General features: G+C 40.5%; 3 protein-coding genes across 8 annotated transcripts; all 3 read left to right on the plus strand.

The window, feature by feature from the left end:
* Window positions 1–3,389: 3,389 nt before the first annotated feature.
* unc5db (unc-5 netrin receptor Db) lies at window positions 3,390–198,996 on the plus strand. Of its 2 annotated transcripts, XM_055020556.1 has the most exons (17): window positions 3,390–3,720; window positions 89,451–89,663; window positions 116,567–116,710; window positions 118,866–118,969; window positions 131,060–131,240; window positions 131,999–132,166; window positions 143,294–143,458; window positions 145,183–145,215; window positions 149,549–149,734; window positions 157,271–157,633; window positions 163,558–163,642; window positions 175,058–175,229; window positions 181,026–181,253; window positions 185,425–185,574; window positions 187,940–188,104; window positions 192,277–192,455; window positions 194,803–198,996. In XM_055020556.1, exons 1-17 carry the CDS (start codon window positions 3,636–3,638, stop codon window positions 195,065–195,067), a joined length of 2,886 nt encoding a protein of 961 aa, XP_054876531.1. In that variant the 5' UTR covers window positions 3,390–3,635; the 3' UTR covers window positions 195,068–198,996. The 2 variants fall into 2 exon arrangements, with proteins under 2 accessions (XP_054876531.1, XP_054876532.1); XM_055020557.1 differs by lacking the exon at window positions 145,183–145,215.
* Window positions 198,997–205,468: 6,472 nt separating this feature from the next.
* hdr (hematopoietic death receptor) lies at window positions 205,469–214,424 on the plus strand. 2 transcript variants are annotated; one of them, XM_055020565.1, is made up of 10 exons: window positions 205,469–205,684; window positions 207,689–207,827; window positions 207,908–208,036; window positions 208,151–208,262; window positions 208,372–208,463; window positions 208,631–208,726; window positions 210,776–210,795; window positions 210,902–211,084; window positions 212,734–212,770; window positions 213,246–214,424. In XM_055020565.1, exons 1-10 carry the CDS (start codon window positions 205,673–205,675, stop codon window positions 213,551–213,553), a joined length of 1,128 nt encoding a protein of 375 aa, XP_054876540.1. In that variant the 5' UTR covers window positions 205,469–205,672; the 3' UTR covers window positions 213,554–214,424. The 2 variants fall into 2 exon arrangements, with proteins under 2 accessions (XP_054876540.1, XP_054876541.1); XM_055020566.1 differs by lacking the exon at window positions 210,902–211,084 and having other exon boundaries at window positions 205,471–205,684.
* Window positions 214,425–219,625: 5,201 nt separating this feature from the next.
* Window positions 219,626–233,010, plus strand: LOC129351628 (lysosomal membrane ascorbate-dependent ferrireductase CYB561A3). Of its 4 annotated transcripts, none has more exons than XM_055020581.1 (7): window positions 219,626–219,641; window positions 220,029–220,198; window positions 220,548–220,734; window positions 231,434–231,642; window positions 231,731–231,885; window positions 231,973–232,129; window positions 232,828–233,010. In XM_055020581.1, exons 2-7 carry the CDS (start codon window positions 220,058–220,060, stop codon window positions 232,849–232,851), a joined length of 873 nt encoding a protein of 290 aa, XP_054876556.1. In that variant the 5' UTR covers window positions 219,626–219,641; window positions 220,029–220,057; the 3' UTR covers window positions 232,852–233,010. The 4 variants fall into 4 exon arrangements, with proteins under 4 accessions (XP_054876556.1, XP_054876554.1, XP_054876555.1 ...); XM_055020579.1 differs by lacking the exon at window positions 219,626–219,641 and adding an exon at window positions 219,648–219,865; XM_055020580.1 differs by lacking the exon at window positions 219,626–219,641 and adding an exon at window positions 219,648–219,760.
* The last annotated feature ends 2,361 nt before the right edge of the window (window positions 233,011–235,371 follow it).

Consider the following 235,371-nt stretch of genomic DNA (forward strand, 5'->3'; position numbering starts at 1 on the left):
AAGTGGGAGGAATTAAATAATTTGTGACAAGTTTGAGTTTTATTTGCAAAAGAAAAAAAAAATATTTGAAAACTGTCACACATTTTTATTTCAATTAACAGCTAAAATTTATGGAAAATTTAAGTGAGGTTATGTATACATTTATTAATATCCGCATATCAGCCCATGCTAGCCTCGACTTCAACCTGTTATCTCCCAATATGCTGTTGACTTGTTGGACATTTTGGATAAATGAATGTCATTTAAATCAAATTCATTTAACACCTGTGCAGGTGGATCACGGCCTTGTTGGGATTTTGAAAACAAAGCAGATATATGGGAAGCCAACCCGAACATGACGGTTTGATCAGAATTATTCATCTGTGATTAAACGTATCAAATGCAGATCCAGAGTGTGTCCTCACCCAGCACCTGCTTCACATGTAAATGAGCCCAATGATTCATACTTTCCTGTTATAGTGTTGGCACAGCAGCACAGGAGCCAGTGGAATGGGATGTGATTTCTTTTTTTTTCACAGGACAGACATTGTGCTTGAATGTAACCTGCTCCTGTGTTTTGCAAACATCAGAGCCTCATATGAGTTTGATCAAATGGCTGAGAGATAAGCCAGGGAACCTTAGAAGGCTGCAGGTTGGATATTTGAGCATGTTTCTGGGTATTTTTCTGCGGCACAACGCCACATGTTCTCCTGCTCCTCAAACAGACACCCAGGGAATCATCCTGGTCATTACCAGCAGTGTATCAGTTATCAAGTGAATTAAATTAGGCGGTGTCGCATGTTTCATATAGCAGACCCCATCAAAGTAACTCTCTGGGGAAGCATCATGATATTAGAGTCACAGATGTGTATTCATATTATATATATATGTATATACCAGGAAAAAATGAAGAGCCCAGTACACTGAAGCTCCTGGTTTTTTCACCAAATATTAATTTCTGCACTCTTCCTGAGTTAAAAGATTCATAATGTTGTTTCTAAATGAATATGAACTTGTTTTCTTTGCATTATTTGAGGTCTGAAACCTGTTTCTTCTTGCATGTTTTTTAGTATTTGGACCGTTTCTCTTTTAACATTTTTTTCTCCAAAGAGTTTTTGCAGCGCTAGTGGCTTGTATTTTTGACAGTAGGCAGACAGGAAAGAGGGCGAGGAGAGGGGGGAAGACATGCGGCAAAGGTCGCTGGGACCGGGAGTCAAACCCACGACGTCTGCGTCGAGAACTGAAGCCTCCAAACGTGGGGCGTGCAAAACCCCTGCGCCACCACAGTACGCCCCCATTTCTCATTTTCTGCAAATAAATACTAAATTCTTGCTTGGAGTTTCCGAGTTGTTGTCAGTAGTTGATAGAGTAAAAGAACAATGTTTATTTTACTCAAAAATATACCTATGAAAAGTAAAAGCAGAGAAACCTGATCATTTTAAGGGTTTTTTTGTGGAAGTGCTGTTTTTTATGCAATGTCTAAAGTATGACAGTGAAGCCAACTAACAGAAATTAACGCTGCATTCAGTGTCAGAGCTTCACCCAGTTAGTAGTGCAGTTAGTTGCACTGTTGCCTTTTTCAGCAAGAAGGTCATGGGTTTGAATCCCAGCCTGGGGTTTGCTGGTATGGATGACGTGTGTGTAGCTTTAAATGCAGGTTTCTGGATTGGGATGCATAGCCCCCTCTAGTGGTGCATGTGAAAACAGAACGTTCCAGCACAGTGGGTATGACAGACCTCCGCTTTCCCTACTGATGTTCAGTTCACAAAATCTGTAAGTAACAAAATATGTTGTTCAGTTTATTTATTGATAAAAAACATTTGGCTCTGGTTCCCACAAAACAGTGTTTAGCAAAGTATAAATGGTTTTAACCAGACTCATGCATTGCTAGCTTCAATTGCTTTTTGATGGGAATTAACATAGCAGGAGACCAGACTAGTGGTTTATATGTTAGTTAGCATTAGCAGTTAGCACTAGCTTTAGAAGTCCTAATTAGCAGTTAGCTAGCGCTAACTGCTAATGCTAAGGTTCACATGCACAGTGCAATGTGTTTTATGGATGTTTATGTCTGTCAACGCAGAGTGGGTTGAGCTTAAAAACAGCACTGCAGTTTTTAAGAGCACACTTGTAAAACAACACTAAATATTTTTATTTGTCTTTTTTTTCAGTTTTTTGACATTTCTGTGGAATAAAACGATGGAAGTAAGAAATACTAGTACTAGCAAAGGGCCTACAAGGAGAAAACTGATATGCTGAAATGGTTGGATGCCCACTTAGTTTGTTTCAGTCTTCTCTCTCCCAGTATTTATACACCTCTTCCTCTTTTCTCACTGGTTCCTCTTGTTATTTTCCTGTCTCTTCCCTGCTGTATTTTCCCTTGGATTTTCAGTTGTTGTTCTCCTCTGGCTCCCTGTGTTCCCATCCTTTTTGTATGCTTTTTTTTTTCTTTAATTCTGGCATCCATTCAACACCTCTGCGTTACTGCTTTTTGATCCACCGTCACTGCATGAAACGTGACTAAAATCAAGTAGCCAGTAAAATAACTTTTACTTTTTCAAGTAATTGTACCATCACTGCATCTCAATGTGTTTGTTTATTTATTTATTTTCCCAATGGCAAAAAAAATACACCTTAGGCCATTACTTTAGAAATGTGTTTTACAAAAAAATATATATAATATAATAATAATACTAATAAGTCACAAAGCCTTAAGGATTACGTGGCCTTATGACTTAGTGTCTCTTTCCAGATTAACTTTGTTTCTCACCCGTTCTGATTTTTTTCTTCCTGTTTTAGAGTCCAAGAGGCTCCATTGATCTGTTTCTCCAGCCCATGTTTCAGGCATTAATCAAGCCAGGGTGTGATCTGTCATTATTAATTTAATAAAAAGGAAATAAACTTCTGGCTTAGGAATAGTTAATTGACACAAAGCAGCAGAACACACATCATTTTCTATTCTTCAACACATTCAGAAAACATGTAGGAGTTAATTGTAGCACTTTTCTCAGTGAATTAGATTTTTAAAGCAGAATCTCTGCTCTGCTTTAAAAATCAAGTGCCACTGCTGACCTCTGAACCCTAAGCTGCAGCTGCCTCGGATAGAATCAACCCGGTCAAGTTCAGGTCATCAGTGTCTCCTCCTCTGAGTTATGATTTATTTATTTTTGTTAATCAAACAACCTCCAGTGAAAGTCAGCTGTTGTGTTTTGTTCTTTGCCTGACCGGAGCGGCGGACCGCTGCCTGCTGCATTACAGTAAGAAGAACAATAAGTAGAAGAAGAAGAAGAGGTGTTGGAGCGATCGGAGCCCACCTCTCCTCCTCTCTCCTCCTCCCGCTGCCATTGGTCGGAGCGCAGCAGGCTCCGGTGCTGATGATGCTTTGAAAGGGGGGAGTAAAACAGAGAGCGCACGTCTCTCCCGCTGCGCGCACACTGCACGCACGGCGAAAGTGGAGTGAAGATGCTTGTCCCCCCTCGACCGGCAGCCCAGTCCGCCAGCCGTCCTCTTGTCCCCCAGTCTGTTTTTCTGCTGCCAGCCCGTCACGCTGCCTCTGCGCCCGCTTTACGCAAGGAATCCGGAGCGGCAGCCGGAGGAGGCGAAGGGAGACGCGAGGGTTCCGGAGAGCCGTCACCTCTATAGCGCATCAGTGGGGAGCTATGGATGCGCGGACCAAAGGACGCTTTCTCTTCGCCGTGGGCCTCCTGTGTGGGTTTTGCTGGCCGGCATCAGTCACCTCCAAAGGTAGGAGATTCCTCTCCATGAAGCACGCATGGTTACTTTGCGCTCACTGACTGTTTTCTGCGTGCCAACCCTCGTGGTTGCGCACCACTTGTCGCCTGAATGAAAACGTTACGTTATTGATCCGTGGGCGTTGTAAATACTCCAAAGCGCACACGCAATCACCAGAATGCGTTCTCGTTTTTTATTTTATTTTATTTATTTTTTTTATTTTAGCTTTGCTTTGCGCTGCAGTAGCTCGTTCTGATCCCCCCATATAGGATGGGGAGCTTATTGAATCATAAAGCTAAAAACTTCCGCTGCCAGTCGCTGGAGCTGCGTGTCTGTCACTGGGGTCGCTGCTGATTCTCCTATTTCACTTATTCTGAAATAAATCCATCAGATGGAGAGCAGGCTGCGTGGAGGAGAGCGGCGGGATGCAGGCACGCCTGTGCAACAGGCATGGTGCGTTTTTTTAGTTTTTTTGTTTTTTTTTAAATAATCTGTCCAGAAAAAAAGAAGTGGTTGTTAGAAAAAAAAAAAAAAGATTTACGCAACAAAAAAACATACAATGTCAAGAGGATCAAGATGCGCCTTCAGTGCTTCCTTTAAAGGACGTTTGCTGCAGATGAAACATGAAGCCTTTTTTTGCAAACGATCTGCATGCAGGTTCACACTAACGGTGGTGAAGCTCAGCTCCTCTACACACCGTGTTGCTGCATTTTTCACTCAAAAAAAAAAGAAAAAGAAAAAAGAAAGAAAAGACTCCAACAGTTCTGATTTAAAGCTGGATTTTGAGCTGCAGCACTGAAATAAAACCAAGATGATTTTTTCTGTAATTCTGTGAGCTGAATGACAACAAAACCTTCTTGGTTCTTTGCTCCTGATGTAGTGAATGTAAAATTGGCTAATCTGCCTAAATACATCAGTATTATGTGCTGCTAACTCTCCAGCTGTGTTCTCCTGCTGCTGTAGAGGATGATGGGGTGCAGTCATGGTGTTTGTCAGAGATGCTTCTTCTGTGGATGAACACTCTGAAAAGTTGCTTCATGAAGTTGGACTGGTTGTTGTGATGTATTTAGGTTGCAGCGTACAGAGGGAGAGCGCCTGCCTTTTCATTGTACATGTGGAGTCTGTTGGATCGCGTGGCTTTTATCGTTCTGCCATGCTGTCACCTCCTGCTGCGCAAAGACAATCAGAGACTCAGCCCATAATAACTGCCTGATCCAGATAAACCTGACGTTTCTGCAGATTTGGAAATTTTAAAATAAGGTTCGTGGGCTTATGCTGGCAGATGCAGGTTTTCGCTTTTCTTCCTGGGAATATGGCAAACACTGATTCCAAAAATAATTTTTAAAAAAGTGCCACACATTTCATAGAAGTAAAATTTTTACTATGCTCATAACAAACAGCATCACAGACTGTTTAAGCTCTGATAGTACGGAAAAGTTCTCAGGTTTTATCCAGATTACTAACGGCAGAAAAAAAAGAACAGGGTTTTCATCGATGACCAGTTTATTTATGCATCCTTACAAAAGTTTCATGTTGTTTTTTCCAAGTTTGCATCTTTTTACCTGCATTAAAAATGCATCGTAAGGTTGCGACTGACAATTGTTTTAGTAATTAATTATTCTGATGATTAATCGGATAACAAAAATTGACTGAAATGCAGGAACAGCTTTACTTTGATTATTGGAGCAGACGACGCATCTAAAAAGTACTTCTGACATCAACATGTGGGGAGGTCATCTCTGCTTGACTTCTCAACAAATCAGTGTGTGGGTAATCTGTCTATCTTTTTATTTTTCTGATCACCTTTTGCTATTTAAATAGCAAACTGGCAAAAGGTGCTTAATTATAGTTATTGATTTTGTAGAATTTGATCCAGGTGACTAAAAGACTGACTAGAACATATTTACAAAGACTTTTTTTTAGTGCTAAATGCAAACTGTATATGTTTTCTGCACAGTTTTGGCTTCACTGGTCTTTCATTTTGTGGCTTCATAACTGAGCTAACAGTTGATCAACTACTGAATCAGTTAGTGATTATTTCAATAACTGATTCATCATTGTTAATCCGATGAATCGCTTTGTCTCCAGGGGACATGCTCTCTTCAAAACCAGTCACAAACAAAAAGAACTTTTGGAACTGCATCCCTTAAATTTATATATAGCTTCATATTTATTTCCTGGAATCCCAGGGCCCAGCAGCACAGCTGCTGCTGCTGCTGCTGCTGCTGTTTCAGCTGCTGCTGCTGTTTCAGCTGCTGCTGCTGCTGCTTCAGCTGCTGCTGCTGCTGCTTCAGCTGCTGCTGCTGCTTCTGCTGCTGCTTCAGCTGCTGCTGCTGCTGCTTCAGCTGCTGCTGCTGCTGCTTCAGCTGCTGCTGCTGCTGCTTCAGCTGCTGCTGCTGCAGCTTCAGCTGCTGCTGCAGCTTCAGCTGTACATCTGTAGAACTTCAAAAGAGAAACTCACAAAGAAGAAAATAGTTTCCTGCTCCCACTAATCAGACCTAATGAATATCAAATTAAAACTGTTTTTGCAGGTAAAACATATTTATTATTTAGTACTTTGCACAGCAGGGGCATAATGGAATGAAGTGAAAACAGCTTCTTTGTGTTTTTGTTGCTCTAAGTGGGATTCTTGATGAATGGAGGAATCCTACAGAGTGTGTTTCATTTTTCTCATTCTGAATTCTATGGTGGAAAAGAAATTACAGAGCTACGCCTGATGATATTGAAACTATTAAAATGCTCAGTTTCTGTGAGGTGAAGGATTCTTCAAGCCAGAAAAGTCTGAATAAAAGGAGTAATCAAAGGAGCAGAAATGGTCAAGATCAAGATACCCTGAAGGTCATCAGCAGTCATTACCCGGAGTCCGATGACCCTTGTAAATGATGACCCATAGTTTAAGAAGCGCCTCTTTCAACTCCTTATGAAAAGGCTCAGAATGAAACCCTGGTTTACCATCACACTAAACCAATTTTCATTCTTCTACAGATTTTCTTAGTTTTTTTTTTATTCTCATAACCAGAATGGTAAAATCTATTTCTTTTCCACTAATGGTGACTGTTGAAATTGAAACACCAGAAAACAACAAAAGCACTTCAAGGTGAGCTGCATCGATAAGCTGTACTCAGAATTCCTGTCATTCTCTGACTCTGGATACCAAAGGAGTCATCATCAAAAAGGCTCATAGAAAAGAAAAGAGATCAATAAGTTGTGGCTCCGGAGACCTCGGGCCAGATGGGGTGTCCACTGCCATTTTCACATTCAATTTGACAGTGTTTCACATGTCAGATTTGTCAGTGAATGCACCTCTGAAAGGAAACCATAAAATAAAAACATTCTAAAATTTCCCAAAGCACACCCTGACTTACCCTTATCAGGCAAGTCTTTAAAAACAATAACTGAGAGTTAAGTGCTATTATTTTTTTCGAACAAGTGGTTCCCTGACTTGATCATTTCCATCTAAATGACTAGTTTTATTAATAATTACCTCATAAAGTATTTGTAGCTAGCCACAGTTTGAGATTCATAAAATCTTTATCATATTTGTGAAACACACAAACATAGTTTCTGGGTATGTGGGTGTTAGAACCACCTTAGATTGAGATATGCAGGAAAACCACGATGCATAGACTAGTCAAGTCTAGACTGAATCGTTGCTTCCACCAGGCAGTTTTTGACTTGTGAAACATTTGCTTGATTTGTTTGCCTTGATTAATCTGTTTATGAAGCCAGTAACACTGGTATTTAGAGAGAGGAACCTCAGGGTCGTGTTCTAAGTCATCTGTCAAAGATAGTCTGATAACCAAGCACTTTAGGGTCACATTTACATTACAGGGGGAGAAGGTTCTTCAAATAATTTTGTGAAACTGTGAACAAAGAGAAGTACCACAACTTGCAACAGTGGGAAATAACAACAGCTTTATTTTCCACCTGACAGCAGCTAAATGTAATGCAAATGTAGGAAAAGCATACTGAAAGTTTTTGCCTGTCAAGGTTTTTTCGATTCCACAAACAATATTTTTGTTTGAAATGTTTTTTTTAAATATCTGTATCCATGCTTATAAAATTATCAAAATGAAACAAAGGAACTGGTGGATGTTAGGTCTGTTGTGGTAATGCTGGATGATAAATTGTCCCAAGTTTTCCCTCTCAAAGACTAATGGACTTTAATTTAGGACAGAACATTCCACACTGGAAATGGGAGACATTTTAAAAGTCCAAAAATAAAACACAACCTAAAGCAATAAAGAAAACTGAGATAAAAACTATTTACTACTGACAGCACAAATAAATGATGTGTCTGTAAACAAAATTACCCATCAAAAAATATCATGGGAATGAAAATTGTTGAGCTCATTTTATTGTCATACAATTAACTGCTTACTGAAACAGGCTTAGAGATGAACTATAGGTTCAGGTGAGCCGTCTGCTGGGGCAGCAGGAGTAAATAAAGGCCATAATGAAACTTGAAGTGACAGTTCATATTATGTCATACAGAGGTTATGATCAGGCTGAGAAGGCTTCAAACAATTTCAGGCAACAAAACAATTTCATGTTTAGAATTCTAAATTCTCAAACAGAAAAAAAATGAATGACTTTGAAACACTAACCTGGAGTCCCCCATCTCCAGGAACACGTGACACTGTTTGATTTACCATTCCTTTCTGCGTGACATCAGTCACACATGCCACAAAAAAAAGTCAGTACTCACGTCATTCCCGCTCTCTACCAACCGGAGTCCAGCCAGCCAGCAGCGGTCTGCTGCTGCAGCAGGACCTGACAGCTCCGACTCGCACACAGCAGGACTTCAGCTCCCGACGATCAATGGCCAAAGTTAGTTGGGCCCCTGGTGGCTTGAAATGAGACTTACGCGAAGGGTCACGAATGAGGGCTCCTTCATGCGCAACACATGAATAGTGCGGCCCGGGGGGGCGCTTTAAAAAGCTCTCCTCATGTCTCTGAGCTGTGATAAAACACGCGGGGGGTTATCTGAACACGCACATCTTTCTTAGCCTTGCCGTGACTCCCTTTTGATAAAGAGGTCGGATTTTGTTTCTAACAGAACATGCTAAGAGGTTGTGAGAGTATTTTGGTAACATCTCTTGAAACCTGAATCCCGGTGAAGCTCTTGTTGATTTCACTTGTCATGCAGGTGCATTTATTTAGGGGCTGATGATTTATTTATGTGCTGCGTGTTTTAGCAGCAGTGTGGGTTCTGTGTAGAGTAAGAAGAGCGGTAATCGAAGGGATTAATTCAAGTTTGAGTGTTGAAGTCATCCAGTTCATTTATTAGTTTTTCAGGAAGTTGTGCTAATGATTACGAAGACAATATATTTTGTGTGATTTGAATATGGTAGCATTTGGAATGTGTGTCACTTCATTTGATAAACTTTAGCGGTTGTTGGTGCACTGGCTGCACTTCTCTATCCAATTGCCCATTTATAAAAATCCTGACCTGCCGATTCTGATTTTGTTCAATGCCAATGTTTCAACCGATGCATCAACCTATGCATCAACCGATGCCGATCCATAATAGGAAAACAGCTGAATTGACGTAAGATGTTTTTTTTTTGTGTGTGTTTTTCTTTAAATACGGATATAAATGCACTTAGTTAAGAATGTGTTTGATAATTTTGCACAAGTACCACATACCGACAGCTTCACAAGCTTGGTCAAAATATGTAAAAACAGAACTTTAATGTGTTCAGTCGGTGGAAGTAGGAGTAGATTAGCCAATGTAAATAATTGACTTTTATTGATCATCTTGGTTAAACATAAACTGCAACAAACTTTCAATCAGATGGTTCATATGGAAATTGGAATGAGCTATTCTAAATATAATGCAAGATTAATTATGACTTCGATAAATACCCAGTCTTGATTTACTTATTTTCCAATGTCAGAATCAATACAGATATCAATATCAGATCAGTTCATCTTCGGTTTGAAATGCAAGTTTATGCTTTTTGCTGATTCCTTAAAATTACAAAAATCGGGACCAATTTATCGGTGCATCCCTAGCATACAGCATCTTCCCCACCCATGACGTGTTCTTTTGTCAAACGTTGCTCAAGTAATCATCACTGCCTGGCCTGCCACGCCGTTCTCCTCCGTTCTGCTGCTGCTGCAGCCTCAGACCCGCTCCCACAAACCCAATGTCTCTTTCCTCCTTTCTAAAGTAAAAAAAAAGAACACATACAAAAAAACCAATATTTAAAAAAAAACAAAAAATGTCAAAAATGACAAAATGTGGCTACTTTTGTTTTCCTTGCAAAAAAAAAAAAAGAAAAAGAAAATATATCTCAAGGTTTTTTTTTTTTTTACTTTGCTGCTCACAGGGCTTTCAGTGAAACGGACAAAGGTCATATCTGTTATTTTCCTTGAGAGAAAGCAAAGGGGCTCTTTTATTCTGCCTGCAGATTCAAGAATGAATCATGATAGTCGGGCTGCCATAGAGGGGGGGACAACATGCGCAGTTGAGTGCCCAGATTTACATTTAAATGAAACCAAATGGCTGTACATTCAGAAATGATATACAGTAATGATGATGGTAATAAAAGCAAAGTCCTCTTTCATATTGGACCTGCTGCTGCTTGGAATTGCTGTCGTTCGGCCGGAATTTTCAGGTACAGTCAGTGAGTTATGTCTTTGCTATGTCAAGACTATTACCTTAACGTTTCAACGAGTAGATTCATCAGCATCCTGCCTAAGAGGCTTAATGTAGTCAGCAATCAGCCCCGCAGCTCATTGGGTTTTTCAGTCTGCCGCGTGGCAGAATGGTGCTTATAAATTCTGCTCTTTTTTTTTTTTCCTGCCTTCATCGTGACATATGAATCTGCAAGTTTCTGCCATTCCACAAGGCTCTCATCCATTCAGGTTTCTAAAAGTTATTTGGGGATGTCATTTCTCTGGACCCAAGCCCAGCAATCATTACAGAAAGCCTGACGCATCCAAGTTCCTACAATGGTGAAAAAACCCCCCGCCACTGGGTAGCCCAAGTTAAAGGTTTCATTCAGACACAAGATATTTAGGATCTTGTGTCTTAAAATATATGAAAATGATATAAGTTTACATATAAACTTAACAAGATAATTTTTTTTTAACTACGGCTGGATGATATTTGTTAGTATACTATTGCAATACCCTGGTGAGATGTTGCAGTGATATTTGTTCCAGCTGACCTACATTTTCACAACTGTTGTGTTTTTGTTTTTCTTTTACCATTGATAGGTAAAAAAAAAGTTCACCTTTAACGGCGCCAGCAACATTTTTCTAAATACGGATATTTAGAAAAATGATTGCTGATTGTTTAGAATGTTGAAAGAACTGATGAAAGATGTTAGCTATCAATTTAGGTCTGAAACTCTTTTCGTAATAGTCTCAAAAGGTCTAAATTTTGAGTAGGTGAAACATGCAGAAAACCTGGTAAAGGTGCATCCAACAAGCCAATTGTATGACTGGTATCATGGACACACTGTACAGAGCAGCCAACCTGGTCTATGAATCAATTTTTACGGATTGACCTATTCACTCATTTTATTTTTGATTTTTTTCAGAGCACATATCTAATTTTTTTAAAAACAAAATACCATGCTAACACTACTGGCTGGCATTTGCAAAGCAGCCAGTCCAGGAGCACCTTTTTTTGTCCTTGGTGCTGATTGGCTATAGACACAAGAACAGAGAAAAGGAAGGCTGTAGCTGTTAACCCATACAGTAGCATGGAGACGGTTCACACTGAACGTAATATTATATATTAAGGTATATTTGGTGTTTAGAAGCATCTTTAGCAACCGTCTCAAGTGTTTCTGTATTTTAGTTATTTGTGTGTGCTGTGGTCCCTAACCCCATGACTGCAAGGTGTTCTCTGTCATTTTCTCTTTGAATTTTTTTCTTTTTTTACATGTCTCAGTCGCTGCTTAACTTCCTTATTTATTCCCAGTCTTTCCTGCCTTCCAGGCTGCATGCTATACTAGTTCAGCTGCCACCCTCGTCCCCAGTATTTAGGTGTTATTCACAAATAGCATCACTCATGACATTCCAGGGCCCTTTTGCCTCTGACTTTTGATTTCTCCAAGACCCCACAAATATCTGTTAAGGATTGTTGGAAGAAATGTGAGAGAAGCGCCACCAGGGCGGGGTGAGACGGCCCATTCGGTCACAGCACTAAATCATGGAACAAAGCTGCAGATACCATTCATCCATCTCAAGTCTGCAGATTCAATCAGCTGTGCTTCTGGAGCCACATGTCTTCATTCCACAGCCTCCTTCACGCCGCGGCTCAGCGGCTCTCCTTTCAGATAACTGTTGTAAAAATTGGGGAAAAATACATGTTGATTTATTCATTTATTTATTTGGATCTTTGCACGTTCTTTCCTTTTATTAAGTGTTTATTTTCCAACATTGAAAGCTAAAAATATAATTTTTCTAATAGTTTGTGAAAATGTTTACATTCCTTTTACTTTTTCAGATATTGTGGTATTATAGCCATGAACAGCCATTGTCTTTTTACGCATGAGACCAACACAGGAGATAATTGTTGTGTGGAAGGACAAGGATATGATCTATTCACTTTTTGAGATAAAAATAAAAGACTTAAATGTGTTGAGTGTAAGTAGTGTAAAGTTTATAAAGGCAAGTTGCTTCCCTCCACCCCCCAAAAAAACTCATGAAAGCTTTTGTGAAAGGCACACAAACACACACATATGCACACACACTGACCCTTTGCAGGCTTTAATGCTCTCCACATGTAGAGTTGTCCGTCTGCACACTCACTGTGACATCTCACTACCTGTGTTTACAGACGGTGTGCAGCAGATGAGCTTTTTACAAGGCTGTTTTACGACGCTGTCGTGTTTAGCAAACCTCCGACTTCTATAAAAGTCTCTGTGTGGATGGGAACACGTCTAGATTGGCATACACACAAAGACGCAGTGAAGAAGCCCACACACAAGTTCCCTTGAAACTTGATTAAAACAACACGGCTAACCGTGTTTGATAGGATCGGCGCGAGGGCCTCCGTATGTTCACAGTCAACCGAGAGCCAAAGCCTAATTTCTTATCAAGTTAGAGAGAGTTCAATAATGTTATGGAAAAACGTGTCCTGTTGATGTATGGCTCCTGGTTGAAATCTATCTGAGCTGATCTCAAAGTAAATGGTTTTTTGAAAAACTGGAAGAGGAGAAGCCCTCAAAGTCCAACCAAAAAGGAGCCAAGGTTAAGACGGTCCTTACTGTGTGCATTACATGTTCCTAATCAGCCTTTTTTTTTTTTTTACTTGGAGTCCAACGGAAAAGAATGCAGCTTAATAGAAGTATAGAGATATGCTGCAAAGATTGTCAATTGTTCCACAGTGACTTGCTGTAAAATTGGATATAGAATCAGTTCGAATCCAGAACCTTTCGGATTCCTTTTGTTTCCAGAAAAAAACAACAAAAAAACTATTTTTCATGTGTCTTTTATTGGTTATCATTTCAACTTTAAATTTCTGTAATGTGAATTAGTGGTGAAAACTGGGCTCTTTGGTTTTAGAGGCTAACATGCAGAGCTGAGCTGTTAGTAAAATTTCAACCGACTATTAAGAAAAATATAATTTTAAAAAGCCTTGCTTCACATTAGTTTAGACTTTGGGTATAAATTCACCCGTTTCTTTGGTTTCTCCAACCCTCTGCAGCTGTCATGAAGTCCAACCATCTCCCATGTTCTTAGTAACAAGTTTAATTGCAGCCCAACCACATAAATAAAACACAGTCAGTGCAAAAACTAGAAGAATAAGAAAGTTTATGTTTTCAGCATCATTTTATGTTGAAGAAATCCTGATGAATGACTCTGAATAGGTCTTTAATGTTGTTAGGGGGGACAGAGCTGCTATTATCCGCTTTCAAATAAAATTTGATTGATTGATTGATTGATTTCATAAATATAATAGAAGTTATAGTAGAAGTTTTATAAATCCCAAACTGTATTAAAGAAGTTCTGTCCATTGTAGAGTTTCCCGGTTCAGGTTTGATGACTTATTGAAACTCTGTTATTGAGGCTCTTTCGTCGCTTTGAGAGAAAGTTACATTTACTTCAGCATGGTTGCAGCTGTGTGTTCAGCCATGGTGCTGCTCTCACATAGTGTACAGAAATCACAGCTGTCCTGTCTGTCTCTGTGATTCAGTTGTGGATAATGCAGAGGTTGTCAAATAAAAGATTCAGTGGAGTGCGAAGGATCATCAGTCGACTCCGTAAACACAACAGAGTTACTTGAGAACTACTTCCATTCTTATTTCAAAATTAGTCTCAGATGCAACAGGGTGTCGACACCTGTTTTCATTCAGAGCTCCTATTGAGCTCCTGCTGCACCAAACGAAGTCAGCAGTGGATCAATATTCTGCTTTTTGACGCAGCATTTTAATGTCGCCAGATCCGTTCCACAGTGTCTTGTCGCACTTCTTACATGCACAGCAGCCACACACAAAACCTACCAAACCTCAGCAGCTTATACTTCACCATCACTAATGTGAGCATGGACCGATATCTGCCTGTGACGTTTTATTACACCTGAATGTAATGCAGGAGGGACAATCAGACAAAATAAAGGGCAGCAGTTCATTAAACCTTTAATGAGGAAGCGGAGAGGACAGTAAGCCACAGACAAACATAAAAGCTGCAAACCCACTGGACAGACCACAGGTCTTTTTCTTGGCGGTCTGATGTATTTCCTTTGATACGCCGATCCTGATGCTGTTATGTTGTTGCTGCTGCACTAACTTTCATGGCCTTGGGTGAACTGTTCAAACATGTCCTGTGTTGATCCATGGTGGAGCAGCAGGCCTGCCGGGACAGAACAGTGCTGAAGGACACCTAGTGATGAATGGACTGCCCAGCTGCAGTCCCAGCTCACTGTGTCCTGTACCTGCCTGCAGGACCTCATGCTCTTGTTGCCAACCTCATCATTGGAAGAAACGACTCCCAATGAGCAGCAAACATTGGTAGGAGGAGTTTAACTTTCCTCACCTTCATGCATGTAGTTGGTAGATAGGATCAAACTCTTTTTAAACTAGTCGATTCATCGTTTTACATCCTAGCTAATGCAACAATGAAAACTGGTAACAAGCGATTCTGAACTATTTTTTGACAGACTGTTGTTCAAAATGGATTAACTGATGCATCAGCTTGGAGTTCAGTGTATTTCAGTGTCGCTATGTTCTGACTCTGTGGAAAAGCTAAAATATTCTGTTGCTGTGAAACAGTAAATCCCTTCTCGTACACTACCGTTCAAAAGTTTGGGGTCACCCCATTCATTACTATAGCTTTTGTGAGGAGCTAAACTGTTTTCAGATGTGTGCACATGGTTGCACAAGGGATTTTGAAACATCAATTAGCCTTCTGAGCCAATGAGCAATCACATTGTACCATTAGAACACTGGAGTGATAGTTGCTGGAAAAGAGCCTCTATACACCTATGTAGATATTGCACCAAAAACCAGACATTTTTAGCTAGAATAGTCATTTACCACATTAGCAATGTATAGAGTGTATTTCTTTAACGTTAGGACTGGTTTAGAGTTATTTTCATTGAAAAGTACAGTGCTTTTAGTGACATTTCAATGTGACCCCAAACTTTTGAACGGTAGTGTATATAACTTTGGTTACGGTCTTTTCTTGTCACACATTATGATTTAAAATGATGAATTCATTTACTAAGGGAACAAAGCAGCCTGATACTTTGGGGACATGAAAATGATCCTTGCTAAATAACGACACAACTTTTATAAACAACGCTTTTTAGAAAACTGAAATCAAAAAATGAAATATGTTGAACCTGAGAGCCAGATGTCGACAGGAGTGGCCAGCTTACTAATATTACTCCAAAGACAAGCTGAACATGGAAAGAGTCAACAGACCTAAGTATACTGGTTGAAATCAATGTTTGTGGTTCAATATTAATGACAAAGCAATCAGACAAAAATAGCATTCATAGAGAATTAGCAAACCAGAACCACAGCTGTTCAAAGACACAAAAACTCTGTCAATACCAAAAACACCAACGCCTGATTTATATCTGCCAAACAATGTTTTCATAATCCTCAAATGTCCGATTGATTGTCCCACAAGATCTTTGAGCAGTCTTTCAGCTAGCAAGCCAGCAGGCTAAAAAGCCTATGTTTGTTTTTCTCCATATATTTGTTCAATAGTTCAGGAACAGTCTGGCTTCAGTTCAGTTTACAAGGCTGTTTTACGATGCCATCCTGTTTAGCAAACCTCCAACTACTATAAAGCCTCTTTGTGGACAGGGGCAAGTTTAGATTAGATTTGTGCTGGCATACCTTTGGCTTTTTTTGTTTGTTTATCAAAGTTATGGCAATAACTCTTTGCAAAACCTTTTTGTTGCAAGAGCACAATGGGTTGTGCGATGGGACAATGATCCAAAGCACATCCCTGAGTCCAACTCTGAAAAAATCAAAAAGACCCTGGAAAACGTTCAGGTTTTTATGATTTAGTTAAAGTCTGTATTTCAACGTGATTAAGGTGTGGCATACCCTTAAACAGGCCATTTATGCTCTAAAACAATTTTGTAAAGAAGAGTGAGAAAGTGATATGAAATGATATAAAATACTGCCAATGATTATAAGCTGTTCGACTTAGGAGGCGATTAGATTTTTTTTTCCTTAGATAAAAGAAACTAATATTTATATTTATGTTTGTCTGACATAGAAAATTGTTTGAAAGTCTGAAACATTTTGGTATGAAAAGAAAGTACCAGTATCCCTTCATTACTGTTTCCACAGGGACATTTTCCCTGCAGCAGAGTGGAAAAGAAACATAAGAACAAAATCACACATCATCAGTGGCAAAATATTGAAAAATAAATTCTGTGACAAAAACAATGAGAGAAATTATAATCATGCCCACTTTAATTTTCCATTGCAAGTTTACCTGAAAAATTACAGACTTTTTCCATCTGTATAGAATCTCCTGGATTCTTGTATTTTACTTTTTCAGAGCACTTTGAGTTTTATAACAGTAATTATCAAATGTTCACTGTCAGAAAAAAAGTAAGACATTGACTTGACTTGGCCTTGTTTCCTTGGAGACAAATGTGAGGTTACTACACACACATTGTCACTACACAATACTGTAATCTTTGAATATGTTTATATTAGGACAAAGCGTGTGATAATCAGGGCATATTTGCTTTGGAAGATAAGAAAGGAACCGGTAAGCTTTTATTGTCACAGTGTCCAACAAAAACATCGCCTTCTATCTTCAGGTTCAGACAGAAAGTCTTCTGTGTGCAACGTCTTTGCATCAATCAGCTTTGAAAACTCCAGAAAGCTCTGTAAACAAACTGCTTTACTAAATCGCTCTAATTATTGCAAGAATATTGCTAAGAGGGCAGAATCTGTCACACATGGATTGACTCGCAATGAGAGAAGAAAGTGAAGGGCAGAGATTCATAGCAGACTTTCTGTTACTGCCTGATCTGAATGTTGCTGATTACACAGGACTTGATTAAGTGAAGTATTTCTGTGAATATTTTTGCATGTTAAACACTCCAATTGACCAATTAGGCTGGTGCAGAGCCTAACAGCCTAGTTTAGACAAACATTTCCTGGGAGTAAATGAGAAACACGGACAGATAAACACTTTGAAGCCAGTGGAGCCGTAGCATCTCTAAAAACGCTGCCCAAATGAAACTATGACATTTGACTTCCCTTTAGGTTGAATGAAGTGTTTATTTAATAAACTTAATAGTTGAATTGAATAGTGTTACTGTTCCTGAGTGTCCAGCAAACGGGCCTGACCAGAACCTCAAGGAAGTTCTAATATTTGGTTTATAGTCACAAACATACTTTTGAGAAGCTTTTTGAATGGATATTATGCAATATTCTCCTTTTTTTCTGAGAAAGTACATTTTATCTGTAGGTTATCATGATCAATATTACAAGAATGACTTGAAAAATCTAAATCCACCTGGGGAAGAATTCAGGCCTGCGTCGTTATTCGTGGTTCGACATGTCAATCTGTTTAACAGAACCATAGATTGTGATTTTTTTTGCATATGATTGTGATTTGCAGTGAGAGAAGAGTGTAAGTAGAAGAAGGGACTGAGGAATAAAGATGTGTCATATTCAACCCTGTTGGTATTGGCACAATTTTCCTCTTTTCAAATAAGATTTCTGCTCGTATTTGTACATCTTTTTCAGTGGCAATTCTAATACCACTTATTTTAAATAGGCTATGGCTTTTTGAGCTCAAATGCATATGTAGATTTTGGACATTTTGTAAATGCTGGATTCATTTCTACTTTATTTTATTTGATTCTTTGAGGAATAACCATAAATCAGGCCAGCTTGTCACAAAAATAATGACCTTTAGGTAGGTTTTAAACATTATTTAGGCAGAGATGTTTTGACTGTGTGATTAGGTTTGGCTCTCGCTGTCTCGTGACGACGGGCCGAGTGAAGCCCTGTGCAGCTGGTGCATTCAGTGCAGCAGCAGAACCCATAAACACAGCTGCAGCCCGAGCCAGTGCAGCTGCAGCAGAGGGTCTAAGCTCAGCCTTTCACGGGCAACACGAGCAATGAATGGGTCAAGTACAGTAAAGTGCACAAAATGAAGGGTTTCATCTGGATTGGCACTGGCTCAGCCATTTTCTAAATGTCTATTTAAGCAGCACTGGCACACTTCTTGAATATGAATGATGTGGTAAACTGAACCTGCAGTGAGGACAAACAATAACAGTTCAGAAAAACTCTTCGACCATCTTCAGCTTCTTAAAAATAAAACCCTGGGATTCGCTGCAGTTGAGGACAACGTCCACGACTGCACCTAATAATAAACATTTACCCTCTCTTATAACTACCTGCCTTAATAGTTAAAACACCAAATATATCTTGATATTCTTTCCTAACCACAGTGGAAACCATGTTTATCCTTCAGATACAAAAATCTTTTGTAAAATCTACATACTGTTCCTTTAATCCTGTAGATTACCTTGTTTAGACACAAACATTTTTTTCTGAGAAAACCAAGGAAAGCTGAGGACGTGCAGAACTAGTCCGGTCTTCCAGGGCCAGCTCCATGTGAAACATGAAACACATCCCAGAAACTTTGATAACACAACCACCTATCAGCTCTACGATTCAAACATTTTCTGAGTTTGTAAGGAAAAAAAAACTGCTCTCATTGCTATTTTGATATGGATTATTTTACGTCGCTGTATTTGTTTTATTTTGGGGTTTAATTATGCAGTTTGAACTTCACTCAGACATTCTTATTCTGAAATGAAGCATTATGTTTGCGAAGCCAAACTTTTGTCCTTTGTGTGTCAAAAATCTACTCTGATCTTTTCAGCTTCGTTAGCGTTGCTAGCATCATCTATTCCTAGAAGTGGCTGTGTGGCAGGCGGAGTGCAGGGTGAACATGTTGCCTCTCTGTCACAGGGCGAACACAGATGGACAGACACCGAGTGTGCTCTCACCCTCACACACGTCTGAGGCGGCCATTAAGCACTGCATCGCCCTGCTGCTCTACACATTAACAATTCATTTACAGTGATGCCCAGCGGTAGCGCTTTACCACGTTGAGATACAAATTAAACTCTACTGTGATCAATACTGCTGAAAATACACATGGAAGTGTGTAAAAGTAAAGAAGAAACTTGTCATGAAAGGCCTGAAGAATCTCCTGAACTTTCCTTTGGTTGTCTGATGAAGTTTCTCACAGGGGAACCAGCTGCTTCAAACACTGGATTCATTTGTATCATCATAAAGATTTTAGTTTTGCTCATTCTCCAGTATTTCTACTCATGTTTATGTCAGAATCATCAGAATCTCAACACTGCAAAAACGCAAAATCTTACCAAGTCTACTTTCTGGATGTATCTTAATGCACTTGAAATACGAATAACCTAAGAAACTTTTCAGCAAGATAGAGGAGTTTGATTTAAGTCAATAATTTCTTTAAAGTGAAAAAAGTACTCAGATATAACAAGACATTTTTCTCATAAAATAAATAATCTGCCAGTCCAACAATAACTTTTTTAATCGATATTAAGGGATTATTTACTTAAAACAAGCTTCTATTTTTTTTTTCACTGAAAATTCACCTGTAAGTTATTTCTGTCGTATTTCTAGTGTACCAAGATGTTACCAATAGAAACTAACCAAAAACACTTGGTAAGATTTTGTGTTTTTGGAGTGAAACTTGCCAATGACTGTTCATACATCTAATAAATGTGACCTATATTTGGTGGAACCTTCTTGTTGTGGCCCATGCCGTCACCCATCCAGGTCCAAACTATTCATTTGCGACAGCAGGGAGCTTGTGACACCAATTATATTCTGTTCTTTCAAACCCAGATCAGCCATGTTTAAAGGTTGTAATTATCCTGAAAGGAAAGTCTGAAAGTACAGAAGAATCAATCTGACTGAAAATGGTTGACTTGTGAACTACAGTAACAGTTAAGCCTGCCACATCGAGAAGCAATTAATCAATTGTTTTCCTGATAAATTAAGATGAGTTTGATGATTTCCTTTTTGATTATTGATATTGTTTTAAGGGCAATTTTCTTCACAAAAATTTCATAATTCATTTTATTTCTTTATATTTATTGTGACAGGCCACTGCTGCTGTATTCCCTTATGATGTTGTAAATTAAATATAAAAAAAAAAAATGACTTCCACCAAATGTCTCCAAAATTTCTAGAGTAATTGATCATTGATATTCTCTGTTGCTGAGAAGCACATTTACACAAAATGAATCATTTTCAACCAATAAAAGCATTTGGTTGTGATATTAAAATAAGGATATTGTCTGACATTTTAAAGTCAGAAATCTGAATGAAAAAATAAATGTCAGAACGTTTGTAGCAATATAAAGTCAGTCTGAAATTATTCAAACCAGGGTTATTACAGTTAACTAAAATGAATAAAATGACAAAAGCTGAAACTGGAGAGCATTTTTGCTTATTGAAATAAATAAAACAGTAAGGAATGGGGGAGAAAGCCACAACTAACTGGATGTTTGCGCATTTGTAAAACTAATTAAAACATCCTGAAATTAAATTTAATTGTTTTTTTTTATCTTTATGAATCTTTATTAATCTTTCAAACTAATCTAAGTATATTTTTAATTCAAACACACACAAATACACACACGCACACATGCAGTTTCCATCAGCTGTCACCAAATTATGGTACTCCATAGTTTGCGAAACTGCCTCAGCAAAAACTGGGAGAAAACACCAGTCAGTTGGTTCAACAATAAATGAAGAAATTTTATGAAAATATTATGTTCTCTTGAGTATTCATTACACAATGTATACAATCAATTTATACATAATTACAACAGAATGAAATTCTGCACCAAAGAAAAAACTAAAACTACTACTACGAGAAATACAAATTTAACTAAAACTAAACCATATTTAGCCATTTATGAGAACAATATCCACTCAGTAAAACAAATTAAAACTACCTGGATGAGACAAAAAAGAAGTCACAACAAATAAAACTAAACTATCATAAAACATTACAAACTGTTATAAGAACCTGCAACTAAGATATTTGGTAAATTCAGACTTTTAATTCTACTTTAATCTGGTGTTAAGGTGAAAACTCTGTTCTACTTTGAGTTTCAGTTCTCCAACAAATCTGCTGCATTTTTTAAAACACTTCACAGTTTCACGACATGCAAAGAACGTTTCGAGATTCCCGTTCTGCCTTTTAGGCACCTTTTCTTCATCGCCGCCCTGCTTTACGGTCTATCTGCTTTTTGACAAGTCCGTTCACTTACGAGTCACACGAGCCATGCCTCGCACGCAACATCACTCACTGCGAGTATCAATTGGGGCGGTTGGATGATCAGAACCGGCCCCTCGACAGGCGGTAGCATGAAAACACATTGACAGAGGCAGTGACATCAAGCACTGGTGAACAACGCTCAGCGATGGCTTCTGGCGCAGTTCGAGGTAGACTTGTAGACAGGAAAGTGAGGTAGCCATGTTGTGGGGAGAGCAGACAGATGCTGTATCCTGCTGGGTGTCTCAGCAAGGAGGTGATGAAGCACCTGAATTATCTTCTGCATTTTAGCCTTTTTCGTTCTTTCAGTTTTTGTTGGGGTGTTCTCCCATCAGTAATTAATTGTGCAGCTCAAAATATTTAGTTTTTGAGCTTTACACCATGTTATAATATTATCCCCCCACCAAAAACATACCTGGAGTGTTGCCTTGATTCTTTAATGAATGTTTGAGAGATCCTTTAATCTCCATGGCAAACATTCAGCTGTGCACAACCCCCATATGGACGTAGCTCCACCTTCAAGGACACAGCTCCTCCTCTGAGCTGCAGTTTCTAAACTTCCGCCTTGGAGAGCATCCCTCCCTCTGCGACTCCTCCATCCAGCTCCTCGAGACTAACCAGTACCAATTAGCAAACACCTGGTGAAACTGTTCATCTGCTCATTATAGGAACTACTTCTCATTGCAATGCTGGTAAAATTATTGGTAACACGTTAACAGAAAGGCCATGTTGTGATGACATTCTGAAGGCAGAGTTTCATAAAGAGGAAACTTTTAAGGCAACAGAAGCCTAATTTAGAGACGTTAAATTACAAAGTAAAATTTCCTTTTAGTCATAACTGATATTTATAGCGTTTTTTAACAACTGAAGTGAACACAGTGTTGTAAAATGGCACTATGCTCCTGATAATACTGGCCCTTTAACACATTTTTACATTGCTTATGAAGTCCTTGAAGTTTTCTACCGTTGAAGGTCCTGGTTGCTGACTTTTGAACCAATGAAGCACTTACTGGATGGATATTACATCGCCTTCCAAGTTGCTCAGTCTTGGCAGGAACTTGCTGCATTGCCTCTAAAGCTCCTGATGAGCCGGAGGCGTCCTCCCACTCCCTTCTCTCCATACTTTCATTTTTCCTTTTGAAACTCATTTTAGCTTTTGATACAATCTCTGAGGTCTGCCCGGTCAGGACCGGCGGGATTACCCAACCCTCCCATGTAAACCAACATATTGGTCTTAACCTACCGCTCATGGAGGCCCTTTTCACCGATTTGCTGCAGACTGCGCCCACACACCATCCTTTTGTTCTTAGTGTCTTTGTCCTTTTAAGCTGCATTAACGTTCGTCAGAATTAATAGCAGTTATGAAACAAAGTGGCGTGCCACTGTATCACTTCCCCGAAGCCACTGCATGTTTGGGAACATCTTATGTCTGCCGCTGGTGCCTCTATGATTCACTGTGCAATTTATGTCATGAAATGCCATCAAGACGAATGCTGTCTGAAGACATTTTTTTAATAACTGCATGATGAGCAGTGAGTGGTGTTTGGTACCGACTGCATTTTTCTTCCTGTTGCTAATATGCAGCAGAAAAAAAAAGTCTGGGTCATTTCTTTGATGAATGCATTGTATTGTGTTTAATTATTGATGAAATTATGTATTTATGTTAAATAAGTCTTTTGTTTTGTCTTGATGATGTCAAAGAGGAATGACTGTTCTATTTCTTATACAGACTTGGATTTAAATCCAAATCTGCATGAGAAAGTGATTATTATTAGTAGTATTATTGCATTGCATGATCTAGAAGGGAAAGTCTTGATAAGTATGAAAAAATGAAAAGATACAGTCATAAACATGCAATGGTGTGAAAACATTCAGAGTTTTTATCTCACTTAAGTGTTTCAGAGAATCAAACTAATTAAACTATTAAATTAAACTAATTAAAATATAGAAAAATAATGAAAGACGATGTAAGTAAACACAAAATGCTGCTTTTGAATGAAGGCGACTGCTTCAAGCGTATGTGGCCTTGAGTAAAATATTAGCTGCATTTTCATTACAAACGTCCACAGAACTGTCTATTTTCTATTCATGTCACATGAATGAGTGTTCACGCAATGTCATTAAAAAAGAAACATGCAGCGCCATGGTGCTCCAACTACTTCCTGTCGCCTTCTTCTTCGTGGTTTGTGCCAGTGGCGTTTGTGCATTTCACGTTGTCAGCTCGGAGACACAGACTGCAATAGGCAGCGTTTCTTTCCATCAACCCTTCCGTGTGAAATCCACGTCCACTCCACTGCTTAAGATCTCCAGAACACCACAAATCACCTTCCAACAGTGAAAAGCTTTTAGCGTCAGGCTGCAGACACCGCTCTCTGGGAGGGTGACAGTTCAACTGATATATCGCCTGTTGCACCAGTTTAGTGACTGCATCTGTGGGTGGGGGTTCTGTAATGCTAATGGTTTCAAATAAAATCTGATCAATGCAAAAGGCTGTCAAATACATTAAGGTATTTTGTTAAAGCAAACAATGTGTCACCAACTCTAGAAGCAACTTTATAAGTTCTTTTTGTACATTAGGAAATAAAACCTACAGAACCTATTAAATGCTCCCAATGGGTTTTTTTCTTTCTTCTTTTTCAACACTCCCTTCTTCTTTGAAAGAGAACAAGAACTCACTGAATCCTTCAGAATATGCTGACCCAGCAGGATAATCTCAAGTAGTATATTATAACTTGAACTCTTTGAGTAACAAGCGCCCTCCACCCCTCAAGTTCAATGACAAACTGACTAAAAACAAATCCAAAGCCTTTCTTGGATGTCTTGTTGAACTTCAACAGCATCTGGAATATTTCACATTTAGCTTTAATCCGCCACAGGGGAGGATTGGAAACTAGAAATAAAAAAAACATGTCTAAGCACATTTTGGAAACACAAGTTTAAAATATGAATAGTAATAATACAAATGTCCAGACGGGAATTAAGAGACATAATGGATTACATAAAGTATAAAACCTTAATCCGTGTCATTTACTGTAATCCCCATGAGCGAGTTGTACTTACAAAACAAAATCTGCTGCAATGTCGAATGCAACAGAACCATCCTGAGTTTTTTTTTTTTTTTTTTTTTTTCTTCAGTTTGCACTTTGGATTAAGGCTGCAGCTAAACTGAGGCTTGATACTCATGAATGTCCAACTTTATTAATGATGGCTTCATGATGATGTTGTATTGGAATGTATTGTATTAGAAGTTTTTTTTTTTTTTTCTTCCATTTTTTTCTCGTCTCTTTCTGAGGCCTCCATAGCGCCCCCTGGCTGTAAAGAACCTCTGACCTGAAACTGAAAAGCAACCTTAACACCAAACCCTCCATTAAAAGTTGCAAATTGACTTTCCAATGACTTTCTGTTGCTCTATCACATAAAATGTATTTGAAACATTGAATGTTGTAGAAGTGAATTATTTTTCCTGCAGTTCAGCTCATGCTCTTAGCCGGTCATTCATGTGTTCACCACAAATCTTCAAAGCTGACACCTGTGTTGAAACAGACCAATGAGAGTCGGCTCATGCTCTTGACGCTCGCCCGCTCATGCTCAAATGTAATTCCTGTTTATTGGCAAATGGTGTGATACAGGACTCTGCACAGAGGCTCTCACGCCTGCAGACTCTGACAATTGACCAACTGCTGGAAAACTAATTGCTTTAGCCGCCATTGGAACGCCGCTCTAACCCTGGGTAATTTAACAAAGAGTGAACAGCAAAGACGGCCCAGATATCTGGCTTATCCTTTGCGGCATCTGTCCCCTGAGCAGCCTACCGTTGATGGTTCTGTGCCGTTTGCCTTTTTTTTGCTCACATGGAAGAGCAGCGTAATTGAATTTCCACTCGCAAAGCAACACAATCAATGGGGAAAAAGAGGGGGTTGCTTAAGAGTTCACATTTAATGGTGTGGACAACCCCACAGATCACAAAGGGAAGTGAAATTAAAGTCCATTCGATTACACGCCGGAGCCCTGCGAGGCGAAAGCGCTCACACCTTTACGGAGTGTTATGTCTCCATGTTGGACGGCTCCGGTGCTAATTGAAGTGCAACTTCTGGTAATGATGAAATTATTCAACTGCTAACACTAATTCAGAAATTATGTATGTTATTAGTTCCGTTAATTATGCTTATTTTGCTGTTCTATTTAACAGATGCTGGTTTTCTGACACAACAGTATTTAATTTGAGGAGTTATTTTTTTATTATTTTATGCTTTACATGTTATCCCCTCATCAAAAACATACCTGGAGAGTTGCTTTGATTCTTCTACCATGGCAACCGTTTGGGGGTGCCTAAAAGCTTGCTCTCACAAAGTGCCGCCTTTGTAATCAACACCTGGTGGAGCCCCAGTAAGAACGCTGTTAACGGCTTAATGGGGCAACACTGTGATGATGTGCTGAAGGCAGAAAGATCAGGAGATTCTTAAAGACAGAGGCCTAATATCAAGCCGTTCAATTGCAAAGTCAGACATCTTTTGAACTCAAGGTAACAGTGATTGTGCTAGAAAATGACTCTGTGCCTGGAAGACACTCCCCCTTCAAAAGCTCATAAAATATGATTATTCTTGTTACTTTGCTGCAAATGTTTCCACCCAGGGGTCACAAAGAACTAGTTTTATTCCACCTGATGAAGACAACGAGCCTGGTGAGAAGTTGTGTCTCTAAAAGCCTTTTGTTGTTGTTCTTCATGAATATTTGAAGTCCTAAAAATAAACCAGTTATTTTCAGACTTTTTAGACATCCAAAACTCTCCACCAGACTGAAGGGAAAACTAGTCAAATTTCACCCCCAAAAAACAATATTGATCAATACAGAATTTGTTTAAATCTCATAGTTGTGTTCTTATGCTCTGTCATTTTGTGACAAGCAGAAAATAAAGAACCGGCAAAAAAAGAAGTGCATTTTTATGAAGCAATGACTATTGTCCTCTTTGACAGATTTTATGGAAGATAAAATCGCAAATCTGCTGATCTGTCTGTCTGTAACCTGAGAATCCAGCACAGTTTTGTTTTTCTGCAGTATTTTGAAGGGTGATTAAAAACTGCTCATATGTTTTGAGGGCTTTTAAAGAGAATTACAATATGCCAGATGTTGGTTACAATACAAATACAGTACAGTGTGTTACAGTCATAAACTAAGCTTGTTAGTTTTTGATGAGTCTCCTTTAGTTAGTTAAGTCCAGCACACCACATTGCTCTCTGCTCTCCCTCAACGCGCCTCAAGCTGCTTCACTGTAAATGACTTCATCGTTTGTGAACAATTCAAACTTTGTGACAAACTCACCACATTTAACCGGAATACGTAAAAGTGGAATGGTTCAAATCTTACTTATTAGAACGGTCCAGTCAAAGCAAATACTTTAATTCAATAGAGAACCTGTAGCAAGATTTGACAACTAATGTTCACAGACTCTCTCTACATCCAATCTGAGCGTTATCTTCGTCGCTTAGAAAAATGAGCATCTAGTTTAGTTGTAATCTGAGTTCAGTATTGACTCAGAGATGAATAAAATCAAGTATTTATTTTTAGATTATTTGTTTGCATTTAAACAGGAAAAAAAAGTTAACCGTTCATTGTCGTAACAAAGAGCATGAACAGGATGTGTTGAAAATCAAAGCGGTGCACAAAACGAAACTCCAGTAGCAAAAAAGACAAGAACAAAAAACTAAAAACAAAAAAAGCTCTGAGGTCATCAGTAATTAAAGAAATTGAAAATACATTCATCTACTGGAAAACAAAATGGAGTAAAATGTCACCTTTTGTCCACCTCTGTTGCCCCTGTCATCTGGTTACGCGTCTGTTCTTGCTCCAGTCTTTGTATCGCTGCTCCCAGGTTTGATTTTCAGCTCCATTTTATGAGTCTAATAAAAGTTCCTGACCAGACAGTCTGTGAAATTACAGGTGATTTTTTTTTCTCTCTCTTTTTTTTTTTTTATTTGATAAATGACATGGCTCTTCTTTGGCTCTGAGCCACTCGAGTATTCAATGATACATTTCGCTTTGGGTGGTTGTTTTTGTATTTTTTTATTTTATTTTATTTTCTCCTGGTCAAAGGGACACTTCCAAAGGCCATGTTTGTCATAATCAGCTCTAAATGTAGTGAACCACGTTTACAGAAGAAGACATGAGCTTAAATGTCAACCCGCAGACGGGCTCAGAAAAAAAAAGAAGAAAAAAAAGAAAACACAGCAGTTTGGCAGGGACAGCCCGCGCGGCCGCTTGGCAGGCTGCAGCTTCAAGTGGTAATTGCTTCGCAGCATTAGCCGCCGTTTGAAGCAATCGCCAATGTAAATAGGATCAAATGAGATTGCAATGGTGGCCTGGAATGCAGAGGACGGGTGAAAAGTAATACAAAGAAATTATATCACTGGGGAGAACAAAGTGCAGTGATTACATTTATTTCCACTGGCCTGTTACTGGAGCACTGGGGGGAAAACGGGCGCTGAGCTTTCTGTTTTTGCAGTCAGCCACGGGCTGTTAAGAGCCCACAGGCCTTTTTTATTCATGACATGTCAGAAAAACAGCTTGCTTTCCCCCCTTGTCCTCTGAGGGTTCTCCAATGATAGGCTGAATTCATTTGTGGGGAAAAGCATTTTCAAGCTTACAAATTTCAACTCGAGCTTTAAATATCTAAATGTATGCCTTTGGAGGATTTCATTTTTCCCCTCTGATACTGTAAATTACTTCTTTTTCCAGTTCTCCAGTAACTTGCCAGTGGGGTAGATAGCTTACTTGCCCACTGTTGGCCTCTTGAAACTGACATAATGGGTAAGTGTGATTTTATTTCACCTTGAAACTTGAGCTTTTTCAAATATGACGACTGTAAATGAGCTCGCTTTTTTGTTTTGCCAGAGTCGGGGATGATTAATGTTTTATTTGGTCACCATAATGGGTAAAGTGGTCAACGCATCCCCCACATACATCATCGGATCATTTCCAGGTGTTCATAATGTCATCCCTATTAGCTGTCGCTGTGTTTCCCAGAGTGCATCATGAATCTGGGTGGCAGCAGCCGTTGGAGTGTCCTGACAGCTGACATGATGGATGCCTCTCCAGTATCTGAGTGTGTTTTCCTGCTCCTCATCCAGGGAAACTGGGGGGCAGTTATTAATCGACTGCAGATAATTCCCAATAAAACTGCACAAGTATCAAGGCTGAACCACAATGAGCTGTACTTCATGCATCACCATGCAAGAGCTTTCCAGCGACAAAAAAACTATTATTTCCTAGAGACTGCAAGGCTGGTGGCTTTTTGCCTCAGGAAGTGCATCAGATTAGACAGCTGGATGGAACGCCATTGTGGCATGATGGCGGCTTTTATACACACACATCATGTAGAGGACAATTTAAAAGACCTAAACACAAGAAACAAAGATCTTTTTGTTTAAGTGATGTGCACATCACAATTGTGAAATTGTCTTCTGTTTTTTAGACGTTAGCAGTATATTGACAAAGTTTTGCTAACATTTGTAATGGAACCACAGCTAGTTCTACCTCTACCACCGTATCTTTTTTGTCATAATGTTCCAGGGCCTGCTGCCCAGGCTTGTAAGTCTGTTGTTCTTTGTCAGGCAAATACAGGAAACACACAACAATGTGGGGACGGGGTGAGGACTGTTTTGCCAAGGGAAAAGAACAAGAACCAGTGAAATGAAAGATGCTGGAAAGTACACAGGATGGGCGAGCAGCCAAGAGGGGGAAAGAGCTTTTCATTAGTCTAATATTCCTCCTGTGCATTGGCTGCTTCATTATGCCTCATTTTGCCTAACCAGGGAAACAGCTGGAGGCAATGATTGGGAGAAGCAGCAGAACCTCTTGACCTTCGATTTAAATTAATTGAAATATTCCCTCCTTCATCTGATAAATGACAGGGGTTTGTTTGAGTTTCTCTGGTTTTGTCCATCCAACAAATGAATCATAGAACATTTATTTTGGAAGTTGGGTCCTTTCCTCTCTGTTTGGGTTCAGTTTTAATGTAATGTGTTGGAGATTACATAAGCACATGGTCATCCTGAAATAAAAAATAAAAAAAAGCGATGGATGTAAACAATTACATTGAAATTACATCAGCTAGTGGTGAGGTGTGCGGCAGTAAGAACAGAGAGATTAAAGGGCAGATTGACATTACTGTTGGGATTAGTTTTAGGTCTCTGAACTCTAAATCATGGTGAGAGTTGGATAATTTTAGGTGTAACTGCATAAATCCTTTACATCATCTAAATTTATCTGCAACATTTTTCTCAAGTTCTCAGATCAGAGAACAGTCTTTACTGTTCAGTTCTGATCCCGTGGTTTTCTGACTGCTTCCATGAACGTCAAAGTAAGAGCTTATTAGTGCTTATGAAATTGTTTTACAGTTGAGAAGTATCTAGATGCATAAAAGCATAAACTGTGACAAACTGTCAACATGGTGTAATTAGTTGTCCTGTTTTAAAATTCTGCTCCATCAGGTTGGATGGGATTTGTCTACGCAGACATTTTCAGATCTCTCCAGAGATGCTAATCTGATTCCAGTCTGGAGTCTCGGTCTCTCCAGGACTCACACAGTGGTTCTGGAGCCATCTGGGTCATGTACTTTGGGTGGTTGTCCTACTGAAAAATGAACCATCGCCCTGACTGAGGTCAAGATGCTCTGCAGCAATTTTTCATCCAGGATCTTTGTACATTTCAACATTTATCTTTTCCTCTGTCCTGACTGATTTGCCAGTTCCTGCTGTCATCCTAACATGATGCCTAGTATTCACACCATAGAGTTCAATCTTTCTGTCATTAGATGAGAGAATCACGTTTCGCCTGGTCTCAGGTACGGTGGCTATGTGCCTTTAATTAAGAAGCAGCTTTTGTCTATCTGGCTACTTTACCATCCAGAAATGATTTGTGGATTTTGTGTGTAGAACTTTGAGGAAAGAGATTATTTTAATAAAAAGTAGAATAAGGCTGAAACATAATAAAATGTGGAAAAAGCAAAGAGCTCTGAATCCTTTCCAGATGGACTGTACAATTAACTGGGGATATACTTTTGGTAGACAAGTTTTTCCGTCGTACTGGTCTGGGATGTTTTAATTCTTAAAACAATAGAAGGAGTTTAATTAGTAAGATAAAGACCAGCAGAAGTAATACTCCAGAGATGCCTTTCTATTGTTAATGGATTGTTCTCCTGTTGTGCCTAAAAAGCTCCGGAGCTTTTATTACTAATCCACAAAACAGTTATACCTAATTAACTCTGTCATTTGCTTTTGTATGGTGTGCTGTTTCTGGCTTTGCATCTTAGGAACAGGGGAAATCAATTAGTAGGATAGAGATCTGTGTCCCGAAAAAAAAGAACAAAGGCTAATGTCCAGTCCCCAAGGCGCGGTTGGCACTGTTCATTTCAGTTGGGTCGTATTCCTGAACCTGGTCGTATTCCTGAACCTGCTGACTGGAAAGGATCCTTTCTTCTCCACTGATGATGTCTAAATATCTGAGGAGGCTTTTTTTATCCAAGGACAAGTGGACAAATGTGAAGCACTAAGGAACAGGAGCTTTGAAACCAGCTGCGTTTAGAGCAGATATTCCCCTCTGCGCTAAATTGATGTGAACATATTCTTCTCGACTCCTTGCACCCACCACCCTCCCCGCCTTCACTCACCCCATTTAGCAAAGAGGTGAGAGAGGGTCGAGCACAGTGGAGGGGGAACTGCATAATGCCACCTTCCCTGCCTAAGTGCTGGTCCATCCCTCTTTGGACATTGACAGGAGGAGGCAAGTGCACATTATGCCCACTTACCCATAACAATGTTAGGGGGCTGTTGGGGTGCTATTTGGTTTCTCTCTGTCATGGTTTAAGAAAAAAACCAAACAAAAACTGCAGTCCATGTCAAGTAGAAAAAGTGGGATGACATGAACCGGTCTGTTGATAATACTGGTTTATTGTATGAGCTGCTGTATTAATATGATCCCCCAAAAGATAAAAAGAAAACAAACAAAAAAGACAATATTAATCTTGAGCTAGCAGCACCAAAGGAGGTGTCGTCGCTCCCTCTACTCATTCTCAATGGAATTTGTGCAATGTGACGATTACTTGCCCTTCTCCAGCCTAGTGAACACTTACATGGAAATGCTTGGTCGGGCTATAGAAATGAGACACAAGAAAGGTGAAACTTTTGTCAGAACATGGCGTCGCAATCGCGTCCTGTATGTTAGGTTCACCCGTAGTGGTGGAAAACCTTCAACTTTAGTCGTTCATCCCTCATTGGGCTTATCCTAAATATTCTATCACTGAGAATCCTGTGTTTGTAACAGAAAACAGAAGTGAATGTTTACAGGCAACTTTCACAGAGGCAAAAGATTCACAGGTAGGGTCTCCACAGCAGCTGCCTTTGCAAGGATGTTCTTGGTCTGCAGCAGCCTGGAGGTACTCAGGATCAAGGAATCAAAATCATAAATGTACAAAATGAGGACATTTATGAATGATTAAACCTTATTCCTACATGAGCCTATGGAAGACATGTCCATGCTACTCAGTGAACTATCCACTGAATAGCTTACTATTATAACACTGCATCTGTCAGGTGGTCAAGAGACAGAGTACAGGAGATGATGGACTGATTTGTGGAAATAATCATTTAATCTTGAATGCAAACAAACAATGGAGCTGATAGACGATTACAAGGAAGAGGTCAAAAAGTAAGAGGCTTTAACTGTCCAACTAATCAAGTGATCAGACTGGAGTTGTTATGATGTGTGACTGCGACAATGAGTGTTGGTTTTTCAACTGCAAGCAGCTGATCTGCACTTCAACAATTCAAATAACACTTCATGCACTTCATGACTGCAGAGCAGAACAAAAAAATAGAGCAAAAAGAAGGAATCCATTCCTAAGCAGAAGTGAACAGTTTATGGAAACTCATGAAAGGATTTTAGCTGAGAAGTGACAAAATTAAGTACGCCTCGTTCCAATTACAGAACTATTGTACTGCGTCCATGTGTTCCCTGAAAGGGACTTTAAACTGGACGTTCTTGTGTACTCACCAAGCACACAAGAATTGTGTGCTTGACTATTAAGAAGACTGGAGCTGCAGACATCTGCTCATGAAGTGATTGAATGAATTATACAATCACAGGTCATAGTTTGTGGAGAGAGAAGGAAAATCTTTGATTTATTTATTTTTTTTCCTGTTTTTGGTTGGATTCCAAACTCTCCATATCTCAGTCCAGACATGTTTGATCCATGAAGGCCCCCCTGCATCTTCCGGCACTTTAACAGTTCAGTGCCAGATATTACCAGATGGACTCGGGTCCAGTGGAGGACAAAAGAAGGACACATTGAGATATTAAGCATTCGTTCATAATATTATGACTTCGCCATTGACCTCTTTTGTTTCCCCCATGTGCTCCTTCATTAAATTGAAAGGCACCACCACTCACAAATAAAACTATGAGCTTTGTTGTCATTGGCTCTGTAAAGTCATTTGGTATTATAAAGCAATTAACCTTCAGTTTTATTGCTGCACAAATCTTTTAATTGCATTTCTGTTTTCGTTCGGCACATCCCTTTCAGTTGCTCCAACATTAAAAGTTGCATGTTCACATTAGAGCCAAAGCAATCGTTTTCTCTGCAGCACTTACAAGTTTTGCAATCTGAGTCGACAAACAAGCTCCATACGGCTCAAAATCTACACCGAGCATCGTTAAGACTACACTACCTCGCGCTCTTTCATTCTGGCTCAGTAAGCGTTGCTGTTTAACGCAACATAAAGTCTACCTGAAGGAAAAATTGTGTGAAAACAACCTTGAAACAGTGAAGTTCCACACCCCTTTAACTTTACTTCTAGACCAACCTTGAGAGGAATTTCTGCTCTACAATTCAACCTCTGCACGTAAGCTGCTGCTGCACCGCTGAATCCATCACTCCACGCAGTCACGCCTATCATTTCAATGTGTCACAAATAGGCAGAGGGGCGATAAATTACTGTTACCTGCCATGTCAGGACACTGTTCATCACTCAGTGTGAGTAGTGAGAGCCGTCCATTCAAAAAGGACGGGGAAAGGCACCAATGCTTTTTGCACCCCTCCTTTTTCCTGTTTCCTAGTGACTGTGGGACTTACAGTCATGGCAAAATAAAGGTTTCTGTGGCTATTGCTACTTTCAGGGGAAAATTACAGTACATTCAAGTTGAATCCTGCTGCTTAAAATTAAACTAGCTGCCAGTTTGGCTAGTCTGTTCACCAGCAATGGTCTTCGTGGAAATATCTGTTGTGTCCTATCAATTTGCAAATTTCAAAATTTTTATGAATTCCCTTAGTCTACTAAGAGACCGATTATACACAGTGTTTAACAGGGTTTTTATGAGATCTTAAAAATGGTTTCAGTAAGGTATTACATCTGATTTTTTTTATTTTATTTTGGGACTTAAAAGTCATTGATATGCCCAGGTATTTTTTTTTATTGTACAGTTGAGCCTAAAAATATTTACACACCATTGCAGAATGAGGTTTAAAGCAAACATTTTTACTTTACCAACATTTTCTTTCTTGCAGGAAATAGTATTAATGTTCGCTTGTGACTCAGTCAGGGTGTAGACATAAATCTGGGAGGGAAGTAAAAATTAGGAGGCCAAATAAGCCCAAAGACCCAGAGCTATTCAGCAACGGTAAATAATGAAAATAACTGGAAACATGAAAAAACTGCTCAGGTTTGATTGCTGTGATGAGAAAATATGTCCATTGATTAATAAGAAGAGTTTACAGGTAATAACTGTAGTCTTGCTACGTTTGACCTGTTTTCATGCAGCTTTTCCAAGTTAATATAGTCTGTTGTGAATGCTCAGGCTGGCTAGCATGCTCACCAATGACAGCAGATACTCCTTATCTGTAACAGGAAGTTGTTTCTCCACTATTAGCATTCATAAGGTTGATTGACAGCGCTAAAACCCTCCCCCTGGCTCTGGTTGGTTGGTTTTCTTCAAATGGCAATAGCATCACAAACAGGTGGAGGAGCTTGATTTTTTTTTTTTTTTTTGACACAAATTATCTGTTTCATATTACACTTTGACAACATGGTGGCAGTTTTAACAAATATGTAACCAAAAATTTATAAAAAGTTACATCCTGCACCTTTAAAGTAACAAGCGGCAACAAATCTCCATTTATTGAAGCAATGGCATGAAGAACAGCACTGCTGGGTTACACTGCACTGCAAAGACAGAAGGAGAGGCACACATTTTGTGCAAAATGTGATTTTAAACAAACAAGCGTCCAGGGAGCAGTAACTTTTCTTTTTTTTTTTTCTGAGAGCACTCATTGGTTAGTTTGAAACGAGCCGAGAGCCAAACTCTCCCCCATGTGGGTGCGACTCGGTATCAAATCAAGTGTTTCACGTGCAACATGGCCCCTGTTGACTCTGCAGGTACTCTGCAGCTTTCCCATCCACAGCGTGTTTCTTCAGTCATAATCTTCATGCGAGGAGCGAAATTCGGTGTGATAAGATTAGCTGTTAGGTATTAAAGCAGTTATCGTTCGTTTGGGTATTGTTTGCTGGATCCCAGAAGGGAATTCAATGAATAAAATGTAATTAACTTGTGGCTGTTTGAATGTTATTTTAGGCTTCCATATTAACTAATCAGATCACATGTTGGTGTTTTTTTTAATTTTTTTTCTGTTTTGTTTTCGGTGATAATACTTGACTGGCTCTTTCTTAATCTGTTCCACAAAGGATCCACAGTGCAGTAAACAGGAAGGGGCGGCGCAGCGTGTTGTTGCTGTGATAAATGAAAGAAGATTATGTGATGTTGGGGGTTTGAAGTGAGAGAACTCCTTAGCTGCGAGAGATGGTCCCAATTACATTTCAAAGGAGGATTAGGGAAACTTTTCACTAAAAAGGATTGAAAAGTAATGTTTTAAAAAATTTGTAACACTACTTATTTCTAAGCATTTGTGATTATAAACAGACAGATTAAAGTGCTAAGATGAAAAAGCAGAAGAAATTAACCCTTTGGGCTCAATTAACATTTTCTGGATTAGCATAATATTCTCCTATGGGATGTCACTTTCTTTTTTGTACTTTGGGAAGGAAAAAAAAAGAAAGAAAACATCAAAGCCGAGTAAGCCCTGAGACATCCAGAGCCACTCAATTTAGCGTGAAGACAGCATTATGCCCTCACCCATTAGAAACAATGAGTGAGGGCATAATGGGGTTAAGAGGCGACAAAGGTTCCAGGAGGGTCGGTGCTGGAAGATTATTACCCTAATGTCACGTCGGCTTCCGACTGAAAAGTCATCCATCAGTCACTCAAACTTCATTTTTACCAGCGAGAGGCGGTGAGAACCTCACTCTGTCAAAGAATAGCCAGTAACTTTACTAAGAAGTGAAGTCGTACTGATGCTTAATCAGTACGAATGGACGAGGTTCAAGTCATAATCTCACATCATAATCATCTTGGTTCCAGATGGTCAGTTTTATGTTACAGAAATTATGCTTTTAGATGTAATTATCAAGTTGTTTTCGTCCTGGCTGGTGATAAAGGAAACAAAGATGAGCCAAAATGCAAGTGGCAGCATGGCGTAAACGAGGATTTATTTCAGCTCCGAGACTCGACTTGACAGATCGTGGTTATTCACCAAGTGACAGACGTAAGACGGACAAGAATCCTGCACCAGACAAAGACATGACTCGAACTGAAATGCTACAGGAGACGGGTGAGGAGAACCAGGAGGAAAAACATGAGCTACATTAACAGGAAGGAGATTGAGCTGAAGAACTAATTACCGTGATTCATGCAATCAAGAAATAAAACATGACATCTGAACAATAACTGAACCAACAGAACACAAAACCTCACAACATCCCAAAACACTGGCATCGTGACAATTTTGTGGAAATTGGATTGAAACAAGGGGGGTGGGGGAGGTCTGTTTTCACCATCTTTCTTTCAAAGTATCCCAGCACGCACATATAAGGAGTTCAAGGCAACTTCTAAAATCCAATAAGAAGAGAACATTGGTTTATATGCTGCACGCCACCAAAAGCTGGTTTAGAGCGGTTAGATTTGAGCTTTTTCGTTAATGAAGTGCTGACTGAAATGGTTTTCTAATAAAGTCTGTGTCTGGGCCAGACATTGATAATGCCATCAGCTGCTGCTGGCCATGTCCTGCAGTGTCCATACAGTTCTGAATCACAGCAGACTGGCCATCCTAATTGTAAACCAGCTGCACTGTATGTCCATAAGCAGGTTTATATCACTGACCCCTGGCAATAATAACACCACCAAACCTTCACTTATTTATTTACCCTGTTATTGTATTCCCCAGGCCAGGACCTTATTGCGTTCCCTCCCCCTCCCTCGCCCAGCAGCCCCCCCTGTCTTATGGCGGCTGCACTACACTACCAGCTCCAAACTTTTAGACATTCGAGAAGACTTTCACAAATTTCTAGTGATTCTGATTGTCCTTACTCCAGTTATCCTTACTCCATTATAAATGTGTGAAAGTATTTGTCAATAACCTGCTAAGATCACAAAAAAACAATTTAGCAATCATGGTGTTTCTATTAAATAAGAAATGAAATTAAAATCACACGAGTGAGCTTGTTCACATAATACGTCAATGAAAATCATGGTGGTGACAGATGTATATTGTCATATATAATATGTCCAGCTATGGTGCAGGTGCTCATCGTCTGTCTATTAAGGTTATGGTTAAAAGAAATCCAGCTGCACGCACCCTGTCACTCAGAGAATAGACTAAAATACTTTCATTAGTTTATAATTCACTGACCGACTTAAATACCAAAAATACATTTGAACACTGAACTTCTGCTGTTGTACTGTGAACCTTCCAGACCTCTGATCCTGCTCTGCCTTGCCAAACCAGAACCAGAACCAAATATGGAGAAGCAGCACTCAGCTTCTATGTACCACAACTCTGGAGCAAACGTCCAGAAAACTGCAGAACAGCCGAAACACTGAGTTCCTAAGTCACCCATTTGTTTACAGTTTCCTTTGTGCCATAATAAATGATTTGATTTTGATTCGATAACACGAAGAGGGAGATAGATTGCTTCACTGACGAGTTGATTGTTGAACAATAATTGTCTGCACCAGTAGACAAAGCTTCACAATGGGGCATTATGGTGTTTTAAAGGGAGGTGGTGCTACTTGCCCTGTCCAGCTGGTCTGTGCCAAGCAGTCTGCTGGGACACCAGGCGCCATAATCACCTGCAATGGGAATTTAAATCACTGTCTCCTTCAGGTACATGATTGACGCTTAAGGATGTACGTGATTGAAGTAATTAGTCACTGAGGGAAAAGATCTTACGTGATTACATCTCAGGGGGTTCTGCTTTAGCAATGACCTGCAGAACAAACTCCACAGATGAGGAATAAAGTTGAACTGAATGTTCTGGTGTTTTGATAAAATGACAACGATTCTGATAAGAGGGGAGGAAAAAAACCACAGTGGAAGGACTTATTTTCCCTTGGCATGAATGCACAAAGGGCTCCAACAATGTGATCTGAAGCATAATTTTATGTTAGAGTTCTTTTCAAAAAGAACCAGAGGATGGCAGACCGCATGATTGATGTGTCGCTTGGCCTGTTTGACGAGTTAATTGAAAGCTGCGGTCCTGTCCTCGGCGAGATTAAGTGCCGCAAATGACAGGTTACTGTCAACAAATGGGACGAATGCACCAGCCGCTCACTTAACTGGAAAATCACTCATCGGAGTTGCAGAAGAAATTGTTCCGTTTGAGGAACGGCGCTCGCATAATTCCGTCATGTGCTCCATTTGCTTAATTTGATTTCCATGTAACTAATTCATTATAATGCAAAACAGCCTGCAGTCATCTGCTGTTGACTCAGTGAACATTCTGTACCAAATAGGGAGTAAATTATTAATCATGGTCATTTTCAGTGGAGTGTGAGGCGAACACCGAGGACTTCTTGCAAATATTGAATCCATGGAGCAGAGACAGAAAGATTCAGATGTAATCCTGTGTTCCTGCCTCCAGAAGCTTCTGATGATTCTTTTTTCATGTCTCTCCCTGAAGTCAGTTTAGTATATTGGGCCCCAAAAGATTGCATGGGGCCCAATGGCGAACTTGCAGAGCTCGCCATGAGAACCGGAGCAGGCGGCGGACCTGCGATGGGCAGCCAGCGTGGAAACCTATTACCACCTTCAGTCTGGCTGTGGCAAGAAGCTTTATATGATCACTAAGATCAATCTGTGAGGTAACTTTTCTTTTTTTGCTATGTCTGCATTCCAAACAGCCCAGAGTGACAAATGATTTTAGCCTCCAGTTTTCAGGAAATTCTTTGAAATTTGGCCTATTCTGAGCCGTGCCGGTCAATATGTTCTCAGAAGTTGCAGCTCCAGAGCAGCCGGGCCGTAGGTGGAGGCGCTGAAGGTCCCAGCTGTCAGGGTCAGGATTCCTGTCCACCGTAGGAAATCTACTCATGGTGAAAATTATTGGACGATTTTACTCTACGTAACAGATTCTGTCCAGGTTTTACTAGAAATTAAATCTAACATTTGTGTTAAAAACTAAAGATGCACAGATTCTCTTTTTTCCTCTTCCTATAACGATATCTGAGGTTTAGTATCATCTGATACCAATCCAATACAGAGAAACAGTTGAAGTTTTTTTTTTTTTAAACACAGTTGTAAATATGCTGAATGACAAATTTGAAAATTGTGCACCAGCACAGCACACATAAAGCTTCACAAGTTTAGTCAAACATGTAAACATAACACGACTTCATTTGTTCAGTCAGTGCAAATAAAATAAGTAATCAATAGGTTGACTACCTTGGACATGCATGTAAAAAATATGTAAAAAATAAACTGCTAGAAACAATTCAAACGGCTGAGAAAGTACAATTAGAAATTCAAAATATAATGTAAAACAAACAATAAAGCACAGTGCTCAGAGCACAAAACATGGGATTAGACTAGAATCGGTCCATCAGTTCCTGATTTAGTACTGATAGACCCGACTCATTCTCCTTCTGACCAATGTGCCTAATAAGGAGCAGTATTACGTAAAATAAACTTTTTTCAGCTTGACCTCATGTTACAATGTTATTCCTCATCAAAGACATACCTGGTGTGTTGCTTCAATTCTTTTATGCAGGTTTAATAAATCTTGTATTTTCCTGTGGTATTTTGAAGAGGCCATTCCTGAACAGCTAAAAGCATCAGAGTGCTCACTCAGAGGAGCGCGGGTCTCAGATAAGCACAAGAAACCTTCATTTTTAAATTCCTGAGTTTCTTTAATCATCGTCTCCAATTCGCCTCCATTTTTGCCTTTGATATAAATTTCTAAAATATTTTGTAGACCTCCCCTCACATTTGATTTCTTTTTTTTTTTTTTTTTTTTTTGCAGGAGTTTCTTGTTTAAGAATGTAAATTTATCTATAATTCAAAATTACATTTTATTTTCATATCTTCATTGTTTCGCATTAAAAAAAAACTTTTGAATAACAGAGTTTATGGCATCTGGGTTAACCATTCATAATTAATGGACCTTTGACTACTTGAAAAATTGCTTTGTAGAGGTTTTTTATATTTCAGTAGCCCTGTGCTATATTATGCTGAAAAGTTACTTGTAAAATAGCCTTGTTTTATTTCAAGTGTACTAAGATATTAATACTAGAAACCAGACTAAAAATACTTGGTAAGATGGTGTGTTTTTGCTGTGTTGTGCCAGTCTGACAAAGTGTGGTCAGTAACCGCTCATCTTGTTAAATGATAAATGACCTTTCCATAAAAGACAAGGTAGATCTGTGTAGCTTTTTCTATTTTAGTTGTCTTTGTCTGCTATTAGAAAAAGCAGCTCTGTGTGTTGTGTCATTACACCTCTCACATCTTTTCATAAAAGAGCCGTTGTCTTGGCAACCCCTTCAAACAGCCTTGCACTTTTTCAGGCTGCTTAGAAATGTCCGCCGTTAATTTTAGTATTTAGCATGCTAACTCAGGCTTGCAGACTCTCTGTGAGCCTGAGTTATCCTTAGTGCGCTATCCTTGCTGGTCCATGCAAGAGTGTTAGCTGTCTTAATCTGGCAAAAGTTACTTCTGTTGAGTCGTTGTTTCCTCTTTGCTACAACTCTCCTGTACCGTAACACCTGTGATTCCGACTTTCCAACTTAAATGACATTTAAGCAACTCAGTTTTCCTGAAAAACAGACAACCACGTTGACTGTTTTGTTAAAGGGCCAGTAGTATGTAAAGTTAATCTTATACCCCTTATACCTTACATGGAGTGTTGCTTTGATTCTTTCATGTGTCTTTGAGAAACCCTTTAATCTCCAATGGCAACCATTCAGCTGTCTGAATCTTTCTGGGGAACCAGATGTCGCTTTTGAAGACAAACTCTCTCCTCGGAGCAGCAGTGTCCAAGCTTCCGCCTCACAGAGCAGACCTCCCTCATGACACACCTCCTGAGCTCCTTCAGACTAGCCAGCAGAAATTAGCAAACACCTGTAAGAAGTGTGCATCTGCTTTGCTTATTAGAGGAGCTACTTCTCAGTGAAAATTGGTAAAAATATTGATGATTGGCGATGTTGCGATGACTTCTGAAGGCGGAGTTTCATAAAGAGCAAGTTTCTTAAAGCGACAAAGACCCAAACACAAGGCGATAAACTAAAACATGAAATTTATTTTGCTGTACATAGATGTTTGATATGTTCAGCACTTTTATATCATCTGGTGGCAAAATAATTATTTGATTGTACTGGTACACACAGTTTGTGAAATATGTGGTTAGAAAAAAACAATACTGGTCCTTTAGTGAAAAAGGAGTTACGATTAAAACGTAATCATTTAAAATTCCGGTAACAGAACTTACAGGTTCTGAAGAACCGAAAGAGGGGAAACGTTTTGTTTTTTGTTTTTTTTTTTCTTTCTCCTCGTCCGTACCAACCTGACTGATCAACTCCACTACGCATTCCACCTTAAACATCTACGTAATTTCTTCCCCGGAATGTATTGACACGACATGATGGATCGCCGATGGAAAAAGCTCCATCCATCAAACTCAGGGAACGCTCGTGTTGCTGTAGGGAACCGCCGCGCCGGTAATTCTTCACAGAGATTAAATGAGCGTGCTCATCGAAGGTGGCATGGGTCATTAGTTTTCCCAAATATTCAACACATTTTCACAATTCTCCCGCTCTGTTTTGTTTCACGCGTTTAAGAAAATAAAAAAAGCGCCACAGTGTAATTCACGGGTTTAATTGAGCAGTGATGTGCCTCGTGTTGACTCCTCTGATTTAATGAGCTGTCAGCCCCGCATAAAGACGCATCAGGAAGCCTCCTTTGCTTCTCCTCATAAAAGCTTCACATCAGACATGGTAATTAGTTCGCTCTCTGACATTATCCCATGACTTCACATTGTTCAACAACCTTGGAAAAAACCTTTAAAAAAAGATCATGGTGGTAACTGTGGGGAATTTCTCGCCGGTGCTAAAAATTCAGCAGGCATTTCTTGAGTCCTCTAATGGCTTTCTGCAAGAAATGCTGTTTCATTAACATTGCAATATCCCCGATCACAGTGTGTGTGAGTGTGTAGTGTAACCACAGTGCTGTCCGCTTTCACCAGTGCAGTAAACAACTGGTGTGGCTGTTGTCGCACTCTGTCTAATGAACCCACACAAATGAGTTAATGGGGATCCAGCATGATACCGCCGTCCTGCCTTCCAGCTTCATGGCGCATGGCTAATTGTCACAAGTTTAATGACCATTTAAATGAGCAAAATAGAATGTGGACATGTGTATGTGCGCAGACAGAGTGGAGGTCTGAGAGATGACGTGGGCTTTTAATGCAAAAAAAAAAAAAAAAAAGCGCGACAGATTGTGACTGGAGACGCGTGGAGGTCCAGTCGGGTTATGTTCCCCTCAGGGTCACAGGAGAAGGTCAAACTTGATATTGTTTGTCTCAGCAGAGGACAGCGGCTGATCCCAGCAGGGGGCCTCGCCTTTTTGTGTCGGCCTCTGAACCAGAACCCTTTGCCTCACTCGGTGTGCGGAGCCGGACGGCTCCGAGCTCTTAAAGCAATAGCAGTTATTTGTGTTTGTTAGTGGTCCCTGTCCCATTTTCTGGCACACTGAACCAGAACTGAACCAATACGCTCCATTGCCAGGTGCCGCCCAGTGTTTTTTCTTTTACTTTGAGTGTAATTCGATACGGTGCCATTCATCAGGGAGCATTCTTCCCCCAGATCAGTGGGATCCATCTGAGATTCCTTCTCCACCCTATTTCATACTTGGGAGCGTCGGGGGTGGCAAATGAGGATGATGTGTGATATTGCAAGGAGAATTTGTCACAGCTGGCTTATCAGAACCACCACAGACAGATTGAAAGGCTGTGATCGAAATAATAATCAGTCCACAGTTTGACAGAGAAGAAGTTGAAGTAATTGTTTTCTCATGAGCTTTAGGAGTTATACAGATCAGGGATAATGTTATGGCTGGTGCAGATGACGTGAATAACAATAATACTGGTCCATATTGGCACCTGCCAATGCATGGCATAAATTGGGCAGAAGCAAGACATTCAGTTTTCTAAATCGATGTGTTAGAAACAGCAGAAACTGGACGAGCATAAGAGTTTGAGGGAGTTTGAATATCCCTCCATGTGGATTTTACTTTGGCATTCACTCTCTAAGCATTAATACCATAACTGAGCATCTATGGCATGGCTGCTGACTCTTTTAGCGGAGGAATGTACCCGACAGCAAGAAAAGGAATTATGCCAGGAGCACAATAATGACATCTATTGGTTTTGACTCAGCCTTCAATTTCCCAAGATCTAGGGAAGTATCAAGCAGTACTGTAATGTTAAATATGTTTTTTGAAATCGTCTCCCACATGCAGTGCTTTGCTCGCTGTTTATAGTCAGTTAAGGGGTAATTGAATTTTTTTTTAAAGTGCACCATCTTTTAACCATAATCACCGCCACTGAGCGCGTTTGATCCAACTCACGTACACAGAGAAGAAGACATGAGAGGGGCAGACAAATAAAACTAGTCCTCTTTCTGCACTTTGGTGTGCCAATTAGCATATGATAATTAGTTATGGACAATTGGCCTCCTGGATGGTCTCATTAAAAAGTATCACACTGGGACCTCATTAGCACGCTAATATAAGAACTGTTAGACCTGTTCTCCACTTTATGGATCTCATTCTTACCAGAGTCAAGATCTGAGATGCTTGAAGTCTCCTGCAGCGAGGAGGCAAGTCGTGCATTTGACTTGCTCACGTCTTAACTTGTTTTCAAAGTTTTCTGGCTACCTGAGCATTACGTCGTGTTTACAGGATGTTCATTGTGCGCTCAGAATTCCCTGGCGTGTAATTATTCACGGCGACTGGAATGATTGCAGCCCCCTTGATGAGCAGAGGCTCTAGAAGACATTAGCAATGACTAAAAAGGTGCTAATTTAAAATAAGTCAGACATAAAGCCTCCGAATCCCCCTGCTGCTTCTAACAACTGTCATTGACAAGAAAGGTTACCCTTGCTGAGGAGACAGGGAGAGGGAAGGAGGGAGGGAGGGAGAAGTTTCCCCCCTGGATGTTATCGGAGCAAGCCTGCAAAGCACTACGATGTTCCACTTCCCCGCTCCTTTCTCTATAGGCCTCCTCCAAGAGTCTGACAGCCCCGGGTTGTTTCACAATAAACCAAAGGAAAGCCGTACAGAGTCACACCGCGAGGATAAAGAGCAGAAGTCACACTCAATCTGCCTTTCATGAGCTCATCTACTTCGACTTTGGAAGTAGGAGGGAAGACTCCGTTCAAAAGATCAAGCACTTGATTGGAGCTTGCTTCCCCGTACGCCCGCTGCCAAACAAGCGTTCCACATAGATGAACTGCGCTAATCTTTCCCTAAATCCCCTTAAAAACATCTTATTCCTGCGTTAGCTGGGGAGGGCTACAGATAAAGTCTTGCCAGCAAGACGGAGACGACGTTGGCAGGACTTTCTAACAGGATTTGTTTCATGAGAGGGAGCAGTGTAGCACCGCGAGATGAATTATTGATACAAACTCAACAGTGACCCGCCATAGATCAGGGCACAAAAGTTCAGTGCTGCAAATCCCTGACAGCTCTCATTATAAGACCGAGCCGTGCTTCAGCAAAACGTCCCACAGCACCTTTGTTGCTGTCCTCAAGGAATAGCTCTCAGACGGCGCCACGCTCCAGATGGGGGAGAAACCGTGGCGTGTGGTAACAGGTGTCAGAAAGCTAAAGCTGCTGGAGAACGGCAAACTCTATAGTGCAAATTGCTCTACAGAATCTCAACCTGAATGTACAATCTCGCTTGGTGAATGTGATTTCCTCTGAGATTCAATGGGGTTTGTGGGGTGGAGGTGGGTGGGGGGCAAACAATGCTTTGAAAATATTTGAGAGTTTGCAGGGGAAGAAATGCTTGTCTGAAAGTGCTTTGGAGGAAAAATCGAGCGGTGCTTTTACTCTGCGCCTCACAGGCTCCCTACATGTTTGAAAGTTATGAAAATGTATGGGAATTTGTTTTAGGTTTTCCAATTCTGAACAGGCAGAAACGAGATTAGACCTGGAGCACAGATACAGGAAGAGAATAGGAAAGAGACGCGCAGACATGGCCAAAGTGCTGAAGCAAACAGAATATTTTCAGCTGTTTACTGAAGACACATAGAAAAGATTCAATAGACGGCGGAGAAGCACCTTGAGTTTGTGCAAACCATCAATAGAGTGTCATTGGATTAATGATGGAATTCAGTTGTTTCTTTTTTGGACTGTTCAAACGGCACATCAGGTTCACATCTCAGCCTTTTGCACCTTGATTGAAACTCATAACATAATCAATAAAAATATCATAAAAACCCCACAGATCAGGGGTGTCAAACTCAGTTTCATTTTGGGGCCTTATCAAAAATCTGAATTCTCTTAAATGGCCTGACTATATTGATAAAAGTCATCTAGCTGTTAAAAAATTAATAAGTAGCAGTCCAGGAGTCCCTCCAGGATTTTGATTTTTTTGTTTTGTTTTGTTTTGTTTTTTGTGGCTTTTTGTAATCAAAATCACAGTTTTTGTGGTGCTAATTCTGAAATATTTAAAAGAAATTATTCTGATATTTGTGCTAGCATATGAGGTTAAATATGGCTTTTTATTACTTGCCATATATATAAATCACGGATTCTAACTTTACACCAAGTAAGGCTGAGACGGCCGTCAATTAAACCCAACGTTTTTGACCAACTTTGAGAAAAGAATTGCAGTGACATGTGGGAATCTGTTGACTTTGTGTGAATTTTTCAGGACGTGTGAAAAACTGGAAGGACTGATTGATGTAATTTGAAGTCTAGAGGGCTACATGGAAAAGATACAGCGGACCAGAATTGGCCCCCGGGCCTTGAGTTTGACACATGTGCCATAGACGCATGCTGAGCACCATAAATATGATTGTTTTATTTGGAAAATGCAAGATTTATTATTCAGCGCCACACATTGATTTATCTGACAAGGAACCAATCTTGAAGTTGCTTTACTTTTCACAATATTTACTGCTACTAAGAGAAAACAACTGCATAAAAAGCACACTGGAATGTTTTTGAATTTGGTTGAAGGTAAAAGGTTCAGAGGACTTGTGCTTACAGACGTTAGTGATAAATCGACAAAAACAACATGTTTTATCCCCTCTTCTGTACTAAGAGGGAATAAAATTAATAATGAAATTATTTAAACTAGCATTTAAACCTATTGACAGCTGATTGATCAGGGTTGCTGCTGCACCTTAACAGGATGGTGTATCTGTGCTCTGATGGTGGACGGACTGCAGATTCTGATTTCCCTATAAGATTAACTCGAATCATCCAGAAGAAATATGTTTTTGTCATTTTAAAGAAACACAAGTCTACACTGAATACATTGTCTACACCGAGGGTAGAACATGGTTTCCTTTCTTTAAGCTTGTTGTAGCTTTTGTGCTTTCTGACTTTATTTTCTAAAGCTTCACTGGAAATAATTAACCAGTCAGAATCAACTCCTACTGTGAAGAACATTGTCATGTTACGTATGTAAGGTATGTTAGGTACGGTGCATTTACTGATCAGAAAAAATTCTGAATTTATGGTTTCTGACCGGTCACTAGGAATGCGGGATAAATATGGTATATGGTAGAAACGATACAAATTTAGTCAATGATAGAGATCTGCAGTTTACTGGCTAACTGCCGTAACGCTTGTTGATGACGTAGCCATTTTTAAACATACAGATATACACATTCCTCTCAATTAGTATGTGATTTCTTTTTTTTTTTTTTTTTTTTCATTTTTATTGTAAGTTTCATAAAGATCATATTGCAATGTGTGTATCGTGACCACCACTCATCATAACATATATCATGATATAAATTTTATGCCATATTGCACATTCCAACTGGTCACCAGTCAGACCTGCGTAAGTTGAAACTGAGGTCATTCCAGTCACCAACCCAAAGATGATACATCTCAGTACAGCCAATACCTTCACAATAGAACATCAACTAATCATCTCCAGTGCAGCACAGTTTTAAAAAACATTAAAAACCTCCACAGATTTTAGTCTGTTTAAATAGCATCAGGAGTAATCCTTCTGGTGAGTGAGTAACGTTTGCCTGGAGCTCACAGGAACACCTCTAACTAATAACCACATTTGCTGTGATGAAAACTGCTCAGTCGGCATGCAGAGCGCCATTACTCAACTAATACAGTGGATGTATAATAATAACCTGAAGCCACGCCAAGATCTGACTGAGCCACACGGCAGAAACAATGGCATCCATCATATTAATTTCAGTTAATTGTCTGTACTTATTAAGTCACCCGGACTGTGGAAGGCAAAAACTAATTGTCTGACCTTAATTACCATCAGACAGGCTTTGTGCAGGCGGCCCAAAGATGATAAACCATGAGGAGGACAGCGAGGGAGAGGGAGGGCGTGAGGCAGCCTAAGCTAAAGCCAACAGTGACAACAAAGGCACCACAGTCATCCATAACAGAAACTGCTGCATATGAAGTAAAAGTGGTTCCCAGTGCAAGTCATGAATAAAATCCATAACTTCACAGTGTGTGAAGTTATCTTGAAAATACAAAGGACTGTATATCTGCTATTGTTTCTTATACCCAAGCGAGTGTGTGCTGTTGTGCCTGGAGCAGTGCATATTAAAAGGACATTTGATCTTTACATTTATATTACTTTATGTTTGTATGATGTGGTTGAGTTTATAAAAAAGGACAGTGTGTCTGTTCTATTGTTGCTGCATTAAAGTTTGTTTTCATGTTAAGTTTGGATGGGTGGAACAAATAAAACCCTCGCGGCCCCTGAGGACGTTCGTCTTGCTACCAGAGGGTTGCCACTTCCAACACCTGCGGTTAATGATTTGTTATGTCATCACATTCTCACTCCTGACTCGTCATATATTGATGCTTGGGCAGGTTCCCTCAGTGTCACATGTTGACGCTTCTGGTACCCTGCGTCAATAATTGACGCAAAGGGTTCTCTCATTGAATGCTGTACCAATCTCTAAGCGTCCAAAACCAACGATCTAGGAAAAAATAAGATGGGTGAGTCTATTCTATTCAACATGTGGCTAATCATTGTGCTCGTATTTTATTGCAGTTCTGGTGTTCTGCATAAGAACCCATACAGGGCAAGTTACTTTTAAAAAGTTATTTGTTATGGTTGCTAGTTACTTTCTCCAAAAAGTAACTGAGTTTGTAACTTTCTGTGTGAGCACCCGCCCAAATCTCACTCTGATTGGTTTACAATGACTACTTCAGTCATCCTCAGCCAATCAGCAGCACATTTGTTAATCATTTTCTCCTGGTCAGACTGTTGCAACCTTCCGTGCGCTGAATTAAAGAAATGTGCCGCCAAAGCCGTTGTAACGATAGATAAAGCAATTACCCTTGACTGAAAAAATCCACATCGTTTATTTTGATACCATCATTCCCATCACTGAAAATGTTTTTGAAAACCAAAATACTTTGCTGTGTGTCTTGTAAAATTTAGTGATCAGTGTTTCAGCCACTTTCTGTGCTGCTGTTTCCTGCGTTGGTCATTCATCCAGTGGTCCGTGTAGCAAACTAAAATGCTAACTTTTATTTGTATTCATACAAATAAAAATGTGTTGTAACTTTTCACCCAAACATCCAGTCACAGCTGCTGGCTTTTAATTCAATTGATTAGACTGTGGTTTTTGGACTCTTTTTCTTTAGAGTCCAGATTCTCAAATGATTCTCCCTGAATTTGTTTTTTTATCACGCTGAAACATGGCCGCTTTACTCCGCAGTCAAACATGCACCCCCATTAACCTGTCTTCCTGTGTCTCCCTGCAGAGGAAGGGGGGCAGCGCTGATCACTGCTCTGGTTCTGAGGGAGGCATCAAGATAATTAAAGTTTCATTGGCAGCCAAACTGCAACCTTTTCATGATTAGGCTTTGAAAGCCCCTCTGAGGAAGCAGTTGCCCTGTGACGGTCCAAATGGACTTTTCTTGTTTGCAGAAATGCTGTTGTTCTGCACTGCACTGGCTTTGCAGAGATTTGGTCAGAAGTGAGCTGCATCCTCTAAACTTTTTTTTTTTTTGTGCTCTATTGCTTCAGGGCTTTTTAAAGTGTTGATCCTTTGGCTACTTTTTCCTCCCAGTTAGCCAAACACAAGGATGCCTTTTAGTCTTTGCTTTGGATCATTTGCGATAGCGTCAGTGGCAGGAGTTCTCATATCAGTCCGCATGTTATCTGCTTCCTGTGAGAAAGTGGAGCAAAAGCTGCCTGGTAGTTGCTTTTGCTGGACTGTATCGTGTACATAAGGCTACAAACCAATCTGTTGCTTTCTAAATGCTGAAATGGACCAATATACCAAATCCGGAGGAGAGTCTCAAATTATCATACAGATTGGAAGGATTTCTGGTGTGTGATTTCTCTGATTTTCAACATTTAGGCTGCAGGCGGGAGGCCTGGCTACCTTGAATAGCTGCTGATCAGTAAAGGGAGGCAGAGCTGCTGGAGGACAGGCCCAGCAGGGTCCTGGTTTGGAGCCAAAATGGGTTTTCAGTGGTCAGGCTGGTGTGAGAGGTGATAGTTCTGTGGTTGCCTCCTACTCAGGCACATATGACCACAAATAATCACCTTTTTGAGAATATTATGGGAGTTTGCTGGTTAGCTGAAAGCAGTGAACATTTTGCAGGTCTTATTAATCAGCAGTTAGGTGTTTTATAGGAAAGGGCCTGCTTTTTTACAAACCATCTTTGAGAAAAAAATAGGTGAAAAACTGATAATTATGTAAAATAGTCTTAGTGCTATAACTCATTTCATTCTTCGATGAGAAAATCCAATTTCCCAAATCTGTTCTAATTTTTTGTTTGTTTTTTTTCATTGAATTGAAACTCTTACGTATTCATTTATTTTTTATGTCTGAGATTCAAAACTGGTTCTGTGGTTTAGGTGAGAAGTCACTAAGACACAAACGACGTGTTGCTATCAGCCGGCTGCAGTTTGCCCTCAGTCCGGATCCTGATCCGGAAAATACGATGGTCTGAAAATCCAACACTCTGTGACTTTGGTTTAGCTGGAACATGTTAAAGATGTGACAATAATCCCATCAGGTCACCAGTTCCTGATTTAGTACTGGTAGTTTATTGACTCTCCCTCAGACCAGCAGGAGTTTCTTGTTTAAGTATGTAAGTAAGTAGAAACTTTTAATTTGAGACTTTCTGGCTTGTGTGCTGACTGTTTATAATAGCTTGACTATTTGAGAATGAGAAGTGTCTTTGTGGATCTATTTTATTCACTTTGCCTTGTTTATGATCTGCTCTTTCCAACTTAAACTAAATTTCAGCCAATCGTTTTTAGACCAACTTGTGGTCCAAAATTAGTCAAACAGCTGTCAGACTTAAATTAAAGTAGTGTTTTAATGTTACCAACATGACTCTTCTGCCTATGCTGCTATCCCTATTTTCACTTTGACCAGTTCAGAGCTCTTTATTATTGTTTACAAGCTATTGCCATATTCTGTCCATTTCTCTCTCATATTTGAAAGGCGTTGCCATATTGATTCATTCCTTTGTGTTTGGTTTCTTTCCTAGATTTCTGGTTAGTTTTAATTTATTCTTAGGTCCGTGTTAATCTTTTCCAGATTAGTTTGTAAATTCATTTTTTTCTTACTTCCTACTGTGTTGATTTGTTTTTCCCCCCTTGGCTTTGCAGGTCTGCTCTCCTCCACAGCTGTTCCAAATCCCCCTGATTAGCTCACCAGCATCCACTGTCAATCTTCATCCTTTCCTCTGAGTCAAACTCTATAGTTATATTATTTATTGCTCTTTGTAACCTTAATATGTTGAAAGATTTATAGAGCTAACCCTTCCCCAGATCTACTCTTAACCATAAGAAGTGGCAGAATACATGTATTTGATATAAAAAGAACTTTGGCTATATTTCTCCAATTCTACATCTCAAACACGTTTTTTTTTTTTTTTTTTTTTTTTTTTTTTTTTTATGTTTGAACTATATTATGTGGCAGCTCAGTTTTTGGAGTGTGTGCCAGTTAATTGAATCTGATACCAACTTCATCATCATGTACTGTAAAGTCACTTGGGCTAACCTTGACATAAAAAAGTCGTTGCTGGAATTTCTCCCAGTGGAATTAATCTGCTGCTGGCCGTCCTTTTGTCCCTGCACTGACGATATAATGAGGAATGAGATGCTGACAATATTTTGACATTCATCTGTGGGGCCGTAATCACCACTGAATCAATATCTCATCTGTTATCATTTCATCCAAGCCCGTCTCCACAGAGGGTCATCTCAGAGGCGTCGTCGCTCCCTGGCTCTTTAACCACTCAGTGCTTTGCCATCAGAATACCGCAGGGACATGTAAATGCAAAACCAGAGAGATAAATCGCTTAATTATATTATGGAAATGGGAAAGGGGGATCAGTCAGGTTCTTTCTGAAGACATAACCACGTCCTCTGTCTTTTCCCTACCGAGCTAAATGTTAGGTTGAAAACAAACAACCACACCTGCTTTTTATTTATTTAATACACAGATTGCAGCTCTACCGCCGGTGTCTCTGTCCTTAGGGCTGACACTCCCATCAACTCCTTTCCTCAACTGTCGCTTCATATTGGAAGTGTCCATGTGACGAAGAAAGCCGTTTTCCAAGACACTCAAACTACAGGAGCAGATTCCTGCCAAGAAGCCAATGACGAAAACCCTGACTTCATTCACAGGACTTGGAAGATGAATGCTGGACACTGCTGACATCCTCACTCCCTCTCCTCTCACTCTAATATCCACTTTCAGTTCTGTGCTGTTTTTACTTATGGATATTAAAATATGTCATATCCACATAACATTTTTCATGTTCACAAAAGGACATATCCCTAACACAACATATTTATGTATTGATGATACATAAGTCGGGTGATAAAATATCAGCTGTCAAAACATGCAACAACTGGCTGTTGACCATGTGACTCGTGTGATGGGAAAAAAGTGTTGCCACCGCAATTTTGCAAAGTAAGCTAATTTTAATACCACCAAAGCCAACTCATCTTAGCTCCTATTTGCTATAGTTATTTTTTTTTAATTGCTGTGTTTCCATGAAGCGAATTTATATTTGAAATGTCAAATTGTGCAATTATATGGTCAATGGAAATGCAGCTTTTGACTTCAACAAATGCTTGTTTTACTAACTGGCCTATTTATGAGTCAAGCAGACTTTTGTTTTTGCTTTACACATCTTAGATATGAAGTGAGTCCCCCAGGAACTGGGCGACTAAATAAAAATATAAACATAAATAAATAAATCCCTTTTGGCAAAAAATGGCTTAAACCATTATTTTTCCAAAGGTGACTATTTGAAGTCTTGTTTCGTAATTACTCTGCTCATCATTATCTGGTATTAAAAAGTGTTTGATCATTCAAAATAGCCCCACTATATGTAAATAAAAAGTAAAAAAAAAAAAAAACTCCACTAAATCTTAAGTAGCTCCATGTAGGTAAACAAGCCTAACCACCTGCTGAGCCTGCGCCTCCAGGCTTTGTTTTGATACTTGGTGTTCACCCAGGAAGCTCTATTAAAATGGCCTCTTGCCTCACTTTGATGTTAATAGTAATCATGGTAATAGCTTCAATATTTACAACCACACTTGCCAGTGACACCGTCACAAGTGGTTGGCTAATTAAACAGGCTGCTTCACACTTTATCTTGTACTATTGATGAAGCAAAGACTGATGCGTGTCAAGTGGAAATGAAACAGAGAGCTGCTCATTAAAACAGACTTCAGTCAGAGCTGAACAGCTGAGTGTTTGGTGGACCAAATGAGTGGCTTCGTCACAGACACCCACCAGCACGAGCATGCCCGTGTGTTTTCCCACTGTCGCTCTGAGGCCAAGACGAGTCAATAAGAAGAAGAAAAAAAAAGTGCTTCATCTGCCGAAAAGAGAAAAGAAGAAGGTTTGAGCAAACGCCGTTGACATTAATACTCTTTCAAACCTATCTGTTCAGATTTGAGAGACGGCGGAGACGAAGGGGGAGAACATGAAAGGGAACAGAGCAGATTTAATTACACTGAGTGTCCATGTGCTGCATTAGCTGCCTGCTCTTCAAACAACTCGCCTCCTCTGCCCCGCCACAATGAAAGCTGCTGACACTGCAGCTTCATTCCCATGTCATAGTCTTTGCCCTCAATCTCACTTGATCAGGATCCTTGGTTAAAAAAAAAAGAGAGAAAGAAAGAAAATTGCATAGTTATGCATTTTTCCCAGCCTGCAGGAGGAGACGATAGCTCAAGATATGTCAAATTAATCCTAGTGTAAATGACCAGGAGGGACAGAGTTTTGCATTATTCTACACACAGAGCTGTAGATCAGCCATATTGGACTTGATTTACTTGGGGTTTATTGATGTTCACGTTTTTTGTAAGCTAGAATTCATCAGAGAACCTCTCACTGTTCCAGAGTGCACAATGCTTCCAAAACGTGTTAAAACCACAATAACCCATCTGCTGTATTTAATTTTTTTTTACCCAAATTAGTTTGTGAAAGAGAAGTGATGGAAATTGGACCACGATGTTCATTTTGTTTTTGCAAATAAATTAAAAAAAACTCCAGCTCATTCAGGTTGAATGGAGAGTGTGTTTTTTTTTTTTTTTGTCCTCAGATTCTCAGTTGGATTTAGATCCAGACTTTGACTGGGCCATTCTTACTCAATTGTTCTGGTAGAAGGCGAACCTCTTGCATCGTCTCAAGAAATGTGGTTTTCTTCCGGTACGTTTACATCCCAGGGACTCTCTCGAGCTTCTGTCTGCCCCCTACTGGGGAATAAATATTGCCAAACACTGCTAGGGTGAAAATCACTCAGTCAGTCTTATTAATATCGTGTACCGAATATAAGCAGTTACAGAAATATCAGATAAACAAAGACATAAGATACTAGAGTAAAATAAAAACACCTTGCTGGTGGAAAAGCCCACTCTGTCAATTGCTGCCACCATGCTTCACAGTGGAGACGGTGCATTCAGGAACATGTGAGTGTTTTCTGTCAAATGTGTTTGATTCTACTGAACTATGCTGGAGGCCAAAAGTTTAATCTTGGTCTCGTCTGACTAAAGCACCTTCTCCTTACAGGACTTGTGGAAAACAAAAATCCTATTTTCAACACTGGCCTTTCTTCCATAAAGCTCATATTTGTGCAGTGCAACAGATGGTTGCCCCGACAACAGATTCTCCTGCTTGAGCTTATTCTGTGGGCAGTTTCTTTGATTAATGCCTAACCAGCCTGTCACGTAAGGTTGACTATGGCCATGTCTTTGTAATTCTGCAGATTTCCCATAATCCCTTCATTTGGGAACAACAGATTAACTGGTTCTCTGTAAGATGTTTAAATCTTTTTTTACGTTGCATTAGAACCTAACCCTCCCATAAAGCTCTCCATAAATTTCCCCCTGATTTGTCTGTTTTCCTTGGTTATGTAGTTTTTGTCTTTAAAATGACAAAGTGTAAAAAAGGGAAGTAAAACTTAACTTTATAAGTTAAGTATTACAAGAATTCACATCGTCTTTCTTATCTAGTTAGAAGAGAAGGCTCATTCTTTCAACTCAACTATAACTACGAAGTTTGACGATGGACAACCTTGAGAAGGCCTTGCCTCATTTACTTTGGTCAAGAACATTCTGGGAGCTTTCAAAGTCAATTGAGTTTCCACCATAGAGTATGGCCAGTGCTGCTCCCAGCTCAATCTCCAAGGCTATTTTTATCCATCCGACTGACAGATCAAGTGGCACTGATCAGCACACCTGCCTCTCTGTGCTGCAGGGTGGAAGGAGCAAAAACTGGAGCTCATACATCAATGTGTCACCAGCCAGGACTGTCCGGCAGGCCCCCGGGAGCAAGGCTCCCACTGGCTAAGGCCGTGACCAGAGACACCTCTCAAAGTCCCACTCCAATGTGTGTGAATTAGAAAGAGCCTAACCTCTGAGCTGTGGCTCTACTAGACTTTTACTTACCAGGAGGAATTGGAAAGTTCTGTTAACAAAAGAGGTTTTACTGACATGGTTTCAATATTTTAAAAGTTCCAGAGAAATGTTTCAATGGCCTTGCCCTGCGAATCTGGGCTGACTATTTTCCATCAAACTGAAGCTGTCAAGAAACTGTTCAAACACAGCAGCAAGCGACTGCCAACTGAGCGCTGATTTACCTTGGATATGAGCCATTTGTTGGCAACCTCTGGAGAGAGAGACAGTAGGATTTCAAACTGTGTATTGTGAATCTTACATATGAGCTCAATTTCTATGTTTTGTCATTAATTTGGAAAAGAATGAAATCCTGTGCAACCACAATGTTTCATTTAATGGGCAGAACTGTATATAGTGTTAATGTTTAAAACTCGCCCAAAGGTATTTCAATGACTTGCCCCCTAAATCTCAGCAAAAAACACTTTCTATCTTTTTTGATTGTTGTGGCAGTGAGAGTAAGTTGTCTAACACAACACAGTTCCTTTTTATACAGTTCTTTGTTTGTCTTCCTTGTCAATCAAGAAATCTCTTCAATAGAATCTGTCTGACAACATAAAGCAAGACCAAGATAGCTGAAGAAAAGTAGAGACAAATCTGAAATGGTCAGTGGTATCTGTTAGCCTGGAGCAAGGTACAAAGTATTTAATGAACCACAGAGACATGATCTGCAAATGGAGAAATCATGGAACAGTGGCAATCTTTCTAGGGATGAAATTATTGCAAGAGAGCATTATCAAAGCCTAATTCACAAAGACATTAAGCCCATGTTGGCCACACTTCCTATTGAATCAACACTGACAGTCACCTCCTGGTGCTCTGCACATCTCTCTCATCAGGGAAGAATGGTTGTTTACAGCGGAAGCAATTTCTGGTTAGCTTCATAGCTTCAAACTGATGCATTGCGTATAAAACAGGCAAACGTTAGCGTTTAATAACATTTCAAACGTCAAGTTGATTACTGGTGTCCATGCCTCCAGTAATGAAACCTTTCTCAATAGCCAAGAGAAAATCTGCTATTTTCTCCGGCAGAAACTCAGTTTGGGACAATAAGTTTATTGAGTTTTTTCACAGTGGCCAGTGATCCAAAACACACCAGCAGTCCATGTTTTCAATGGTTCAAATATCTTGGAGAGGATTAGTCAAGACTTTGTCTTTGACTTAAATCTTTGCATGATACTTTGGCATCACAAACAGGCAGTGTGGGAAATCAAATAATTATGTTAGAAAAAGTGTATTAGTATTAATTTTATTGATTTGAAACATGAGTGAAAAGCAAAAACAGAAGACAAATAATTTTTGATAGGTACTGGAAGTTGTGTAACTTGTGTTTAGATGAGTGAGAGCAGCACACTGTTGAAGTGTGGTGTGTATTCCAGGTGAACTTTGAAAGCCATTGAAACTCTGGGCTATTAGGAAGAGGCTGCAGATGTCAGTGGCCATTTGTAAAGAATTGTTTGACAGGTGGAGTACACAACGTCTGGATGATGGAAGACTTGCTGGATGGCTGCTGAAGCCTTCTAATTGGTACTGCAGGGTTTGGACATCTCCAAAGTCATTGTCACACTCTCTGACACACAAGGCTTATGGGCCTGTTATGCTGCAGGACACAGAAGAGAAACAATTAGTTTTGGATGTTAACTTGCTAAAACGTTTGACATATGTTGTTGAATCCTCTGAGGGGTTGACTCCTGCCAGGAGGTAATAGGGGCTGATGCCTATTTCCTGTATTCAAATGACCCAGCAATAATCCATTGCTGGGCACAGACAAGGGAAAACAAGTCACACACACTTGCACTGTGACGCCAAAGGGCAATTTGTAAGATCCCCGACTTAAGAATTAGGGATCACAAGTTTATCAGACTTCTGATTTGATTGTTGGACTTTGATTCTGTAGAACCCAGAATAAAAGTGCACACTTTGAGTCATTTTTGTTGACTGAGGCTGTTCATACATTGCTAATATTACTGTTTCTTCTCTTCCTCTCTTCCTGCTTTGCACTGGGAACCCACTGTCCTGTACCAATGCATTAACTAGGTGAGTGATCTCTAAATGTCCTTGCTGTTGTACGCCACAGTGGCTACAGGCTGTTCTTCAGTTCAGAGTTCAGCATGTTTGTTTTGTGACTGGAAGCTTTATAGTCCTTGTGGGTACAAGTTGTTCCACCAAACTGGTTCCAGTACCAAAGCTTGTACTCTCTTTTTTAACAACCAAACCAATGGCCAATTTTTTACATCAAAAAAACTGATACTGTCTTGGCACAAACGCAATATGCAGAAAACAGTACTCATGCTTGATAACCAACCCAAGCATAACACAATTGAATATCAAACATAAACTGTGCAGTGTAAATACTTTGAATCATCTTTATTTTGTCTGGATGTTTGAGTTTGAAGCAGAAAGAATTAGATTTGTAATACCAGGTAGGTATCATAGTATTTCTACCACACAACACCGACTCTGTTATTGCAGTTTGCATCCTTCCTTGCAACAGCTTAGTAAAAAAATCCACAGTTAACCATCTCAGGTACTTCACCTCTCCTCCCACTCGCTCACTGACAGGTGCTTATTCAATTCCAGGTGCCTACATCAGAAGTAATTCATAGATCACTCCATTATAGCCCCGAGTGCCTCTTTTCTGAGCACCTTCTCTTGTGGCTGGATGAGGTCGGATTATTCCGGCCACCCCTCACATGGCCTATTGTATATCTTTTATTAAAGCTCAGTGCAGACAGTTATAGAAAAAAAAAAGCTCATGGTCACCCTCTTCTTCTTGGTTGTTTTCTGCCGTTCACCATGATATATCAGCTTAATAATCGCATCCACAAGTTGACCAAGAATATATTCTCGGCAGCACCTCGAGAGAGTCTGCTTTGTCGTGTTGAGTACATTACGTATTATTAGAAGAGAAGAAAACACTCACCTTGAGGCTTGTTGGTTTTCAGACGAGACCTCTGAGAATTTATAAATCTGCAGCCGCAATATTCTTCAGGTTGAGTATATTGAGTTGTGGTTTTAAATTAGTGAGCACCAGCCGCCGCATGGCCCAGTCTATCCATTAAAAGCTGCTGCTCGAAAGCACAGCGTTGAGAGAGCAGCAAAATGTTGTTTTGAGTCAAAGAGAAAAAAACTTCTGCTGCTGTGCATGTGAGTGGATGTGAATATTTTGTAGCGAGAAGCTAAAAGAGCGCCACAACTAACACTGGCACAGATTTCCGATTTCTCTGACAGAGCGGGCTGCGTATTGGCTTTTACCGCGTGGAGGATTTGGCTCATAGAGGCGCTTTGATGAATGTCTTGACACATCTGTGACCATTATTTCAGAACGCCTCAGAAAGAATCAATAGTGTTTGCTCCGAGTGCCTGAGGCGATGATGCCTGTGAATGCTTTATTTACCTCTTTATGCGTAAAGATTTGAAGAACCATTCACTGTTGACTAATGAATGAACTGCTCCGCCAAACGCCACGGCTGTGGCACACAAGTGCATCTAATCGCCTCCAAATGTCACTCCGGCTGTCCTCCATTTGTATTCCGTCCAGCCTCCGGCTCATCAATAATAGGTAAGATGTGAACTCCAGGGAGTTGCAGCGAGGCGGATGTCAGCTCCAGCAAGGGCCCGTTGGAGGCCTGGCGGGTGAGAATCGGCGCTTTGCTTCTCCTCCCGTTTCTCCAAGTTAATGAGGCAAATGTCAGTTAGGCCAAAGGAGTTCCTCCTTGGTGTATTGAGTTTAGAAGCAAATCAAGGTCCGCCTCTGTAATTGGCACCTGATACGGTGGACGATCTTGGTACACTGACATTCATTACACTTAATAATGCTCTCCAGGCTCTGTGCTCCCCCTTCCTAGCCAGCTGTCTGCTCAACCCCAATTCCATTAGGCTTCAAAGTCAGAGAGTCAAGCAATGCTTTTGACACACGTCCTCTGTGACGGGGTGGGGGGCGAGGAAGTTCAAGCTATTTGTCCACCAGCCTGTTTGATTTCAATGAGCTGGAGATTGCCCCACTATCCTTGAGAGTGACTTCCTCCTGCCTCTTGTAGATTTACCCAAGATACTGGCAGCACTTTGAGACAAGTTCATGATTATGGCTGCCTGTCGTGTGGCTGGATCTGCCTATCATCAGGTGTGGTGCTAGTGGGCCGTGTTGGCTCCCAGTGCCAATCAGAGCTCAGTAGACCCGTGTCCCTGCCAGGACTCTATCACATATGCCGAGTCCTGAACACTCTGCTGGCAACGGCGGAGATGCATGTCCCTTCCAATCAGGCTCCAGTTTCCCAGAATCGCTGCGTGTGCAAGAAGCGTGTCTTGGGAGAGAAAAGCTCCTTCGAGTTGAAAAATCTTTTAAAAACTAACAAGACCTGCACCCATGTTTGGGGGAAGCATAAGCATGTCAAATTGTGTCTAATAACACACTTGCTTTACTTTCATGCAGAGGTGATGATGTTCTGACTTTATTCTGTCACATTTTGCTTTAAAGGATTTAGTTTTTGTTTTTTAAAGAATCATCACAGTGGCAGGAAGGATAAGACAAGACAAGATGAGATAATCTGTTACTAGTCCAACACATTGGAAATGTTCATTGTCATGGCAGGAAGTGGATACAAGATAAAAGTAACAAAAATTAAAAACACAACAAAATGAAAATACCCTATAAAAAACAATTGCAGGTCTCAACCCGTAAACTGCTACTACTAGTACTAGTAATAAACCTTTACTGTTTGTAAAACCATCAAAATTCAGCCTCAGATTTGATTGGTCAATTCCTTACACTGACTAATAAAATCTGGGCTTTATGTTTTTATGCTGGCTATAACTTTTTTTTTAACACTCTGTTTGAGATTTGTAAAAAAATCTGTTTCTCTATTTATGTGGCTAGAAAACCTTTGTACAAAACAGCAGTTGATTGTTTTTATTATGTAACATTGTTTACAGTGGTTCTCTTGATTAAGTATGTTCAAAATTACTTTATAAACACTTTTTAGTGAGTATTTGTGTCACACTGGAACCAAATCAACAGAATTCAATTGGATTATAAATAAATAGTTTTTACTCCTTACATCCGAAGACTTGCTGTGGGTGGTGATGCTGTTTACTGGAAGGGTAGGGGTCAGTATTGCAACTAATTTAAAAAAGCCTCTTACTGAAGACTGTTGCTGCGAGACTGACACATGCATGTCATGACATGCTAACTGCTCAATATCCAGGCAGGAGAGGCAATAATCAACATTAACATTTCCTTGGTGACTCCATCAGTTGTTAGCAGCTCTGTTGACCTGCCTCCTTTGCTTTTGCGTCTCCTCTTTAATTCTCTGTTTTAACATTTGGTTAGAAAGCTGGGCAGAAAATAAAGAAATAAGACAGGAGGGCAGAGAGACAGCCGAAGATATGATCCTTGCCCATTTTGATAGATAGAAGAGATGGTTTGAATTGTAGCTTTTGTGATCCTAATCCACAGCTTTTGGTTGTCACAATGGTCATGAGTCATAGCAATTGTACTGTTTTATTTTTGTCTTGATTCATTATAACTGTTCAGTGCTTTATGTGGAAGTGCCTTACAAATAAAGTTATCATTATTAACTGTCCAACGGTGAAAAAGTACGAGCAAAAATTCTTCCAGCAGCACAAGATTTGGAATAATTGTCCCAAAAAACGACGCCCAAAGTCTCCATCCAAAAACATCATGAAAAATCTTCAAACCAAACAAAACTCAGAGCTATTCCAACATGCTGCGACCGCAAGTGGCACAATTTGAGTTTAATGTTTGCTCACTTTTAGATAATTTGTCCTTTTTTTCCCCAGCTGGGCCAAAAAACATAGAATATCAGAAAACAGGTCATTGTTCTGTTTAAGCAATGGCCTGGCAAACATTTTTGAATCATCTTGTCACAGGGTCTGACAGTAAGGACAACAGGAAAAAAAAGCTAATTCTTTGGACAAGAACTAAACCAACTCCAGTAACGGCATGACTGTGCTTTAAAATGCGTGGATTACTCAGCAAGCTGCTGAGAATAAGCAAAAGCGAGACGTGAGACAGCCTCCCTCTTTGTGCCCGGGTGTGTGATCGCGGCGCGAGGCTTCAGCACAGCTGCGTGGCTGAGACGGGTCGGACACTGATTCACTGTCAGTCTGATGCGCACTGTAAGAGCCGACCCACTGATGGCAGAAAGCAGAGGCCCACTCGGCGCTGAGCTGGAGAACTTCCATCCGGTGTGTTTCTGATTGAACAGACCGAACCAGTGAGGTCCATAAGGTGACTGCTAGAACGCATTGCTGCGTAGTGAGCCGAGACTGAAGAGTAGTCAAATATTTACAGTTACAAAAACCGCTACCAGCTGGCAGCCTGTGTGAACACACATTGAGTGGTTAGCTCACTGTTTATAGACCCACTAATGTTCTAAAATATTTATCTTTTTACAGTGGTTGTAACAATTTACTCTGACAAAGTAAATGTGTGCTTGTGTAAAAAAAACAACAGCTGCACTTTGAGCCGTCTTGAAAGTTCGGTTAAACAACAAGGATTTCAAGCTGCCTGCAGTCTCACTGCTGTGTGCAGACTGCCTTCATGCTGAATTGTACAAGACATGTTCAGTAACAGATCCCAACCGTGAGTTTAACCCCAGGAAGATTTTGGGAGCTGTCAGTGAGAAATGGCAGCAGCACTTATTGTCTTAATAGCATCTCTAATATGGAAGAGCTACTCTGACAGGATACCTAGTCAGTTGTTTTACTTTGTGGCAAAACAAAATCAGAAACTCGGTTCGGCTGTTAAAAGACACTTATTGTAAGAACTTGCGGGAAAGTGAAATTGACAGCAGTTGTACAACATTCATTTAATCTCAAAGCACAAATGCATTCAGTTTGTCGAGGTTTGAATTATTGCTCTGCCATTATTTCCATTTTCTGATGAATGAAGGGATGGACTCATGGAGCTCTTTTGTTTAACCATCAAACAGGAATTAAGTTTATCGCTCTGTCTAAACGCTATTAAAGACATCTGCTGAATCACATTTATTTGATCACAGACTGGATTTTTATCAAACAATGTAATTATGTATTTATCCATTAGAGGAAGAGAGGCAGTAGAGCATCGTGAGGAAGCAGGGGGATGGAGAGACCGACGTAGGAAACGTTTCTGTCTGAGAAATGAAACCCCACAATAAGGGCTGTCAGCAAATTGTGGGTAAAGTGGAGCTGCACTCGCCGATAATGACTGCTACTGTTTTATTCATCTGAGCGAATGAATGCTGACCACTGTTTGTTTGTATTCGACTCATTGTGTTTGCAATCACAACTGTGAATCTGCGAGTGTGTAATTAATTCCCTTATGTCTGCCGGCCAGCTTCGGCTCGGTTGGAAGAAAGTCAAGCATTTGTCCGGCCAGCGGCTCGGCCAGCGCTGCAGTTGCTCAGGTGATTCCCTGTCACGAACGGATGAAGGAGGACAGAGAAGACGGAGAGCTCTTACTGGTACTGATCTGTTTTTAGGGAGAATCACTCAGCGAGCGTTTGGCAGAGAGCTGATGTATTTCGTAAGGATGCACCGATCCACTTTCTTCCCTCCTGATGCCGATCTGCTGTAGAAAAACAGCTGAACGGATTTAAAACAATTTTATGTTTAAACACAGACATAAATGTGCTGAATTGAAAATTGAATTGATACCCCTGCACGTTTAATTCCACCTGAAGATTTAAGAACTCGGTCAAACACAGGAAAACAGCTTCAATCTGTTCAATCAGTGAAATTAGGAGAAGAACAATCAATGTGCAATAGATAATACAGAACTGAAACTGACAAAAACAAGACGGAGTCTGTCTTGGTCAAGCACTTAAACAGTAAACAACAAACCTTTTTTTAAATGGTTCAGAAAGTACAATTAGAAATTCTAAATATAATGTAAAATTACAAATAATAAAGCACAAAGGACAGAATTGTACTGACTAGATCTGCCCTTATGGATTGAGCACATTGTCACCGATTCCAGATGTAGAATTTTCATTAAACATCGGGATTGATCCAGATATGAATATCAGATTAATGTTGATATCTGACTTTATTTTCCAAATTTTCATTTCCTTTCAATGTTAGTGAAGTGAATGTTATTTTAGAAATACCCATCAATGCAGAGAAAGCCATAATATACATTCTGCCACATCCAGCATTTTTGAGGACACTCCTGATCTTGATGTTATCCCAAATAAAAATGAGGTTGATAGTTTAGGTCAAAACATTCATCTTGAAATGGCCCAGTCAAAGGCCTGCTCAATATGAAGTTGAGAATTTGCTGTGAAACTTGAAAATAGTTTTTCAGCCAATGCGTACCGCTGGGCTGACAGGAAGGACTGGGCTGGATTATTCAACCTGTGGATCTGGAGCTGAATGTGGCTCTTAAATCTGTTTTTAAATATACACATGATCACAAAGGTAGGTTTTATCAGTTTTTCATTTTAGTTTATTAAAAAATTGTGTTGAACTTCCATAATATAATGATTAATAGTACCAAAAAAAAAAATCTTAGATCTATTTATTTTTCTCAACTTAAAATTAAAGACTAAAAAAGTTCAAAAAAAGAGAAACAATTTCCTGTAAGAAGAAATGTATCCATCTTCTGTTCACAAAGGTTTAATTATAAAATCTAAAAGTAAAAATACAAAGACAATAAAGAATGTTAGATATTAAACTTCTCATCTTTTTTTTTTACAGGTCATGTAAAACGTATGACTCTAAATCAGTTTTATTTATTGTGACTGTCGGAAAAATCACTGTATTCAAACGTTAAAGTCTGTTGACCTTTGACCCGGGTAGAATCCTGCAGCACTGGAAGCCTTGCTGCTGCTGTTTTCTCCTTTCTGTGGGGAATCAGTCAGACGTAGCATAACCACAAATCTCTCTTGTGGTTTATATATTATGAATAAACCACCTCACTCACATTGTCAGATTTTTTGCAACTCTTTGCAAATCTTTCCTTTTGGATGACGTGTCCTGCTCTCTGCTTTTTCCACAGTTTAATGATTAATCATAGTAGGAAACCTGATTTTTATTTTTTTTTATTTGTCAGTGTCAGCTTGTCCCTCTTTGCATTGCAGCCCCTGCAGCTCCGTGTCAGAGAACTTATATACAACAGTTCCCTTTTTGCCCCAGTCGTTTGCATTCCTAATCCACTATAACTAACCTTTGAAAGCATAAAATATCTTCAAATAATTCAAAACAACAATGATGAAACACAGATTTGTCCTCTGAAAGCGAGCGAGGCGGACATAGTGAAAGCTGGACGTTGCTTTCCTGACCTTCATGAAACATTTAGGCGCGTTGTGTTTTCAGCGCTCGCGCGCTCAGGGCGCGGCGCCTGATGAAAGAGCCGTGCCCTCTGTTGTACTTTTGCCCTCTGCTAAACTTGGCAACGAGCAGCACTTTCAAGTCTGCTGAATGTGGGTCACACAGCGCTGTGTTGTGGTCTCAGCGGTCTTGCTCTGCATAAATAGCAGCACATCTAAAGCGCCCTCCACATTTGGAGGCTCCAGTGTGATCAGCGGAGCTGAAAGGAGAATGTACAGTTCGCCTTTTTCCCTGTTTTCATTGTGGCTAACATGTTTTTGGACATCCGTGACGCTACTGTGGCTTTGAACCGTCTCAGTTGGACCAAAATACCCTGAAGGACATTATACACTACTTTATGAAGTTAGTTAAACCACATTTTCTCACAGACTTCAGAGTGTTTTATTTGGATTTTACAAATTATGACATTAGGGCTCTACCAGCTTTCCATATTTCAACATTTCTTTATTTATTATTTATGTTGAACGGCTGAGGTTCACTTCAGCTGTTTAATATTTCAATGTGTATTTCTTTTTCTCTTTTTACTTTTTTAAACACAAGTGAAAAAAAATGGAATGCTGAAAAAAATTAAGACAAAATAAGTACAAAAATAGATAATATTAAACTTCCTGTCAATGGCAAGAACAAAAAGTGTAGACTAAAAAACCGCTGGTTATACATTCACTCTGTGTAAATAAAGCATGATCACAGTCAAAGCAGCAGAGCCTTCCCTGCATACTTTTCTAAGACACATCCTGGAAGATAAACACAGAAAATAAAACATAATCAAATGTTTAACTATTTGTTTAACAAATGATTTCTATACATTTGTTCTTCATTAAAGGAGTACAAAACACAGATTTAACTCACACACCTGAGTTCATCCAATTGCAGCACAATTGTTTTTAATATTCATTCTGATCTTTGATCTTTTTTTAAAAATAAATCTCTCCTAACTTATCCTGTACAATGAAACATTCATTTTCAAACCCGTCCTATAGATTCCGCAGTGGATTTAGGTCTGGACTTTGACTGGACCGTCGCAGCACATTATCTTTGTACAAAACACCAATCATATTTTTTTTTTTTATCTCACTGCTGTTTTGCTATTATTCTTATTGTCTTATTTCCTTTTTAAATACTTCTTATAGGTGATTGTACCATTGTGGTGCATTTTATTTATCCTAAGTTGCATTTACCTTGTGAAGCCCTCTGTGCAGTTTGAGCTGTGGTAAATGTGTTATATAAATAAACCTGATATTGACCGCTGTGTGTTTCTCACCATCCATCTTCCCGTTAACTCTGACCAGCTTCCTGTCCTGCCAGTTTCCTCCATATCAGCTTCATTAGCTTTAGGACTTACGGCATGCAGGCATTTTTTTAGCAAGGTCTTTATTGAGCCACATTTAAGTCACGTAATCAATGTGTGTTGTGTTGATGAATTCTTCCTCATGAAGCTCTCCCAGAGTTAGAGTGTCTCTCAGCTGATTCTATGATTGAAACTCCTTGATGGATCTCGGTGTTCCAAGCTTCGTCCATATTTAGAGGACAGATTGAAAACAGTTCCATCAGATATTCTAAGCCTGGATTAACTCAATCCTGCATTAAAATGCTCCAGAACTTCAGGCCTTATAGTTTGTTCAGACAGAATGCAATCTAAGCATCAAGGGCGTCCATTTGTCAAGGAAAGTCTACTGTGGACATGCATCTGGCGTCAAGAAGTCTCACGCGTTTGGAAGAATTTCCAGATGTCCAGAATGTGACTTGGCACGTCAACCAATCAGAGAGACTCCGCCATGTGACATAGTGGCTGATTATCCAACTGGATGGAAGGACCAAGAGCCAGGAAGCTGCACCACACAAAGACACCAATGGAGGACAAACAAATGCGGGTACCGACACAGGTCAGCACATCGTCTTCAAATTTTATTGTACCTGTTTTGGATTTGGACTTTTTTTTTTTTTCCTCTATGATTGTGCTTAGTGATGTTTATACAAGAAGTGATATATATTTAATTTAGTTGAACAAATATTTATTGATATATGAAGATGTCGGCGCCTTTTTGACGCACAAAATGCATTCGGTCTGAGTGCAACATTACAGGTCTGCTGTCTTCCTTTGTCTTCACAACGCTTTTTGTTCAATAATGTAACCATGCAACATTTTTGTTGAGACATTTTGAAAATTATTTATTCTCTTCCCACTAGTTTGCAGTGCTTTTTTGTTTTATTTTGTGCTGGTCTGTCTGACGTAGAATACACTTTAAAGTGGATTGTGCAACAACAAAAAGGGAAAACACTTCAAGGAGCATGATACTTTACAAGGAGCGATCTAGTGTTGTGTTTGGGAAAACTGATGCCCTTTAGCTGCGGTTCTATCTATATGCGTACAAGTTAATATAGATGGGTAAAAAACAGTGTTGATGTGTGCCTCATGGTAGGTTGGATGGCACTAATTGTGCTGTGGCTGATGCAGTCTTCCTCCTCACACGGTGAAGCATTTCTGCAGCTTCTTTGTGGAGGATAATGAGGCTGCCAGTGAAGGAGTAATGTTGAATAAGTGGGAAACTCTCCTGGCTCCTTGTTAAGTGTCAGGCAAATGAAGCAAAAACCTTTGGCAAAGGTATTCACGCCAACGTGAGGTGAGCCTATTTTTATTCACGCCTCTAAAAGCCTCATCTCGAGAACATCTTTGTCTGCCGTGGTAGATGGAGCCTCTTAAACTGCCTGTAAAAGACATTTCTAGATGGAGATTGTTCGTCACGGCTTCGCTGTCACTGGAGGGGACATTAAGCAGTAACTCAGGCTGACCTGGCATGAAGGTCAGACATGACATATTCTGCAGTGGAATTCTCAGAAACGTTCATCTTTTTTTTTTTGGAACGTTGGAGGAGCTTCGTGCAAAGCGAAGAAGCTCTACAATCAAGGAATTATTTAGTGAGATGATGGGAAATGAACTGACGTTTTGTCATATAATGAAACAATATATTCAGAATGTAATGTTCTAAATCAATTTATGGATTAAAAGTTGTAGCTTTTAATCCATTTTCTCATTAATTTTACAATATCATTTTTTAATTATTCAGTCTTGTAGAGACTGGTACATTTAGAGTTTCAAAAACACAAAACCTTGCCAAGTATTTCGGTTCAGTTTCTAGTACAAATATCTCAGTTTTGTCTCATTTCAAATGTACTAACTTAGAAGTAACTATTTAACAAAAATATAGGAGCTAGTTTTCAGTCGATAATTCCTTAATATTGATGGGAAGAGCAGTAGTTCTGCTGTCAGATGACTTCACTTCATAACTGGTACTTTTTCATCAGCATTAAAGTCGATGAAGTCATCAGACATTTGGATAAACAAGAAACATGTTTTAAGCTAAAATCTTACAGGAAAACAATGAAAACAGCCACATTCTTTTGTTGATGTCAAAGAAATCAAATAGGCATTGAAATATAAAACGTCTCCTCTTTAGCTCATTTTGAAAATATTGCTTTTAAATATAAAAAGATTGAAATAAAACACAACAAAAGCAGCCACTTTACCCTTAAAGCTTTTCATTTCACCATACTGTTATCACAACATTAACAGCATCACAGTTAAAAAAAATAAAAAATAACTCCGGGCAACATTTTATAGCATCTCCACAAAATATTTAGCTTGTTTTCTAAACTGTCCACTCATATTGGTCTTGTTGCCTTCATTCATAATGAACAGAAACACACTGCCTGACTCCACTCACTACGCATGTTCAGAAACAGCACAGATATCTTTTGATGTGTTTTCCTGCTGCGCTGGCACATTTCAGAGCCTCTTTTTATCCTCCTGCAGTTTGAATAGTGTGGTCAGTGAGTGACGGTTTGTCCTCCCCTGCCGCTGCTGGCAGCGCTCCGTCCTGCTCTCCCCTGCTTTAGATGCACAACCAGACCAACTCCAGCACATTCCTCCCTCTTCCTCTGTCTGTCATTCAACTCTGTGCTGACTTGGCACTCCTCCCCGGAGAGCGGAGAGACATCAACAGATCTGCAGAGGAGATCTGGCCGTTCAGGCTCCCCTTCCTCTCTCTTTGTCAGCTTTTCTTTCTCCCCGTGTGTGTGTGTGTGTGTGTGTGTGTGTGTGTGTGTGTGTGTGTGGGGGTGTGTGTGTGTGTGTGTGGGTGTGTGCGTGCGTGTGTGTGTGCGTGTGTGTGTGTGGGTGTGTGTGTGTGGGTGGGTGGGTGTGTGCGTGTGTGTGTGTGTGTGTGTGTGTGTGTGTGTGTGTGGGTGTGTGTGGGTGTGTGTGAGTGGGTGGGTGGGTGGGTGCGTGTGTGTGTGTGTGTGGGGGGGGGGGGTGTGTGTGTGTGTGTGTGGGTGTGTGCGTGCGTGTGTGTGTGCGTGTGTGTGGGTGTGTGTGTGGGTGGGTGGGTGTGTGCGTGTGTGTGTGTGTGTGTGTGTGTGTGTGTGTGTGTGTGTGTGTGTGTGTGTGTGTGTGTGTGTGTGTGGGTGTGTGCGTGTGTGTGTGTGTGTGTGTGTGTGTGTGAGACGCTGGGTGGTGTGAAAGCAGCCGGGCAGTGGCTCTTGGCCCCTTATTTTACTATTACAGGCTTGTTTCTGGGACCAGAACCCTGCTGCTGCTGCTGGGACCAGGCAGCATCAGCACCAGTGTTTGTTAACTGCTTCTGGTTTGTCTGAAGGAACTGAGTAGGGGAGTAGCAGTCAAATTTGTTTGCTTGTCAGCCGTTGCACATAAGATATTCAGTAATATCGTTACATGAAAATAAATAGAGATATGAATTTCATGAATGATCAGCAGATCTTAGCAGAATTATCCTCAGTTGTTCAGTCATTTGGCTGTTGGGTTTAGAAAACAAGTCTTCCTTCTGAAGAGTCGCATGTTGTCCTGCATGGTGTCTGCCACTGTTGTGCTGTTTGTCAAGCCCATCAGTCATGTCATGATGGAAAGGTTTCATGAAACCCTTAAACAAGCAGAGACAATCAAGACAGACAGAAGTGAGGGTAAGCTGTGATGACATAACGACCAATTTAAGCTAACAAACGACACAGATCCCATCATCGCATCAGCAGTAAAGCAGAGCTAAACGCTGCAAAACATTAGTTACCCCAACAGCTGCAGTTAGAGCAACAAAGTGTGGTGCACCTGTTCTTTTAGATTTACTATTATACTCTTCCTTACAGATATCACAGCATGGCAGCGGCGAGCCGTCTGCAAATTTAAATGAGATCTGATCCAGAGAGCAGGAGCAGCGGGGGCTCTGATCGGCCAACTGTTTTTTTGTTGTTTTTTTTTTTCTTTCATGCTGTTATTGCCTTCTGCTGCACATGAAAACAGGCAGCAAGATCAGCAGTGAGGCTCAGAGTGGATCTGCCACTGAGACATCTTTAAATAGGCCGCACTAAGACACAGAGAGTTGGACCCAGAGAGGCAGTTTACGGAGTATTTATTATTGGTCAGTGCTTTACCAGCTGACGACAAAAATCTTGATTAGAAACGGTGAAGCCTTTCTAAACCGAGCTGCAGAGAGATGCTCCAAAGACTGCTTTGAATAAGAGTTTAAGAAGTTTTAAAATAGTAAACGTTGCATCTGAATTGTCCACAGGGAAACTGAGGGGTTTCAGTTTGGTGGGGTTAAACTCACAGCTGATCAACATGCCGGGCTTTTTTGGTTATTCACACATTTTTGTTATTGGTATTGTCCAATAACAAAATTTTTAGCAAAAACTTTTAGTCTTGTAAAAGTAACACATGGCTGCTCAAATACTACTTAAGATTAATTACCATAGTTACACAAAATTATATTCAGCTCTACATCATGATGTCACCTGGTGACTGAAGCCATCCAAGCTCTAAACAGATGCTCAGAACAAGATGTTCCATAAGTTCCTTCAGTGGAACAGAAACAAAACTGAATTCATTATGTTCAGACCTAAACAGAAATGATCGAGACTCGGCACACAGCTTGAATTACTACAAGCTGTGTGTTCAGAGTCACTGACTTTATGTGACTCTGAACCTTCAGAGTCACATAAAGTCAGTGACAAAATCGGCCTCAGTGACAAAATCGGCCTCCTATCACCTGAAAAACTATTTCAGAATTAGAGGACTGATGTCTCAGTGAGATCCAGACAGACTTATCTATGCGTTTATGTTGAACCAAACATGGAGAAGCAACATTCAGCTTCTATGTGCCGCAAATTTAGAACAAACTTCCAAAAAACTGCAAAATAGCCAAAACACGAGTTACTTTAAACCGAGGGGGGAAAAAATTCATTTAAAGTTCCCTTTCATTAGCAGTAGATGAAACATTAATCAACATGTTTGATGTGTATTGCTTGACAATTTTGATGACATCAATAGATAAAATGTCATGTTTATTGCATCATGTTTTATAATTGATGACTATTTGTTACTTTTAACTTTAAAATAAAATATTCTTTTGACAAAATGCTGTGATACAGCAATAAAAAACATCTAAGCAAACAACTATTGATGGGAAAGATATTCAGAAATGCCTTTATGAGACACTAAGAGCCCTGGAGGAAAGAGCAGCACTTGATTTTCTGACTTGTCATGTCGGCTGCATGTGTAAAATGCTAAATGGACGGGATTAAAATTAACGCCACATGTTGCCTTTGGAGTCTCCTGAAGCTCACAGTTTGACAGGAAAACGTAGAAAACCCGCCGCTCAGAGAGACGCCATCGTTTAACAACTTGTAGCTGCTGATGCCTGAAAAATAAAAAAAAAAAGAAGAGGAAAAAGTGTGCCATCTTATCTGGTTGTGGGTGGTAAAATGACATGTTCCAAAAACAATATGTCAATTCAGCCGTGTGGATCGGCGGATTTCATGTCAACACGTTGGTAATTGAAAAACTCCCTGCCTCTCGCTGATATTTTAGATAAGAGGATTCTGTTCTGCACTAGATGGAAGTGGATCAACATCTGCTGTACCACTTGCGAAAATGTGAAAACGCATCTTGGTGGTTTTCCTTTTCTCTGATATCCTTTTTGAAATTGGCTGAAGCCGCTCGTTCGGCAGGCTCCTTTTGAATGACATGATCATGGGATGGAACTCTAATCATTTAGGCCCATATTTCAGTAATGAGCTTAAGCATTCGCCTATCTTCTTCTCTGCTGAATAAAGATTTCCCCAGCTTGCTCAACAGAGAGCTGTGGAGGTTTAAAGACAGAAATAAATAAATAATAGAAGCAGAAATCAAAGGGGGATTTGAAACTCATTTGCATTGCACAATTGATTCCTCGCATCTTACCCTGTCCGCAATGTCAGTCAGTCCCCCTTTTGAGTTTTAATTAAATCCCCGACTTAGCTCTGTTCGAAATTGTGATTTGAAGCTGCAGTCAATAGCAGCAAAGTGTCCAAAGATTGGGCTCCACTTCACTAAATCAATTCCAACAATGCGCTTGCAGGCCCCGCGCCTCAGCAGAAGGAGTTGGCTCCACAATGGGCGTCAGAGGAGATAATATCTGCCTGCTTGTAGCAATCCCATCCCTCCTGGAGGGGAACGCCTCACCAGAGGCCTATCAGTTATCCCGTCCTCCTGCCTTTCCTGATATCATCTCATTAGACCGGATCATAATGTGGTGCTGCTCATTATGGATGGTAATTAAGACGGAATTATCCACTTTTTTTTTAACATACGGACATTTTCGCAACCTATTGACGGCATGTTTTATTCTATACATTACAACCATGGAGACTTGATTCATGTTACTGCTGATGAATGCTCACCATCGATAGGCCTGTCACTGGACGTCACTTATTGCATGTGTGCTTTGCATTGAGTCAGGAATATCATAACGCAACAAAAAGTGAAAAAAAAGGCACTATTAATTGTCAACACTATGACAATTCATGGAGTCACACTGCAGTCTCAAGTGACCCAATTCTGATTTTTTTTCTCAAATCTGATTTTTTTTTTTTTTTTTGCTCTGGCCGTTCACGCTTCCAATTACAAAAAAAAAAAAATTGGGTCATTTCGGGCTGCCAGCAAGCCTGACGTACTAAACACGCTCAGAATCAGCACCTAAACATGGCGGAAATGCATCTTTATGGATGAAAGACACAAGTTGCTTCAAACTCTGTTACATTTTTTATCTATGTATTCTCATCGATAATAAATGACACGAACAAAAAAACTGCAGACAAATAGGTGCAGAATTTGATTAATTAAAAAAAACGACATAATCTGATTCTGGAGCTGCTGCCAACGAGCTGATAATTACCTGCAACTGGTAAAATCTGATGATGAAGCACAGGGGAGGAAAAGCAAAGATTTCCCTGAAAGAGCGGCAGGGTGAGCCGAGGCGGACGGGACCCACCGAGGTCCCGGCGCTTCCGCTCATTACGCCTCACCTCCGGCAGGATCCTCCGCTGCATTTTTAATGAAATGGAGAGGAGAGCAACAGCTTTCATTTCACATCTCACACGCGAGTCATCTGTCAGAGCTGATAAGCTCCAATTTGGTGAGAGGTCAAGTGAAATATTAACAAGAGCCTCCAGCATCCCATCCCAATCAATTACAGTGTGATATATTCATAAATCAATGGCATGGAGCTGACAGCTGAAAACAGAGATGCTTCATTTCAGCCTGACTGACATATTGGCCTTTGGCCTAAAGTACCTCTATCCTTTTCTGTTTACTGTAAATAGTTAATGTGCATTGAGAGACTGAAGTTTCAATTTAGGGAAAACGCTGAGCAATTGGGAATCATTGTTTAGTTTTCAAGCTGTAATTTGTTTCCTCGAGAAGCGAACTCCACAAGCGATTACACCCTGTGAAATTTGGTGATCTCACAATAGATCAGAAAACCTGTTTCTGCTGACTTCTTACAGTCGTTCTGTCGAACAGGGAATGTTTTTGCTTTCTTTTTGATTGATGCATCTCGGGGGTTTCCCCGGGCGCGTCAGCCAGAGGTGAAGCTCAAAGACGGTGAAAACGATGTGTAGTGAAGTTGCCCTACAGTTCTTGTGCCAGGATCTGGTTTAACAGGACGATTGATCTGAAGTTAAGTCGGCGCCTCTTTTACCAACTTAGCAGAGCGTTGTGCCAGGCTCCAGGATCTGAGCTAAAACGGTGCAGGGGCTGAGCACAGACTTATAGCTGTTACTTTACTATTCAGCCTGACAGATCATCAAACTCCCAGTCTTCCCAGTGCTAACTAGAAACAACCAATCAGAACCAAGAGGCGGGTCATTAGCACATTGAGCAGCGTACCTGCACAGCATAGATGAATGATGTTGTCATTCATTACTTCTCCTTCTGTTAGCTGATTGGTCAGAGCACTGAAGGGAGACATGAATGGACCTGAATTCAGCAGGAAGGCCAGGGCTGGGCTGGGACTGCCCGGGTTGTAATGGTGAAAGTGAAGGTTTTGGGAAATCTCTGCTGAGAATGTCAACTCAGAGTGGTAGAGGGCTAGATTCTACAGCAGATTATCACACAAACTAGCCTTGACACATTGAGTTCACCAGAATGTATTGAAATGAACTTTCTGGCATTTGTTGCTAGTTTTACCCTAGCAACCCTTTTGATGATAGATCAGTGTTTATTCTGTCTTAGGAAACTGAAAAAGTCAGCACTACTCAAACTAAAACACTAAAATGTATAACCAACTGGGTTTGTTGGAAGGAGTAAAACGTTAACCTGCTGAGACAATGTTGATTACTTGGGTCTTCAACATTTTTTGTCCTTAAAGCCAGACATGGGCCCACCATGGGCCCTCTGTTCCCCCAAACTGAACACCTTTCTCAGCTTCCCTGTTTTGAGTTTTAATTTCCAACATGGTTCCTCACACTGGGAGCCTGGAGTGAGCTGGACATCCAGAATGTACTAAGAGAAGGAGGTAGAGGACTTATGCAAAGGGAGCCTTGAGTTTGACAAGTTCTAGTGTTTGCCCACCCCGTCATGTTTGACAAGGGAAATGAACTGGAATTGCAGCTTTGTCACACAGTCACAGTTGGTAATTAGTTTCTGAACTTTCAATTAAAATGTGGCAGGAGAGAGCCCAGGTAATGCTTAAGGCATTTGTCATAGCTGAAGCAGTGATTAAAACCGTTCGGTCAGGCTGATATGTTTTAATTCTGAAGGTGTTGAAGATATTTTTCAAACAAGGTGCAACTATGTCAGTTTGCGAGATAATTTCTCTGTGGACTTTTGTTCTGATCTCCATTTTATTCAAATGTCAGGAGCAATAAACAGAGCTCCCACCAGCTTCAACAGGCACCAATCTTTGATGCAGAGTTTTCTCTCTGCTTTATTTAAGACGTTTCAGATTGTTGTTGGATTGCTGCTCTGCTCTCCAGGCGTATTTCCAGCCATCACTGGAGCGTTCCAGGACCATTTACATTTACATGCAGATTAAAAGTACACATAATTTAGCCGGCCACATTTTGTAATATTTTTGTGTTTAAAAGTGTTTTCAAAGCAATGCAGCAGAACCAGAAATAATTAGCCCACTTTTTTTTAAATTACTCTCCTTTTTTGTTGTTCTTGATAAGTAAGGCCGCCTTCACGCTGCAGCCCGCAGTGACCCATTTTTTATTTTACTTTTTTGTTTTAATTTGACCTTTGTCTGATCTTTTCATGACTGTCTGAACAACACAAGTCTGTTTTTTGTTTTTTTTATGCGACCCAGGTCACTTTTGACACCCGATACAGATCCAATCTTTTCAAATGTGACCTAAATCTGAACATCCGGGTCGCATTCATCTGACCTGAACATCACTGATACTCGATAAATGTCACTATTGCTCGTCATGAAACGCGCAAGCAGGAAAAAAAAAAACAACCATGGCGGATTATACCAAGGATTAAGTTGATGATATGCTGGTTCTGGTTGGAAAACAAGTTCATAAGCTCCACCGTTAGCATCCACGTTTACTTTGCAAACACTGAGCACTCGCTATATGTGTGACTTTATTGCGCCCTCCACTGCACATGCAGGACACTTTCAGGTTGTTTGCCGTTCACACTGGAGATCACATACAGGTCGCAGCGTGATCTGGATGTGATCACAGCAAAAAGAAAATCTGATTTGATAAAAAATCGGAATTGGGTCACTTCAGGCTGCAGCGTGAATGTGGTCTTAGTCTGTCCAGGGTTTTCCTAAAATGTAATACATCTGAATCTAGAACATTTTTTTTCCTCATGACATTGAGAATCAAGAAAAAGAGAAAATTGGAGGATCTTCTCTTTTCTGGGCTTCCGTACTTGTGAGGCAATAATATGTCAAATGTATTATTGAAATATACACTGCTCAAAAAAATAAAGGAAACACTCAAATAACACATCCTAGATCTGAATGAATGAAATAAATATGAAAATAATTTCCACCTGTTGTCTATTCCATTTGCACAACAGCAGGTGATATTAATTGTCAATCAGTGTTGCTTTCTAAGTGGACAGTTTGAGTTCAAAGTTTGATTTACTTGGAGTTATATTGTGTTGTTTGAGTGTTCCCTTTATTTTTTTAGCAGTATATTTTACACATTTTAAACATAAAAAGGCAAGAACAAACAAGATTCAGCACAACATGGTCAAATGTCATACAAACATCTGTCACAGCTTTCATATTTGGCTTTAAAGATAAATCCTTTGAACATGTTTTAATTTGTCATACTGGTATGAAACAAAATGAAAAATCAATTAATTCAGCTTCAAAATGTTCTTTAAACCTCTCGGCGCAGACAGAAGATGTTCCGGGATTTTTTATTTTTTTTTCCTGGAAGCTTTAAGCTTCCTTTAAATCCAACAGCCTGACGGTGCATCTATCGATGCCTGTCTGCGATGCCTGGGGATTCATTTTTAATCTGATGATCCTGTGATTTACAACTGGAAGGTTAGTGTAGGTGTGAGGCAATCAGTTGGGATGTTGTGGTGAAACGTAAGTCCGTGTCACCTTCATTTCAGACGTCGACAGTGGTACACTGGTTGGTCGGCAAATAACAGCCTGCTGGCTTCAGACGCATTCTGGGGTTTAGGACTGAAGGTACCATTACACGTTCATTCACAAGAGCTAAATATAAAAGCTGATAAGCCTGCAGCTTTTGTTTACAACCATCTGTGTCCATATTGACTGCTTACAAAGTGATCAAGCTTCCTGAAAGCCCCATCATCATAACAATAAATCTGCTTGTTTTTATTTTTTGTTGATGTTGTTGTTTTTATTTTTTTAAGTGGGAGAAATGAAGGCACCAAATTAGATACAGTTACTTTCATAATCTAATTAAGCACAGTTTTGAGATTCCTTTAATTTTGAATAGTCCATAGTTTACAGTATGTTTTGGTAAGAACTCATTTCTAGAGAGCGTTAGAATGTATCAGTCTTTTCAATCATTCTCTGCAAGCTTTCCTTTAGCTACTAGTTCTTGTTAGCAGATCCTTTTTTAGGATCTACTCTGCTGGGGTTCCAAACAGGCTGAAAATGGAACGCTGAAAGACGTCCTGCCAATCACAGTTTGGCTGGAGGGTTGAGTTGTAAGCTGACCTCGTTGTGATTATCACAACCCATATTTTTAAAAACTCAGATGAGTGACTCATCGTCCTCCCAGCTTTGAGATAAATGGCTGTGCTCAAGTTATCGCCAACGATGAGGTGCAAACATTTTATGTATTTGTTGGCTGATAAGAAAATGTAAACAGTGCAAGAGAGATTGACCCAAAAATATGAATCTGTGTCGCACGCAAATCACATCATATCACTTTTCAGCCTTCCTTTGTATGACAATGACGATGGCATGTTGAAGTAGAACTGAATCACAATGGAAAATGGAAAAAAGGCTTCTGTAACCGAATCCAGTAGAGCCGAAGTAATGCTAAAAGAAAACAACTGTAAAAGTATGTCAATAACACAAAAAGGTGGAAAACAGAGCAAATTTAAAGAGACGTGTCACTGGAAAACATCACGAGTAGCAGATATTAGATCAACAATATCCACCGCCCATAAAAACAAACAAAACAAATAAAGAAAAACACTCGCACGCCAGATCTTTGAGCACACCAAAGATAGAGTATACGCCTTCTCGTTTCTCTCTCGCTTCCGCTCGTCGTTGCCCTTTCTGGGAAGCGCAGGAACCTGTCAATAACTGTCAGAGCCTGTCACTGTCAATCAGGGCTGTAAGGCTGTTTGGGCCTCTGGTGTAACAGGAGGATCTAACAGAAACAACCTGGAACTGACAGAGCTCCAGATCTGTGCACTATAATCACTGGGGAAGCCACCTCTCCTCTCCAACAGTGGACACATGTGCCGTGTAATTGCTTTTCATACTGTTCAACCTTTTAAAATTGATTACAGGCCGTGTAAGAGGCTTTGCTGAGAAGCATACAGGCGGGATGACGGGTGCTGGGGCAGGAAAATTGCTCGACAACGTCATGCCACAATATGTGTATCTATCTGTAAACAATGTGGCCGACTCGTCTCTCATTCTGGGAGGCTGAGCCTTCACCCGCTGATGCCTAATCCCACATAGTCGACTGACCACCTCGCAATATCCTGCTACAGCCGAGTTCTATTTATTCCAACCACTAATGTGAAATTTCTGTTTTGCAATATTGTACATGAACACCTCACTTTGCTCATCCCCTTCAGGGTTCCTATCCAGCACACATGTGAGCAGGCCTCTTATTGTAGTCCCATATAATCACCAGTCCATCCTGCCTCACTGAAGGTTATATTTTGGAACCTGCTTCAGCCAATCGGTATTAAATGGGCGGATGTCTAGATGTGAAGATAACAATGGTGGGTTGGAAAGACATTAGCAGAGAAGCTTTCATCATCTATACCAGTGATGAGCTACACTGAAAGGCTTTTAGTGGCGGTTTCATTCCCAGCTCGCTCTGTGTAAGTAACACGAGTCGAATAAAACATCCAATAATATAAAATGCTGGGTTGAGGAGAAAGAGGATATGGAAAAAAAAATATTTGGGGGGAAAGTAAAAATCTCCTTTTCTATTTTCACAAATGAAGGTCCACCAATCTGATCTGGTTTTTGAAGAATCTGTAATCTATATAGAGTACATGTGTAAATCTATTGCAGTTATTATATATTTCCCAGGTACACAATCATGTAGCGTGTTACCTTCAGCTCCATATAATGTATGTGTTTGCTTAAAAACGAAAAAAAAAAGAAATTTGACTTTGTAACTCATCACCTAGAAATTGGGTCTCTATCTCTTTAAAAATCTTCTCTGTTTCTTTTACTCAGTAAATACTCAAAGTGCTGCGACATGGTTCCACCAGCACTTCTTATTAGCTGACTTAATCGACACATCAGGATAACTCAAAGACTGCTTCCTTTCTTACTTCAGAGTAAGAGTTTACACACTGTAGCCGAGGCTCATATTGATAACTTAAACTTATTTTATAAGACATCCTTGATTGATAGAAGTTCTGCAGTCATATTTTATGAAAACTGAAAATGAGAAAATTGTTTCAAACTTTCTATGGCCCTGACTTCTACGGCCTGTACGGCCAATCTTCAACCAAGCATTACAGGACCAAATGAATCAGAATCAGCGTTTGGTTCTGTTGCTGCATCAGAACCATTTTTCTGATGTGTGCTCATGTTGTGTTCTTACTGTTGATGTGACAAAATTAAATATGTTTCTTGGATTAAATGGAAATTTTAATGGGAACAGCATAATTGCAAAATTGTGTTTTTTTTGTTTGTTTTCTTTAACATTAGCAGAATAGCAACAAAGGCACTTTTGTAATGGAATTGCTGGTGCTCTACAGGAAAAATGAAGAAAATATTAAGCATAAACATTTTTCTGTGAGAAAATGGATGATTTGTGTTGCTGTGCGAAACAAAAAATGTCTTCACAACTGAATTCTACTTGAATTAGAAAGTCCCAAATTGTATCCGTTTCTTCTCACAGTGTGCAGCAGTGGCAGCAGCAGTGAACACGTGTTCATGGATGCTCAATAGAATGAAAGCCATTTTTAGAATCTGAATTACTGGACTTTTGGGATTCAAGTCAGGTTTGTCTCAGAGTTCACGTTGGGGTCAGAGTGAACGTCACTGAATTTATTCCTGTACGGTGTGTGTGCGTCTGCCTGGCCTTAAAGTTGGTGTCCTTTCAGTGGCGACTCTCTTCTAGAGTTCACCCTGCGGTCTCTCAGCGACGCGTGCAGAACCTTTTGCTGCTTTCTTATTCAGCCGCTCGTTTTCCTTGCGTGTCAAGGAGCGCTCTGACATCTCCTCACTCCTTGCCTTTCAAATATTCGAGAACGGTTCCTGAAAAGCTGAGAGGGTCTTCACCACGCAGAGTCAAAACTCACACTGCTGGCGCTGCTCAGATTTGGCTCCCACCTTTCTTAACTCCTACGAAAATCCACAAGAAGTCCCCAGTGGTCTCGCGGATGTAAGAGATTTTGAAAGGACTTTGAGTCTGCAGCTGCTGTGTGAAATAGTAATGTTCTGCTCAGCCAGGAGGACCAGGAAGGAGGAGCAGAAAGTCCTGTCAGCTTTCACAATTTCTTTTTCTTTGAATTTCCACAGCTTTTACAAACAATGCTGAAGCAAACTGTGAGCGAGCTGCCATCATTTACCGTTCATGAAGGTGAAGTTTGGGAATTATTTGCCTGTGAGCCTGCTATTAGTTATTTATTTGCCTCAATCACTAATTAAAAAACATGAGTAGATATTTACAAATCGCTTGATGTGATTTAGATGCAGCAGATTATACACGACCACAAAATTTCATAATTTATCATAGCATACAAGTCACAGTACAAGTCATAAAAAATAATGACAGCGACAGAAGTAAGCCGTTACAATAGATATATTCATAACTTAACCATATTGCTATCGCTCATCATCTATCTAGGCAAGTAGGGGGGGCTACTTAGGAGCAGCTAAGTGTGCAACGTTTCGGGGAAATTGTAGTCGGTGATTTTACAGAAGAGTTATGGACTCAACAAGTTGTAATGACACATAACTTGTTATGAACTTTGTGAGGCTGCGAGAGCTCTGGTGGAGCCAACTGAATATTGTCTGAGAAAAGAATAAAACATCATCTTCTTTCCACTTCCTGTTATCTTCTTTGTTGTTTTTGCCAGTGGAAACATCCCGTTGTTGATCATATGTTTTGACAAGCGATTCCATTGCAATTTTTTGAAATACGTTTCGCAAATACATTTGTATGATCAATCGTTTCAGCTGTAATAAATGTAACGTAACTTGTAAACAATGTTTTTCTTAAGTCAAAATCTAATTTTATTTGTATAGCACATTTCTGCGACAAGACATTTCAGGGTGCTTTATATGATAAAAACACAAAATCATGCAACATAGAATCAACAACTGAAACATTACATTTAGTCAAGTCCTATCTTTAAATTCTTAATCTGTTATGTTTCAAAAGCAGCTCCAAGAAAGTGGATTTTTAAAGTTTTGCAATATTCTGGGAGTTCTGAAGACTTTGTTGTGTCTTCGGTTGCAATAACTTAATACCAGGTGCTGGTTTATTCAACATCCATTGTGTTGGAGACATTTTTGCCTCTGAGAAAAGAGCAGCAGAGCTGACTGTAAGTTTTATGTTGGAGTTTTGCTGCTTGTCTTTGTACTTTCCATGTTAATATGTTCACACTACAGTGTTCATTTTATACAGACAGCCATAGACAGTTCGATTTATTTTATTTTAATAATTCAAGAAATATTTGGTCAAGAAAATCAATCGGAAGGAAAATTATAGAGCTGCTGTGATCGTAACGGTAAGGAATACCAAAAGTAAAGTTTAAAGGTAATTTTGATTTAGTAAAATCTGGGGGGCCTAGTTAAACTTTCATTAATAGCTTCAAACCCAAAGCAGCACAAACAAAAATATTTTGCTGCACAAACCAGCACAAATGTAGTCGAGTTGATTGACACTAATTTTGTTTGGTTTGAAGAAGGTAGGAGGGGCTTGTTGACCTTTCATGACCTCTGGAAACATTCCTTAATATCTTTAAAATGATAGCGGCACAAACAAAAGATTTTGCTGCACAAACTTGATCAAACTAGCACAAACGTCTGATTTGAAGAAGGTAGGGGACCGCCTTCACTCGGGTTATTTTTGCTATGTTTGATACTTTTTGTCCCTGTTCTGGTTGGTCCAGTTTTTCAGCAGTGTCAATCCATCCTGTCTGCCGCAACGCAGTGCTGGGAGACGGAGTAAACTTTTGGATTTCACATCGGCGACATCAAAGGCTCCTGAGCTCTCCAGGTCTCACAGCTGTTTGAACATTAGATGGAGGGACTCCGATTCAGCTGAGAAGATCGCTGTGATGTGGTATCTCTCTGCTACAGCTAAAAGGAACTATTACTGATATTACCCTCACAGAAGCTCCATCCAAAAAAATCCAAACTAATCCTTCAGATAAGGATTAGTATAAAGAATAGAAATGAAAGGAAAAATGAACTTTAGAAAGGTTTGCCTCTTTCTCTCTTTCGCTCTCTTTCGCTTGCTCTCTCTCTTTGTAGGTTGAATCCAGTGTGAGTCTGCAGCTGGTGTTACTCTGAGCAATATTTGAGGTAACCAAAGCATAAAGATGACAATGTGCAGCTGGAGGTAAAGATATGCCGTCTCTGGAAGTCTAAGCTGAACTTTGGACACTTCACTCTGACTTGACTGTGCAGCAAACAAACCCGGTTTGTTGTTTTATGAACATAAAAGCAGCTTTCAAAATGGCTTCTTCTTCTTTTTGGTTTTTATTGACAGTTGACCAGAAACGTCTGTCATTTATGCAAGTGCACATTTTACAAGGCAATTTATTTTCTTAATTATTTTTGACTTTCTTTTAATTCTCAACCAATCAAACTCCTATCAGCTCACTTCCTGTGACAGAATTCGGGTTTGAGGCTGGAACACAAGATGGCCGCCACAGAGGACACACCCACACGATAACCAACAAACATTTCAGCAGTACTTTGATACACAACATCATGTTGACAATTACACACTCTGGGACTAAAATAGAACTTCTGCTTCTTAACAGGCTCCCAGAAAGAAATGCGGAAAAAAAAAAGAAAGAAAAAAAAGAAAGAAAGAAAGAAAAGTCTTTAATTTTCAAGATTCTTTACTAAGTTAACTTGGAGGCAATATAGTAAAGAAGTACAAGCATAATCCATATGAACAAGCAGCATTTATTGTTTGCGCTAAACATTTTTCATTTGTCAATTAGAGCTGAGGCCTTTGGATGCGCCTTTATGAAACTTTTATCCAACTCTAATTATATTCTCCGGGCTCACACGGTGTTCTCTATTATTCTGTCTAAAATCTAATTTGTGGAGGACGCCTTTTCCTATTACGATACAGTGGATTAAGGGCATGAGTAAATGATTTTATGCAAAGTGGACAGAAGTTCAGGCTTTAAACTATAGTGCCTCCTAGCTGTTTATTGAACCAGTTATAGATTCTGAAGCGAAACATAAAAGTGGGACGAATCATAAATTGATAGTGAGGTTCCCAGCTCTGCCGCCGCTCATTACCACAGATGTTAAGGGTTTGTGAGGGTCGGCACTGTGGATAAAGGTCATCCAAACTCATGTTACTGAAGCTTATGGCGAAATAAGGTCATTATTGATAATGTCAGATGTTTTAATCGATGGAAGAGTTATGGAGGCAACACGTTGGAATGACACACGTTTTATAAACTGTGTGATGCTGTGAGAGTTCTGGAGGATCCAGTTCTACATTGTTTGAGAAAAAGCCAGACCATCATCTTCCTACCACTTCCTGTTACTTTGTTAATTGTTTTCGCCAGCAGTAACATCTGGCTATTGATCATGTGATTTGTGTGATGTGAAAAAACTGTTTCTGTTGCAGTTTTTCAAAATGCACGTATTTCAATACAGTAAAAAAAAACAAACAAACAACCAATCTGCAAAAAACATGAGTTATTTCTCATATCGGTGTTTACTTCATTTCCTAATTTCAATTAGGTGATTGATGAAATAAGGTATTGGCAAAATATCCCATAATCCGATAGGAATCAACTTATTGCTTGTTTTGATTCGCCTGCTTCAGAATGATTAGTTTTTAGTGCTTACAGTCTGGACTTGGTTGCGGAGGGACGGCGTGTGATGAAGGTCTCCGGTGGACAGAGCAGCTTTTCCGCTCCGCCGCGCCTCTCCGTCATCGAACGCTGTCTGTGTCTCAAGCCTCTCTTGCATATCCAAACAGGACGCACAATGCTTGTTGACCTGGCATGTCTCTGAGAGACGGCGGATCTAAATCTGCTTTTGTTGAACACGCTCCCCTGGCTCGGAGGCGTTGTCAGCCGTCCTGGTACCCAGGTGCGTTTATCTGCTGCAGGTCTGACTCTGCTGCCAAGTCAGGTGGAAACCTGTGACAGGCAGCCAGCAGGGCGGAGGGAAGCGCTTCAAAGGCAGCGTTAAAATTAACCAGCGTAATGAGGACATAAGTGACTTATAGGAGCCACAGTCATCTCCTTCATTAAGGCCGATATTTATGAGCATCCATCACAGGTAGAGCAGCAGGCTCCACGGCTGCAGGGCTCATGGAGCGTGAATTGTCACCTTGTTCCAATTATCTGCTGCTTCTGAATGTGCCGAATGCCTAAGCAGTAAGAGAAAAGGACACAGCACATCATTAATGGATGAAAGAAAGAAGCAAAGGCGGTGTCAGAGTATTTTTTTCTTTTTTTTGTCTACCACAGCAGCAATTAGCTGATTAGAGCGTGGACGTTCAGTGGTTACAAGGGGGCTGGATGGAGGTGCAGCTGTTGTCTTAGTTATTACTTCAAATGATGGCAAGGTGTTCTTTCTGCAAAACTTTTTTTTTTTGCATTAATCTTTAACAGTTTGAATGGTTTTGTGCAGAGATTGTAATAAATCATTTCAAAAGCTTTTCTTTTTTTTTCCCTCACATTTTATGTGACTTTTATCCTGTCTGTACCAAAACAAGGTCATCTGTTAGGAGGAAATAAAATACATCAACCCAAAGAGCAGCAATAGTCCATTTCTCTAAGTGTGCGCTCCTTTAAAGCTCCTGGGCCTTGTTTGGTTTTATCTTTTTTTTCATGCATAATTTTGCCCATGTTTGTGGAAATTCTGCATAAACTCTTGTCATTTTCCATATTTTCTTCTGTCTTGTTTAATATGCTTTTCGAGTCAAGTAATTGCATTACTTGTGAAAATGAAAGTTGAATGTTTCTTTGGATGAAAATTGCTCTTAAAGCTGAAGTCAGCGGTGGAAAATGTGCAGATTTTGTAATTTATTTTTTATTTTAACTTAACTGAAATGCTTAAATAGCAAGATTGACAGCTGAAAAGAGCTGAACAACCTGGTTTCAGTATGAAAACACCTGTTCACAAGTAAAATACAACCAACACTCATACAATCAATTCATCTGTGTCCCTCCTGCATGTTTTTCGACAACCAACTTTCATTGCTAAGGATTTATTTTTAAATTGTAAACGTAATTTGCTTTCCATGGGTGTAACGGGTAATTGGTTCACGGAGGTCAGGAATCGCACACATCTACACCCGCTGACCCCAGCGCTTAATCTGTTGTAAGAGAGGCACGGTTATTTAACTAGTATACATATATACCAGTAATATAATTACTGGTATATTATATATTTTATACCAGTTGATTGTGGTATAAAATATATAATACTGTCCCTTTAATATGCTGTAACGCATTTCCGAACCGTGTTTAAATTTTTATTCTTTTTTTTTGTTACAAACTCCTGATGAAAAACAGTGAGTTTATGCGTGCTTTGTTTTCTGTTTCCTCCAAGTGATTCCATCTCTGTTGTTATTAAATATGTATATATTTGATAATATCTTCATGTTAAGGTGAACATTATAATAAATCATTACAAATCAAAAGAATGGGGATGTAAAACAATTATTTTCTTGGAAGCATAAGATTGAAATAGCTACACAGACATAATTAGATCAAACCTGTAAACAGAATGCAGCTTATGGCATCACAGGTTTGTTGATTTAGCCCCAGAGGAAGAGTCTGTCACACTGCAGCACCTGGAAAGCCCAGTTTATTAAATGATTGTGGTGAAAGGGAAGCAGCTCTGTAATAGAGAGCTGCAGATGACAGGTTGAGCTCTGCTGGAGCGAGAGTTGCTGACAAAAGGGAGCTGCCCTGAGACAGAGCGGGGCAGCAGCTGCACGCAGAGCAGAGTGGGGCCAGAGAGCTGGGAACAGGGGCCCGACTGAAGACTGGAGTCCAGAACCATGAGAGAGAGACAGGCTGAGGCGATATGAACCAAGAACCGAAATGAAAACTGAGCAGTTGTGCTCCTTTATGTAGTTGGGAGTAAAGGAAGAGTTCATGTGGTTCAGTAATGCGTAACAACTGTGGGAGAACAATGAGCATCTCAGCAGAGAGTCTGCTGGTTCAGAGGCTGGGCTCTTGCTCTCTGTGAGACAGAAGACAGAACTAAGATGTGGGGTTTGATCAGAGCGACGTGTTGACAGAAGAATGTGGAAACATGTATCTCCGTTCAGAATGTTCAGTGTTCGATGATAAGAAACGGAAGAGATTCAAACTGAAACAATTTCCTAGTTTTGTTATTAGTGGTTTTGTTTCAGAAACTTTGGCCTTCATTAGATTTTTTTTTTTTTTTTTGACGTTGGTCTGCAACTGTTCCAATCCTAGGAACTATTTTTGTCTTCAGTCCCACTAAATAAAGTTTTTAAAGAAACAGACACCTTTTTTTATTTTCAGTTATTTTTATAAATGTCTGCTTCAAGAATTAAGTGGCTGTTTGTACCTTCCACAAGGCTCTTGAGACCTATGCTTTAAAATTATTATCAATGAACGTTTTGAATTATAAATTAATAACAAATGACAATTTAAAGCACAATCATTTGTGATGGTTCTTTATGCATTAATATTAATCTAGATAATATTAATAAATAATATTTATCACTAAGTCTTGACTTGGTAATAAATTAATATTTATTAATTTCATAATAAATGCATATTCTATGACAGAATCACACTACTCTTACACAACTGTCATTCATCTGGACTGAATGCAAATATGGCTCCTAGGATTGTAAAGGTTGCAGATCTCTGGTCTAGATCAAAAGCATATTCAAATTTCAGATTTCATCAAAGTCTCAATTCAATGTGATTGAGTTTGATCTGCTTTGTAAAGAAAAATAGAACAGCAAATGTAAATAATAGAGAAACTTTTACACATTTGACTGTCTTGGTCAAACGTGTAAAAACTAAACTGCATCAAATCTTTTTTTCAGAAAGTACAGTTAGGAATTCTAAATATGATTTCAAATGAACAGCAAAACATGACGTCACTCAGAGCACAAAGCATAGAACTAGACTGAATAGATCTGCCCTGATGAACTGGGCATGTCGTCACCAACACCCGATCTAGGAATTTTTTCACTGTCGTAACCGATACAGATAGTAGTATCGGATCGGAGCGTCTCTACTGGAGGCACGACCCAACTGCTGGTGGAGTAGATGTTCACTCAGTATTGACACTTTTTTTAAATGAAATGGTTGGTTTTGGGTTGTAACACTGCAGAATGTGAAAAAGGTCACGCTCTGCAGATCTTTTTCACCCCTTAAATGTAAGGAGAGAGGCGTCGGCATAAGAGAAAATATTCAGACGAATGAGTGACCAAGCACAAGTGCGAGAGTAGTAGGTCTGGAAATAAAACACACACATTAATATGTCATTGTACACAATAGGTTTATCATTTATCATGTTTTTCTGTGTAGTTATTTAGTTTTTTTTTTTTTTTTTCTTTCTATGTCGTGTGCTCTGGCTTAAATTGAATATAAAACACCATCCAAAATGAGCTCTAATGAGAATCATATCCGCTGAAAACTGTGTAATATCTCTTCTCTAATCATTTGATGTTTTCTTTACTCTTATTGTAATCGGCCTCCTGAGCCTTCTGCCTTCCTGTTTAGTAGCTTATTTAAAAGTCAATTTAATGCCCATTCTTTTCCTAAATTGCATTAGATGTAATTGCAGCAATTATTTATCCTCACCACTTTAAAGGAACGCTCTTTTTTTCTTCTTCAGGTTTGCCGCTCTAAAACATCGCTCATGACGGGAATGTTGGCGAAACAATTGGGTGGTAATACGTGCAGCTGAAACATGATATATGATGAGCATTACTGTACACGCAGCAGGTTTAAAAAAAAAAAAAACTGCAAATCTGTGGAGACACAGCAAAGTATGCAGACGGAGCTGCTTGGCAGTTTGGCTCCAGAACAGCTTTTCAACAGACACCGGTGACGGAAAAGGCTTGGATTGCACCTTGTCTTAAAATTAATATTAGGGCTGTAACTAACAATTATTTTAGTAATCGATTATCCTTTTAGTTTGATAATTAATTGAGCAGATGAATGAAATGTTCACATTCTGCAAATTTTTCATTTCACTACTTCATGCTTTTATTTTTAACATAAAATTTGATATACATCATAATTTACAAATGACTCAGTTACTTTCCTGAATAAGCAAACTAAAATGTTATTCCTTCAAAAGTAATAGCTTCAATTTAATGGGCAGTTGATTATGTGCAGCAAAAGATGCTTAAAAATAAATTTCTTCTTTCTTTATTTTATATTAATTTTTTTGAGAATTTAAAACAGGTGAAGCTAAGAAAAAAGCCACAGGGTGGCTTTGTATTTGATGTTGCGTAAGGTCCATTTTCCCAAGAAATACTACATTGTGAGGACTCGCTGCTTCTTATGGGCTTCAACCACATAAGAAGACATGCTATGTCTGTGTTTGTGTGTGTGCGTATATTACTACAGATAGGTGACTACTTTCACAATATTTACCCACCCTTTCTTTATTTTTGTCCTTTCACCATTCCTTCAGTATGCATAGAATTACTGTTTATTTTGTCTCTAATTTTGAAAATGACACCCCATGTTTCCATGTGTTTTACCAAAATAAAAGTAGAAAATACTTTAGTATAATGTGTTAGAAGTAGACATTATGTAAATATACATATTAGCATTAACCCAACAAGCAATAAATAATAACAAAAAACAGATAATAACAGCAGTATGAATAACAAAATGGAGTATATTCAGTCTGAATATGGTGGCCATCCATCTGCCAGCAGGTAATGTCAGCATATTATTCCTGTTTGTTTATTTCATTTTCTATTGGAGTGCACATCCTCTCTACACCTGCATCCATTCATTTACCCATTTAACAAGGATGACTTTGATAGAGAGCCGTGGAGAGAGGTCAGATTCGATTTCAGGGGACAGAGTTGGATGTGATGGGGAGTGGGTGGTGGTGGTGGTGGGTGGGGGTTGGCGGGTGGTAATGGCTTTCTTGGGCTTTTTGCAGCACTGAATAGCTCAACTGGAGCCGCCTTGATGGGGTTAGGGCGCTGTTCTTAAAAGGGCCTCAAACGTCCTGTTCCTCATTGTTCCTGAACACAGCGCGCCTCTGCTCTGGAGGAAGCGAGAACAGCACACAGTGGAAGGCAATGACTTGGCTTATAGATGAAGAAGAAAAAGAAAAAAACACTCCAAGTCGCTCTGCCACACTCTTCCTGTTTCAAACCTGCGGTTAGACTGATGAGCTGCCACGATGAAGAACAGTGGAGAACCGGGCTGTGCTTTTTGCCAACGTCAAACAAAAACAGTAATGTGACATGAAGCTTCTTTAAAGCTTGCTGCTTGCTTCTGGCAAAAAGCCTGTTTTGCTTTGAATCAGGATCCAGGCTGAGATGCGATGCATTCAGGCTCCACTGCCACAATTTGGGTAATCAGCCTCCTCCTAATTCCTCTCCACTTGTTCCTTTTTGATTTCATTTATCCGCAAATTGCTGTGAGGGGAGCAGGTCTGCTAGAACAAGAAGAATACGGGGGAATTATTCTGCTGTGCTTTGGCTTCTGATGAATAGAAAGCTGTCATTCGAGCTTTCTTTTGAAAATCTTGAGCACTTCTACTATACTTTTGTTAGCAAAAGTAAAGCAAAACGATCAACTTTTTTTGTTGTTGTTTTCTTTTGTTGCTAAGTCGTGAAACCGACGGGAAGCAGCTCTTGTGTTTGGCAGACTACTGTTTCCTATTTTTAGCCTGAATGACTGACAGAGGTGCTGTGTGTTTGCAGGCACCCCGGCCGGCCAGGCCGACACGCTGCCCTCAGCCCAGGGCACGCTGCCACACTTCATCCAGGAGCCAGAGGACGCCTACATCGTGAAAAGCAATCCCATCAAGCTGCGCTGCCGAGCCACACCCGCCTTACAGATCTTCTTCAAATGCAACGGGGAATGGGTGCACCAGAACGAACATACTTCCCAGGAGTATAAAGACCTCAACAGCGGTAAGATCTGTTTTTTATCGAATGAGAGCATAAACCAAAAACATAAAACATGAAAGGAATTCACAGGAAATAAGGTGATGCATTATTTAAAGCAGTCACAAACTACTTCCTGTGACCAACGTGGATACAGATTTGTTGTATATCATCAATTTTGTAAAAGTATCGCCAGGTAACGTACTGAACCACATTTTTCCACTTCTGATATCGATACAAATATCTATCGGCCGACGCCTGGAAACAGAGCGGAGCTGATTTGAAACATTTCTTTTTCTAAAAAGTACTAAATTACAAATATATTTTATGACTCTACACATTTACATACACCAACAGCATCTCAAGCTTGGTCAAACATTTAATTAATTTTTTTCCAATATCGGGACCAATACAGATATTATCGGTTCTGATAGGTTCATCTCCAGTGGTGCGCGTGGGCGGAGCTCCAGGTTTGACTCTGAGCCTGAACCGGAAACATTCTGTTCCTCTTCTGATCACTTTTAGGTGATATACAGTATGTATATCTCCTGGTAAATATGTATTTAAATAAGTATCATAATTTTTAATAGTAAACATATCTCTGATTTTCCTCCTTTCTCGGAACAGTTTCACATTAGCTATTCGGATAAAATAATGAACTAAAGTTTTCATTGTTCTTGCTGGCTGTAGTGGTGAATGGCAGCGTTTATTTGCAATTCTGTGAATTTCACAGTTAAGTTTCTCACTCGCCTCCAAGGAATCGCTCTTTCTTTCCTCTCTACTAGCATGCAGTCACTGATTCTAATTGCTGTAATGCAGCTTCTTTCCTCTAACAAAGTACAGAATGAGAATTTCACTTAGCTGCAAAGTTTGTCAGCTACTAGCACGTGTCATTCACCAGCACAGAGGTCAGCTTTGATTACGCTCCTGCTTTACTCACTGCTCTCAGATGACGTATCGATGCAGCGTCTCACTTTGAGGATAGACGAGTTCCAAATGTGGGATGGTGTAGGCCTGGATGAGGATGGACGGCAGCGGCGGCAGTAATCAAAGCTCGGCCCGCTCACATATGCAGCTGGAGCTTATGTTAAGCTCCTGGCAGGCCGAGCTGAAGCTGGGAAATTCTGCAGGACGTCAGCACAATGAGAGCTGCTTTCCTAGCAACCGTCACTCAGAGAGATGCAGAGGATTGTAGACTTGTTACCCCAGCAGTTTGTTCCGACTGAGAAAATCCTGAAATTAGACCTGTTAGCGTGACTGAACTGTTCACATCACTGATTTAGAAGAACTAACATGGGTTGTTTAAATCAAACACACGTGGCTTGTATTTTTGAAGCACAGAGTTGCTTCAGAGTATTATGAGTTTAATCTATTTCATCAACAAATACTACCCTGTTATGTTTGGCGTCAGAATGATGAAGAATAAAGGCAAATCAGAAATTTACTAAGGGTTGCTTTGACTCTTTAATGCATTTTTGATAAATCTTTTAATCTCCTACAGCAACCATTCAGGTGTGCAAACCGCCAGGAACTTCAAGGACAAATCTCCTCCTCATATCTTCCGCCTGACAGAGCAGCTCTCCCATGTGAATCCCCCACTCAGCTCCTTCAGACTAGCCAGCAGTAATTAGCAAACACCTGGTGGAACTGAAGTCATTATAGGAGCTACGTCTCTGTGCAAAGCTGGTAAAAACCAGAGATAATAGAGGAGCCACGTTCCTGAATGCAAAAGAGCGTTGGAAAGACCAAGAGTTTCTTTACGTAAAAAAATGTACTTAAAAATAGTAAATGTTTTGAAGTCATATTTGAAATATACAGCATTTTTATAATGACTGAAGTTAACATAGTTGATGCTAATAAACAAAATGTGACTGGAAGACATAATACTTCCCCTTTAAGTGTTCTGCATTTGTTTTGAAACACCTACCACCAATAAAATCGTATTACGTGTCTTTTAATGTGTATCTCCATCAGCGTTTTCCAAAGTAATGTTCATGATCAGCTAATGCTTCTGACTGTCAGTGTTTATTAGCTCTGCGCTGCAGCTCATTGTTTCATGTTTAGCTGCAAATAATTGATTCCAATTCATCATTTAATGCACAACAAGCATGCTTCTAATCTCTACGATTTTTTTATTTTCTTTATTGTTATTAAGAATACTAAACTAAAATCACAGCAGCCAGAGGAATCCAGGTTCACTTTTGGGCAGAATCTCATTGGATATGAAAAATTGTTTATTTTTATTTTTTTTGTATAGTTATAAGCCATATAGTTATGGCTGTCTGATACTACCAACTGTTGGCACAGTAAAAAAAAAATTAAAGAAATTTGTCAAACCTACAGCAGGATATTGCATGGAAAAAAAATTCCTAGACATAAACAACTCTACATACAACTCAAGCCAGCAAAATATGCTAAAAATACATGATTAAAATCTTCAATTTTCTTTTCTCTACCTCCCCACAATAAGGAAGTCAAAAAGCTTTCCTTTATTAAAGCTGTATGTCTTCAGACAGGGAGGCAACGCTGAAATAAAAAGACGAAGCCCTGACTTGTTTAAACCCACCAGTGTCCTCATAAATCCAGACTTTTCCGCTGAGTAAATATTCGTCCTGCTGCTGCAAACATTCAGTTCCAGCTTCACTTTTTCATGTGAGGAGGAGTTTGCAGCTCATTGTCGATGTGACTGATGCTGAGCACATCCAGCCCCGCCCACCCCGACCTTCAACCTGTTCTCCTGAGCCACATGTTACTGCATGTTTCACTGTTGGTCACATGTTGCTCTTCTGGAATACTTTGCTACTTTTCAGTCAGACATGATAGCAGGATGTTATCTGGAAAACAGAAGAGAGACTTCTTTTCTGGGACCAGAACCCCGTTTTTTTTTTTTTTTTTGTTTTTTTGTTTTTTTGTTTTTTTTTTTTCATTCTGTTTCTCATTCTTGAATCTTGAACTCTGACGGAAAGTTCTTTAAATCTTTCTGCCTCCCAAAAGAGTCGTTATCTGTATTTATATTGACCATATAGAAATGTGCAAACTGGAATTAAATTAAATTTGGAACAGATAAAAAAAATTTTTTTAAAAGCCGTAATGATGAAAATCCCTAGAGATGGAGAGATGGCGAAGTCTCTCTTCTAGCTTCAGTGAAGGAGGATGTTTATTTGTATATTTTTGTTATTTAGTTATAAATTGCTGAGTCAGAAACGTTCTTCTTCCTCTTGGATAGATTGGATCATAATCAGACGTAATTCCAGGTCAGAGATATAGTATTACATAAGATCATAAGATTTTTATGTAGATTAAAATTATACATTAATATTTAATGTCCATAAGTCAGTAATTATGCTAATTTTTATTTAAATGCATTGTTATTCTGCTTAGAACTTTGTCCCGCTGGATTCATGGGGCCTCAGGCAAACAAACGGCGAACTAATGTCAGAGTTCCTGTTATACATGATATAACATCTCATATGCGTTTCTGCTTGGGATTATGATGCAGATTATAAAGCAGATTCTTGCCATGGAAATCTGCATCATTAGTTTTCACCACATAGAGTCGTGCCGATTGGAGGATGGAGCTTTCAGCATCCTGAAGGGATTTCTGGCCAACAACAAAGTCGATGTGACGCCTCGGCTGGAGGGCGCTGTGATTACAGGCTGCCGGAAAGCTGTCTGTCTCCTATTCATGAAGGTCCCTCCACAGGAAACGGCCTTTAATTACTTCTGGAAGTTCATTATGGTGTGACTGCTGTGCTGTGAAATTGTTGTGAGCTTGGCAATGGCGAAATGAGAAATTTGGAGCCGGAATTTTACTCTGCTTGTTCCGTGGGGCAGAGCACAAGGGGAGAAAAGTTTTGGCTCTTTGGTTCGTCGGCACGCGGCGGTTGGCTTATCCTTCCCACTTTGCTCGGCGCCCAGCAGGAGGGAGGCTAATCAGTGTGGATCTGACGGATGAGAAGTGAGACGCCGAACCAAACGGCCTCTGCCCGCAGGCTGAAGCTCTCCACTGATGTGTTAACAAAAGGACAAAGTCGACGCTGGAAATGTCCGCAAGCAAAATTTAAATGCCTGCAGACATTCCGGTTTAGTTTAAAAACTAAACCGGAATAAAAGCAGTCAGGATGGAGTTTTACTGACGTGAGTTCCTAGATTTTATGACTGACTGAATGGGCTGGTGTTGGCATATTGTACCACTGACCTGCATGGAGACTCAGGGGGCAGTTCTGATGAGGGCTGTGACCCAGGGCGACATTGAATACGGGGCGCCATCGTGGAAAGAATTTTTTGTGTTTTTATTTTCTGCATGCGGACAGATGGAACTAGCCATGCACCACTGATGAATAACAACAGCAGAAGAAAATGTTTCTTGACATTGTGCGAAAAGAAAAGCAGCAGCAAAGATCTACGGTGAGCGTGGAGACTCTGAAACAATCCCCTCGCTCTGGTGCTGAGCAAAGACTTCCTCAGCCACTGTAGAAACAATAACTCTTCATCTCAAGACCGAGCACATCCACGTCCTTCACCTTCATGAGGACACACTGAGGGAAAATCATTTTCAGGAACCGATGGATCAGGATTCTGAACCAACACCAGTGGACAAAGCTGCAGAGGCTCAGCAGCTGGTTGTTGCTTTAACGTCAGGACTTGTGTTAAGTCTGGCAGGTCCCTGTGATGAATGACAACGGGGCGAAGCTAACACTCTGAAGCTGCTCTTCAAGCTATAAATATATATATATATATATATATATATATATATATATATATATATATATATATATGTGTAAAAATAAAAAAAATTCCCTTCTCACCCACCGCGGGTGGTTCTTATCCTCTGAGCTCGGGTCCTCTACCAGAGGCCTGGGAGCTTGAGGGTTCTGCAGTATCTTGGCTGTGCCAAGGACTGCACATTTCTGGACTGAGATGTCCGATGTTGTTCCTGGGATCTGTTGTAGCCACTGCTCCAGTTTGGGGGTTACTGTCCCGAGGGCCCCGATGACCACAGGCACCACTGTGGTCTTCACCTTCCAGGCCCTCTCCAGTTCTTCCCTGAGGCCCTGGTATTTCTCCAGTTTCTCGTGCTCCTTTTCCTGATGTTGCAATCACTTGGTATTGCTACATCTACCACAACGGCTTTCCTCTGTTGTTTATCCACTACGACAACTACGGTAATGGTTGGTTCGCCATTACCATTCTGTCTGTCTGGATCTGGAAGTCCCACAGGATCTTAGCTTTGGCGTTCTCCACCACCTTTGGGGGTGTTTCCCACTTTGATCTCGGGGTTTCCAGTCCATATTCTGCACAGATGTTTCTGTACACTATGCCTGCCACTTGGTTATGTCGCTGCATGTACGCTTTCCCTGCGAGTATCTTGCACCCTGCTGTGATGTGCTGGACTGTCTCAGGGGCCTCCTTGCACAACCTACACCTTGGGTCTTGTCTGGTGTGGTAGATCTGGGCCTCTATTGCTCTGGTGTTTAGGGCCTGTTCCTGGGCGGCCAGGATGAGGGCCTCTGTGTTGTCCTTGAGTCCAGCTTTTCCAGCCATTGGTAGGATTTACTGATATCAGCCACTTGGGTTATTTGCTGGTGGTACATCCCATGTAGGGGCTTGTCCTCCCATGATGGTATCTCTGGCACCTCAACATTCGTTCCCTGTTGTCTGAGACATTCGCTGAGCACATTGTCTGTTGAGGCTTTGTCCTGATGTATTTATGGATCTTAGTTGTTTCGTCCTGGACAGTGGTTCTCACACTCACTAGTCCTCTGCCTCCTTCCTTGCGGCTCGTGTACAGTTTCAGGGTGCTGGTTTTGGGATGGAACCCTCCATGCATGGTTAGTAGCTTTCTAGTCTTAATATCTGTGGCTTTTATCTCATCCTTTGGCCAGCTAATTATTCCAGCAGGGTATCTGATTACTGGCAGGGCATAGCTGTTTATCGCACAGATTGTGTTCTTGCCATTGAGCTGGCTTCTCAGGACTTGCCTTATTCTTTGGAGGTATTTAGCTGTGGCTAATTTCCTTGTGGCCTCATCGAGGTTGCCATTTGCTTGTGGTATACCTAGGTACTTGTAACTGTCCTCTATGTCTGCTATTGTTCCTTGTGGGAGTGAGACTCCTTCTGTGCTGATCACCTTCCCCCTCTTTGTGACCAGCCGACCACACTTCTCTAGTCCGAATGACATCCCAATGTCAGTGCTGTAGATCCTGGTGGTGTGGATCAGTGAGTCGATGTCTCGCTCACTCTTGGCGTACAGCTTGATGTCATCCATGTAGAGGAGGTGACTGATGTTGGCCCCATTTTTGAGTCGGTATCCGTAGCCAGTCTTGTTGATAATTTGGCTGAGGGGTTCAGGCCTATGCAGAACAGTAGCGGGGACAGAGCATCTCCTTGGTATATGCCACATTTGATGGACACTTGTGCAAGTGGTTTGCAGTTGGCTTCAAGGGTGGTTTTCCACAGCTTCATCGAGTTTGCAATGAAGGCTCTCAGAATCCTGTTGATGTTATACATCTCTAGGCATTCAATGATCCAAGTATGCGGCATTGAGTCATAGGCTTTCTTGTAATCGATCCAAGCCATGCACAGGTTGGTGTGTCGGGTTTTGCAGTCTCGGGCAACTGTGCGGTCTACGAGGAGTTGGTGTTTGGCTCCTCTGGTATTTACACCGATACCCTTCTGTGCCGTGCTCATGTGTTTATCCATGTGTTTGCTTATCTTGGCCGCTATGATGCCTGACATGAGCTTCCAGGTTGTGGAGAGGCAGGTTATTGGTCGGTAGTTGGGTGGGACTGGACCCTTTGATGGATCCTTCTGGATTAGGATTGTCCGCCCTTCAGTTAACCATTCAGGGTGAGTCCCACTTTGTAGCAGCTGGTTCATTTGGGCTGCCAGTCGCTCATGGAGAGCAGTGAGTTTCTTTAGCCAGTAGGCATGGATCATGTCAGGCCCTGGTGCTGTCCAGTTTTTCATGCCTGAGACTCTTTCTTGAACATCTGTCACAGTGATGGTTACCGGGGCTTGCTCAGGGAGGTTGCTGTGGTCCTCTCGTAGAGAGATCAGCCACTGTGCATTGCTGTTGTGGGACGCCTCCTTTTCCCATATGCCTTTCCAGTATTGTTCAGTCTCCAGCCTTGGTGGGTCTGCTCTGTTGTTATTACCCTGCCATTGAGAGTACACCTTAGCTGGTTGAGTGGAGAAGAGCTGGTTAATCCTTCTGGATTCATTCTCCCTTGTGTATCTCTTTAGGCGGCTGGCCAAGGCTTGGAGGTCATATATATATATATATATATATATATATATATATATATATATATATATATATATATATATTTTTTTTTTTTTTTTTTTTGTTTTTTTTTACTGTAGACATGAATAACAGGAAGGTGCATGACTAACGCTGACACTGCTCTGAAGCAACTCCTCTGAGCAAAGAGCAACAATGTGTTCAACTTTTTTGATTTTGTCACAACGCAAAAAAAGAAGAAGAAAAACTGTGGAAGAGTCGCTACAAAACATGACCATTGTAACAATTACCGTCTTCTCAAGTCACAATGGGTTTGTTTTTACAGAACATTTCAGCGACGAGGCAGTTCAAATGCTTTACACCACAAAATCAGAATAAAGTCGTCAATTAGCAAACAAGTGACAAAGCTTTCGACGTTGAGCTGCTCTGTGAGGTAGAAGCTTGGAAACTGCAGCTCTAAGGCTGTAAGGAGGAGCTTCGCCCTCGAAGGCGGGGCTCGGTCTCACCAAATGTTTTGCTCAGCTGAATGGTTGCCATGGAAGATTGTAGGATTTCTCAAACATGAATGAAAGAATCAAAGCAACACTCCAGATTTGTTTTTGACAAAGAAATACATTTATAACATGATGTAAAACAAAAAAAACCCTAAATGTTACCTAATAGTTCCCCTTTAGAAACAGCAAGTTGAGTCATAGTTAATCAGTGGCAGAACCAGGTTTCTTATTTTCAAGTTGTCTATCCATATAGCGTGTAAAGAAAAGACTTCTCATCTCCCCTTCCATCAGTTATGTTCATTACAGATCACTTCGAGAAGGAAAATTAATGCACATTTTATAGTAATTAACTCAAATTAGCCTGAGCTTACTCATCAGCATCCGATCGTCAGTAAGTGGCTGCTGCCACGGCCGCCTCTCTCTGACTGACAGCCCGTCCGTCCCTCCTCGCCCTCGGCTCCCTCATTACTTTGCTTTCTGCCGTTTCCACCGAGGCGAGATGAAAAATTACAAGCCATTGTACCTCAGCGTGCCCTGCCTCCCGTGTGCCGGTTGGTTTACCTTCTCAGCGCTTTAAAGAACTGCGGCGCTGCTAGGAGGAGTGACATCTCTTTGCTATCTGCCAGCCCAAACTTGACTAGCAATTAGAAGAGGCTGGGGAATGTCCTCGTTGTGTTCCCAATCCCCGCACACCTCATATCGCTAAAACACAGATAAGAGGGGTGGGGGGGTCTTAATGGGAAGGCTTTGTCCTGCCTCCGTAATGGACAGCAACACTATGTATTGGATTAGTCCGGCTAATCAGAGGCAGAGATCAGTGAAAAATTGAAAAGTTATTGATTAGGACAAGAGCCCTCAATGCCACCAGGAGCGCTTGATAGCATCTCTTATTTACCAACTAGCCTGATGAATCACCCGGTGCTGATAAAGCTGACAATGCCCTTGAGTTCCTCGTAACAACCGTCGAAGAAGGACTGCACATTTCCAGCAGGAGCAGCAGAACACCTGAGGACAAGCAGGCCTGCCGAGTGTGTGCATGGATATTGATTACATTTTTATGGATTATTGTTGTCCTATCTATAAAAAAGAAGGAAAAAAATGGGGCTGTCAGCAGCTGTTTGCAGATTACACTTTAACAAGAACATTTGAAAGTCACTTTAAACCCTAAACGTTATGGAAGAAGTAGAGGACATCTCTCCTTGATATTTACTTGCTTGACAGTAAAGAAGTTATTATGTGGATCGTTTCGCCGCATCTTCTGCAGCTGCAATATTTTTTGGCGAAGCTTGACCATTGCTGGTGAAGGGCTGTCAGGCAGCTTCACCTTCACCCTAAGCGTCATCACCGGCCCAGGATGCAACACTGCCCCAGGGCAATTAGCATTTTAGCACTTGGAGCAGAGGTCAAGCAGCACGCTCTACCGTCCATAAACGACTTGATGATCTGCAGCAGTGCTGTATTTATTTTATTTATTCACACGACCCTGCAGAAAAGAGCAAATTTACTTTATTTTAGTTCACTGCTTAAATAAGTAAACTTGCACAAAACAATTACTGTATTTTCCGGACTATAAGTATAATAAGTATATCTATTGCATAATAAAGCAGGAAAAGATATATATAAGTCGCATTTTCGGCGGAAATTTATTTGATAAAATCCAACACCAAGAACAGAAAATTTAAAATAAAAATAAAATAGAGGCAACAAAAGGCTGAATAATTGTATAGTATGCTAATGTATGATGCATAACAAGCTGAGAACTTGCCTAGTGTGTTAACAGAAAATATTAAGAGTTATTCCAATAACTATAGCATAAATAACATGCTAACAAGTTTACCAAACTATCCGTATCTCTCCAAATCACTAAATCTTCATCTTCGGTGTCGCTTGTAAACAACTCCGCTAACTCCGGATGTAGCTTCTACCACACACATCAACAAATATAAAAAAAAACTGCAACTTATAGTCCGGAAAATACGGAAACAGCAATATCATATTTTGTCAGTCATATATTCAATATGTTATTCATAAATAAATGTCATAGTTCCAAATTAATGTTTGGCTCTAAATTAAATATTTAGTTGAACTAAATATAAAACTGAAATGAAGAACAACGATTCACGGGGCATGTTAGAGTTTCTACAGATCTATTAAAGGATCTGTTCTCCAAACTAAGCATTTCATTTCCAGACTATTTATTTTAGAAACTAAGTATTTAATTTGATAATCTTAGTTTTACTAAGATTTAGTGTGCAAAACTAAATCTTATTTTACAAACTGAACATTTAATTTCCAAACTAAATCTTATTTTGAAAACTAAATATTTAATTATCTTTTTTTTATTTCTGACAATCACATTTATATGAACTGGAAAATAGATCTAAATGGTAAAAGTCATAATAATTACTTTCAGCCAATGGCCTGGTGAGACTCCAGGCTGGCATTACAATTACAGGAACACTTGATAACATCTGAAGAAAATGCTGTCATGGTGAGAATCCAGCTATTTTGATATTAACAAAGATTTTCTTTTGAATTACAAAAGCCGGACCAGCGTTTTAACATCAGATTATCTTCTATGAAAGGTTTTATTCATGCTTGAAATGAACTGTTTTACATATGTGATAACCTTTCACCAATTGTCATGTAAATCACTGTTCAGGAATGGAAGAAGATCTTGGAGTTACTGATTCTTCATTTATTTATTTATTTTTTTATTTTTTGTGACTGGGCAGAATTCTAATATTAGATACAAGTAAAAGTTTACAGTAAAGAATAAAAAAAATATATAGCCACACAAAGCATCCACAGTACCACTCATTATAAATGAATCTGTCAAGTTCAAGAGACATTCCCTGAAAACTCACAATAGTCCACAATAACCATACATGCATACGCACTGGCTACTTAGAGCAGTTTGAAGACATTATTAGCCAAGTGAAACCTTCTGTTGAAACCTGGGTCATTTCCATGCAGCCTTCTGAAGTTCACAGCAATTTCTTTGTCCAATAATAACTGTGTCACGCATGAGGTCAGAGAAATTATATGAAGTTATATAAAAAGAATATTAGAAGAGCTAATACCAATATGGGATTAGGACTGAGCTGAATAGTGTATAGGAGCTGAATAGGAGAACCCGTTCTGCTTTCCGCTGACATAAGGAGCTGCTGCTAAAGCATTTCACTGCTCTTACAACCTGCAGGAGGTTCAGGCAGCTGTCCATCAGGACAAGAATGCAAACCTGACAGCAGATATAGATATATATGTGAGCTATGTACTGTTGAACTCCCAGTGCGAATGACTTCATCTGCTGACAGAACGTGAACAGCAGATGAAGGTTCATTTTAATCAAGACGCTGAGGATTGTATAGCTTAAATTTAGTTTTGGTTCAAACTCTGATCATTTCTAAAGGAAAGCTGTGCAGCGACACAGAATGAAGAGCTGCTGTTTTCTACACTACATCCAAAAACGACGAGGAACACGTGAGTAATGCACATCATCTGGACCTGAAGGCTTCTTCTACTGCAGAAAGAGTTACAGACCCTGGGATTCCTCAATGGTGTATTCAAGAATGAATGAATGAAGGACACATAAAAGGAAGAGAAATAACACGACACATTACTCACTATTTATTATTTATTAGAAAACCTTGCAGCTCTTATTTGGTTTGAAGATCTATGATGATAATCTTCAGTTTCACAACATCCTAAATATGCTGGATCTGTTGGATCCCAAGGCCACTAAGATCTGCCATTTTGTAGCATAATCAAGTCACTATGTTACCTCCATTTGTTGTGAACATGCTGTATATACAGAAAGACAAAAGAAATTTGTCTTCACAATTGAATGCCTCAAAACTGGATGTCTGTCTCTTTAAGAGACTCCAAACTCCGCTTTCAGCAGTTATCGCAACAACTCTTCTCCGTTTACACCTTAGCAACGTTCATACAAGTGGTTCGTATTTAAAGCTCAGCAGATGTGCAGTTCCACCAGGTGTTTGCTGATTCTATACAATTCTTCAGCAATTGTCATGTAAGGAACGTATCTGAATAGAATATATTGAGTCACTGACTTGCAGCATTCACAGCTCCTGGACGACTATATAGCAACAGATAAAAATCTGCTTTCTTATGTTGTTGACCTTCTAGTAACCCCTCATACCAAGCATGCATGTAGCAGAGAGCAGAGAGGAAAATCTCCCCGTTCACAAGACAAAATCTAAAGCAGAACCAGAACTCGGCTCAATACGAGCAGCAACTGCAACGACGGACCAGAGTTTTGAGAAGACAGAGCAGAAAGAAACAGAAGAACTGATTGTACAGGACTTTGTATGTTAGTGAAAAGTACAGAGCTGAAGGTGGTAGTAGCTCCTTTGGTGAAAGAGAACAAGTCATAATAACAACTCTGCTGAGCATTTAGTCTGAGGAAGAGCTCAACACTGAAAGTAGGGCCAAATGCTTCAACTGTAAGTAGGATGTTAAGCTGATGGTCCCTTCAGGATAGAGGTTGAACCTGATCTGGCACAGCTAACAGAATACCAGACCAGGTATAACTTCTGTGGAGGATTCTGAAAAAGCTGGACTGCACCAACACTTCTGACGCTTTTCTATTTTATACAATTGAAGAATTTCCGATGGGAGCATCTGTAGGCTGAATGAAGGTGCTGCCTCTCCTGTCGTCTCATCTCCCTGTGGGACTGAACTCTCAGGCTTTCCTCTCTCGGTTGCCATGAAAACCTCCCTGCCTCACCAACTCCACCAGACGGTCAGCGCTGCATCCCATCCCCCCGAGAACGATCCCCTGACCCCAGGGATCCGACTGTAAACTTGTCGCCTCCTGTCCAAGACATCTGGGTGAGCCGTCACTCATCTGTGTGGCCTCAGTGTCCAGCCTGGTAGTGGGGTAAGGAGAACCAGCCTCCACCGAGCTCTTTATCCCTGTTTGTTCTAAAAGCGGCGCCGTGTTTATACTGTCAGGACTGGTGCGTTTCCCCTTTATGCGATTTTAATTGAGGCAGTTAAACCTCCCTTGGAGAAATCCAGCTATTAAACACTTGAAGTTTCAAGCAAAACATGTTTTTGTGCAGCATCCCAGAGTTCAATAGTTAACTGCAGAGCAGAATGCAGGAGGTGGGGGGCGAAAAACCCATTGACTTCTCTTTCCTGCCTCTGCGGCATGAGAATGTTATCACCTGAGAGCAGCGTGCCTTCAGATACAGCAGGAAGATGTTTTAGAGGGGGTATGGCTGGGAAGAATTTATCAGTGTGGAGATATTGCCATGTGGGCTACATGTCTGCGACTGATTTAATGTGTTATTTGCATCGGCTCCATGTTGTAAGGACATAACGAGGTGGCGCCTCGGTGTGCGGGTTTGTTCGTACGCTTATCTGGATCGACACGAGGCTCCGCTACAGTACCGTGTAAAATAATGTGTGACTTTGCAAAGTTTACAGGGCACACACACCACTCCCTGTATGTGTTGATCTGTCGGCATAAAGGAGTTAAGGCTTGTGTTTGCCGTGTGTGTGAAGGCCTGAGAGAAGCAGATAAACAGCCTCGGACTCGGTCCTGCCAAACAGCCTGGGGGGAGCTACTTGTCGGCGTGTTTGTGAGGTCTGGCTGGGGTTGCCGAGCGGACAGAGGGTTGGAGTTGACAAAAGGGCCATGACACCTTATCCAGCTGCAGGGCCACGGGGGCCTCACCTCTCTCCGACGAAGAGCCACGTATATCTCTGGCCAGACGTAATGGCCCTCTAAAGCTGGGATTGATGTTATCGTTGCCCCGGGGTTTGCTTTGTGAGCCAGTTAATGGTGTTGTTAACCGAGTGTGGCCTGGACAATACACCTCACACACATCCACTCGTACCCTCTTAACTCTGCTATAGACTCCTGGAGGAAGGACTGGGAGGGGCTGTGTGTGTCGGTGCTTTCTGCCTAGAGATGGTTTTATGCTGCCTCACCTCATGTTTTCTGCCAGAGCTAAGCTGTAGAGTATTTCTTTTTATTTCTTTATTTATTTTTATTCGAGAAAAAGGAGCCCTTTGTCACAGCTGGTGAGTCAGCAGATTCTGCTTTAATACCTAAGCCGTCACAGGGGTATCCATGCATGCTTGACTGTTTTTATATCCAATTTTAAACCTTGGAAAAGAGCCTGAAACTCTCACCTGCAGATGCCAGGATGCAGATGAATTCAGGAGCCCTTCAGTGCTGCATGAGTTCAAGGCAAAATCATACACAAAGTGACAAGCTACTTTAGTCTGTTTTTTTTTTTTTTTTTTCTCTCACTATTGAAATAAAACAAAGGGTTGGGCATTCGACATTCTGATGGTTCTCAGTTTCAGTCAGGGTCAGAATATTGACCGCCGTGTCCTGGGAACCATCTTCATACATGTTCATATTTTCCTTTTTACAGTTTTCTCCATGTTTGTACACTTTAGTTCACTTCCATGTTTTAAGTCATGATACACATTTTAATATCCAAGCTGGCATCTATTTTTAAAATCCAAAATTAGTTTTCTCATAATAATTTTCTTTCTTGAAACTGCAGTATAGAACTGTCATAAAAAATGTATACTTTTTTTACATATTTGTCAAAATGTTGTGACAGCACGGCATGAAATAATCTGAAAAAAAATCCAGCTCCTCTGCCTTCTGCCAGTGCACTCTAGAAACCACCAATCTGAGCAGGGAGGCGGGTTTTAGTGCTGTCCATCACAGTCTCAGGTGGCGCTGCTCCACCCCCCCTGACTGCTCCCTTCCTTTCTGTCAGCTTCTGTAAAGAGAAATTACAGATATGACACAATTAAGAAGCAAACATAGAAAAACTCTGTAAAAGGAAAATATTATTTTTCCAGTGTTCTACTTTTTTTTCACTGTTTTCTGCACATTTCCTTGACCTTTTCACCTGAGGGAGGGAGAATACTTTTCAGAAAAAAATCTAAGAATCTACTATATCTTTGACATGAGTCTGTATTAGTAAAATTACAGAAGGTGAGAGAACATACCTGAATTACTGAATCCTCTCTCATTGATGAGACTTTAATGAAGTCTACAAGGTAGTAGCATCAAAAGAAATAAATGGCTTTATCAAGGTTAAATAAGTGGAAATGTTTTATTTATTTATTTATTTATTTATTTATTATATTTTTTGATATGATGGTACTGTAAATGTATTGTCGGCTGAAGCAAAAATCTCCCAAGCTCATTTTCTGCGCTGACCGTCATTTAACTCCCACTTGGAAATGTGCTGCCTTTGGACAATAATAGCTACTAGGAGCCTAATGGTACAGATATAAATCATCCTCTGTCTATATCTGCTTATCCTTGAGGAGTTGTTGGGGGGAATGAGGGTAAGGGCCGTTTGAAAGTAAAACCAAGGTTTTAGAAATGTTTTCTGGAAACATGAAAATACTTTTTTCTCCTTTTGTCTAATGTAAAGACTTTACAAATTACAAACTTTGCTATGAAGATTCCTATGCACTGCATAATATTTGACATGTTCATATATTGATAATGCAACACACAAAATCTATTATTTGTATTTTTTCAAATTTTCACAACTACAATTCCATGAATCTCCAATTGTTTTAAAATGACAGAGGGTTGATTCTCTGAATTCAGTACATTTTGGGGTCTACGGTTACTAAAAATGTGTGCTTTTGCACAGTGCATCTATTGAAGGACTTTTTGAACCTCCAAGAAAATGTGTCTCCCCTTTTATGCATGAAATCCCAAACATCCACATTGGGATTTCATGCAGGCACCAGCACCTGGACCCTGGAGGGTGACCCCGCTTCTCCGGGTGAGAGGCTGGGTCACCCTGGACTGGTCACCAGTCTGATGCAGGGAAACACAGAGACAGAGTTTGAAGTAAACATGATCAAATGCGAGACTCATTAAAAACTGAAACAACCAAAGCAGAAGCTAACTTCATCAGCTAACTGTTAGCCAGTTGCAGTATTTTCACTGACAGAAGCTAACTTAGTTTTGATCTTTCACATATCCAATGGATGATGTAGATTTTTTTTTTAAACGATTTGTTTTAAATATAAAAGGTACGGAAATCTGCAGATTGTGCTTAAATTTAGGCCTACATGCAACTCTGCATCACTCATTCTCCACCTGAGATCATAATATTATTCTTTAAGATAGTTTGCTGATTTAGCCATTATTCAGGGTCAGACCAATTGTAACCTTTGGTTACAATGCACATAATGTTCTCTCACACTATCACATTAACACTTACAATGCCTGAAAAGACCATGACAGTTCAGTGGGTCCAGTATGGTGCAGCTACATCAGTAAAGTATCAATTATTTTATTTATTTTTTTCAATATTAGACTGATTTTGTTTAAAACCTAAACAAATATCAGTAAGATTAATTCTCCATTTTGATGTGCTCAATATGGCAAAGTAATTCAGAGATGTTTCGTTTGAGAGGGCACCCCATTACATACCTCACTGCTGAATCCAGTTACAGAAAAACACTTTGCTTTCAATGAGTTTTCTCTTGAGTGCGCCGACTTGATGGATCAATTTGCATTTCACTTCTCATCCAGAGACGGTAGGTAGAAAAACATTGTTTTCCTTTTTGGACTTTTTTTAACGCCATTGTTGCTTTAATTACTGATGCTTACCACAGCTGCCTTCTACGATGGTATTTTATTCTCCTGGTCTCATTACACCACATGATGTGTCATTTGTGAGCTTTATGTTTTGGGTTTGTCAGGCTTGATTTCACACATTTCAGGTTTGAAATTGAGTATCCTTTCAAGGAGAGATGGCTGCGTGTTGGGTCTGTCTCTGGTTACAGAGCTAAGAGTTTGACACGAGGTCTAATGGAGATGTAAAATAGAAGCTCTTCTTCCCACGAGGAGTGAAAAGCAGTCAGATATCAAATGTTCCTCTCTGGAAGGTGAGGGAAGTAGATTGTAATGACTCTATGAATTTGTTTGTGTGCTGGAGTCAGTTTTAATGGAGGAAGTGCCAATGCTGTTTTGAAAAATGCAGTCGTTTACTTGAGGAATTCTTTTGTGGATTTTATGTCGTCTGAGTGGCTCACAAATTCAGCCAAGTTTAAGAGCAAAACGTATAAAACAAACATCTTTTGTCACTTCTGAATAAGTCAGAAACAAAACCAATGCCAGGCAAACTAGCACCTCAGGTTAAATAAATCTAAAAGTAAGAAGATTTGACTTGCAGACAAAACACTTCTCTAAGCACTGCACACCAGTGTGAACAAACTGGCCTGCATAGATGCGTTTCCAGTACAAATGTCCGCAAAACATGGCAAAAAAATTAAAAAAAAGTTGCAATACTGGTTTTTCCAATAAATGGGAAACTGAATTAAAATCACACCTGAATAAGTTTGTTCACTCAATAAGCCATTAAAAATTATGCCAGGCTATAATCCCCCAACTACTTCCTGTCGTCATCTTCTTATGGATTTCTGCCATTGGCAACAGCTGGGAGATGTTGACCATGTGACTCATGTGAGGCAAAAAAAAAAAACATTTCTATTGGAGTTTTGCAAAATAATGATTCAATGTCTTCCAAATGTCTTCCAAACTAGGTCACTAATGTTCACATATGAGTAGTTTTCATTTATTCAAAGTCTACTGATTCAACAGCTTCCAAAAGAGTATCACCGAAGTCGGGTCTTCATTTCTATCCTGGTCGTCAAAGTCTACTGATTCAGGATCTTCCAAAACAGTAGCACACAAGTGCTGAGTCCCTCTAAACTTAGATGGACTCAGAGACCGGTCCTTACTCAGAGGCAGGTCCTGCCTCTAACAAAAGCAGTCAGTATTCATACTCGCATTTTCACAGGAAATGCATACTTTCTAGTTAGGGTTTGGTCTCTTTTTTTCTAATTGGATATTAGAATATTTTTGAAACTAATTTTAGCTTTTGACCTTATAGACAGTGGTAATTATATCAGTTCTTCAGCGTGTCACGTTGAAGCCCACATCTAATTAGTTTGAACATTTGCTTTAGAAGCATCGTGACTTACCTTAGAAATACTCATAAAATAGTTTTGACATGCTTGCAATTAACACCATGATAAACAACTTTTATAATATTCAAGAGTCAGACACTAATGATGCTTTTCTCTTGCAAATTATGACACTTGACCCTCTCACATGTCACACCCACTGAAACACACTGAAACACACTGAAACACACACACACACACACACACACACACACACACACACACACACATATTCTGGGATTTATGTTGTTGTGAGAACTTTTAAGCCCTTGTCCTTAGATACGTTCCACAATTTAATTTTAAGCAACTGCACAAACAAGACACTGAAGATATATTTACAGTTTAAAAACCTTAATGCTTTTTAGAATAGGGAGTGAGCCACATGCTGGTGAAGTCAATAAAAACAAATTTTTCTTTCTGTATTTTACAATTGCTGTCTGTATTTCTCATAACAAATGCTAACCCCAAACCAAAGCAAGAATTTTCTCTGGCAGGAATGCTGAGATTGGCAGCTGTTGGCAAACAGGTAATCTTAGTAAAAGTTTTCAGCACAGTTAAATAAGGTAGAGTAAAAACAAGAAAATTCCACATGCTGCACCATCAGCCTTTTGTTACTCCAAAATGAAGTAAAAGTAAGAAGAATATGTAGTCATCCTTTATAAACCCTAAATTACATTTTTGCAAAGAATCGATTGAATATAAACTCAGTGCTCTGCGGTTTGTTGTTCCCTTTATGGGTTTCCAGAACTAAACACTGTAAAAGAAAAAGGTCCAGTGCAGTCAGTAATTAGTGAGCTTCCAATGCAATTTTATTAGTTTGGTGGCTCAAGGCATCATTCTTCACTGAGGATTTTTTTTTTTTTTTTTTTTTTTTTAATCTGTTTTGCTCTAGGTTGTCATCAGACTTTCTTATTTTTGAAAACTGGATGGTTTATGTTGGTGTTGGGAGAGTGGTTTCTTTCAGCAGGTTTAATTTTAGTAAATTAAACTAAACTATTCATTTATATTATTGCTTTCATCAGTTTTTTTTACTTTATTTTATTTGGCTGTAACTCAGAAAGCAGAACATGTCTACCCCTCCAGTTTTCTTCTTTGGTGCAAAGCACTTTGGCCAGCCATGTTGTTTTAAACTGAATTCTATTGTATTCATTCCTGTCAATGTCTCTAACAGCAATTTTAAATTCAAGAGTTCCTCTTGATCTCTGACACGTCTGCCGTCATGGAAAACAAAACATTTGAGGACATTTTTAAGAACTTTTAAGGACATGGATGTCATGGTTTGTGTCTGTGTGAGCGCCGCCAGCTGTTGAGAAGAGAGTCATCGAAAGACCTGTCAATGCACATGTGTACTGTGACATTCTGAGTCAGAGCATGATCCCGTCCTTTCAGAAACTGGGTCAGTTTTCCAACATCTCCATGACGAGCGCTGCCTTGCTAAAGAAACTGAGGGTAAAGGTGCCGGATCCCAGACCTACACTCTAATGAGGTTCTCTGGGCCATCCTCAAACAGAAAAGTGAAGGAGCGATCGGCACGTCACCAGCGTTGTGACGTTGTCATGGAGAAGAGGGAGAGGATCCCATGGCAACCCAAGAAGTTCTGGTGAACTCCATATCCAAGAGAATGAAGGAAGTCCTGGAAAATAATGGTGGCCACACAAAATAATGACATTTTGGTGGTAAAATTAAGCATTAATGGTTGAGTTGAATTATTTTGAGTTGACAGTAAATTCACTGTTCTTCTGACTTCAGAGAATCAGAGATTTATTTTCTTGTAGCAATTCACCCCAGTTTTTAATTCATTCACTAAATATCTCCGAACTGTGGGAAAGCCTCGGGTAGAGATCTTATGTTGTAACGTTTCTGACTGTTTTCGGATCATTCTTCCTAAACAAAGCATCCGACTAACCCCAGAGACCTGACAAAGAAACCCCAGTTTGTGTCAGAGTCAGCCTGCTTGCTCTCACCTCTCCTCCCTCTGCTGGGTGGATGAAAGGTGGGAGCAGAGCGTGGGGTCGACTCCGCACATGGAGGAATCTATTTCTGGTAGTAGAGGTCTCTGAAGATATTTAAATCAGATGTCAGGAATCCCGAAATGAGGGACCACAGGATGTGTCGTCACGAATGAAAACTCTGTAAAATAAAGTATTAAAAATGTTGAGATTTTCTCTTTTGTGTGTGAATGCTGTATCCAAATTCTGGATACTTTTCTTCTCTTTTTTTATAAGCCTTTTTAAAACATAATACTTAATTACAATAATGGAAACACTGAAACAGTTTACTATAGACATGTACAGGTTCTAGAAATTAGAGTTAGAAAAAAATGCAATGTTAAATTAAACCCAAGAATTTAGATAAAAAATCTTTGATTTTGTGGATACAGTGCACTGTTGGTATTCACTGAGGTTTGGGATCACAGCTGCCTGCAAATAGTTAAACTCAGTGAATACTTGAAGCAGCCTCTTAAAAATTACACATGTGCCGATTTCCATTGTTCAACACCAAGTTTGGCTTAGTGCTCATTAATACACAGAGCGGAACTATAACGGAGGTTTTTACAGACTTTATCCAGAGTTTGGTTAGAAAACCAACCACAACCTCCACCTGCGAGGGAGAGAGGACATGCAGGGTGAGCAGGAGCAGGGAAAACATGGAAGCATTCACAACTTTCACAAAAGTCATAGGTTTGAGTCAGCCAGAGAGGTTGACTACCAGGCGAACTCAGGTCCTCATGTAGGATCATGTACTTGATCTTTAGATGCCCAGTTGTCAAATATAACAAATGCAGTCAAGTGTGAAACAAGACAACCCTGCCCTCCAGCACAGATCCTCCACTCAGGAAAGAGTCTCACACGCAGTTAAAATCAAGCCCACGCAAGAAAAAAGTTTACTGAATAAAATAAATCAAGATTTTTTTTTTTTTTGCCTCAGACCTCAAAACAGCAGCAAACTATTATGATTCCTGTAGATAGAAAGAAAGCTCTGTATGACTGGCTTGTTACTTTTCACGCAATGCAAACTGCTTCAGTTCAAGAGTTTGATGCATGACTCTGTAGACGTCTGCAGTGATTGTCGTCTAGTCGAAGGGAGTTAGGGTTTATTTTGACAGTCAGTTTCTTGTGAGTTTTTGGTTTTATTTGTCAGAGAAATATTTCATGTACTTCTGTTTTCTTCAAGCCCTCTTTGTGTGTGTGATGTATATAGTCTATAAACACAGTTTTACTGATTTTGAGCATGTGTCTTCTATTCTTTGGTTGTCTGGTTAACGGTGCAGGGATAATGGAAATACATTTTTCCCTCTCAGTGACTCCAGCAAACAGACGGATTGATGCCACCATGGGGTTCCTGAGAAATAATCTAAAAAATGTTGTGAATGTCAGGAAATCACGCTGCTTTCTTTTTCTTTTCTTTTTTTTTTTCTTCGTCTATGAAGGCTTCATTCTGTCACAGGCGACACACAGGATGGGGACAAAAACGATTCCATGGTTTTAATTTCAAGATGGTTTAAGTCATGATTTAACTTAAACCATGACTTAAAGTGACTATAAAAGATAATCACTTTAAAAGATTCATGAACATGAAAATATAGTTTTAGAGTCTGTGTGATCGAATTACATCATGAGTGAAACGATTTGTTAAATCAAGAGGGTTTGACTATGTACTCGAGTGTTTTGTTCCGTCTGGATGGTTTTGAAGTTTTAGCATGAATGTTTTATAGCTGATATACTGTATCAGTTATATATGGCCTTGCGTGGACCCCTGGTATTCATGGAGGTTTGAGATCACAGCCATTTGTGATTATGTAAAATCTGCAAATACCTGAGACCCAGTCTAGGAAAGCCTTACAAGAGAATATCTTAAGAAGAAACGTGTTTTTATTGTCTTTATGCTGCTGCTACCGAAAATTCAGGTGTAACAGCAGCATTGATATAAAAGATATAAAAAAAAGTATGTAAAAACACATAACAATCAACATGCTTTTTCGTAAGAACAATATTATTAAGAAAAAAAAATTAATATTATGGAAAAGTTGTTTAATTCCCATAATTTCTTCTGAATATTCAAATTTTGTGAATTCCTGTTTTTGTAGGTTTTATGAGCTGGAAGACCAAATTATGTAACAATAAACAAATACTTGAAATTGTTTAAACTGTGGGCTATCAATCTATGACCTATGAAAGTTTAACATTTTGAATGGAATAATAATTAAACTTTTCCATGATATAAAAAGTTTTTGGAAATGGCCTGTATGAACCAAACAGAATTTCATTTTCTGCAGAGACTAATATTGATCTATAGCACAGCTTCCTGTTCCCATGAATCTTCACTAGACTGTAAAACCAAGGGAACGAGAGGAAGTGTGTGGTCCTGAAGAACGATGATTTGTCTCTACTCAAACTTTTCAGCAGAAATAATCCCCATGCAGCTTTTCAATGGAGCTCTCATCATCTGCAATAACAAGCTGCGATACCCTTCTCTTCACCGGAAATCAGTCCAGCCCAACTTAATTCTAAGTCTCGCTTGTGGCCGTCTTTTTCTGCATCAGTCAGCCTTTTTGGATGGCTGTGTTAGAGACTCGGGAGCCTGTGAAGAGCTGGAATAGACTCGGTGGAGGAGAACAGATCGACTAGTTTTCTCTCTAATGAGCTCTGTCAACAGTTCTACCTGTAAACAAGCGGGGCAGTCAGGGGGAAGGGTCTCCTTCTCCGTCTCTTCAGCAAAACCACATGTCAACGTCTCTTTGCATTCCAGCAAACTCGGCGTCTCGGAAAACAGACTCCGGCTTATCACTTCCCGCCTTCTGTCTGTTTGGTCTTCCTGCTTCATTCTCTCTTGTCTTTAACATAGAGCAGGCTTAAAATCCATTTTGGGGGCATCATGGAAAGTCATTAGTCAATATTTTCTCCGCTGTCTCTCTTCCCACACGTAGGCTGTCACTTGCTGGCTCTGTGCCTCTGCTCGAGAAATTATGAATTATGCCAGCGTCTCGCTCTCCACATGGGGCCCGTGACTGGGAAGCACCAACCGTAGAGCTGCTACTTTGTGCATTACTCCTCTTAAAAGTTCCCTCCAGCCCTGTCAGTCCTGACTTATATGAATCCCGTTTGCCAAATATGTGACTTTTACCGTATTCTGATATATCACCTAATTTGTGTCAGTATTGCACATCTAGTCAGCCATGGTCAGTATGACAACCTAGCAGGAGGCATCTCTTTTCCTGTTGTCTATTATAAGCGATGCAGTGCAGACTGTCCTTCAAGTTTAATTTCAATCCCCCGCTATGCATGGATTGACATTGATACAGTACAATTGTCTTGCCTTTCACTGATCACAACAGATGGGATCTGTTGGACTTCAGGGGAAACTTTTGATTCTTTGAAGCAAGGTTCAGTGAAGCTTTCAGTAGCTGTGGCAGAACACTGATACATTGCAGAGGGAATTTAGAAATGTATAGAAAACCTAGACATGTTAAAAAGTCACTTGTTTAGGCTGTTATTGCAACTGAAAGAGGAACTGTTCACAACTGGGGGATATGGTGCTATCTGAGGCAGCAGATCAGCTGTCATTCAACCAGCAGACAGGTCATTGGTTCAACTCCAGTGTTACACAAAGTCTGTCGAAGTGTCCTTGAGCAAGGCGCTAAACCCCTGGTTGTCCACCTGTTCAGTGAATGGACATGTGACTAGTGGAACTATGGAAGGTTTGGCTAATTTAGAAGAAATTTGACTTTGCGCTTTGACTCTTTGAAATTGGCCTGTGTCTCTTTTAGAAGCACCTAATATTTGCGATACTCTGCCTACAACAGGAAGTAGTTGAAAGATCATGATGCAACATTTTTGATATAAATTATTGCATGAATTAACTTTTTCACATGTGATGTTAATTGTGTTAATTTAACAGAAACACTGCATTTGCAAAATTGTGTGTTTTTGATATTAGCGTATTATTGACAAAGATTTGCGCACATTTGTAATGGAAACGCTGCTGATGATGGATTTATAAGAACTACACAGTCAGGTCACACTTATATAGGTGAGGGTACACTCAAACTTAGCTTCAAGATAGATACGATATCGTGGTTCTTTCTCTGAAGATCTGAAAATCACAGAGCCGTTGAATGCTATATTTTGGAAGATGATTTATTAATTTTCCTTTACAAAAACATTATTGGTGCAACGGAAATAACTTTAAATCTAAACCTGCCACAGGTACGAATAACAATCTGACATAACCGTCTAATGTATGTATGTAAAACTATTACAATAACTTCACAAAAATGCATATGACTTTAAAGTCGGTAGGAAGACAGATTAAAGTATCATTTTTGATAAAGAGAGCATGCATGTGAACAGGAGGACCCAGGGTGGCTGTTAGTCTTTCAGTCCCCAGCACATTGCATAAGACTTGTGTTTAATCCAGCTGTGGGCAGAGGGCCTGGAGGCTGCAGTCGGCTCAGAGAAATCACATGCGACAGGCTCTAAGCCAATGACTCAGATTAAATATGGTGAATGTTTGCCCATCTGGAGCTATATGACAGGGTGACGAACATTTCAAACAGGGGCCCTTGCAGCTTGTGCCATAGAGGATTATCAAATAGAGTCTGCCTCTGTTTTTGTTGATGCATTCAAGTACAATAATGGTGTTGTGAGGATTTTTTAATTTTTTTTAATTTTGTTACACAATGTGGTGGATTGTTCTGATGCCGCGCTCTGTGCGCCTACATGTGCCTTTTAGTATAGGCCAGCTTATTAATGCTAATTCTGGTACAGCTGATTTAGCGTTCCTCTTGTTAGTGCTTAGAACATACAGAACAGTCCTCTGGGGGTCTGCGCTTCTGCCAATTTCTTTAGTCTTCTCTTGGAGCTAAGCAGCGAGGAGGTGGGGGATGCACTGATTTAGGAAGTGTGTCAGCCTTTCCTTACAACTTATGCATAAATAATTCTCTACAATCCATTGATCATTGACTCAAGGCTCGAAATGCATCAAACTATTGATTAAAGGTTTGTTAGGAGACCCTAATTTAAATTCAGGCTATTCTAAAGTGGCTTTTACCATGTGAACATATGTAAGCCAAAGCAAAAGATTCAGACGATATCGACACTTTAACGTCACTAAAGCTATTATCATAGTTAAAGCATTGCTGTTTCTAATCCTCCATGTGAATTCAAAATGTTGGTGTATCATGACAAACTTTGATTGTTATTGCATCACAGAAAAATTTTTATTCAGTGATAAATTATTGTTACTTCAAAAGGTCCTGCCAGGATTCTGGCCTCTCAGGTCGTGAAAGGTGACACAATGAAAGTTGGGTTTAAGCGTCTACTTGTAGTGTCCAGAGAGGGACATTCCCTGGTCTAATGTGTGAAATGACCCCTCTGCTGACCCTCAACCTCCACCCTTCCTGGTTAGAGGTCATCTCCTCTTACTTGGCCTGAACACTTCTCTTTATACTTTCTTTATATGCTTTCTTTATGCCTGACAATATCTTGCTGTTACTCTTCCAGATTGGGAGCCATGTTGATGTTTAAAGGCTGATAAGCTCTTCAGATTCTAGAACACCATTTCTTTCCTTCACCTGTAACAGATTCTAAAAGGGTTCCTCACCATCTTTTTAGGAGAAGTTGTAAAGAGCTGCTGTGTTGTGGGTAACGGTGGATGATGTTGGCAGGAGTATAATTCAGAAACCATTTAACATAAAAAATGTATTCTTCGCCATTCATGCCTTAATTGAGAAAAAGTGATATAATTACGATGCAAACGCGTTCTCATTTTGCTCCCATCAGGATGAATTGCTCCTGTGTTGCTGTTTCGCTTTAAGACGGTCCCACTGAGCCCCAGCCACAGCGGACTGCTGTGCCAAGTTCCTTTGTCTGGAACGAGCCCACAATGGCTCTGGAGGGACATCATTGCTTGCATAGGGTCGAGCAGCAGCTCACAGTTGACCCCTACATGTGATTACAACCAAGTGATGAAGTTGCCTTTAGATTTTCCTTCCAGTGCCTCTTGTATCCAAACTTGTCATCCAGTCGGTGATGTAATTTATGATTTCAGACTCTCAGACATTATCAGCCCAGTTCTACTTATAGACCTACTTTATTGGTTGGGCCAATTAGGTTCCTGAAGAAAACACAGTTGTGGTTGACCTCTGGTTCCTGCAAGTGGAAATTTACTAGTAACCATTTCATCATGCATCATAGTAACCACAGCCAAGTGTTAGGGCTTGACAGTGAACACTTCATCCATTAATTCTTTCTGCATCTGCTCCCACTTATCCTTGTAGGGAAGGCTGGTCAATAAATATAGACACATGCTTAATATTAATAGATAATATATTAGACAGAATTTTCAATAATTTCACTGAACTCTGATTCAGAGCTGCACAGCATTCTGGGATATGTAGACAGATGAAAAGACTTTAGCTACTCATTCTCTCAGGTGGGTGCTATGAAAGGTGGGTGGCATCAACTAACACACTCGTGGGTTACCTAGCAACAGTGTGGTGACCAGCTTGCGCAGCAGCAGTTTCAGGTTTGGCCGTCGTGCTTCATAAATGCTAAAAAGTGAATGAAAGAAATGATTAGAACACACATCACAGTATTTTAGATATTTACAACAAAAACTGATCAACAATTATTAATATTTATCAATACGAAAGGCTTATATAGTGATACATTTTTTCAGCCATATTGCCCTGCCCTACTTGTAGGGCCACTAGGGGCTGGTGCCTACCTCCAATGGTCATTGGGAGAAAAAAAAAGATCACACCCTGAGGAGGCCCTGTATGACAGACACACTCCGAGCAGCAGACAAGCAGCCACACACTCATAACTGTGTTTTCTGTTATCTCCATGCAGAAAGAGTCCAGGACATGGTTCATACCCAGACTGGCCACATGGCCAACCACTGCTCTGTAGTGCACTAACAAACATTGTCAGCAGATGGATAAATCAGACGACCGTCCAGCCTTGGAACAATCTGGGGTCTACAGTCAAATATTTCTCCATCTTACTGTGTCTAAAATCCTGGTTGATCTTACTCTATAAGTGTCCAGAACATCACATCAACTTGACTTTTGCAGGATTTTATAACAAAAACATGAAAAATTTATTTGTTTTTCGAAGCTATTGAATCTAAAGTAAGGTATCCTGTGCATACATAACTGTAATAACTGATTGCCTTTATCTTCTATTTTCGCCCAGGGCTGAAGGTGCGTGAGGTCATGATCAATGTGTCCCGCCAGCAGGTGGAGGACTTCCACGGCCCCGAGGACTACTGGTGTCTCTGTGTGGCCTGGAGCCACCTTGGCACCTCCAAGAGCCGGAAGGCCACGGTCCGCATTGCCTGTGAGTGTGGAGCTCATTCATTACCATCGCCTTTCACAACAACAAACAAAATGATAGGAGAACCTGTTTATCTCTGTAATATGAGACACTTTCAGAAAACATGGAGAATATGCATTATCTGTGACGTTGATAAAGTCTCTTGTAATTATGCTGAGATGAATGTGTGAACAGAGGAATGGTTGACTCCATCCCTTCTGACGTTTAGTAAAATATAGCCTTGAAATGTTCCTCTTGATGTGATCAAGCTCCTTTTAAACTCTCATTTACTCTTCTGTTAATGTAGGAGTCAAATGTAATTCATAAATAACAGGCAGAGTCACAGCCTTTCTTGAAATGTTGCAATATTGGGAAAAAAAAAACTATATCTTTCCACCAATATAAAAATTCTGTATCGTACACTCTGTGTTTTGAAACTCAATATTGCTTGAGCCTTGCTTGATTTCATGACAGAAGAATCAGATTCCCATAGGAACACAGGTTTCCTGCATAATGCAGATCACAACTGTGGAACAGAGAAGGCTGTTTAGTTGATGTCATGTTCTTCATTTGTTGGAAAGAAAAAAAAAAGTAAGATTTTTCAAAACAAATCAAATTGAAATGCTTTGGTTTTTCCTGACATGTTGCTATAATCTCATCTCATACTTGTGAACCCAGAACATGTTCCATCTCGTCCGGTCCCTGAAATAACAGCTGAGACTTCAGCCTGAGAGTAGTTGTGATTCCATTACTGAAAACTTTGTCCGTATTATGGTACTGTAAAGCAAACACAATTTTACAATTGCTGTGTTTTCATAAAATTAGAAAGGTAAGTTTCAGAAGTCATTAAAAAGCATGCTGCGACGCGATCCTCCCTCTACTTCCTGTCGTTTTCTTCTTCGTGGTTTGCGCTGGTGGCAACATCCGGTTGTTGAACATGTGACTCGAATGGAGCGGAAAACATTGTTTCTACTGCAGTTCTGCGAAATAAACCAATTTTGATACGACCAAAATAACCAACTCATCTCAGCACCAAAATATTTAATCAAAAAGTGGCTTTTGGTTTTTAAACTGACGTGTTTCCGTTTAGCAAATTTATCTTTGAAATGTCAAACTGGGCAATTATATGGTCAGTGGAAACACAGCTGTGCAATGTTTTCCTCTGCTTTCCTCATTGATTAGTTACAGAAATGTTAAAATTACTGAGTTCTTCACCACAAAAGGAAAAGTTTGCACAAAGGTGAGGACATGCTGTAAAAACAGGCCAGATTTTTGTCAGGCCATAAAAAACATTTATGGTTGACATGATCCATGGTGTGAAAAGCATCACTGAATGATAATGTGCCTGAAAGGCGTTCTGTGTTGATGGCGGCCAGGTTGTGAGAACACCAACAGTTCAATTAGGTGAAAGATTTTGAAATGATATTTTTAGCTACTTTGTTCCACTGTTGTTATGTTTTGCTCAAGGATTGTGTGCCTGGCATGTTTTCAGACTGGCAATAACGCCATAAAAAAATCTAATCCCTTTCTAACTGGTTTTCATCAAAACTCTCTGACAGTGTTTGTCTTCTAATTGGAAAAGGAGCCTTCTGAACAAGCAGTCACTGCTTTAGTTAGTAAAACCCAATTGAGCTGATTTTTTTTTCTCAACATAAACTGAATTAGGCTGATCAGCATTAAACCCCCAACGTCGCCTGATCAAGTTCGACACAATCAGTCAATCTCTGCCTGTGGCGTCTAAAACCAATACTCCCACTCGAAGATGTCAGAGGTTATCTGAAAGCCCTCCTCCGTATTGAATTTATTGTTTTTACTTACTGGATGCAGAAAAAAAAGAAAATCAAATGCTGTGAACAAAGAAGATGTGTGAAAATCCTTATCTGGCAGGTTTTGCGTGTCATTGTATTTGCACTTATTTGACACATGGTTTCTATGAGTTGAGTTCTGGTTTTGTGACCTCTTAAAACGCAGGACTCTGTTCATAATCTGTCAGGACCGAGAAAAGCAGCCAATTTAAATGTCATGAGAGATTGACTAAAATCCCTCACCAAGTCACCTTGAACAAGGGGGTTTGTCCTGCAAAGCACCATGGGACTGAACCTGTGCTGCATGGTCTTGTAGAACTGAAGTCCAAGCGAACGGTGACACCTGACATCTGCCTCTTATCTCTCCCACACAGATTTGAGGAAAAACTTTGAGCAGGACCCCCAGGGGAAGGAGGTGCCCATCAATGGGATGATCGTTCTGCATTGTCGCCCTCCAGAGGGCGTGCCAGCAGCCGAGGTGAGGCGTCCAGGAAAGATCTGGAGGATGATTCTGTAGCACTTTGACAGGAAATTCAACGTCCTGCGCCGGTTTCCCTTCATGTTGTTTTTCACCAATAAGTTGAGAATCATTTTGAAAAAAGACAAGAAAAAGCGATCTTTCAGAATATTGGATCATATTAATTCAAAGGAAAAACCACAAAACACCTAAAATCAGAAGTTTGATGATATATCAAAACTCAACAAACGTATCGGTATTGGTAATACAGGCCCTGTATTTTCTTGCAGTATCACACATCTCCACCAGTCAGAATGTTCCTTTTAAAAATTGCTCATTTTCCAAAAGATTCTTCATTTTCTAGAATCAGATCTTCATAGTTCATAAAAATAAATACTTCCTACTTCAGCTGTCACGTATTTGAAAAGGAAAACAGTGCTGTGAATTACAGTATGCCGTCTGTAAGTAAAGACACCCAGAGCAATGGGCGCGTTCCAGCAAACCCTCCCTAAATAGAACCAGTGGAAACCACACAGCACAAACTGATTCCACTGTGAGTGACTGGAGACTCATTAGCTCCTCTTTACACCGCTGCTGACAAGGATTATTTCCAAACAGTGGATGCGCTTCCCCCCAACACACACCCAAACCGCAAGCTCACATTCTATTGCGTGTGCACTTTCATGTTGCAGCAGCAGCCGCGCCGCAGCTGAAACCTCACACCGGCTGCGCTCATGGATGCCATCTCAATATTTCATGGAGGAGGTGCGCTGAAATCGACTGGGCCGGTGGAGCGCTGGCTCGCGCTCTTTCCATTATTCACTGCCGTCTCCTGTGACCGCTCTCATTTGTGTTGACAAAGGACTAGATGGGAGATTGTGATTCCTTCAGTTCGGCTCAAGCTCTACTATTTTTACCGCCTCTGCGGGCCACGCTGCAGCTGGAATGACATCAATCCTCCATTTTTCAATGCCGGATCATTCATGTACTGTGAGGGAACCGGCCGAGGCTGACCTCTTCCTAAATCTTCGCCGTGCGCACGACATCTGCACGTGCGTTTCTCACGCTGATTCAGACCGGAACAAAGTGCCTTTGAGTTTCATCGAAACATCAAACAAATTGTAAATGTTTGATTTACTGTCTCTCCTTTCTGGAGAAAGGAGACAGTCAGAGGAAATCGAAAGGAGCTCTGCCAGCAGCAGGCTCTGCTCCTCTATCCTGTTGAACGTTTTACCTCTTTTCCTCTCTGCTTTAAAGTCTCCAAATTTATACGAGCAGGAAATCACAGTGATCTGCTGACAGCTGAGCATCCATGTAAATGATGATTAATATTGAAATCACATAGATGATGTAGTTAAATGACTGGCATGATTCATTTTCTATAGTTTTATCATAATGACACATTTTTCTTAATCCAGTTTAGATTCAATGATTAGTAAATATCTAGCAACTGGTTACTGGGAGTGTATTTGATTTTTTGTGGGAGGTTTGTTGTGCCTTGTTTTGTTGTATCAACCAATCATTAGCTGCATTTCCACTCCAAATGTGTGCACAACTTTTTCAATTATCTGCTAGTGTCAAGAAAACATAATCTTGCAAATAACAAGTGCAATTAAAATCACATGAGCTAAGCCTCAAACCTTATTTTAGATTTTTTAAAGTATCTTTAGCAGGTTGCTGTCACATCTTAGCCTTCATCAGTGTTATGATGTGACTGTGGTTGGAAATGTGACTCTGTTTATGACAGTAAGACAAACCTACCAGTAAGACAAACTTTTTCAATCTGTCTTTAGTTTTAGAGCTACAGTCATTTGACCCTGAAACAACGGATGATTCTCAGCTCTAAACAAACGCGGCCTTTATGCTGATGAGTTTATGTAACCTTTTGTTTGGCATTTTACGGTAAAGACTGATTCTGCTGCTCTTGCACAAAGTTTAGCTCTTAAATATGGCCGCCTTTGCATAAAAAAAGCAACAACACATATACCAGAAGAAACTGTGTTTCTGTTCAAGCTCTCAGGTTTTGTACACCAGCGTTTCAGTATGTGAACCATAAGGACTCCCAGATGGTACAGAATGCAAAGACAGCGAGCGAGAGAGAGAAAAATAGAGAGAGGAAAAGAGAGAGAGAGAAAGAGAGAGGGCCACAACAACATTCAGCAAAACTGTAGAAAAGTCAGCGCTGTGCTTGAAGAAACTTTTCTTGTCGTAGAAAACACCTTTTATGGAGAACCTGCAAAATAATCACATTCACCCAGGCGCCAGTTTTCCACAAATCTGAGGATATTTTTCACATTTGGCATTCGACCAGTGGATGTGGACATAAAACACATCCGTGACTTCAGGAGCGATGAACCGACCTTTACAGGTCAAGTGACTCTGAAACTTGCTTGACAGAAATGATTCCAGTTTCATAGCAGCTTTTTGTTCAAGCATTACTTCAGGTTTTTATTGTTCATAGTCACTTTCACCCGTCTTTCAAACTGAAAACTTGTCTTCAACACTTTTATTTATTCATGGATTTACCTGAGGCACTGCTTCATTCAGCTGAATTTAAGGATCAGGGAAAGAAACACTTTTCCACTTTTTTGCTTCCTAAGTGTCATTTTCTAACTCTACTCTCAGGTTTGCATAAAATGTTTTATTGAGGATCCAGAAGTTTCAGCATGATGAATAATGATGACTACAGGGATTGGTGACTTAAGCACAAGCATAAAAGGATATTGTGTGTGTGCACTCAGTTTCCTTTAAGCTTCTGAAAAGTAACAAAAATTAATATTCGGACATACAAAGTTCACATCTGAATCACGGTGATGATCGCTTCTTACTCAGCCATTCATGATGAAAATGTTAATATACCATTGAGACCCAAACGTTGTTTAGCTGGATGATTCCTTTAGTTTTTCATTTGGAATTTAAACCTATTTGTCCTCAGGCCTAATTTAATATTTAATTATTATTTTTTAACTTTCATCTCTTGAAATAAGTTCTAAACTGTTATACAAACCATTTATTTGTTTTCAGAATAGAAAAAGGATAATTCATGCCAAAAAATATGAATGTACATCAACATTACAAGAAAAAAATACAGACAGGAAGTTTTAGAGTTGCTTAAACTCTCAGACTAATATGAAAATAAATTAAACTTTTCAATTCTAAATGGCAACGTGGTGAGAAATAATGGCTATCGTCATCAATTAAAGTCATTTCATTTGCATTTTTTGCTTATTATGGTTCTTGATTTCACTGCTGTGGTTTCAGATGATGTGCTGACATGGTTACTACATTCATGAGCTTAATGTAGAGGTGGTGTTCGCTTGACATCACTTCTTTCTTCCACAGTAAGCGGCTAAAGCGTCATAGCAGCTCCTCCAGCCGCACTTTTTCACCAGAAGCCATTTTCCATCAAGTGCACGTTTGCACAGATGCCTAACCACATGCAGCTTGTAAAATTTCCCAGGCCACATGTTAATAAAGTTAGGCCCCAACTACTATTTTCTAGCCCATCAATAATAATCCTTATTGGGTATTATCATCAATTTCCACATTAGCCACATGGCTGCGGCGGTTCTGTTGGGTCTGGAAGCCGTCAACGCACCATATGCTTTGTTTAAGACTAAATTAGTTTCTGTAACTCGGTTTCTAATGGAATTATTCATGATGCTGTTATGAATTCGTTTGGCAGTAATAACACTTGATCACACTTTAATGACATATCCAATATGTTCAGCTTGGAGTCCTCGAGCTTGATTGAAATATTCATGGCACAGTTGGAAGTGTTTCATGACAGCTAATGTCAAAATCAGCAACATGACAGTGTGATGTATAGTTAGTGCAAACGGCCTGACTGTGAGCTCCTTTATGATCTCACTCGTTATTTCTGGTGGAAGATTTCTTCTGGCAGGTTAAATGCTCTTTGTTTTTGCTTTTTTATGACTTTATAACAAAATAAATCAACTCTGAAAACAAACGGGTCGTGAAGGTCTCATGTCAGTTTCACTGGACATGTTTTTGATTCAATATTTTAAATCCAGTCATAATAGAGTCAGTGTTAGTTTTATTTTATTTACCTTTGTATTAAGTCTGATTTGAGGGTCGAAAGTTTTATTTGACTTGTTACTTGTAGGTAAATCAACTTTTAGCTCATGTTCATATTGTTGTTTTGAATGAAGAAAAATCTTGATAAATATTTCAGAAGTCATTGGGGTAAAGAAAAAAAATCCTCAATAAAATCTGCCCTTTTTATGCATGAATTTTGATAAGAAATGTCACAACTGCATAAGTGGGGATGAATAAGTTGTGTTCTGTTGTCCCCAGTAGAAAATCAATGGGAAATAATAATAATAATAATAAAGTTGCCATAACATCTCTTTATACACTTTGACATTAAGAGTTTACAGGAAGAATGTGATGATCACCATAATTTTTGATATTATAATGTCCATTACCTTTGGAAAGAAATAAAAACAAGGACCTGCTCCATGGAAAGATGGGCCATCCAAAATATAACTTATTTTCTTTGTTGTCTGGTTTGCTTAATTTGTAATTATTTAAGTATTATCACAAAACTATTTTACCACAAAAGAGTATAAAGCAATTTGAAGCTCCAAGTTTACTTCTGCTTTAAATGAGTTAAAAGTAGGAGAATAATTGACATAGTTAATAGTGTAGCACTATCTTACAACCACATTTGTGATGGAACAAATCTGGATGAACGTACACACACACACACCCACACACACGCCCACACACACACATCAAGAAAAAAAATCAAATCAAACTGACCATTGTGCCTTAACAGACAGCAACAAATCGACCAGAATATGAATATAGTGCATATAAATATGTATAACTCTTTACCCACACACAAACACACACAAGATGACGACAAGAACAAGACAAAGCAACAAAAAACGGCCCAAAAATTAACAAAAATGGATTTTAAACAAATATGTTTATCAGTCATTCTTTCTCCAAGCTGCAAGTCCCCAAAAATAAGTGAATAAATAAAAATACAGAATAATGAGCAACATAAAATGCAGTAAAAAAATACATTTTTTTTATAACCACATAAAATATCAATATTATTTGGTTATAAAATTTATATTTTATAGCCAATATCATGGTTATAAAATCTTGCTACATGTAGCAAGATTTCCTACATGCAGTAATTCTGTTTTTAAATGTTCCACCTAAAAGCATCAGTGCTTCTGATGAAAGTCCATCATTCTGCTCTATTTACCCATTTCTTATTATTTATTTACTCATTCATTTGTTCTGTCTCAGCAGACTTATGGTTCTCTGTATGTTTCAACAGACCTCTGCTTCATCAAAAGCTTTCCGGACACACCGATTTAAAACCAGCATCCGGATGCAATAATTATCTTTTTTTATTTGATTTTTGGTTTTGCTCATGTAACCTTTTCATGAAGTTAAAATCCTTACAATTACTTTACCTGCTAAAGTGTTATGAAGCCAGTATTTTTTTTTCTCTTTGGAACAATCCAAGCTTGCTTGCTCAGACTCTGAAAGCAAAATACCCTCACATCCAGTTCAGAGCTTATCCACAGCCAGCGTTTCAAACAAAGCTGTGTCTGCGCTAGGTGTGACATTCAAATTCTCAATTGCATCTGAAGAGCAGACGGTGTAATTTGCCCACAGTTAATAAAATGTTCGAGTCGATTATTTGCGGTTTGGTTCTGCTCCAGCCGAAAACAGCTCCTTTGACTTCACACATTTCTGTGAGTGAATGTAGAGCACATCCTTTAACTGTGGGAGAAAGGCAGCCATGAGAACCCCTCTATAATGAGTTTCTTTTGAGTTGATTCTCAGGGAGAAAGTGTGAAATGAGAAGCAAAAACCAGAAGCCAATTTCCACTTCCCTGAATGAAAGCCTTTAATCCGAGAGGAATCCTGCTTGATTTACAGTAGCTGAGGTAGACCGACTGGGCCCGGGCACAAAGGCGGCGAATCAACTAAACGCTCCCGTCCAGCACGCCCAAGCTCAGTGTACACAGTGAGCCGCTGCTTTATAACTTGGAGCCATTAATGTCCATCTCAACCACCGTCTGTCTCTGTACGACTCAGTCCTGGGTGCAGATTCTTTGCTCATCGCATAGGTCACAGAAAGTCTCCCACAGAGATGATGATGAGCTGCATTAAGCAATCCCAGCCCAGAGTCTCCCTCTGTTTACCTGGTTAAGATAAGACAAATTGAGGTGGGCTGGTAATGCAGTGGCACAGCACTTGAAGGGAAAGACAGGTGACATTTGGGAAGCAAACGGGGAGGCAGGAACGTGACACACACATACCCACCTCCCTCTGTGCATTGCTTGTATCCTGTGATTAACCGCTAGAGCAGGAAAGAACAGCTGAATTCCCCCAGACTCCACCTGCTGCCGACAGGTCTGCCGTTTGAGCGAACGGGGAGCAGAGTTGGGTCAGAGCCCCATCTCAGACTTACGCATGTTCTCTTCACCCGTACTGCTGATTAGTGGTGGGGAAGACGCGTGAAGAGGATTATCTCTGTGCTCCTCCGCGTTGCCTCTGATATGCAGCTCAGTAGGTCCCAGCCGGCGTCCCTGGATCCCAGAGGGCGCCGCTCGTAGAGGCGCTTAATCCATGTAATTCCGTTGATGAGACACTCAGCAATTAAAAAGTTCTTCAGCCCGTGCGTGCTTCGCCGATGGCGTCGGAGTTGATGTAACCCCGAGCCTGACCATGACTCAGCAGACTTGTCTCCTTCCAGCCCCAGAGAATGCTTTCGCTTCCTGCAAAACCTTAACACTGAGTGACCACCAGACGCCCTGGGTGGGGGCGTCGAGGCACAGGAGCAGCATGAAGAATGCATCAGTTACTGAGGCCATGATCAGGGCTCTCCTCATAAGTCTTGAGGACGGTGGCGGTGTCACTCACCCTCTTTGCTCCGCTGTCCTCTAATTGCCCGTCAACCGCTACATTTCTCAGCATCTAATCATCGGCAAATGTCAGCTGGATGAGCTGTGTTCGTGTGCATAAGGTGATGAGAGGACCCCGCCGACGCAGCGGGCTGGGGGGGAGGCGACCTTCAGGGGAGGTCTGGGTAATGAAATCACAAAGAAAGCTCTACGGCTGGAAACTCCTCTGTCAATGCTGACACTGATGACCGCGTCCTAATTGAAACAAATGTGCCAATTAGGTAATTCATTTCTCACATCCACTGTCTTGCACAGGCAAATTTGTGTCCCTGTCATCTATTCTCCCCGTCTCTCTCCTAATATCTCCATATTAGGGAAGCAAAGTATCGATTAAGTAAGTATCAAAGTATTGATCAGTATCAATTAGTAAGTATCAATTAAATAACAATTAGATTATCAATTGACTTTCTTGATTGATAAAGGAGCTGTTTTCTAATAGAACAACTTTTCTGTTGTATCAAGAGGGTTTCCATAATATGCTGCATTTTTCATATTGAGCTGAACGTAAAAAAAGAAGCACATCTTTTTTATGGTTTTATTGGCTCTAGTTGCCTTTATTTGATAGTGAATCGACAGGACAGAAGGTAATGAGAGAGGGGGAAGACATGAGGTGAAGGTCATCAGTCAGGGTCTCAAACCGCGTCAAGGACTCAGAAAGTCTGACTTATATGTGGGCTGGGTAAAGCCTTTACCCCTGTGCCACCACAGCGAAGTCTTTTTTTTGTCAGCTGTACTAAATATTAGAATAAACTATTAAAACTGTGTTTTCTCACATTAATTAGTACAGTACTTGCATGTTTCTACAATATATCAAAACGGGAACCTCTTGGTTACTGACCTGAAAAATAAAATATGAAAAGAATGAAATATTTGAAATATTTAGTCCCCCATGGACCGAGAGATGTTCAGAGGTGCAGACTTTACACTCAGTGCCAAAGAAGTGGACAGTCTGTGATATACAGCAGCTTTCAGCAGACTGGGCGATCAGTGCTGACAGTGAAACTTCATGCTGTTATGGCATGAAGCACAGGAAGTGATGTTGCTCCTTTTCCATTCATTTCCTATGGAACTTGCTCTCCTCCAGCCAAGTAACCAGCAAGACCACTGTCATCCCGATCAAATAGAACTCATTTCAAAATAAAAACCATTAATCAATAATCAGAAGTTAACCAATATTTGCTTCCCTGCTCTGTGTGTCACTTCTTTTGCCTCAAGAATCTTGTGATGATTCCATGGCTGCTCATAGCAGGCAGACCCCAGACTGAGAGGAGCCTGCTGATGACACACAATAATTGCCTCTTTTAAGTCAGAGATTTCTGTGGATAAAAGAGAAATGAATGCATAAAAGAGGGGGGCAGCTGAAAAGACAGAGGGTGTGGACGGGCGCCACGGCTCGTGCCACCCATCCAGACGGATGACTTTAATAATGAGAGATTAGACTCTATCCTCCACTCCTCTGCCTTCTTATCCAGGCATGGCGCTTCACCTCTGATGAAACCCGGGTGCAAGACCGTCTTTTAATTGTAGATAAGAATCGAGACTCCTTTGAGGATCGGCTTTGAATTTGCGCTGAGACGGTGTGGGGAACCTAGTTGCAGTCTACCCATCGCCTTTGACAATGAAACAATTCCAGCCGGGCAATGCATGCTATAATTAGGTGAAATAACTGATAAAAATGACCGAACAATATGAGTTTTTCTATTGGTGATTGTGATTTTTGAATTTCAGGATGAGTGAAGATTGATGCTTTTACCTGACTGTTATTTAGCTGATTGTTTTCTATTTTTACTGATGATCAGAATTTTATGTAGGCATGAATGAACATTGCAGGTACACACGCACACATACACATCTACACACGAATAAGACCAGATCTGATCAAATCTCAACAAAGCAACTTTTTAACACTGAAGAAGTTACTGATTTAACTCTGAGACCAGATTCCTGTTGGAAACCGTTGCTAAGCAAACTGGCTCTAATGAAACAACTAGAAAAAGTTATTTAAAAATAACAAGACATTTTTTTCCATTTCTTCTTGTAGATATGTTTGTTCAGAACTTGTTCCCACTGCACATCACTGTCGCAACAGCAGCAGAGCTCTTGGAAAACCGGCCAAGTGTGCGTCATCAAGGCCGCATGTCCATTAAAATCACAAAAATATTCAAATCTGTGACCCTCAAGTGAAAATGCTAAAAGTCAGAAATTCTAACTTTGTATCGATAATTTGAGCCCCCTGCTTTGATTATTCCTAATTTTGCTCTGTCGGGCTGACGCCAGTCAAACTTCTACACCAAATCATAGAACACATCTCTAAGAGCCCAGCGGCTTTTACCTTTCACCGCAGTGTGTGAGGCTTGGATATAGCCATGAAGAGACGTTCCATTACACACACCAGGCACTGCTCTTACTCTGTACTTTGTTTCTTTGCATTTCCAAAGGTGTGCCTCTCTGTTCTCCATTTATATGAATGATTTTCACAAGTCCTTAGAAAAGGGGCTGTGCATTTATAAGCTGATAACTCCATATGATTTTGGTCCATCCCCTGAAACGCTCTCACTCTCCAAAGCAAAGCTCCTTGGATATCCAAAACATCTTTTTGAATTTGGAATCAGAAAAGTCTAAATGCCCCTCAACTTGGTCATCGCCACTGCAGATGAAACAATCTCTGATCAGACAGCAAAGTACAAACACTTAGGAATCAAGCTAAACAGTTTATTTTCTTTCCAAAAGAAAGAAACTTGGGTTCCTGTATAGAAACCTCTTGTCTGAAGCCAGGAGGTCTGTTGCTAATAACTTCATAAAATTAGCAAATCTTTCCCACAGTGACCCTCAGCATGCAATGACCTCGCTGTCTGGTTGGACCTTCCCTTGTAGCTGTGTCTTTTCCATTGCTGCTATTTGATTGAACTTTGGAATTTGCAGTTGTAAAGAAATTTTGTTACTAAGGCTGCCTTTAGACAGAGCTGCTTCTTAACCTGCCCAATTTAATACAATTTCTGACAATGATTACATGTCATCTGTTGGAGGCAGCTGTTTATTACGAGGTGGAAGCAAAAGGTCAAAAGCGTATGTGATGACATTCTGAAGTCACAGTGCCGTATGGTGGCCTGGCATGATAACTACAGCTAACACAGGTTGTCTTAGCAGTGCCATCTAAATGTGGAGCCTTTTCCCCAATCAGCATCTGAAAACACCAGCAGCTTTCAGCCAATAGTCTTGTGTAAATGAAGCCTGAATTCACTGCACAAGTGGCTTCTTATCACAGCACCGCGTTGGGATTATCTGACCTTCTTAGCTTGAGCCATTCTCTCACAGATGCTGTCTGCAGGTATTTGTGTTACGTTTATACACATATGACCAAGGATATGACTGGAACTCTTATATTCCATCATATGGACAGTTAACCCAATACCTTTACCAATATAATACATACCTGCAGGCTGTCATTTCTCCTGTCCATCATTTCTATCTCCGCCGCCTCCATATGCCCACCAGCACTTCCTATTTGCATCCAGACAAAGTGTTGATCATTGTAAATAGTGCCAGTGCACTTCCTTTAAATCCATCAGCATTTCCCATTCTGCTATGTTACAAATGTAATTTGCAAGTGCAGCGATGCAGCTCTCTTACCAGGCTAAACCCACTAAAGCGTCGCTAAGTTTGTAATTCCTAATTAGTTTTCCTCTCAGGTGCTGGTAATTGGTTCCAGTGCTTCTCCTGACTGCCTAATGGAGGTGGAGCCGCGCCCTCTGGGACTAATCAGCAGGGGGTGGGGGGCTTGTATCGCCGCTGACCAGCAGTTCTGCATGTAACGACCTGAACATGAGCGATGTGTTCACATCAACATGATCTGAGAATGAGTTCAGTGATGTTTCAGAGGGAGCCAGCATGATGTCAGCGTCAACGAGCTGGGAGGAACGAGATCCGTACGATCAGAATCCTTCAAACCCTTTGCATTATTTCTTCAAAAAAATTTTTGAAAAATAACATTTTGCTATATCAGTAGAAAAATCATTTCAGACAAATATAACCTGTTCTGACTTTTGCAAGTTTTAACATGACCACTCAGGTGTTGAACGTCTCTTTTTGTTGGTTTGTTTGTTTTTGGTAATAAGCTCCAAAGAAGTTAAAGACTTAAATTGAAATTGTTAATATTTATTACTGGAAGCCAGCTTTAAACACTCTTTTACAAGGAAATCCTTTACACAGTCTTATTATGTCAGACTTCCCCACTTCTATTTTTCCTCCCACTGTGTCAGTTTTCTTAAAAACTTACTGCTTCTTTAGTGACGTGTGCTACGTTTCTGCCAAGTAAGTCTCGGAACTGTCTTTGGTAGTTCAGAAGTACTTCCTTATGCTTGTTGTGCTATTTTTGCCTTGACACTTTGAAGACATCAATAAGGGAACAGGAACAAAAATGTCTTCTTTAAGAAAGTATGATTAAGAACGAAAGAAAATTATTTTAAAAGGGTTCTTTGTGAAGAGCATAGTTCAGATTCTAAGAAAATTATGTCGGTAATACTTTTAGCCCTTATGACACATTTAAAAAATGTAATAAACAAATTTGTATTATTCTTTAACTGCAGTTGGAGGCCCAACTGCAGGCACAAAAAAGGCTCAAATAATCCTAATCCTATGCCACTTTTTTACACCCCTCTTTTAGTCAGTAAGAATGTGATCGTAATTTTTTTGTTGTTTGTTTTATGACACGCTCCTGTTTTCTATATTTTGTTGCATGGTGTTTTCTGAACAGGTCGTTGTTGAAAATCAGAATTTGTCCTCACTGTACCTGGTGAAGAAAAAGCTTCAGAAAAGCAAATAAAGAAAATTGCTGATTTCATTTCTGTTTGTGCTGATAAATAAAATTGTATGGGAAAAACATGGCAGCACATTTCTTTTTCCTGTATCCAAGACAAATTATAGCAGATCTGATGTCATTTGTAAAAATAAATAAATAAATAAATAAGTAAATAATAAAAAGCCTCTGCCTTGCAGCCTTGTTATCTGTTTGATTGTTAAATCAGTCAATAGTCTGAATAATACAGGAGGCTCCATTAGTTGTGATCCATCATTCATTATTTAGAAGAGGGCGAGGGGACGTCACACTGTGTGCGGAAGCGATGCGATTTGATATCTTTTTGTCTTTAACCTGCAGGTGGAATGGCTGAAAAACGACGAGCTGGTGAGTTCACTGACCGACGGCAAGGTGGACCCTCGGGCCGACTACAGCCTCATCATCAACGAGGCGCGCTTGTCCGACTCTGGCAACTACACGTGTCTGGCCAGCAACATCGTGGCGAAGCGTCGCAGCGCCACGGCGCCCGTGGTCGTCTACGGTACGCCCGCCCGTACCGACCCGTTGCACCGAAGCGATGTTTACACGGCACATTAGATCGATTGCTTTGACTTCCCGTAACCTTACGCAACAGTGATTAAGAATCCCATCTTGAGGCTTCAGCCGTTTCCTCTTTATTCCAGCGAATGCATTATTCAACGAGTCAATTTACTGCCTCTCATTTAAAATCAATGCCTGCTGTATGAAAGGAAATAAGCCACTGTGTCTTAATCTCATTTAAAGGGAGTGTTGCTTGTTAATTATTTACTTGCCTGAAGCCTTGCGGAAATCTCGACTTCGGCCCCCTTTCAAAGCGCTGCTCGAGATTTAGCTCCCAAACATGTAATAAACTGGGATCATGGAGTAAAGGGCTTCTTTCGCGGCGCTAAGTGGTCGATTCCGACCTGTCAAGCTGTTTGAGTCAGTCGCGTTTAGAAATGCCATTTCTGCTTAATGGCTTCCTTTGCTTTGTACAGCTCCGTGGCTTTATCTTAATACAAGAGCAGAGAACATTGAGCTGCCAATTAAGGAAAAGGGAGCCATATATCCAGCAATCTGCTCCCGCTGTTATGCATTGTTGCCCTGCGCCGCCGTGGAGCCCGCAGGATCACTAATAGCTCCAACCCTTATTAAAGCTGCAGAGGATGCCAGAGTTCTTTCTGCAAGAGGGAAAGAGCGTGTGTTGTTTTGCACTCACTCAACTGTTTTCCTTCCTCTTGCTTCTCTTTTCTTCTGTAACTTTTCTGGGACTTTCTCCAGTGAACGGCGGCTGGTCGCTGTGGACCGAGTGGTCGGCGTGCAACGTGCCGTGTGGGCGGGGCATCCAGAAGCGCTCCAGGACCTGCACCAACCCGGCGCCGCTGAACGGGGGCGCGTTCTGCGAGGGCGTGTCCGTGCAGAAGATCACCTGCAACGCGCTCTGCCCAAGTTAGTCCCTGTTTCTGATTTACAGCGGAGATGAGCTGAAGCTGGGATGCCTGATGTGATCCATGGCATGTCAGTAAAAAAATAAATAAATAAACGGGAGAGAAATGTGTGTGTGGAGGAAAACTAACACAGAGCATTTCTTAGGGAAGCATGGTGGTGGTGCCATCATGCTGTGGAGAAGTTCTTTTCCTCAGTAAAGAACTTCTAGGTAGTCAGAGTTGATAAAAGGATGAATGAAGGGAAATCTTAGAAGAAGACCTGTCAGAGATTGGAACAGGTGTGAGACTGGGCTGGACATTCACCAACCATATTCATATGTCAAACTGGCCCAGTCAAAGTTCAATTCATAAACTCATATGGAAATCTGTAAGAAGGCCCATTTATTGATTGCATTTCCTCTTACCTTAAAATTGGGCAAATTGAAATGATGAAAACTTACTTTTATGATAGAAACACAGCAATTTAAAACAAACATTATTTTGACAGAAAGGTTTTGCTTCGGGATGTGATGGTTTTTCGGCTTTATCAAAATTAGCGTGTTTCACAAAGCTGCAGTGGAAACATTGTTTTTGCATCACAAATCATGTGACCAACAGCCGGCTGTTACTACTGCTAGAAAAGACAAATAAGACGACAGGAAGCGGTGGGAGGATGATGGTGCAGCTTGCTGTTTTGTGATTTATCGGGTGAACTAACTTAGTTGAGTGATTTTAACTGCATTTCTTGACAATGGAAGCGCCTCAATCACAAAATTGACAAATGATTTTATGCATATTTGTAACGGAAATGCAGAAATTGTTTATTTAGCTGGGTGAGCTAAATGGGGAATTGTGTAAATTTGCAGAACTGAGACTTGTATCCCAGAGAGGTGCAGCTGAAATTGCACTAAAACGTGTTCTACGAAGCAATGAACTGAAACTCACAATTCAAATTCAGCCGCATTGTCAATTTACCCACATGTTTCTGGAATTCAGAGGAATTGAAACTGTGTTTCTTGATGTTGTACGGTGAATTCAATTTGCAATCAGGTGCTATTTTGTGTTGGTTTGACAAAACGAATGAAAATCAAACACACTAATGTGTGTACTTGTCAGAAGAAGCATGTGGGGGTGTAAATTCTTCTGTCAAGTCTCTGTAAATGAGTTCAATATCCTGACTCAGCAGCATTACAGATGACCGATATTATAGACTGTAAGACACAGATCAAGTGGTGACCTCACTGTGTCCTTAATTGTGCTGGACTGAGAAGTGCTGCACCAAGGACAATCCAAAACCACGAAGGGATTTACTGTGCAGGTTGAAATGATTAGAGGAAGTTGAGAGAGGATAGCAGTCTGAGATACACAGGGAGAGGCAGAAGAAGCTGCAGGGCTCGATTAAACGACTTTATGTCTCCCAGCAGGAAATGTAGAGAAACTTGGGCTGCGTTCACATAGCGAATGAACGCGACTCACATCTGACTTTTTCAGAGCAGCCTGAACGCCTCAGTTTGGATCCTTTCATCTCCAAAACCTCTGATTTGAGCCACTTCCATATGCGGAACAAAATCGGATAATTATGTGATCTATTTCAAAACGTCTGCAGTCTGAACAGTTGGGTCGCATCTCAGTACATCTCATATTATTGACATATCTCTGCCAGAAAAATCTGGACGTAATTTTGAAAATTATGATTATGAAATTATAAAGGAAGTGTATATCAGTGAAGCACATCACAGTCCACCATTCTTAGCTCTGACTGCAGATCCACACATAATGGCCTACATGAACTGCAGTCAGTGTTCTACAAAACCCAGTTAAGAACCAAAAGAGCCAAAGCTCCCGTCACTAAAGTCGACCATTGTTTGGGAAAAAAGAAATATTTGACTGGTGAGTCAGTAATTTCTGCATTCACATGTGACATAAATATCAAGACTTCATTTTCAAATTCTTGCACAGCAACAAAACTCACAGAGTGGAAAGCTGAACAGAGCCAGAGGGCTTACAGTTGGTAGAATCTAGGAGATGATGCAGAAGGTCCGGCGGTGGCTGAATCAGGCTGAGGCGCTTCCTCTTCTTTTCCCTTTGACTATTAAGGGTACAAATAATGAACTTTATTGAAACAAGTTATATGTAAGGGTTTTAAAAAACTGGATTGTTTAAAATTTTTAAAAAAAGGATGGAGTCCAGCAGTTGAACAAAAACTTTCCCTTGTTCTCTTTTAATCATTGCTCTGTTGTACCTTATTCAGCTTTTATGTCCCTGTGAAATCTGTACAGCCTGGTTGGAAACCATTAAAGCAGCGGGAAAACCCTTGTGTTAATTTCCCAACTGCCAGAGACAGAGGAGGGGAACGCATCAGGGCAGGAGCTGATAAACACTGGAAGTAACAGCAATATGAACATTTTCACAAAGCTCCAAGCAGACATGGTAAATTGAAAAAGTTTTATAAATAAGTATTTTCAACGCCTGTCAAGGCACAGCAAGTATGCTTTCCATCCGTTTGCTTCTCTGATCTGAGAATCTGTTATATCAGGACATTTGCAAGGAAAATATGTCAGAAATGTCTTGTTTAGCTGCAGGTGAATGCTTTACTACCTCTGAGCGAATATCGCCCCCTACAGATCTTTCAGACTCACTGTACTTGCCTTTCTGATTTACAGCAGAAGAAACAAAAACACAACAGTGGTGCACCAAAAAAACCACAAGTCTTTGAAGGGCGGTGTTTTGTAAAATTGACTTTTTTGAGCTCTACCTCATGTTAGAATGTTATCCATTCATCAAAAACATACCTAAAGTGTTGCTTTGATTCTTTCATGCATGTTTGAAAAATCCTTTAATATCACGTAGCAACTGTTTGGCTGTGAAAAACACTCAATTCCCCACTCAGCTCCTTCAGACTAGCCAGCAGCAATTAGCAAACACCTGGTGAAACTGTGCGTTGGCTGAGCTCATATGAGCTACTCAGTTCAATGCTGGTTAAAATATATATATATCATTGTGAAAGAAGTTTCTTAAAGAGACAGAGAACCAATTTCAAGGTGTTAATTTGCAAAGTCAAATTTCTTCAGTTATATTTGATAAATAGGTCATTTTTCTAACAACTGAAAGTAGCATAGTTACTTGATTGTATTATAAATGGCACAATATAAATGGTCTTATGTGCCTGGAAAACATACTACTCCCTGTTTAAAAAACAGTTTATTGGCTTTTATTAAAGAAAACAATCATAAAACACCTTTAAATGTGTTTTTTAGCAATCAGCAACACGATGGTGGAGTTGTCAGGCTTGACACCTCAGAGAAAGGTTTGGAGTTTTTCTGTGTTTCTCGGCATGTCTGAGTTTTTCCAGTCACTCAGTCCAACAGTTCAGAAATTTTCATGTTTAAGGCAAATTCCCTCAGGTGCAGCTATGATTGGCTGTTTTCCTTTCTGTTGGTTCTTTGATGAATTGCTGACAATCCCATCATGTACGCCACTTCTCACCTGGAGGGGTTCCAGTGAATGAGTCTGTTAAAAGCATTGTCTTTCATTTCACAGTAGCACAGAGTCAATGAGGTGAATGAATGACTGGATCAGAGACTTGAACTTGGATCAGAAAAACTGAGGATTCCAAGACTTTGTACGCAAGATGAAAACTCGACCATGAGGCCTCAGAATGTTACATTGCTGTATCTCTCATAAGCAAAACTGTCTGAGCTACAAGCCGGAAAAAGTGAGAAGAAGGAACCCTGAGTCTGGAACCTGTAACAGGAACGCAGATCTTGCAGAAGGTTCCCAATTTTAACATCCAATGCTAAATGGATTAAAACATTTACAAACACTTCAGTAGTTCACATCTCATTAAATTAGTTGAACATGTTTTTGTTACTTCGGTGTTTGACATGAGGAAACATTTTCTAGTGATAGTTAGCAACCAAGATAAATAACTAGTTCTTTTCTGACTCACAACCAGAGGCACTAAATGTGGTAGTGATGTCATTCTCAGATGTCAATCAAAGCATAAACCTCGCTGGAAAAGTGCTTGAAATTGAGAGTCTTTATCTCTCTAGGTTTGTTTTATCTATAATTGAAAAGTTTATATCTACTGTTTCACAATCTGGGTCCGTTTAGGAAAGTTGTGTATCTTGTAATTATCTGTCCCTGAATAAATCTTGTAAGCCTGTTGCAGTCTGTGAGCGTCATGCTACTGTAGGATTATGCAAGCTGGATCATTTCTGAAAGGTGTTTATGCAACTCGTCAAAAGTCATCAAGGAACAATGACTGCAGCCTATAAACAGTTAACAACGTGAACCAGATAATTTGCAGTTGCTATTATCACTGAAGATGAGTCACATGTGAAATCATTTACCTACATGAGTCATTGGACTGACTGGGTTTGGCTTCATATTTATGTTTGTCTCTGGCATCTCAGTTAGTTTGGGTTCCACGTAATCTGAATTTTTTGTTTTGTTATATTTTTGGTTTGTTTTTTTAGCAAACTCTGCCTTTAGTATCTTCTGTTCTATGAAACGCACTTCTTTCATTCTAGCTATATTTACAGCCAAGCAAAGCGTATGTAATTATATAGTGAAATAAAACGATTTAAACCAGTCGACAGACTTCCACATTACTCAGTGCTTTTTATCTTCAGCAGTAGTTTGGGAAGGTAGTGTGAAAGTATTTACCCGATCCTTTTCTTTAAGAAGAAAAGAACATTATTTATGGGCAAAACAATGAATGTGGTATTTCATGTAAAAAACAACAGCAAAAAAAAAAGAGCCAATTTTGTGAAATAAAAGTGCTTTCGATTTGAACTCAGCTGGAGAACATTTCCCATAAAGACGTGAAACAGATGGTGAAACCGTGTGCAGAGACGCACACTGTTCATTTCTCATCTCTGTTATCAGCCGTAGACATCTCCATTGAAGATGATGATTGTCAGTCTTTTTGTGTTTAATTCTTGTGTTCTGACAGCCATCCCCCTCCCTCGGCTCTTCCACCTCACCACCCCCCGCTGCAGCGCTTTTCTAAAAACGACAAGGCTTATTCTGTTTTCCTAAAGGATTGTTTATTTCGACATAGCGACAAAATCTTCAAAAAACTCATGCTTTGGTTCTACTAATTTAGATAAATGTTCAAGAGCTACCAAGCATGCGATCGCCTGCTCCTTCTCCCTGTTTGTCATGTGATGCTTCGTTTTAGGGGGGGAGTCATCTGTGTTTTGGCAAGCTTTTTTTCATGGCTGGTCATTGGAAAAAGGTGGATTTGGATGCTAAAAACAAGACAATGATCCAAAACATAATGAAAAAATGACCTGCTCTTATAGAAGTACAACTAGCAACAGTGGAAAACAAAACAGTGTTGCAGAGAAATCAGCTCTCATCTTTATCCACTGACGTCAGGATGATTGAGCCTCTTAAAACTGCATAGTGTAACTTTTAGACGCTAGATGCTGTCTTTATGCTTGTGTATGCACTGCTCAACGTGCAAATGTCAGAGAAACGACTTACCTTTACAGGAGCAATGTTCATTCACCGTCAAGCTAACCAGCATGGCTAAATCATTTGGAGAAGGAACAGGATCTCGATTTCTTTCAGAGATTATCTAACATATACTGTCAAGACATGGTAATAATATTGACAAATATGTAAAAAAAAATAAACCTAATATGTAAATATGTAAAGTTACATACTGCAGCTTTCCAGAGGATCTTAAACAGAGGATCTTGGTACTTTAAGCTGAAGTATCTCGTCCACAACATCAATAAGACATTGAGGATCTGTTAATGTCAACTTTTTATCTGGGTCAGAATGGCACTTATTGTTTTCATTATGCTGCATAATAAGAACAGCATAATTTGGCTAATAACTGACCACTAATAATGAGTGACACATGTTGTGGTATCAGTCATATTCTGATAGGGGTGACTGAATTTGATGGGTGTAACTTGATGAGCCCTGCTGTTTGATTGCTCAGCATCTTTTGCTTTCAGTTGTCTGATGGCAACTCTGATAATCAAAGTGTCTGATCCAATGTAATATGGAAGCAACTTTCAGGTGTGAAATGAAGGCAGGACATATTTTTTTTAACACTTCGTCAATAGAGAGAACATTTGCCCTCGGAAACAATTTTAAAACAGCACAAATATCTAAAGTGGTAGTGAGGATTTGCTTGTCAGGTTTGATGAAGTATTCCTTGTTTTGCATGTTCTGCCTCAGGCCAACATTCTGCAGTAAGGTGCTTCTGGAGAGACACGATGCTAATAAATTTCTGCGCAAATCTACCTGCGAATGTAACAGTATTTTTATTTTGATTTAATTTGGGGGGGGTCAGAGGGAGTTTCAGCACATTTGATCAGATATAGTTCATCCGGAAATGATTCAGTGTTTCAGTGTTAGAGACTTATTCTAAATTATATTTAATACATCTCCTCAGAACTCTACAAATCAATATGCCGTTATGGTGATGTGGAGTGTGGCCATGCAGCTATGCTAACACCTCTGTATTCCTCAAAAACAATTTCAGTTTACAGAAAACATGTGCGTCTCTGTTTCATATCATAGAAGAAACTTTCATAACGTTTCACACAATGACTTCTCACAGCATGAATCTCAATATGACACAAGGTAATGCAAACCTAAACCTCAGTTAGATCACACATGTAAATACATTTTACTTTTTTTCTTTAACACTTTTTTGCAGATTGTTTTATTGCTTTATTATTTATTGTTCTCTCACAGTTGCCTGTTTCCATCAAACTTTGTGCTGCAGGCAATCCTTTGTATAAATGCTCTGCTTCATGTACGTATTTCACACAAAGCATCGCATTATGAGAGCCACACACTTCCAGGGTTAATACTGACGGCAGCTCCTTGGTGTCGATACTAGTTTGCTGTAGTGAAGGAAATCGTGTTGCAGTTTCAACTACTGAACAGTTCGTTTAAACTAGTGGATGACCAATGGCCGTATTTATGGTAAGTGAAGCAGATCAGTGTTGGAAATGAGCAACTAAACTAACAACGATCAAAGTTGGAGCTCCTGTTTTTACATTACTGTATTCAGCACTGCAAAGATGTTTCACAAAAATGTAGTTCCTTTACCACAGCTGTTGTAAATCTGCGTTTTCTTCTGCGTGAGCGTGATAAAGCCGGTTGGACTCTGGGTTTGGGTTGGACATGTTTTGGCCCCGACACTGAATATGAAATGTTCTCTATGCTGTATGCAAATCATTGAGCCTTCGCAGATGTACTCTTAGATCACAGTATACATAATAAATATTCATGACAGCCAAATGCAATGTTCAAACACAATGAAAAGCACTTAAAGCGTTATTGATTTTTAGAAAGGAAAATTTCAAGTAGTATATGTTTAACTGTCTTTTCAGTAATTGCCTCACATTTTTAAACTGTTGTTGCATTATCATCTTTATGAGTTTACATAAATAATCGTCTTGATCCGGGTTATTCTTCAGGGTTGAACTTTAATTTTACCAATCAATAACAGTGATGAGTGGGAGTCATATGCTATATGACTATGTATATTTATTCATTTGCACAATGTCTACTTATTGCAACATGCAAATGAAAATGACTCGAGGCGCCACCTCACAATCTAGAAATAATAACAAAGATAGAAATAATGTAGAAAAACTTCAGCTTGTGAATATTTTCTCTTTGGCAGGTTGTACAAAACAGAACCATGAATAAAGTGGCTCTGAAATGACTAATCAGATGAATCAATTATTAAAATAATTCTCAACACCCTGAAGTAACGACAGACTCAACAAAAAGGCCATTTGCTGCAAACATATATTCAGAGCAGTGGTTAATCCAAATCAGCTCGAAAAAAAATATACATTTTGCATTTAAATAAAAAAAAACACATTTGTCTATAAATATTTTTGCCAGTTTTTGCTTCACCCTATTCAAATCCACCAAAGTAAAATGTTAATTTTTCCTCTTTAGATTGCCACTTAAATAACAAGACACTTTTCATCAACATTAAGGAATTATTTGCTAAAAACGAGCTCCTATATCTTGCTGAAAAGTTAGTTTTATCTTATTTAAAGTGCGTTAATGTATCTGCACAAGAAAATAGACCAAACATACTTGGTAAGATTTTGTGATCGTCTCTGCAGAACTGATTGTTTGTTGTTGTCAGGGCTGTCCGGGCTGGGCCGGTCCGGGCTGGGCTGGGCTGGGCCGGTCCGGGCTGGGCTGGGCTGGGCCGGTCCGGAGTTGGGCTGGGCCGGTCCGGTCCTGCTCTGTAGGTGAGCCAAGCCGCACAGTGATGGACAAACACAGGGCAGACCGAATAATGGTGTAGAAGAAGAGGAGCAGTCAAGTTGGACTCTGCTGGTTCTTCTTCCTGGGAACAGGAAATGATAAACACATGTTGTTGGGAATGGTGAGGGTGAGGAGTGTGTGCATGTGTGTGTGTTTGGGGTTCTCTGGAGGTCCAGCCTCATCTCTTGCCTTGAGCAGATTAAACTCCAGGTGGTTCTGACCACAACGCTGGTCCAGCCAATCTGCCCACCTTCCTGGATGCAGATGCACCAGTGGGTCAGACCAGTCAGTGGTGTCATTTGCAGGTTTCAGGTTCTGTCTCTGGCTTCATTTCCATTGCAAATGTCCGCAAACCTTTCTCAATATTTGTCAAAACAAAAACAATTTCGGAATTGCAGTGACATTTAACTCACACAAGAAGAAGCTTGCTCACGTGATAAGTAATGAGAAATCATGGCAGCGACAGACATAAACAGTGATATGAAATATTCATAACTCAGTCATGGTGCTGCTGGCGCTCATCGTCTTTCAGCCAATCAGAGTCGACGTCAGTGTTGGACGTGTGTTGGAGCAACAAGCCCCCCTACCTGGGAACGGCCGCGAGGCGTTTTGGGGACAATGTGTTTGCCGATTTCACAGCAGAGCTGTGTCATTTGAATGACACACAACTATTTATGAACTGTGTGATGATGCGAGCGCTCTGGTGGAGCCAGCAGTGACATCCAGCTGCTGATCACAAGACTCACATGATGTGAAAAAAGTGTTTCAATATGTCTGAAAACCTCCCTGCTGTATTTTCCTTAAGTGAATTTATTTTCATAATTTCAATTTGCCCAATTTTATAGTTAATGGAAACGCAGCTGCTGTGTACAGGCGGAAAGGAGAGTGGGGAGACACCGCTGCCCACTGTGCAGGTGAAGGTGCTCCCCAGCTTTACCTGCTGCTAGTGGATAGTCAAGAAGCCGGTCAGCTGCTGACAGCTGGAGGCCGGTGTCTGGTGTTCCCAGAAACTTGCCTGAATGCCTCCAAGACGTCCACAGCGGCACGCAGCAGTGAGGGAAACCCGGTTCTGCTCTGTTGTCAGCATCGCTCTGTCACTGTGGGAGGAGGAAGAAGCAGACGAGGCTGAACCGTAGGCACGAACAAACATCTCTTGGCAGGTGAAGTCAGTTTCACTTTGGAACGTTGTGCCAAGTTTGGCCAGAATGAAGGACAAATACAGAGGATGGAGACCACATGATCAGAGGCAACAAGCAGGTGATGGTGAGGGAGTGATGGATCTCCTTGGGAGAGGAAGCCAGTTGGAACAAGGCAGGAGCTTTAGTTGGGGGCTGCTGACAATGAAAATGGGAAATAATGGCTGAGAACGCAACAACAAAGTTCAGCAGGTTTCAGTTTGACGCTGTTGGTTGGCTGGTGACAGACGAGCTCAGGCCACAGAATCACAGGTGGTCAGCCACACTCCCAACATACAAGCGATCTCACTAGCATTTTAAGTAACAAAGGAGAAAAATCGCAAGAGCCAAGAAAAAAATAATCACAAAGGAAAAAGAGCCCACTCCACCACCCACACTGCTCTGAGGCGGGGGGGTATCACAACCACTGCCAGAAGTCCTCCGGCGCCATCTGGTCGCCCAGTATTTGTTAAGCTAAGCATGATGAGCTCTTCCTTGATCAGATGACGGAGCACAGAGGAAGATCTGCTGCTATTAGCATGCGCCAGGCTGTCTTGGTTTCATTGCTTCGCATCAAATCTCATTATATAAACAGGCCCAGGGGTTAATGAGGAGAAATATGTCTCAGGCTGTCCCACCACACCTCGCTGTGCATTATCTGCCACACTGAGCCTGTCTGTGCAGCTGCTGGAGAAAAGCATCCACTTTCTGTAAATATGGCAGCATGGCGCTCGTCTTCATCCCTGCCTCGCTTTTGTTGCCAACCCATAACTTAATGCACAGGTTCTGTGCAAAAAAGGCGTGGCGCTGTGGGGGTTAAACCGGCGTAGAGCCACATGCAGTGTGAGAAGAGAAAAGCTGCTGCCAAGAGCCACAAATAGACCCCAGAAATGTTCAGGGTTTTGCTCCCCAGAAATGAGTTCCTACTAGCTGCAGAGGTTCAAACATCCTGTTCCAGTGAAGTGAACTCAAAGGAGTTTCTTGTCATCAGATCAGCTCTTGACAGAACAATTGATATATAAATATGTTTTCATTTGTCCAGGTGAAAGATGAGCTCATATTGCTAAAGTGCAACCTTTCCAATCCAAAGAGCCATCTTCAGTCTTGTTAAATAAAACTCCTTTAGAGACACAAATATTACCTGTCCCTTTAAAAAAGACAGAATTTCTGATTAGCAATCTAAGAACCTTGTCAAATTTACAGAACCACAGTTTTATTTTTTTTCAGTTTAGGCTTTAAAATAAATAAAAACTAATCTTTTGGAAAAACGATAATGCTTCTGTGGGATGACATAGTTATAATGTTATGACAAGAAACCTGTGTGATCCACAGAGTTCAACAACGACAACAGGAAGTGACTCAATAGGTCTTGATTCAATTAAATGAAGGTGTGTCTCACTACTCCTGGTATGGTAATGTATGTGGCAAGAGGAATTACAGCAGCCATTATCCAAGGTCCCTTTTTGTTTTGTGGCAGAATAATAATCCTAATTTTTGAACACATTGGTTTTGAAATGTAAAAGATATATAACTAAACAAAGTGACATCTTCACAAAAAGCACACTACAGCTCCTGTTGATAATTCAGTTCATCTTCAAAAATGTGCTACAATTGTTCCGATCTCAACTGATTTTAGGGCCTCATATGTTTAAAAGCTTCTTAAATCATTGCCACCTTTGTGACCAATGTGCGCCTTCGCCTTTCAGTCGACGGCGGCTGGGACGAGTGGAGCGAGTGGACGGTGTGCAGCAGCCAGTGCGAACGGCAGCGGAGTCGGGAATGCAGCTCCCCGGCGCCCAGACACCGAGGCAAAACGTGCGAAGGGAGCAGCAAGGCGACCGAGAACTGCACAGACGGACTGTGCACCCAGAGTAAGGGCCGTCTCCCCCCCGGGTGTCGCCATCATCTTCTGTTGTCGTGGTTACCATACTAACGCCCTCTGTCACAGGACAGTTCATCACCAGCATGTTGAACAGGCGCTGTGTCTGCGGACTGACAGGCTGCCAGTGCATGACAATAATATGCTTCTTACCGCTCACTCGTATAATGCATGTCAAACTGAAACGATAAATGAAAAGTGCAGACTGTAATAAAATCTGAGTCTTTAAAACACGTGTCCAACTCAAGGCCCGTGGGCCAAATCCGGCCCGCCGTAGCTTTTCAAGTGGCCCTCTAGATTCTAGACATTAAACATTAGATTTTTTTGTTTTGTTTCAGACACTCCAATCACCAGTGAGGCCTGATTAAAGACACATTAACTCTGTTTTATTCAGGAGGTGATTTCTCTGTGCATTTTTAGATTGAACTTTAATAATGCATCTGTCCATCATTCCAGCCTTTTTTGCTGTAAATTTGTCCCCTTTTAAAGTATGATTTATGTTTTCTCTAATTCATTTTTTGAACAGCATGTGAGGTCAGTGAGTCTGACCTCTGTGTTTCGTCTGCATGTCTTATTCCTTCTCTTCATGCTCCTTCAGTCTTCAGCAACGTTAGCAGAACAGTCATTTTTAACCACAACTAACAGAGTCTTGTGGACGACAAAACTGATGGCAGTAATGTTAGCCAGAGTGTGGCCGACTTCCATGTTGCCATCCCGTAGTTGTAGGCAAACTCTTCACAGTCAACACCGTCCACCACGCCTGCCTCCGTCCTGCTGAGCCATACAGACCTGCAGTATCAGCACAAATCACTCTGGGGTGTTCAGATAATAATCTTGACCTTACCAAGCTCTAAAAGTATTTCAATCTGAGCCCAAGTAGCTACATGAAACTTGGCATTTCACATCATCATTTATTAAAAAAAAAAGCAACAAAAAAAAAAGAGATTACACCAAGATGGAAAAGGGGAGTAGACAAGATGATTCAGCATGTACTTAGGATAGTCCTTCCTGTCTGACTTTATCATCTCATGGCGGTCTGCTGCAGCTCATCGAGCATTGTGGGCTTCCATTTCTCTTACTGTCCCTCTCATAGACAGGCCTCATTGACTGGGTCACTACAGCCGGTTGACGTGTCCCTTTTCATTCATAATGTACATTTGCTTCTCTTTTGGGATGATTCTGCTGCTGGAAATACATGATGTATATCAATGTGTGTCACCGTTGCTCCTATGAGACAGAAGTACTGGCTATGATCCAGATCTCTAAAAAAAAAAAGAGAATTTTTCAGAATTTTTTTCTGGATTCTGTCCTCTGACGTCGTCGCGTCCTCGACCGTGCATGCGTGACATTTTCAGGTTGCTTGCAGTTCACGCAGAAGATCACATACAAGCCGCTTGTATTTGGAAATTTGGACGACCGTGCAAAAAATAAATATCAGATCTCACAAAAGCATCTGAATTGATCATGATAGCCTGCAGTGTGAACGTACAGTAGATTCCTGTCTGCGTTCTCCTGTGGTTGGACGAGGACAGTAGCAGCGTCTTCCCCCCATCATCAGTTTCTGTCCGGTCTCTGGAGCTCAATCAGCAGGAGAGTGTCCTCCTACTCAGGGTGTCTGCGTTTTGAGTCCTCACTTGTTAGGCACTTCACAGCAGCTTGCACTTTAATCGCCACTTCCTCTCCTCTTTGTCTCATTCTATTTCTCTGTCTTTGCAGATCGAAAGCTGCTACATGATGTTAAACCTCAAAGTGAGTCTTCCTCTGTGGATTTCTTTCATCTTCTTCTCCCCCATCCCCATTCCTCTCACCCTCCTTCCCCAACGCCTCCCATCCGTCACTTACGTGTAATTTACCCTGAAATCTGAGGGCAGCAGATGATTTAAATTTAAAGCTGGCAGGAAAAGAAAACAAGTAGAGTGACGGGCTCTCTTTCACGCTCCCAGCACGCGGCCTGGAAATAGAAACATCACGAATTATCAACCGTTTAGTTCACCTTGATCTGAGCGGCTCCAGAAATTAACCCAGCAAACGCTCATTACGCATTCTCCGTCATTATTCAGCGGCTGACTTTTTATGACAACCGTGACATCACAGCTGTGTTTCTACTTTGAGCCAGGAGATGGATTGGTTGTGACAAGTGAACATGTGCCGCGTTGTGGAGGATTAATGGGCTGTAATCATTGCAAACGAGCTAATTTGTCCAATTTACTGCACTGTCCTGCCATTCCTGTGGCAGCTCTCAATCACGCGCCGGATTCGGCCCGCTAAAGTGATTGCAAGCCTCTACTGTAGCCTGAGTGTTTTCATTAGCTCGGCAATTTAGTGTAAAATCTTCCCTGCTCCTTTGCTGTCAGGCTGTAAGTGTATTTCGAATGAGAACAGGAAGTGCATTTTGCTGGACTGCGATCTTCTGGCAAGGAGCGATCTGAATCAGCTTGATTTAGTCTGTCTCTCACTGCGTCAGCTTCTGACCATCATGTCTAGTCTGGACACAATCTGGGGGGAAACACAGGTCAATGGGCACAAAAAAAGTTGTCTCAGCGACTACACTGTGTAATGGATATAGAGTTAAAACAAAGTTTATGGAAAAATGGAATTGTTAAAATTATTACAGAAATTTTGTGGAGACAGAATTCCTTTTTCTCTCCCTGAGGATACGCTGCATATTCTTGTTTACATCTGGAAATTTCATGCATGCGCACAATGCTGGAGGCCTGGAGGAAAAATAAGCTGAAAAACTGTTGATGAACAACTCAAAACCACTTGTGCTTTTTTTTTTTTTTCTCACACTCATTTTGGCTGCACTACACTCAGACTTGTTACTATAGCGACAGACAACAGCACCACAAATGCGTCAGGATTCAAACAAAGAACAGAGCATTCGGTCTATTGCAGTATTATGTTTGCAGGTTGGATGGTTATTTTGCGATTATTAATTAAATTATTAACTAGTGATTTCTGTGACAGATTCGCTGCCACATTGTAGCTAATTTAGATTAGCTCATTTCAACACTTGCTCTAGTGGTGATCTGTCAGAGTTGGTCTGTAGATCACATGGAACACACCGAATTCCACAGCATATCTACATGCTGAGTTTGTCAAAGTCAAGCTAGCATTACTGACCTACTTCCCTCTCAATAGCTATTTATTTTTAATTTGAAACATTTTCCTGACCTTGTGATCTAGTTCTGATAGTATTGACAATATAGTAGCAGAACACTCTGTCCCATTTTCTTTTACACGTATTTCACATACATTTAAGATTTAACACATCGTATTGACAACTTTACAGTTAACACCAATAGGTAGTCATCATCAGCAAGCAGTTTTTTTGCCATCCAGCAGGAAGCTGAGGGGCGGGATCTTGCGCGTGACATCACGCTGTAGCGTTTCTACACATGGTTCCAATAAGTCAGGACTGAAAGGAAGTTACCCTGGAAACCCGTCATCTTGGTAGAAAGCCACTTACTACCATTTTTCTTCTATTCTGGAGAACCAGTTCAGTATCTGGCAATAAAACAATCTGCAAATTACATAGTCAACAAATCTTTTTTTTTTTTTTTTTCTGAGAGTCATGCAATGAGGAGGATAATGATGTGATAAACTGCTGCAATGAGAATTGAACACATGTGGTTAAATTCTAAGTGACCCGTGTCTCAAAAGACTCTTTTTATTGTGAACGTTGTAAATGTAAATGTCAGAAATGGCACAAAAAAACAGCACTAAAAAGACAAAAGTCTGTTTTGTTTTCTTTTTTTGTTTTCTTTTAAACAAATACGTTGCACAATTAATAATAGGAATGTACATTTAAGCAGGTAATGCTTATTAATATGTGATAATATGGTCAACATGAGCACTGATTTCATGGCCTGAAGTGCAGCAGCAACTGTGAATGTAATTGAATTATTTTAGTTCAAGTGCAAGAAGGAATATATTTGCACATCTACAATGTATTGCATACTTTACTGAGACTGTAGTGATAAGAATACTGTAAAGACTAACCACGCTCTCTGGTGATGTTTGCACTGACACTCATCAGTGGAGGACTTAAAGGTTTTGGTTTTGATGAACTCTTTGTTTTGGTTCAGACATGTTGAAAATAATTCAGAATAACGGATTAGTTTTCTGTTCATACAAAACTATCTTTATTGAGGCAAATTATTTTGTTTTAAATATGTGCAACCTTTGAATTTGGGTAATGCATTGAAAAATTGTGAAGCAATGTCCACTTTGTTGAAAGGAAAAATCTAAACAAAGACTAAAATGCAAAAGCTAATATTATGTATCTCAGATGCTTCGAACCGACTAGCTCCAACAGAACGCTGACCAGAGCGGCACCGTTTCTCTCTTCTTCATAGCTTTCTGTTCTTCAGAGACACCTAATGTTTGCTGTATCATAGTCACTCTACGACAGAGGTTGACGCATGTGCACAAGATTACACTTCTCCATGCCGAGTAGCTCTCTGATAGCAGACGGTTTGTCCGCCGGTCAAGATGTTCGATGGTTGAGATGTTGGGACTTAAATCGCGGGCCAATCAACAAATGCAGTCTGCTGTCAGTCAAATCTCTTCTGCGCATTACCTGGCTTGGCGTGGCTTGTACAAAATGTCAGTGGAAAAAACAGAGAATCGCTCCGAATCTGCTACAGTCTGACCAGAGCGGACTAAGGCAACACCAGTGAAACATGTTAGAGTTATGGACGGCATGACAATCGGTTTCCATTTTGTTCGAACTTTGAGAGGTAGAGCACAGGATTTCTCCAGCTTTCCGTTCTGTGATGCAGTCCTACTCCTGACAGAGTTTGCCCTTGAACATCTACATAATAACAGGCTTGGCTCCATCACCTTGCATCATGTCCTTTTCACTCTCTGTGGGTCTTTATTCATACAACAAAGACACTCCTCTTTCATCTTTAAGACGGTTTCATCTCAGAAAATAAATGACTGATTCCAAGTAATGTGTTAAGAATCGTATATTTAATACCACAGAAAAAAGAAAACCTCAACGCTCTACATTAATGTTCCTGCTTTAAAGGAGACACTCAGCTGATGATTAATTAATCATGTGTCTTTGGAAAGCAGCGCCATTACAGCAACCCCATTTAAACTCCAGAGATGCAGCAAAGGTGTACTTTGTTTTTTCCTATGACTGAAAAAGATGTCGTAGTATAAAGTACCAACGAATCCAGTTTCACTGGGTTAAAGGTTTAAGTTGGATGTTAAGTGCTGACACCAGACAGAACTGATCCATGCTGAGCCTCTGTGAATTGTTCCATCGTTCTTCTTATCTTAGACGACCAGCATCAGTGGATGTGGTCTTCTGCTGCTTTAAAGTTGGTTGTTTGCGCCACAGTTGACTTCCCATCTTAAACCATGCAGATTGTTCCCTTTGTCATCAACAAGGAATTTAATAACAGGTAGAAACTGAATATTGTCCTGAGGAATTGGTGTGTTGGGGAAAGCTTCAGAAACACCAAAGAACACACCACCTTCACTCAGTTAAATCTCTCTTCTATATTCTGATGTTCGATTTTTACCTCATGTTTAAAAGCAATTGAACAAGTGTAGCTAACGAATCTGTAGACCCTAACAAGTTAAAGATTCTGTGCTGTTGTTTTTTTTTTTTGTGGCTCTGCATATCAAAATCAATGCAGCAAACTAAGCATCTACATGTTTGCACCACATAGTTGAACTCTATTATGTACAACAACAATGTAACTCAGCCGCCCACACTCCAGTTCAGGTGAGCTCTGCTTCTGGTAGGTAATGTACGCCACGAGCAGGGAGAGTGAGCGACCTCCAGAGGCCACCAGAGGCCATGGATGTTTTCCTTCCTCTGCGTCTACACCCCCACGTTTTTCTTTTGTTTTGAAAAGCCCACTTCAGGTCACGCTAAAGTCATGCAGATTTCACAACCTGCATAAACACGCTGGCCTTATCCTCAACACAGCAGCACAAACAAATCAAATTGGGTAGAACTATTATGTTTCGCTTACTTAACATTACAAACACAATAAACTGTTTAAAATCGGAGGAAGTTTACTTCTATATTAGAACTCTTTCCTGTTTTTGTGTCTTGCAGACATGGAGAGCTCCATCGACGTGGCTCTGTACTCGGGTCTCGGAGCAGGAATCGTTGCCGTGGTAATCCTGGTTGTAGCCGTCATGTTGTACAGGAAGAACCACAGCGACTACGGTGTTGATGTCATTGACTCTTCAGCTCTCACTGGGGGTTTCCAGTCCTTCAACTTCAAGACAACCAGACAAGGTGAAGCTTCTTCTTCTCCTTACCTTGTGTGTTGTGGTGTTGCAAAAAGGCCAGCTGTAAAAAAAAAATGGAGAAAATGCATCATTTTTGTTCAATGGTTTCAGCATCTAATTAGATTTTTTTTTTTTTATTTCATAATCTAATAAAAACTGGTCCTTTGAGCATGACCTTCTGAATTACAAAACATTGTCAAATAAGTCTTGATTAAATTATTCTGAAACCATGTTGGACTGCTGTTGGTTTGAGATTTGTTAATCTTCGTTAGTGCAGACAGAGCATCTGCATAGCATAGCATTAGAGTGATAATCGGGCATTACTGATAACATTTCAAAGCAACCACATTTAATACATTTGATGTGTATGTGATGTATACACCAATCAGACATAACATTATGAGAATTGAAGGAGCTTTTCCTGAAAGATATACTGTATTTCTCCCTACTGGCTGCATTTGTGATTTTATTGGATTAGAATTATAACTGAACAAAGTGTTTCAAAAATGGTGGCACCAGTCAGTGAAGCACTTTGTTTGCAAGTGCTTAGTTATGTTTTACGTTAATGATATTCATCCAGATTTTCTGAAATCTGCTCAGACAGTCTTCCTGTTGGTCCTGCTTGCCTGGACCTTTATCATCGTCACTGGACGAAGCCAGTGTCCTCCAGTTAAACAGCTCACACACACTCTACTACGCACCAGAAAACATGGTTTAGCAGCGACTTAGTTTCATTACTCTGGTTCACGATGTCCATTGTTTTTTCTTCTGACAATGGACAAGAGTGAGCACAGGGCACCTGACTTTCTTGCAGCCATGCATCTCCAAACACAGCAAACTGATGCTGTGTGTCTTCTAACACCTTCCTGTCAGAACCGCTATAAACTTCTTCTGCAGCTGGAGCCAGCTTTCAGTTGACATGTGCAACAGTGAACTTTGGTCACCCATGAATCTGTTGCCTGCACAACACTGTTGCTTCCTTGGATGACATTTGATAGACACTGACCTCTACTCCCCAGGCTGGTCAAATCCAGTGTTCTGATAATAAAACCATGGGGAAAAAAAAAGAATAATTATAACCAAAATTTTGTGCATTGTGGCTTATATGCACTCAAAAGGTGGATCTCAAATTTGCAGTAATATGTTGTTACCTCGCTACTGGAGTGACGAAGGGAAGAGAAGAGGAGAAACAGCTGCAGCAAGGATTAAAACCTGCTGTTGTGGTCATTTCACAGTGATTACACAGGGACACTGCATTGCAATCCCTTCAAAAATCTGTGAAAGTTTGTAACATACGCATATATTTTAAAAAATGTGGTGCAGACGTGTTTGAATTGAGCATAAAACACACACGCGTACAGCAGAATCCTAAAAATCTGTTATGATCTGTTATGATCCCTTCACAGCAATCTTCTAGTCAAAGTAAATGAAGTATTTCCTCCCTACAAGGGTGATTTCCTGGGGTAATTTTTTACCCAATGTAGTTGTTTGTAGTTTATTAACTGGCGTGGAAATGGCAAACAATACTAATAACCTCAGAAATCTTCGCTGCTTCCTGCCAGAGGTTCCTGTAGTGGAAACTAGAAGATACGAAACAGCTGACATTGAGCCAAAGGTCCTTCCCAGAACACAAAGACCCAAAACATGTTAAAGATACATTGATGGGCATCACATCATAATCATGTGTTCCTATTTTGCACATCTGTCAGAGGCCAGAAGATTGTACCTGACTGCTGTGTTTGACCTCTCAGAAATGTGACATATATGCCAAAATGTCTGGCAACTCCAAGTAAGCCCCTGCTGAGCATTATATATCTGATTTGTGGTGATGCTGGAAGGTTTTTTGCCTAAGGCAGCTGATGTTCTCACCTTGACACCCAAGGCAGATACATAATAGTGTGACAAGGTTATAAAATGTAGTGTCATCAACAGAGAGCAAACACAAGGCCAACAGGCGACGTCACGAGGGAGAGAAAGAGAGAGCTCTGCGGTGCAATTGATGGCATTTGCCTGCATTAAGCAGAATGGGCTGCAGCCTCCCTATCGCTGTGAGATTTATGCCTCAATAATCAGTGACAGGACCTGTCCATCTGTTTTGACAGACCTGCACCTCTGTTATTCTGTTGCAGGAGATAATCAATCTCTGATAGAAAACAGCAGCACTCAGCCCGCCTCCCTCTGGACGGTGCGTCCAACTGTCGGTCCACCAATCTTCTACTTCAGATTACAGCAGCATGAACCCACTGGTGGATAAATGAGGGATTTGGAGGGTTGGGGTGGGATGGAGGGGGGTGTGGAACAGTGATCATCAATTCATTTTTTGTTGTGCACAGCAATATCCTCTGTAGCCCATGTGACTGCTGCTCTCCCAGCCAGCCATGCTACAGGCATTCATATTGCAGGACCGTGACACTTCTGGGTTAGTGCTAGTGATAGTCATTGTGGAGACAGGTGATCCATCCAGCCACACGCCCCCAACAGGTTCCCCCTTCCAGGCTTCTAGAGGCCTGGAGAGCTGGTCATGAACCACCCCCCGTCCTTCCTCCTCCGCCCCCAAGTGCTGCGTCTTGAGATTGGAAAGATGTGCAGAGTGCTGCATTCAGCAGGTCATCAATCGCATTTAAATAGGCCAGTTCTCTGTGCAGCCTGCCTGCTGTGCCCTCCACCGGACACAATCCCTCCTCTCCGTTTAGCAGCCGGGTCGAGACTCCCTGGGAAATCTGGAGCACTGCCTTCCTCTCTTCTCTACTTATTGCTCAACAGCCCCAGTTTGTCTTTAAGGTGTTCCCCCCTCTCGATTGGCCTACTTGATTTTGAGGGAAAAATAAAAGATTTTACCTTTTGAAGCTGCCGTATTTAACTTTTCTGAAAACATATTTTTATGAACGTTTTTTGAAACTGTCACTATGTTGTGACAGTATGGAACAAGACAAATAATCTGAAAAAAATCGAGCTCCTCTTCCTTCTCCCAGTGCTAACTAGAAACACCCAATCAGAAAAAGAACGTGGCTCTTTTTTCCGTTAATGCTAAGGCTAGTTAGCATAGCCACTGAAGACGGTGGATCGACAGTTTTCTGGAAAGGCTAAATTGTTTCTCTTCCATTAGCAAGTCAATGACACGAAGTTAGGCCTGTCACAGTAACAGATTTTGCTGGGCGATTAATTGTCTCAAAAAATTATTATGATAAACAATAATATTATTTGAAGACCTTTTTTCATTGATTTAATGGAAATTACATAATAATACATGCGATTTCCTGCCAAAGGTAGATACACTTTACTTTCAAAAGATACTTAACACTGGGACTGATACACAAAATAAATAAAACAACCAAAAATAAAATAGATTCTCAGTCTCCATTAACAATAAATGTACTTGAATAAAAACTATACAGCATAAAGCCAAAGTGGAAATAAATACTGCAGAGTGCAGATTATGAAGTCTGTATAGTATGTTGCCCTTCAGTAATCATTAGATTTAAATAGAGAAGAATCCGACTGCCTGATGCAATAGTTCAAACTACAGGATATTTTACCCCGAACGACAATCTTAGAACGTTCTTCATTCTAAAATTGTCACTTGTGTGTTACAGTAGATCGTTGTTCCGATCTAAATCAAGGATTTGCCCGGAGTTGAGCCTTTTTTCATTCAGTGTCATCAACAGTAAGAGAAAAAGCCAGGAAGAAACGATATAGCCGATAATTGAAATGAGGTCGATAGTTTTAATTTATTGTGTGATTAATTGATTTATTGTTTATCACGACAGGCCTGTGCGGAGTGTCCTTGAGTGGTGCATTTCTTCAGATGGGAATAGTAGCTCAGGGAGAATGTGGAGATCGATCTTTTTGTTGATGTCTGTCTCATAACAAACTGTCAAGACATGGTGACAGTTTTAACAAATACGTAAAAAAAAAAAAAAAAAAAAAAAAAAGCTTCATGTTTAAATAAGCACTTTTTGGATATTAAAGTTGCATCCAAATGGAAGGCCTCTCAAAATTAGACATTGTTTTTTTAACCTGAAGGATTAAAAAATAAATAAATAAATAAATAATGAAAGAAAAAAGAAACTGAAGTGCTTCCAAGTTGTTAGAAATGCTCTCAGGTGTTTCTCCAGAGAGGCGGAGTGCAGAGTGAGTCTCGGACCTGACCCTGTCTTCCCACATTCCTTCTCCTTCTGAGTGATTTTTAATCAGGGGCCCAATTCCAAAGCCATCCCTCAAGGTATTCAACCTGAGGTACATTTCATTAACTTCTCTCATCTCACTGCTGCCATTCCATTTGCGCGGCGCCGTTCTTAAAGATGCACACTCAAGCGATAATCAGATCATTCTCCGCACGACCAGAGGTAAAAATAAATAAATAAATCGGCAGCGATTGAATGTCGTCTGCAGCGGGCCGACGTCCGAGGAGCTGCAGCTCCGACGGAGACCCCGAGAAGCTTTTAGAAATAAACTGTGGTCATGTTTTTAATTCATTTCTGTGGAACCTCTCAGCTATTACTTACATTTGAGGCAACGCTGACTCCGTATCTTTTAAAACGCTTTCAGGCCAGAGGCTAAATGGCCACCATGATGATGCTGAGAAGCCTCATTGCCGGAGGTTTGGGGGAGAGTATAAAAGATTAACCACCACAGCATTTGAGGAAGCAAACTTCTGTAACATGGAAGTCTTTGTAATTTCATTGTGTTCATGTGTTTTAATTGGTAATAAAGTGAATCAGAGACTGACAAGAAACTGTAGAACAGAGACCCAGAAGATACAGAAACCTTAGATAGATCTTTAACACAGGAAGAGGTTGATAAAATCTCAGGAGTAAATCAAGAGGATCTGACCAGGACTGTCCCAATAGGCAATACATCAATTAATCACACTACAAACTACAATGAGCTCGATCGTTTCCGGTGGCATGCTTGTCATGTCTCTTTCTACCAAACAGACTGGATGCACAAAAAGCTTCACTTCTTGTTTCCGTAAGGTTTCAACATAGAGAAGGCAGCATCGATTCCTCTCCTTTCATTTCTCAGGGGAACTCTGGTGACAAGGCGACGCCCGGTCGCCGGACGCCATCCTCTCGTTAAGCGACTGGCGAAATTTGTGTGCGTGAAACTTTGAGCTCGTCCGTGCAGGTGTGCAAACACGGGCTAACGACGTGACACGAGAAAGTTGGAAAATATTAAACTTTTGATGCCGGCGCTGCCGTTGCTATTGCGTCTCGTGAAAGAAGGAAGTGGATTCAAACACAAGACCAGACAGAGAAGCAAACATAAAACAGCAGCTAAGGATGAGGCTGAACAAAAACTAAACAGGATATCAAGAACTTAAAACACTGAACTAAATCAGAAAGATAAAATCCTCATAATGAAGACATCATGAAACATAAGACATCATGTTCTCCCAAGGCCTTTGGGAGAACATGTTAACTTTAAATGGCCTGTGGTTTGGAGGGTTTACCATAATGGGTCATCTTTTAATTTGCATTCTGAATTATGTTAAATTGTTACTTTGCTCAAAACATAAGAACGTAACATTTATACTCCATGTTTATTAGTCCTATGCAATGACGAATACACAATGTGTGTTTCTACTGACAGGAATTTTGTTTTAATTTGAAATCAGGACAAAAAAGACCCAGTCAGAAAACACCAGCAGCCTCCACAAAGCTCATCACAGATCCCATCCCCAGTAATTAATGATTTTCCTAAAAATAAAACAACATTAGCCTCCCGCTTCGCACCCCTCACCAGGCAACAGCTGGGCAGCAAGGACTCAGTGACTTCGTTGTTATCTTGGTGCCGCTGCCAGATCGATGCGGCGCCCTGCTCGCTCCGTTTGGCAGCTTCACCATATTTAATGGCCACAGATGAAGACCTAAGCTCCCCCACCCCCACTTACCCTCATCACACACTCTCATTCTCACAGTGGGGGCTGAAGGACTCCTCTCATTTACAGAGCAGACACCTCCCGGCCTCCCTTCTTCTCCTTCAGGAGGACAACCGTGTTGTCCTGAGGAGCTGACTCCAGCAGATGGATTATGGAGATCAAGCTGCGTGTGAGCTTGGTAATTAAATCTGACGCCCTGACCGTGGCTCCGAGCCCTGGACCTTCTGTCCAGGTTGTGCCCCTTTGGCCCTTGTGCTCCCCTGTCCTGCCTGGAAATCCAGTTTGAACTTCAGCAGTCAGTCACCAAAGCAGATAAAGTCTGATTTAAGCACATTTACTTCACCAGGAGACGACAAAAACGTTCTATTTGATCAAAGTAAGACTCAAGTTTCTGCTTTTACTAAAATGTGTCACATTAAATGAACAGTGACTTGCAAAAGTTTTCACACTACTTGAACTTTTTGACATTTTATAACATCAAAATTGGAAACTTCATTGTGTCATATGCTTATATATATATATATATATATATATATATATATATATATATATATATATATATATATATATATATATATATATATATATATACAACAAGATTAGCAATAATAACATTAATAATAAAAATATACTGCACAAGATCATAGCATAAAACATACTGTGCAGTTATCAGAAAGGGAAGAAATTTAAATCATGTGCATAGGTACTGACCAAACATTAAAAAGCAAACGACAGATCTTTTATATTAAATGTCCAAAAACAATGCAACATATTTTTCCAATATATTTGTTTTTCATTCATTTTCAAAAACTGAAAGGAGTCAAAACACTGTGTGTTGCTCTTTGTTTTGTTTGTTTTTAAGCAATATGAAATGTTTATCCTGAATCAAAAGAAGAGAAAAAGTATTTGTGCCCTTCCTGATCAAGGTTAATGTCGCTAATTAAAACTAATGAAGTGACAGGAATTAAAAACCATTTTTGTCAACTGAAAAACAAAAAAAAAACTAACTAAAACATACTGAAATTATACATTTTTATATTTATGACTATTTATTAAGTCTTTGAAATGAAATAGATTTTTTTTTCCCACCACACAAGCAGTTTACGTCAGTTTACGTCAACTGTCTGCAGTTTACGGCTCTCCATGCTCCTCCTGGTGGCGCTAAGGCTCGACCGCAAAACGATGACAGCTGAAGTTGGGAGAAACCTCCAGGCATTTGGTTGTTCAGCAATGATTGAATCCATTTTTTTGAAAATGGTATCATTACCTAGTCGATGTAAACACAATCACAACACAATACTTCGACTTTTTTGAATGAAGCAAAGTATGAAAAAAAATTACACTTCTACAATTATCAAAAACTCAATATCCAACTCATAAAAACTAGCAAAAAATAACTGCATTAGACAAACAAAAGGTCACAAGAAAAAAAAACTAAGCTACATAGAAAAACTCCAAAACTATTACAACTCTGTTCCTGATCTCCTGATTTGTGTGACAAACATGCAAAGAGTAGAAAATCAGAAACACTTTTCCACATCATTTTATCCCAGAAACTCATTCAAGTCCTAGTAGGACAGTGACGGATGTCATTTTCTGTCTGTCGTTTCCCATGAACACAGAGCTTTTACGTGACTGTGTCGTGTCTCTCCGTGTGTCCAGGCAACCCGCTGCTTCTCAACTCCTCGATGCCGCCCGACATGACGGTGGGACGGACGTACAGCACGCCGCTCTGCTTCCACGACGGCGCCGACAAGGAGCTCTTTGACCCGCTGCCGGACATCAAAGTCAAAGTCCAGAGCTCCTTCATGGTGTCCCTGGGCGTGGCTGAGCGCGCCGAGTTCCACGCCAAAGCGCCTGGCGAGTCTTACCCACAGGATCTCAGCTGTGACTTCTGTAGCACTGTGGACAAACGCAAGAAGGGCCTCCTGACGCTCAACGGGCCCCTGAGTGGCAGCAGAGAGCAGCTGAGGACCAGCGGCGTGTTCGGCCATGTTGGAGGCCGGCTGGTGGTGCCCAACACAGGTGAGAGACACTGGACGGGGACTGAAGCCCGGCTCTGTTCTCACTCTCATCAGAACTGTGCGATAGACGCGGTTCGCCTCCAGAGGCTCCTCAACACCAGCATTTTCTCTGCTGCCTCGCTGGTCCTGGTCCTGACCTCCTGACCTCCTGACCTCCAGGCCTCCTGACCTCCTGACCTCCTGCTTCTGCTTTCAGCAGTGAAACGCGGCCTGTGTGATGATTCAGCAAGCGAGGAGATCAGGGATGCATCAGTCAGAGATTTATGGAAATCAGAATAATTCCTTCCATCATCACTTATTCCCCACAAAAAAATAATCAAAATAACATCACATCCGTGCAAAAAGAGCTGGCCAGATTTTAAGCTGTCACTGGTTTCCGTGGTTACCCACCGTTGACATGCAGTTTTAACATTAGCCAGCACGTTTACAGCTAGCTAAAGTGGGTACCACGTTACAATGAGTCTCCTCTTATAGATGACTCATGAATATTTTATTAATGTATTATCTATTCAACTGTAAACACTTTATAAATCATTAATAAGTCTTTATTATCCGTTAATTAAGAGAGCAGAGGTATCAGACTGTCTTGGTTTACTATCTTATGTAGAGAAAATATGTAAATACTCATACTTTGCTCTCTATTTGGCAAGAAACCTGTAGATTTTGTCTCATTCTCACCCTTAATTACTGCATATACTTCAAGCTATTTTGTTAAAAGGTAAGATCAGCTCTCAGTGAGTTGGGCCTTGATAGGGTTTTCCTAAAACTACATTTTCATTAATAGTGGAATTCAAAATTAGTTTGCAAAGGACAAGTGAAATCCACCCTTTTCTATCTTCTTGTCACAATCACAATTCTAGTTTTTCCAGCCGGGCGACATAGAAATCAATGCTAGTTCCCAAAGAGCATTGCAAGGTTTGGTCACCCTGATCTAGAACTAGTCACGGAGGCGGGTGGTAAGCTAAGCCATCAGAAATGTGCAAGAAATAAAACTTCTGACATCTGCTGCAGATGTTGCAGATGTAGAGCAGATGTCAGAGCAAAGCTGCATGCAGGAGTTGCATGCAGGAGTTGCATGCAGGAGTTGCATGCAGGAGTTGTGCCAGGTGAAGAGAGGTGGCCTGCTCCGGCTGTGAGTTGTGAAAATGTTTATTAGCACAATTTTAAATAGTTGTAGTTATACATTGTTGCTTTCTTTCTGCAAGCAACATGCAGGGTTGGCTGATAATCCCGCTGCAGCATTTCTAGAAGCATAAAATAATGATAAAACGATAAAGGATTGAGAGTGTTTCTCAGGGACACCCCTGCTGTCTGGCAGGTTGTTGAGAGGTTTTCTTATTTTTCTTTCTTTCTTTTTGGAAGCACAAACAACTTCGGATATGACTTCAGGGAAAACATCCTGCTGTGTGGCGTGAGGCCCGTTATCCACATTACTGGCACCTCTAGATACCTGCCTGGAAGCACTGGCAGCTCTTCTTCTACTGTCTCTGAATGTGCAATTACAAAGAAATCTTTGGCATTGTTTTCTGTGAGCACATCAGGAAAGAAAAAAATCACCCATGATATTGTTATTGTATAGAGTGGCTCTTCATTAAACAACAGCTTTGGTTGCCACATATTGGGTGCCAGAATCAGGGGAAAAGAGAGAAAGAGAGAGAGAGATTTCCCTACTATTTAGGGAAATTTTTGTATCCGAGTTTTGTTTTTTTGTTGGGTTTTTTTTGCCATTGGTGTTCAGAAACATTCATATTCAAAACTAGTATTTACACCTTGTACTGTGTCATTTCTGAGAGAGCAGGAGATTTTAAAAAGACAGAGGCCCAATTTCAACTCGCCAAATTACAAAGTCAAATTTATGTTAAGGCATATTTGATATATGTACCATTTTTATAACAACTGAAGTTAACATGGTTATTTGATTGTGCTATAAAATGGCAATGTGTGTCTGGGAAGTTCATAGTTTTGCCTGTTTAAGTCCGAACAATCCTTGGATTAAACCAAAGATGCTGGAAAAGCTACTTCTTGATATTGTCCTAATAGATGCGTAATAAACTTGTATTGATATTATAGCCGCATATTGATAAATGATCTCTAAATTGAATTCATCAGCTTTTACGTCGCACAATAAGTATACAATTTTGTGAAAGTTGACAAAAACTACAGAGTCTTGAGCTGGTTTGTCAAGTCCCTCCGACACGAGACCTGCAATTAAATCGGACGTTCACACACACCGAGGAGTGTGAGCGGGAATGCAAAACAAATGACGAGGGCGTCTCTCCAGCAAATGTTGCAGTTGCCCAGAAGGTCACAACAGTGTGTGTGTGTGCGTGTGTGCGTGTGTGTGTGTGTGCGAAACGTGGCATTCTTCGACGTCGGCCGGCTTTCTGGACTGAAGTGAAATCATCCTCCTGCAGGCCGGAGGATCTGAGTCGAGGAGTTGCCGCCGTCGTCAAATGCAGCGTCTGCAGGGCCCGCCGTTCATCAGCCTGAGTCGCCAGACCCCACACACCCACTTTGCCACAGATTACCGAAGCGTTTGGTCACCTCGGCGACGAGCCGTAGCGCAGCAGCATCTCTCAGTCTCACGAAGACTTTGAAGATGCATCCTGTCGAGTTGAGGCTTCACCATGGATCCCAACACAGCAGGAGAGGACCACATCGCAGTTTGAAAGATTGGATTGAATTCAAATTAGGATAACATTTTTAAAAATTGACTAGCAGCTTCCCTCCGTGAATTTATGCCCTAATTATTCCACAGACCTCGCTTTGAACGCCCGCCGCAACTGGAGCGACTTTCTATCAAAGAAACGGCTCCTGTGTGGATTCAGAGGCAGAGAGGTTTTCAATGGAGGAAGAAAATCACTTCTCGTCTTTCGCAAAAGAAAACAATGTGACCAATCGTTTCGCCGACCTCAGTGTGTATTGGCTTTAGCAGACAACTCGTATTTTTCTTTCTGTCCTCACAAGGGCTCTGCGTGAAAATTAGTTCTCGTTTAATTCAATTCAGTTTGTGTTGCGACATTTCACAACAAATGGTGTCTTAAAGCAACTTACAAAAAAACAATTTTCATTCAGTCATGCATACTTTCCAAGTGATCATAGTTATTCAAAAGTGACTTAAGCTGAGTTTATCCATCAAATTAATTTGAAAACTTTTGTCTTAAAAAAAATTCTTGAGATCCTTGGGAATGAAACAATCACACAGTCTTCAGTCAGAGGCCTCTTTTGATTTGTTGCCAGGCTGACTGCTACAGGGGATTGTTCCTGCCCCACAGCATGTTGATGCTGGGATGTTATTTATATTATTCCAGGATCAACAACTCAGAAGATAGTTGGATGATATGACTGTGTTGTGCTGTTGGCTATGATTGATGTTCATGTTGCTTTAACTTGCAGCACCTCAATCAGGATAAAGTATTTAAAGGAAAAGTATTGTATATTTCCCAGGCACATGGATCCATTTTATAGGACAATCAAGTTATCATGTTACCTTCAGTTGTTATAAAAATGCAGAATATACAAAATATGACTTAAACAAACTTTGAGTTCATAATTTATCACCTTGAAATTGGGCCTCTGTCTCTTTAAAAACTCCAGCTCTTTTTGACACTCCACCTTTGGGAAGTCACCACAACATGGCTCCTCTATTAACATTTTAATGAGCTCAGTGGATGTTTGCTAATTACTGCTGGCTAGTCTGAAGGAGCTGAGCGGGAGAGTCAAGGGGAGGGGCGCTTGTAAAGCTCAAAGGCGGAGTTAGGTTCACCCTTCACAGGTGAATGGTTACCATGGGAGATTAAAGAATTTCTCAAACATGCCTGAGAGAATTATGGCGACACTTCAGCCATGTTTGTCACGAGGAATAACATCATAAAATGATGTCAACCTCCAAAAAGTTGATTTCACATAATCCTGCCCCTTTAAGCTGTTGCTAACTTGCTTTGACTTTGACTGGCTTGGAGACGTGATCACGCCACCCTCTGTTATTTTTTTTAAACTTATCTCACCCTTTATCAAAAGCAAGACTAAAGACATGTGGTTCTCCATGTTTCCCCTCCTCTGTGGTCCTGACAGAGCCGCCTGTCTGATGTATGAAACTGTTTATTTGATCCAAACAGACTTGTTAGAATTCACATTTCACAAAACGTTTTGCTTTCCACAAGGCATTGAAAAGCCTTCTTTTAAAGAAGTCTGCTCTGCTCTTGTAAAGCAGGACCTTTTATATGCTCTTTGCTCCTCCATGTAAATGCATCGCCACTTTGCTCAGCAGCAGATGAAAGGCATAATGCACCAGTAGAGGCACAGCGCTGATGTGCTAACACCCTGAAAAGTCTCTCCGCTTGCTTTGCTTTATAGTTGTCTAATCACCAGCTCAGTGAACATGGATGATGAGAAGAGGTTTGGAATTCTTCTTCTTCTCCTTCTTCTTTACTTGGGCGTCAAACTTTGAGTACAGTTGCTGTCAGAAGTTTTCTCATCATGGACATGAATGTTATTTTATGCCTAGTCTAAGATTCTTGGTGGGGTGATGTTGGTATGAGGGCCATGTTACACAATAACCGTTAATACATTTGTTACCTTCCATTTTCACCAGACTGTGTTTTGGTTTTTGATTTAACTGTGAAGCAACCAGTCATACCGGACGTCAGATCGGAGAAATCAGGTCCAGATTTCCAACATCTCAGTCAAACTGTTCACCTCATGAGGAAGGGGAACAGTTTGATCCGGATGTTAAGGAACAAACAAACAAGCAAAGCTAAGCTTAGCATGAACTAGATAATGCCGGAACTGAAGTGTTACTGTCCAGAGAGAAGGAAGGTTAAAGAAAAGATAAATGCCTGTATTTGCATAGTGTTTTATCAAGTCCAGAGGACTCCAAAGCAATTCACATTACAGCTGTTCAAGCACACATTCACACACTGTTTTCATTACGCATGTGCGTTAAACTTTGTCTGGACTCCACTAATAATGAGAAATCACAACTTGTCAATTGCGGTGTTTCCATTAAATGACTGAAATCACATGTGAATAAGTTTAATGCAATGAATAATTAAAAAAGCATGCTGCGCCGTGATCCTCCGACTTCTTCCTGTTGTTTTCTTCTTTACGGTTTATGCCCGTGACAACATCTAATTGTTGTTCATGTGACTCGTGTGACAGGGGGAAAAAACTGTTTCTATTTCAGTTTTGTGAATAAATCAATTTCACAGAAAAATTCAAGCTGCCAAAACATTTTAGCAAAAAGAAAAAAAAAAAAGAGGTTTTGTTTTGTTTGTTTCAAAATTGGCATGTTTCCGTTAAGAAAATGTATTTTTTAGAAGGTCAAATTGCACATGCAATGGAAACGCAGCTAATGACAGTAGCAGATGTAGTGGGAATAGAACCTGTAACCCATTGATTGCAAGGTGAACTCCTACAACTGTCGCCGTCATTTTAACGTGAAATTGGCCTCAACCTTTAAGCTCCTCTAGCACGAGGCTAATGCTTTCTGGGTTTTGCCACGATGAGCTCCGGAATGCCCCAACTGGACAATACTTCTACTCTAACATGCCTGAAAACTGTTTGTTTTTGTTTTTTTACTCTTTATTCTCATTAACAATTTATTTAAAAATGAAAACAAGCACACATTGAAACAGAATTTGTGCCCTGCTCAGCAGAAAAAGAATGATCTCAGTCAAGTTAAAAGATCTGATGGGAGAATGGACAAATCAGTGTAAATGAAAGCTGAATGTTGATTTGGCCCCATGCTGTCAGGCGGCCTTGTCTGCCCATGTTAACACGGATGTGTGTGTGTGTGTGTGTGTGTGTGTGTGTGTGTGTGTGTGTGTGTGTGTGTGTGTGTGTGTGTGTGTGTGTGTGTGTGTGTGTGTGTGTGTGTGTGTGTGTGTGTGTGTGTGTGTGTGTGTGTGTGTGTTTTCTCCTCAGGGGTCAGCCTCCTTGTGCCTCACGGAGCCGTGGCTGAAAATATGTCCTGGGAGATGTGCATGGTCATCAATCAGGGCGAGGCAAGGTGAGGCTCCACTTTTACCCAAATATTGTTTCAAGCATCTGTCTGTCTGTCAGTCGCTCCGCACCGCATCGTCCATCTGCTCCGACTGGCCGTCTGTCCTCGCTCTCCTTTCGGGCCGCAGCTGGCGGCGACGCTCTCGGACCGCTACGTATCCGACCGCCATTATCTCACCGAAACCAATTAGAAAGTTTAATGTGCTCTGTAATTGGCGGCTTAATTAGCAAAAGAATTAGATTGAAGCTTCGCAGTGTCAAAGTAATGTGATTAGTTACCACATAATGTCTGTTGAGTGGAGTTTAATGAGCCTGTTTTGTTTCTTTTTTTTAAATCCTCTCATTCCTCTCATGGTGAGTGTCATAAATCGAGTTAGAAAGAAAAAAAAAGGGAGGCATTTAATGATGATAACTGCATTTAACATTTGTTTATTTCACAACTTACTGCACCCTGCCCCCTCTTATCGGGTTTACTATCGGGTTGTTTGCTAATCTTTTACATTGAAAACGTCGCAGTGATTAAAAAAAAAATCATGTCAAATCATGTCAAGAGTAAAAAAGAAAAAAAAAAAGCCAGACTCTCTCAGTTTGAAGCTCTTCTAAAAGGAGCTCTTTGCAGATTTGGGCTCATAAAGTCCAGCTCCTCTGACGAGGGTCAGCACTATTCAGTCTTTTCAGCTTTGGGGGAGCTGTGTCAGCTCTGAGAAAACGCTGTGTCATGTTGGACAAGGTGATTCTGAATTTTAATTGCAAAGCCGTAACACACACGGCTGAGACGGCCGCTCCGCTCCGCTGGGCTGCAAAGGTCGCATCGATCGACGGAGCTGCGAAAAAGTCTTTCTTCTCTTCAGGGTTTCTTCTTTTTTGTTTGTTTGTTTGTTTGTTTCACACTTCAGTCTCCCAGACAACAAAAACATGTCACATCAAAATAGAGTTTTTAAATAGTTTCATTTAATAAGAGAAAAAAAAGTCATTCAAACCAATCTACTTAAAAGAATAATCCTCCTTTGAATGGAGTTACTTGTTGTGCCAACCTAATATGAAACTATAATAAAAAAACAAATAGTATTTATGTTGTTTTAAGTAATCAAGATGAGGACTTGTTGTTGTCCTATACAAACGGTCACTGTTTGAGGACTGGTTTGGGGACAGGCCTGTCACAAGAAGCAACAAAACAATTAATGTCATGATAAATTCAAAAGATCTCAATCATTTTTGTTTGCATGATTTATCATTTCACTTTTTCCTGTCTAAAACGCTTCAGTCTGGTGTTTTGGTCTAGTGTTTTGTTTCCAGAAACTTCATAATTCATTTTATCTGTTGTTTCTCTTGTTTCATTTACTTATTTTGGATATTTAAAATGCCTCTTGCATTATGATGCCATTATCAATTTATTACTTGAACATGGTCTCAAAACAACAATATTGCTGTTTATCATAAAAGTGAAATCTGTTTCTGTGATGGACCTATATCTGTATGTTATAGACCAGGGGTGTCACAGTCATTTTCATTTTGGGCCATATGATATCAAGAAATTTAACTTTGTAATTTAATGATTTGAAATTGGCCCTTTTTCACTTTTAAAAGCTCCTCCTCTTTCTGAAACTCTGCCTTCAGGAAGTCATCCCAACATGGCTCCTTTTACCAGCATTTCATTGAGACGTTACTCACATAACAAGCTCAGTTGACCAGTTCCCCCAGGTGTTTGCTAATTGCTGCTGGCTAGTCAAAAGGAGCTGAGTGAGGGAGTCATAGAGGTGCCCTGCTCTGTGAGATGGACAGACGATAGCTTGGAAACTGCAGCTAGGTCCACTCAGGCCGCTAGGTCCACTCAGGCCGCTAGGTCCACTCAGGCCGCTAGGTCCACTCAGGCCGCTAGGTCCACTCAGGCAGCTAGGTCCACTCAGGCAGCTAGGTCCACTCAGGCAGCTAGGTCCACTCAGGCAGCTAGGTCCACTCAGGCAGCTAGGTCCACTCAGGCGTTTTGCACAGCTGAATGGTTGCCATGGAGATTAAAGGACTTCTCAAAAATGCCCAAAAGAACCAAAAGAACGCTCCAGGAACCACACTGACATAATGGACAGCTCAAAAAAGTTGATTTCACACAACACTGCCCCTTTAAGAAATAAAATATCAAATCATCAAAAACTTACACAGTTTATCTTCATCTGAGGAAAAGAAAACTTTTAAATATGACAAAAACAGAAGTGATATTACATATTACTCTCATATTGTACAGTAGATGGTGGGCAGTAGAACCCTCTGTTATGAACCACGACCATCTCTGTTCGCTGGCTGAGCCTGAGGCTACCACAGCAGCCGTGCCCAGCCTGACTCCCGCTCCCCACAGGACTCCTCTCAGCACCGTGGCGGTACGGGTGTCCACATCCAGAGCCTCTCACAGGTGGCAGTCTGTGCTTTGATGTCCCAGCTGCAGGGGAGACAGCTGAGTTGGAGCCTCTCTGCAGTAGATCCCCTCATTTAGTACTTCACTTTGCAGTAGGAAGCAAAGTCCAACCTCCAGTCCTCCAGTCTCTGCTTTACAGCCCTCTTTCACTGCTCTGAGTGTCAATATGTAGTTATCAACTCCTCTTGGTGTCAACAATGCTCCCCGGGAGGCAGTCACGACCCACAGAGCTACTTTAAACCATGATGAATGCAGAGATGAACGGCGCCTGGCGCACTGATGGACGAGTCCCTCAGGCCCTTTCATCTCGCCATCACAACGCGTTATGCATTCTCGTCACAGCTCGGTAATGACCCTCGGATGGACCGAGCTGCTCTGCAAGAAAGGTGGAGAGGGCGGGGTTCCCCTGCTCATGCTCCCCACGAGAGCTTCCAGCTCCCTCTGAAGTGTCACGGTTTATTCAGGATGATCTTTTTGAGCTAAGTCACAGAAGGAAAAAAACAGTAAAGGACTGTGCAACGAACTTGTTAGCTGGAGTAATGACGGGGCCGTGGCTCCTCTCGGCGGAGCCATTAAATAAGACGGAGACAGCAGAGACATCATGCAAATGGAGTTTCTTTAGATCTCTTACGAAAGCAAGGATTCAACGCTGCAGCGGGAAACACGAGGGGGATATTTTTGTTGAGGGCTATAAAGAAGCAAGCCGATCTTTACGCTGGAGATGAGATACTACATGTTTCAGTGTCGATCCGATACCAAGTAAAGACTGGGCCTGTATCACCGATACCAACACTGATACTGATACCTTTTATTTAAGTTTGATGTGTCATCAAACTTCTGATTTTTTATTTTTTATAATTATTATTATTATTTGTAAAGCACATTTCAGTAACAAGTCCGTTCAAAGTGCTGTACATCATAAAACACAAGAATAAGGAATCATAAATACAACAGAGTCAAAAATTGAGAAACCTGATGGTAGCATTTTGATAAGTGCTGTCATCTAGAATATCAGTACGCATCATATATGTTGGTCAATGTTTCATTTATTAGAGTTAAAACACAATGCTGAACATGTTCCATGTAGATTTAAAGGCACTCTGTGTTTCGGTTGTTTTGCAGTTTTCTGGAATTGTCCTGCATAGAATTCATGGTGCATAGAAGCTGAATGCTGCTTCCCCATGTTTGGTTCTGGTTCTGGGGATGCAGAACAGAACCAGAACCAAATGCGAGAATCTAGAGCTAGCAGGAGAAATGGACTTTTACCAAAGACAAAAGAGAAATCCTACAGCTGCTAAAGGGGAGAAACTCTGTTTTTGTTTACATGTTGTAAAGAAGGAAGTGGCTCTCATGTCTTCTTTGAAGGTTGTGGTGTAGCGCCACCACTGGTGAGGGGGTGAACAGGTTTTTCAAAGGTTTCGGTTCATTTGACAGAGAACTGTGAAAGAGAAATCAGTGACTGAGGTCAAAGGTAGACATTATGGGAAAAAGGTGAGACTGCAGTTTTAATACATATTCATACATGTTCTTGAGACACAGTTCAACAAGTGCTTCAAAGTCTGTCCTTAAACACTGACTTTCGTATTAATAGAAGGGTGAACCAATCATTGCTACAACTTTAAAACCTGGTTGAAATGATTTTGTAACCACTTGCTCTCTTTTCACAAAGTCTTAAACCATTTTCTGTTGTATTTGCAACAGAAAAAGAGTTCAGAGTCAACACGGTTTGCACGAAAATTGTATTTTTGCATCAACAAAGTGAATCTCAATGAGCCATCAGTCAAATTCCATGTTAGCTGTTCAGCTAAATGTTTTTTTTTTACAAGTGTGGAGTAGAAAGCAAGACTAACTGACAGCCAGGGAATAAACTAAAGAAACACAACAGGGATACAAAATGCAAGACAAAACACAAAAGCACATGAAACAGAATGCCTGGATGAGCTGAATAAAATCCAACTGAAAGTGTGAAACACAAAGTCTGAAAATGAGAACAACTAAGCAACAAAAAACCAGGCACATGAAAAGTGCTGTCACGTTTTCTTTCGGAGCTCATATTGTGAGTCTGATCACAGACTGGGAAAAACAAACGTAGAGGTCCCGACTCATAGGTGCCGGAACACGGGGGTCCAGGGGGCCATTGACCCCCCAAACCCTCACTTTACAGCATTACAAACAGTTTGCCCCCCATACAAGAAGGTGCAGATGACATGAGGCGTGAGAACAAAATGACTAACAGGAACAGGTTGGTTTGGATAGCTTTTTGTCTCTCAAATTAATTTCCTTAATCAATTAAGTTTGACAAAAAGTGAAACAAGCAGAACTCTGTAACAAGGCATTGTGTGCTGGTTTTTCAGCAGTAGCTAAAACATTTGGGACTTGCTGTTATATCTCCAGTCTCAGCTTTGTTTCATTAATCAGAAACCTTTCAGTCTCAAACCGCCTCAGAGGATCAGTTTTATGAAGTGAGGGCCAAACCTTTTATCTTTTGTACACACTGTGAGCGCTATGCGGTTTCCTGCTTTAATTCATAACCCTCCAGTCAGAGTCCAGGTCGCCTGCAGCCGTTGACCCGGCTGATCCGCCTTTCTGGATGTTACGTGGTGGCTGTGTTCGCCTTTAGCTGTCAGCGCTCACTGTTCCCAGTTCCAGCTGCCAAGAGCTTTGGACGGAGCCATCATTCAAGGTTTCAGTCCACAGCTCACTCCTTCCTCTCACCGAGGCGAAGCGAATACTCTTTCACAGCACTGTATGTAAATATTTCGGCCTGTGATGAATTATTTGCGTTGGAGAAAATCACAAAGGTTAAAATGAATTCATGCTGAAAGTAGAACATCTCTTAAGTTGATGGTGAAAGTAACTTTTATGAATAAAAATGTTATTTTTACATATTATTTATTAAAAAGTATCATTGTCATGACCATATAAGACAGATCATCTGCTACACTCCAGCTTCTTCCCGCCAGCAGAGGCTACCATGAACTCTAAGGCTAGTTAGCATGGCCACCGATGACATCGGATAAACAGTTTTCTTGTAAGTGTAAGTTGTTTCTCCGCCATTGGCACGTTTATCAGCGCATACACAAGAGTGATTGACAGCATTTAGACCCTCCTCCTGGCTCTTATGGAGTGTTTTTGACCCCATAAGAGCATTTCTTCAGAAAGTGTTTTTATAAAGTCATTAAATATCTTAAAACTTTTGACTGGCTCAAAAGTTTTAAGCTAATCAGCATTTAATACAAAAGATCAGAGCAGAACGCAGCTTTGGCTCTGGGCTTGAGGTAATTGCAGCGTTGACCAGTGAAAATGGTTTTCTGCGTCTTGCCTTGTTCTGCTGATTTACTCTTGTGTCACAGTTTACAGTCCAATAACTTAGAGAGGTGTTCGTATAGAAAGCCTTTAGCCCATAAATCAGCCTGTAAAGCTGTGCTTGGATCAGCATCAGCCGTCTTGCACCTCCAGGTAACAATGGAGAAATAAGCCGGCGTTTGGTCTCTGCAATGAAAAGTCATGCAATTAAGCTGCTTTGTATCTCTAAACACAAAGATTCCTTTAGCTTTTTCATTTGAGGGTTATTTCCGTTTAATTAACTGTTCCTGTGCTTCCCGAAAAGATGTTTTATTATTGGTGATTATCTAAGTGCTAAAATGGAATGGCATTGTTCACTGATTGGATTGAAGTTCGGACATCTTTTGAAAAGGCTTTTTGTTTCTTTGTCAGCAGCTTCACTGCTGTTGTGACAAAGCAAGGGATTAAAGTTGTGTTTTAAGTGATAACCAACACAGCCAGGGATTATATTTCACCACGACTGTTTCCATGAGGTTTGTTCCACTTCAATGTCTCTTGCTTTTATGGGAGCACTTCAGTTGTTGTAAAATGACAAGAAAAAAAAACAAGTACAAGACATTTTGATTTGGAATCTTGACTAAGTTATATCTGATTGCTAATGAGAATCCAACAGTCATAAAAAATTGTCTTTTTAAAATGGTAGCCGCTTTATCTTGTTCAGGGTCACCGGGGCGAGTCCAACCAACGTCTGCACAAAAAAAACACACAAAAAAACAAACTACTGAGATCTATTTTTGCGATGTTGACTCATTGAGATGTATCCAGGTTGAGGTCAAAGTGCCCAGCTTTCAGCTTCACGGTTCACAACTGGGACTTATGTGTGACCGGAAGAATCAGGGGGAATTTTGATTTTTACCCGCTTTATTTGAAGGCTGTCAGTCCCACCGCATAGAGTGAGAAACACAAAGTGTTTTTATGTGTTAGTCAAATCAAGAGAATCTCAGACAGATGATGCGTTTTACTCAACAGTCAAAGTTTCTTCCAACCAACGTTGTGACCAGTGAGTCAGCATTATCCTATTTAGACATGTGAGCTGCAGCGGCTCTATAACATGGTGAAAAACAGACCCTTGTACTACATTCAGCTATTTGCTCCAGAGAAATGATTGCTGCCTGGAGATGTGAATGCTGTTGACGTTTTAAATTTTACTCAGTTGCTAACGTTAGCCCGTGACATGTGTGATGCACCAGTTCAGCGCTAAGCTAACCAGAAATTGCCTGTCCAGTAAACAACCATCCTCCTCCGCTGCGAAGAGAGAAGTGCCCAGCTGAACGAGTCGGCTTTGATATTTGGAAGACTGGCCAACACGGACTGAATGTTCACTTCCTCCGCTGACATTGCTAAAACTAATGGCGGACCAAAACATCGCAGACTGAGCTTTCAGTGAGATTTGAATCAAGCAGAATTGCACAGGATGGCAACGTCCAGATTAGCTCATCAACAACTAGCTTCCAATTCTCACAGGTTTAATTTCTTTAGGCCCAGAGAGTCCTGTCACCAGTTCACCTCTGATCCTTCCTTAGATACAGACCACAGCAGACTGAAGATCCCCACCACTCACCTAACGCACACACAAGAACAGCTTGTTCTCTGAAGAGAACAAAGTAAGAGAAGCACACTGTTAAGCTTCAAGTGAGAAAAACAAACTATTGTGTTCCACTGCCTAAACCTTTCATTGAACTTGCTCGGGGAGTTGACGGTATTTTTAGCTGTCAGTGTAACACTCTTGGTAATAAGTGACCAAACAGCATGGTGAGCCGTTTCAAGTGATTAGCTTTGTTGGAGCCACTCGTTTCCTCGTTCACGGGGCTTTGGGAGTGCAGCCGAAGTGGAGTCATATCAGAACAGTCATTAGCGTTCCGAGTCGAGATTTTGTGTCATGTGCGACTGCTGATTGAAATTATTGCTCACATTTCAGGTTAAGCTCAGGTGAAAGCCTAACTAAGGAGACGTGTTTTTGATCCGTGGCGAAGAATTGGACAAAGAAGAAGAAGAAGTGAAACTCCAGGTCATCCTTGGATATTTTGGCACTTCACCTCGAGATGCCTAGCTGATTAATGTATCCGCGCTGCACATTAGGCGTCTGAGTCAACTCGAAATTGACAGAAGCACCGCGGGCCAAACAGGTGGAAGACTACAAGCAAATAAAGGTGAAGGTAATGGAGCGTGCTAATGGGTGCATTCATTAAGCCCGCCTCTCCGCCCGTGACCCAATCTGCCGCTCTTCGCTCGGCTCTCGAGAAGTGAGTCATTGCTCACGTTAAATAATGCGCCTCGTCCGGGTCCCTTCAGCGTGATGACAGTTGCGGTATTAGAAAAGAAATCACCGCCATGGGGACCCGAGCCCGTTGGCAGCCCGCTCCGTTTCTACGCTTTGAATTAAACACATGATCAGACTGGCGGGCTGAGGGATCAACAGCTCTCTCAGAAGCGGTCAAGAGGGGTCACCGTGTTGTAGAAACCGAGAGGTACCTGCAAGCTCTGACAGCCGGAGAAAATCCTGAGTACAACACACACACAGACACACACACACGCACTGCGCCACGCCACCCTGGACACCCCGGGTCAGATGTTGAGGCAGTAATTGGGAAGTCTGGAGTGGATGTCATCACCCAGAGAGAGCATTTACCATGAAGGTGTTCCAGGAGACAGAGGCAGATCTTAATTCCGATAAGACTGCTTTAATAGCCCAGGATCTTACATAACCGCTCTCTTTAGAAAAAAAGAGAAGGACACAAAAGTTTCCAGGAGATGTGGGCGAGTGTCAGAAGAAGAAAAAGAAGGAGAAAAAAAAAAGTTGGAGTATCATTTCAGAGGCTTTTAAGACAATTAAGGCGGTGTGAATCACGGCATAACAAGTAAACAATCAGTTGTTCTGGGGATAAATATATGATTTGAAAGGGTGTTTTTATCCGGTGCGGCCCACCGTGGGTGTGTGTTGCACGGCTGCTGTCAGCGGGAAACAACCCCCCTCCCCGCTCCCCATCCCCCTCACTGCCGGGTTTTTTTAGGTGACACGCTACACTCTCAGCAAGCCGTCTTTCAGCTGGCTTTAAAAGGAAGAAACGAGCCCCGTCTGCCTCCCTCGGAATAAAAATGAGCAAGACAATGGAAACGACGAGCCGCGCCGAAGACGTTGAAGCGTAATGTGAACAAAAGCATTTGCTGACAGGCCTGAGAGTCAACTGAAAAAACTGCAAGAACCACAAAGTTTAGATAAAGAAAACACTGTTTATGTTGTCATCTCAACACTATTTAGACAGGAAGAATCACTAATAATTGTACTATTATTATTACTATCACCACAAGTTTAAATGTTTTGTCTTCATTTGCTTATTTAAATGTTACTCTGGTAAACCTATCCGCCCATTCATCCGTCACCTTGTCCTCATTAACATCGCAAACATAGATGCATTCTACTAGTATTTGTTTTAAATCTGCTGAATAATTGAAGAGAAGAAACAGCATAATGAAAAATTATTTGCTTTTGCAGATTTCTTCCTTTTTTTTCCCACCACTCAGATGATCTATGTAATGAAACTAATACTAATTTCAGACGAAAAATAATCAGAGGAAGAACTAAAGGCAGTTTTGAAATATTTCTAAGAGAAGAACAGCATGTAAGCTCAGCGTGAAAATCCTCTCTGATCATCCTTCTTCTGAATTTCCTGAATCCACCATGATACATCACATTTCTTTAGAGCTGATTTAAAGCTCACCAAGAATTCACATCAATCAGAGACGTCCGAACTGGTGGCCCTCTGTGGCCCTCGGAGTGATTTTTGTGTTTCAAATTAGACCAAAGATACATAAAACATTAAAAAAAAAAAACTTTAAAAAAAATACAATTCAAACAAATATTCATTTTTGCATGTCATTCTAATGAAAGTATCAGAATGTTTTGACCCTTTATCTGTGATTTATTACTTTCTTCATTAAAGCTGTTGTTTTTTATTTTTATTTTCTGGCTTTCCAGAAAATACATAAATAACACCTGACCCCAGTTTCCCTGTGGGATACTGACTGTACAATGTACCCACTGTGCTTCCTACTAAGAGACTCTTTAACCCATAGCATTGTTACTAGTGTATAATATTAATTTTAAAAAAAACTATAATTAAAAAAAACAAACAACTCTGAGTCTGGCGGTGACACAAGTAAAGCCTGGATCCCGCCAGGCTGATGATACACTGAGGGGAACCTTCCTCTGTTTCACTGAACTGGAGCTGAAGCATCACTTCTCCAGCCCGTCTCCATAGATTTCTAAGACTAGTTTACCTTTGGCTTTCACTAAAGCGGAGCAAAGCTAACAAATGACCCACCGTCTTTGTGACCCGTGGACATTGATAGCGGCACACGGATCTTCGTTAAGTTGTTTTTCTTAAGCACTGTCCCTGCAGCGGAGCCCATCTGCTGCTGCCGCCACGCGTGTTTGTTGCAAGCGGCTTTTAATGAGCACGCGCCGACTCAAAGACAGGGCACAGCGACTTCTCACCTGGAGTGAGAATCTGGCTAATTCTCCCCGTCCTTCAGCGCAGAGGAAACAACTTGAACTCGCGGTGCCAAAAGTCGGCGACACGCCGGCTCTGAGTCCGACCCAACAGGGATACATCCGGAGCCCGGCGGTTTTCAGACTCCTCTCATTAGTCTGTTTTCCTCGCCGTGAGAACAAAGGCTCAAGGAGAAATGAACACAACATGTCTGTGGTGACAAACAGAACAACTGGAAATATGGAAAGTCTGAACACTTGAAGTGTTACAGCGCAGTGTGCAATCTGACTAAAACTTTTATAGGTGTATGTTTGAGTAGTGAACATTGTTCTTTTATTCTTTGAACTACTGGCTACACGTCTCAGAAGTTGCTAGCAAAAATGATTTGCAGAAAATGAGAAATGGTCAAAACAACAACAAAAATGCAGCGCTCTCAGCTCTCAGACCTCAAATAATGCAAAGAAAACAAGTTTATGTTCATTTAGAAACAGCAATACTAATGTTTGAACTTAAGATTATAGGAAATCAATATTTGGTGGAATAACCATGAGGTTTTTCATGAGGTTCAGTGCAGCGGTCTTTTTGTTTTTTCCAGATTTGTCATTGCAAACAGATTCTTACATACAAACAAAATCACAAATGCGAATATGAAATTTTCCATAAATTTTTCATCTTCAGCCTTTCACAGTTCTGGTTAAGGAAATTGAACTGTATTTATCCACAATTTCCAAGCAATTTCCGAACAGTTAAAATTTTGAAGTGCTCATCACAAAACACTCATTTCAGTCCCAGAGATCAGAATCCCAGCAACCTGAGGACAGATGCTTGTTCAAAGAAATCTAATTTATACAAAGGGGGCCACAAATAAAAAAAAATAAAATAAATTTACCTAATTTTCTGAATTTGAAGAAAGTAATGAAAAATTATCAGAAAAATATGAAATATTCTGGCACTTAGCAAATATGGATGATTTTGCAAATCATAACTGAGCTAAAACTGGACAAGCTCAGTGTAGTTTAATGTCAGATGAATGTATAACACCATTTCTTTCAGTGATTCACTTCAGCATTTACCAAGAAAGACTACACACTTGTTTCTGATGATTTCTGCGAAATCACACACACACACACACACACACACAAATAACATTTTGTGTACTTGTGTGTGTTTTCCCGTTTAGCGTCCAGACACTTGAAGGCTGTGAAATCCTCCTGGGCCCGGAGGTGACATACGGTCCTTCGGGCCTGGATCTCTTTTGCCCGGTTGCCATGACCGTCGCCCACTGTGCAGAGGTGGACGCAGAGAACTGGAACATTCAGCTCAAGAGGAAAACCCAGGACGGCAAATGGGAGGTAAGCCGCAGGCCGAACACCTGTCAAGTACATTACAGTGCGTCCGATCTGAACCTGGCTCAGCAAATGCCACTTGGTCCGCATTGCTTATCTTTTCTTTTGTACTTCCTTTTCTCTTTGTAGCTAAATGTCAGCAGTAATAGAGGTTTGGTAGCTCAGGAGCCAGACAGATCTTTCAGCTCACTTTGTTTGCTGAGGCTGAATATGTTGTCTGCCTCTTGGTTACATAGTGTCTCCAAGTCAAGGCAACTTGTCTTTGAGCATTGGGTTATATATTTATATATGTAGATTTAAATATGTATATATATTTAAAAATGTAGCTTATTAGTTAAAATAATGTTTTCCACATTATTTAAATCATGTTAAACATCAGCAGCCTGCAGCTGCTAGTTCTTGTAGAGTTTGGTGGACTTGCTATGTAATTTCTGAATATATTGACAAGAAAATATAGTGTTAAACCAAATATTAGACAATTATTCCTCCCAACGCAGATTATTTAAACTGTTGGTGACCACCTTCTGCCTGGCTATCTGCAAATATGTGCTTTATAAGACAAAAGTCACTAAGTCAGTGTGATATATGGCGAGTTATGTGCCACTCATAAAAGACTGTCAGGCTTACTTGGGCGAGTGGATTGATGTGACCTCCGATCCGCTCGGCCTTCAGAGTGTGACATAAGGCCCTGTGGATGTAACCCTGCTGCTCTGTCAGGAGGGAAATAAAGAAACAATTACAGCTTGTAATGGCCAGAGAGAGGCATGGCTGCTGTCAGTCTGCGAGGAGAGAATGGCAGACGGGCGTTGGGGGAGTTGGAAACAGGAACTATCGATTATTAGATCAGGAAAGGAACAACACAGCGAATTTAGGCGTAGGGCAATCATGAGCAAATTCATGGGAGTTGTTCCTCCAATGACCTTGGCCCTGTGGCCACACACAGTTGATCAAGCATTGATTTTAAACTCAGAGTGGTATTGCTCCCACTTTTCTGTTTCTTGCGGCTCGTTAATGCTGCCTGAATTTGTCCGTTCTTTTTGGGGTTTTTTTCTGTTCTTTTTCCCCCCGTTGGTGCTGATTGTTTCACTTGTCTGGATGAAATCCAGAGAGTTTAATCCCTGGCCCAGAGGCAGAACATGCCCCAATAGCAGTTGTCGCCTCACATTACTTGCTCGTGTTTTGGGGCAGCAACTGGCAAAATGATTACAAGACAAGTGGGAATAGAAGACTGCCATGTTGGGATTGGGTTATAATGAAGAGAACGGCACGTCGGGGACTAATGGAAATGTAAAGATGATGTAAACCTTTGGCAAACCCAGAATAGATCAGAATAATGAATGGTGCAGGTTTGCCGCTGGCTGTTATGGTGCTTGTCACTTGTGAAGTGTTATTTGGGTCGCTGCTGCCTACAGTCTGCATTGTTAACTTTTGTCTTCTGTCACTGGGAATATCTAAGAGCTCAAGCTGCTTCTTTATCGATCCCCACACAAACACTCAACAGAGCACCATTCAATTGGCAAAATTGAATTGAAAGTCTTTCATTTAAGCTGCACGATGTAACTTACACAAAGAAAAAACGTACGTGGTTGCTCTCTCCTACGCCGCAGCTAGCACAGCCTGATGTGAGCGCTAACGCTAGCGTTCACATCAGGCGGTAGTAGTCGGAGGAGATGCAGTTTTTTCACAGATTATCTGTCTCACAGCATGGTGATTTAAAAAATATGTTAAAAAAAACCCACTTTTTTTTTGTTTTGTTTTTTTATAAAAGTTACATTCTGCACCTCTGATCCCAGTTGGAGAAAAATGTGTCAGTTTTCTCCAAATAAAATCTCAAGGCAGTGAACAAGAAGGTGACAAAACAACATTTCAACTCAGATGCAAAGTTTGAATATATATAAATGTATTTATTTTATTTAAAAAAAAATAGCACAGATCTTCAAATGGTAGGTAGCAGCAGTAAATACAGCAAGACATAAAAAGCATGAAGAAAAAACATGTTGTAATAATAATAATAATAATAATAATAATAATAATAAAAGCCAGTTTGCACCACAAAAATCCTTGTTTGCTTCTCCCTTGACTTCAGATTCATGTTTACATAACCTTGGCTTTCACAAGTGTCTTCTGTTTGCTCTTGTGTGACAAAAGGGAGGCAATTTCTTCAGATGTGCCAGAGTTCTGAGTGAGAGGAGAAAGAAAAGAACAGAGGAAATAAGAACGGAGTCAAGATTCATGTCACTTTGAGATTTGACTCTAATATTAAAAGGGCACAGAGCTCCTTGGAGCTTCTTGGTTGGAAATAATGACTCACCGTTGAGGTTTAACCTAAAGAGGCAGAGGCAGAAGGGTTTGAAGACGTATAATTCCTCCAAATCCACCGCGCCATTAAAACACCCTCATTTCAGCTGCCATTAAAATGCATATGACTCACAAAAGAGTCCTCAACACTCCCAGCTACGCTGTGTTATTATTCAACACCATAACGCAGTGTGTTAAGCTGCGCTTACGAGAAAGCACAAGGCATAAATACAAAATGCATAAACATAAAGTATTTACAGGAGTCCTAGCACCTGATCAGAATGGAGCTGAACCAAATGGTAGCAGTGCACGTCTCATCAGCAAAGCAGAGCAGACTGTCAAACAGGGCTGCAGCTAGTGCTGTTGCTTAATCTATCAGTTATTCTGAGGATCAATCACTGAATTAGATTTAGAAAATTCCACATGCTGCAGACTTTTTTCTATTTATTTAAGCAACATGCCAGATATGTTTTTGAAGAGGGAGCAACATAGCATGATGTAAAGCTCAGAAAAGTTGCATTTCAATCTGGAGAGACTCACACAGAGAAGAGAATAGCAGTTAGAGATTTAATGATACAGAATCTTTGGCGCTCGGCCCCGGCTGAAGACTGTGAGTCGCGGATCACCGCGGGCAGGACATCAGCTCGGCCGAGCTCGGACAGTCTTCCCCGGGGCCGAAACCGGTGGTGGAGCTGGGTGCAGAAGAATCCTGGAAACATCCATCAGAACGGAGGTGGAGAAGAGGGGAGGAGGTGGGTTGTGCACAGCGACGAGCGGGTTGGCCCTCTGGTAGCTTGGCTTTTGAAGACGGTCCTGGATGATGATAGGCCCAAAGCGGAGAGTTGCTTCAGCCCTGATTGGTTGAGGTAGGACGTGGCGATTGCGAGATGAATGTCAGCAGTCTCCCAGGTTGAATATACGCCTAAGCTTCATTTGTATAACACGTCCATTTTAATTTTTTTATTTTTTTCCACAGAATTTGAGCCAGGTGAAGCTAAAACTGCCACCTGAAGAATTTTGAGTAGACAAAGGATTTTTGTCATCATAACATCACAAAATATAAATATTTAATGTACAATTTTAGGGTTACTTATTGCTCTGGGTGTGTCATTCCTTCAGCAAAATGGCCTTGGAGTCTCCATCTAACGATTAATGGGTTACAACGCTGGTTGATGATCATTTGAATAATCGATTGAACATAAATAATCTCAATTAATCTGATTAATTGTTTCAGCCTTTTTGTCATGATCTAGACGTCAAACTTTAATTCCCAACAGGAGCCGCCAGCAGGTCTGGTAACTCAAGGAACTCCCTGATAAAATAATGTTTGAAAAGCATTAATAAGTCATATTTGGTCATGTTGATGACGTTTGCAGGTGGGGCTCATAGACATAGCTGTGAGCTGGAGGATATGGAGACCAACTGTGTGTACTCTCGCTACCCAGCAGCGAAGTTCGTATTTTGTTAAATGTTTAAATTGTTGTTTTTTTTTTTTTGAGAGGAAAAGAAGCAATTGTGGAATTGAATCACTTCTGTTGGACGTTGACAGTTTACACCAGGATCACAGAAACTCCTATGGTTCTTTTGTTCTGTTTCAATCCGTCTCTTTGCTTCCTGTTATTACATGACATGTTAACTTTTGCTTTGCATGTTTCTAAAAACGTTCCCTTCGCAGTTGTTGCCGTCTGATCAGAATCTGCACGATGAGGCAACTGAAAATGCATCGAGTGCCCCCCGGTCTCTGGTCAAAGAAACTGAACCACAACGAATCTCAGCTTACAGTAAAAAAAAAAAAAGAAAAGAAAACTAAACTAAACAGGGTTTGGAGAACATCAGCTTCGAGTCATTCGGCCTCAGATCGTGAAGCACTGTAATCTGGGTAAAGCTGCAGAAAACAAGACGGGCAGGGAGCGAACGTGTGCGTCTCTCCTGTCTCACATGACGTGACTGCTGCTAGCATGACTTTTAATTGGCGCTTTGCCAGTTAACTTGATTATTTGCGAGCGGAGACGGCTCCTCCAGCTGCGTTTTAACACGCCGCTTGGTCTCACTGCTCCTCATTAAATCGTACCTTCGCATGAATTTCATGGATTCCGTCTCCTTGCCAGGGAGCGGATTGCAACGCGCTGCGTGATTGTACTGCGAGGAGGTTCTTAAGAAACCACTTGAACAAATCTGATGGGGGGGTCTGAATCCTACACCCACTTTTTTCTCTCCTGGAGTATTATACTGCCATTAAAAATCTAATTCCTTGAAGAACATGCTTTCTGTATCATTATTAGCTACTGTTTGAGGAATTTGTCCCTTGAGGTGTGATTTAGGGGAGAGCAAGAGTGAAGAAAAAACCGATTCCTTCATTGCAGTCGGAAATAATGAAGTGCTTTCCAGCTGCTCGAGTCGTCTCATAAATAAAACAGTCTGTGTTGTTTATAATGACAACATTTTGTTCAGTTCTGCACTAACAACATCACTCATGTAGGAAATGGCTTTCTACGTTCCAGCTTCCAACCTCTCTGAGTTCATGCAGTGTGATTAAACCTACCATATGTCACCTGACTTGTGATTTGAGAGCAGCTCCACATCCTGCTAAAGTTAATTGTCTCTGTCATGATATTGCTACAGCTCCTGAGATGAGTATTTCTCTCTCTACTGAAGACGAGCAGCTTTGCCTGCCATGTGAAGCGGCTGCAGCAGCAGCAGTCTGTTGGTTCTGGGTACTGAGGGGCGTTTATTCAGCTCTCATGTAAGGTTTTCAATCTTAGGCCTTGTTCACACGTAGTCAGGTCTTTACTGCATATCTCTACCGCATCGTTCATAAATACATCATACACACGTTACGGGTTTCAGAAAAGTTTCCATCCACATAAACTTTCACAAATCTGCCACTGAGAGCCGTTTTAAACATGCACAGCCCATAGGAGGCAGTAAAGCGCAGGGGGGCGAATCAGTGCCCTCTAACTATCAAATATTTATAACAATGTATGAATATTTTGTTCAAATATTAAACCTGATAGAATGATTTAAAAAAAACCACAACTTAAATTAATGGTTTTAATATACCATTGTCAATCTAAACTTCATATTTAATTATTAAAATCCCTGTTTTGATCCCTCGCCTCCTGAAATATACACTTACAACGTCCGTCATGATTAATCATTTGCCTCGAATGATTAAGTGAAGCAGTTGCAAAGGGTTAATAAAAAAAAAACAGAATATGATGATTTTCAAGTAAACCTCTTTTCAACCTCTATCCAGTTGAATTCACTACAAAAAAAGATATTCAATGTTGAAATGTTAACCTTTGTGGTGGTTTGCAAACATTCACTCATGTGGAATTTGTCTAAAATAAATTCCTAAAGGTTTTGGGGGAAAAAAAACTTAAATGTGTTGAAGCTCTCTGGTGTCATTTTCATTAGGTTGTTCATTTAACGGAGCATTCGGAAATTCAAAATGTCTTCAGGTCCGCAACCCGTCATGCGTGCTCTCTTTGATTTCCTTGGCAGGAAGTGATGTCGGTGGAAGAGGAGTCCACTTCCTGTTACTGCCTGATGGATTCCAGCAGCTGCCACCTGCTGCTGGACCAGCCAGGCTCGTACGCGCTGGTGGGCGAGCCGCTGACGCAGGCGGCCGTGAAGAGGCTGAAGCTGGCCGTGTTTGGGAGCGTGGAGGCGGGCGCCCTGAACTACAGCCTGCGGGTGTACTGTGTGGACGACACGCCGCATGCCTTTCAGGTGGGGATGGAGCGCCAGCATCACTTTGTGCTGCTGTACCAACAAAGACTGAATGGGGGACAGAATTTGGGAGTTAGATTTGTTTTGTTGTAGCTTTTCTTGGTTGTGGTCGGGTTGCATTTTTCTGAATAATTAAGCTCTGTTGTTGAAACAGAGTAATTGTTCCCTAGTGACTGAAAATGGGAACTTTTCAGCTTTTTTTTCTGAAAGCAGGTTTAACAAACTCTGAACAGAAGACAGATACTCTGAGTAAACTTACTCGGCTCTGTGATTGCCAGGGTTTTCAAGTTTCAGAACAAGGTAACTCAACTCTGAGTCCAGTTAGCTGAGCCCTGTCTTCCAGACAAAGCTCCTCCTCTGACCTGCAGCTTCCACCGCACAGAACATGGTACTTCCTCACTCAGCTCCTTCAGACTAGCCAGCAGCAATTAGCAAACACCTGGTGCTCATCTGCTGAGATGTGTACCAGCTACGTCTCAGAGCAATGCTGGTAAAAAACGTCAAAGGGTTGATAGAGGAGCCATGTTGGGATGACTTCCTTAAGGTGGAATTTCAAAAAGAACAGAAGTTTTTAAAGAGAAAAACTTCTGTTCAGTTTGTTAAATTGAAATTGGATCTCTATATATAGCACCTGAAGTTATCATAGTTACATTAATATCCTATAAAATGGCACTACATGCCTGGAATACACATAGTACTGCTCCTTTAACTAATTAGCTGTGGTTGCATTAAGTTACAGGACTTTCACTGAAAATCGATTTCTTTGTGTGTTTTTCATCCATGAATAGTTAACTCATCTGAGAAAAATGAGAAGCTGCAGCCTTTCTTCAAATAAGCCATCAGAGCTTATTGAGATACCATTTTCATAAAATGGATTCACTTATTGTTGAAAAACCAACTGAATAATTCAGTTTTCTCCCAACTTTTGCTGTTGCCATTTTGCAGACTGTGGATCACAGTAATGTGATGCTTCTGTGGGGGCAAAAACAAATCTATTTCATATCAATTTGAAAGGCTAATAAATAGATTCATAAACACAAAAACAAAGGATATTTTATCTCCAATGGATGTATGCCCTAATTAGGTTTATAAACACACAATATACTTCCAATTAGTTATAGTTTGTCCCCATTAATTGCACTTTTTATTTATATCAGTTCACAAAAATGTTTCTTAATTTCAGTTTTTGTCATTTCTGACTATAAAAACCTGGCTTGAGTGCACATTTTCAAAACTTGTATCAAAATGAGAAGTTTTTTCATACAACGGTGAATTTAAGTATCAAGCGTTTGATTGCTTAACAAATTACAAATTACATCCCAACCGCTTGAAAGAAGACGCCGTGTCCCCAGGGGGCCATTTCACAGAAACTGATTTGCGAGGACAACTTGGATGCAAATTACCAGCGAACCGTTTCCCAAATGACTCAAAGTGGCAGTTTGCAGAAAAACTTCCACTGCCCTTCGTCTGCGCTCATGCACGGAGCGCAAGGCTGCCTTCTCTATGAAACGCCTTTTAAGTGCCAAAATTAACAGTAAGTTGCTGCTTCGCTGTTTCAAATTTAAATGAATTAACAAACCTTGCCAGCTGAAATATCTTAAATGAGATTATTTAGTGGTAGTGTTTGTACAGCTTTATGAATTTAAAATAAATTAAATATATCTCAAATTAGTTTTTTATTTTTTATTTTATTATGGTTGAGACCAAAACATTTTATCATCCAGTTTTAGAAGAAAGAGAGAGAAAAGGAAAAAATGGTATATCATGAAAATGGAAATTATTTCGAAGTTTTTATTTATTTATCATGCCATACATTGATTTATTACAACAAGCAAAGTTGGAAATGTCCAAGCTTCCCCAAGAGGTCAGTCCAGAAGCATGTGATTATGAAAAAAGGAGACATTTAATCCAAGCTCCAAATATGTTATTGCAAAAATACAACCTGCTACATGCTATAAACCAGCAACACACACGCAGTCCCACCGAAACATCGCACGACTAGACTGGACACACACATTTGACCTAAACCATGCTAATGTCAATACACGCTGGCATTGTTTGTAGTTCTAAAACCAAGTTCCATTACCAGCTGTAACCTCTGGATTAATAACGGAGGATATTCTCATCTATTTATGGAGCTGATATCCTCCAGCGGACAGCACAAAGCAGCACCCAGTAATTGTGTTGACATTTAAGAGCCACGCTGCAAAATAAATTCATTATCAAATCATTTTTGAGCCTATTGTGAGATCTCATTTTGTGAAAAAAATAAATAAATACAAAACATGAATCCTGAACTGGCAACATTTCTGAACACATTTTAAAGGGGGAAACTGTTACGGTTCTGCTGGTTTTCTCCTATAAGCCTGTGTTTATTAGGCTAAATTTTACACATTTTCTTGAATGAATAATGTAAGAAGCTCCCAGCATGGATTTGCTTTGGTCCATCGCAGAAAAGGCTGATATATGAAGGCTGGAATAAAATCCTTCACTTATTATGACACAGACATCTATGGATAGGTCCCAGATCACAGGCTGCTATTGGAAGTGGTGGACAGCTCCAGATTTGTCTTTTTCTTCAAACCACGGAGACTCATCTCAATACAGAAAATGAGCTCAAGGCTGTTTGAAGGTCAAATGTGTTTTTCTAGGCTTTGAAAGCGTGCAGGACCATCTCTACAGTTGTGAAAATTCAATGGACATCTAGAAATGTTTGCTAGCTGCTGAACCAGATCAGGTTTCTGCTGATGTTCAAACAGGTTTGACTCTTGTTGCTGTTTCACTTACTGCATCTTCAAAGGCAGCAGTATCTGACCCTATTCAATCAAAAACATCAAAACATGTCGCTTGTTTGATAAGCTTAAACTCTGATCCACGACTCAGACAGAATCTCCTTAGAGGGGCAGTGCTATGTGAAAGCTTTCCATCATGTTTTGACGTTATTCCTTCATCCTGGAAACGTTGCATTTATTCTGTGCTGCATGTTTGAGAAATCCTTCAATCTCCATAGCAACCGTTCCTCCGCTAACACTTCCCCACTCTGCTCCTTCAGACTAGACAGAAGCAATTAGCAAACACTGCATCTGCTGAGCTCATCACTCGCTGTGACGACTTCCTGAGTTTCTGAAAGAGCAGGAGTTTTTAAAGAGACAAAGGCCCAATTTCAAGATGTTATTGGTTGTGGTCAATCATTAAATGCTAAAGCTATCATCTGCTATCACAAACGAAAGGGTGAGTTTTTTTACAATTTTTAGGGGATTTGGATTAAAGTCTAAAATACACAAATTCATAAAGAGTTTTTCTAAAAAACAATTTGTGAATAATCATGGATTTGAAATGTTTCCCAATCTCATTCAAATCTTTTCTCCCTGCTGTGACCTCAGTGTGCAGTGCTCTCTCGTCCTGTGAGCTCAGTGCAGACATAGTAGACCTTCAGGGAAGACGGAAAGTCGCACGTTGCTTTCTACGGTAATCTATCTAGATACGATGTAAAAAAATGTATTACTTGGTAGTAAAAACCAAATGACATGGAGGAAACTACATCTGCGTTCTCACTGCGCTCCTTCAGCAGTTGTGGTCAGACAGGCAGGCGGATGCCAAAACCTTCATGCTGGGAACACTGAGCAGCCATGACGGATGAATACCTGCGAGCCACAATCAAAGTGCTCTTTCATCATCTCAAATTCAATTTGGGGGATGGAGGGATGGACACCTTCTACCACGCTTCCACTCCTCCCCCCACACACACTCCCAGAAAACACACCGATCACCCTGTGGAGCTCCAGTCTGTCATGTCGCCGCCGTCATTGGGATGCTAATGAGGGAGCGCAACTTGTAGGATTTGTTCGGCGGAGACTCGGATGTCACTTCATGGAGGCCTGCTTCTGTGTTCATATTTGCTGTGAGTCAATTAGTGGATGTGACAGTCGAAAGGATTAGCAACAGGTGTTGGTGCTGATATGCAAAGTAAATGTTCCTTCAAAGGGAAAGAGGATTCTGGGTTTTCTGATTGACTCGAGTTCCTTTAGTTTGGCCAGTCAGCTTCCTCTCCGTTTCCTTCCTGTTCTCCTCTAGATGTTGTTTCCACTTCCTTTCCTTTCAGTTTCATTTCCACGCTCTCCTCTCTTGTCCACTGTTCGTCACACTGTGCGTTGCGTCCTCTCGTCCTCAGGGAGTGGTGGCCGCCGAGACGTCCAGAGGGGGTCAGCTCCTCGAGGAGCCAAAGACGTTGCCTTTCAGAGCGAACACCTTCAGCCTCCAGGTGTCGATCCAGGACATCCCCCAGTTCCTGTGGAGCATCAAACCCTTTACCACATGTCAGGTAACCCACTGCCGAGGCGTCCGTGTCACTCCGGAGGCAAACGGCTCGTCTGCACGTTGTTTTCACTCATGAGTCAAACAGTTTGAGCAGCTCTCACTTTTCCATCAGTGAAGTCGGGAGATTCCAGTGAACTCTAAGCTGTGAGCCGTTCTCTGGGCCCTGCAGCACAGTAACACGCTCCGGTCCCTCCATGCTCACAGTCCTGTCCTCCAGGGCCGGCATCCTGCAACCTTCACATGGGTCTCTTGTCCTATAACCTAGAATTAAGTGTCTAAACTGCCTCACCAGTGTGGAGACACGCTCTATAGTGCCCTGATAATGATCTGGTATTGGAGCCAGGTGTGGTGAGGCACAGAGAGACTCTGACCGAACCTTCAGGACTCTAGGTTGAGAGAGCTGGACTACGTTACGTCCACTACATAAATCCTACGTATGCAGTTTGTTCTATTGCTTCTTCCACTGTGTGGTGCTGTTCCGTTGGTTTCAACATTTTGATATTATTAGGGATGAAACGATTAATCAGATGAAACGCAATGAATCCATCGTTTAAACAAAAAAGGGAAGGAGAATTGGTAATTAATTGATTCGTTTGTTTAGGATTTTATTCGCATATGTTTTTGTATTCTCTGCCAATTTTCTAAGTGTTTTTAGTCGTTAGTTTTTACCAAACTTATTCCAATTGTTTGTCATATCTGCTGGCCTTGTTTCATAATTGGGTACTGTATTATGTTTATGTGGTGTAAAGCACTTTGAACTGCCTTGTTGATAAAATGTTCTGTGCTAAACTCCCTGACAGCTCATACACACATCCTGTATGAAGAAACGTAATATCCTCCATCCACCCTGTATCTTAGAAATGGAACAAGCCCAAAAGAATCACATTGAAACTCTGAGTGTTTTTGGTCACAAAGCTTGTTTTGGACCTGAACTCAGCAACTCACACAGCCGCAGCTTTAGCTCGTCAACAAAGAGCGCGCAGCATTCTGACCTGTTTCAGTCTTCCTGGTTTGCGTCTCTAATGTCAGACTCGTCATCTTTCCCTCCTGCAGAGAGCGTGACCATAAGACGTGATTACCTGTGTTCGGTTTGCCTGCAGGAGCATTAAGATGCAAACCAAGGCAGAAGGAACACGGTCTGTTGAATGCTTTGTTGTGTTTTTTGTTGCAGCTCAGACACTCTCCCTCTACTCCCCTCCAACTCCTCGCTGCATGTTTCTGTTGCTTTAAGATCTGAAGGCAGAGTGAAACACCCGCCACCTTATTTACGGACGCCCGGGAAACATGGGGCGCGCCGAGCAAGCCGCTTTACGTGGAGCAGGTGCAAAATAACGGCCGTCGTAGATCAAGTCAGCTTTTTAGTGTCAGGCAGCGTCCCAGGTTTCCACGCCTGCAGCCTTTTTCCTGATCTGCTGCTGCATTATCAGCTGCAGAGCTGCAGCAGGCTGCATGGTTCCCGGTGCTCACAAAGGTCGTCGAGCTGTGGCTGAGATCAACATGTTCGACATGGTTTTTTTTTATTCATCCTTCCGAGTCTGGTTAGCCATGATGCAACAAGAAACAACGCTGTGTATTGGTGGAGTTTCATGTGATCGATCAGCACATAATAATGAAAAGAAGGGAAAGTGATACATGGTGAGCTGCGAGACTCCTGGTGTCAGTTTCTACAAGCTTCCTACGAACAGAGTTCTGACATTAGAGCTGAGCAACGCGACGTACAAAAGAAAATCTCAGATCTTTTTCAGCTGATTTTCACTTCTTTTATTAATTGTCTTTTATTATATTTGGACAAGAAACAAATCCCATTGTGACTGCAAAAGATTTGACTCTGACTCTTTTCTCTTTTTTCTTTTTTTCATTTTCTATCATTTTAAATCATGGAGTTTAACTGGAATTTCTATTTGATGACACCACCGCACTGCCAGATTGTAGACATTTGAAAATAAGTGAATAAAATGAGTGCAAAAACACTCATCTTATTAAAATGTACAGTTTCTGTGCTCTCCTGCCACACAATTACAACTATTTTGCATTTGAACACTAAAAACACATCAAACTAGAAACATCAGACAGTCTAAATTTAAAAAATATGCCCAAAATCCAATTTTTCAAGTCTGACATGTTCCAGTTAAAAATGTTTTTGGAATATGAACTGGATATCCAGGACTGCTGGAACCTTCTCTGCCTGAAGCTCTCTGTTTTTCCAATTCCTGAAAACCACGTCCTGTGCGTCTCTTCAGTCACTTCCTGACCACAGGACGTCAAGTGCTGGGCAGGCGGAGACTTCAGAGCCGGAATTTCACCTGAAGCAAACCCCCGGTGTTTCTTTTGGAGCTGATAATGTTCCCTCCGCTTTTGTTTCTGGTCAGGAATTCTCCTTCCCTCAAGTGTGGTGCAGCAACCAGCAGCCCCTGCACTGTGCCTTCCAGCTGGAGAGATACAGCCCCGCCGCCGCCCAGCTCTCCTGCAAAATCAGCGTGCGACAGGTCAAAGGTCACGAGCAGATCCTGCAGGTCTACACGGCCGTGGCCGAGGTGAGGCAGCGCAGCTTCCCCGCTCTACCTTTGTGTAACCTTCCAGGAGAATGAGGTGGTGGAGGTGAGAGAAGGGGGCAGCTCTCCTGAGCATGCTCTGTGTGTATTAATAGACGCGCCCGCCTTCCTCTCTCTGCAGATTTATGTCGAGCCTCCGCTGTTCTCCCCCCGTACACACAGGGTAACTGTGTGTTTTGTAACCTTTATTTGCCCAGGGAGACGTGTGTTCCTGCAAATAGCCTTCTGTGCATTCACACACGCGCACACACCGCCGTCAGCAGCTGAGCAGCTCCAGTGGAGCGGCGAGGAGCTGCGCCTCCTCACTCAAGAGCACCTTGACGACGGTCGGGCTGTCGCGGCTCCCTCCAGGCCGCACGCCGCCGTAATAAAGCGCAAACCCCTGCACAGGAGAAATGTTATTTACAATTACTGTTTACACTGCGATTTAATTCCTCCCTGGTGATCAGCCCAGCTCCGTAAAAGCGGCGGTTTACAGGCGCCGCGTCGAGCCTTCCCGCTTCTGATTCACCTCGGCCTGCCTCCGAGAACCTTCACCCCGTTACAGCGAGAGAGAAAGAAACACAAACGGACGTGTGTTTTTGTCCACCGCTCTTATGTAAATATTAGAAAGTTTGGTGCATGAAGATCAACAGCTGGAGGGAATAATTATCCAGTCAGGTCCAATTAAAGCCAACTGGAAGCAGAGGACGCCTTGAGTATGCATAATTAATAGAGCTCCAGTCATGAAAACATGGTGACTGGCTTTTAGTCCCCCGATGTGAGGAATGCAGCGCAGTTTACCCACAAGAACTGCTCAACATGTCAGTATCTCCCACTACCAGCATTTTGGTAACCAGGTCGAACCGCTTCAACCATAACAAATAGAAAAGAGTCAGCATGTTGTGACAGAACCAGGGCCAATGTAGATAGAAGAAAGAAACACAGAAATATTGAGATTAATCTCAGAAAAGTCAAAATACTTTTACTTTTTGCACTTTACTTTTTTTTCTAGAAAATTTCTGCATTTTCTCTTCTGTGCACCAAAGCCCCAATATGCCGAACTACTACAGATAAAAAGAATGACTTCACCGCTCAGAAAAATGTCTGCTACTTTTGTTTTACCATAAAACGATGTAAAAAAGAAAAAAAAAAGTGTACGTGTCGAATGCATACGCACACCTTTTGGTCAGCAATCAAAAAGTGTGCTGATCGCTATAACTAGCGATCAGAGAGCACAACTCCAATTTTTTAATAAATGATCAATTAGAAACAAGTAATCAAATGAAATTTATCCAAATTCAATTTGCATAAATTAATGAACTTAATTCAGTAATAAATTAGCTTAATTTATTAACTTAATAAACTTAATTTGTTAAATTGTTAAGAAGACCAAAGAGAAATTAATGTAAGTCTCGATCAGCTATTTGTGACTATTAGACTATTTTTAAGTTGGAGCTGTGTTTTCTTTTTTTCAGCTTAAACTGACAGACCAAAAATGTATTTTCCGATAAAAATGATAATAAAGCAGGCTATACAGTAGCTGTACAGCAATTCTTCAGCATATCACACAAATATAAAACAGACCAAACAGGAAGACAGGAAAAGTTGGAAGACCAAATGGTTTCTGTCACTGTAACACGGCTGTCAGCAGTATAAGCACAGCAGCTTCATGCATATCAGGGGTTTTATTTTTTCTGCTCACTTGATGTTTTAAAACATCATTAATTTGCAACTTTTTTCTCCCCTTAAGAATGTTCTGTTGAATATTTAGACTTTTTAAATCACTTCTCCAAGGCCAAGTCTGTCGGGGAAACACTGAACCCAACATCTGAATGTCTAAAAAAATAACATTTGTATTAATTCCTCTTTATTTGTAGCTCATTATCTAGTCGAAGCAGCCCAGCGTTCTCCACTCTATCCAGTCATTTGCCCACTGATGGTGATGAGCTGCAATGTTACAGTCTGACAGAAGCCAGGTTCCCATGCCACCAGCCTTCCGGCCACCAAAAAATAAAAAATAAAAGGAAAGACAACAATGTTATAAAGTGTAACATAACTTTTATTGACACTTGGTGAGGGCCAAGGTTCCAAATATGTTTCAAATCTCGTTTCTGAGCCTGAGCAGCGAGCGTGTCCTGGCTCTGGGAGGGAAACTGTCCGTTCGCTCAACTTCCAGCAGCTGATTGACGCTCTGCCGTCGCCAGAGAGGCACAAACGTCTCTGACAGCGTCGCCTTCCAGCCGCCGCCGGCCTGGCTGGAGCGGCTGCTTGCTGCAGCGCTCCGACCACAACGCCTCCTGCGCCTGTCAGCATCTCCGGCGGCGCACGTCAACACGTCCCGGGTCCGTCACATCTCCGTCCACATTAATCCCACCGCAGGCCGAGTCAGGAGGACAATCCAACAAAGCAGCAACAAAGAAACAGGACTAACACAGGAGCCGCCTGGCTTCCAGCCACTTCCAGCTCATGATTTATACATTTCACAGCAAGAAGACGTTGGGCTTTCTCGTGGAAAAGAAGAAGTCAAACTGATTTCTCGAGTTGCTGGCAAGTCAGCAATGCAGTTGTTGTTCTAGTTGGAGAGTTTCCTCCTCCTCCTCGTCTTTCTTTTTCTTCTTCCCCCTGGAGGTTTTGTTTAAGAAGAAAACAAAATGGTACCATCTGTTTGTCTCTAGTGACCCTGTTTCTGCAAACTAGATGTTCCTGCTAAATGTTTCACAGCCATGAAGTTCTGCTTTACTTTCAACCACCGAGAGAAAACCATTCATCTAGAAATTCACTTCCTTTACAGAGTTTTTATTTTATTATTTTTTTATCCACGCTGTTCATTTTAGGATTTTAATGATTTATTTCAACTGGTATTGTTTTTAAAGTGAAACATTTAAATAACATCCCCCTCACAAGAATTTTAGAAACAAATTGGCTCTATAAATGCTGGAAAAGTTCAGGTTAACAGGTGACCCCCGGTCAGGGGTCTCAGCTGTCCCCGATAGGCTCCCCTCAAAAACTGAATCTCTATTTAAGAGTTCAGACATGAAATCCACTTTAATATACATCAACGCACAGAGCGGAGCTGCCACAGTGGATGACGTCTTCAGTCTTCTGCTGTGTTAAGTAGCGTTGCACCCAGGAAGCTCAGCTTTCCCAGCTGCATTTTCTCTTGAATATTTTAGAAAAATCCTTGAATAGGCAAATTTTCCATGAATAATTTGTAGTAAAGTTGAAAAGAGAAATCTGCAAATTGGGAAATCCTGAATACTGAACCCTGAAAAACTGAGGACCCACTGCACTGAATGAAAGAGAATGGAGCGCTTAAAAGAAACATAAATTGGACTATATTTGTCACATTTAGTTGAATTAAGTTTGCCAAACTGACTTTATTTACATATGTTTAAAGTGGTATGTAAAATCAACTTTTTGAGTTTTATGTCATGTTATAATGTTATTCACTTGTCAAAAACATACCCACAGTGTTGCCCTTATTCTTTTATTCTTCTTCTTTTTTTATGTTGGATCACCTGTTTTTGTTTTTCAGAAAAATCTGTTGTATTTCCTGATTCAATAAAATATGTAGAAAATTTTCAGCATTGTATATGGACTATTTCAATCATGATTCACTCACATTTTTCTGATTCATCTCTTACTAAGACCTGCTGTCCCCACAGCTCTCTGTGAGCTTCAGCATTGTGTGGACATTAATAAAGCAGGTCAACAACTCCTGGTCAACCTGGGTTGACCAAATTGTAAAAAAAATCGGTGTGTGGCGAAAAACACAGATTAAACAAATGTGTTGTGACTTTCTGATCTGAACTGTAATGTTTGGAAAATGATCAAAATGGCGAAACAAATCCCTCCAGAATTACATAGATAAATGGGATTTGTGGAAAATGTAATCTTACACTGATTTTCTACTTCAGTCTCCTATTTGCAAGTTTACACAAGACTTTAAAAGTTACACAATTAAATTTGTGTGAAAATTATTGAGATGTGCCAGAGTTTCAGACACCCCAGTAAAGGGTACTTGGTTTCCCCATCTTGGTTCTGTTGGGTCATTGCTTTAAAACATGCTGTCTGAATGATCTCAGCCCTGCTGTTCCTCTATGAAATGCTTACAGCAGCTGCTGCCATTCATATCTGACAGTTGTCTTTTTCTTGTATGTGCTGTCCGCCAGGGTGAGAAAGAGCCGGTTCCGTTTTTTATGCAGACAGACTGCACGGTCACATCCCAAACGGGGCCCAAGGCCTTCAAAATCCCGCTGTCCATCCGCCAAAGGATCTGCGCCACCTTTGACACTGCCAACGCCAAGGGCAAGGACTGGCAACTCTTAGCCCAGAAACTCCACCTGGACCGGTGAGTTCTACACCACACCGTAACGTACCGTGTTGGGGAATCGGTTGGGCAAATCAGAGCAGGTACACAGCGTGCCGAGAACAGGTGGTTCAACCTGTTCACACTCGATTGGCTTATCGCAAACCTCTCGGTGTTTTATGGAGATTTTAGTTGATAGGCCAACAAAGGTAGCACACAGCAGATGGTAAAGAATATACTTCAAGACATTGTACAAATAAAAAGATAAGTGTGTCGTCTATTTATGCTAATTCCCCCTGAGAGAGTACTTTGCAGACAGCATGATTGATTGGTTTGCTCATCAGCCTCATGGTCCACATAGGAATGGCGATGTAGAGGGTGATTTGGGTTAGCTTTAGCCTTCCTTTCAGCTGGGGGAGCTCTATCAGACTTATCCCCATCATTTTAATACACAGCCATACTTATGCTCACGAGTATAGATTCATATGTAGATATAGAAAATGTCACTTCTGGCCCGACCTTAGATGACTTTCCAGAAAACCCGACTCCTTATGGCTTTCTTTCAGTACTAACACAGTCATCTCTTTTGTTTTCTGGTAATTGCTCTGTCACAATGATGAGGAGAACTTGAGGTAACTGCTTGTCTTTGCTTGTTCCTGTGGCACCAATGTCTTCAGTGCCCACAGGCTCTGAAGATCCCCCTCAAAGCTCGCCTCTGCAGCTTGACCAGCTTTGAATTGAGTCCAAAGTGACCAACAGTTGTGCCCCCCTCTCATGTCGGCTCTAGGAATGTGGCTGGGCAGCTGCAGTGGCACACTGCCCCCTGGTGGACTCGGGGAAAACCAATACAATGAGGCATTGCACCGTATTGGCATGGCAACCGGCTCTCTGTTCTTCCTAAGCAAGTCAAACTTTAGTCGATTTCAGATCCTCGTGACTCGGGCTGGTAATTTATTCCTAATTATGTTCTTATTTTCTGTAAAGGTCACAGCCTTTTGTCGTGGAGTCTGTGAAAACAGATGGTTGTATTTATGGCTTAAAGAAAGATAAAAACTAGTTCTAAAGTCAAGCAAAGCAGCATTTAAGGATCCATAGGGATATTTTCTAGTTTTAGATTCTTGCCTAAAGTACTTAAAGTGGTGAAAGTTATCTGGGTGTGCAGTTTTATCTTATTTCTGAAATGAAATTTTCCCCTTCGTGTGCAGTTACTGTTGTAAATCTGCTCTCTATCAGGCTCTGCCACCTGAAACCAGAGAATCAGCAGAGGGAAGTCCTGCTCAGAAGTTTATTTTCTGTCATTGTCCATCTGAACTGATCTTCTGCGAGGTCAAATAATTTCTTTCCTTTGTTTATCTTGGAATTCTTAAACATCAGAAGAAAAATTTAATCCCTGTCGGCTTAGGGATCTCGCTGAAATACGTTCTAAAAGTTTCTAACTGGAACTTCCTTTAGGAAACAGAGTTGTTTTTTTTTTAATAATTCAATTTATTAATTGAATTATAATAATTCAAATTATTATTCTGATTTTAATTTACACCAGAAAGTTGGTAGGTTTTATGGAGGGAGACGACTCAGCGCATTGATTTGGTTGAATTCAGTCATAAAAGTTTCAAAATATTCCAAAGCTCATATTTTCTGTTAACTTTAATTGTGGCATATTCTGAATCGTCATGGTTACCGCCGTCTCATCCGTGGGAAAAGACAATCAAAGTAATATTGTTGGGTTTTTAATAAGCCTGTGGATCAAGTAGTTTGTTTTTTTTAACTATTTGCTGCTGTGTTTTAATCTGTCTCACCTCAGAAGCAACAAACTCACTTTGAAGCTTGTTATTGTAACTCTTTTCTACATATAGAGATGTGTTAAAACTGTTACTATGTTGTGACAGTGACAAATTTTCACAGACAATCTGTGAAAAAAAATCCAGCTCATCAACCTTCTCCCAGTGCTATCTAGAAACAGCCAATCAGAGCCAGGAGGCGGGTCTTAACGCTGTCAATCTTGCCCATTTCCTCGCCAATCTTGCCCATTTCCTCGCCACTCCCCCCTTTGTTCTCTGCTATGCTAGTTAGCATAGCCACCAATGACAGAGGATACATGGTTTTCAAGTGGTTGATTGACAGCGGTAAGCCCCTCCTCCTGTCTCTTATTGGTCGTTTTAGTCGGAGCGGTGGACTTTTTCAGATGACAGTAGCAGCTCAGAGAGCTGTCTCATGTTATGCTGTCATGATATGATGACAGCTTAATTAATTTTTTTTTCAAAATGTTGCTTGAACTTTAACATAACTGAGCGACAAAGCATGATCAGTGGGTGTAATTTAATAAGTCTTCATGTTACGTCATGTAAAGAGTGAAATCCTCATCCCTCCGCCATGTTGTGCTCCTCCACAGTAACCTGGGCTACTTCGCCAAGCATCGCAGTCCCTCCGCTGTCATCCTGAGCCTGTGGGAAGCTCGTCACCAGGACTCTGCCGACCTTGACTCTTTGGCCAGCGCCTTGGAGGAAATTGGCAAAATCCACTCCAGAAGCTCCCCAAAAGACCCGGACGAAGCGGAGCCTGACCTCAATCACATAGAAGCGGGCGGCCTTTATGGCACAGCCAATCCTGTGGCGGTTCCGGAGGGCGAGGACTGCGCTCCTGAATACACGGGCTGAGAGAAAAGGTCGGCCGGCTCTAACTGGCAGAGCAGCGCGCGTGTGCGTGGGTCGCACGACCGCTGACGGACGTGGCGCTGCCCCTGCGGCGCGTCGGGAGGTTGTCTGTGAGCGGACAGTGGCAGCGGTCAGCGGGCCGAGGTGAACCAGCTCCTGCTGTGGATCTGCCCTTGAGTTTTAACGGATCTGTGGACTGACTGTAAATCTTTATCGGCCTTTCCTCAGTTATTTGTTTGGTTTGGTTTTTTTCCAGCTCTTTGCTTTAAGTTTGTCTGTTGAGCTTTTATTACTTTTGACTTTTGCTCAAAATATAAGGGACACTTTATTTCTTTTAGTTTTTATTTTCAAACACACCCTCTCCTTTTTATCTCCACAATGACGTTTCGTAGGTCCATCCTTTTATTGTTTTTTTTTAAGCAGAATATTACTAACATTGTTGTGAAAGTGAACTTTAAAAGCCAGATATTCAAAAGTGATTCATTTTCATATTCGTAAAAAAAACTGTAAAACGTCTGAAAACCCTACGTTTGATTTATCATTTCCACCAAAACAGCAATGTCAGTATTTAAGCTGGAGACGGATGAAAACAATAGAAAGACCTGTGATAATGTGTATGAAGAGGTTTGTTCACTGGGCTGTTACAGTTTGGGAGGAAACTGGAGATCATCATTTCCTGTCTGGGGCATCTTATCACCTAATTACCACCATGCGCTCCCACAGTGAACCTCATATCAGGCACTGACATGTTTCGACCAAACCACCCAGAAAACACACACACACACACACTTTGTGACTTGAGAGGCCGTGTGTGAATACTGTGTGACAGTGGAATTCATTACTCACAAATGCATTAAAGTCACAACAGCTTTAAGGTTTCAGAAACTAAAGAGGTTTTTAGTTTTTCGTTTAAAAATGGCTCTAATGTATAAAAACACCAAATCCAGATGACAGAAAGAAGGATGCATTTGACTGATTCCTGGTGCACAATTAACAGTGGAACTCATGGGGATCTGTAACGTGTACTGACAAATTGGCAACATGCCCATCTACACAATTCTGCTCAATTCTCATCACCCTTAACTGCTACATCTGGGTTTTCTCCCATTCAATTTGATTTCTCTGGCAGAATTTTTCTTTGACTAGCACTAGAAATTTGATAAATGACATCATTGTTCACGACTTCGCCTTCTGTTTGCTGATTGACCCTGTAGTTTTGACAATGGCAGTTGAGGAAGTCAACGAAACCATTCAGTCCGTGTTAGCCACGCCTCTAAATATTTAATTAGAATTAACAGCCATCTGGTTCTTCCCAGCTCTCCTCACAGCAGAGGATGGTTGTTTATGGCGCAGGTAGTTTCTGGTGCAAACGTTAGCAATCAGGTGAAATTTACAACTTCAGCAGAGCTGCATGCCTCCAGCAAGCGATTGTTTCACAATAGCCGAGATTCCAGACACTCTGTACAAAGTAAAGCGTAGAGGCTGGTGTTTATTAGAAGTTATTGAGTTCCTTACTTCTTGTTATTTTGCATAAGGTTGAAGGTCCAACAGCTAATGCAACTTATTGCCTTGTTTTATTTAAAAGAGAGAAACATTTCTGTTCAGTTTAAAGTAGATGAAGATTTCAAAGTAATCCCCATTTTTTTGTGAATCCACCATGTTTTGATCCACAGTTTTCCTTTCTGTACCTGCAGTTATGATGTTTTGTCTAAGAAAGTTGAAAGAAACCTAACCTTTGAAGTTTCTTTCTTTATGTTGTTGTACCAAACATTATGCTTAAGCCCCCAAAACTCAGCAGTTTCCCAGTGTCAGCCGTGCTCATGTAGATCTAGTCTTATTTTGATATTTTTTATGCTACCGTTGTATTCTCCTGCTGACCAGCAGAATCATTTCACTACTTGCTTTCTTTTTTCAAATGAAGGTAAGCTTTGTTCTAATGTCAACAGTGAATGTTGTGAAGCCACTACCCAAAACTTCACTTCTCCTACAGATGGGCTAGTTGTGACTATAATTTCCATATATATATATATATATATATATATATAATGGGTGATAGTTTGAAGCCGATAGGAACATTTGGATTTGTCCAACGATCCACAGCCAGATTAAATGTGAGCTGATCCAGCAGTTTCACCAGAATCTCGCCTCACACCTGTGTGACATCAGCAGGTTTTTGCTGAACCTTTTATAGTTCAACTAAAATGATACTTTGAATTTTTCAAGAGGTCCTATGAAGTTGTTCTCAGTAACAATTCTCTTAACTGGGGGTTTCATCCATGGGGTTGGATTATCTCCCCCATGTTGGTTGTAAAATCAAACTACAAAATTTCATATCAACGGCATATTAGGTGGGGTCACCCTTTCATAGGAAAAAAACCTGTGGTAGGTTCATCAATTTTTTTCAGCTAACATTCATGTTGTGACGCTAAGCTTAAGCTAGCTAGAGACTACCAACTGGTAGTCATTACTCCACCAGGAAAAGGCCGGGGAAAGCACAGCCACAGCCCATCTTCTAAGGCATTCCACTATCAACAGCCTGCTGAAAAACACTTTTGCCGTACTTGAAGTGTATCGATACACCCAGCGGCATCAACCAACACAGCTTTAGCGTAGCATAGTGGCAACTTATCATCATCCACCAGTGACAGCTTGGTTTTTATCCACATCATCCTCTTCGGTTGTAGTTCGAAACTAAAAAGAAAAATACAAATCAGTCAAGCTAGCGTTAGCATTTTGTTTTTGTTTATTACTCTGTTTAAATTGTATAAGTCATGACAAAAATGAACTGAATGAAACAGCAAGAGTTATTTTGACTTATTACAAATTTCAATAAAAAATCAGAAAACAAACCACAATAGAAATCAAAGACGGAAGAAACACATTTTCTTTGGACTTTCATTTACATGACAATGAATGAGGCGTCTCCATTTTTCCCCTCAGCTAAGATCAGTTATTGATTACAAACTTTTAACCGATTTTTTTTTTTTTTTTTTTCTTCACTCACATCAACATGTCCTGTGGCTATTGCTGTTGTTTTATTGCTTATTTTTCCAGTGAAAACGGCTCATGTGTGTTATGGAAATGTACCTGAGCTTCTCACCAGGTGTTGCTTTGAACACATCGAATTATTTCTGACCTGCTACTGTACATTTGAGTGGTTGTCCTGCTGTGCTGGTGAAATCTCTCCAGTTTTCCCGAATCATCTCTATGCATTTTAAACAGATTATAGAACTCCTGTATAATTTAAGTGAAAAGTGTGTCGTTGGTGTTTTCTTTCCTTCCCTTCAATCAACTGTGACTGATTTTTGTTATTCCTGCGGGATTAAAAGAGAGTTTCTGTAGGAGCCAAGCTGCTGTTGCATCGAGCGTCCATGCCTCCATGTCTCCTGTCACACTGTGCATCCCCCCCACCGGCCTGGACGTGTCCCTGTGACGTCTGCTGTGTCTCATTATAACCTGAAGGTGATGCACACATCCTCACTGTGTCTAACCCTGTGGTGTCGGATATAATCCTGTTTCATGGGAGGAAAAATTCACTGTCGTGTCAGCGGAGTTGGTTGGCCCCATGCTCTTCGTTGCTACACGCATGGCCTTCGGCTTCATATCACTATTCTTGTGCCTTGTTTACCTACTGTAAATGGTGAATGTTGTAAAGTACAGGTGATGGGAAGAACAACAACAACAACAACAAAAAGAGAACTAATAATCACGCTGGCATACATTTAAAGGTATTAGTTGAAAAAGTATTTAATATTATAACATTGAATAGGCTGCAGAGCTTTTCTAGTGCTGAACATCTATGTTTGGTAACGCCAGGGCAGCTTTGTGGTACACTGTATCTATAATTCCGGACATTTTGGATGTTTTCTGTACAGTAGAATTTGCAAATGTATATGCAGCCTTTTGGAAATAAATGTACAGCTGAAAGATCATCTTGTCTCTCGTGTAATTTGGGGTCATTTTCCTGTCGTGTCACTCGCACGGTGTGAAATGATATCCACATCTCAGAATTCAAAGTGTGGGAAAACAAACGCCTGCGACTGGAAGCAACCGCTGATTCTTCGATGTTAATGTTGGGTTTTTGGAGCATTGGGTTTGACGTGTACAAAACAATTACGTGGTGTGGCGATATCGTCACCATTTTTTGCCTATTTTGTTTCAGAAAAGAAAGTGTAGCTAAAATTTTAGATCTAGCAAGCAAATACAGACTTCAGCAGCAACGAACACAATGTTTCTGCTTCCGACTGTAGCACAGTTTCTGTGTGCAAAAGGAAAAGTTGCTGTTATACACACATTGAACACTAAGAAGTTAATTGCTGTGTTGCCCTTGTCAATGACCTTTAGAAGGATTTTGATACCACTGTTTGTGACATTCTGTAACAAAAAGGTTGTGAAATTGGCCGGACTGTGCTCTCAGTTGGTTTATTGATTTTCCATTAAATTGAAAGCAGTGTATTAAATGCAATGAATCTCTTTGGGATGTGGTTTGTGGTGTACCACAAGGGTCAGTTTTGGGACTCACACTTTTTACTACTTTAATATATAAGATTTATTAAAGCTGCCATGGTTCTCAAGCCATAAGAGGTAAAGTATCAAAGACAAAAAAAAGTCATGTATTTTTGTGTTTAATTAAAATTGGTCCACATGTCTGGACCAATACATATATTTCAGAATAAAACAATAACATCCCATGTTAAATGTGAAGCACATACAGGCATTCAATTTTGAATATTTATTGTAGTCTCAGAAAGAGATGGCCTATAAACAACAAGTACAAAAGTTAAGCAAAAGTGACAAGTCGACAAGAACTTTTCTTTTTGTTGGCTTTTGTTTGTTTTGTTTGGTCTATCCGGTTATTGTTGGTATGGAAACGCTTTGACGTACTAAAGGCTCACAGACTTTCAGAAGTGAGTCATCACATTGGAGTGTATCAATACGCTCAGCTGAGTCAATTTCAGCATACCATTTTTTTTACCCTTAGCAAAAAATGCTAAGGGCTACCTTGGCATTTTTCTTTTACATTTTACAGTCTGAGTAAGAAGTAGGTAATGTTGAAAGACAACTGGTGCCACGCCTGTTTATCAGTCTCATAGAGTTGCCTATTATGAAATATCAAGACTGTGTTAATTCTCTATTCTGTTCTGTCAAATCAGTATTTCTGATAGAAGAATCCTGGCTTGTTTGATGTTTTCACCAGCATTTAAATATGGTACAAACGGAAGAGGAAGAAAATATTCAAGCTAATTAGCCGTACTCAAAAAATGCAAGAAGTAAGAGCAAAATACGAAAAGGAAGCCAACTCATGACAGAAAGAATTCATGTCAACATGACCGTTGGGGTGAGAATCACACAGGCGTGAAGACGCTGGTGTGGAATGTACACACCACATTCCACACCACACCAGCGAATGTGTGGAATTAATTTGCCGGTACGAAATCATGGAGACTGTAAAGCCTTCATGACTTTGGAGATGAGAGCTTTCATTTTATAAATTTAAAAAAAAAAGAAACAGCTCCTGTATGTTTTATTGTGTTACCAACTGCACTGAAGTTGTTTTTATGTTGGATATTGGATATCCAACGCCTGGCGGAACAAGCGGCGTTCAGCTCAAGGTTGATCCGATTTATGATTGCTAATTCTGGCCAGCTGTTCTCTACCGGCCCCTCAAGCGCTCGGAGGTTCACTCAGCGACCGTCAATTTCCGAACCAAACACTCCTATAAATAAATGCCTTGCCTTCTGACCAACTGACACAAAAAATTGGTGATTCATGCTATTACATGAGACACACTATCCTCCATTAAAATTCAATATTTTAAATAATTTTATGTTTTCACACACGTGTGTGTGAAATTAGATTAGTGTATCTCTGCAATCTTTGTCTTGTGTGTGTGTGTGAGAAAAATTGTATGCTTGTGACATTTTAATAGTGTATATGTACAATTTTTGTATTTTGTGTGTGTGTGTCTGAGTCTTTAATCATGTGTGTGAGACAACACATAGTTTTGTCCCAAGGAACACTTCAAAGCCTCACTTAGTAAGCTCCATAGGGAAGGAAAACATGTCTATGAATTATTCATGACAGGTTTTCTTAAGGAAAGAGAATGAGTCATAAACAGCTGGCACCTACGCTGTACCAACTTTGATACTTTCCTTCAAAAGTCCCTTTTGACAAGGGGCCTCCAGTGAAGCGTTGCTCATGGAGAGCGTTCGGTCGCAGGCACAGAGCCGGTTTAATTAGCAGCTCCAGTTGTAGATTTACTTGACATGCTTCAAAGACATTCGAAGGAGCGGTGGTGATTTCAGCTAACTCAACACCGAGTGTAGCAAAACATGCAGTCGGGTTGTAAAATAAAGTCACCCCGGCAGATGAGGGATCAGAAGAAATGAAGGACGTGGGCAGAAAAGAGGCCAAAACTATTCATACTTGATGGATTTAGATTAGAATTTTTTTTCATTCAACCAAGAAGTTTGTTTCCGATTGGAAATCCGTCCGTCTGTCTGTCCATCCGCCCGTCCTTCTTTCATTCCTTCCTTTCTGCCTTTATGTACTTCTTTTTTGGGGGCTCAGTCTTCAATGAGGCAGTCATGGGATCAGGTCCCATCCCACTGACCTTTGACCCCTCTCACTGCCCACTTTTCTGTCAAATAAAGACAGCTAAGGTCAAAAAACAAAAAAAAGAAAGTGGATGCAGAAAAATGCGCCAAACTTGATGTGTTTTCCTTCAAAATGTTCAGAGCCTGAAACAGAAGGAGACTTCTCCTAGACGTTAGACTTATCGTAGTCAACGGCTGCGGTTTCACGGTCTCATCACTTAATAACTTTCACCGTCTTGATAAGGAACATGCTGCTGTTCCTCAGGTCCAGTTGGAAAGCGGGAGGAAGAGCAGGGCCACAAGTAAGTTTTTCAGGAGCATAAGACTATTCTTATTCTACTTTTTGTTTGAATTAATATTTAATTCGAAGGCTATAAGAAGCTTCTGGACAAAGAAGAAGTTTGATTTTAAGCACATAAAATTCTGGGGGACAGAAACCGCATCCTCACCCCTTCTTCTCTGTAGATCTTCCCCTGAGGCAGCCTACTTTGGCAATAAAACTGCAGATCATTGTATTCAAGACAAACACAATGTGCTTAGTGTGTAAGAAAAAAATAAATTAATTAAATAAAAATAAAAAAGGGTAATGTGAGTTTCAAATTCAGCTGAGAGTTCAGCTTAAAGGATGACAGTGAGTTCTTATCTTTGTCAATCTAAAGTTCTCTTGTTGCTTTATTACTCCTAAGAATTTCACAAATTACATTTAATTACATTGATTGATTTTTGGACATTATTAAATGTCAGATATGGTTATTTATTTAATGTACATGATGTTCAAGCTGTGCCGGTAAAACATCTCAAACCACTAAGGCAAAAAGTGCCTTTTGTTCCAAATGAGCTCCTGACCCAGACTGCCTGTGCATGCCTCTGTATGTATATAATTTTTCTTGATTGATTGATAACTCATAGATGAATTAGTGTGAATTAATGTGTCCCTAAAGAAAACTCTCCTCTCAGTTCCTAAGAAAAAAAACACACATTTTCTCCCTATCGTCGGTGGCGATCTCGCTGCAGCCCAACAGAAGAACTCCGCAATGTAAATTCAAAAATTCATGTCTTATCTTGGAAAAAGTAGCTTGGAGGTTTGGTTTCGGCCCCTTCGTCGGCCTTATCATCAAAAAGCACACGTTCAGAGAGAGTTGCAGGGGTAAACAGAGCAGAAATTCACAGCAGCGGCAAATTCTGAGTGATGGGGCGAATGAAAACAGACCAGAAGAGGACGTAGAGGAGGAGACATGCAGGAGGACTGCATGCTGTCCGTTACATGTGCCCAGAACCCCATGAACCCAAGAGTTCCTCATCTATGAGAGCAATCTTTGAGACCGCAGCATGACCTCAACCACTCAGAACTGTCTCACCATTTTGGCCAGAGCCGAGGTTGCCATGATTGGCAGACAGGAACGATTTTATTTCAGCCCTCACCAACATGCTCTTGTCACCACAACCCATTACTTCCTGACACTCTGCATATCCACGCTCTGCAGACAACCGCTTAATAGATAATGGGAAACCTGCAAACACAAGCTCTGCTAAACTCTACTGACTGTTAAATAAAACTGTAAAGGACGCGTGACGTCTTTTTTTATCACTCTGTAGCAAACGAATCTTCATGAATGATGAGTAGGAAACATTTTTCAGCAATTTGTTGTTAAACTTTCTCAAAGACAATTCCTTGACCTCAGACACCAGACGATTTGGAAATCCTTCCATAAGTTTCTCAGTAACTGCGTTTCATTGACCATATTATTGCACAGTTTGACATTTCACAAATAAACTTGCTTAATGGAATTTGAACTTGAATTTAATTATTTTAAATTCTAGTTCTATAAAACTCTCTAGATGTAGTCTCTCAAGATTACATTTAGATGATGTAATCTTGAATGAACCAACCTGGTTTTCTTTCTGGAACTTTACATAATTTTGATTAAGTCACACAAAGAAGCAATTGTTTGAGGCTTTAACTTACAATGAATCTGCAAACATGAATCCGGTTTATTCAGACGTTGTGACTCAATCGATCAAAAGCTCATAAAGCTCTTTACATCATTATATGGTGTTTGTTTAACGGCCTAGTAATCTCAGTAATCTTTTAAATATGACCAGATCATGAATTGTTGTTGAATAAACTGTGATGGAAGAGGTGAGGCTAAAAACTATTCCTGGATCAAAGACATCGATATGTTCAAATAGATAATGTGATTTCTGATTACTGGTAAGATAGTTTTGTCTTCAATTGTAGTAAGACATTTGAACTAGAAACAGGATTTAAAAAAATCTTGGTACGATTTTGAGTTTTTGCAGTGTACAGCTTTCCACAAGCTACAAGAGCTCCTGCTAAAATGTCCACTTTCTAATTATCTGAGGCACAACAAAAAATTTCACGGATGTAATGAACAAACATGCAGATTCAACTTTCAATCACAGAAAAAAGTTATTGATTTTCAGTCTATTGATGAAATATGTAAGGTAGCACTAGGGGTAGAGCATGTTCACCATCTTTTTGAATAAATATGTTCAGGAATTGATTGTAGCGGCTAAAATCGTATATTTTAGGCTACTGGTTGCTGTTCCTGAAAGGCGCTGGTTTTACGTGCGTTCAATTAAGATTCATAATGGTAATCTTTAGTTTGACTTATAATAAAATCATTTATCATCAGAACAATGTCCGTTGTCTTACTATTTCCATTTAGATCCATATAAATTCGACATCAATCCAAACCAAGCACAGTAGAAAACTGTTGCCTCTTCCCATTAACAACACCTGAACAGAATCATGGTTGACCTAAAATAACCCCATCACACACCCAGAACTCAAAATTAAATATGCTCCCTGGTGGCGATAAACACAGGAAAGGATGCATGGCTCCTTCAAAGGCAATCCCAGAACCGGATAAAGCGGCTGGAAAATGGCAGCATCATAGAAACCTTCCGACAGATACCATCCAGGATGCCAGTCCCATCATGGCTGAACATTTTTATTGATATCTTAAAATTTAGTATAAACAACATCGGCTACACCCAGAAGCATCTGCCAGGTGGACCTATGTGACCCCAGAACACATTCCCTGTCTGTGGAATCACCTGAGAGGATCTCATGCCCAGATGACTACTGACATGCGTCTTCCCTCCTGCATAATACATTGAGATCTTCCATGTCTGCAAGGAGCAGTGGAGAGTATTGATTAAAAATGGTCTTCCTCTGTAAATGAGCCTTTGTGACAATATTTCACAGTGATGTAACACTTTCTCATTGACTGCCAACACTTTCTCATTGACTGCCACCTAAGGGCAAATCTCTCTGATAGCAGTTTGAAGCTTTGGACATTTCACCCAAAATAGCACAGTGGTCAGTCCAGAAACTGTCTGATGACCTGTCCAGAGTTTATAACCTGTAGGAATAAAAAAGTATTTGGTTAAAAGTGTTCAAGTACTAATCAGAGCATCTCATTTGATGCATAATCAAACAGACAAAATGTAGGATTGGTGCAAATTTGTGCTTTTAAAGATTGAAATAAGAATAATTTTACAAATAACTACAAATAACTACAAAATAACACATTAAGGTAGAAGCAACGCTTAAAAAAACGTATTAAACCAATGCTTATAGTAGGTTGTTAGATCACGGTAAAGTACTTCAAGTGACAATGTTTATGCCCACTGTCATGAACCTCCAGACTGCCTGGGCTGATAAAAAAAAAAAAACAAACAAACAAACAAAAACATTATAAACAAAGCTGGCTTAAAAACAGTACGTTTCACTTCAACATAAATTGTAGGGTTGTGGGTTTCTGTCACTTTTTGGTAGAAAACATCCTGGTTTTTTTATGTTAAGTTCTTCACGCGGTGTCGAAAACAAGCCGGGTGAAATGTTTCCGGGCTCCTGGCCCCGCCCTGGAATGACGTCATCCAAGACAACTATCACCTGAGACAGAGCCAGAGGAGGAGACGGCGTTAGAAGTTACAAGTGTTAAAGTCTCGTTCAGTGAGTTGTTACGAATTAAAAAAACAAAACATGAGCACTAAGGTAAGTTTGTATTTATTTTCCATGTTAGTGACATAACCCTAAACTCTCGCTACCGTTGGTTTGAGGCAGATATTTTAGTTTCTTCGGTCATTAAAGTTGGTTTTTCAACGCTGTAGCGTTTTTAATTAGAGCCGGCGCGGGTTGAAACAGTGACGGTTGCGTTGAAGCTTATTAACAACGCTTTTAAGTCAAGGACTAGTTTCACAGTGTCGACGTGAAACTAGTCCGCGTTCAGAGTGGGTTTATTAGAAATGTCTTAGTGTGGGTAATAAAAGTTTTAACGGAGTCTTCTCGCGGGTATATGCCAGGGCTTGTCCTCTACGTCTGTACGCAGGTGAGGAATTCAACAAGTCGGCTCCTCATTCATACCCTCCACTTCAAGAAAACGGGGAACTGCGCACAGTTACTGATATTTTATCTTATTTTATTTCATTTTCTGTTGTGGTTTTGGGGTGGAAGGGAGATATTTCATTTGGTATTGGCTTTAAGTGAAAAGCTGATTATTCACGTGAAGGCTCTGAAACAGTTTTCCTGTTTGTTGCTGTCTAACTAAATAGTAGTTAAAAACATCTGGGTTTACAGCTCAGCTGTGCTCTTTCCTTCTGACGCGCTCCTCTCAGCACGTGCTTTTTACAGGTAGGAGGGCGCGCGCACTTTTTCTTTCAGAGACTCATTGGTTACCTGACGTCAAGATATTCGGGATGTGTACAGAGAGGCACGACTTTGCTTTATTTGGTCAAACCTGGTTGAGAGTTACGATGCCATGGCAATGAAGTGTTTCTTTGCGAGGTTGGCTGCGATGTGTTGTGATGTGTTGTGACAGCGCAGCTGAGGGAAGCTCTCTCCCTCACCTACTGGGCTGTGACCGGCCAGTTGCCTGGTGTGAGCTAGTGTTGCATCATCGAGCTGGATCAGGAAGTGTGAAAAATATAACTTTACTGACTTTTATTAATCTGTTTGTTTGTTGTCGTTTTAATAAATCGCAAAACTCCCTAATTTCTACAGGAATGATTTCAGGTATACAGTGTCACTGAAAATCAGAATTTGGACAGAATTAATTTGATAGGTGGATGGATGTTTACATTACTCAGTTCTATTAATTGTAAGCCTTTAAAGTCTTTTCCCCTCCTAATTGTGGCCAGTGGTTTAAGAATATTAAGACTACACAGAAAGGCAAGCTGGTTTAATCAGCTGGTTCAGTTAAAGTTGTTGTTCACAATCAGTGGAAGAAAACCTGAATAAAAACATGAGGTAAATTTGTATTTACCTCAACTATAATTTCCATATCTTTAAAGCTCACTTTGAAAGGCTATTTTTTCTTGGTGGGTTCAGAAAACAGTTTTGTTCAGCCTACATCTGTCCTTTTAATGACTTTATCCATATATACATCTATATACATCTATATATATATATATATATATATATATATATATATATATATATATATACATCTATATATATATATATATATATAATTAGCAATGTAACGGTAGGGAAAGTGGCAGATAACCAGTTTAATGTTCTCCATATTTAAACTTTTGAATATCTTGTGCGTTTCTCTAAAGATTAAGGTGTGTGTGTGTGTGTTTGTGTGTGTGTGTGTGTGTGTGTGTGTGTGTGTGTGTGTGTGTGTGTGTGTGTGTGTGTGTGTGTGTGTGTGTGTGGGTGGGTGGGTGGGTGGGTGGGTGGGTGGGTGGGTGGGTGTGTGTGCGAGACCAGGGTTGCATATCAGAGAGGTTGAACTTCAAGTCCCCACACTCCTCCTTTTCTCCTTAGAATTGTCTGATCTCAAAGTAAACAGAGGCAGGAAGACGGGTGTGGTGGGGGAAGGATTCTGAGTTGAGCCTGGTTAATCAGGGGACAAGGTTCAACTTGTGTGATTTTCTCGGGCCTTATTTGGGTATTCTGTTTTTTTATGCGTGTCCAAAGATGAGTCAGTGCGACTGTAACATGGCTTAAAATGTGAAACAAGAATAAACCTTTGAACATGTTATGTTTTCCTAGGTTTTGTGGGCTTCCTTAGCTGTTCTCCAGTTGGTAGTAGCCTACCCACAGCGTGGTGTGAAGACAGGCCGGTCTATTTTCTGCAAAAAAGACACAGAATACCTGCACAACGGCATCTGCTGCGTGAAATGTGAAGCCGGTATGTAACAGAGGCTGAACGCTTGAGGAGAGCTAAACGCTCAGTATGATAATAATATGGATGTTATTTATGGCTTTCAGGTCAGTATGTCCAAACTCCCTGCACTGAAACGGGTAAGACTGGAACATGTGAGGAGTGTAACGATAGAACGTTCACGGAGCACGCCAACGGACTGAAACAATGCATCAAGTGCACCCAGTGCCCTCCAGGTAATTCTTCCCGACAGTTTGGTGCTATTGATTAAAAGGCCTGTAGAGAAAAATCAATGCCGCGCTCTGAGCATCAGCTCTGACTTAACAAGGCCTGTTTAATGTTGCTCTCAGATCAGGAAATAGTCAGAGAATGCTCTCACACCCAGGATACTTTGTGTCAGTGCAAGCCGGGGAGGTACTGCCATCCAGACGAAGCATGTGAAATATGCAAGAAGTGTTCCAGGTGAGGAGACAAGTGATCGCATTCATCCAGCTTTTCCTCGGAAACCCTCAATGATGCTGTTGCTACGGTCTTTGCCATTCACTAACCTGTTTTTCTGCCTCTAAACTAGATGTAACCATGATGAGGAGGTGGTGAAGAACTGCACATCTACCAGTAACACTGAATGCAAGAAACGGCAGGACAAATCCAGCCAAGAAGCAGGTAGTTTATTGTTCAAAATGTTCCCACAGATAAGCTTAGCATGCACAGCTGCTCCACCTGGTTTCTCACCTATTGATAGTCTGACACTGTAGCGAGATTGAGTCAGTCCAAGACATTTCATTTCTCCTCACAAAAATGTTGCTAATGTTGTGTTTTCCTCCTACCAGATACTACTCTGACTGCGGTGATTGTGATTCTTGTGGTACTTATTGTTTTGGGCATAATTATCGTCATCTTGTGGAAGAAGAAATGCAGAACAGAAAGTAGGTTGAATAAATTAGTCTTTTATATATTCAAACCTTGGAATTAATAATATCAACATACATAAACAATAATAGTAAAACAACTGTTCTATATTGCCATAAACTATAAGTCTGTTGTTGACCATGTAGCAGCTTGTATAGCTGGTTTATCATAGCTCCAGGTTAATGACTGCAGCAGTCTGACCTTTCTGTGGAGCAGAACCGGGTTTCTCCAGGAGTCCCTCCACTCCTGTCATGCCGCCATCTACTCAAGTTCTTCAGCAACTGTACATGTGGAGCAAATACATATGTGTGAAGTGTGGGGAACCTTTTGTAAACTTACTCTGTAAAAACATTTGCATTATTTATTTACTTCACCTGTCAGAAAAAAAATGATTTTAAATTTTTCAGTCATATTTTTACCATTATACATAGAGATCAGCAAAACCTTCCTCATATTTTGACAATCTACATATGCCTATTGCCAAGCTAATCTGTATATTAGCTAAATATTTAACTAGCAACCTAAATATTGAGTTAGCAAGATCAGAGAAAGTTAGCTCTGAGCTAAATATTTTTTTTGGTAATTAAATGTTTAGCTTGGAAAGTAAATATATACTTTGAAACTAAATATTTAGTTTGTGAGTTAACTAGTAATTTTGGAAGTCTGACATTTATAAATGTGTGAAAACATGGTAAAAAAAATGACTGAAAAATTGACACTTTTTTCCTCCATGGCAGGCTAAATAAACCAAAATATTGCTTTTCATTTTTTACAGAGTAACCTTACAAATTACATCTCATAGTAAAATGCTATTTTAACTATGGCTGTCATATTTTTCATATATGAAATGTCAGAAATGACAGCAACCCTGTTGCATGTATGGGACAAGGGGTCCCAACCACTATGTTTGAACTGGAACTGAACAACAGTAGGCCTCTTTTATGTCTTTATTATTTACACAATGAAATGGGATTTAAATAGAATGAAGTACATCTGACATAGTTGGGTACATAAAACAAGAATATTCTATGTATCATACAGTCTCCTGAGGCAATTCTTCTCTAGAAAATGTCTATCGTCAGCAGCAGCTTCCCGGCGCTGCCGTGTTTCAGTGTTACACAATGGATGAATGCCCAAAAGGTTGTACTTGTCATTTAATTCAAAACAATAAGTGATGAGAGTAATGTCACTTATTGACAACTGGCTCATAAGACCAGTGGTTTATTACCCCACTGCTGCCCTTATGAGTGAAGAGGACCCTGGCTAATAATATTAGTATTATATTAATAATATTAATAGTAGTATGATTGAGGTCTGAAGAGTTCCTCATTACATTTAGTAAGAAGTGTGAATATGCTGGCCACACCTGAATGAGTCATCACTGACGTCAAACTTGCCACAGAACCTGTTTATTTTTTAATCCCACAGTGTCTTTCATTGTCACAGCAGTACAGCAAGATTTTTTTAAAATAAATGATTAGTCAGATTGCTTAACAACAGTTCTGTTTACACTTTCTAGACTAGGTGTGAGCCTTTTAAGGCTTCCTTAATGACAGTAGGAAGCATCTGTGGTATCTGAGTTTGGATGAGCCACACCTACTCACCCTGCTACCAAAGACAAAATCTGTCTGCCTCTTTAACTTGATGAGCCAAATGAACCTCATCAAGGTCAAGCAGCTACACATAACTAATCACTTACCTTTTCAATCAGACATGCCCTCATGTAAACAAAGTGATACAGTAGAAATGTGTTTGTTAGACTGAGAATCTGTTTGGTTTTCTTGCATCACAAGCCTCGCTGACATTAAGCTGGTTATACTGGACTACAATGGATGAGTGATGGTGTTTTCATGCCAATGATGTCGATGCCATGGCAACTCGTACACTATGCTTTCTGCTTATGCAACATAGATGAACAGTAATCCCACAGACCAAACATGTTTTGGTCAACAGCTGGTGCTCTTTAAAAGATGGCTGCTGGTTTTTCTCAGAACGTTTTTCCTGTTCAGGTTTCATCACTACAATAAGGCCGATTCCTTACACTAATATCTGTTCTCTCTCCTCAGATTCCAACAGTTTGAAACCGGTGAGTCGCTTTGAGTTGGTCTCAAAATATTGACAAAACAATGTTTCCTGAAACTTAACAAATTTCAAGAGCATATTTCAATATGCTTTCCCCTCATTATCTCCAGGTTTGTATTCCAGTGAGCAAGCCTCACAACACCAATCCAAGTAAATATGTAAACATATATAAACCTAAAGGGAAGGAGGAGACAATAAATCTGTGTGAAAGCAATCCCAGCTCTGTCAGCAGCTCTCAGCACAACCTAACTGACCCCGCTGAAATACTCCCCTGGGATTACCCCAACAGGAGGGTGAGATTGACCGCTCCTCTTCATCTCTTCGTCACCCAGCCTTCTCGCTCTGATGTTGGGTTTCTCAGCTCTGCTTCCGCTTTCCTACAAAACTAACCTCAACTGTCTGCTTCCTAAAACCTGCTGCTTTTTTCACTTTCACCCACTTTTACCTAAAATACATGCATCAAATATTTATGTTTTAGGACATTAACACCTCATGTGATGAAGTACACACACAGACAAAATTATGCAACATAAATAGTGACTCACTTTTTTCAGTAGAAATGGATATTTTGCTGCATGGACCAACTGGAGGAAAAAGTCGCACCATCTGTTGGCCAAGCACAAAGCAAATCAACAGAAGTCCAAATTTCAGAAATGTATATATTTTTTGATTGGTCCATATTGTTTTTTTGATTTTTTTGTTTTGGGTATTTTTGGCTCAGCAGCCTTTGTTTGAGCGTGGCAAGACAGGAAAGGAAGTAATATTAGTTCATATTGTGGCACAAGAAATATGACTTTAGTTTCATGTGCTCACAGCGTACACATATGAAATAGAAATGTATAAACTTTACAGAAATATAAAGGAGAAGATGGCTTATTAACTTCTGGTAAATAGTTATATTTATAACCAAGAGCTTCAGCTGGTAAAATTGTGACCAACCTTTTTTATTGCCATCTAATTTTCCATTAGTCAGCCTTTGATCCATTTCCTGTAAAAACCTTTGAGAGTGTTTCTGAAGCAGGAAGGAAACATGTTCAGTCCCTTCCACATGTCTGCTGCCTTGTTTGTCCTGGTACCATCTTCTAGCAGTGGATAGCAGGGACATATGGGTTAAACGTGAGGGATAATGTTTGGTATGTTAATGAACACGCCACTTATTGTAGGGCTGTTAATATTGTTGACCTCCCCTTTTCCTCTCCCTTTTTCTCCTTTCTTAGTTGCATTTTTAATTTTTTGCCTAATGTAATAATGGTTTAACTAACTAACTAATTTAACCTATGGGACAAATCCATACGAAGTAGCCGCAAAAGATTTTTGTTGTTTTAATTGTGGATCTACATGGACTTAGCATCCTTTGAGCCCAGAAACAATCTTTTTATTTTTTTTTTTAAGATTTGTTGTCATTAGTGGCCTGTATTCAACAGTAATTTGACAGGAAGGGGGCAAAGATATGCAGCAAAAGAACCAAGGACAAAAACTCAGAACAACTGTATACTGCTAGAGCAGGTATACGGAATACCTACTCTAGCCTCTGTGCCACACAACAATCATTGATGAAACCGATGGATTAAAAAAACATTTTGCAATGCGAACTGTCTTTTTCTTTTCTTTTTTTTCTTTTTAGACGACGATCACGCTTCATCTCTCTTAGTCAACATGTGCCTCACTCACAGTAACAAACATGATGCCTTTGTGTTGTTCTGTGGCAGTGTTACAGCGCCACCGATGCTTGGCATACCTACTACACCCTACACTATTTCCTGTGACACTGCATCCTGTTGAAACATATATTTTGTCTGAATCATTTCCAAGAATACACTGTGCTAGTCTACACAGTTACTTGTTAATGATAGAATATCAAATCTGGTCTCTCACATAAATAAAAACCTATGCTTTTAATAAATCAGTTTGGTAAATTAACCTGTTTCTCTCTGTGTTTTAGGAAGAAGAGCCATTCCCCACCCTCATTCCTAAAAATGGTAAAAAAAAAAAAAAAAAAACTATTTTCAAAAATTGTTTCAAATGGAAGCAAAAAACAATCTCAGAAAACAGTATCTTGGATGTATGCAGCTTCCTTTACTTTGATATAATAAATAATCTCTCAAATGAAAAGATAATGTATTTTGTTAAAACCTTTCTGGTTCATTATCACTGTCAAATACAGCTTAATACTGTAAAATAACTAACTGTTAGATGATAGCAAAGTGCTTCTAGTATGATCCTTGAAATGTGCAGAAAATGCATCAACAGGCTCTTTTGCTGCATTTTGACCAGAAGCCTATGGAAACAAAACAAATCAGGGATTTTCTTTCTCCCCAATGTTGGCCTCTCACATAGTACCCCTTTAATAGACTTTTGTGGTTAACACACAACAAAATGAGGTTAAAGTTCAACCTGTATGAATACTTTTTCAAAGCTCTGTAATTAGACACTGACTGTCTCCTTTGTTTCCAGGTGTTGAATCTCTCACGGCGTGCTTTGAGTTCTTTGAAGAGCTGAACGTGGACTTCCACAACAGGTTCTTCCGTAAGCTCAGCATAGAAGATAACAAGATCAGAAGCAAAGATCATCTTTCTCATGAAGACCGGATCCATTTTCTGCTGTCGTACTGGGTAGAGAAGGAGGGAAAAGAAGCCAGTCTAAACCACCTGCTGAGAGCTTTACTGGACCTGAACCAAAGACGAACAGCTGAGACAGTCATGGAGAAAGCTGTTCAGAAAGGTTACTACGAATTTGAGAGTTTGTCTCTGGGAGATGATTAAAGGAGAAGTATTAAGTGTTTTTCATTTTATAATAAACTGAACAATGTTACTGTGAGCTGTTGTGAAAATGCTGTAAATACCAAAAATATCTTCTAAGAAATTTGACTTTGCATCACAGCCGCATCTGATGCCTTGAAACTGGCGTCTATCTCTTTAAGAAGCTCCTGTCCTCTCTGTCTTCAGAATATTGTCTCTGATTCCGTTTACAGCTGCTGTTAGCTCAGCAGAGTGCAATACCACCAGATGTTGCTAATCGCTGCTGCCGCTAGTCTGGTGGAGCTATACTCTGACTGGAAATTATTGTAGGAACTTCTGTCTCTATTTGTTTTTATATCTGTATATTTATGTTGCTCATTTGATTGAGACTCCAGACCAAACAGAATGCTGTATTCAGAGTTGTTAATGTTACCATTTTTTATTTCTTTTTTTTTATGTGCATATTTTTTATATTACATGCTGAATAAGGATTTAAAGTGATCCCTGAATATTTATTGGAATGTGTGTGATTTCATGTACTGAAAACAGGTTTAATTTATTGTATTTTTTTTCATTGCTGTCTGGTACTAAATATTTTCCCAATCAGGAGGTGCTTTTGTTAGGCTCAGAATTAATTAGTTTTTTAAGACCCTCAGGGGTCTTGATAATAGCAAAATGTTATAGATCAATTCAGATTTTTTTTCTGTTTGACATTTGATTGGCATTTGCTGAAGTTAATGTATGTATTTTTCATCCACATTTTCTATGAAGTGATGTTCTGTTTGTCAGCTGGTTCTGATTGAATGTGTCTGATTCAGTCCATTAAGTTTTTTTTTTATGTACATGTTTCAGTTATGGTAACTTGCTGTTCAGCTCATTCTAATAAAAAGATGAAAGAAACAAAAAGCATCTTTTACTCTGTCATATTCTGCAGGAACACCTGCTTTGTTTACTTTGACCAAAAAATGCCTTCTGCTTCTTAATATTCATTTACAAAAGTATTAGTTCCACTGGCAGATATTTTAGTGCACTTTAAATAAGACAAAGCATCACAGGAATAATATATTACAACTTGTTTAAAGTCAATATATATTTTATATATATATGTACAATATATAAAAAAGCAATGGTTCCACTGCCAGAATATTTCACTTACAAGACATTTTTCTGTTATAAATGAATTAATCTGCCAGTTGAACTACTTTTTAATCAATACTTATCTAATTATTAACTTAAAGCAAGCTCTTAGTCTCACTGAAGTTATTGTGTGATGTTCTGTCCATTAAAGTGTACTAAGATATCTGCACCAGAAACTAAATAGAAGACTTTGTGTTTTCAAGCGCATCAATAATTTTAGATTCTGTCATTAGAGTAGGCTATTTGTTGTTTCTCATCATATTTCATTCTATCAAAAAGAGCCATCCTTTACATACAACATATTTCAATCTCAAAGATAAAAATAAATGGTTCTTTAAAATGACACCAAATTTTCTACAGAGGCAGTCATGCTACAGTTACAGCTCTAAACCTCGCTGGCCAGCGAGGAGAACCGACTCTTTAGGTTGTCAGGGTTTCAGTCCTTTGATAAATTCAGGAATACTGAACAGAGTTCGCCATTGTCCACCCTTCGCCCCGGCGGCAGCGACTCCGCAGGTGGACATGTCGGGACCTTTAGAGCTGTTTCTGTAGCTAAACTTCTCAAGCTATGACTGGAAGCTATCGCGGCCATTTTGTCTGGAGGCAGGGCCTGACGTCAACCTGCTTTAATCTGTCATAAATGCTACATCACGAGCCGCTCCGACTCGGTTTCACTCGCCAGTAATATCGGAAGCCCGCTGCCTCATTTTGCCCTTCATTCTTTATTCGGCGGGCTGAGCGGTGAGCTGTGCTTGCTGTTCATTTACTCTGAAGACAAGTGTCTTTTTCCAACATTACCATAATGAATGCTGATGGGCTCGCCGTGTCCGTCATTTCAGAGAGCAGCCCTACGGTGCGCACTCCTGCTCTTTAATAGAGGTGTCACACTATCCTTCTGTTAAATGATGCCTCCGCTGTAACAAATCAGCCTTCTGACTCTCATTCATCAAACTAATGTTGTCTGAGAATATTATTAAGCGTTCCGTCGCGGCTGTCCGCCGTAGCAGCCAAATTGCCGCTCAAGAAAGGTGATTTGGTTCGCTTGTAATAAAGGTGTAGAGCGTGGCTGCTCAGGGCCCATATTATACTTCATTACATCAAATATAAATGTGCTTGACATTGAATATTGAGGCTATGCATCGCTGTGGCGAAGTCATGCTGATGTCATAAGTGGTAAATTTCAATTTAAAAAAATCTCTTTATTCCAGGTTTTGCAAGCGCTGGAATGCATTAAGAAAGCTATTTTTTGTGTGTTTATTCTAAAATTGTGTAATTCCAAGTTTAAAAACTTTACTATTTTCCTTAGTGGGAGATCAAGTTGTTCTTTTTTAGTGTTTTAAGCTACCTACAAAGAAAACAAAACGCATTGAGACTTTAGGGAGTGCAGGCCAGAAAATCTGTGGCGGTCTACACGTCAACCCATCCAGGAGGGGTGTGCGACTTCGTATTTTGAAAAAGTCTAGAATTGCCCTCCCCCAACCCACGAAAGAAATCATTAGAAACCTTTGTATTTAAACAATATCACCGTGAAAAGGAAATAGAAACAAAGAATTTAATAAATCTGCCATTCATCTGCTAAAAAAACAAGAACGAATTTTTGTGTCCACCCCCGCCACTGTTAGAACCATGGTTCAGTCCAAAGTGCAGGCTGAGCTGCTAAACTGCACGGGGAGCGTCAGTCTGTCAGAGCCACAGATGTGTCCTCTCTTCTGCGGCTACGCAAATAGCAAAACCCTCCAGTAAGTAAATACTTCAAGCAAAAGACATGTTACACATTTTATTTACTTTCACTGCTCAATAGGGTGAAACACATTAACAATAAAAATCAAACTCCAGTTCGTTATTTCATTCCTTTGGCTGAACCATGATAAACTGCCTCGTTATGCCTTAAATCAAAATTAGCTAAACTGGCCACATTGCCATAGACTTAGCTCTTTTTTCTGTCGAAAGCGGCCGATATATCAATCCTATGATTAAATATATATAATATATTTGAATCATATTCAATCAATCTTATTCGAGAAAAACTTTGGTGCTGAGCCTTAAGTTTAAGTTGTGATGCTTCCCAAATAATCAATTTCTACAAATGTTTAGGTTTTCAGCCATCCAGGACCTAAAAAAAAAGGTTTAAAGCATTTTAAGTTATAATTTAAATAACACATAGCTTGTATTAAGAGCCACTGCAATAAATCAATATTTATGAGAAATTGTATTAAGTGGAGTTACTCATTAAAACTTGTTTTTTTGTCAGAGCAGTAAATCTTTGTGAAGGTGAACCAGAGACAAGATCTGTGACTCTGAACCGAACTCATATCTAAACATTTGCATCTTAGTTTGACCTCTGTAGGTCTCAACAGGTCGTTTACTGAGAAAAAACACATTTGATGTGCATTGGTACTCAATAAAAGACGAGCTCAGTCAGAGCAAGCGTTTAGGAACCCCAGGAACATAAAAAAACAAATATGTCTTAAAAAAAGACCTCCTGGGTTTAGTTGTTTGATGACCGTGGTTGCCATGGGAGATTGAATGATTTCTCAAACATGCATGAAAATACAAAAGGAAAACTCCGAGAATGTCTTTCATGAGGGAATAACATCATAAGATGATATAAAGCTTACATCATAGACTCCTCTTTAACGTTCTGCTTCACAATTATCCACTTTTTTGTGTTGGTCAGGCACATTAAATCTAGTACACTTTTCGGCAGTAACCTCACATAATGTGAAAAAGTCAAAAGAGGGTGTGAATACTTTCGGAGGACAATGCAATCAGTCTGAAACGCTGTTTCCACTATTCTGCTGCGCCCCCAAGTGGCCATAAAGTATAATTGGCTTGGCGCTAAAATCATTTTCCATCACTGTGTTTCTTAGTTAGGCTGTAGTTTCCTGTGATTAGTGGACCTGAAGAAGCCCAGCTGCCTCTCTGGGCTCTCTACAGTCTTCATTCACAATAATAAAACCCTCAGAACGGCCCCTTCCCCCTCGACTCAGCTGTCTGCGTCTTCATGGATCTGAGGGCAAAAACCCTGGGAGTGTGAACCGAGGAGCCAATTGGACCCCTGGGATTAAATCAAGGGTGCAGACTGCAGTTGGTTCCTTTGATGAAATCACTCTCAAGTTGTTTCCTGTGTCTACAAGACAAAAGCAGTAACATAGCAGAGCACTGCCACTGCTGTGTTACACACACACAAACCAGTTTCAAATTCCATTTTCCTAACTATTATGCCTACATGCATGCATCAAGAATAAATTCGATTTGCTCTTGGACTATCTCTCCCAGTTCTCCCCACACCAGAAGAAGTGGCACTTCTGGAGGTTGCTGGGTACTTCTGAGCAATGCTGCATGAATAGCAGCTGATTGTGATGGAGGCGGCCGTGATCACTCTATTCAGGCCAAGGAAGACGGGGATAAAACAGCTGTTAATCAGTGATGAAGAGGAGGTAAAGAGGTTGCGCTATTACATTTTCAACTTCAGGGCTCTTCTGCGAAACTTGAGGAATAACAAAAATTAAAATAGGACTCTAAAACACGAAGCTTTAAGAGGTTGAATAATAGTACTCAATCTGTTTCCAGAAAAATGAACCGATGTCTCCGGCGCAGGCTGAGTTTGTTAGACCGATGTGAAACCCTGCTGGGGATAAATAGTGGAATGTAGAAAGTAGATGTGACAGAATTCATGACTTTCTCGGGGTGATGCTTGATTTGCAGAGTCAGCCTTCTGCTGACTCTGTAAAGACAGAACCTGTCTGTCTTTACACAAACAGATCAACCTCCCAGATTTAGGACTCCACTTTGTACTCTGCTTAGGACTGAATTCATCCCACAACTCAATAAGTCTGGTGTCGGTTTCAGCGGGGTTCTGAGAGGGGTGGAGTTTTGAGAACTGGGCTGCGACGTTGCAAAAGCACAACATCTTACTAAGAATATATGGCCTAGTTTCTAGTACACATATAGTACCCTTGAACTAAGATAAAACTAAGTTACACTTCAGTAAGACAAAGGAGCTTATTTGAAGTCAATAATTCCTTAATATTGATTAAAAGGTGCCTGATTATTTGGTATATTATTTTACTAATAGGAAAAATATCTTTCTTAGTGAAATAATCTGCCCGTGGAACTAGTACTGTGCTCTAAACTAGAAATACAGCTGGATGTCATTGACATAGATATTACAGGAAATATCAGAAAAGGAAGAATAATGCCAGCAAGTTGAATAAGAGAAAATAAAGCGGGCCCAGAAGCCTTGTGGAATCTCACATGTTCAGAGTTCAGGGGGTAGTGTCAGAGGAGAACCTGTCTGTCTTTACACAGTGTGTCCTGTGAAATAGGTATGAACACTGAGCCAGTCCAATGCTGATCCTTCTGCCTTGAAACAAGATTGCGTTGAGTCTCTGTTCAATCTGGCAGAGCTTCAGCTATTTTGTTAAACATAAAATTACTCCTCTGAACATCCACAGGTATTGTTTGATTCACTTAGATTTTTTAAAATAGTTTTTGTTTTATCAACTTTTTATTTATCCATATATTATTTAACATTTTCCCCCTAGCACACTTTGGCCGACTGTGGTTGATGTGGAAATATCTCATACTTCAGTATTGGACAGTTGCATAACATTACCTCTAGGTGGAGCAGAAAGGCAACAGAGAAATGCTGAGTGACTTCCGTTCAGAGATCCCAGCGCAGGAGCGTTTGGAAGGACAAACTCATTCAACATGTTCAACTGCCTTCCTTTCTATTGCTTTATAACAACATTAGTATTCTGATGTAAATAAATCAAACAGCATTACCTGTTTGATTTATTTACATATCATTTTAATTTGAGCAGACTGGAGGACTGCAGCTCAGGCCTTGAATTCTATTAATACACTCAGGTTAAGATAAACTATGTAGCAGGTCAGGTTGTCCGACCAGCCTATGACAGATAAAACCACATCTCCCACAGTGACTTGCGCCTGCAACACGGAAACGGGAGAGGTGAGGGGGATATTTGTCCCTGAAAGTAGTTCACCTATTTCCTTCACACCTGGACTTAATTATTCGCCGCTTTTGATTGTCAGCTGGCCAATTTGTCTGTAAATGATACACATTTTAAGGTTAGTCCTTTATTATATTTAATTTGGAAAACTGGAAAATTGGAGGTCGCCTCGCGCCAGGCACGCCGATAAGACGTCTTCATTAAAGACGACGCGCAGCCAGAGGTTAAATATTAACACACATCTTCCGCTGAAGCGCCTGTCTGTGTTTTCTGTTTGGAAGCTTTTAGGCAAAAATTCTTTCCTAGAATTTCTAGAGATTATTTTTCGACTGGTGGTTTCTAAAAACGCGGTGTTTATTTTCCTTGTGATCTTTCCATCTGTACAGCCACCTGCCTCTCGCCGCGAGGGCTGAAGATGGAGCAGAGTGGGACTCAATTTCCCGACTGCCCCGTCTCGTTCCCCACCGTCTTTGAGCGTTTCCCCCTCGCCAACCTCAGCGCAGAGGTTGAAAGCGAAACTCCGCCGAAGGAAAACGAAACGATCCCGACTGACAGTGTGAGCAAACTTAGGAAGGGGAGGGGCTACAGTAACTCTTACATATTGTGGAGCTCAGTTCGCGGATGGTACAGTAGTGTAGCGTGTGCGCACCGTTGTCAGACAACCCAGTGGCTGTTGTCGAGGTAAGGTTATCCCGCTGACTCTTAGCTCTGACGGAGGAGCTGGTTTGTTCACCTCAACCTGGGAGGGCACTGCTTGTTGAGGACTTCTGACATCTGTACTTGTTTCTGAAAAATGGCTCCAGAATCTTAAATGACATTAAACTCCTGTGGCAGCTTTTTAACTGCTGCAAGTTCAGAAAAGTGAGGTGAAATGTGATTCACATCGTTCTTCCTCTGCCTTTCAGATGAGCTCCACTGTGAAGTTCTACCTGTGCTACCTGCTGTGCTTGGCTCTGGGGCTGGCCTGCGTGGTGTGTGTGTGTGTTTGGAACAGCCGGTGGAGGGGCGGCTTTGCCTGGGACGGCTCTCCACACCAGTTCAACTGGCACCCGGTGCTGATGGTGACTGGTCTGCTGGTTCTGTATGGCTACGGTAGGTGAGCTTCACAGTTTTGGATTGTGCAGTTTCATTTCTCTGTCTCACTTCTGTTTCTTCTTCAGATATGCTGTAGGTGTATTTGAGTAGTCAGTATGATTATGGGTTTTGTATTGGGATAATGTATCATGTGAGTGTCAGGTGTTATGTGGTACAACAGTTTTTGCGTTATTGGTAAAACTCCTCAGTGATGGTGATCCCCACAAATGCAGAACCTGTACCATCCATCCTGTTTCACAGTGTGGGTTAATAATCTCTTACTATGGAACCATGTGATCAGCCATTCAGTTGATATTAACAATAGGAAGTTAGCACTTGAGCTAGTGTTGACCTTTATAGAGTATTAACACTTACACACAGGCATTATACTGATATAAAGTTAGTTTTACAATCTCATGCTGGTTAAACAGTAAACCTCAGCCTAAAATTAAAATTGTTTTATTTCTATGTTATGACTGTCTGTGACATTCAGAATCAAATTTTTAGCAGAGTTAAAGGTCTGGTAAACTTTTTACAGCCAGCGGACTGGCAGTGCTCAGCGACAGATGTGCTGCGTATTATCACTGTTCCAGTTGTGTTGAATATTTTTTGCTTCTTGAACAAAATCCCTAGTCGGGGAAACTGCTTCTAAAACTGTTGATTCCAAAGTCGGAGCCTTGAAGAACACCATCGGAAATCACGTGGCAGCAAATGTTTTTGCTACACAACTTAGTGATGTCTTTTTGGTACAAAAACACTACTGTTGTGGACAGGTGTAGTGAGGATCACGTGATGTTGTTGGTGATTATAGATCAGCTGTTGCTCACCTGGGTGATCTTAGTGAGTGGGTGATGGGGGAAGGTTTACTTTTTGCTGACCGCATCCATTTAGCACATTTTGTCTTTATTCACTGTTTTTTCTACGGATCCGTTTTTATGCTGTGTGGACACTGTGAAGTTTTGGATATTGACAAAATAAATAAACTTAAATGCAACTTGGATTGCTCTTTTGATCAGCTGGCGCGTCAACAAAGATTCCCCTATTCAGCCGCTCGGCGACCTGGTTTGGCAGTCGCTAATATTTGTCAGCAAAAAAGTAAAAAAACAGCGATAGAAACAACAACGGAGTTTGTCTCACAGCTGGACGCCAACGCGAGCCCACGCCACCGCCACGACGCCCGCGAAAGAGAATCGTTTGACAGGGAAGTAGAAGACGACAGTGGTATGTAACCCAAATGTTTGGTGCTGCGTAAAGCTTTTAATCGCAGTTTGGTTCTGCCACATGAAGCTGTTGTGGTGACACGCCCCCGCTACGTTTTGCTGTGGGAATGCCGAACCTTGGTGTGCGAGTGTGTGCTGTGGCTCTGCGTGCGTTCAATAAAGTTTAAGGACGTTTCCTGAAAGTTTCCTTTATTTGGATAAAAATGAGTGGATTATCTGTTGTCGAGAAACCTGATAAGGATAAAAGAACGATTGTTCTCACTGAGAAAGCTCTTGCAAATAAAATTGAAACTCTCCAAACAGAGCGGAAAAAGCATGTGAAGAAAATGAAAAGTGTAACTTCATCTCTGAAAGAGCTAATGCAAGATAAGAATTATTCACAAGTAAAATTACTGCTGGATGAGTTGACACACTTGTTTAAAGATGTCATTGTATTGCATGAATCCTTGATGCCTTTAATTCCTCCTGATGAGAAAGATAAACAGAATGCATGGTTTTCAAGTATCACTGAATACAACCAAGGATTTATTGAGGATGTTGAATTATGGCTTTCTGAAATAAAGAAATGTTCAAGCAGACCATCCTCTGACATTAAACTGTCACAGGAAACTCCATCAGGAGAAGTGGAGGTTCAAGAACAAATGGAGCCTCAGTTGTCTGCCAATCTCCAGCATGACATTCAAGATGATGTGTTGCCATCTGACAGTGTTTCAAATCAAGGAAGCAGGTCTAGCTCCAAAGTATCTTCAACTTCATCTGCACGTCTCAGAGCAGAAGCTGAAATGGCAGCTTTGCTCGCGCGTCAAAATATGCTCAAAGTAAAACATGCTATTGAAGAACAAGAGGAGCAACTTAGGAAAAGGAAAGAACAGCTTCAACTTGAAGCAGAAATAGCTGCAACTGCTGCAAAAGTAAATGTGTTGAAAACTGGATCTGCAGTGCAAAGCTCAGCTTCACAGAAATCTAATGGTATGGAATCCTATTTTAAAACAAAAGAAAATGCTGTTGAAACTCTTAATGCTAAAATGTTTGTTCCACAGACAAAGAGAAATGCAGTTAATGAAAATGCAGAGCTTCAAATAAAAACAGTGCAACAAAATGTGACAAAGAAAAGGTTTGCACCTTCTTGTTTTGGACCTACTCGTCCTTTAAGCGGAACATTATCAAATATGCCGCTGCAGCAAGTTGCCCAATCAGCAACCAATGAAAATCTGTTATCCATTATGGAGAAACAAAATGAATTAACTTGCATGTTGGTTCGTCAACAAAGTCTGTCTTCGCTACCCAAAAGAGAAATTCAACCCTTTGATGGCGATCCACTTCATTTTCAGGCCTTTATGCGCTCATTTGAACAGGTCATTGAATCAAAGACTGATGATCCTGACGATTGCCTGCATTTACCTCGCACAGTACACCAGGGGGCAGCCCAATGAACTTGTCAAAAGCTGTCAACATATGTCTGATGGTGGTGGATATGTAAAGGCAAAGACTATGCTATATGAGCATTTTGGAGATGGATATGTTATTGCATCTGCTTACCTGAATAAAGTTCATTCGTGGCCATTGATTAAATCAGAAGATGGAAAATCTCTTCAGGCATACTGTTTGTTCTTACGTGAGTGTTGTAATGCAATGGAGGATCTTCATTATCTTTCTGAATTAAATACACCTGCTAATATGCTTGCTGTGATTAAAAGATTGCCATATAAATTGAAAGATAAATGGCGAACAGTAGCATGTGACATTCAGGAGAAGCAGCATCAAAGAGCAACATTTTTTGACATTGTTTGCTTTATTGAGCGTCAAGTCAAAATTACTACAGATCCTGTCTTTGGAAAGTTAAGTGATGCTCCATTAATAAATTCATCAGCTAAGAGCACAGATGGAGGGAAACGTTTTTCTCGTCCAAGAACTTCAGGAAGTAGTTTTGGCATCACTACCTCTGCTGTTGAGAGAAATAATCCATCAGAGGCTCAAGACCATCACACTGATGTGAAGATTTGTTTGTTTTGCAAAGGTGGACAAACTGGAGTTATGCTCTCTTTTTGAAAGGAAACCTCATAATGAGAAGATTTTATTTCTTAAGAGAAATGGTTTGTTTGGTTGCCTGTGTACAGGGCATATCAGTAAAGAATGTAGAAAACGCCTTTCGTGTAAAATCTGTGGTTTCAGACATGCAAGCACACTCCATATTCACAATAACAATAAGAATGAAGTTCAACTCGTTGCTGAAGGAGCGAAATCTCCTGACACAGTTCAGACGAGTGGTCTTACTGGGGCTGGTGGACAGGACTGCAAGCTTGCTATTGTACCAGTCAAGGTGAAATCAAAGAAAGGTCAACGGATACTGGAAACGTATGCCTTTTTGGACCAAGGGAGTTCAGCATCCTTTTGTACAGTGGGTCTTTTGGATAAGCTGAATCTCATTGGGAGAAAAACAAAGATTCTCTTGCGCACCATGGGACAAGAGAAAGTTGTGGACAGTTTCATTGTACCTGAACTTGAAATTGCTGGATTGGACAGTGACATGTATTATGACATGCCTGACCTCTTTACTCAGCACAAAATGCCTGTAGATTTGAGTAATATTCCGAAGCAACAAGATCTGGCTAATTGGCCGCACTTGAAGTGTGTTCATTTGCCCGAGATCAAAGCACAGGTGGAGCTTTTGATTGGCATGAACATGCCCAGAGCTCTAGAACCATTGGAGGTCATCGGGAGCAAAGGTAATGGACCTTTTGCCATTAAAACTGTGCTCGGCTGGACAGTGAATGGTCCAATTGAACGAGAATGTTGGGAAAGAACAAGTTGTATGTCAACTGTCACCATGAATAGAATTTCTGCTGTTACATTGGATAACCTATGGAAGCAACAATTCAAGATAGATTTTCCTGAGAACAGCCATGATGAGCAGATGGGGCTGTCAAAGGAAGATTCTAAGTTTCTAGAGTTGGCCAGCAAAACAGTAACCTTGTGTGATGGACACTACAATATTGCCTTGCCTTTGAGAGATCAAGACATAAGAATGCCTGATAACCGTGCAATTGCTGAACAACGTGCCTTAAGTTTAAAGAAAAGGTTAATCAGAGATAAAGACTTCCACAAGGACTATATTGCCTTTATGAAAGACCTTTTATCTAAAGGTTATGCCAAAAAAGTGCCAACCACAGACTTGGGGCGCAATGATGGAAAGGTTTGGTATATCCCTCACCATGGGTGTACCATCCTACCAAAGGAAAGTTTCGGGTCGTCTTTGACTGTGCTGCATCATTCCAGGGCTTTTCTCTCAATGCACAGCTCCTGAGTGGTCCCGATTTAACAAATAGCCTGGTTGGAGTGCTGACGAGGTTCAGAAAAGAGCCTGTCGTTTTGACGTCTGATATTGAAGCCATGTTCCATCAAGTGCGTGTGCCAGAGAAAGATGCTGACCTGTTGAGGTTTCTCTGGTGGCCTGATGGTGATCTCAATCAGAGCATGCAGGAGTACCGCATGAGCGTTCACTTATTTGGAGCAACATCATCTCCGAGTTGTGCTAACTATGCCTTGCGGAAATGTGCAGAAGACAACAATGCAGATTTCAGCCAGCAGGTGATTGATACCATTCTGTATAATTTCTATGTGGATGACTGCCTTGTTTCAATAGGCACTGAAGAGGAAGCCATATCTCTTTACTCAGACCTCAAACTCATCTGCGCCAAAGGCGGTTTCCACTTAACAAAGTGGATAAGTAATAGCCGTAGCGTCTTGGCAGTAATACCTGAGGAGGAAAGAGCCAATGAGGTTAAAAACTTAGATCTGGATTGTGACATCTTGCCTGTTGAACGAGCATTGGGAGTATGGTGGTGTCTGCAGTCAGATGCGTTTAAGTTCTGCATATCCATCCCAAACAGACCATTGACCCGAAGAGGGATCCTTTCCACTGTTAGCACCTTTTATGACCCTCTGGGATTCGTAGCTCCTGTCATTTTTGTAGCTAAAAGAATCCTTCAAGACCTGTGTCAGAAGGGAATAGGATGGGATGATGTTGTTCCATCAGTGGTTGCTCAAGAGTGGAAAAGTTGGATGGAAGAATTGCATCTGTTGGACAGCATCAGCATCAAAAGATGTTTGAAATCTGCTGATTTTGGGAAAGCGATGACTGCTCAATTACACCATTTCGCAGATGCGAGTGAGAAGGGCTATGGTGCTGTTACCTACCTGTTATTGCAGAACAGTTTCTCCCAAATGCACAGTTCCTTCATAATGGGGAAGTCCAGGGTAGCACCCTTAAAACCAGTCACGATTCCTCGTATGGAATTGACTGCGGCTGTGTTGGCAGTTCGCATGGACATACTGTGGAAAAGAGAACTAAGGCTACCTCTCCTAGATTCAGTGTTTTGGACAGACAGCACCTCTGTATTGAAATATCTCAATAACAAGACTTCCAGGTTCCGTGTTTTTGTGGCAAACCGAGTGTCAGAGATTCTCAGCGCTTCTGGTGTCTCCCAATGGAGATATGTGGACACAAAAAATAATCCTGCAGACATTGCTTCCAGGGGCATGAAGGTAGAGCCTTTTCTACATGACACTACATGGTTATCTGGTCCTGCATTTCTTACACAGCCAGAGACAGATTGGCCTGTAAACCCAGAGAACTTACAGGAACTTCCACATGAAGACCCTGAAGTTAAAGTATCTGCTTCTGTCGGTGTGTTCCCCAGACAAGATGACGATCATCCTCTGACCTTTTTGATTCGTCGTGCTTCATCGTGGACTCGTCTTGTCAGAGTGATGGGTTGGATTTTGAGATTTAAAACATTGCTTTTGCATCACAAAAGAGAAAAGACATATTTTCCATCTGCATCTGAAACAACCCAGTCTGAAGCTGCTCATCATAGGGTTGAGCTACATACTGGCTTTCTTTCATTGGGAGAGATTGAGGATGCTGAGATGCAGATAATCAAGTTCTGCCAGAAGGAAAAATATTCTGAAGAGATCTCCTGTCTCCAAAAGGGAGAGAATGTTAAACGAAGCAGTCACATATATAAGTTAAATCCTGTGCTGGTGGATGATGTGCTGCGTGTTGGAGGACGTCTCAGTAAGGCTGCCATGTCTGAAGATTCTAAACATCCTATCATTGTAGCTAAAGATCTTCACATTGCTTATCTTATTCTCCAATATATTCATAAAGAGGTGGGTCATGGAGGTAGGAACTTCATGCTGTCAAAGCTTCATCAGAAATATTGGATTCCTGGTGCTGGTACATTGATTAGAAAGATCATGTCAAGGTGTGTGATCTGCAGACGGCTTTGTGGAGCTGCAGGCCAGCAACAAATGGCTGACTTGCCTGAAAGCAGAGTGACCCCTGAGAAACCCCCCTTTAGTTTTGTTGGAGTAGATTATTTTGGTCCATTTGAAGTGAAGCGTGGAAGAAGTATTGTGAAGAAATATGGAGTTATCTTCACATGTTTGGCGATAAGAGCAGTACACATCGAGGTTGCTTCATCTCTCGACACAGACTCTTTTATTAACGCCTTACGACGTTTCATTGCAAGGAGAGGCCAAGTACAAGAACTGCGGTCCGATAATGGTACCAACCTTGTGGCTGCAGAGCGAGAACTGAGACGAGCTATTGAAAATTGGAATCAGGAAAAGATCTCTGATATGTTGTCGCTGAAGGGAGTGAAATGGATCTTCAATCCTCCAACTGGGTCGCACCATGGTGGAGCATGGGAGAGATTGATTCGTTCCATCAGAAAGGTTCTTACTTCCACTTTGCAAATACAGCATTTGGACGAGGAAGGTCTGCAAACTGTTCTTTGTGAAGTGGAGTCAATCCTCAATAGTAGACCTATTACATTGGAATCCACCGATCCAAATGATCTGGAAGCTCTAACACCGAACCATCTTCTCCTACTCAAGTCTAACCCAAGTTTTCCACCAGGTTTATTCCAGAAAGAGGATGTTTATGCAAGGAAACGATGGAGACAGGTCCAATACATATCTGATCTGTTCTGGAAAAGATGGATTAAAGAATATCTGCCTCAACTTCAACAGCGCCAAAAGTGGATGAAGATTAGACGCAACTTTGTTGCTGGAGATGTGGTTCTTATAATGGATGACTCTGCACCTCGTGGTTCCTGGATCATCGGCAGAATCACAAAAACTGTGCCAGACAAAAATGGACTTGTACGTCAGGTCTGGATTAAGACTCCAACCAGCCACTTATGCAGACCCATCACAAAGATATGCCTTCTTCAGGAGACTTCCGACCAATGAAGACAATGCATTCGACCGACCTCTTGACATGACCTTTTGACTTGACTTTACCACAACTAGATGTACATCGCAGACTGACTATATTTAGGCTAAGTGCTGGTAACCTCTGGCCTATGACTGACCGATTGACTATGGATGGACTATTTTGTAAAAAAAAAAAAAAAAAAAAAGGGAAAAAGACTGTTTTGACTATTGAAAATGACTTTCATGGACTATTTGAATGTAATGTCTCAATGTGAGTTTTGATGTCGTGTATATCTTAGGTAATGGTGTTGAATGAGTAATTATTACTGTGTAATGATGTAATAATTAGGGGCTGGAATGTTGTGGACAGGTGTAGTGAGGATCACGTGATGTTGTTGGTGATTATAGATCAGCTGTTGCTCACCTGGGTGATCTTAGTGAGTGGGTGATGGGGGAAGGTTTACTTTTTGCTGACCGCATCCATTTAGCACATTTTGTCTTTATTCACTGTTTTTTCTACGGATCCGTTTTTATGCTGTGTGGACACTGTGAAGTTTTGGATATTGACAAAATAAATAAACTTAAATGCAACTTGGATTGCTCTTTTGATCAGCTGGCGCGTCAACAAAGATTCCCCTATTCAGCCGCTCGGCGACCTGGTTTGGCAGTCGCTAATAACTACTGTTAGCTATATTAAACTGTACTTTTTTTTTGCTTTAAAACTACTTCCTTGACAGAAGGAGGAAGTGTGTAAGGATCCAATTTTGCTAGGTTGTAGTGATAACATTAGTTTAGCTCTTCAGTTCCTGTTTTGTGGATGATTCAAAGCTATGTTTTAACTGGGTTGCCAAGTAAAATCTTAATCTGGAAATGGTCAGGTAAAAGGGACTACGCCAAAACAGAATAGAACTGACCGAAGAAACGATCGATGGTCCAAAATTTATAGTCCAAAAGATAAATTAAGAAAGGCTGGAGAACCTGCAGTAAACCTGCATGAAGTATCTGCATAAAGCCAGAGGAACTAATCTTTTGTTACAGTTGAAGGCATGTTGACTTCTACAAAAAGCCATTGTTTCAGCTTTAAAAAAATTATATGACTCGTGATAAAGTTATGCTGGACTGTCAGGATCATTGGAATATAGTTAAGGTTAGAATTATTAGCTCCCCAATGAAATCATACAAAACTCTTCACATTTCCATAGAACTGATTGTAACACAAAACTATTCATATCTGTATTGCTACCAAAAGAACTAAATCATAATTTCCACAGTTTCATCAGTAGATTATACTGATGTTCCAAATTGAAACAAGATATCTAAAATATGACAAGAACAAAAGTTATTTTATATTACATATTTTACACTATTAAACCTCCTGAGATTTAATAATGAATGGTCTTACAACTGGCAATGCCTTTCTCTGTATACTGTGTGCGTATCATATGACTTATTTTTGAGCATTACCTTTATTAATTACCAACTACGATGCTCAAACCTCCAACATATATGTTTAAGGAAGTAAAAGTGAGGTTTTTGTTTTCTTAGGGGAATACCTATATTTACACCTCCTTCTACATCTGCAGCACATGATTGTATTTGATGTGAAATGTACATGTGAAACAGCAGCTGCTGAATCTGTATCCCACTCAGCTTCTCTGAGTGAAATCAGAGTTTTTCTTCCCTGGTGAGCTGAATGACTCCTGTGTGTTGACTTACTGATGGAGATCCATTGAAACAATAAGCTGTGGCTTTTCATCTACACACACTGCCTTCCTCCATATTGATGAACCTGGAGTTTCACTGACAAGAAACTCACGCTGGGTTGTTGCTGTGTGTTGTAGCTCCAGTTCTATTATTCTATCTATTAGTTCTATTAAAGCTCCAGACCCAAACTGTTTATTTTATACAACCTGTGTTGAAACATGACCTCTGTGCCAGTTACAGATGGGGCATTTGTTTAGTCTCTGATTGAGTTCGGAGCATGACCTTACCATTTACCTTCAGAGACTGGATAAGTCTTGCTCAGCTCAGTCGGAACAAAATGGTCTTCCGGCTGTTTTCACTCAAGTCAGCTGAATTGATTTGAAGCGCGACTTTTCTGTGAGACACATGGGGAACACATGACTAGGCTTGCCACAATAACAAATTTTGCTGAATAATAAATTGTCAGAGTAATTGTTGTAAATGATATTTTTGTGACCTTTTTCCAAGTAATTGACAAGTCGGTGCAATTTTTCCCAGTGAACTTTATTTTTGGGAAGTACACTTCACACTGGAACTGGAAGACATTTTCAATATCCAAAGATAAAACAACAACCAGAAATAATAAATAAGATGGAAATAAAAAAAACACACACAAACGAAACGATGACTAAAATAGATTGTCTCTCTGTAAGCAAAGCTGTCATTCATAAAATATTAAAATACAATAGGTCTGTGTGGACTACTTAAATAAGTTATTTTGAGAAACCAATCAATTCATGGCTAGAATGGAAATCAAATTCATTTTAATTTATAATGCGGTTAATTGCTCATTGCGACCGACTTGGGCATGACCAACCAAGCTCAGTAGTTTGGAAGAAAAGGGAAGATGAAGATTTTCTGTCTATTTCATGTCAGTAAATTGTCACAGTCTCATCTATTGGTATGCAGATGGGGAAAAAAGAAATGAAAGCATTCATATTGTTTGTATGTGTCAGTCTGAATGAAAATGTCCATGTTTCAGCAACAGCTTTTTACATAAACCCAATTAAGTTTCTTCCATAAAAGATGACCCACATGGTGGGTGGGTTAGGGCAGTCCGCCAGCTGCCCACCTGGTTTCAGGGTTAAAGTATTAAAAGTTGACAAAAAATATGAAAATACAAGTAGATGTTGTCGTTAAATTGTTTTTTTGTATATTTTAAATGTTGTGTGAATCTATATGCTTCAGCCGCCTGTCGCTTTGCCTCTGTCACACTGGCGCTTTCCCACTGTGAGACAATAAAGGAAATTACTTTTCTACCTGATAAAGTTTGATCACACACGGCGCTGCTGGAACACGTATTGAGAATGCATAAGATACACGAACACGTTACTCTATTGCACAAAGATGCATGTGTTCACATCAGTCTCAACTGTAATCACAACATAAACCTTAGAAAGCGAGTCTATAACTCAACCTTTAGTCAGGTTCACATCGAGCAAGCAGTGAGGCTGATGCAGCGTTGGAGGAGTGTTCTCTGAAAACACATGATTTTTATTAAAAGTTCTGGCTGTGTTTTGGTTTTTCTGCAGGAGCTGTGGTGTACCGCGTGCCGCTGACCTGGGGTCAGAATAAACTCCCCTGGAAGCTGCTTCATGCCACTCTGATGTTGGGCTCCCTGATCATGTCCGTCTTGGGACTCTGTGCCGTCTTCGAGGTCCACAACGCCAAGAACACCCCCAACCTGTACTCGTTACACAGCTGGATCGGAATCACAACCGTGATTCTTTTTGCACTTCAGGTATCTGGCTTCAAATAGGACAAAATACATCTTGTCGTTTTCATTAGTGTTAATGTATTTGTTCTTTTTATCATTTCTGACCCACCAGTGGGGCGTGGGGTTCGCAGGCTTCCTCTTGCCCTGCTCTCCCGTGTTGCTCCGTAAACTCCTGAAACCCGTCCATGTGTGGCTGGGCGGCAGCATCCTGCTGCTCTCCACCGCCGCCTGCATCTCAGGCATCAACGAGAAACTCTTCTTCGTCCTGTGAGTTCTCTTTGTGTTGCTTTTAAAACTTTGTACCTTTGACATAACATCGTGATGTTCAATCGTAACATCTGCTTCTTTCTACAGAAAAGGCAACGTCACATACTCCAGCCTTCCACCTGAGGGTGTGTTAGGAAACGCATTAGGGGCTTTAGTCGTAGCCTTTGGCCTGGTCGTCCTCAAGATTCTAGCCAACATCCAATGGCAGAGACCAGATTCCAGACCTGGGGAAATAGCTTACACGGTGGGTGTCTGAGACAAAAATAGCCGATTTGATTCAGTCAAATTATAGTGTCCTTAAAGCTCCAATATGCAACTTTTATTAACAATGTTTTTTAAATATTTGTTAAAACTGTTGCCATGTTGTGACTGAGAAATAATCTCTGAAAAGATTGCTCTCCTTCACCTCGTCCCTGTCTGGAGAAAAGCACAGCTCCTGAAGAAAAACAACCAATTAGTGTTAATTCTCATGTACTTGCTGCTAAATGTGCTAACGACAGAGAAACAACTTACCATTACAGAAAAACAGTTTATCTGCCATCATCATGGCCATGCTCATTAGCCTGAGCATTCACTACAGGCTCTGCTAGCTGCAGTATAGCAGAGAGCAAGGAGAGAATGAGAGAGTGAGGATGAGCAGCGCCACAGGAAGGAGAGAGTGATTGACAGCACCAAGACCCACTCTGATTGGTTGTTTCTTGGTAGCACTGGGAACTCATTTTTTTTCCACAGATTATGTGTCATACCATACTGTCGTGACATAGCAATAGTTTCAACAAATATGTAAGAAGAAATGATCAAAGTTGCATATTGCAGCTTTGTTTTATTTGATATTGTGAAAAGTTTATTTTGCAAAAGTGGGAACCCAGACATATGCTTATTGAACATAATTAAAATAAAGAAATGAAGAAGTATTAATAACTGATGTATTTTGTCTTCCAGCCACTTCAAGATGAAAATGACTAAAAGTCGAGGAACTGGAACCAGTTCACTGCTAAATCAGTGCAGTCAGAAAACATAGTTGGTTCCCCGATGATGCTTAAAGTTTAAAAATAATCACCTTGTTATCGATGTAAATATATATTTAAGATTGCTTTTTCACCCAAATAAAACAATTTCATCTGATTTCTTTCTCAGATTAATCTGTCCCATGATGCACTGCACCCTGCCCTGACATCCTGTAGAAATGACTTCTCTCCATGCTGTTGAATGCAGCTCTTTAAGTCGTTAACCTGGATTGTTAAGCCTTTCATAACTAATTAAGTTTATTTGTGTAAAACATTTCAGTAACAAGGCAGTTCAGAGTGCTTTACATCATAAAAACACAGAAATACAAAATCATAAAAAAACCAAGATATACTGGTTTTCTCTATTGTTGACTGTATCGAACACTGTGATGAGTGCCATCACCAAAATCATCAATACACATCAAATATGTTGGTCAATGTTCCATTTATTATAGTTTAAGATCAACTCTGTACAGTTAGCCTTGATTTAAGTTATTTTCATAAGTATACTACATGCATTTATGATCTGAATATAAACACAAACATATATGAATATGAGTATATATTGTCATAACTACTTATGGGGTCCACGTCTTTTGCAATTTTCATTACGAAGCCACTGAAGACATCCTTACTGATAATCAGATTAGTCCACTTAAATTTCCTGAGATTACTGACAGTTACAGTATGTATGTTTTTCTTCCATGACTGATTTTGACTTGATTTTGTGCCACTGAGATAATTTCGCAGTAGTAAAAAAAAAAAAATTCAAGGAGGTCAGCCATTAATATTGGTAAGAGAAATATTTGTCCTTTCCAGAACAGTACGTAAGAAGAAGTAAGCCTTAGTTGAAACAGTTATAAGAAGTTCTGTTTGCAACGTGTGGACCGAGATTCATGTTGTCAAATACGCCCCAAAATGAAACCTTTTAGTGTGTTTGCTGTGGAACTCTGAGACTGCGAATCTACACCGACTATCTTCCCTAAAAGTCTGGCAGTGGGGTTCTTCTTCCAACAGAATGACGACCTCGTCCAGAGTCATCTGGGTTGGGCACTCTGATCGGGTTTAGAGGGTTTGAATGAAGTGTTTGTTTAGGACGGTTCGGCCAGAGAAAACTAAGACAGGAGGTGTCATGAGACTATATGAGTTAATCCTGGCTGAAAGAGTGACAGTTTAGATTTGAGGTGTGACATCAAGCGAGGGCCGGGATGAGCTGGAACAAACTCATGATGAATCAGTGAGAATAGCAGAGCAGAGGGTGATGGGAGTGGCTGAAAGTGAAAGTGGTAGAACACGTGACCCCCTGACAGAGAGGAAGCCACAGAGACCACCTCCTCTCTGAAATGATCCCAGGTGCATAAGTCACATGATGGCAAAAAAAAAAAATCCACATATTGACGACGCATAGTTAGCTAAGAGTTTTCGGGATCACTTAACAATGATCGCAAAATAAAACTTCACATAGATCTGCAACAGACAGAATGCCATGGCATCGAGTCTGTGTGACGTTAAGCTGACAGAGTGAGAAAAATAATCATAATATAACCGCCACCTGTTTCTCGAAATTTTTCTCAGGACAAATTGCATCATTTGTTCGTAGAACATGGCAACATTCAGATCAATCATCAAATAGGATGAAATATTTCATAAATATGCAGGAGCCAAATCATGACTCCTATTAAGTAAAATTCAATTATGGGCCTTTATAAAGAGAAACTGACTTTGTTCTCTCTTGTTTCGAGAACTGGCAGAAACTAAACTGTAGATTTATTAGCAGAGAGAATATATATTTTACATATCCAAGCAACAGCATTTCAGCTTTAAGCCACATTTTGTAGGATCCAGTAATAACTCTGATCACCATCTGCTCCAATCAGACCCACAAAAGGTTTTGCGACTTTATGATTTGTTATATTAAAGACACATCATATCTCATCTGCTGTGTGTGAGTCAATAGGGCAAAAGGTTTAGCCAACCAGCTGTGGAGTCAGAACCACATCATTGAAAAATACAAAGTTAGATTCATTTGGTTCATACAGAAGTTACTGATTCTGCTTTTGAAAAGTTGAATCACATTTTGATTGTTACAGATTCTCATGTTGATGTTTTTAGCACTTGATAAACTCAGACAACAAAAAGCAACTATGTGATAATTCTTCACAAAAAATATTACTGAAAACTGTGAACCTTTTTCAGTTGTATATAAGCATTAAGTAAATATCGGCTGATTCCATAAATTATAATATGACTGAAAAGTTCCTTTGTCAGTTCCATCACCAACTGAAAGACATTATATAGACTAATTAGATTACATATGTTTTAACATATTTATATTTCGCATTATGTCTAAAAGAATATTTTAGAAAGCTACTATTAATCTCACAAGCTTGATCAGGACATGTATCCTGATGTATTGAATAAGACTGTCTGGCATTCGCATATAAGTTTAATTGTATAGTTCTCTGTCTTCCTTTTCCCA

Source organism: Poeciliopsis prolifica, unplaced genomic scaffold, assembly GCF_027474105.1.
Source record: "Poeciliopsis prolifica strain line A6 unplaced genomic scaffold, Auburn_PproV2 SCAFFOLD068, whole genome shotgun sequence".
Lineage (NCBI taxonomy): Eukaryota > Metazoa > Chordata > Actinopteri > Cyprinodontiformes > Poeciliidae > Poeciliopsis > Poeciliopsis prolifica.

Coding starts and splice junctions, on each gene's coding strand:
- LOC129351628 (XM_055020581.1), top strand. CDS start 220,058: ATGGAGCAGAGTGGGACTCAATTTCCCGACTGCCCCGTCTCGTTCCCC. Junction 220,735..231,433: donor GCTGGTTCTGTATGGCTACG/GTAGGTGAGCTT, acceptor GTTTTTCTGCAG/GAGCTGTGGTGTACCGCGTG. Junction 231,886..231,972: donor GAGAAACTCTTCTTCGTCCT/GTGAGTTCTCTT, acceptor TTCTTTCTACAG/AAAAGGCAACGTCACATACT.
- hdr (XM_055020565.1), top strand. Junction 208,464..208,630: donor CAAATCCAGCCAAGAAGCAG/GTAGTTTATTGT, acceptor TCCTCCTACCAG/ATACTACTCTGACTGCGGTG. Junction 212,771..213,245: donor CACCCTCATTCCTAAAAATG/GTAAAAAAAAAA, acceptor CTTTGTTTCCAG/GTGTTGAATCTCTCACGGCG.
- unc5db (XM_055020556.1), top strand. CDS start 3,636: ATGGATGCGCGGACCAAAGGACGCTTTCTCTTCGCCGTGGGCCTCCTG. Junction 157,634..163,557: donor GCTGGTGGTGCCCAACACAG/GTGAGAGACACT, acceptor TTTTCTCCTCAG/GGGTCAGCCTCCTTGTGCCT. Junction 175,230..181,025: donor CCCAGGACGGCAAATGGGAG/GTAAGCCGCAGG, acceptor TTTCCTTGGCAG/GAAGTGATGTCGGTGGAAGA.